At 39.1% G+C, this 282701-nt stretch overlaps 9 protein-coding genes across 10 annotated transcripts; 6 read left to right on the forward strand and 3 right to left on the reverse strand.

Moving 5' to 3' along the window:
• Positions 1 to 27284: 27284 nt before the first annotated feature.
• LOC124290776 (protein MTO1 homolog, mitochondrial-like) lies at positions 27285 to 200321 on the forward strand. Its single transcript, XM_046727603.1, has 16 exons — positions 27285 to 27488; positions 28741 to 28836; positions 30407 to 30462; positions 32538 to 32700; positions 33464 to 33640; positions 34096 to 34208; positions 51137 to 51249; positions 188114 to 188187; positions 191937 to 192053; positions 192411 to 192541; positions 193466 to 193670; positions 194891 to 195053; positions 195979 to 196097; positions 197822 to 197918; positions 198630 to 198684; positions 199068 to 200321. Exons 1-16 carry the CDS (start codon positions 27287 to 27289, stop codon positions 199200 to 199202), a joined length of 2016 nt encoding a protein of 671 aa, XP_046583559.1. The 5' UTR covers positions 27285 to 27286; the 3' UTR covers positions 199203 to 200321.
• Positions 88626 to 175652, reverse strand: LOC124290777 (histamine H2 receptor-like). Its single transcript, XM_046727604.1, has 2 exons — positions 175489 to 175652; positions 88626 to 92246 (listed from the first exon to the last, which is right to left on the reverse strand). The coding sequence occupies exon 2, from the start codon at positions 92196 to 92198 to the stop codon at positions 90807 to 90809; it is 1392 nt and encodes a 463-aa protein (XP_046583560.1). The 5' UTR covers positions 92199 to 92246; positions 175489 to 175652; the 3' UTR covers positions 88626 to 90806.
• A 17252-nt stretch (positions 200322 to 217573) lies between the features above and the next one.
• LOC124290790 (mannan endo-1,4-beta-mannosidase-like) lies at positions 217574 to 220789 on the forward strand. The gene is made up of 2 exons (XM_046727614.1): positions 217574 to 217793; positions 219775 to 220789. The coding sequence occupies exons 1-2, from the start codon at positions 217671 to 217673 to the stop codon at positions 220714 to 220716; spliced, it is 1065 nt and encodes a 354-aa protein (XP_046583570.1). The 5' UTR covers positions 217574 to 217670; the 3' UTR covers positions 220717 to 220789.
• A 3818-nt stretch (positions 220790 to 224607) lies between these two features.
• LOC124290779 (mannan endo-1,4-beta-mannosidase-like) lies at positions 224608 to 227696 on the forward strand. Its single transcript, XM_046727606.1, has 3 exons — positions 224608 to 224719; positions 226158 to 226392; positions 226699 to 227696. The coding sequence occupies exons 1-3, from the start codon at positions 224712 to 224714 to the stop codon at positions 227335 to 227337; spliced, it is 882 nt and encodes a 293-aa protein (XP_046583562.1). The 5' UTR covers positions 224608 to 224711; the 3' UTR covers positions 227338 to 227696.
• A 1094-nt stretch (positions 227697 to 228790) lies between these two features.
• Positions 228791 to 232348, forward strand: LOC124290778 (mannan endo-1,4-beta-mannosidase-like). Its single transcript, XM_046727605.1, has 3 exons — positions 228791 to 228842; positions 230276 to 230513; positions 231280 to 232348. The coding sequence occupies exons 1-3, from the start codon at positions 228832 to 228834 to the stop codon at positions 231874 to 231876; spliced, it is 846 nt and encodes a 281-aa protein (XP_046583561.1). The 5' UTR covers positions 228791 to 228831; the 3' UTR covers positions 231877 to 232348.
• Positions 232349 to 236507: 4159 nt separating this feature from the next.
• Positions 236508 to 245350, reverse strand: LOC124290787 (mannan endo-1,4-beta-mannosidase-like). The gene is made up of 3 exons (XM_046727609.1): positions 245296 to 245350; positions 237941 to 238178; positions 236508 to 237553 (listed from the first exon to the last, which is right to left on the reverse strand). Exons 1-3 carry the CDS (start codon positions 245337 to 245339, stop codon positions 236594 to 236596), a joined length of 1242 nt encoding a protein of 413 aa, XP_046583565.1. The 5' UTR covers positions 245340 to 245350; the 3' UTR covers positions 236508 to 236593.
• A 6573-nt stretch (positions 245351 to 251923) lies between these two features.
• LOC124290788 (mannan endo-1,4-beta-mannosidase-like) lies at positions 251924 to 257278 on the reverse strand. Of its 2 annotated transcripts, none has more exons than XM_046727610.1 (3): positions 257238 to 257278; positions 253742 to 253979; positions 251924 to 252988 (listed from the first exon to the last, which is right to left on the reverse strand). In XM_046727610.1, exons 1-3 carry the CDS (start codon positions 257246 to 257248, stop codon positions 252029 to 252031), a joined length of 1209 nt encoding a protein of 402 aa, XP_046583566.1. In that variant the 5' UTR covers positions 257249 to 257278; the 3' UTR covers positions 251924 to 252028. The 2 variants fall into 2 exon arrangements, with proteins under 2 accessions (XP_046583566.1, XP_046583567.1); XM_046727611.1 differs by lacking the exon at positions 257238 to 257278 and adding an exon at positions 254362 to 254452.
• A 4562-nt stretch (positions 257279 to 261840) lies between these two features.
• LOC124290771 (mannan endo-1,4-beta-mannosidase-like) lies at positions 261841 to 263932 on the forward strand. Its single transcript, XM_046727597.1, has 2 exons — positions 261841 to 261953; positions 262857 to 263932. Exons 1-2 carry the CDS (start codon positions 261852 to 261854, stop codon positions 263814 to 263816), a joined length of 1062 nt encoding a protein of 353 aa, XP_046583553.1. The 5' UTR covers positions 261841 to 261851; the 3' UTR covers positions 263817 to 263932.
• Positions 263933 to 265483: 1551 nt separating this feature from the next.
• Positions 265484 to 274473, forward strand: LOC124290773 (mannan endo-1,4-beta-mannosidase-like). Its single transcript, XM_046727599.1, has 4 exons — positions 265484 to 265563; positions 266235 to 266341; positions 272144 to 272319; positions 273520 to 274473. Exons 1-4 carry the CDS (start codon positions 265484 to 265486, stop codon positions 274471 to 274473), a joined length of 1317 nt encoding a protein of 438 aa, XP_046583555.1.
• Positions 274474 to 282701: the final 8228 nt, after the last annotated feature.

Here is a 282701-nt window from a genome sequence, read left to right on the forward strand (position 1 = left end):
CAAGAAGTTTTTCTTGGCTGATGATAGTAAATAGCATTTCAAACCTACAAGTAAATTATTAATGTACTGGGTCAATAATTCAAATTTTCAGAGATTTTTAACTATTATTATTAATCACGTGCATTTGACCAGAAGTGGGATAATGCCTTTAAAACCTACAGTTTATGGAATTTCAAGAAGTTTTCTTGGCTGATGATAGGTAAATAGCATTTCAAACCTTACAAGTAAAATTATTAATGTACTGGGTCTATAATTCAAATGTTCAGAGATTTTTAACTATTATTATTAATCACGTGCCTTTGACCAGAAGTGGATAATGCCTTTAAAACCTACAGTTTATGGAATTTCAAGAAGTTTTCTTGGCTGATGATAGTAAATAGCATTTCAAACCTACAAGTAAATTATGAATGTACTGGGTCAATAATTCAAATTTTCAGAGATTTTAACTATTATTATTAATCACGTGCATTTGACCAGAAATGGGATAATGCCTTTAAAACCTACAGTTTATGGAATTTCAAGAAGTTTTCTTGGCTGATGATAGTAAATAGCATTTCAAACCTACAAGTAAATTATTAATGTACTGGGTCAATAATTTCAATTTTTCAGAGATTTTTAACTATTATTATTAATCACGTGCATTTGACCAGAAATGGGATAATGCCTTTAAAACCTACAGTTTATGGAATTTCAAGAAGTTTTCTTGGCTGATGATAGTAAATAGCATTTCAAACTTACAAGTAAATTATGAATGTACTGGGTCAATAATTCAAATTTTCAGAGATTTTTAACTATTATTATTAATCACATGCATTTGACCAGAAATGGGATAATGCCTTTAAAACCTACAGTTTATGGAATTTCAAGAAGTTTTCTTGGCTGATGATAGGAAATAGCATTTCAAACCTACAAGTAAATTATTAATGTACTGGGTCAATAATTCAAATGTTCAGAGATTTTTAACTATTATTATTAATCACATGCATTTGACCAGAAATGGGATAATGCCTTTAAAACCTACAGTTTATGGAATTTCAAGAAGTTTTCTTGGCTGATGATAGTAAATAGCATTTCAAACCTACAAGTAAATTATTAATGTACTGGGTCAATAATTCAAATTTTCAGAGATTTTTAACTATTATTATTAATCACGTGCCTTTGACCAGAAGTGGGATAATGCCTTTAAAACCTACAGTTTATGGAATTTCAAGAAGTTGTCTTGGCTGATGATAGTAAATAGCATTTCAAACCTACAAGTAAATTATTAATGTACTGGGTCAATAATTCTATTTTACAGAGATTTTAACTATTATTATTAATCACATGCATTTGACCAGAAGTGGGATAATGCCTTTAAAACCTACAGTTTATGGAATTTCAAGAAGTTTTCTTGGCTGATGATATAAATAGCATTTCAAACCTACAAGTAAATTATTAATGTACTGGGTCTATAATTCAAATTTTCAGAGATTTTTAACTATTATTATTAATCACGTGCATTTGACCAGAAATGGGATAATGCCTTAAAACCTACAGTTTATGGAATTTCAAGAAGTTTTCTTGGCTGATGATAGTAAATAGCATTTCAAACTTACAAGTAAATTATTAATGTACTGGGTCAATAATTCAAATTTTCAGAGATTTTTAACTATTATTATTAATCACATGCATTTGACCAGAAATGGGATAATGCCTTTAAAACCTACAGTTTATGGAATTTCAAGAAGTTTGTCTTGGCTGATGATAGTAAATAGCATTTCAAACCTACAAGTAAATTATGAATGTACTGGGTCTATAATTCAAATGTTCAGAGATTTTTAACTATTATTATTAATCACATGCATTTGACCAGAAGTGGGATAATGCCTTTAAAACCTACAGTTTATGGAATTTCAAGAAGTTTTCTTGGCTGATGATAGTAAATAGCATTTCAAACCTACAAGTAAATTATTAATGTACTGGGTCAATAATTCAAATTTTACAGAGATTTTTAACTATTATTATTTATCATCGTGCATTTGACCAGAAATGGGATAATGCCTTTAAAACCTACAGTTTATGGAATTTCAAGAAGTTTTCTTGGCTGATGATAGGAAATAGCATTTCAAACTTACAAGTAAATTATGAATGTACTGGGTCTAATAATTCTATTTAACAGAGATTTTTAACTATTATTATTAATCACGTGCATTTGACCAGAAGTGGATAATGCCTTTAAAACCTACAGTTTATGGAATTTCAAGAAGTTTTCTTGGCTGATGATAGTAAATAGCATTTCAAACTTACAAGTAAATTATTAATGTACTGGGTCAATAATTCAAATTTTCAGAGATTTTTAACTATTATTATTAATCACATGCATTTGACCAGAAATGGGATAATGCCTTTAAAACCTACAGTTTATGGAATTTCAAGAAGTTTTCTTGGCTGATGATAGTAAATAGCATTTCAAACCTGTGAGTAAAATTATGAATGTACTGGGTCAATAATTCAAATTTTCAGAGATTTTTAACTATTATTATTAATCACATGCATTTGACCAGAAATGGGATAATGCCTTTAAAACCTACAGTTTATGGAATTTCAAGAAGTTATCAGGGCTGATGATAGGAAATAGCATTTCAAACCTGTGAGTAAATTATGAATGTACTGGGTCAATAATTCAAATTTTACAGAGATTTTAACTATTATTATTAATCACGTGCCTTTGACCAGAAGTGGGATAATGCCTTTAAAACCTACAGTTTATAGAATTTCAAGAAGTTGTCAGGGCTGATGATAGTAAATAGCATTTCAAACCTACAAGTAAATTATTAATGTACTGGGTCAATTGTTCTAATTTTACAGAGATTTTTTAACTATTATTATTAATCACATGCATTTGACCAGAAGTGGGATAATGCCTTTAAAACCTACAGTTTATGGAATTTCAAGAAGTTTTCTTGGCTGATGATAGTAAATAGCATTTCAAACTTACAAGTAAATTATTAATGTACTGGGTCAATAATTCAAATTTTCAGAGATTTTAACTATTATTATTAATCACATACATTTGACCAGAAGTGGGATAATGCCTTTAAAACCTACAGTTTATGGAATTTCAAGAAGCTGTCTGGGCTGATGATATAGATTAGCATTTCAAACCTGTGAGCAAATTATTAATGTACTGGGTCTATAATTCTATTTTTCAGATATTTTTAACTATTATTATTAATCACGTGCCTTTGACCAGAAGTGGATAATGTCTTTAAAACCTACAGTTTATGGAATTTCAAGAAGCTGTCTGGGCTGATGATATAGTAATTAGCATTTTAAACCTACAAGTAAATTATTAATGTACTGGGTCAATAGTTCAAATTTTTCAGAGATATTTAACTATTATTATCAATCACATGCCTTTGAGCAGAAGTAGGATAATGTCTTTAAACCTACAGTTTATTCAATTTCAAAATGGTATCTTGGCTGATGATATTGAATAACATTTCAAACCTGTGAGCATATTATGAATGAACTGGGTCAATAGTTCTTATTTTCAGAGACTTTTAACTGTTATCATGAATGACATGCCCTTTGTCCGAAGTGGGATAAAGCCTTTAAAACTTACAGTTTATGGAATTTCAAGATTTCATCTGAGCTTATAGTGGTAAATAACAATTCCAACTTGTCAGCAAATTCTGAATGAAATAATAGTATAGCATTAATAATGCAATAGTAATAATGATACTCACATGTCCTTAACCAAGAGTGGGAATATGCCTAAAAAATCTACAGTTGGATGTATTGTATGAGAAGGGTTGATTGTTAGCACACTATTAATGTATTAGTGATTTGCATGTAGTAACATTTAGTATTTTGAGGGAAACAGTGATTGTGCAACGTTTGATTTGTGTCTAAACTGTGTGCTGTGTGTGATACCCTTGAAGGGTGATAGTTATTTGACTCAAGCTGAATGGGTGTGAGTGTGTAAACTGTTAGGTTCATGTTATATCTATATGGTAAAGTTATTATGGCGTTCTTATTCCTTGTTGTGACAATATCTGCTTGAGTAAAGTTGACTAAAACATTACAGTTATCGAATCTAAAGATTCCTCTTGGCTGTTGATAGTATTTAGTCATATGTGAAACTTGTGAAACAGAGTCTACATGCAACAGGTCAATATTGCCAATGTTTAGAGATTTTTAAACTATTTTTTACTATTCATATGCCCTTAATTAGATAAAGGAAAACAACTTTAAAATCTGATGATAGTAGATCATATTTCAGACATGTAGAAAGCAGACTATGAAAGTTTAATAGGCCATTACTTAGTACAACTTTAAGAGAGTTAACTTGATTTAATCCTGTATGCCTTTGACCAGGAGAGGGATAATGTCTCCTAAGTCTAATACTAACAGAATAATCTGACATTTAAAAATTGTGGGCTGAATCTTGAACAGGACAATATCTCTTATTTTCAGAGAATCTGTACAATATTAGTATAATACATACAGATTCAACCAGAAGAGGGATAACACCGTAAAATTACAATCAATGGAATCTTCTGATTTCATTTTGGCTGCTCATAGCAAATCACACTTCATATTTATGAGCACACTGGGCTGATCTACAATACTAACTTTAAGAGATTTGTTTAATAGTATTACTTATATTCCCTCAACCAAAAGTGTTTGAAGTGGAACAAGTTTAAAATCTATATTTTAATGGAATTTATTATTTTCTTTTGGGTTCTTATACTTCATACTTATGGGCAAAATCTAAAAGTAGTGGGGCAATATTGCATGTTTTAATTTCCTTGACTACATTTATCACACAATTTCCCTAATCCAAAGCTGGCATAAATTGTTTTCGTTTGTTTGTTGTTTGTTGCTACACAATATTCTAGCTACATGATATCTGTAAATAACTGAGTTTGTACCAGACAATCCAGTTATTGAGATCATAAGCATCCACACATGCAATCATTGAGACTTGATGCTAGACAATGACTAAGTCATTGAGCCTAACAACCATATCCACATCAGGTAGCATTGGTTTCTGGGGAAAATTACACACAAAACAGTAAATATGAAGTCATCATTTACCTTGACAGTTTCATCTCAGTAACAATATGTCATCAAAGAAGCTTCAGCTGCTTGGCCTTCTAACACAATGAGCAGATGACCCTTTCAAGCAAATAGTGAAGGGGGGACAACTCTAACCGCGAATTAGTTCAGCAAATATAAGGTTATTGATGACAATGCATGGAATAACAAGTTCAAGCTGCTATGAAGGGCTCAGTGAATTTCCCTTTATATCAAGCTGACCAGGAAGGGGATTTTCAAAGGAACATTAAAGAAATGTTTTGGATAATTTCTACACCATCATTTTTCTTCAAAGTTATAACTATAGCCTTCTGAGATGGGGCACAAACTCTCCCACTTTTTTCATTCTGAAGTAATTATGCCTTGTATGTCTGGTGTCTGTTACAAACAGCTTCCATGTACACAATAATGATGAAAGCTATAAATGATCATTACTGGCAAATCTTATATGGTAATAGCAGTAATATTAACACAACATTACTTGGAGGCTAAACATGTTATAAAAAAGGGAGCCACTAACTGCTTAGGGGGCCATGTGAACTTTTGGGGATGAGAACTTTAACTGGACCTTTACCTCAGCATTATCAGCGTAGTATTATGTGTGATGGTGATGTTACTGAATACACCCTACCATTATAAATAATAGATCACCACTCTTTTTACAGTGTCATGAATGTGTACATGAACCTGTATATTTTTCGAGTATTTCAAAAGAAATATTCTCTGAAAAGTATGACCAAGCAACATACCAATCTCTTATATACTCTCACAAATGGCATAACACAAATAACTTAGAAGTCTTAAATCACCAAAACAAACTTGAATTGTTATACTTACATACCCATCAAAATGGATGTAACATCATTAAAAATAATTATGACATAATTTAATTTTCTTTTATTCCCCGTTCTTACTTTAAAAGAAACTATTTACTGTATTATTACATAAAACACTGTGCAAAATGGCTAGGCTGGCCGATATTTAGATACAACTTACTATATTTTCACAAATATTAGCATAATTATTAAACTATAAAATCAAAATCCAATACCATTCTCATCATATATTTTCTGGTTCTATTTGTGGGCATACACATATATTGTTAAAAGGAATAATTAGCTATATTTTAAAATATCATTAGATATTGCAAGAAAGTCATATTTCAAGTTGAGCAGTAATCATTTCTGGGAATGAATGAACCGTTATGAATACAAAATGAATGAAAAACACCTGACACCTAAATTCAGCATCCACAACCAGGAACATCACTTATTTTACGCTAGTAGAGTAATTAGAGTAAAGCGTATGAAAATGAATTCTATTTCGTTTCAGTTTCACGTTTCTACATTTTTGCGCTGCTATATTTAGCTATTATGGCGGACATCGACTATGGAGCGCTGCCATTGGCATTTTAGCAATCAGTAGTTAAAATAAAGGACACGAGTTGTGCAGCTGATTTTGATCTTAATAATTGTTTGTCGATTAAATACATAGTTGACAGTAAGACGTATATTTCTTCATATTAGTTATCCCAGTTCTGGTCGTATCCCAGTTCTGGTCGCAACACGGACGATCTCCCCTGAAGAAGGCAGATTTGTGGAATCGAGAGAACTCCAGTGATAAGCATAGACTTGAAATAGTACTTCAGAAGTGTGATGTTACCACTGTCAATCTGAAAGCCGAAATAAAGCGATTGAAGGAGACGTGTCAGTCACAAATGGCAAAGCTGAATGTCACTGTGTCTCCTTCTACCCCCGCTCCTCTAAATGTTACATCAACCTCCAGGACATCTGTGTCAACACTGACACCCAGACCAGAGGAGGAGAAAAGTAGGATTTTGTTAGCTCCAATATGGTTGAGTACCCCACATCAGTTCCGTCAACTCAACATTCACAGTAACTCCCTTAGTGTTTATCCTTATCACACCATGAATGTCAGATGTATTGCATATGCAACGAAGACAAGGAAACATCTAATAGGATTACACCAACCTCATAAGATAGTGTCATCTACCCTGGATACACGTCACGTGACGGTATTAAGAGAACGTGTACTGACATATGGCATGGCAGTAGATGAAGATCGGGACATCGTATTCATAGGCACCTATCAACCACGGTACTCAATCAGCCGCATGTCTACACAGGGGAAAGATTTCACTGCCATCATTGACTTATCCAAGTATGGTAGTAATCCAAGGCAAATAGCTCTTGACACAAAGAGAAGGAGGATATATGGATGTAATTACGAGAAACTGTTCACTGTGACATATGATGGTCAAGGTCTGACAACATTAACCACAGGAAGCGAAATATTTGCTGTAACTCTGGATCAGACAGCAGGTGTGTTGTATTATGGTCTACATAAGAAACTGATGAAGATGACTGTTTCCAATAATGTGAGTACAGAGGTGACCACACTGAAAGCCGTCCCCTGGAACCTGAGACTGTATAGAGGCACCATTTATTACAGTTGCAATAGTTCTCCTATTGTAGGTGCAGTTGATGTGACATATAACACTGTAGCATATACTCTCCAGTCCGTCAGTATGAAGGGGGTTAATGCTCTCTGTATGTGTTTGATCCCCTAAATGTATCAATCGCATCCTGTTTTCTATCTATATTCCGATCTCATCTGACCTGGGAAGCTAATTTTAAAGTTACATATTTCAGATAACATGTAACCTATGTTTCAGTGTTAGTTTGTTGTATTAATAAATATATTGTTACAGTTCTGTTGCTACTATCCGTGCTTCTAACGTACACAAAACAATGCTTCATCGCCCATCATCTCCGCTGAATATCACTGATATCTTGAATATGGCTGTTTTCTGTTCACATTTCTGAAATGGACTCTCAATAGTTTCCAAAGCAACATTAGTAACATCCAGAAATAGGAGACATATATTGTACCCAATAAGGGAACTGGACCCTGATCTGCGGCGTGATGAGTGAACGCTTTAGCCATCACTGTACACTGGCGATGGATAAGATCACTAGCCATTATTTCCCTGGAACTATCAGTCTTCCACCACTTACAATGAACATTATTTAGCACACTGATAAACTTTGATGGTGTGAATACATTGAATGCGATGAATTTGCTTATTAATGTCTATGTGTTGAAGAATAAGCATTTTAAAAATCACGCGAGGATGTCGGTAAACCAAAGTCTGGATGTCGGTTACGTGCAATGAATGATGCTGGTAACTCATACTGTCCTGCTTTAGTCGGTAAACAGAAATTGTCGATTCATGTTTAAATACAAAGGAGATACGAATGTCAGTTCTTATGTTTTACACAGATGTGTACTGTTGCTACAATAACAGTATGAGTGACTTTTTCTGTGCGCCGAAGAGTTGTTGCTTGTCTTGAAACTGGGTCTGTTTTATCACACTATTTATGTGGCGTTCCATCACAAGGGATAGCTATTTTAAATCACGAACTTTGAAGGATTATTTTAATGATATCAGTTCTCATTTAATTATTGCATTTTTAAAAGAATTATATTTGTTAAATGATTTGTAAATAGATAAATATTTGATGATTGGAAGTTTAAATTAGTTACTCAAATTATTAGTGGCTGTACCCTTAAAGGGGGTTGAAGTATCGTAAAATTATTGTCCTTCTGAGAGGGTACGTAAGTCCCAAAACATTTGATCTAACTTTTAGTCTACCAGGTTTTAACCGTAGTATTTTTGTCATTTTAATGGATGGCTAAATCTCAGCATAAACGCCAAATACTTGTATTTCACTCACGAGATCTGCTGTCTGTATAAAAGTTATTTGCCAGCACTCATTAAAATTGAAACTAAATTGCTTTGATTATTGAGTGTTATTGTTATCAAATTCAGTGTGTGATATTAGCCAGTCCCTTAGTTTAGTACTCTGGTTTTAGGTCTATGCAAGATGTCTGAATTATGGTCCGACGCAGATGAAGATGACTTATTACAATCCGACTTTGCCACAGCCACAAGTTGGTCACTTGCCACTAATATGTCAGTCAATTTTGATTATATTCAACATGAACCAAACCCATGTGGGGAGTGGCTGGATACCCCAGCACAATCTGATAAACTATCGGATGTGCCAATACAGTATTACGCAAATGATGCAGAGGATGAGTCAGTGGATATACCAGCACCGGGTCATATCACTGAGGATAATCAAACCCAGTTTGTATCAATGCAGCGTGATGTGCCTCTTGATTTAAAAAGAAAGATGGATACTAAGCCCAGATATTTACCACAACAGTGTGCAATACCAGTACAGAGTGATGCGCCTGCAGACATATTTGTACAGAGTAATGCGCCTGCAGACATACCTGTACAGAGTAATGCGCCTGCAGACATACTTGTACAGAGTGATGCGCCTGCAGACATACTTGTACAGAGTGATGCGCCTGCAGACACAATAGTACAGAGTGATGCACATATAGACATACAAGTGCAGTCTGATGCGCCTATAGACATACCAGAACAGAGTGAGGCGCCTATAGACATACAAGTATAGGGTGATGCGCCTGTAGAAATACCAGAACAGAGTGATGCGCCTATAGACATACCCGTACAGACTGATGCGCCTATCGACATACCTGAACAGACAGATGCACCTATAGACATACCAGTACAGTCTCATGCGCCTATAGACATACCAGCACAGAGTCATAGGCCCGTAGACATACCAGTACATACTGATGCGCCTATAGACATACCAGCACAGAGTGATGCGCCTACAGACGTATTAGTAGAGAGTTATGGGCGCGGAGGAACATCATCTCTGAGGGATAGTGACAGTGACTTTGACAGTTCTGATAATGAACTATTGTCAACATTAAAGAGTAAAAAAGGACTGGCCCCTGACAACGATCCAGCATCATCGTCAGGTGAAGAATATGATCCAGATACAACCGCACTCGATTCTTCAGACTCTTCAAATGAACCTGTGATCAAAAAGCAAAACTTGTTAAAATTGAAGACAAAGAAACCACATGACAAAGCAAGCCTAGATACTTCCAAGACCGCATCTTTATCAGCTGCATCAAACAAAAGTCGACAGGTACAAAACTATTCAGCTCAAATGCGTCAGATTCATGAAAGAAGATTGTTACAACTTACTCAGTCTAACGGATACATTATACAACAGGTGCCTCGCGATGGTGACTGCTTCTTTACTGCGTCAGCGCTCCATCTATCAGGACGTATGAAGGCCACTCAATTGAGAAAACAACTTTGTGATCATTTAGAAGAAAGGATGAATGAATACATTGACTTTTTTCTTATCAAGGAGGACAGTAATCTAGAAAAATGGCAGGATTATTTGCTGGAAGTAGAAAAGCTGCGAGAGGATGGCTACTTTTCAACAGAGTTGCAGACTTCCTCCCCTCTTCCTCAAACTGGTCTGGCCAATGTGTTCGAATATTTTGCAGCAAAGCATCAATCCCTCTCATAGACATTACGCCAACAGACCAAGGAATTGAACAACGAATTGTCTTGGCCTTTTCATCGATTACAGGACTTCCCGACCACTATGATGCCTGCATGACTCCAGCAATGCCATCTACGCCATCAACACACATTTGCCACGACAGTACTGCACTGACGTCAGCAACATCCCAAGGGCACTTCATTCGCCAATTCTGACAACTCCAATACAATTCCTGTTACATTCAATTCTGAGAACGATGTTTTTGCTACATCACAATGTACTCCCACAAATGATGCTGATGTTCCAGCACCCACTTCTAACATCCCCAAACCACCAACACCAAGAAAGTCAGCAGCTTTCAACACACCTCCAAAGAAGACATTATTCAGGAAACGTCGAGCAGCTCCTGAAACCTGGATTAAAAATAAATGAAAACACTTAAGACTGTCTGGACAAGAATATGTGAATCAGGAAGGGAAAACTATGAGGGCTAGATCTGTACAAGCAGTCGACTGTTCCAAATCCGTGATCTGATGCAGAAGAAGTGGGACATCCAAGTAGGTATAAATAAATTACATGAAATAAAACCCTATGTCGGTTACACTCACTTGGGTTGTCAGTCCAGATTTGAAGAGGTCATCATACGACGATGTCGTATTGGCCACACGAGATATACTCATGAGTACTTATTAAAGGTGAGGATCCTCCATTTGTATCCCTTGTGATGAAAGAATCACGGTCAAGCATGTCTTGCTTGACTGTGTTGAATATTCCATCACAAGGATATCTATTTCAAGGATCTTTTACTAACATAAGTCCTCATTTAATTATTGCATTTTTAAAAGAATTAGATTTGTTAACAGATTTGTAAATACATTTGTAGATAAATATTTTATGATTGGAAGTTCAAATGATAATAACTCAGGTTGTTAGTGGCTGTACCCTCAAGGGGGGTTAAAGTTTTGTAAAATTATTGTCCTCCTGAGAGGGTACGTGAGTCCCAAAACTCTCAAATAAAATTTCAAACTTACCAGGATTTTAAGCGTAGAATTCTTGTGATTTTAATTATGGCTAAATGTGACTACAATCGCCGGCTGCTGAAGGGATGGTGTAAATCCAACTAGGGTCCATGTAGGTAGCAAAGGTACTGTAAGTCCCCATGCTCCCTAGTTTGGCGATCTACCTTCAGTTGTTGGTGATCTATAGCCTATTTTTATATTGTGTTGTCTTCTATAGTTAAAATGTTTTAGATTTAGTTACTAGTTTTACATTTGTATCTGTGATATTCTAGTTGTTTTACTGTCCATCGTTGACAGGATTTTATACTCTATCTTTAATTATTGTTAATCTATATGTTGTTGTAGTCACGATATGGTTGAAAAATTGCCAAAGTGACGTTAAATTTTAACTCAATCAATCAGTGTCAGTCAAACGGTACTTTCGACTTTTTATGAAATGAAATTGTGTACATTTGCTATAATACTCTATAGAAATTTAACAGATGTTCATTGGCATATGCGTTCCTTTTCTTTTCAAGTTTGGCCAACACACTGTATACTTTCTTTTGAGCACTAGTTTATACACGGTCTGACTCTAAATTAAATGCAAATTCCTTGACATGATAAATACATTATGTTTAAGCACTGACAACTCCACAATTTCTACTGAATCATAACCGTCCATTTATGAACCATTCATCTATACTGATGATACCACATATTCGAAATTAATAACTGTACAAAATGAGCTTCCGACGGGCTTATTATCAAGGTGAAAAGTTTCCCTTTTACGGGAAAAAAAGGAACATTTCTGTAGCTGACATACTATACGGTGAAGTTCGACCAACGATTGCTGGTATTGGTCGTGACGTCATAAGGGGCGTGTCCTCCAGTCGCCTCAAACCATGTGGAACTACTTTGTCCAGACATGATGGTGTTTGGATTAACTGCCATTTCTTTAAGACGATTGTACACAGCAATAGTCTCTGGTGTGGCGTCTGGGTCATTGGGTTGACACCGAACAGTTGGAAGCAGCACAAGGACTATGTAGATGTACCTATCAATGAAAAAAAATTATATATATGTTGAAGTGTCAAAACAGATATTCACCATTTGTAAAATTTGCAAAATTAAATTAATAATTAAATTAAGTCAAAGCAAATTCTGAGTATCTAGGCATAATACAATCACACCGCACGTCTTACTCGACGTGTTTGAGATAGACTTAAGCACAAAAATACCTTTTCGTGTCATGCAAAATACTCGATGACCACGGAAACATACAATACATACTTACGAATACACGAGAAATAATTCTTAATTTTTTGTTATATTTGTATAAAGTTGACATTTACACGAGTCTATTCTTATCAACGTTCATGAACAGTACGTCCACGACAAACCAGAGGATGAAAGATTAAACGAACACGTGAAACTGTGATTTCACGCTTCGATCAGTATGATTATTGTTACGCACGTGCCTTTAGTGCCCCTTATGTGACGTAATATTGATGACGTCACAATAGATCATGACATCACATCATATATAATGGTTGACGGCATGTTGATATTGTCCACGACACATTTTTTAAATACAGAAAACATTATTCATTGCAGCTTTTACTGAAGCTTAGATAATTTTAGGAATTATTATATTCGTGGGTTTAACTTATTTATTTTACGAAATTCTTATCAGAAAACATGTATATTCTTCCTTCGTAAAAATGAAAATCCCAGTTTTCTTAAACTTACTATGACATGCGCATAATTTTACCCTTGTTCATAATCAGTCGTCCGAAATACTGACTTACCTTGACATCTTGCATTCACACTGTCTCAAACCTCTACATGCACTTAGTTCTTGGTTCAAGCGGGTTTTTCATACATATAATATTATGCATTCTTATCAGTCAGGACCAAAACCTCAGCCGTTTATCAGTAGTTTGATAAAAGGACACGTTCTTTATGTGCTGCTTAAAACACTATCGAGACGTAAACGCCTTGGTCCACTACTAAAGGTTTTCCATGAGATTTCTTTAGATAAACTTCTTTGTCATAGTTCCCTGGAGTTACATTTACTGAACCTGTCAATGTGAAAAGTGGTTCACCTGTTTGTTAAGTCAACAAACGTAACCTAGGTCCACAAACGTAACACACAATTGTGCCATGTTATTTGGTTACATCGGTAGAGTATTAATTACGAATATCAATACTAGTATACATTGAGTGAGTTTGTAAGTGAGTGGTAGTTAATTTACACCGCTGTTAGCGACATTCCAGCAATATCACGGCGGGGCACATCAGAAATGGGCTTCACACATTGTTGCCATGCGGGGGAATCGAACTCGGGATTTCGGCATGACGAGCGGACGATCTAACCTCTAGGTAGGCTATCCTGTTACCCCGAGTATACAGTGAAACATGTCTGTATTGAGTGACGGATCACACACACACCCACCAACCCCCACCCACACACACACTTTGAAAATGACTTAAGATCACATTGAAGAATTTTTTTTGCGTTGGCGGAGCCAATGAACCCAGTTCGCAGTTTGGATACGTTGCCTGATCTCAGTTGTCGCCTCTTACGACAAGGAGTGAGTGAATGGGTTTAGTTTTACCCCGCACTCAGCGCCATTCCAGCGATATGGCGGCAGCCTGTAAATAATCGAGTCTGGACCAGACAATCCAGTGATCAGCAGCATGAGCATCGGTCTAGGTAACTGGGATACGGTAACATGTTTCAACCAAGTCAGCGAGCCTGAATATTCGATCACGTTAGTCGCCTCCTACGACAAGCATGGGTTACTGAAGATAATTTCTGACCCGGATCTTCACGGGTCTATAACGACATGGATCAGTGGTTGAACACGTATTATAAATGGTATTGGCTTCTAGAGAACATTTAACTCCAAGCACAATTTGCTTGAATGTATTTCTCGTCGCAAATAGCTACAAAATTGCTGAAGCGTCAACATTCCATTCACTCACTCACTCACTCAGAACCATCAACTGACATAAGAACTTGCAACAAGTGTATGTGCAGATCACTTATCCAATTTCCTCGGATGTTTTTCTGCACCGGCACAAGGCGGAGTGAGCATGGTCGAGTCTGGACCAGACAAACCAGTGTTAAGGTAGGATGACACGCTGGCAAGTCATACAATTTCACCTCCGATTCAGTTTTAAAGTCTTCATCGACACGCCATCGGGTGTGGGTGGCTTGTTACGCAATCTCATATCCCATAGATGTAAGTGACGTTTGTGTCGATCCTTCACCGATAATTATTCCATTCTCTATTTAATGAGGGGATGGTTGAATTGTTTGTTGATTTAGTTTTATGCCCATTCGTCCCCGGACCCCGCTCCCTCAGTAATACATTTTTTAATGAACCATCTATCCTCACAAGAACTTACCTGTCTAAATGTTCTTCTTCATCTGAAATGATTATGAAGTTACTCGTAACCTAAAACGTACATGAAAGAATGATCCACGTCACCATGTTCTTTACACCTTCGATTGGCCTAGCTACTTAATGTGCATATAAAAATTTTGACTGTATCTATCTGCTTGATTTCAATGTTTTCCAGCAAAGTCGATAGATAGAAATATTTTTGAATTGTTCTTATCTCATGGAGAGACCTTCTTTCTTTAATGCATTCATCTTAAATCTTGGGTCGATGTAATAGATTTGGACAGTTTTATTCAATTTTGGCGGTCCGGGGTCTGAATGATATCATCATCACCATCATCATCATCATCAACATCAACATCAACATCATCATCATCATCATCATTATCAACATCATCATCATCATCATCATCATCACCACCACCATCTTTCTCCCATATTAAACTTGGCATACATTGAGTAATTACAGTCATGTTCTCATTCGCGTGAATGTGTTTCTTTTATATTCCGACGGTACGTTGATCTCTTCCCAGACACAAAAAACCCCAACGGGTCAAAACGACTGACCATGTAATATAAATCGTTTTAACCCTTCTTTGTGCATGATATGAATTTTGAACTTCTTGTAATTTTGTTTATAACTTGCAACAATGACGCCTTTGTCCCATCAAATTTGATTGGTTTAAAAACGGAAATCCCCGAAACGATTGTCCAATCAAAAACTCGTTCTCTTAGCGCTGCGTAGATGTTTTTGACAGCAGGCTGTGGCTATATACACGACGTCGTGTATATAATGCTCTTATATACACGACAAGACCATGTCGTGCATATAACTCTGTTATATACACGACATGACGTATATATGTGTATATATGTCTGTTATATCCACCACAGCCCTTTTAACGTTTATATAATGCTGTCATTCACACGGCAACTAATTAAACTATATGTTAACCTCAGGATATATTTATGAGAAATTATAACTGAATGGGTAAAAACAATTCCATAATGACATATGAATATAAAATAAAGAACTATTTTTGCGCACCATCCAGTGTCGCTTCGATTTTTTGTCTTACAAATTTGAAGTCATGCTACAAATGTGATATGTAGATATATTTGTAATATATATTCGTAGTTGCATTGACGAGACTTTAATAAATGAATTTATTACAACTTATACATGAGATACATATCGTCGCCAGGATTATTAATAAATTAATGTTTACAGAACTATTTCGTGCTGCGAATTTATAAATTTATGAATAAAATCTAACACAAACGAAGCTCATTCAACGCATGTACCAGTTTTATTTTTAATATATTTGTACATGTGCATACATTGACGGAACGATGTGTGTGTAACAAAAACATTTTTTCTCGTAAATATTTCATGTCGTATTTGGCCTTAATAAGACAAACTAAAACTCTGCAGGGCAGCGTGTGACTAGTCATTTGTTTGGAGATAAAACTCTACAATTTTTAAGGCCGCGGCTACCTCTATATGAGTTAGAAAATCAAACTTTACAAAGTAGCGGGTACCTGTGTGTGTCAAGAGATGAAACTCCACAAGGTAGCGGTTACCTCTATAAATCTTTAGAGGTAAAAGTCTACAAGGCAGCTGGTACCTTTATGTATGCAAAGTATAACAAGGCGCAAGCAGAGAGTGTGCAGTTTTTAGTGCATCGTATATATATTTATACTTTTATGTATGTATGTGGGTGCTGTTTTTGGGTTTTTTGTGTTATTCTAATAGTATGTAGCATTTGCATGTAAGTATGCATGTTTGCATGTATGTGAGTGTTTTCATATACATGTGCATGTAAGTGCGCGTAGGTAGCTTTTTGTGTTTGTATGTGTAGCCTACATATTGTGTGAGTACTTCATAGAGAGATAGTGTAAGCCTGTGGTTGTGTATGTGAATGCGTGATTACCGGATTGCTAATGTGGATGAATGCTTGATTGCGTGTATGCGTGAGTGAGTGTATGAGTGAGCGAGTGCACGATTGCGTGTCAGTGTGCGTGCGTCAGTGTGGTTCTAACTTCTGTGTGATTGTATTCTCTTATTTTATTGCTGTGATATTCTAGTATTTTAGTGTCTCATATGCCACACGCCCGGGTGCTTTTTATATTCAATGTACGTATTTATTACATTGTATTCCATTACAAAACCCCGTGACACTTTAATAAACATTTTCTCTGTATGTGTTAGGAGACACAACTCTAAAAGTCAGCGGGCACCGGTGTCTGTGTTAGGAGATAAAGTTCTACAAGGCAGCTGGTTCCTTTGTATGTGTGGAGATAACACTCTACCAAACAATGGGTACCTGCATGTGTGTTAGGAGATAACACTATGCTAGGCAGTGGATACCTCCATATGTGTTTGGAGATAAAACTCTTCAACGCAGCAGGTCCATGTGTGTGTAGGAGTTACACTTATGCTGCTGCCGGTACCTTTAAGAGTTGATCTTTAAGCGAATGACGAATGACAGCAAATGACGAATGGCCGATATTTCATATATAAAAATGCCCACTGCTCCCTCCCGCCATTCGTTATTCATGTTATGGTGTCTCGAAACGCATTGACGCTCACATAAGGTGGCATCGCATAATTCGACTTATGAATATTCTAAATAATCCTGCAAAGATTCTGAATGAAAATATTACAACGTTGAATGACAACAATTTGACATATTTTATTCCAAATAAGGTGTAATATGTTATGGATGACACTGATACAATATGATACAAATCTAACAGAATAGCCTACACTCATACAGGTTGAATGACACTAATAAACACGGCACAACACCGATACAGGTGGGATGACACTAATATAGGTGGAGTAATAACAGGTGGGATGACACTAATACAGGAGGAATAACTTACAGGTGGGATGACACTAATACACAGGGAGTAACTTACAGGTGGGATGACACTAATACAGGTGGAGTAACCTACAGGTGGGATGACACTAATACAGGTGGAATAACATACAGGTGGGATGACACTAATACAGGTGGAGTAACATACAGGTGGGATGACACTAATACAGGTGGAGTAACATACAGGTGGGATGACACTAATACAGGAGGAATAACATACAGGTGGGATGACACTAATACAGGAGGAATAACATACAGGTGGGATGACACTAATACAGGTGGAGTAACATACAGGTGGGATGACACTAATACAGGAGGAAATAACATACAGGTGGGATGACACTAATACAGGATACAGGGAATAACATACAGGTGGGATGACACTAATACAGGTGGAGTAACCTACAGGTGGGACTAACATACAGACACTAATACAGGTGGGGACACTAACAGGTGGAATAATACAGGTGGGATGACACTAATACAGGAGGAATAACTTACAGGTGGGATGACACTAATACAGGTGGAGTAACATACAGGTGGGATGACACTAATACAGGTGGAGTAACATACAGGTGGGATGACACTACAGGTGGGATAACTTACAGGTGGGATGATACATATAGGAGGAATAACTATACAGGTGGGATGACACTAATACAGGAGGAATAACATACAGGTGGGATGACACTAATAGGAGGAATAATACAGGTGGGATGACACTAATACATGTGGAGTAACATACAGGTGGGATGACACTAATATAGGAGGAATAACTTACAGGTGGGATGACACTAATACAGGTGGAGTAACATACAGGTGGGATGACACTAATACAGGAGGAATAACTTACAGGTGGGATGACACTAATACAGGTGGAGTAATACAGGTGGGATGATACTAATACAGGTGGAATAACCTACAGGTGGGATGACACTAATACAGGGAGACAACTAATACAATAACATACAGGTGGAGTAACATACAGGTGGGATGACACTAATACAGGAGGTACAGGTGGGATGACACTAATACAGGAGGAATAACATACAGGTGGGATGACACTAATACAGGAGGAATAACATACAGGTGAGATGACACTAATACAGGAGGAATAACATACAGGTGGGATGACACTAATACAGGTGGAATAACATACAGGTGGGATGACACTAATACAGGTGGTAATAACTAATACAGGTGGGATGACTAATACAGGTGGAATATACAATATAGGTGGAATAACATACAGGTGGGGTGACACTCAATACAGGTGGAATAACTTACAGGTGGGATGACACTAATACAGGTGGAATAACATACAGGTTGGATGTACATGTATCTGCCTTTCGGTTTCTCCTCAATTCCAGCACAAACGAAATGGCACCAACGGTCACAACCATTGCAGAGGACCCATTGATTTAACTTTTGCCTCTTTTGGGGATCGCTACAAAATGGTAGGTCGCAAATAGTGTCTCCGTTGTCCTTCATTTTCTTGACAAGTGTAGCAGCTGCAATTCCCCTGAAGTACTCGCAATGACACTGTCGGAATACACAGTACGGCATAGCACTGAGTACCGCCACAGCATTCTGAAGCATATGGACAAATAAATCAAGATGTGTGTCAAGATTCCACTAATTTTGGTTAGTCCCCTTCACATATCATATTAATCTGTTTTTTTCAAATGTTTACTGAAAAAGTTAAATTATAACAAGACTTCTCAATGGATGTGTTTAAAACAATGTATTGAACAGCTATTTTTTTTACTTCATGGTTTCGTAACCTCTTTACCATAAGAACAAATACGCCACAGCTACTTCCATCCGTCAGCTACAGGACACTTCTTTTCGGTCCAACCTGCATCCCCGGATCCTGTAATATATATAATTTGAAAGGTATGCATGTAGAAAGGCATATAGGACGTTTAACATTAAATACATTCACGAAGATATATTTTTACATTAAACACATAAATGATTGCGGTGGGTAAAATATCAGGCACTAGACTTAACATGCTCCTAAATGTACAGTACTGTAGTGTGATCTTTGTCCTGTCCACAGTTTGGTTGTGTTTTAGAGATTGTTCCCAAGAACATACCTTACTACAAATGTGGCAGAAGTCTTTAAAAAGTTTTAAATAAGGAGCATCACCCAACAGCAAAACTGCATATATATCTTTCAATACGCATGTGCAACACATATGAGTAAAGGGGTTGTCTCTGCTGAATCATGGCACTATATTAATTTGCGACAATGGCGCCTAGACGACCAGCATGGCAAATAGAAAGAATATTAGGTAATTAGACAGCTACAAAATGTAATAAACATCAGAGAAGTTGCCAGACGACTCCAAACGGCATCGTCTCTGGCAGAGGTACAGACCATGGTGAAGTCAACTACCGACATGTTCAGGCTGACCAGCATTAACCACCAAAAAATGATGACCATTATGTCATTGGGACAGGTTTATACCGGATTGTGTTCAGAACGTAAGTGTACAGGGAGACAAGAACCCTCTCATGTATACTTAAATCACGTTGTGAGACCATTTAATGTGGATGTTTGAATATTTGTTTGAATGAGTAGCACAACAAGTCAAATTGTCAGTACTTACCGCCAGTGTGAAATGTATCTCGTAGCTCTCACTGTAGACTTTATGGAATCCAGAATACTTATATCATGCGTCCTCATATTGGCAACCATAAGTATCCAGTGATGACTAGTGCAGATTGGCAGAAGGACCCAGTGGTATTCTGCAAGTGGTACCTATGTCAAAACCAAAACAGATTACTATCAGACCATTTTTTTCCCACAACAACCATAAAGTTTACCTATCATTAAAAAGCGATATAGCATTTACGTTCTATGCTATATACAAATATATACCTGCTCAAACATCCATCTGAAATCTCTGTTATCCCATTTCACCGCTAGGAAGGAGGGCAAAACAAACACTTCACTAGGACAGGATGTGTTTGCTTCTTGTGCAAGATATCCCAGAACTGCATGTATCATCTGCAACAAAGATATGAACTATGTGCAAAATGTCTATCAAATCATATAGATATGGGGTTATATATATATATTAAGTAAATAAAATAAATAAGTGATATAAATGTAATTTACAAACCCTGTCATTTAACCATCCTTCCTTTTGTAGCACCTTTAGGTCACCCAAAGTGATTGAATTATTTCCTATTGGGAACTTTGCATCAGATTCCTTGCGGAGGAGGACTGGACAGCTGTCATCTATCATTTCAGGATCTAAGGATTTGGGAGAATCATAGTTAGTTGGTATTGTTTCATCAATGCTTAGACTTTTCATGTACGCATATGCCAAAACCAGTGTCATCACATGAGCTACATCTGTGTTTCCTTCAATGTCAGAGATGTTGTGAAAGTTTTTCTTCAAACGGCTTAGAAGAATTGGAACAACATCTGACTCAAAGTCATTGTTGGGGTAGACCTCTTGAATTTCTGTCTCAAGGGAAAGAACCGGATTGTTGTAGGCCATGCTCATCTTGAATGAACCATCTGTAACTTTGATATATTTGGAATTTTCTGCTGCCTTAAAAAAGCTTCTGTAGCTGCACTTCGGTTATCCTCTGGGCTAAAGTTGAGATGGCTGTTGATGTACTCATGTTTTCCATTTTCAGCTCCTTTCTTTTAGTTGTAGAGTCTTCGTGGCATGGTCTTTTCCTCTTCAGTCCAAGAGCTGTCTTCCTTTCTGGTGCTTGCCTATTGACTGTTTTCCGCAGCTGGAGTCGCTGTCGAAAGTGGATCTTCTTGTTGGGGTCAATTACTTTTACTTTATCCGATATATGCGACAAAGACTCAGTTGATAACTCAGAGGGAGAAGTTGTGATACTTGAGACATCATGCTCGTGAGAGGCATCTTCATTCCGACGATGTTGTGTGAAAGGAGACTTTGTGATGATGACAGTTTCACCCTGGGCCCAGGCATTGTGCAAGAAGGTCAACTGATCTAACTTCTCTGAAAATTCTGAATTTGTTGATAGTGATACCGTCCCGGCAATTTCTTTTAGAATGGCCATGGCAGATATGTACTTGGAATTTGCAGTTTTTGGAACTACTGTGCCCACTGAAGACTTTAGTTGTTTTGTTTGAACGTGTTCAGGTTCTGAGGAGGATGATGAAGAGAACATGGAGTAGGTGGAGGATGACGGTTCCAGTGATGTCGAGGAGGTCTGAGGAGTTCTTCTAAAAGTTCCAGTAGTGCAAGGATTTCTTTTGTGCCACCTCTCTGCTATCCATGACTGTTGTAAAACGATGTCCTTTTTCTGGATGACCATGAATGCGTACCTGCAAATCATCACCATCGTCTTAGAAAAAGAGCAAGAGCAGGCGCAGCCATTATCCGTTAAAGAAACATTGTATGATTCTGTATCAGCCATAGTCACTGTATAATGCCCGTCCTTCTCGCCATCTTTCATCTCGGCAACAGTAACACGCTTTTTTGCTTTGTTCAGTTCTTTGGCCATATGGTTTGCAGCATAACCCGTGCTTAGTGAAAACAGTCTGTCAACAAGTGGCGATCTTTCTGTTAGATCATATGACTGAGAGATCATATGACTGAGAGGAAACAATGGCCTTCGTAGAACTCTGGTCACTTTTAAATGCACTGTAATCATACAGGAACTTCAGACACCTGTCCAAAGCAGTATTTTTCGAAAGACTGCCCTTCAGTTTTGATGGAAACTTTCAATATAATTTGTAGTTTTATTGCCAAAATTGGGCAGTGTTTGGCGGATGTAAAAGGCCCATCTGGTTAGACATTGATCCCAATGGTCTGAAGTACACAAACTTTGCATCTTCAACTTCAGTTTATCATACGTTTCCTGTGAATTCGAATAAGTGATTTCCTGCAGAGTTTTCCTAATTTTGATCTTGTGCTCTTCGTCTATCTCCTCTTGATTAAGGCGCCTTTTCATAGCACAGTGGATGTGCCAGATGCAGAGCTGGATTGCAACGCCAGGCATGGTCTCTTCGATGGCACCAATCTCACTAAAGTCCTTGTCGATGAGGATTACTTCAGTTCCTGTACTGCTAAGGGCATTGTTTACGACAAACATGTCCAGAAACTGAGTCATCATGTCCTTCTTCTCTGAGCAGATCAGTCCATGAGCCACGACTTGACCACAACCATTGCCATCGACCACCATTAGAGATGTCAAATGCATATTTTTTGTTGTTAACTTTGTAAGTTGTGTCAAGTATAAGTTCCTCCGGATACTTTGAGTAGTTTGCCTTCATAGAAGATGACTGCAGGTAAATTAAGTCTATGATGTTATTTTTGTTGACAGTTAATGTTACAATCGCTTCTGCGTCATCTTCCAGTATTGTATTGATGACATTCAGTAGCCTTGTATCATCTTTGTCTCCTCTGTTTTTTGACGTTTTAAATGTCCTTGGCTTGTAAATGTTTTCCGGAAAGAGATGCCAAGTATGTACCTACTTTCGAAGCACGGATGTTGATATCTAACATCTTACTGGCCATTCTCTTTTCTTCTTCAGTCAATCTTCTCTGCTGTGGACGAAATAAACAATGGATAATATATAAACAACCTTTAAGCAAGAAGGTGCTACACATGTCATTTCTGTCATTTTACTACAGATTCAAAGCTGAAGTATACATGGTGTCTAAGAAATTCTTCATCACGTGTTTCACATTACCAGATTTTGAAGTAGGGAACCAGCCATGAAGCTTTACCATGTTAACAATAGCGTACCTCTGGATAGGACTTGAATATAGCCTCTGATGCCTCATAATTATGTTCTTCCACTAGGTTTTTTACCACCAGAACATCCAAGTCACGATTCCCTATGACAGATAATTTAAAGGGAGCAGTCCATCTTGTAATGCTGTACATTATTTCTTAACATGCAATAAATACATGGAATTATGACAAAAATCATTCTTTTTAAAGGGATTTAGTATCAACACATTTAGTATTATAACGGGAGCGTGGTGGGCGAGCTGGCTAAGGCTCGCGATCCAGCAAGCTTGAGGTGTCGGGATCGAGCCCACCTATGCAGAATCTTTCTGAGTTGTAACAACCCCTAGTGTACAGTACACGGTTACAGACCGGGAGAGCCACATTTCCCGAAACAGATAGTCTAAATTGATGTGGCTTTCCCGGCAATAGTTATGGTTGCGTGAACATGGAATGTGGCTCTCCCGGCTATGCTGTCAAAATATGATTAGTGAATATGGTATTTAACAAAACAAGGCATGTTTCCTCATAACTTTATTCAGATCACAACAGGTTTTGTTTCTATAATTAGCACAATATAATATACTAATAGGTATATTACATATAATAATAATATCACAAAATAATAATAAATCTTAATCTGTAAAACATAATAATAATGATAATGGTTTAGTTTGCTTCCATGTGTACAAACAGATAAAATGGCGTAAGATCACGAAACATTCTTGTTTACACCTCCTACTGCAGATGAAGGAGGTCGCCCACATGGTCCGTATGCTCCATGTCACTCAGGTGTTGGCTCAGAAGGTTGGTCTTCAGTGATGCAATACGAGCGTCAATGGTTCTGTATTTCTTTCTCCGTGAAGGTGCTGTCCACTGGTCAGATAGTCTCAGGACAGCAACCTCTGTGAGAGACTGCTCACGCTGAAATAACTTTACTATCTCGTAAATGTTAGGGTGGCACTTCTGGACAAGTCTGTTTACCTTATTGTGCCATCCTTTTAGGTTCTTGTTAGATTAATCTTAATCTAGGAACAGTATTTTACCGGTATTGCGATGTCATTGAACGTGTTCATTTTAAATTCCTTAAATTAGCTACCGGTCTTAGATAAAACACCCCGAACTTTATGGTTTATGGAGAACTTGAAAGACAACTTATTCAGCTCCAAATCTCTAAACGATTAATTACTTATTGGTGCAAATTGAAATTTTTCTCATCCAAACAACAATATAGCAGCTTTCATTCTAGAATATAGTATGGATGATGCTCCCTGGCTAAATCATGTGAAACATATATTTTGTAAATGCGGCTGTATTTGTAAACCCCTTTCATTACACTCAATCCTAGTGGATCATATCAAACTCTTATTCAATCCTGAAAGACCAGTTTTTACAATCATGGACCAGTGAAATGAATAATTCATCTTAAAGGATAATATTATAAGATTTTTAAAAACTCACCTTCACTCGACATATACCATTTTGAGTAATAAACAATGAGTGAAGAAGCTAAACGCCACGCTTGTGAGTAGGAAAGATTATTAGTTTCTTGTGAAATAAAAATTATACATGGAGACACTCTTTTACCGATTACGCTAATCCATTAATTAATTAATCTATTGGAAATGTGGCTTTACCGGCTTCAGCCATGTAATTGAAATGTGGCCTTCACGGCAATAGTCATTTATTAAATGTGGCTTTCCCGGCCTGTCACCCAGTACACAACCCTGTGCACCTACAAGAACCCACGAATGCGTTGGTATATGACCAGATGGTGGGCACATGAATACGTGAAAACACCTAGTTGCAGGTACAGCAACGTGCAGTAAATTGAACAAAAGTACTGTGACTCTGTGTCCCAGTCCATTCAGCTGGGAATGGGTACCTCGTAAAGATGAGAAAGCCGCAATAACTCGGTGCACCTATAGTGGCTGCAAGAGTTGTAAGTTCCCCGATAATACGATGTACCGTTGAGATTGCAGTGGATACACTTGTTTTGTACCAGATACCTACTGCAGTGGATACACTTGTTTTGTACCAGATACCTGTGCAAAAAGATTATTCCCATATTTGAATGCGAAAGCAATAAAACACAACACAGGTAAAGAAAAAGTCATCATTCCTGTAGCCCCCGTCCCCATAACCCCCCTGTTGTTACAAGCCACTAGACCCGTGAAGATCCGGGGTAGAATAGGTCTTCAGTAACCTATATGCTTGCCACAAAAGGCGACTATGCTTGTCGTAAGAGGCGACTAACGGGATCGCGTGGTCAGGCTCGCTGACTTGGTTGACACATGTCATCGGTACCCAATTGCGTAGATCGATGCTCATATTGTTGATCACTGGATTGTCTGGTCCAGACTCGATTATTTACAGACCGCTTGTAGCTGGAATATTGCTGAGTGCGACCTTAAACTCAACTCACTCACAACAAGCCACTAATTTGTACCTCGCTTGGCTGTTCTGTCAGCTGTACTCACTCCCCCGCAACTGGATTAACTGCTACTATCAATTATCTCGTTAGGTTGGGTGTTGGTTTTGATTAGGTGACTCCCGGTACTTAGGGAGATAATGGGCACAATATTAATGTCTGGAGCCCATTTCTGGTGTCCCCGCCGTGATACTGCTGGAATATTGCTGAACGCGGCATAAAACTAAACTCACTCACACACACACTGAAAGGTTTATCATCCGGAGAAGATGGGATTCAAACAACAATTTAAAAATTTATTCTGTGATTGTATATGATTTATTCATGTTTTTTAATCAATATTGTCAAATAAATATAACTAAATCAGTTTTTACTACAAAAGGACTTTTTGACTTGTAACAACAGGGGGCAAGAGGTGTGGAGTCAAGAACACACAACACAAGTGAAACATATTTATGTCATATATTTTTAATGCAACAAAAAATCAATGTCAGGAATGATTGTGATTATTATCCTTTGAGGAAATAAAAGTTAACAGGGCTTCGTAGACTGTGTAAATGGGCATGTCCTTCGCACCCATTTCATCATTGCTATTCCAAACACATACAGAACGAGAACAATAAATATTGAGGGTAAGTAATTAAACTTGGCATTCGCTTACAAATATGTACGGAATGCCTGAATACATTGCGGGGATGAGTTCGGTCGATCCTACTATAGGACCACATGACCGAATGTCTTGACTGGGAGTAATATATAAATTAATATATGTATTTAAGCAGAGCTACAGATAACCTTTTGTTCGCTTGTCACGCCGAAGACCCGGGTTCATTTCTCCACATGGCTATATATAAAGTGAAAGCCTTATCTGTTGTCCTTCGCCTTGATATTGCTGGAATATTGCTAAAAGCAGCGTAAAACCATACTCACTCACTCTTAAATCTACATGGCGTTCTTTTATATACTGATATTCCATTCTTTTTTTAAAACTATTTTAATTGGTTACATACACTAATTTTTTACATTGAATTCTATTCAATAATGTGAAAATAATCATTAAGCATTGGTATATGTATTCCACTTATTGGGTAAATACAAGTTTCGTCGGCAAAGCTATATCAACCATATACACATGGACTGGGAAATGTAGAATTCCAACCTGGGTATTATATTCTGATAATTGCACCAGTGATAGTGCTGAATAACCACCCCTAAAAAGGATCAGATAAATCCATGTTTTGTTTCTTATAGAAGTTTGGCTGACATGAGAGAAAAGTCTTGTACTAATGTCATCACTATTGTTTTCAGGACTAAAATGAATCTCACAAGCTCAAGAAGTTGTCAACAGTTAAGGAAGCTCCTTTCAAGGCAGCCATGTAGGGCACTGTCTCACCAGGGTCGAGCAGGATATAATGTCATAGTTGTTGGTGCAGGGCATGCTGGGACAGAAGCAGCGTGTGCTGCGGCAAGGATGGGTGCTGACACACTGCTTGTTACGCACAAACTGGAAACTATAGGTAAACTGAGTATCCAGTATCTATTTTGTCATACAGACCCAGTACAGCCCATGCAAGTCTAGATTTTGTGGCAAGTCCAGATTTCACAGTTTCCGGGAAATTATGAAAGTATCTGGGCTCCTTTTTATTATATTTTTTTTATAAAATATATTCATTTCAGAGACTTGATCTTAATCTATTCTGTATCAGTCATTTTCAACATTAATTTCAATCTGATTCAGTTTTCATTGTACATCACTGGGTTAAGGGCTGGTATGGTAGCACATTGGTTATGGTTTGTCTGTCATACTGAAGTCCAAGGTTCAATTCCAGTCATTGGTACAATGAATAAAGTAGATTCTGGTATTAGCCAGTGATGATAGTTGATTATTGCTAAAATGGCCATTAAGCCTAACCCCGCAAACTGAGTCCTTGCCTCACCCTCCCTCACCCTACCTGTACCTCATCTTCCCTCGCATCGTCTCACCTCACCTCACCTCACCTCACCTCACCTCCCTCACCTCCCCACCTCACCTCACCCTCACCTCACCTCACCTCACCTCACCCCTCACCTCACCTCTGGTTGAATTGAGATTGTTGACACATTAATTAACCAGGCCTAATTTCTCAAAGAATTTGTAACAGAATACAATCTTTAAACACCAGAGAGTTTCATTCACACTGAGAAACCTGGAGCAGGTGTAGTCATCCTGGCTCATATGGCACTCACATGAGGCGACACAATTGCCTAGATATGTGAGTGACAAAAAGATTTGATATGGGGCTCTTTAATTTATGTTCTTAATCAGTGGTGGGTGGCCCAGATGACTAATGCTGTGAGGTGGATCCTTTAGGACTGCCTGAAACCTCTTGGGGTTGAATCCCGGTTGTACCCAGATTGTAATCCATGGTTTGTCAGCCTCATACCACTGCTGGTACACTGAATACCACTGGGTAACCAAGAGGAAGCCATGGTGGCTTGGTGGGTTAGATCTCTGACTTTGTGTGCTGGCGATTAGGTGCCTGTAGGGGTTTGAATCCCGGATGGAAATCAAGTACTAGAATCTGTGCTCTACTGAGAAAGTGTAGTCTGAAATATAACATATGTTACACATGTACATTTCTTCAAAGAGGTAATCATCCATTTTCTGCGTTAGTGTTCCTCCCAAACCAGTCTGTGGTGTCAAGATATAACTGGAATAACAGTCAATATGGCATGAAAATACAAACTCACACACTCACTTCATCTGTTTCCTAACTCTGTGACTTTCAGGAGCTATGTCATGTAATCCCTCTTTCGGTGGAATCGGTAAAGGCCATCTGATGAGAGAGATCGATGCTTTGGATGGAGTCTGTGCCAGAATATGTGGTATGTTACATATGCTATATCATGTATTTTTTGTATGTAGTGTTGTGGCCATTAGGTGTTTGAGTCTCTTGCTGGGACGCCTTGTCGGACATCTTCACCGCATGACCAGAGAGGTGAATCCTGTGAGCAAACTGATCAGGGGGGATGTCTTCTGTGGGATGACTCCATCTCTGTGACATATATAGTAGCCCGGCCAAAGAGGGCACATCACATACCACAAAGTGGGTTACTGAGATGTATTTTGCTCAAACATCAATGAACATACTCAGCCATGTTTGGCATCCATGTTGTGGCTATAAAAGTTCCGAGTCACATTTTGGGATTTGAACAGACCTTCTGAGCCAAAGTCGGACACCTTCTCTACTGTTGCTCAAAGCCCAATGTTTGGCACCAATATGGTGGCTACACAAAATTGCGAGTCACATTTTAGGATTTGAACCATGGACCTTCTGACCTGACGTCAGACACATTGTCTACATGTTTAATGCGATCCACGCAAATTGGATACAATAACGTGTCAACCAAGTCAGCAGGCTTGACTCAATTTTGTCTGGACATGTTATGTTTATTGTCAAGTTAGTGTGACCAAGAGAGAAGGTGTGAGTGAGTTAAAATTTATAGTCACATGGGCAATTTCAGCCACATTGTGACTAAAACACGTAATACGTTAGCAATAGATAATATTAGAGTATAAATCTGTTGACGAAGGACCGTAAAACAACTAGAATATCACAATTTGAGATATTAAAACTACCATTTAACTGAAAATAATCTGACTATTTGGGACAATACAATATAAAAACAGGCTCTATATTGCCAACAACTGAAGGTAGATCACCATACTAGGGACCATGGGGACTTACAGTACATTTGCTACTACATGGACCCCAGTTGGATCCAAGAGAGAAGGAATATCCCTCCACTCACAGTACATAACAACAACACAAGAGTATATCTCGTTCATTGTGTTTAGTAACCTTGACCTTGGTGAAGCACATGGAGCAGTCTCCAAATCTAGTTGCTGTCTTTCTCGGCTAACACACGCTGTCTTTCCTTCTCACTCTTTCTCCCTCTCTCTATCAGTACATCTGTACCAATTGTTTGATCGGCAATCGAGAAGTTGGTGAGTCAGAAAATAAGCATATCATTTTATGGATAACAACTTTTAGCTTGATAACAGTGTAAGAATCTACACCGAGACGTTGCTCTATCCCCCCAAAATAGACGTTATCCATGAAGTCATATGCTGTATCTGTACTAGTGAACCAGCACCGGATCAGTACTTGTCCTGAGCACTTTCAGCGACCTCCAGATCACAAGTATTTGCTGCTTTACCCGAAACACTAGCCCTTGAATCTTAACACAATCTCATCATTACCTTAAGTATTAAAGGAAAGAGAAACATTACACAAGAGATCATCATGTGAATGAATATGTCCTTATCATGATCTATTTAACTTATATATCAACCTAGTTACGTAAGGGTCACTGCAAATTTATGCTGGAAGCAATGTAATACCATGAAAATCAATAATGATTTCACAACTGTAACCTGCTGTCATTGTTTCAGATAAATCTGGTGTACAATACAAAGTACTTAACAAGCGGAAAGGTCCGGCAGTGTGGGTAAGGAAGTTTAATGACACGCCTCTAAAATATATTCTAAAATAAAATCTAAATATTGAATTTAAAATTAAATCTAATGATTAAATTCAAAATCAATTTTAAAAGTTAATTATTTTTTAAATTCTCAAAAAAACAAAAACAATTTGAGCATGCAAAATTACTTTGTTACTTTTCACCATCTCTGAATTTCATTGTACAAGTATTATTAGACTAAGACTAATATAAGTAAAAATATATATTTTTATCATAGATAATGACTGTTATTGATGTGATGAAACAATCCAATAAGCTTGGTATTATGATGCAGTTGAAGTTGGCCAAGTGGATTGAGTGTTTGGTTTGACGCCACTTTTAACACATTCCTGTTTCATGTCAGCTTATTGTCTGAGTGAGTGAGTATACTTTTATGCTGCACTCAGAAATATTCCAGCTTTATGGCGGCGGTCTGTAAATAATCGGATATGGACCAGACAACCCAGGGATCAACAGCATGAACATCAATCTATGCAACTGGGATACGATGACATGTGTCAACCCAATCAGTGAGCCTGACCACATGATCCCTTTATTCGCCTCTTACGACAAGTATGGGTTACTGAAGATCCCATGGTCCCTAGTATGGTGATCTACCTTCAGTTGTTGGCGACCTTAGCCTGTTTTTATATTGTATCGTCCTCTATAGTTAAAGAATTTTAGATTTCATTACTAGTTTTAAAATATATATCTGTGATAGTCTAGTTGTTTTACTGTCCTTCGTTGACAGGTTTTATACTTTACCTATAATTATTGTTAATATATAACTTGATATAGTCACGATATGGCTGAAATACTGCCGATGTGACTTAAAATCTTAACACACTCACTCATTACTGAAGATCAATTATAATCCGGATCTTCACGGGTCACTTATTGTGGGAGGAAAGCCCCAGTTGATGCAGGTCTGAGATGTCTAACACTTTGGTGAAACCCGGTGCTTGCATAGGCTTCTGGAGTGACCAGGGGAGGCAACTCTTTAAGCTAATTTCAGTGCCTTGTACAACTGGGCAACCAGTGCCACGTGATCAGATGGAACAAATACAAGCTGCATCCTTCAAATTACCCATGAAGATCCGGGTTAGAATTGGTCTTCAGCAAACCATAAGAGGCGACCAACGGGATCGGGTGGTCAGGCTCGCTGACTTGGTTGACACATGTCATCATATCCCAATTGTGTAGATTGATGCTTATGCTGTCTGGTCCGTATAGATAGAATATTGATGAGTACGGCGTTAAACAACAAACCAACCATGCAGTGTTAAACAACAAACAATCCAGCCAACCAACCAACCAAGCTTTTGGTATACCGACCAATTGTATATTTTAGCCCATACAAATACAAACTATACTACCCATCAAAAGTTTGGACTCGCTAGTGTAAATGTAGCCACTTACTTCAGTCAATTGTTCTAAACTAGATTTTGCAAAATATTCCATACTGTTTAAAGGTACTGTTTACATATGAACTGATGTATTGTAAAACAAATTCGTAACGTTGAAAAGATTATCGTCATGAGTTCAATAAATGATGAAACTCAATGAAAATTGGTGAATTCTTATCAAAACTTTACACTAAAACGCAGCTGGGCCCCGTTCCTCAAAGTGATCGTAGTGCTACGACAGTCGTAAGTATATGTTAAAGTATGGGAGTTACGATCATCGTAGCCCAAGATCGCTTTGAGGAACAGGACCCTGTTCACATGCACGATATTTTGCACATGCTTTTCAGCAATTTGATGCATGATCCTCATGCAATTTATCTGCATAAGGTTTGCAGTTGGTTCCCCCAAGTTAGTGGAGAAATTCATCTTTGATATATATATAGTGAGTGCTTTAAGTGAGTCTAAACTTTTGATGGGTAGTATATGTCCATAGCTTCATTATAAGCATAGTTTTTAGTGTAATCTGCTTATATCTGTATCATGTTTAAACAGCTTTTTGATAGCTTTATATATTTGTATATATATTCCAGAAAATTTGAACCAGTAAAATGCTGATAAATTATTTCAACAGTAACTACAATAGGTTTTATCTGACAGGGCCCCAGAGCACAGATAGACAGAGAACTGTACAAACAACATCTCCAGACTGAGATCAACAACACGGAGAATCTGACTGTCATGGCGGCACCTGTTGAAGATCTCATACTCACAAATACAGGAAGTGATGTCATAAAACAGCAGTGTCGAGGAGTTATTCTAGGTACAGTCATTGGTGGGGTAGTCTAGCGGTTAAGGTGGTGGAACATTACAAGGTCCTGGGTTTGAAGCCCATTTCTGGTGTCTCTTGATGTCAAACAATTGCTAAAGCAAGTGTCAAGACACTCGCTCACTATCTCATCAGATATCACGTCCTGTCATACCACCTCCACCATCTATCAGAAGATTCGAGAATTTTCTTTGGTTCTGTTTTAAGATTTTGAATTGTAAATTTAAAAAAAAAAATATAGTCTGGTGTGGCTGTCAGTGTTTTTAACGTTCACGTGTGTTTATCCTTTCATTGGACGGTGAGTGAGTGGATGAGTTTAGTTTCACGCCGCTTGTAGCAGTATTCCAGCAATATCTTGACCGGGGACACCTGAAATGGTTTTCACACTTTGTATCCATGTGGGGAATCGAAACCGGGTCTTTGAGTTTTGAGTGAACACTTTAACCACTAGGCTAGCCCACCGCCCTGATTGGACAAGGAAGTTGGTTAAGTTCACAAAATGTTGTCCTAACTGGGCCTGCACTGCGTTGCCTCAGTTGTTTGGTCTATTGGTAGCGAGCACCAAACTCTGACTTTAATGTGATTGCGATCTCTCACATCATATCAATCAGTTCCAAAGTTCAGAAGAAAATCCCTGATGTATTATTTCCAGGTTGACTCCCGACAGTCCTAGTTGAAGGGCCGCTCCCCACCACCTGTTTTAAACTGTGATTCAAGGGGTGCACTTCAAAGTTAATAGGTAATCTTATATTTATAGACAATGGTGATAGAATCTTCGGGAAAACAGTTGTCATGACAACAGGGACATTCCTGAGAGGCTGCATCAACATCGGTTTGACCGTCCGTCCTGCTGGAAGACTGGGGGATGAGCCGGCAGTAGGCCTCGCCAGAAGTCTGGAGGAAGCCGGCTTCAAACTTGGAAGACTGAAAACAGGTAGGTTTGGAGGAGGCTTGGCCATATCTTCTGGTTCCGGTTCCAACCTTGCTGAATTCGTCAAGGATTTCTGGGCTCAACCGCAGTTCAACCAGTGGCTATGTATCAGATATGTGCTTTCTATTAACCAATCAGATTTACCCTCTTAAATCACTAGTAATTGCTTCAAACAATATCCATCCATCCATCTGTCCACCTTACCTTCCACCCATCCGTCCGTTCGTTCATTCGTTAATTCATTTGTTCATTCGTTCGTTCATTTGTTCGTTCGTTCGTTCGTTCGTTCGTTCGTTCGTTCGTTCGTTCCTTCGTTCGTTCATCCATCCCAAAATTGGTCAGTCATGTATTACACTCCTTGTAGTGAATAATAATATTAATAATAATTGGCATCATGTGCTGAGTTCAGCTAGATTTGCGATATTGTTGTATATATCAAAATGTATTTATTTCTCTAGGAACTCCTCCTAGACTTGATGGTCGGAATATTGACTACAATAAAACTACAGTCATGTGTGGAGATGACCCTCCGACTCCCTTCTCATTCATGAATGATGAAGTCTGGATACAGGTAGGTGAAACCAGGAACTAATGACCCCAATACCTCAGTTCTGAGGGTTCAAGACAATCCTGCAGAACATAACATACCTGTTGTAAGCAGTAACTAACAGGATTGATTAGTCAGTTCCTTTGACTCAGCTGATGCATGATTTAATGATGACTAAACTACAATAAACTTGGTATAGCGAAAACTTGCTTCTAATAAGCATGCAGATATAAAAAAAACATACAGAAACAGAAAGCATACAGATGTAACAAGAATACAGATACAACGAACATACACATACAACAAACATACAGACATAACAAACATCATCCTCGATAATCTCCAGGGTATACGTTACGATAACTCTCCACTATACCCTCGATGCATCTAGGGCTCGGCCCGATGATTTTATTAGCTCCCTTTGCTGGCTCCCGCATTTTCACAGTAGCCAATCAGATAAGCCGCCGTTACAACCGAGCTTGCCAGTGTCAACAAAGATAGCGGTCGCAGCCGCCAAAGTTTGTTTGCAGTGCGACTCAGATTTTTGGGGAAAACATATACAGACAAATTGACAGATCTGAAATCTTAAAAATATATATGCAAGAACTCCTTCTTTCAGACCATCTGCAACAATATATTATTGTTGCACTGATTGAAAGTGAGTGAGTGAGTGAGTGAGTGAAGGAGTTTATAAAATACTGACAGTAGTGATATCGGGCGCCAGTTTTTAATGTATTGTTTAGGCTTATCTCCCTTGGGAATACAGGCAATAAATCCTTGCTTTTGAGTAACTGGTAATCAGTTCTCCATTTCTGTATCCATAGTTTAAAGTACGTAGAGGGTATTCTCCTAAATCATGCCAGAAGAACTTAAGGAATTCTGCATTAAAGCCATCTGCGCCTGGACTTTTATCGTTCTTAAGACATTTAAGAGCAGTTAGGATTTCGTCTTATCTACGTTCAGCTTCGAGGCTGGATGATACGTTGTGACTCAGTTTCAAAATTTTACAATGAGTCAGTAGGTCAAAATTTATATTAGAAACGTCATGATTACTATAAAGCTTTTGATAGAACAGTTTTACTTCATTTTGGATATCATCTTGGGTGGTTAGAATTTTTCCATTCGCATCTTCAATTCTTGAAAATGATTTATTAACAAAGTTTCTAGCTTCTAAATTTAATAAGAAAGAAGTTGTTTTTTCTCCCTGTTCGATCCATGTAGCTTTGGACCTAAGAATTGACCCTTGAGTTTTGGTTTCGTATATTTCTTCGAGTTCCTGCTGTAATTGTTTAATATCAGAAATCAGATCTGCCTTTATTGTGACATCGTTTGATTCATCTAGCTTAACTTCTGTTTCATTGAGTTTATCTGTAAGTTGTGTTTCTTTCTTAATTCTTTCCTTTTTCAGAAATGTATAGTACTTTATGGTTTCTCCTCTTATCATCAGTAAAATAGTTTAAAAAAGAAGCTGGTCGTTTATACTATATTCGTTTGTCCCAACTTTGTACTGCTGAACTGTTTGGGAAATAATGCCCTTAATTTTCATTACACATGATTGGTCCTTTAATAAAGAATTGTTAAATTTCCAAAACCCTTTTCCACGTGATAGGTCTGATAGTTTGAATGTCATTGATATCGCCGAGTGGTCTGATTTGAAACCGGGTTCAATTACTGATTCTGTGACTGATCGTTACATATTATGGGATACAAGAAAATAGTCCAGGCGCGCTTGTGTCAAGGGGGCTCGGCTGTTGCCATGTGTATCGCCGATCAAAAGGATTTCTTTGTCGCCAAGGGTCAAGAAAGTCTAGTTCATTTTTAAGTTTCAAAATGTGTTCTCTAGCGTTAGAGTTGTTCAAGTGTTTATAATTATACGTATCAACAGCAAAATCTTGTACCACATTCCAGTCACCACATATGATTACGTGGTCGCTATGAAAAGTTTTGATATTTTGTGTAAGGGTTTCATAGAATTGGGTGTTGTCGTTATTTGGACCATAGAGATTAACAATAGCAGGTTTATAATAATCAATTCAACTGTTTTCATATTACCTTCTTCATCTGCATTCACACTCTGAAGCTCACAGTCTAACCATTTAGAACACAACATTGCTACACCCCGAGCATTACTCTTAAAAGAACTGAATTATTTTTTTCTTATTTCCCCATTCTTCCTTTATTGTGTTCTCCATGTTTTCAGTGAAATGCACATCTTGTAAACCATAGATAGATGACCTTTTACGTTTTAAAAAGCAAGTACATCTTTGCGTTTCAACTTATCATTTATACCAGAGACCATATCTATTATATGGTCTCTGTTTATACCTCTACAGTTCAGAGATATAATCTTTAGTTTGTCAATCATTGTGAAAAATACCGAAGGTGGTAACCATTTTGGATCGTAGCAAGGTGTGTTAAAGTGGTATCTATAAACAATAGCTATATAAAGTATTGATGGAGCATAGTTGGAGTACAATAAGTGGTATCTATACACAATAGCTATATAAAGTATTGATGGAGCATAGTTGGAGTACAATAAGACAATTTTGGTATTCAAAATAGTAAGAATGGTAACAATAAAACAAGTGAGCGCATAAAATATCATCCTGTGGATTCTACCGACCCCAACCCTCGGGTACCAGTAGTCAAATCATAAAGGTTGTTTGTAATGAACTCAGATACTCACAGTGGTGGTCCATAGTATTTCCCAAATGAGCAAATATATACATAGAAGGAAACAGAATAGGCACAGATTCACTTCACACGATAGAATCATTTCACTGCCTTGTAACTTGCCACGTGTTCGCGTATCAGAACATATTCCCGTGGAAAGCGTGCGGCACCTACGTGCGTTCTGGTTGTATTGTCTTTCAACTTATCATAGTCAATTATCAATATAGGTTTTCTAGCGGGTAGTCAAATCATAAAGATTGTTTGTAATAAACTCAGATACTCACAGTTTGTGGCCCTGACATTTCCTTAATGAACAAATATATCCACAGAAAGGAACAGAATAGGCACACATTCACAACACATAATATATCCTTTAACTGCCTTGAAACTTGCCACATGTTCGCGTTGCAGAACATACTCCTGCAGAAAGCGTGCGGCACCCATGTGCGTTCTGGTTGTATTGTTTTACAACTTATCACACTCATTCAATATAGTTTTTTCTATCAAACGGAGTATAAAAAAATAATAACCTGAAAACCATAACTAGTAAAGAGATGTTGTGAAAAATATCCTGAACTTAATATGTTCATTTATTAGGAAATATGGGTCCTTCAGGTTTTTGGAGTCACTTATAGAGAAAGGTTGTTGGAGAGTAACACCATATTCAGGTGTCATGTTGACATACAGTTACAGCCATGGAATGGCGTGAAGGAGTTTAGTTTACACCATCACTCAGCAATATTCCAGCTATATGGCGACAGTCTGTAAATAATCAAGTCTGGACCAGACATTCCAGTGATCAACATCATGAGCATCGATCTGTGCAACTGGGAGACGATGACATGTTTCATCCAAGTCAGAGTCTGACCATCCAATCCCGTTATTCGTCTCTTACAACAAGCATTGGTTACTGAAGACCAAATCTAACCCGGGTCTTCATGGGTGATACAGATAATAAAACAGCCTAATGTTTCGTCAGACAGCAGTACATGTATGCGACAATATTGGCCTATATACTGCGACACACTTAAATCACTAATAGTAGAGCTGTATGCTACACCAGGTAAATCAAGACAGGTGAGTGTTCTCGCATATGAGAAGGTAACCACCGGTGGCCTGAAACACTGAATACATAGTCATGAGGCAGCTAATGTGTATATTTTTCCTTATCCTGACTCATGCTTATTGCTTGTCTCCCTTTCCTTCCGAATGCTAGTGGAACACTTGAATCCCCTTTTAAAGCTCCCTTAAAAAAAGCGGACGTAAAATCACTTACCAGGAGTCATCTCCCTTCCCAAGGTTTTGGCGGGAAAACGGCGCCACCTGTCACCATGCTCCTCACTCTCTCCTGATTCGCCCGAGTGGACGATTGTGAGAGTGCCTGGGTCTATACGGCATTATATCCTTTTATTATTTAGGCCTTTCTTCTAAGTTAGCTGTATAAGGCTTTAAGTAAACATTTACCTTCAATATGGTTTGAAATTATTTCTCAATTTTCTCTGTTTTATCACGTTTTTACGTGATTGTTCAGATTGTTACAATTGATGAAATCTTGCTCTTGTTGCAGGTACAGATTGTCTGCTGTTGATCCACATAACCTATGTCCTAATTGCAAGCCTGCGTGTTCATCTGGCTTTCGTTGTCGGTTGTGTTTTCACCTGTCTGATAGCAAAGGACAGGTCCAGATGAGATTTTCACGACATGTCTAAACCGGCTAAGCTTGCAGAGGACTGGCAGTTGGTGTCTGCGCAGATTCACCATCCCAGTGGTCTACCGGGGTCGTCAACGGAGGATGTTGTCTCTAAAGATTCCAGAGAGGTGATGATGATCAAGTCTATTGATACACTGGCTAGTGTTATCCATCAGACCTCCCAACGTTATTCCGGCAAATCAAAGTTTGCAGGCATACAGAGAGCAAGGGAAAAGAAATTAGGCAATGCTAAAGGAAATAAGGATTCTTTTCGTCGCCCATCCGGAGCTCCAAGAGGTAACTATGGAAGAGGTCGGCCCTTTAGAGGTGCCAGAAGTTCCAGACGATGAAGAACAGGTTCGGAACGACTGGAGTCTTCCACCCCCAGCCGTTCCAATACAACCTTCACAAGTGGGTGGACGTCTACAACTCTACTGGAAGAATTGGGGAATTCTTCAAGACGACTTCGTATCTCAGATTCTACGCAAAGGTTACAGGATACAACTACAAGCAGTTCCACCAGTAACAATCAACCAACTGGTTCACAACTACGCTGCAGGCCAGAAGGGAAATCTACTAGAAGCCATTACATCTCTACTAGAGAAGGAGGCAATCGAAGAGATAAAACAGGAGTGCGTTACACCAGGTTTTTACTCCCCAATTTTTCTTGTACCAAAGAAAAACTCCAAAGAAACGTTCCGACTCATTTACAACATGAGGAAATTCAACAAAGATTATCTGTTAACACCCGCAAAGTTCAGGATGATACATCTACCTCAACTACAACATCTCATATGTCCGCTAGACTACCTCGCCAGCATAGACTTACAGGATGCATACTTACACATCCCGATCCATCCGGAGTCAAGGAAATATCTTCGATTCCTGTTCAACGGACGTCATTTCCAATGGAAGGTCTGTCCATTGGGAATATCGTCGGCCCCCTGGTTTTTTACTCGAGTGACAAAGCCCATCAGTATATATCTACATCTTCGAGGTCTACGCACAGTGCGTTCTACCTAGACGACGGGATTCAAGCTCAGCAAGATCACAGTCAACTCAGACTGCAATTGAACTTCACCATCAGACTTCTCACTCAACTAGGATGGCTAGTGAATCTCCTCAAGTCGGAACTAGAGCCTACTCAGGATTTACAATTTCTAGGAATACGGGTTATTACAGCGGAGAACCGCATACTCGTTCCAGAGGATCGTTGGATCAAGATACAACAAATGATCTCTCAAGTTCTACTCTCTCTGTTACCACTACGAGAATGGCAGAGCCTATTAGGTCTCCTCATGTCAGCTCAAGACATGACGCGCAGAGGAAGACTACAACTGCACCCACTACAGATTTTTGTGAACGCTCATTTACACAGTCTGGACCACTTCGGAATACCAGACAGACTAAAACCATATCTACTATGGTGGACTCAGAAGTCGAATGTTTGCGGCGGAAACTACTTAATAGAGACGGAGTGCAACATCCACCTCTACGTCGATTCATCACTTCAAGGATGGGGAGCACACCTCGACAACGAAGTGGCAGCCGGAAAATGGTCGAAACAAGAAATGAATCTGCATATCAACATGCTCGAGATGAAAGCAGTAGTAAATGCCCTACTACATTGGTCCAACATACTAAGAAACGCAAAATTGATGATCCATACGGACAACTCAACAGTGGCGTTCTACATAAACAAACAAGGATCAACAAGATCTTGGAATCTTCTAGACCTCAGCTTTCAACTCTTCAACATAATAGACGAACTAAACATCTATGTAAAAGCATGCCACATTCCGGGAGCTAAGAATGTAATAGCAGATGCGCTATCTCGATCACATCAACCATCCCCAACAGAATGGATGTTACATCCAGAAGCATTCAGATGCATCATACAGACGATAGGATCTCCACTCATAGATCTATTCGCCACATGATTCAACAATCAACTGGCAACATTCGTCTCTCCAATTCCCGATCTGCAAGCATGGGCGACAGACGCTTTAAGCATCCCGTGGGAAGGACTAAACGCGTACGCGTTCCCTCCTCCAGCGCTAGTACCACAAGTATTACAGAAAATCAGACAGACGAGGAACCTGCAACTGATTTTTGGTCACTTTACTGGCCGGCAAGAACGTGGCTTCCTATTCTCTTACAAGAACTCGGAAAACCAAAAATACAACTCCCAGATTGGTCGAACCTATTAATACATCCTCACACCAAGCAAGTTCACAAGTATCCCAGGTTATTCCACCTACACGCATGGAGCTTATCACGACTTGCTTGTCGAAAAGAGGATACTCCGCCAGAGCAGCGAAAGCAGTTACACTAGCTTTACGCAGATCTACTCGTAACTTGTATGACGACAAGTGGCAAAGCTTTGAGAAATATGCATTGAGGAAAGGTTTCACAGCAATGAAAGCAACACATCCTCAAGTGGCGGAATATCTTTGTCATCTCAGACAAATAAAGAGATTAAAAGGTTTTACATTATCTACATACCTAGCGGCCCTCAGTTCAGTTATCACCATGAAGACAGGCGTTAAACTGACGAAAGTGCCAGAGTTACTGGCCATGCTACGCACTTTTAAGCTAGAAGACCAACAAAAGAAATTTAAAGCGCCGGCTTGGGATCTCAACGTAGTGTTACAGCATCTCACCAGTGATGTGTACGAACCACTAGAAAGAACATCTTATGAATTTCTTACACAGAAAACGCTATTTCTGATCGCCTTGGCAACAGCAGCGCAGATGTCAGAAATACATGCTCTTGACTTCGAACGAATCCGTTTTGATACACATCACAACATAGTTCATCTGGGATTGAGATGGGATTTCATAGCTAAGAATCAACTACCAGGTCAACCAGACAGACAATTCCACATCCCAGCATTATCTACAATCCTTGGACCACAGGATATACAGGACCTATCCTTTAGTCCAGTCAGAGCACTGAAAATCTATCTACAAAAGTCTAAAACCAGGAGACGAAAATTCAAACGCCTTTTCATCCCCATATCGTCGGAGACACCTACAGAGATCTAAGCGCATTCACGATATCAGTTTGGATGAGAGCAATCATACTACGAGCCTACAAGGCAGCAGGACTTGAGCCTCCACGAGCCTCCAATCCTCATGAAGTTAGAGCATTGGCATCTACACTCGCTCTACATGGAAACTGCTCAATATCCACGATCATGAAAGGGTGTTTTTGGAAATCGGAGACAGTATTTGCTAACCACTACCTCAGAGATATCGCTACCGAGGACGTCTCCGGTATTCACCAGTTTGGGCCTCTGGTTGTAGCACAACAACTGACGGTCCCGCAGAGGCCCTGAGATGTATCTCGCCCTTTTATCGCATGTCTTGCTAAGCTCATACTCCAAGGACTAGAGCTTATAGTCCATGTACATGTCTAAAACAGACTAGCATGAATATTAGACCCTGTACTTGTAAGGAATTACTTGTACATGGATAGGGTCACTGCTCCACTTGATACGAACATCAAAAGTTGGAGTTGTTTAAATCCACACGTATGTCTACAGAAGACAGTTTGATAAATTGTGGTCCCCCCAAATTTACCAGAAAAAGTTCGACATATGGATCAACAGCAGCAGCAGTGCCATAAGAAGTTCCCATGGGGGGTAAATAGGACGTAAATTCATCACTAGGAATCCAGAAGTGGCTTGACCCACCACCAACTCTGTCGGATTCTACAAGCAATAAGCATGAGTCAGGATAAGGAAAAATATGTAATTTTCTGAATAAAATTGATATTTTATACTTATCCTGACTCATGAGGTGAGCCCTCCCAACCTCCCCTCAAGGCACTCTGGATTTCCCGGTAAATCCGTGTGTCGGGCTGTAAAATACGGAGAGAGTGAGGAGCATGGTGACAGGTGGCGCCGTTTTCCCGCCAAAACCTTGGGAAGGGAGATGACTCCTGGTAAGTGATTTTACGTCCGCTTTTTTGAAGGGAGCTTCAAAAGGGGATTCAAGTGTTCCACGAGCATTCGGAAGGAAAGGGAGACAAGCAATAAGCATGAGTCAGGATAAGTATAAAATATCAATTTTATTCAGAAAATTACATATTAAATCTCACGTCAGCCAATTCAGAGAAGAAAACGCCGAACCACACTGCTGGGTACACATCACAGGATTCTGTACATTTGTAAAGATGGCCATGCTGAAGTGCCTCTCCTGGTTGCTGACATGTACCTCCCTGATCTGTTTTTGTAGAAGCCAGGACAGTTTGGGGTCTATCATACAAAGACTGGACAAGTTTCAGGAGGAAATCCTTGATAACAAGGTCGATATGATCCGCTTGGAGAATATGATAGTAAATGGCATTGATGTCGCTAAGACATCCTTGAGAGCTGAGTTAAAGGAAAACATACGGCATGAAGTGAGAAAAGCCATGGCGGATTTTCTACAAGGAGATTCTGTTCAAGACATGATAAAAAGTCAGGTTGTCTCTGAAGTTCGGCATCTGAAAGAGGGCTACCATCAGATGGAGACGCAGTTGCACCATGTTTCAAGAGCCTTCAGAGACTTCCAGAACGAGACCACCATATTTCACGAATCTCTCCTCAAGAATGCAAATGTGTTGAATCAAGAGAACTCCAGTGATATCTGTGTCAGAGAGAAGCATCAACTGGCAATAGACCTACAGAAGGCCGATGTTACCATTGCCAATCTCAAAGCTGACATCAAGCGAATCGCAGCATTGAAGGAGACGTGTCAGTCAATGTCACTGTGTCTCCTTCTACCCCCGCTACTCTAAATGTCACGTCAACCTCCAGGACATCTGTGTCAACAACGACACCCAGGCCAGAGGAGAAAAAAGGTCGGATTTTGTTATCTGCAGTAGGGTCATTTACCCCACGTCAGTTCCGTCAACTCAACATTCACAGTAACACCCTCAGTGTCTATCCTTATCACACCATGAAAGATGTGACTTCCCTTGCCTACATAACAAAGACAAACAAACTCCTGATAGGGTTAGGCAACCCTGGTAAGATAGTGTCATCTACCCTGGATGCAAATCACGTGACGGTATTAAGAAAACCTGTACGGACATTGAACATGGCAGTGGATGAAGATCGGGACATCGTATTCATTTCCACCGACCGTCCATAATACTCAATCAGCTGCATGTCTACACAGGGGGAAAATTTCACTGCCATAATTGACTTTCGGTACGATAGTAATCCAAAGCAAATAACTCTTGACACAAGGAGAAGGAGGATATATGGGTGTAATAGCGAGAAACTGTTCACTGTGACATATGATGGTCAAGGTCTGACAACATTAGCCACAGGAGGCAGTGTGCATGCTGTAACCCTGGATCAGACAGCAGGTGTGTTGTATTATAGTGACGAGAAGAAACTGATGAAGATGACTGTGTCCAACAATGTGAGTACAGAGGTGACCACACTGAACGCCGTCCCCTGGAACATGAGACTGTATAGAGGCACCATCTACTACAGTAGCTATTATTCTCCTATTGTAGGTGCAGTTGATATGACATATAACACTGTGGCATATACTCTCCAGCCAGTCAATATGAAGGGGTGTAATATTTACTGTATGTGTTTGATTCCCTAAATGTATCAATCACATCGTGTTTTCTCTTTATATTGCGATTTTATCAAACCTGGGAAACTGATGTTAAGATTAAATATGTAGCATGTAGACTATGTTAGTTTGCTGTAGGTTTCATCAATAAATATCTTGTTACAGTTCTATTGCTACTATCTGTGCTTCCAACTTACACAAAATGATACTTCATTGCCCATTATCTCCGCTAATCTTTATGTATTTTGAAGCAGGATAGGAAAATAGGATGTTTCGTTTCCAGTCAGGTTTTAGTTCAGAATGGACATAGAGTTCTGTGTTTTCAATATAGCGCTATTCACCTGTATATTCACCTGTGTCACATTAAAATCATTGTAAATGCAGATCCTTCCGCAGTCTGTTGTTTGTAATGCTTTCATTCAGCAATACTCAACTGAGATTCAGACACTGCAGGGAGTATGTTCATTTCTCGCTGTACCCATGTTGACCTGTGTGAGAATAGGCCTTCAGCAACCCATGCTTGTTGTAAGAGGCGACAAACGGGTTCAGGTGGTCAGACTCGCTGACTTGGTTGACACATGTTAACGTATCCCAGTTACGAAGATCAATGCCCATGATGTTGATCACTGGATTGTCTGGTCCAGATTTGATTATTTACAGAAAATGAGCTGTGTATGTATCTTATTCCCTAAAATTGCTCATTATAGACATGGACACTGTTTCCACCATGGGTTTAATATATGAACTTATAATGAGCGATTCTGTTCATTTGCACTGAGAGTATGACTGATAACTTGAGTATCATATAAATGTTGTTTTCTGTTCAAATTTATTAAATGGACTCTCAATAGTTTCCAAAGGAACATTATCACATTGATTTGGTTTCCTATCATTAATTAGCTTTGTCGTATGGACTGTAATAGACCATCTGTAGCGTCACAACTCTAAGCCAGATGGAAGATGAGAATAAACATTGGGAATATGAAATAAAATAAAACATGTTTCCCTTATCATACCACATGATTACACGTATAAGCGTGTGCTAAGGAATCAGAATTAAATGACTGTCAAATAGTAAACACAGTGAACGCATCATCTATCACAGACACATGATTACACATATAAGCGTGTGCTAAGGAATCAGTATTATATGACTGATAAATAGTGAACACAGTGAGCATACATCTATCACAGACACATGATTACACATATAAGCGTGTGCTAAGGAATCAGTATTATATGACTGCCATATAGTGAACACAGTGAACGCATCATCTATCACAGACACATGATTACACATATAAGCGTGTGCTAAGGAATCAGTATTATATGACTGATAAATAGTGAACACAGTGAACGCATCATCTATCACAGACACATGATTACACTTATAAGTATATAAGATAAATAGTGAACACTGTGCTAAGGAATCAGTATTATATGACTGATAAATAGTGAACACAGTGAATGCATCATCTATCACAGACACATGCAAAGTCTAGTCAAGTGTTCACCTGAAAACTGAACTCGGGTCAAAATATGTAATTGCATCAGACACAATTCGGGATCTTGTACCTTTTGGAACACTTCACAAAGGCCTTGAATGTTGGAACCCTGAGCAAGAAACTTTCAATAAGAGTCATGACCCACTTTGAGTGTAGTTTTATGCAATATTCCAGCAATATCATGGCAGGGAAACCGGAAATAGGGTACATGCATTGTACCCATGATGGAACTGGACCTGGATCTGCGGTGTGACGAGTGAACACTTGAGCCACTTGTCCTCCATACCACACTGACCGCCTCCGCGGTGTAGTGGTTAGAGCGTCCGCCCGGAGAGCGGAAGGTCACGGGTTCGATCCCCGACCGCGTCATACCAAAAGACGTTAAAATATGGTACTTGTTGGTCCCTGCCTGGCGTTCGGCATTAATGGGTACAACAAGGACTGGTCGGCTCGGAGTCAGTATAATGTGTCTGAGTGGGGTATTCATGCTTCACTGCGGCATGATATCTCAGTGGGCTAGCACTATAAAACCAGCTTCAGTCCGGGCTAGTACAAGCAGCCGCACATACACATACACACGCATGCAGGTCGTCATATGAGCGAAATATTCGCTAAATATACGTTAAACCCAATTTCACCTAACCTCACCATACCACACTGTTTGATGAAGGCATGAACTATAGTGAGTGAGTGAGTGAGTGAATTTAGTTTTGCATCGCTTTAAGCAATATTCAAGCAATATCAGGATTAGGGACACCAGAAAAGGGCTTCACACATTGTACCCATATGGGGAATCGAACCCTCATCTTCAGTGTGATGAGCGAATGCCTTAACCACTAGACTACCGCACAGCCCCACATGTTTCACAAAATTAGACTAATAATCTTTTAAGATTTGATTTTCATTCACTTCATGAAAATGTTTCAGTTTACATGTAGTCATTTATATATTTGGTCTTTTCGTTCAGAAACTCTGAATGTGCTTGAACACACAACTTGATGTTCCAAGTTTGACAAGACTCAGTTTGCCCATCACAGCTTGCGCAAGTAGTTATCTCCCTTAGATCATGCTTGTCTTTGCTTCACCAATGCTAACAAGTTTATGGCTGGTTAGTTCTTCTCTACCGTCCCACTCAGCAATATTCCAGCTATCTGGGGGCGGTCTGTAAATAATGGAGACTGAACCAGACAATCCAGTGATCAACAGCATGAACATAGATCTACATACCTCAGATACAATGACATGTGTCAACCAAGTCAGCGAGCCTGACCACCCGAAAGTAAGCGTTACTAATTGCAAAGACATATGTTTCCAAAGTGAAGCTGATCATTAACTCACAAAAATTTGTTTTGATTCTGAGAATGTTTGACCGTTTTATTGTAATTTTAGTTTCCCTCAAATTAGAAATTGACCAGACAAGATAAGTTTATCAAGTGTGATTGTTTTGGTCAAGCAAAATATTTTTAGATTAATATCTCTCAGAAAAAAATAGTTTAGGCATACATGTTACTTATTTAACAATTATTTAAAGATTTTTTTATCTTATGTCAAGTTTTCATATAACATCTTTAAAAATATATAAAATCTTTTGCAAGAATCACAGGTAAAAAAATAGTTTGTTTGTGGTTTAACGCTGCCCTCAGCAATATTGATGTGGAATGTGAAAATATTGATGATACACGCGTGTTGCAAAATCTGTAATCATCAAAATTTACACAGCAATAGCCATGTTTCTTTTGAAAAGAATCTTGATGATGTAACATGAGTTCATTGGATGGACATGTTGCTCCAGTCACTGAAGGGGCGATTGGGGAGCCCAGCGGGTTACAGCGGTCAGTCCTCACGCTGAATACCACGGTTCAATTCCCCCATGGGTTCAATGGACTCACTCACTCACTCACTCACTCACTCACTCACTCCTCACTCACTCACTCACTCACTCACTCACTCACTCACTCACTCACTCACTCACTCACTCACTCACTCACTCACTCACTCACTCACTCACTCCTCACTCACTCACTCACTCACTCACTCACTCACTCACTCACTCACTCCTCACTCACTCACTCACTCACTCACTCCTCCTCACTCACTCACCTCCACTCACTCACTCCCACTCACTCACTCTCCTCCTCCTCCTCACTCACTCACTCACTCACTCACTCACTCACTCACTCACTCACTCACTCACTCACTCACTCACTCACTCACTCACTCACTCACTGAGTGGGGGATTTACACTGCTTTTAGCAATGTTCCAGCAGGAAACACCAGACCAGAAATGTGCTTCACACATTGTACCCAAGTGGGAAATCAACCTGGGTCTCCGGCATGACGAGTGAAAACTTTAGCCACCAGGCTGCTCCCCACTCCCTTGGGATAAAGGACAATCTTTTTGAAACATCTATTTTTGTTGAACATACAGATTTTTTCTGGGTTACATCTTCTTTTTATTCTTGAGTACAACGTTTCAGGGCTTGTTCTGGACCCCATCATCAGGTAAAACTGAACAGTAACTGTTAACTCTGCCCGTGACGTCACAATGCTTATGACGTCACAATCCTATGATGACACAATACATGTCGTATTGACGCAATACATTGACTTCCACATGTATTGCGTCGTCATAGCATTGTGCCGTCATAAGCATTGTCATAAGCATCAGTTTTACCTGATGATGGGACCAGAACAAGCCCTGAAACGTTGTACACAAGAATACAAGAAGATGTAACCCAGAAAAAATCTCTATGTTCATCAAATAGCATCTTCTAAAATGCTAATCAAGCATCTATTTTTGTTGTTTCTTTAAATGAACCAGTTGTAGATTTTATTGACAGCAGTGATAAAATCATGTCTCTTTGTTACATTGTGAAACATTTAGACTGAATATTTTCTAATTTCATTTGTTTCATGTGTTGGTTGTAAACCAGCTTAACATATGGGTCATTTTCAAAATTGGTAGGATTTTCAATTCTTTATTACAGTAAAATCAAACTCCTCAAAATTGATTTAATTTTTATTCAAACTTTTATCACAAACATGCAGACTGAAATGTACTAATTGACCTTTTAATTTATACATCAGTAATTAAAAGGGTGGGGGACTGTCCTGACTGCTACCACTTCTTAGTCAGAATATGGATTTTGAAATATAATTCATAAAAATCTTTAAAAGATGGCAGACACAGCTTTTACACAGACTTAATCAAACTTGAAGGTAAAAACTATCATCATGAATCTTGAAAGTGTTATTTTGTATCTTTCATTTATTTACCACAAAATGATAGCATTTTTCTAAAACATTATTATGTATATAGCTTTCGACAGGTGGAATTGTCTGGAATAAACATCAGCTACTAAGCCCAGAACATCTTTAGATGACACCAACATAAAGAGGAGTGTTTCATGTATTATCATGAATTAATTAGAGCTGTCAATTAACACCAGTAATGGTTAGGACAATAGTGGTAACGGTTTGGACAGGAATGGTAACGGGCTGGACATAAACCTTGAACAATTTAATTCAACATAGAAACAGGTAACATGAAAGGAAAAAAATGATATCATTTACTTGAACTGCTAACCCTATTTTGGACAGACAGTGAAATGTGTAATAGAAATTGTAACTCGTAACTAATATGACATGTTTTCTTCCATGCTGTGGTAACGGTTTGGACATTTGTTATATCAATATAAAACTTGTGAATGAATTTAGGCTTTTGAATAAAAACAAACTGTAGCTTCTAAAGAATACAAAAAACATACCTGTCTAGATTGAAAATCACTTATAATCTAAAGAAGAGTGCAATTGGGGAACAAAAATTGAATGAACAGTACCGGTTGTGACATTATTGGTAACGGTCAGGACATCAGTGTAACAAACAAATCTTATCCCTCTAAAAATTTGTAAAAGATTAAATTCTGAAAGGTACTGCAACAACTATGATGCTGTACACATGATGCTACACAGGCCACTGCATAGATATCATTTTGCTGTTGATATTATGGTGCAATATCAGTCTCCACGAAATATACTTCTTTCATTCCCTTGGATACCTTTAGCTTTTGTTAATAGTGAGATGGTAACACATATTTATCAATTACAAAGGCCAACATATTAGCACCTATCAATATTCTAAGTAAAAGGTAGTCTTACATATCTCACAAAGTCAAAACAGACTACACCCAAAAAATCTTTAAAGGTTGGAATACAATAAAGTTGTTTACCGTTACTACATTTTGTCCTAACCGTTACCTTTAATTCATAAAGACTATACATCTTTTACAAAATAGAAACTTAATGTGATAACTTCGTTTTGGTTTTTATTATTAAAAGCAGATAGATAAGTAAATAGAAATTTATTATCACACCATAGAACATATTCTTCAAAATTGAAATTTATTAAAGAAATGTCCCGACCATTACTATTATTTGTCCAAACCATTACTAGAGACTGTGTTTTTATGCTACTACATCAAAACTCCTTTGAACAGTACAAGTCCATGCTTAAACTATCTTAACTCTTAAAGAAATTATAAATTTGTTCTACTTCAAATATTAATGAACAACTTTTTGAAATACAAATCATTTTGTCCTGCCTGTTACAAGGACTGTCCAAACCGTTTCTTTGCAGAATGGTAACAGTTTGGACAGTAAGGGTCAAAACTCTTTGTAAGTAAATCTTAAATAAAAAAATGAATGATCCCTAAAAAGTTTCAAAGGACATGCCTTCCACCTCTTCCATTTCTGGGCACAATATCCATTGAAATTTGAAAAAAAAAGAGATACATATTTGACACAAAATACATTGGTAATTGTCTGGACAATTAAGGTTGACACATAACATTTACACTTATTTGACGGTATCAATTTTCTTCAAAGTGTATTGAATCTCTTTACTTCATCTGCTCATCCACAGGGGCTAGCTCAAACAGACACAGGAAGTAGTATTACAATCCAGCTCCAGGGAGATGTTATTGCAGCAATTTCATACACTGGTAACGGTCAGGACACAGAATCACAGGACAAGCATGTTACAATTTGTAGAAGAAAACTTTTTAAGTTAAAAATAAATAAATGCAGTCTGAGTATGCTTGATCAATCCTTATTGGCATAATATGAATTAATTTGTTTATTTGCATTTATATTTACATTATTTGTGAACATTGATATTAGGACCGTCACCTCCTGGCGGAGCAAATCCGCCAATTTTGACCCCAAAATGTGGTTAAGAATAAATTTCAAAAAGACAAGACTAATGATACACCACATTTACTGACTAGTAAACATCTAAATATGTTTTCTAGAACATAAAAATCCTTTTAAACTCACATTTTAAAAATTTGGAACGGACAGAAAATCCTACCAATTTTGAAAATGACCCATATATATGTACGGCGATAGCTTACAGCCTTAGTTTTCTATGTTTATAGTTTAAGTAAAACCAAATTTGATAAAATTACTGCATTGTCACATTTTTCTGTGGATATCTTTCCTTTTAGGCCAAAGATCAGCTGAAATGTCACATGACTCGTACAACAGAAGCTGTTGAGAAGATTGTCATGGAAACATTACATCTGAATAAGCATGTTCAAGAGGAGATAACTGGGCCAAGGTAGGACATTACAAACCTCTAAAAATATTTGGAGAAACCAGAATTGTTTCATGCTGATTAAGCCTTCTTTCAACAACCTTTGCACATGACTGGCTGTGTAAAACACAGGGGATCATGTTGTCTGGTGTTGGCAGTAGATTACATTGTGCCACACAGGGACAACTGGCCAGTCACCGGCCACTGAGGCATGGACAGCCCGATTAACAACCAATTAACAGGTGTGAAACTTGGTGGCCACACCAGGAGTGGCCACTTGGGGCAGCAATCGCAGTGAAGATATACTGTGGTATACGAATATCGTGATATGGTTCAGATTCTGAAATATACTGAGTCATCCAGATTTAGCCCCCTTTGAATTATCTGCCCTTGATTTCCATAGCAACAAAATGTGCTCTGAAAGTGCCAAGTATGCTTTTATTTCTGTTGGTTTCATGTAACATTTTACAAGTGGAAGCATCTTTATAAGTGGCTCCAAAAGTGCCAAATATTCTACCAAATGCTTTAGTTTTGTGGGTTTGGAGGAATTAAGTGGCCTCAAATGCACCAATTTTGTATTTGCACTTATTAGTAGAGCCTATGGCTCTGAGTAACCATTTCACAATTCTCATTATTTTATTATTTTTGTTTGTTTCATAATGGAACATATGCTATCAATTTCTCATACATTTTGTAGGACTGTACAATGACATTCTAATCAAGGATCTTAGTTATTGGTGGTCACATGAGATTTTAAGCTCAAGTATTTCACCTAAATCATGTTTTTGTTTCATTTTGCAATAGTTCATGTTTATATTGGAGTTGAATCTGAATGAATCACTGACATACAGTAATATTAATTACATACTGCATTGACCAAAAGATGTTAAAATATGGTACTTGTTGGTCCCTGCCTGGCGTTCGGCATTAATTGGTACAACAAGGACTGGTCGGCTCGGAGTCAGTATAATGTATCTGAGTGGGGTATTCATGCTTCACTGCGGCATGGTATCTCAGTGGGCTAGCACTATAAAACCAGCTTCAGTCTGGGCTAGTACAAGCAGCCGCACATACACATACACACGCATGCACGTCGTCATATGAGCGAAATATTCTCAAGGACGACGTTAAACCCAATTTCACCTCACCTCACATACTGCATCGAAGTGCATTCAGTTGAAGCAAACAACACTGACCATGAAAATCATGTTGTACTATTACCTTTATCATTATGTTCGCAAAACTTTGTTGCAATACTTCAATTAAACATTCCCCATTAAGGCTCTGTATCATTTTATTTATTTGTAAACCTTGGCACACAGACATACACAATGGGACGGGGAGCCTGAACGTGTGGTGTAACAGCAACCAAGACTGACTGACTGACTGAGTTTGGTTTTACGCCGCTTTAAGCAATATTCCAGCAACATCACGGCGGGGGACACCAGAAATGGGCTTCACACATTGTGCCCATGTGGGGATTGGAACCCAGGTCTTCGGCGTGACAAGCCAACGCTTTAACCACTAGGCTACCCCCACCCCAGCAACTAAGAAGATGATGTAACATATGTTATATTTGGGATTACACTTTCTTAGTAAAGTACAAATTCTAGTACTTTTTGAGTTGAGCCCCATCCGGGATTCGAACTCACACCCTCAGAGTAAGAAACGTGTAATCCCAAATATAACATATGTTACATTTGACCACTTTCTAAATGGCACTGTGTAATCATAGCTTTCGGCCGTGGGAGCCGTGCCAATTAACACTTATCAGAGGGGTACACAAAGCCCACAGTCTAGACTACCAGTTGTCCGACTTCCTTTTTTGTGGAAGTCGCGGTAGCTGAGTGGGTTAGGCGGCTGACTTTGTGTGTTGGTGATTAGGTGCCTGACTCTGAGGGTGTGAGTTCGAATCCCGGATGGGGCTCAACTCAAAAAGTACTAGAATTTGTACTTTACTAAGAAAGTGTAATCCCAAATATAACGTTACATTTGACTACTTTCTAAATGGCACTGTATAATCATAAGAAGATGATGTCGCACACAGAGAGCTATTATGAACTTATAATGTACGCACTTGGGCAGAAACCTTCCAGTCAATATATCACAATATGTATTGCAATATAAATTACTGCAATACGTATATCGCAATATGAGAATCAGGGCAATATCCAGCCCTACTGTGGTACTCGATTCAAGTCAGTCCCCAAAGTCTGAGTTACTCTTGTTTGCTTGTACAAGATACTTTGCAATATGTCTGGCTAAAAGATGGATAATTGGGTGAGTCAGGACTTTGTGTTGTTAGTGATCCACTCGCCATTGATGTGAAATATATTCATTTCTTTTTGACTCTTTTGGTTGCATTTTTGCTCAAAGTTACCTCTCTGATATTTATGGATAATCAATCGATATTTTAATTATTATCAATATTTACAGTGTATATATTTATTTCCGGTACTGAAAGGCCACAGGCCTGTAGTACAATGCATTTATAAATCAATATTTACACGCACGGATAATATACATGAAGAAGGGAAAATAATCAACTTTAGGTTACATTGTGTTCTGAGATATATTCTGTCCTAAACAACATGGCATAGTAAACAAACATGGACAAGTTTTGAAGTATAGTATGGGTTTTGTTATTCAACAATGCTGAGAATTTATAAAGGTTTGGATGGGCACAATAATATTTCTTAATATACAACTTTCTGATGGAATTATAAGCAGGGCAAATTAAAAGAAAATGATATTCATCTTCTATTTGGTTAAGATCACATAGTTTGCAAGTTCTATTTTCTTTTTGACATTTTTAAATCTTCCACTTTCGATAGATAAATCATGTGAAGAACATCTCAATCTGCTTAACGCTATCCTATACTTTTACGTTTAGACATGAAAGATAAGTTTCGGAGTCAAAAGTACATTTAAACACCTTATAATACAGACATTTACTGGAAAGTGATATCTTTTTTCAAACCATTCTTGCAAGTAGATATCTTTTAATCTTTGTGTTAGTTCTAAAATAAACTTACCCTCAGAATCAACATACTGATCGTTCCATACAAAACCAAACCCTTTCGAGAATAGAAAATGTCTAACAGCAGAAACCCAATTTGTGTGTCCATTTTTATCGAATAGCATCATCATATTGTAACATTTCTTTGGTAGCCTATAAGAAGGCATCTTCAGTAATTTTAACCAGTATTTTATAACTCTGATATTTGTAAATAAGTGCATCGGTATTTACCACATTCTCCATACACCACTGTATTCATCGTATTGGATTTAACACCAAGAAATCTTTTACATGTTTTCAATTGAACTCTTTCAATATCACTGTAATAATTTAAACCCCATATTTAGGCTCCATACAATAGAATTGGTTTAATTTTGGCATCAAATATTTTAAAGTATGAACTTATATTTATGTCACCAAGTACATTTAATTGTTTAAAGATACCTATCATGACCTTTTGTGCTTGCAAACAAGCGTAATTAACATGTGTTGTCCAAGATAAACAATTACTAAAGAACATTCCCAAATATTTGTATGAACTGGTGCATTCTAATTCTTCACCTTTATACAACCATTTCTCATTTTTGATAAGCGTCCCCTTTTTTTAAAACTACTACTTTAGTTTTATTTCTATTTACAGCTAATTTGTACTGGTCACAATAATTCTCAAGTTCTTGTATAAGTCTTTGTAAACCTGCAACAGTGCTTGAGAATAGCACGATATCGTCTGCAAAAAGCAGAAGAAAAATATGTACTAGGTCAGGGTGTAACTGTATTCCATACTCACAATTGTTTTCAATTTGGGTTGCTAATTCATTTATGAAAAATGAGAATAAAAATGGGCTAAGTATACAGCCTTGTCTTACCCGATTTGTAGTTCAAACGAATCTGAGAATTCATTGTTATTCTTAACACAAGCTTTAACATTTTCATACATATTATGAATAATTTTTTTCATTTTAGGACTTAGACCATGGGTATTAAAAATAGACCATAGCTTTTGTCTATCAACTGAATCAAATGCTTTTTCGAAATCAACGAAAAGTGTATAGAGTTTACCACCTTTGATGTTGAGGTATCTCTGTATAATACTTTGCAATATAAACATATTGTCAGTAGTCGTATATCCATGTCTAAAACCTGCCTGAGATTCATTTATTTTATTCAATGTCTCTCCCCAAGCTACTAATCTTCTGTTAATGATAGAATATTTATGATCTGTATCAATAACCAGCCCTACTTTGCATGAATATTCATGAATAATTCTGTTTTCACACCAACCATGACATTCGTTTTTAAGGCATCAGCCCATGTACATCATGAACATATATAATATAAGGATATAGTGCAGGGCTCCAGATAACTTTTGGGGGTGCGAATGTACTTACACATCATATTGCAATTGGAGGTGTACTGAGAATTTTGAAGGAGTACTGACATGTTTTTGTGTGAGCGAGTTGGTGATGTGGTTTGTCTGGACGATTCATCGATCACTATTTCCAACCATGTATTTGTATTTGAAGACCCGTGAGAAAGAACTGAGGGACCGTGTGATGCGCGAAATGTCAGGTCCGACTGGATATAAATAGGAACAGTGTAGTTTTTAGCCAATCGAAAAATAGTAGCGCATATCGTTGCGTGGCAACGCAAGTGATTCCTACTGTCGGGGTTTCCTCATGTGTCAAATCGTGTTTCGAAAAGAAACTTGACAAGTATTTATCCGAAATAGATTTCCATTTGCACGATATGCACGGAAATTAAATGTTAGACGTACAAAGGTATTTATGTGCAAACGCGATACGCTTGAAATCTTATATTATGTTGTACTTAATTGATTTTGAGGCGTACATTACGCCTGTACGCCCCTTATCTGTAGCCCTGTAGTGAAAGTGACAATGATTATGCAATGCGGAGTGACAAGCAATATTTTGCATATTTTGCAACATTTGTAATAAATTCATTATTGTTACTGCATACTGAAGTACTGTCGGAAATAGAAAAAAAACTGTTTTTAGTCTGTTACTCTGTATCCCTAAAATTGACACAATTGCAAATAGCATATGTCGAAATAACCCACTTCGGCCTAACTGGGCGTTCAGTGGGATGCGTAATACGATATCCAGAAAAGCATGTTTACTCGTAAAATCGGGCAAAACTTAGAAAAAATACGAATAGCTGCTGAAAACAATAGATCAGACTATAGATGGCAATTAGGTCACTCAGCCATGTATGACGACGGACCGTCGACTCACCTGGCATGAAATGCACGTGCTGCCTACAGGCATGTGTGTTGACTATGTCTCATCTATTGATTAACATCTTACGTGTCTTTCTTTCATAAAATTTATGTTGAGATATGTAAAAGAGTATGGTACCAGGAAACCATAGAAACGCATCGTAGTATATAGGTGGCATGACCACCCCAAGATCAACAGGACTGGATATTATTTGTAAATTGTTATGACGTGCCGTGTACCTCCCCAGTATAATTGCCCTAAAGGATTATCTTATCTTAGCTGATATCTCTATCCTCCAGCCCGACCCCAGGTTTTGCTTTTGAGATGACCCCTCCTATCTGTTTCTTTTTATAGTGACAGTGAGACTGCATGGTAGCTACATCCTTAATAGTTCCAGCATAAAAGTTATTATTTTTTATGTCAGTTATCATTTATAATGAATCTACGTCTTATTTCAAATTGGGCATTTAAAAAGTGTCGTTTGTAATACAATATCATCGCACACTAATTTGCATGAAGCCATGGTCTGTTCCAAATAAGTCTTTTTGGACTTAGAAAAAAACCGCATTGCTCATTTCTGCACTAATTTCCCCTCAGTAAAGTCCTTTTTCTCCGTTTCCTATCTCTCTACCACTGAGACTGTAGTTAGGCCGAACTTAGTTTAACAGATATTTCACAGTTTCACATATCAACTACATAAATTGTAGAGATAAATGAGAAAATACAGTTTTTTCTCTATTTCCGACAGTGCTATAGTAACTTATAAGAATAAAAAAATAGGGTTATCAGAAAATCTAGATGGTATGCATTTACTCAGATTTACAATATCCGACAAACAAAAGGTTTATAACACATGGGCGGATCCAGGAATTTGGAAAGGAGGGAATTCGAACCCCTTGAACTCCCCCCTTGGCTCTGCCAACGCCCAAAAAATATCTTCAATGTGGTCTTAAGTCATTTTCAAAAGTGGGTGTTCAAACTCCCTGACCACCCCCCCCCCCTTGGATCCGCCGATGTAACATCTTATCATTACAATAACTCCATTATTGTTACAATTCTTCCAGAAATACAAACATTTATCTATACCCTGCCTACGACCAATAGTTGTTTCAATAAATAACTCGTCTAATCTAAGCAAACATAAACATCTCCTAAACTCCCTGTTTCTAAATATTCATGGTATAATATTCTGTATCAAAAACAGATTTTAACTGGAAATAATATTTTTATCATACAATGGATAGCATTCGCGGCAGCATAAAGCCAACAAATATTTTTGGTATCCGTTGGGTACGATACAGATATCGATGCAAATTAGAGAGGTCATATGCAAATTTTAGGAACTACTTTCACAGTGAAAATAAACATGGCGTCACGTGTCGGCGATCGTGTCCAGATTGACAGGCGTGGTTACGGTACTGTCAGTGCTTTGATCCAAGAAAATTTATGTCTGGTTATAATAGATGGAGTAGATACAAAGCGAAGGTAGAAATTCATAGGTTTACGATTAGATACCAACACCACTTCCCTTTCAGTGTTTTAAAAGTGAGCAGGACTTGTCATGCGAACATTATAGTGTATTTGTTGTTCAAATGGTTAATTGAAGGCTTCTGAAGTTCCACACGAGTTAGTTAATATTTTTCCAACATATATTTTAAAGCTAAGATTTGTTGACAACAATACGTGCTTTAACGTAAACACTTACTGGGAACTACATGATGCAGTGCAGTCGATTGTACAGTAGAAAATTGCATCACCAAGCTTGTGATGTAACGTATTACTACGCACATATTTGTGACATCATAGATATCTGTGCACATTCTATACGAAGTTTAGTTTCATGATTTGTGGCAATTGAAATAATATGAATTTTAATATTATAAAGTAAGAATGACATTGTATGATAAATAGGTAATCATACTCGTGTGTTTTGGGATGGTTAATATCCTGGTTTAGGAATAAACACTATGCAATATAATGTTTATTCCTAATGTATTAACCATCCCAAAACACACTCGCCTGATACCCTATGAAGATGTACTTATGTTATTAAACATTTCCTGTATATTACATTCACATATGCATTGCTTAAATAGCTTTAAAAACATCCCGGTTAGAATATTAATCTTCACTAACCAATGCTTGTCGTAAGAGGCGACTAACGGAATTAGGTGGTTAGGCTTGCTAACTTGGTTGACACATGTCTTCCCAATTGCCCAGATCGATGCTCATGCTGTTGATCCCTGGATTGTCTGGTCCAGGCTCGATTATTTACAGACCGCTGCCATATAGCTGGAATATTGCTGAGTGTGGCTTAAAACTAAACTCACTCACTCACTTTAAAAACATGTCCATATTACCAATCTCCTGAGACAGCCACACATCACCAAATCCGAAACTGAAAAGTAATTGTCTAACACCACTTGCCCATGTTGTCCTACCAGATTCATCAAGTTGTTTAATTAAGAGATAACCCTACCTGGGATACCTTCTTTTATCCATCATTCACGGGCCACCTAGTCATCTCCTACAAACACAGTTTTTATTTTGTTATTTTACATGTTCCAGTATGTCCATGTTTCATTTCTACTGTTCATAAAATTTCAATATTTCATCACAAACCTTGCATACACATGAGGTATATGTGAGGAGCTTTATGCATTTTAGTGATGTTTTATTTTCTGTTTTTAGTATTTCCAAGTTGAACCTAAGTACAAATGAGGGTACTGGTATTTGAATGTAAAATCTATGAATGTGACCATATTATTTGCTTTGTAATCTACATTTACAGAATTTAAAAACCTTGTGTATGGCTTTACTGTATATTGTACAGAGTGAGTGAGTGAGTGAGCATGGCTTTACACTGCTTTTGGCAATATTCCAGCAATATCACGGCAGGGGACACCAGAAATGGGCATCCTGTACAGAATTATGGTAGACTTGAAGAAGAAATTTGCATACACCTTAATCTCAAAAAGCCCAAATGTAACCAATTCAAATCAGACTGTCACAAAACAGTACAGAGGGTAGAGCATCTGCCTGGAGAGTTGAAGGTAAATGGTTTGAAACTTACCGTACCGAATTCATACTGAATGATCATGGCTGTTACCCAGCTTGACACTCGACAGGATCGGGTGGTCAGGCTCCCTGACTTGGTTGCCACATGTCATCGTATCCCACATGTCATCGTATCCCACATGTCATCGTATCCCACATGTCATCGTATCCCAATTGCATAAATTACTACTCATGGTGTTGATCACTGGATTGTCTGATCCAGACTTGATAATTTACAGATCGCCGAAATAGGGGAAAATATTGCTGAGTGCGGCGTAAAACTCACTCACTCACTCATCTCACTCACTCACTCACTCACTCACTCACTCACTCACTCACTCACTCACTCACTCACTCACTCACTCACTCACTCACTCACTCACTCACTCACTCACTCACTCACTCACTCACTCACTAACACTCACTCACTCACTCACATCAGTTTCAATGAAAGTTGCATCAAATTCAAGTCATCTACAAGTACTATACATGTTCAACTACAGAGTATTGAATTAACAGTAGTGGTAATCTGGAGACATCAACCAACTCAGACAACTGGCATCAAAAGAACTTTGAAAAATCTTTTATCATTATGCACTGTTTGTTTGGGTGCATATCACTTAAAGCATGGAGAAGAACGTTTCTACTTGGGTATCACTGTATACAAGAGTAATCTTGATAACTACTGACACAAACATTTTTCTCCGTATTTTTTTTATATCCCACCGATGAAGAATTACAACAGGTTTGTAAACCGAGCAAGGAGAGATGTCAGAATGTGATCAGGAAGGCTAGCAACAAGTGCCAGATTGTTGTTCTGCTTCTTTTCGGTGTTGTTAAGTAGAGGCGCAAAATATGTTAACTTGTTGAACAAAAGATTGGAAGCGGGGTTTGACCAATGAGTACCCAGTTTGAGTGGTTACAAATCCAAAAACTGAAAAAATACTGAGACAAACAAATAAGGTGTCCCCCGCCGTGATATTGCTGGAATATTGCTAAAAGCAGCAAAAACCAACTCAGTCTCACACCACTGACATGAAAGTGCTTGTTGGAATGACCGCTTACTGAATGAAGCTAAGGGGATCTTGGGGACAGAAAGTTCTATGGATAGTCAACTTCTTTATTGCAAATGAATGCGACGTTTCGGTGTAGGTACTGACACCGTTATGATCACATGCTAGTACCTCCAGCTGGGGTGTATTAAGCAAAATAATTAATTGAATAAAACAAAAACTATAATTGGGTCATTAGCATGTTTTAATAGCATTACTGTGTAAATTTACAATTTGTAATTTAATGTTTTAAGTTAATGTTTGTTTTCTAAAATGTATTGTGGAGCTCAATAATAAATCTGGTTGTTTTTCTGGTCTTGTTTCCCCTTTCCAGTTTCCAACTTGGTCCACAGAATCTGTAATACAAGGAAGCAAAATCTGTCAGTTGAAATATAGACTTTGAACAGTTATAATGTTACAGGGTATTTCATATTTCATATTCCATTCGGAATTCTGGGTAAGAATATGTCCACTGAAGGTTGCCTCAGGCCTGTAGTGGAAATATTGCTAAATGGTTCCTATACATGGAATATTGCTGAATTTATCCTTTCACTCAAATTTTCGTACAACTGAAATATTGCTGAATTTAACATGTTGCTCAAATATTGATGCATGTATGCTACATCAGGGACTGTGAGACCAGGCAGAATGTAAAACATTATGGTCCAGGGACAGTGAGCCCAGGCAGAATGTAAAACATTATGGTCCAGGGACTGTGAGACCAGGCAGAATGTAAAATATTATGGTCCAGGGACTGTGAGACCAGGCAGAATGTAAAACATTATGGTCCAGGGACAGTGAGACCAGGCAGAATGTAAAATATTATGGTCCAGGGACAGTGAGACCAGGCAGAATGAAAAATATTATGGTCCAGGGACTGTGAGACCAGGCAGAATGTAAAATATTATGGTCCAGGACTGTGAGACCAGGCAGAATGTAAAATATTATGGTCCAGGGACTGTGAGACCAGGCAGAATGTAAAACATTATGGTCCAGGGACTGTGAGACCAGGCAGAATGTAAAACATTATGGTCCAGGGACTGTGAGACCAGGCAGAATGTAAAATATTATGGTCCAGGGACTGTGAGACCAGGCAGAATGTAAAACATTATGGTCCAGGGACTGTGAGACCAGGCAGAATGTAAAACATTATGGTCCAGGGACTGTGAGACCAGGCAGAATGTAAAATATTATGGTCCAGGGACTGTGAGACCAGGCAGAATGTAAAACATTATGGTCCAGGGACAGTGAGACCAGGCAGAATGAAAAATATTATGGTCCAGGGACTGTGAGACCAGGCAGAATGTAAACATTATGGTCCAGGGACAGTGAGACCAGGCAGAATGTAAAACATTATGGTCAGGGACAGTGAGACCAGGCAGAATGTAAAATATTATGGTCCAGGACAGTGAGACCAGGCAGAATGTGTAAAACATTATGGTCAGGGACAGTGAGACCAGGCAGAATGTAAAATATTATGGTCAGGGACTGTGAGACCAGGCAGAATGTAAAATATTATGGTCCAGGGACTGTGAGACCAGGCAGAATGTAAAATATTATGGTCCAGGGACTGTGAGACCAGGCAGAATGTAAAATATTATGGTCCAGGGACTGTGAGACCAGGCAGAATGTAAAATATTATGGTCCAGGGACTGTGAGACCAGGCAGAATGTAAAACATTATGGTCCAGGGACTGTGAGACCAGGCAGAATGTAAAACATTATGGTCCAGGGACAGTGAGACCAGGCAGAATGTAAAACATTATGGTCCAGGGACTGTGAGACCAGGCAGAATGTAAAACATTATGGTCCAGGGACAGTGAGACCAGGCAGAATGTAAAACATTATGGTCCAGGGACTGTGAGACCAGGCAGAATGTAAAACATTATGGTCAGGGACTGAGAGACCAGGCAGAATGTAAAACATTATGGTCCAGGGACTGTGAGACCAGGCAGAATGTAAAATATTATGGTCCAGGGACTGTGAGACCAGGCAGAATGTAAAACATTATGGTCAGGGACTGTGAGACCAGGCAGAATGTAAAACATTATGGTCCAGGGACTGTGAGACCAGGCAGAATGTAAAATATTATGGTCCAGGGACTGTGAGACCAGGCAGAATGTAAAACATTATGGTCCAGGGACAGTGAGACCAGGCAGAATGAAAAATATTATGGTCCAGGGACTGTGAGACCAGGCAGAATGTAAACATTATGGTCCAGGGACAGTGAGACCAGGCAGAATGTAAACATTATGGTCCAGGGACTGTGAGACCAGGCAGAATGTAAAATATTATGGTCCAGGGACTGTGAGACCAGGCAGAATGTAAAACATTATGGTCCAGGGACAGTGAGACCAGGCAGAATGTAAAAACATTATGGTCCAGGGACTGTGAGACCAGGCAGAATGTAAAATATTATGGTCCAGGGACTGTGAGACCAGGCAGAATGTAAAACATTATGGTCCAGGGACTGTGAGACCAGGCAGAATGTAAAACATTATGGTCCAGGGACAGTGAGACCAGGCAGAATGTAAAACATTATGGTCCAGGGACTGTGAGACCAGGCAGAATGTAAAACATTATGGTCCAGGGACAGTGAGACCAGGCAGAATGTAAAACATTATGGTCCAGGGACAGTGAGACCAGGCAGAATGTAAAACATTATGGTCCAGGGACTGTGAGACCAGGCAGAATGTAAAACATTATGGTCCAGGGACAGTGAGACCAGGCAGAATGAAAAATATTATGGTCCAGGGACTGTGAGACCAGGCAGAATGTAAAATATTATGGTCCAGGGACTGTGAGACCAGGCAGAATGTAAAACATTATGGTCCAGGGACAGTGAGACCAGGCAGAATGTAAAATATTATGGTCCAGGGACTGTGAGACATGCTGTGATCGTAAGATAGACTTACCAAAACCTTACAACCAGTTGAGTGTGTACAGCCACAGTAGTACCTCCATCTGTCTTCACACATGAAGGAGAGAAGATACAAGCCAGCCTGACTCTCACCTGGTCTCCATAGCCAAGTCGGACAATTCCCAGATCAGCACTTTTAAACAGAAGCTTCCCATTTTCGTTACCCAAACCCTTGGAAGAGTCTGGATGGTGCCATGGTTAACGAGTAATTCTGGCTGTTAATGTAATCCATTAGTCATAAATTACGCAAGGTTAAACAAAATTTGTTTTGGTACACATATTGATTCCTTGCTAATGAGAGTTCAAGGAACTAGTCAAAGGTGGAAAGATATATCTTCAGGTAATGGGTAAGGTTAATATCCCTCTGACTATGATAGCATCCTAAAGGTGCTCCCAAGACGAAGCTCAATCTTTAGTTGGTCAAAACAAATGGGTTTGTTGGATGAGAAATGTTTTGACAGGCGTTTCGGAAGACATTGGAGCTCTCCTTTAGCGGGATGCAGTGTGGTGGAAACACAAGGAAGCACTTACCATGTTTTGATAGTGGTAGGCTGGTTGATACGCGCTACATTCTTTTGTGTGTATGGTTTTATGAGAATAAGATGTTATTGTCCTTAGGTCACTAAAGTTGGGTTTCTTTCGTCAATGCTCGTGATTTTGGATGGAAAAGCTACTATATACTACTTACAAGAAGTTAAAAAAACACCTGATATTTTCTTTAGACTGCAGTTAATCTGTGCAGCTGGAAAATTGCTGATGCGGCGTAAAGCAATAGTCATTCATTCATGAGAAAATTGGTTTTACCTTTGAGTAGTGCAGTTGTTAGGATCATAGCATTCACAGTCAAAGATGGATTTGTTTCACATCAATACTTTTTGTGTTGTGTAACCATACTAGTTGTTAGGGACAGAGTATCCAGTGTAGTGTTTTCCTATTAATGATCATGTTCATTGTGAAGTAATTTTTTTCACGGGAAATTTAATCATGCAGTTTGAAAGAAACACAGAGTCATAAGTAAATAAAATATTTGTATCAAATTAATGCTCATGATTTTTTGGTAGAATTATCAATGTAGTTGTTGGGAACTAGAATTCTTGGTTAGTAATATTGGTTTTTCAAGTAATGCTCATGTGGAATAATAATCATAGTTGGTAGGGACATAATATCACAGATTTAGTTCCTATAATTATTTATAAGTTTTGTGTACAATTGGTATAAGTTGTCCGGGACATAGTATCTCAAATCAATAATAGTTATTATTTCCTTTGTAACTCCATGTTCATGAGTTTTGTGAGGAAATATGTTGTTAGGAGTATAGTTTGTGTTTCCTTGTGATATGTAGGTTGTCTTCTGTAAGTTGTTACATCTGGAAATATCGCTTTTTCAGATTTGTCAGTTCCAAATGAAGAAAAAGTTTGTCTCTCTCTTTCTCACTCACTCACTCACTCACTCACTCACTCACTCACTCTCACTCACTCACTCACTCACTCACTCACTCACTCCACTCACTCACTCACTCACTCACTCACTCACTCACTCACTCACTCACTCACTCACTCACTCACTCACTCACTCACTCACTCACTCAAATAGTACAAATGAAAATGTGTATAAATGTGAATAACAGAGCTCACATTTCCTTACCGAACTCCGCAGGTCCTCTCAACATTTTCCAGATTTTCTGTTGACTGAAGGAATGGTTTTCAGCCAAGTCTGGCCGCTTCACAAACATTTGTTTGCCACTTTTACCTACATTCAAACATTGTAGGAAGCAGACAAACATGACTGTCAGCACAGCAAGATGGGTTTAACAGCAGTAGATATGATACTCAACACCGAGAAATTAAGGCATCGATCATAGACCTCTTTTGTGTGTCAATGAGCGTACCTGGAGATCCTGGAATGAGTAAATCTCTTGTAGGTGTCGAGAGTGAGTGAGTGAGTTGGGTTTTATGCTGTTTTTGGCAATGTTGCAGCAATATCATGGCAGGGAACACCAGAAATGTGCTTCACACGTTGTAACCATGTGGGGAATCAAACCCAGGATGAGCGAACACTTTTACCACTGGGCTACCTCACCGCACCGAGGTGTGGAGAAAACACTGTACAGGAAAATGATTGGAAAGTTGAACAGCTTGTGAAAGAACCGCCTCCGTGGTGTAGTGGTTAGAGCGTCCGCCCGGAGAGCGGAAGGTCGCGGGTTCGATCCCCGACTGCATCATACCAAAAGACGTTAAAATATGGTACTTGTTGGTCCCTGCCTGGCGCTCGGCATTAATGGGTAAAACAAGGACTGGTCGGCTCGGAGTCAGTATAATGTGTCTGAGTGGGGTATTCATGCTTCACTGCGGCATGGTATCTCAGTGGGCAAGCACTATAAAACCAGCTTAAATCTGGGCTAGTACAAGCAGTTGCACATACACATACTCACGCATGCACGTCGTCATATGAGCGAAATATTCTCAAGGACGACGTTAAAACCCAATTTCACCTCACCTCTTGTGAAAGGGGGAAGCACAGTTGTGTGTGTGTGTGTGTGTGTGTGAGAGAGAGAGTGAGAAAGAGAGAGCGAGGGGGGTGTTCACCCCTGCACCGTCTATTGCTCATGTGTCACAGATGTGTCCCTTTGTTGTCACAGATATGTGTCACTTTTGTATCACAGATGTGGGTATTGCTCATGCACCACAATGGGTACATTGTGTGAAGCCCATTTCTGGTGTCCCCTGCCGTGATGTTGCTGGAATATTGCTAAAAGCGGCGTAAAACCATACTCAGTCAGTCAGTCAGTCATGCACCACAGATGTATTTCTCTTTTAACGAATGTCACTTTTTTGTAACAGATGTGAGTCAGTCACTCTTCTATCAACGATGTGTATATGCCTCATAAAATACAAATACAAAAGGTGACATGAAAAACTTGTGTATTATGTTTAACTTGTTAAATGATGGAAAAATGTTAATTTTCTTTTTAGGGGAATATTTGATTTGCCCTTGCGTGTATCTGTGATGTGTGATACTGGTGAGGCAAGATAACCTTTAACAAAATACATTTGATTCATGAGCACATGCTTTTAATGTTGTCAGAATTGAAAATGGACGTAGATAAGTCTTATGAAAATGACTCGTGAATATCCCGGTTAGAATTGCTCTTCAGCAACCCATGCTTGTCATAAGAGCAACTGATGGGATAGGGTGGTCAGACTCGCTGACTTTGTTGACGCATGCCATTGTTTCCCAATTGCATAGATTGATGCACATGCTTTAGACCACTGGATTGTCTGGTCCAGACTGGATTATTTACAGCAAGTGAGTGAGTGAGTATGGTTTGACGCCACCTTTTTTTAAGTAAGATTCCAGCAATATCACAGCGAGGGGATTATTTACAGACTGCTGCCAAGTAGCTTGAATATTGTTGAGTGCAGTGTGCAACAAACAAACAAACAAACAAACAAACATACAAATATGGAATCAGTTCCTCACTTTCATTTTGAGGTAAATACTCCGGAAATACGTATATAGACACTAAAACACTCTGTCAAAGATAATTAGAACATCTACTAGGCACGGCTGCATGTTTATAATGAAAAGACTCGCACATCAAAAGAAGATAACCGAGTCTTTGGCTGGCATCCATAACCTGAAGATACATGATACATGATAACAATCTCCCAAGTTCTTAACTCCCAGTCATAATGTTTGATTTCTATTGCTTAAATATGTGGTAAAATCAAATTATAGATAACCTTACAAGTACAGAGGGCTTGTACATCCCCTGTTGAGCTATTCACAGCTTGTCCAAGATAACAACCCAAGACGTTATCATGATATCACAGTGCGAACATTCCTGTAGGAGCACTTTATCCCCCAAATTTTGGACACCTGTCTGAAAGCAGTGCTATTTCAGAATCTCTGTTTGGATTTCAATTAATTTGTCAACTTATCATTAATCTAAAATGACAGACCCCCATTTTGGGTATTCCACTGAGAAATGGCATTTGACAGTTCTGTGAGTTTCTCTGATATGAAGCAGGGATTTTCTGATTGGTAACTGATTGTTGAGAATTGATTTCCACAGCCTGTAGGTCCAGATTGAGGGTGTCGCTGGATAAAGTCATCTTTCAAATCTGAATGTTGATCATAATCTGAGGTGTAGGGCAGTGTTGACAGATCAAACTATGAATGCATCTCAACTGTCGGCATCTGCTTCAATGACTTGATTGTACAGTATTGTATTTTATTGTACTTAAAAATGAATGCTTTGTCTTATAATAAATGGAACACAGTAATATCAATCATTTATTTCTTCATTAGGTTTGCATTGTATCCCAATTGCATAGATTGGTCCTGTGCGTAGAGCTCAGGTCACAATCAGTTGAAGTAAGCAACGATGGGCGCGGACAGTATTCAGATGGGTGACCGTGTTTGGCAGCTTGACTCCTGAAACTTTCTAGGACTTCAGTCCTGCCCCACAACGAAGCACATGTGATGCATGTGGTCTCACCTTAGGCAAGTGAGTTTGTTCAAAATTGCCTCTGTCCACCCAGCAGTAAAACTGGGTACCTGGTATGATACGATGGTAGTCTGAATTTGAACCTTGGGCGCCTGACAGGCGACCGGTTGTATTCTCCACAGGGAGTGTTCTGTACCGTTGACCAGGGGTAATATGTCAGCGCTTTGAGCATGCAATGTGCATGGATAAATGCGCAATTTAAATGGACTATTATTATTATTTTTGATGCTCATGCTGTTGATCACTGGTTTGTCTGGTCCAGATTCAACTTTTTACAGATCACTACCATTTAGCTGGAAAACTGCTGAGTGTGTTACTTAACTACACACAAACAACTCATTAGGTTTTGAGCCAGAATTTACATTGATTGATGAAACATGGGTAGCCATGAAAAAAATATGTAATTTTTTAGACAAATACTTAGAGTTATCTCCCTTAAATCCTTATTAGCCAAGGAGCGTCACATCACATACAGCAAGCACCTCTCATGAGACAGGTGAAAACATTCTGACAAATGAACTTGCTTGACAACAGTTTCATGACTTTGGTTATCTAAAACTTTTGACTCAAGAATTTGAACATGAGTGAAATGTTAGATGTTGCTACCACCATCCATCCCAGTTGTACTTCTCAGGACGAAGAACAAGGTTAAATTTACCTTACAGGTGTAATGTGTGAAGCATTTTTCTTGTAAACCCCGATGTTGCTGGAATATTGCAGTAAGCTGGCATAACGCCCAGCTTACTCAACATGTTTAAGCCTTCCTGTGTATATCAAAATTGCCAAATGTAAAACCAACATGATGACCACTTTTGTCAAAAGGTTTTTCCAGTGGCCATGTTTTTTTTAGGATAAGACTGCAGATTACTCATGAAATTGACTAATAAGGACTGATCGGTAGCGCAAAATATCAATGCCAAGTATTGTAAGGAATATTTTTAGAACTCTGCTTTAACAAAAAATGAGTGACAATTCAGTTCAAAATGTATATGTAAATATTGATTTTCCTTTTGCGTTTTTGATTGAAATAGGGTTGGGGGATCGTGTAAAAAATGTAAATATAAAAAATAATAGTCCTATTTGAAATTATCTATGATTACGAGATGGCAGTCTTATCAGTAGCATTTATCCTGCCATATTTTTCTGCCTGGTAACAGACACCCCATCTCAGAGATCTCGAACAGCCATTTTGAATAAAAGAAACACATTTCTTTCTTAAATTCATGGCATATTCTTTCAATCAACAAGTACTGAAAAATTAGATAAACTATCAGAAGTCTGTCAAGACATAGTTCAGAATATGTGGTAAATTGTTTTGAGGTAAAAACCATATGTCTGAAATGAGATCTATCTGTGGATGTCATAAGTATCAATCTTTGAGAGATGAGAAAGTGGTAAAACATTACTGTTTGGAGATTCAGCTGTGTCTGTTGAAAACATGTCTAATAATATATAACATAATGCATTAATAAAACGCTTGACTTCCGTCTTAGATAGTTTCTCAGCAGGGCAAGCCATATCATTACCCCAGTCAATAGATTGCTGTGCACTCAGATTCCATTCTCAGCTCCCTAGGGAACATACAACAAAGGACTAGACATCATAAATCTTGCTGGAGCAACTCAGAAAATAACCTCATGAATGATATAAAAGATGATGACTGGACATTTTTTTCCATTTCTGTTTGATTTTAAGAAATATGTTATTTTATAGTGATTTGAAGTGTTTTCTTATTTGAAATGCAAAGATTAACCCAGAAAATGGTGCATGCAGAAATAAATTCATTTCAATTAATGAGACATACAAAAAGATGTATAAAATACTGGGTGTTTTTCATTTCTTTAAAATGTATTATTTTTCAATGTTGTAACGTGATTTCCAAATTAAAGTGCGAAGTTCGGCCCATTATTTAGTGTGTACTGTGAGAGAGGAACTGTGAAGTCAAATAATGTAATATATTGTAATGAAAGACACAATTCCATATAATTATTGTGACAATTAAAAGGAGAATAGAAAAATATATTTTCTGCTTCCGTTTCAGTCTTGGAAGTGTGTCATTTACTGTGTTTTGCGGTGATTTCCAAACTGAAAACTTAATCAAGGAATTGGTACAGAAATTATGAAATCAGATAAAGTTATAATTGTTTTGGAATTGTTTACATAAGTTGTATGGAATATTTTCAAGGTTCATCTGTCATACAGACCCTGAAACAAATATACCCAATACAGCCCATGCAAGTCTACTAATAAATATTTGGCAAGTCAAGATATCCACAGTTCTGAAAACGAAGAAAGTCTTTGGGCTTTCTTTTATTATATTTTACCCCCACCATGATATTGCTGGAATATTGCAAAAAGCAGCGTAAAATCTCACTCACTCACTCTCACTCACTCACTCACTCACTCACTCACTCACTCACTCACTCACTCACTCACTCACTCACTCACTCACTCACTCACTCACTCACTCACTCACTCACTCACTCACTCACTCACTCACTCACTCACTCACTCACTCACTCACTCACTCACTCACTCACTCACTCACTCACTCACTCACTCACTCACTCACTCACTCACTCACTCATGTGGTTAAACATGTATAACAGAGCTCACATTTCCTTACCAAACTCCACAGGTTCTCTCAACATTTTCCAGATTTTCTGTTGACTGAAGGAATGGTTTTCAGCCAAGTCTGGCCGCTTCACAATCATTTGTTTGCCACTTTTACCTACATTCAAACATTGTAGGAAGCAGACAAACATGACTGTCAGCACAACAGAACAGCAGTACATATGATACTCAACACCGAGAAATTAAGGCATCGATCATAGACCTCTTTTGTGTGTCAATGAGCGTACCTGGAGATCCTGGAAGAAGAGAATCTCTTGTAGGTGTGGAGAGTGAAGCAGTGAGTTGGTGTCCCCTGCCATGATATTGCTGGAATATTGCAAAGAGCAGCGTAGAATCACTCACTCACTCACTCACTCACTCACTCACTCACTCACTCACTCACTCACTCACTCACTCACTCACTCACTCACTCACACTCACTCACTCACTCACTCACTCACTCACTCACTCACTCACTCACTCACTCACTCACTCACTCATCTACACAACCCTATGATGATTCCAGGTTAGAGTGCATCCTTGAAGATAAGTATTATAATTGGTCTTCAGCAGTCCATGCTTGTAGTAGGAGGCACCTGTGAAGATCTGGGTTAGAATTGATCTTCCATAACTCATGCTTGTCGTAAGAGGCACCTGTGAAGATCTGGGTTAGAATTGATCTTCCGTAACTCATGCTTGTCGTAAGACTTGGTTGACACATGTCATCGTATCCCAAATGCATCAATTGATGCTCATGCTTTTGATCACTGGATTGTCTGGTCCTGATTGGATTATTTACACGACCGATGTCATATAGCTGGTATATTGCTGAGTGAAGTGTTAAACAACAAACAAATAAAAAATCCAGGTTAGAGTGCAGGCCAAGTCTACTTCTGTGGCAGAATAGATCACCAGTAGATAAGAGTGAAATAAAACTAGATCGTTTCCTGTATAATGTGTGATTGTCATAATTGTATGTCATCACCACAGGTCTTTGCTCATAATATCAACCCCTGGTATGTCTGATCTTATTTACAGGCCTTCATAGTATAACTGTAATATTGATGTAATATTTATGACGGTCAATAAACCCACATGCTGTGTCACATTCATGAGTTTCCGAGCCATTCATCCCCTTGAAATGTGTGTTGAAGGTTAATTTCATGAATGAATATATAGTTGTTAAGAAGCTCTTCAATCTTGTATTGCGTGATTGATGTCGGAGGCATATGTCAGCCATAATGCTCATTATTAGATTGTCATCCCAACTTTTAATAAATTTGAAGGGATGCATTTGAAGTCATCCGTAAAATGACATCCTTAATTTGGTGGCTTGCTGACAGAGTTGACCTCTTGGGTCATGTGATAAAGTTCCATGCTTCCAGCGGTGATGTCATCACAAAATGACAACCTCGTCCTTGACTGCATAGAAATGGCATTGACACCTTTGGTCATGAAGACGTGGGACCCGAAATCGGAATTTTTTTCACCCCTACATATGGATGGTGTATAGCATAATAAAACAAACAGAAATGACACAAATTTCAAAATTCATACAAATTTAATTATGCAACTATTGCCCCTTCAGGCTGCCGTATCTTTCGGTCAAATCACCTAGATCAAACACTAAATGGCCTGTGTGCGAAATATGCATTATGTCAGAAAGTATACATTAAATCTCCAAATCATCATCATCATCATCGACACAAATAGTCCTTTGGGCGTCTTCATCTGTAGGTATGATAAGATGAAGCTGGTGGAAATGTTTGGTTCTGAGTCAGGTGAAGATGAAAATCTAAAAAGTAATTTATTACAGCATATGTATGTACAGGTAACTGTAATTAAGATATTTTTGAAAACAATATATCATTCTCCCTCCCAATTTATAGGCATCCTTTCAACAAATCCACTCACTTATGGCCACACAGTTTCATAAACAGGTTTAATATCAGCCATACTTCCTCCAGCAATGATTAAAATAACTTCGTAGTGGGAGAGGTGATTGTGTAAGCTCCACGCAGTGTCACGTTTTCTCCCACTCAGATAAACCATATTAGAGGCAAAACTAAGCTCCTAACAGGCACATATCTGCCTATTTTATGTCTTACAAATGCATTAGCACGTGTTGTACACAACTAAAATGCTATTGCTCCCTCCCACAGTAGTTGGCAATTGGTTGTGACTTTTTGTGGTGTTTCATCCAACCTTCTTGAACTGAGGTACACACTCTTGTTCTTTGGGATTTTGATGTGTTGCCAAGCGACAGGAGAAATTCCTCACTATATTTAGGGAACAGCAACCTCCTAGTGTTGGCATGAGAAATGTAAGAATATCTGAAGCTGTTGGTTTGTTTTGTAGACTAGAAGTGTCATACTTTGGCTCTCGTATCCACTGTGTGTTCCCTGTTGAAGTGGGAAGAGTGTGCGCATGTTCGTGTTATATATCTCTCCCACACAGACACATGCTAACAGACAGACACACACACATGTACATGCTCATACACTTACGCTCACATGCACACAGACAGACACACACACACACACACACACACACACACACACACACACAAAGAGGGAGATACACACACAGGGAGAGGAGAGAGAGATGTAATAGCTCAATGCTACCGAAATATCAGATAATTGTAGTTGCAAGAACAATGACTTTGAATGCAACACTAACCTCACCTCACCTCACCACCCACCACCTCATCACACCTCACCTCACCTCACCTCACACCACCTCACTTCACACCACCACCCACCACCTCACCTCACCTCACCTAGTATGAGTATTTTAAGCTGAAACATTCAGGTGAGCTACAATGCTCTATGTTTTTTCTGTATCAGTGGTGTGTGTATTTTAACACTTTCTCCATCTGAAGCGCAGGCAAGTCCTGGCGCTTCACCCCCCAAAAAGAATGTTTTCAGCTAATGATCATTACTCAAACCTTCTTTTTACATATAACGCCACATGTCAGGCAAAGACAATATCCTTGCAAAAACACTCAATGTTGAGAACAGTTGTCACATGACCATCGTTATGCTTTGGGTGATTTGCAAATACTCCTATAAAATGATTTTTTTTATGTCAGAACAACCAGTCAGGTAAAGGAATACCTGTTTTGCTTGTTCGTTCATTTTTTCCAAGGGGCATTGGGTGGCTTGTTGTTGGAAAGGTAAGCTCGTCACTCTGAAGAGTGAGTGGTTTACGCCGCTTTTAGCAACTATCCAGCAATATTGCAGCTGAGGACACCAGAAAGGGACTTCACACACTGTACCAGGAATTGAACTCTTGTCATCAGTGTGACAAGCAATTGCTTGAACCACAAGGCTACCCTACCGCCCCTTCACACCAAAGACCTGTGATTCATTACCCACAGTGCTAAATTTGAAGATTGTTTCCAGCGACCTTGGAATATTGCTGAAAGGAGTATAAAATAATGCTCATTCAGTAAAGGAATAATTTAATAATGACACTTTTTATTCTAATGTGGGTGGCTTTTCAGTTTGATCCTAATACCATTGTCAGACAAGGGAGAAGAAAGACTACACAGTCCAGACAGTACATCTGAAAAGGATCACTCACAATGTCTATGTCAATGGTTGTTGTTTAATGCCAAACTCAGCAATGTTCCAGTTATATGGCGGTGGTATGTAAAGAATCAATTCTGGACCAGACAATCCAGTGATCAACATCTAGAGCATCGATCTGCGCAGTTTGGATACAGTGACATGTGTCATCCAAGTCAGCAATCCAGTGACCTCCCGATCCTGTTAGTCACCACTTACATCAAGCATGGGTAGCTGAAGACCAAGTCTACCCCGGATCTTCACAGGTCTAAAAAGCCATTGGATCTGGGTGTGGTCATCCCACAGTTAACGTTGTCATGGTTACACCCATAACTGACGCCAGGACCTCTGCGGTCATGTAGACAAGAGTCTGAACAGACCATTTGTGCTTCAAATTCCCCACATATGGGTTTCTGCCAGTACATTTTTCTGTTCAGTCATTATTTAGGGTCTTTTAATGACAAACCAGTCGCCAGTATAAAGCAGTTCAACCCCAAATCATACATCTAATGTCAGTTTTTCAATGATACAGTGTAATAAAACCAACAATATTCCTAGTTTTACAACATCTCATGTATTGCCAAATGAGAATTCAGGCAACTTTTATTAGATGCACCTCACATTAAGCAACAATAGCTCTCTTCTTTGTTTCAGTTGTACAGTTACCTGTTTTTTTCCAAATCAATATAATCTGATCTATGTTATAAAAAATGTAATACTCTGAATAAGTCTGTCTGACCTCCTAATTAATATATTTACTCTATTTTGTCTTCAAGCTTGTTTCATAGCTTTTGCCTACAAAGTCCAGCATTGCTTTGAAAATATAAAAGATGAAAATGTACATAGAAAAAATGAATTCTAACAACACGATAGTAGGATATATAATCCTGTTAAAATATTTGGTTAAGATACAAATTCTTTCAATCATGAAATAGAAATTCTTTGAAGTTATGATATTAGATCGTTTTTAACTTGCACAGCTGATTGCTATTTTCTGCTTAGTTAACATAACAAATATCTAGCGTAATCTTTATCTCTACATGTAAATAATATACAGTTATAAAATAATGTGAATTATCATGTCTTGTGATGTTCGTTTCTTATTTTCATTTACAAGGGGAGGAGGTAGCCTAAGTGATTAAACCTTTCGCACGTTAAGCTGAAGACTCGTGTTTGGTACAATGTGTGAATCCCATCTCTTGTGTACCCCACTGTGGGTAATGAATCACAGGTCTGCGGTGTGAAGGGGCGGTAGGGTAGCCTAGTGGTTAAGGAGTTCGCTCATCACGCCGAAAGACCCGATTCCACACGGGTACAATGTGTGAAGACCATTTCCGTTGTCTCCTTCTGTGGTATTGCTGGAGTATTTCTAAAAGCGGTGTAAAACTTAACTCACTCACATTTGACTGGGAACAATACATGAAAAGGCACTTACGCTGTATGCACACAAAAAATATGATATTGGCCTGTATTTCATGTTATGTACCGGTATAACGTATGACCTGCGTTTCGGTGGATGACTGTATTGTGTTTTTCAATTTGATGAAGCCTCAGTGTAGAGAGTATACCTCTTACATTAATTTGAAACTCAGTGCTTCAGATAGCTGTGTGTGTTCTGAAATATATTTCATCCCGAGCTGCTATTCTCATGTTGAACATGTACAATATTGAAATGGGTTTTCAGAATGCGTAGGCTGTCGATAGATCAATGCTTTCATCCACACATTTGTCATGACAAGAGACCTAATTTAAGTGTACCTCATTTTAACCAATCAGATTCAAGTATTCTGCTATGTCATGGCCGAATGGAGAATTACATCACCTTTACAATACACATGTTCAGATAGTGTTTCTCCCCACGGTGACGTTTTACGTCATTAACTGTATAAATTCAAGAAAAGGAAGTTATTGTTTAGGAGAAAAACATACTGTGTTTGAAAATTAGATGAAAGTTAGACAGAATTGTTAGTCTCTTTATGTTTGTTTATGGTTGGGCCTATACATTGTAATTGAGTTTGAGTTTGAATATTCTTAAAATAGAAGATAATATGATAAAAAGGTAATATGATAAGAAGGTTCCCTAATGAATATGGAGGACAAAATCATATAATTGTGTCTTTTTTGTTTTAATAAATGTTTTATTATTAACATTTCACGTCTGTTGTGTTGATATCAGCTATGTTGTCGGTCAAGAGGAAATAGTGTGACAGTATTGTATACATGCGCAGTGAAACGGTCATCAAAGCAGACGCATTTTTCAATCCAAATTGATAGTGTCTAATTTTAGTTATTGTCCAATCAAATTCAAGTATTTATGTAGTCATGGTAGAATACTGTAATAGAATGTCAGTATAAACGTGTCTGTTCATTACATGTTCTTGTTTCAAGATTTAAGTTGCCAGTACAAGAAAGAACATGGCAGATGTGGGCAAACCAACAGATGTATGATCCAGATAGTTATTCATGGTGAAAGCTCATTGTAGATTTAGCTTGCAACAGATGTTAGTCAACTGTGGATTAAAACTAAATATTAGATCAATTTTCCATTGAAGATTTGTGAAATAGGCCAGTTTGTTTCGATGTTATGTTTAGGGGTTAACTCTATTGTGTTTGACGAATTGGGGACGTATACCGGTGGTTATATAGCCGCAACATATTTTATGTTATATCTGCTCTGCTTACACGTCCCCGATATAACTTAAATTTGCGGCTATATAACCACCGGTATATGTCCCAAATTTGTAAAACACAGTACAGTTATCCCCATTCTAATTCAACTCTTTTTATGCTGTTTTTTCATGAAAAAAATTCATTATTTAAACTAGGTCCAAGTTCCTGTATGTCAAAGGTAATCATATCACTCCTTGAACTTACACCATCACCAGAAAAAGTAGTTTCCTTTTCAAACTTCAACATTTGTCATGTGCACACTGACTAAATCTGATAATGATGAACAAATTATAGTGTTATAGCTAAAGTGGATGGAATTATCATGAAACCGCCCTCTAGTTCTCAGAAATAAGTGGGCCGATGCAAATTATAATGGCCCGCTGAATCCTTAATGATGGGCCATTAGCAGTAACTGTTCTGTTGTCAAATGACGTCACAGCGGTTGACGTCACACTCACACTCCATTATGGTTTGATGCCGATTAGGTGTCTGACTCTGAGAGTGTGGGTTTGAATCCCAGATGGGACTCAACCCAACAAAAGTACTAGAATCTGTACATTACTGAGACAGTGTAATCCCAAATATAACTATTGTTACATTTGACCACTTTCTAAATGGCATTGTGCACTTATCCTGGCACATGTAATAAGTAAAGCTGATGTCAAATGGTTCAAGAACCCACAGATTTGTCGTTTAGAATGGGTGATCAAAATGTGATAAGAGTTCACCTTACACGAGATCCTGTGGATCTTCACCAAAATAAATTGGATTGTTTGAAAAGTTTTGATAGATATGTTTTGTAAATATATAAATGGCACAACTGACTGACTGAGTTTGGCTTTACGCCGCTTTTAGCAATATTCCAGCAACATCACGGCCGGGGACACCAGAAATGGGCTTCACACGTTGTACCCATGTGGGGATTCGAACCCGGTCTTCGGCGTGACGAGCCAACACTTTAACCACTAGACTACTCCACCGCCCCATAAATGGCACAATCACCACCTGCTGAAGGGATTGTGTAAATCTAGCTAGGGTCCATACAGGAAGCACACGTACCGTAAGTCACGTGATCCTTAGTATGATGATCTACATTCAGTTGTTGAACATCTGTAGCCTGTTATGTATTGTATAAACTTCAGTAGTTAAAGGGTTTTAGATTTTTGTTATTTTAAACTTCGGCTAAACATTTCCTACAATCGCCAGGGGTTGAAGGGATGGTGTAAATCCAACATGGTCCATGCAGGTAGCAAATGTACTGTAAGTCCCCATGGTCCCTAGTATGGTGATCTACCTTCAGTTGTTGGTGATCTATAGCCTGTTTTTGTATTGTATAACCTTCAATAGTTAAAGGGTTTTAGATTTGCATATTTGTTTTACATCTATATCTGTGATGATTTAGTTGTTTTTACAGTCCCTCATGGACAGGTTTTTATAATTTAACTTTAGGGCAGACCAAATTTATTTCTTGTTTTACGTCTTTTTGTCCTCAGAAAACCTGAAGGCAGGAGGGAAAAAACAAAAAAAATCACCAGCCAAAGCAAAAACCCACATTAGTTTCCATGTTAACTCTTTTGGTTTGTTTACATCAACTAAAATTGAGTTAAGGGTGTTTAGGTTTCACACTGATTACAAGAGTATTTCACTTATATCACATTAACATTAGGATTGTATTTTTTGAGCGGGGAAAATTAAGTTTTATTTTTTTTTCTTATTCTTGAAAACATATGACCGATGGATCCATAAAACAAGAAATATAATTGGTCTGGCCTTCAGTATTATGAATGTATAACTTGTTTTAGTCACGATATGGCTGAAATACCGCCAATATGATTTGAAGTCATAACTCTACCACTCACTCACTCACTCACTCACTCTTCACCTGTCAGATCTCATCATTTGGGACTCAGGCTTTCGAACAAAACTCAGAACTACTCAAATGTTTATCAATATTTTATGTCAATTTGGAGAAATGCTACATTTTCCAGTGTTTCGATGTCAATGTATCCAATTGAAATCAAAAGCTGTGATTTAAAACTTAAGGGAAATACAAATAAACAAACAATAAACTGATACTTTCAAACTATACAAGTTGCAGGATAGCATGATATATTTTATACAAACAATACAATATATCTTCACATTGTGCACTCGTTCCGTCACGCTTGTATTGGTTGCATAGCAACATATATATATGTTCATATATATATACATCATCTATGTATGGAAAATACCCCAGAATGATATATGGTTAAGGACATGGCTCTGAATTAGATAAAACTGCAAAAATATATCTTTCCCAGCAAGTTATACTGTACATGACAATTTCAGGAACAATCCTCAAACAATATATCTCAAATAATATTTCTGGGGCCAAAACAACAAAGATGTTCTTGAGTACATTATGAAAGACAAATAAAAGTACTTGGTTCTGCTGTTAATGTTCGTAAATGATGTACTCTTTTATGTTAATTTTAATTTTAAAACAAAAAGAGTTTAATAACTTATACTACTTAATTCTGTCATGTTATCATAGTTAATCTGTCATGGTACAAAGCAATTTAAAAGAATCAGATGGTTCTCAACAATTTTTAGCAGTATATATATATATATGCTTTCAGTGAATCATTACATTTTATTACATTTTAAGCAATCAAAATCCATCGCATCTAATAATTAAAGTTTGAAATTTATTTTCCCAAAACTTGCTGTTTGTCATTTCTTATGTTTGTGATGTGAACATAATTTCAAATTCAGTAGCCATGGTGAATGTTCAAAGGACATGGTTTCCACATTTTCACAAATATTTTCAACCACATGGTTCAGATATCATATAAACAGAAGACGCAAATTCACAAATACATATATTCAGTTCAACCTTTCAGTATTCCGTTGATGTAACGGTTTCAAACACGATCATCAGTCCAATATAAATATCTTAGTGCAACAGAAATAAATATTTGTTTATTAATAAAAAGAATCACAACACAGAATATCTCTTAAAGTTGCAGCAAACAAGGTATTCAAAAAGTCACAAAACACAGAAGAGAATCATGAGCCTCAGTTAACCAGACTCCTTCAGTCTTTCAAAAATTTCCAGTTGTCATCATCAGCTTTGAATAGTACTGTGGTGATGAAAACTGGAAAATAATCAAGGAACGCTTGCATTTTCCTGTGATCCTTTATTTGTTTCTCTCAGTATATATTCAAAGTTTATAAATTCCCATTTGTGTTAGGAATTACAGCTGTTGCTAAGGTCTACTGACACACAAATTGCTGCAGCTTATAACATCAATAGACTAATGTCCATTTTGTTTGAAAACCTTTTTCGGCCGGACAAATTTAATTGTTTAATTTATTGACCTGCCACTCAATTGTTTCACTTATTTTTATAAAAATGTATCTGTTAATTCCACAAGAGGAAACAAATCATTTTTGTCAAAAAACAAATAATCTCCTAAAGTGTGTGTGTTGTGCTGAAGGGAATACAGTGGCATCTAAAGAAGAAGAATATGAGAGAATTTGTTTTGTTGTGAATGAGCATACGAGAAATACAGTCGAGCACCGTTGTCTCGATATTCATGGGACCAAGAAAAGATATCGAGTTATCCTAACTTCGAGACATCTGACCAGGGCATATCATCACATATCACTATGAAAGAAAACAAAACACTTCCCAGTATGTTTTGATTTGAAACTATAATCCGTTGTCAGTAGTGTTTAGTTGTTACAGTGAGTAATTCCTAATCAATTCCTTCTTAATTAATCCTAATTTAATAACAAACAAGTGACACCTTCAACTCAATTAGCCCTAATTAATTTACACTACTGCATCCCTTTGATTCATGCCTCACCGTGTGTAAACGTGTGGAAACAACCTCAGTTCAGAAAGATACTTGCCCATGAAACGTAGGTGAATATCGAGTTTCTTTGCAAATATTGAGTTAAAAGGGTAATTTGCTGGGACTATGAAATTATATTGAGATATCCGAAATATCGAGACATCCGTATCAAGTTAAAAGTGCTTGAATAATGATCAATTATGAAGGATTTTGCCTGGACCGAGATGTTATATCGACACAACCAGGATATCGAGTTATCAGAGTTTGACTCAACGGTGCTCGACTGTATATATTTAGAGGGAATTCAAATTTGTAAATATGAAGTATGCTTGTATAAAGAGCAAGGATAGCAAACAAGGATTAAAATAACGTAGATAGATACTTGTACTTAACATGCCTGACTCTGATGGGAATGTTAAGTGATTAGAAGGTTTTAAAATTCTATAAACATTATTGATATAATCTGACAACAATCAGTTTTATGGTATCATTGTCATTGCTAAAGACTATTATTTGTTAACTGTGAGTTCCTTATGGCTTGACAAAGTTTACAACCATTTCAAGAGAAAGTTACTTTTGTGAATTATTGTATTGGAAATTTTAAAGACACTAATTTGTTTTATTTTGTAAAAGAAGATATGATGATTTCAGATGATTGATTTCAATTTGAACTATTTGGTTTATTTGGAAGTGATATTTCATATGAAATCAATTTGAAAATGTTTGTTGTTTTGGTTTCTAAAATATCTGTAATTGCCCGATTCCACACCCAATCTGAAAAAGTTTTTGAAACTTGGCCAATATAATGCTGCTTTATATACTGATTTATTTTTCATCAGAGGAAAAAACTGAAAAGTCACATTAAATATTTGAGATATAATCACTTATAAACGGATAATAGACATATGGATAACAGTGTTATTATTTCCCCTGCTGACAATACCTAGCAAATACTAAAATAGTTTGTGCATAACATTAACTCAAATCTGAATGCTCCAAATATTTGAAAATTACAAACAAATATCTCACAGTTGAAATCATTTTAATACACTGAGGGAAACGATTCATAAATCAATAAAATAGTTGCTTGCAAGGGTAACTGATAAAACACTCATGGAAGATGCAACTCAAACATCAGCCTATTACTCTGCATCCCTGCATCCCCAAATGTGTACACTTCCAAATGGTCAAAACAAGCAATATATACCACTCAAATGAAGATAAGGAACGCCTGATTCTTTCCGATTACTATAGTTAATCTGGTGTGTTTCTTAAGTTGTTTTGAGTAGTTTTATGGCTTTGACAAAATATATTTGCAAAAGCGTAATACAAGTTTCAATTTGTAAAAATGAAAAATGAAATATGTTGATCAGGGTACTGAAGGATACTATTTTCCTGCATACCAAAAACAGCATTTAAGTTTACAGATTGTTAATTGTTTACATCCTTTTCTTAATTATTTTTGAAAGGACATGCTGCCCACAGGGACATAAAATATATTAACCAAATGAAGATGCCGTTTCAAAGATTAAAGATATACAATTTTGTTCATTTTTAACTAAGGATGTAACTGTAGGACAGTATATTGTTTCCAGATACACTGATATGTTGATTTACAACCCCACTACACATGACAGTCCCTCCTGGATTTCTGCTGCAAATTTAAGTAACTTCTGCATGACCTTTTTCAAAATTCTGTAAAATATTCTGTAGTTAAATGCTTGAAAAACAGCAAAAAATGATAATTCTTAAACACAAAGGTGTATCTGTTTTAGAGCTTTATGACATTCAAGGTACAGCCGACAGATCGTTTTTTCTTTCAAGCTGTTTTTTTTTATTTAGAAAGATGATCTGAAACAGTACGTTTACGGGTGTGATCAGGAATGACATTACAAACTATACAAAATATTTCTTCGTTTGATAGTCAATCTTTCAAAATAAGTAAATTCTGCAGGAGAAAAATGGCAAATTCTGCAGGTATTCTGCATGAAAATGTGTTTTCCGTGGACCAGACGTTTGTCTACATTAACAGGTAATTTCCACGATTTATTCCTCAACCGCGGAATCCAGGAGGGACTGACATGATACATAGAATACAGTACATTATAATTTATTTTGGTATAAAACATAGATAATAACATGTTTAACATACGACACCAAACTTTTCAAGAACCAGCTTACACAGATTCTGTAGTATTTCTCGGTTTGTTTGCTATGAATAAGATAAATTCCACATCCCCTCCAGCCTTTGTTTGTCTGTTATATGATATCCAGTCTTTGATCTCAAAATATAAAAACAAATTATTCCTGGCTGTTGTTTAACTGCAAATAGAAAACCACAACATCGGCTTATGAAATAAAAATATTGTATCTGGTTACAAATCATATCTGACCTATAGTCTCAGGACACATATTGCATTGCCATCTCTCTTAGTCATTACACCTGTAATTAGAACAAAGTCTTTGATCTCAGGAAAATAAAACCAAACGATTCTTGGTTGTGATTTAACTGCAAAATATAAACAATCAGCAACTTGTGAAATACAAATACTGTATCTAGATACAACTCATATCAGACCTGTTTTATCAGAATAGATATTTCATCGAGTCCCTCTATTGTTACACCTGTAAGTGACATATATAATCTTGAAGTGTGAATTAACATTTCTTTATTGACACAAGCCTCAGGCTCAGGTAAAATGAAGTTCCTTAGAACCAGAAAGCTAGTCAAATACAGGATACTGTTCAGCTATTCAACTTTAATCTAATGATAGTAATAATCAGACAGTTTCAGTCCAATGGTCAAGGTATGTTCAGAACAACATAAAATAGATAACCCATGATTCTGTACATGACAAGGCAAGGATGAAATAACACAGTAGAAGTCACACTCATGCACGCCAAACTAAAGAAACCATGATACCACCGTCGGCTGCACCAGTTCCGGTAGCGCCAAGGACCAGCCTTGGCTTGGCACCAGGAACTGGGCAAGACCAAAAAGATGACTGATATTTCTTGCTATTAGTTATACTATAGATAAATCTCTGTCGAGAGCACTTGATGAAGTTTGTCAAAGATTTATATACAGGATCACATGACAGCTTAATGAAAATATATTCATAAGTTAATGAAGACATATTCATAAGTTAATGAAGACATATTCATAAGTTAATGAAGATATATTATTACGTAAATGACAAGGTTCTTAAAATAACGACTTTCACATATATTCTCTACAATCTGAACAATCCAAGTTCTTCAAACTTTGATTGAAAACTTACCTAATTCTTTTCAGTTTTATGAAATTCAAATGATAAAATTCAAACTAAAAGTTATTAAAATGCATTGGTTACTACACTTTGAGTAGAATTTTTTTAAATCAAGCTAAAAATTAAATGGAATAAAAACAATATACTTTGAAAACGTAATTTCAAGTACAACTTTTATTGAATATATTTTTATTAAATCGAATGAATGGTGAAACGATTATCCATGATACAAACATGAAAATGTCAACAAACTGACGAAAAAATTGAATAATTGTAATTTTCTAGTCATGATGGTAAACCATGGGTGATGCAGAATGTCCAATCTTCATACAAATTGTGCGTATTCTTGTGATGAACACAGTCTCTTTCATCTTCTGTCCTTGGCATCTCCAAGAGTCAAAGAGTAAAGATTCCAAGAGTCTGAGTTTGTCCAATAAAATTGAGGCCCATTGGGCATCACTGGTTGTCTTTCTTACAGATGTTAGAGGAAAATTTAACAAAACAGTCACCTTCATCCATCCTTGCCTCTTTCTCAGCCCCATCAGCCAATAGTTAACATTGCCTTACTTATACAAATTAGAGATTTGATGGTTCCTACAAGCATAAGGGTTTTCATATAGGGTTATTTGTTCAACCTGTTTGTCTGTATCATTGGGTGGTTTTATCTGTTTGAACCATTCCTGCTGTCACAGAGTGGGTGAGGTTAGTTTTATGCTGCTGTTACCAATATTCCAGCAATATCATGGCAGGGGACACCAGAAATCGGCTTCACATGTTGTACCCAAGTGGAGACTTGAACCCATGCCTTAGGCATGATGAGCGAACACCTATTAACCAATAGGCTTCTCTGATGTCCCTGAAAGTGATATTGCTGGAATATTGCTAACAGCAGAGTGAAACTCACTCATTTTGTTTTAAGGATTTTTACTGTCTCCCAGTAGTTGTTGTCAGTGTTTATTTCTTAAAATACGTACACAAAAATAATTTCTTGTGTTACTGTGAAGAAATACACCATATACACAGTTCAGCCAATCAATAATGTTTGATGGGAATGATATTCCACAACAGTTAATGTCCACAGATTTAAAAATGAAAAGAAAATGTGTCAATTGCTACATTAATGAAATGTGTTCAGGAAAATCTATTAATTGAAAAAGGCCTTAATTGAAAAAAGCCTTAAGTCCTATCTGTCTTTCATTCCCTACACATGTATCTGAAAAGCCAGAGCCTCATTCCACAAAGTGATCTTAGCAATAAGGTGTCCCTTACTGTCATGCTTCAACATGTGCTTAGGAAAGCCTTAGTACTAAAATCTTAGCGATAAGGTGGTCCTAGCTCCCATGCTTGACATGAAAGCTGTTTAAAAGCCTTAGCACAAAGATCACTTTGAGATTGAGACCTGGGTCAGTATGTCTTGACCATATCAGCTGGATCAAGGTCAGTTTGTCAGTCAATCAAGTGTAAATTTACATGTCTGGTGGCAACAGCTGAATACAGTTTACATTTGTCAAACACCAGCTTTAGTAACATTGTGCAAAGGTCACTTTAACATAATTACTTGGTGCATGAGTACCTAATTACATTTTCAAGATTTCCAGGGTAGATTTTGTAAACAGTCTAAGGGGAGACAATCAGGAAATGTTATTTCAGAAAGGTGTGCAAAACTTAAGGAGTTTGATAATGAAAAATATGATCGCTAATTGGATATGTGTCTTCAGGAAATTGACTTTATGACATCCTTGACAACAGTTTGTATATTTCTAGTTGGGCTTCCTGTGTCTTGGCCAAGAAAAGAGGCTACCATCCCACTCTTGGTACACACAATTGTGGATCTATTTAGATGGTATTCCTGAATAAGAAAAGTGCCAATAAAATTTGTATTTGATACCAGAATGAAAATTTCATATATATTTCATTTTTGCAATATATTATTTCTTTAAATTGCACCCTTTTATATTTCTTTTTGAGATCTTTGTTAAATAGAGTTACTGGTATTAGGATTCGCAGTGAGACTTTAAAGATTTATTCAGGAGGGGTGGTTGGCACCCTCAAAAGTCAATGAAACAGGAAATTAAATTTTTTGTGTTGGGTTAGAGCAAAACATAAGCAATCTTTAAATGTGTTTAGAGAAGATCCTTCTCTCATGCCTGCACCTTCTGAGTTTAAATTTCCAAAAGGAAGCCATTATTCCCTGACCGACTGAATGATCTAAACACTGGAGTCAAATATTTGCATGGCAATCAGCTGTGGATGTAAATGTTTTGTTAAAGTTCCTATTAGCACAGGAAATGTCACCTAAACTCATCCAGTTCATTTTGTATCCTGATAGAGGTCAACAGTTCCTTGCCAAACATCATTATCAAACACAGAAACAACAAAGGGGGACAACTCAGATATCCAGGAGAGGTAACTCTGTTCAACCAATTTCATTGCGTAAAAGATGACACATCTAGTCCATGTCAATCACATTTTGAGATCAGTTCTGTTTTATCTTCATTAGCAAAATCTTTGATTGATTTTGCTTCTGTACTGCATTCCTTATGATGTTGATGTTACCATGGTGATTGTATGCAAATAGAACAAGGATACAAAATCATTTTTTCACTCAAAATTGGTAAAAAGCAGTCACACATACATCTTATTACACAATATTATTCAACAAATCAGAGAGCATTTGTGGTATACATACACCTCACCAGTGTTGTCATCAAAAGGCTTCATCAGTATCTTCATCAACAGTTTCATCAACACAAACAGCATCACATATCCTGAAAGATTCACCAAGATGATTCTCAGTGTTGGTGTACGACAAATATGCTGAAAACAAAAGCGTTTGTGTCAGCACATTCCTACAATCCACTTGTCCATAGATGGTTGTAACCTTGACCTCTGATGTGTGTGTGTGAGTTGTTCCAGTTTCGCAGAAAGATGTCAGTGATAGCTAATATATACACTGGGGGCATCGAGAAGCTTGCATAGTTTACATTGATTACGATGGTACCAGTATTTTTACCCAAATACTCATATCTTGGGGCAAGGGCCAGCACTTAGCTGAAGGTGAAGGTCCTCTGGTTTGGTAAAAGTAAAGGTCATCAGTTTAGCTGAAGATGAAGGTCATAAGTTCAGCTGACGGTGAAGGTCATTAGTTCAGCTGAAGATAAATGTCAATTATTTAGCCGAAGGTAAAGGTCATCAGTTCAGCTGAAGGTGAAGGTCATAAGTTCAGCTGACGGTGAAGGTCATTAGTTAAACTGAAGATGAATGTCAATTATTCAGCTGAAGGTAAAGGTCATCAGTTTAGCTGGAGGTGAAGGTCATCTTATGGGAGTCATGTATCCTGATAGAGGTCAACAAATGGTCTTACGGTAGCAGTGCAATCAGTGTCAATACATGATATATTTTTGGCTGAAGTTTTTACTCTTTTGGAGACTGAGTTTTGAAACAACTTCTCTATGTGGTCAGGGAATGTTTTATAAAGCTCAAATTTGCATCAGTTGGAATCAATTTCCACAGGTAAAATGTTAGTTTAAGACAGAATATGTCCACGTCTCCTGGAAACAAAAAAAGGTGCATTTAACAAGTGCCCTTTTTATCATAAACCAGAAAGTATTATCTTAAATTGTCCAAAAGAACCACTCAGAATTTGCCGCAAACTTTGACTGTCAAGACATCCAGATAGACATGTCATTTAAGCTTATTTAAGCTGTGTAAGGTCTGTGAACTGTGGGGGTCCTTTGGAGAAGGTCAAAACACATTGTCTGCATGTGTGTTTTTGGAAAAAAGGTGTGCATGAGAAAAAATTGGTACTATCAATGATGTTCAGTGCTAATAATCTATATTGTGGAAACAGTAAGTCATAAAGCTGTTTTCTTTGGTGTAAGTGTCTTTAGATGTTGACAATTTCCCCTTTTTGTAATAACACCCCATAAAAGGATGTCATCTCAATATTGTCTTGTCAAATCCTGAGAGGGTAAGTATTTCACTTGTATCATAGTGCCACCCATATTGTTGAAACCCATGGGTATGGATTTTGTACTGACAAACCCCCAGATTAATATTCATATGAATCTGTAAATATGAAGTCATGATTTTTGGGCTTGCCCAGCTTAGACTTCGCTTAGTCCCTGAATATATATAATTTGGATAGTAACAAATAAACACATTTAAATTGAAAAGGAGCCTAAGTGAGTGGGGGAAATGTAGACTAGTTCTATTTAGGGTGAGAGAGTGAGTGAGTTTAATTTATGCCGCTCTTTGCAATATTCCAGCAATATCATGGCAGGGGACACCAGAAAAGACCACATTGTACCCATGTTTGGAATTGAACCCAGGTCTTTGGCTTGATGAGCAAATGTTTTAATTATTAATCTACCCAACTGCAACTGTTTCATTTAGGGCTTTAGCATAGCAGGAGGGCTAGGCAGTATTGAAAATAATGTGTTTCATGGACTATGAGACAGACTATGCCTAGCTCTGCATAGCAAATGGCAGTGTCTCAGAAAACATGCCCTCAAATTGTCCAAACCTGGAGGACTGTAACTGCGTTTTTTATATTTTTCAAAGATGAGCCCCTTACTTTCTGTGGCCATATTTTGAAAACTGAATATAAAAAGCGTAGTGATATATGATAAATATGCTACTGGTATTAAACATTCCAAATTTTATTTTGAGAGTTTCCATTAAAATAGTGTTTACGACAGATCCTACTTTCTACTGGGCACAGACTGTAGAAACATTTGGCAGAACACACTGACCCCAGATAATTAGATTCCTTAGGCAAGAACATTCAAGGACATCCTAGAGCTCATCCTGCACAAAAGATGTCTGTTATCCTTTGAACAATGAATGACACAGAACACTGACTTTTTTCAGGATTACAATCACTGGCACACTGTGAACCACCCTGACACTGTCTGAACACAAGATTTACAATCACTGCACACTGTGATTGAACTTGACACTCTCTGAACCTCACATCTGAATCACTGATGTATTGATGTTCTTCTGTAATGGCCTTCAAAACCTGCTGTCTTCTGGTCAGCTATGGTGGACAAAAGTGCATGTTCACACATTCTGCTGCTCAGGATCAGTAAACTGTAGCAATGGTGGTTTTGCGACATCTTTAATCCACAGAAAAATACTTCATCCTGTCATGCTTAATCAGTGATGGAATAGATGACACCATTGTCTTTCCTCTAAGCCAGTAATAGTAGATGTTTGGTTTTCCTGTAAACCAAAAGTAGATGTCTGGTAATCCTTGGAAGAATATACCTTTGTTATTCACTACCAAACCACCAGTGCCAGATATTTCATGTTCCAGTAAATTGGCAATGATAGATGTTTAGTCTTCCATCGTGGAATACACCATTGTTTTTCGATCTGGTACCACAAAACCAGCAATGATAGAATTTTAGTATTCCATGTTAGAATACACCATTGTTTTTCGATCTGGTACCACAAAACCAGCAATGATAGATGTTTAGTATTCCATGGTGGAATACACCATTGTTTTTCGATCTTTGTACCACCAAACCAGCAATGTTAGATGTTTAGTATTCCATGGTGGAATACACCATTGTTTTTCGATCTTGGTACCACCAAACCAGCAATGATAGATGTTTCGTATTCCATCGAAGAATACACCATTGTTTTCAATTTTCACAGGTACCATCACACCAGTGATGATAGTTGTTTAGAATTCCATGGTAAAATACACCATTGTTTTTTGATCTGGAACCACCAAACCAGCAATGATAGATGTTTAGTATTCCATCGTAGAATACACCAGTGTTTTTTTATTTTTGCACCACCAAACCAGCAATGATAGATGTTTAGTATTCCATGGTGGAATACACCATTGTTTTTCGATCTTGGTACCACCAAACCATCAATGATAGATGTTTAGTATACCATTGGAGAATACACCATTGTTTTTCGATCTTGGCACCACCAAACCATCAATGATAGATGTTTAGTTTTGCATGGTGGAATACACCATTACTTTTAGATCTTGGCACCACCAAACCAGCAATGATAGATGCTTAGTATTCCATTGGAGAATACACCATTTATCCCATCTTAGTACAACCAAACCAGCAATGGTAGATGTTTAGTTTTCCATTGTAGAATACACCATTTATCCCATCTTAGTACAACCAAATCAGCAAAAATGGCTGGTTACTATTCTTTTGGGGAATACACCAAAGCTAATCCCTATTACACAAAACCATCTTAAGTTAACATACATTGTCCAATTCCTTTCTTGACCATTATTTCATCTATTGTCCAAAGAGACACATTTCTTGAAGTGGAATCTTTCTTGGAAAAGAATGCTTCTTGTGGGTTAACTTTGGTATTCTGATAGAATAAGAAAAACCCATGCAAGTGTAAACTGTCCTATTCCAAATGTTGGTTAACCTGATATTCCTTTTGAACACAAAGCCCACATGTGGGTTAACCATCCTATTCCACTCATGGGCTAACCATGGTTACCCGATTGAATACAAAACCCACTGATGGGATAAAAATGGTACCGTAATTGAATACAAGACCCAATTATGGGCTAACCATGAAGACCAAATTGAATACAAAACCCACATATGGGTTAACCATGGTGCCCTAACTGAATACAAAACCCATCTATGGGTTGTTAACCCTGATATCTGCCATTACACTGCGACTGAACAATAGGCCCACTTGTGGCTTAACCATGGTAACCAATTTGGGAGGACTGGTTGAATTTTCAGAGCTGAGAGGGCTCACAGAAGTCTAACATTGAACCTCCATGGAGTGGCCCGTGTCTGGCAGACCTTTCTCATTCCTTGTCATGGAGGAAGACTGACTTCTGCTCTGGCGATCCAATTCATCTTGCTCTTGGTCATACCTGTCCTGTTCATACCTGTCCTGTTCATATCTGTCCTCTTCATATCGGTTTTGTCCAAACTTACTGTCATATCTTTCCTGTTCATACCTACAGTGCCTACACTGAATTCTTCCTCCATGGTAGAAGAACGATCCATTGATGAATTTCTATCCATGGGCGCCCTGTGATCTATGGCTAGTTGATGGTCCATGGACAGATTTTGATGATCCATCGTTGGTTCCATGTTGGAGGAATTGGGGCGCGAGCGCTGTCGGTGTTGAGCCATGAGACTGGCTATGTGTTCTCGGTTATACCGCTGGTAATGATCACAGTAGACAAATCGCGACAGAAGGTTCAGTTTGCGGTCAAAAAGAATATACAGGATTGGTTCAAGCGTCCCTTGGGACCAAGCGATAAAGCTGAATGTTTGGTAAACTTTTGGTGAAACTTTGTATGTAAAGTCTATAAGAATGAGGCAGAAGAACGGATACCAACACACTACGAACATTATGGCTGTCATGACAAATATCTTAGCTCTGTGAGAAGACTCTTCTATCAGTTCGCGAACACTGCTTGCTGTCTGTTTTGGCTGATCCATGATTGTGATTGAAGTCCTCACTAGCATTGAAACTCGGTTTGGTTGATTCAGTTGAATTTCTTTATAGAATTTGCACAGAAAATGAGTAGCACAAACAAGAGCTAATGAAATGATTAGAATCATCATCACATAGGCAATATATCCCGACGCCTTTCCTATCTTGAAAGTACAAATACCGATTCTATCGTTAAACTCTATGTTTCCACCAATCAGAGTTGGCCCAAGGTGAAGAATAGTACTAGTGATATACACAGTTAGAATGCCGAACAGCACACAACAGAGAGTACCCTGGGCCGTCCCTCCAATGTTTGTTTCGCCAAACGTGTACGCCTCGGTACAAATCATCGCAACAAGATTGAATGCCGATGCTGTGTTGACAACAATGTACGCAGACCCTTGTAATGCACATGATGTGGGCTCTTCGACTGATAGTAAATTACTTCCAAATGGAATGCAAAACATGGCCTTCACGAAGTTCAAGAAGCAGCAATGGATCAGGAACGCGCTAGTCATTTTGCGTAATGTCCTCCTCACAACTATACAGATGATGACGGTGAGGTTCAGCAGCATCCCAAGGATGCCTACGAAATAAAGATAGTAGGCTTCCTGGTGTTTGTTAGGACCGCCTGGCATGATGGCTTCCGTGGACGACTTGACACTGGCTTCTGAGAGGGTGGGGACAACATACTCCCCACTGTTACGAGCAACGATGGAGTCTGGGAGGGAGTGAACTGATACGTTGACGATCATCATCATGGAAGGTCACGACGTACAACACCTGGAGGGTCATCCTGACTCATACACCTGAAACACAAATGAATTGCATCAGCGTAATATTAGAATTTACGGTGTAAACTTGTGTGCTTTATTATTCGGGGACATGTTCTTTATTTATTGGTGTTATGAGGTGTTTGTATGTTTCACTTCTTTCTTTGCTTGTTGTTTTACGCCGCACTCAGCTACATTCCAGCGATATGGCAGCAGTCTGTAAATAATCGAGTCTGGACCAGACAATCCAGTGGTCAACATCATGAGCATCAATCTCATAATGGGATCCCATGACATGTGTTAACCAAGTCAGCAAGAGATCTACTTAGTATGGGTTGCTGAAGATTAATTTTAACCCATGTCTTCACGGGTTCCTATAATTTCTAATGAACAATGTTAACCAAAGGTTTCAATTTGAAAGTTTGTCAATAAAATGTTCAATAATGAAAGGGACAGAAGCACTTGGCATATTCATAAAGAATGTGCTGAAAGCAGAGTTAGTTGTACAATTCTGACTTCATTGTCAGCATGTGTTTATAAATCACTGTTTAATGCCATGGGGTTGTGGAAAAATGAGTGTGTACTTACAGAAAGCACTATCATGAACACAAACTTTCACGTATAGCCCTATATTACTGGTTGATGCAATTGTGAATATAAAGCACTACCATTGCCATTTACCACAATCCTGATTCTTATAGCCCTGCTTCAATTCTCTAACTCTCTCATATACTACATTAAAATGTCTACATTAGGATGCCAGGACTTATTTTAAACCTCAAAACAAGGTGACCTCAAATCACCAATCTATCACACGTTGGTGACCTCTTGCAGCCCTCATGTTGATAATTTAGGTTTATTGATCCCAAGCAAGTTACCTTAATCACAGCTGACATTGTCGATACAATCAAAGATGGCAACCTCATCTTACCCATCTTTTTCCATTTACTAAATGATTTTTATTTGTAAGAAATCTATTTCCAACCCTGACGGGACTTCTGAATAGAAGAGGGATTACAACCAAATTCTGAAAGAAATGCTCACAGCTCTTTATCAATGCCAGTTTGTCTGTTGGAAAATAGCCTCTTTAACATGAGTGATCTGCACAATCATGCCATGGTTTTGAAGAAAGTTTACTTAAGAATGAAAAAAGGAAACAAAACGTCAAGTTTGTCCGCTTCAAATATGACAGGGAGATGATGGTTTAAGACAGGGCTGTTACTTGTTACCCTACCTGTTCTAGTGCAGTTTAACCTTGTAAGGTTCAATCAGACTGTTTAAGTATGTATGCTATACTCAGTAACTGTCTGGAATTTTTTTATAGTGTGGTAGGGCCTGGGATTGGGGGTTTTCAGTGGGTATGGTCTCAGGACCATATATATAAATATTTTATATTTAAAATAATCTAAAAAATATTGGTTATGAATTTACATTTACAGAACCCTAAATTTTGATATCCTAACATTGTAATGGGCAATTATGATAAGCTGTTTAAACATGTTTTCATATCTTAAAGAAAATGTGTTTATATTGATATTTTGTTTACTTAATAAGTAACATTTTTCCCCTACCCCACCCCTTTTACCTGTATTAATTGACCAACCCATTAATGCACTTCAAATTTATGAAAACATCATTTGAAAACTTGACAGTGTCATTTTTTCTGACAGAAATATATATTTGGATTATCATTATGCTTCAATTTCTCATTTTAGTGATGAATTGTGCTGGCTTTTCACGAAAAGAAACTAAAGAAATATTTTCAATGAATTTACATTAACAGAGCCAGAGATTTTTGAAATCCTGGCATTGTAAAAGGCCTCATTATTATAGGTTGTTTAACCATGATATGACATCAGCAAATAAAAGCTACAAAACCCTTTCCACGTTCATAAAAAGTTGATTGTACAATTGTGGCTATATCATGAGCATATGTTTGTTTTAGCAGTATTACAGCTGTACGATGTGTGTAAACAAATCGAATCTGTACCAGACAATCCAGTGATTTTCAAACCAATGTATTTAAATTCTCATGATTTCAAATTTCCATACTGTCGTTATTGAGAGAACAGATATGCAAATTGTTCTCTGTTACACCGAAATGGTTAAAACAACAACATTGTGTTCAGCGAACCTTGCAAGGATGCAGCCATGCTGCTGGCTGTTATGTATTGATCGACAAATGTCAAGCAGGACAGATCTTTTTTACCATCTTCACTTAATTCTGAGTGTTATTCCAAAAGCATTTCATACATGGATTAACACTGTGAAAAATATTAATTTTGAAAATCAGATTTTTAATAAATTATTCGAACCCCATATCACTTGACTGAAGTTTCATATTTTAGCAGAATGTACTTGAATATTGCTGAGTTTGATCTGCCAATGCGTTCACTGTTTCGCAATATTACTTTCAATACAATAGGAGGAAAATGACATTTGAATGTAATGTTAAATAATTGGCAATTTTTTATGATTACAGTGGAAGAAATCAATTTCTGCTGCATGTTTTAAACTTTACTTTTTCACCTTAGAGAAGGGGCAGTGGGGGTAGCCTAGTGGTTAAAGCATTCACACGTTCAATTCCCCACATGGGTACAAAGTCTGGAGCCCATTTTTGCTGTGATATTACTGGAATATTAATTGCTAAAAGTGGTGTAAAAAACAACTCACCACCCACCCATCTTAAAGAGGTCATTTCTAAAAGACTGAATGAATAAATGAATATGGATCCATACTGTACTATTTCATTATTATTTAATGTTACTGAATATATTTCAAACTAAACTTCATTAAATGACCACTTAATCCATTGACATAGTCCTGTTTTATGAGGTTGTGAGTTAGATGGATATAAATCCTCTCTGAACACTATTCCAGTTATATCCCAGTGCATCAGCTTAATATGGAAGCTTGGCTCAAACTGATGCAGTTCCCAGATGTTTACAACTGATGAAGAGATGGAGAGGGTAGTACACTGGTTAAAGTGTTGACTTGTCATGCCCTGGGTTTGATTCCCCACATGGGTACAATATGTCAAACATTTTCTGATGTACCCACCTTGATATTGATGGAATATTGCGAAAGGAAGCATTACTTACTCAACTTTAAGGCGCGGTCACATCTTACGATCATGAATGTTGTCCTACTGGGCCCAGATTTTCGAAGCTCTCTTAGCGCTAAGATAGTCGTAAGTTCCATACATTAACATTAACTTATGACTATCTTAGCGCTAAGAGAGCTTCGAAAATCTAGGCCCTGGACTTTAGTGATTAACGTAGTAAACTGTAGTTTGATCGTAGTGCCATGTTATCATGGTGTACTACGGTCAATACAACGGCGCAGTAAGGTCAATTACGGTATACTAGGGGAGAACTATGATCAACCATGTTCAAACTACTGTACCAGTAGGGTCTTGGCATTCAAGCTTACCGTAGAGATATTTTGAACATGTTGAAAATTGTCCGGTCTAACCATGGGTTTGCTAAAGTCATAACTACACTTAACTACGTTTAACCAATGTCAAATACGGGTCTACTACGGTCTACGAAGATCATCCCCCACTACGGTCAACTACTTACATGTCCGGAAGATGTGACCACCGCTTTAGTGAAATCTCAAGCACAGGTAAAACCAAAATCCAGTCGAACCTGGATTTGAACCCCAGATTTCTGGCATACACATTGGATGCAAATTGATGCACCCTTGACCTCTGGGCCACCCATGCCTGCTCTGTTTATGGGAACTGGTCATCAAAAACATCACCTTTCTCAAATGATGTCAAAAAGACCAAAAACTGGGAATGAATACACAAAAAGACTGGAACCCTGTGTGACCGACTTTAGTTAATATTTCCCGATGAGCATGTCAGTGTTGTACATATGACACAAACTGAAGACATATCTGGTAATTTATAAAAATAATATATATAATATTAATATAATTTAAACATACCCAAGACAGGAAATGAATTCTCAAAACACTACGGAATTCCAGTATGACCAGATTTAGATAATATTTCCTCATGAGCTTGTCAGTTTCGTACAGATGACACAGATTGCAGATATATCTGGAAATGTACTTGTTATCCATTCTTCATATGTCATCTTACTGATCAGCAATAGCTGTAAAGATCAAAGGCAGAGAGAGAAATGGATGGCTGTTCTCTGAGAGAGGTCAGTCAGCTGATCAGCATAGAAATGACTTCTTCAGAATATGTGCTTGGTGGGTACGCCATTTCCGACCATGCCAAAGGGAGTGCTGTTAAAGTGCTGTTAACATGATTCCTTGGGCTTTGTTTTCATTTTTTTTAAATAAAAGAAATTTTCTTCAGCTTCAAATTTATTTCCAATGTACATTTTTAAGAATGTTTTTAAGATGAGGGGCATAGCCTAGTGGTCAAAGTGCTCTTGACATGATTCCTTGGGCTTTGTTTGCAATTTTTTTAAACCAAAGAAATTGGTTACAACTGTGAATTTATTTCCAGTGTACATTTTTCAGAATCTTTTTTCTCAAGGAGTGGAATAGCCTAGTGGTTAAAGTGCTGTATAACAGGATTACTTGGGCTCTATTTTCACTATTTTTGAAAATGGGAGAAATCTTCTACAGCTGTAAAATTATTTCCAATGTACATATTTTAAAGAATTTATTATTAAGAGGAGTTGAATAACCTATTGGTAAAAGTGCTGTATAACATTATTCTTATGGCGTTGATTTTATTTAAAAGACAATATAAAGTAATTGTCTACAGTTGTAAATATATTTCCATTGTACAAATTCCAAAGAATACCCTTAAGAGGAGTGGGATAGCTTAGTGGTTAAAATGCTGTATTACATTAATCCTATCCCTATGGCTTTGTTTTCAAACAATATAAAGTAATTATCTACAGTTGTCAATATATTTTCAATGTACATATTATAAAGAATCGTTTTAAGAGGAGTAGAAAAGCCTAATGGTGAAAGTATTCGCTCATCACCAAGGATCCTTGTTCATATCCCTATATATATATATATATACAACATGTCAAGTCTCCCTATATTAAATTGTTAGAATGTTGCTGAAAGCAGCATAAAACCAAACTCACTCACTGTTGCTCATGTCCGATGAGTGGATGGGACTTTGGAAAACAGGCAAGAACATATACATCTGATTACACATCTGATTTTGACACAAGGTCAAGAGTACAATCCAGTGATCAACATCATGACCATCGATTAACGTAACTCGGATACAATGAGTCAACCAAGTCATGATCCCGTTTGTCGCCTCTTAGTAGAAAAATCTTGTTGGCTCTGTTTCATGAAGTTTTGCAATTGTAGTAAGTCGATGTTAAAGTATAGGAGTTATAATTGTAGTAGTGTAGTGAGTGAGTGAGTGAGTTGGGTTTTATGCCAGTTTTAGCAATATTCCAGCAATATCATGGCAGGGAACACCAGAAATACGCTTCAGACATTGTACCCATGTCGGGAATCGACCCTGGACCCTGAAACCTAACATTTAAACACTTAGAAAATATACACCTTAGTTGTACTGATTTGACACCAGAATCCAAAATTTTGTAATTTGAAAGAAATTAATTGAAAACCACATCTCAAACCTGTAAAATACATGCATTTCCCTTTCAAGTGCATACCCTTTCATCTTCTCATGACATGTACATTAATATACAGTTTTGTGGCAGATGGTATTACACATGAAAGACTGCTTTCCGTACCACTACTAATGTCAATGGTAATAAACAGTAATGATCAATTAAAATGGCACATTCCTTCAAAACTGAATTCTGTTGACAAACTTCCAAACAGCCATAATTTTATATGTGGTTTCTCTTTAAATGATGTGGGTTTTTTGTGTTTTTTTCACAAGTGTCTAGTTGTTTTTTACAAAGTACTCAGTTATATTCATGGCGTAAAGATGTATATTTCCACAACATGTGTAGTTGAATTACTGGTAGCACAGAGATTAGTGGGTTGTTCTCTAATAGCAATTATTTTTGTTAATAGTTCTCAGTGTTAGTTGACATTAAAGAAAGAGGAAATTCTCTACCTGCTTTGAGTGTTTTTGTGATCAATATACTGAGGAGAATAAGCTGGGTTGGTTTTAATGCCAGTTTGAATAGTTTGTGTGAGTGAGTGAGTGAGTGTAAAACCATACTCACTCACTAAAACATGCATAGCGAGAATATAAAACTTGAGAGACAACAGTAAAGCAGCTAGAATATCACACCTATAGGTTTAAGACTAGCATGAACACCTGAATGTATTTCATCTTTATAACACTACAGTGTAAGGACTGCCAGCAACTGAAGGAAGATCACCATGCCAGGGACAATGGTCACTTTTGGCATGATACTTGTGAAGAATCTATACCACATTGTCACTCTATGCAATACCGTATACCGGGAAATTTTCAAGGTATTAAAATTTCGAGGTTTGAGACCCCCAGAGCTTTCGAGGTGATTTAAATTTCGAGGTTTGGGGACCTAAAATATGTAAATATTTTAGACAATGTTAATTTCGAGGTTAGAAGAAAGTGGCCAGAAACATCACTTAACGGACCAATACTCACTGAGCTATCGGCAAAACTCCCAGTAGCCAGTGATAACTGCTGTCTGACTGTTATAACAACCGGTATACCAGTCCATGACAGCAATAATTGTAATGAAAACAAACATTTGATCCTTTGTTATGATAAATGGCCCACGAAACACTCTGTCAGCAGAGTTCAAACATGACGCCATTTTTTCTCAGACGATATTGTTTTCTCAACAACTAATTATAAGCATGTATGATGGGTCTCTGCTGCAACTATGTTGTTGTTAGAAAGCTGAGAAGTTGAACTCTTTTGTTTACGATAGTTTATACAAGTAGCTTGACTCAAACATGCCATCGCACGAATAAAAGTTTGTTTCAGTCCATGTCGTTACATTTTGACGAGACAAAATGAGTCTAATAGCGTGGTTGTTGACAGGCATTACAGAGTTAATGCGCATATCAGGAAGTCATTGTTTGCCAGCAGTTGAAATGCTTATCGATAGGAAATCTAGCCCAAAGGTACGAAGTTTGGAAAAATTCGTGGATATAATATTTTCGAGGTTGCGTTTCTAACCTCGAAAACCTCGAAAATTAGATACCTCGAAAATTTCCCGGTATACGGTACACAAGAAGTTGTTATCCATGACTACAAAGTCGTATCTTTCATACTGTGTTTGGATGCTTCTTTCAGATCATTTACGTGCATCATTTCATCCATCAGTCCACATGATTAATGATTCATTCCAGGCTCTAAAGAAATTATCAAAACGTACAGTTCTCTACACTGTTACTTCACAAGACCCTCGTAAGGCCTGCAAGTGCAAGAACCCTTAAAACCAATAATTAGGGGTCTCTGGGACCTCCATGTTCGTGAGTAGAAGTAAATCCCTGCGCCATTGCAAAATGAATACCCAGTCAGTTTAGATTCTGGTAATGTGAAAAAATATGGTGTTCTTAATTTCCCTGGAGTCGGATATCGTGTTGGATTCTGTTCACTGTTGATATACTGTGAGCTGCTGTATATTTCACACAGTGTCAAGGAGGACGTAAAACCCAATTTCACCTCACCTCACCCAGTGTCAAGGAGGACGTAAAACCCAATTTCACCTCACCTCACCCAGTGTCTCACAACTGACATAAACTGAAGCACGTACTCCGTGTGTACTGATGACTCTCCAGTGATAAACCAATCAGCACTCACCAAAATGTTTATTTACTCATCTGAATAGCAACATGTTTTTGTGCGTTCCATGCAGAGGAAATTTAATGAAGAATGTTGTTTTCAAGATCTAACAGGATCATATCTGCTTTCAGATCTGTATGTATCACGTCTGCTTTAAACTCTCTATGTCACGTCTGCTTTTAGCCCTGACTTTCATGCCTGCTTTTAGCCCTGACTGTGTCATCCGCGTCTGCTTTTAGCCCTGACTGTGTCATCTGCGCTCTCTAACTTTTAGCTCTCTCTGAGCTCTCTGACTGTAGCACATCTGCTTTTAGCTCTCTAACTGTATCATGACTGCTTTTAGCTCTGTAGCTCATCTGCTTTTTAGCTCTCTGACTGTAGCACATCTGCTTTTAGCTCTCTAACTGTATCATGACTGCTTTTAGCTCTGTTGCTCATCTGCTTTTAGCTCTCTGACTGTAGCACATCTGCTTTTAGCCCTCTAACTGTATCTTGTCTTATTTTAGCTCAGTTCAAAAACATACTCTGATATATTTCTTACATGTGTAGATTTGCAAACATGACAAGCAAAAGTTTCTTCTGATGAGAGAAACTACCAATCTAATGCATAAGTTCTTTAATACTAATTGGCGTTTCCATAAATGTTTGAATGCATTTTGCCATTTGCCGCCTATCAATATTATCATCGCTCACTGACATCCTAATTATGAAAAAACACATATCAAAAACATTTCACTTGTTGCCAAGGAGCTTTTTGACTGCATGTTTATTCTTCCTGAATAAACATCACTAAAAGAACCTCTTCTAGGCATTTTTAACGAATTGGTAGAAAAACATATTGTAAACAGTTTCAACTGAAACAGCTCGTAACTCAACAAGTATCAACAAGTTAATTTTGTATCATCGCCATTTTCTTCCAGCTTATCACTCTTATTTGTGAAATAAATGTTCTTGTTTTGGCTTGTTAATGAGTCATGTAAATGATTCCCAGGTCTGCAGGGAAAGATAAGAAACAATAAATATTGTATACAACTCGTAGAGCATATTCACTGATGCAAGGCATGTTTGTCGTGTCAAGTGAGATGATTGTTTACGTCTTGATTAGTTGTAGCTGATGCTAATATCATCATCATCGTGATTATCATCAGCATTGTCAATATTATCATCACCACATTGTTTGTCGTCATGATCATCACATCATCTTTATCAACACTGTTATTAGCATCGTCATCATCATGATCATCATCTTTGTCAACATTATCATCCCCACATTGTTTGTCTTGATGATCTTAATCAATACTCATTATCATCACCACATTGTCATCATCACACTCACCATCATCATCACCACCACCATCATCATCATCATCATCACCACCATCATCATCATCATCAGCATCAGCATCATCATCATCATCATCATCATCATCATCATCATCATCATCACACTCACAATCATCATCATCACACTCACCATCATCATCATATAACTTATCTCATATCATCATTTAGAATCGTCGCCATCATCATCACCACATCATCATCATCATCACCATCATCATCATCATCATCATCATTATCATCATCATCATCATCAAAAAGATGTAAAAGTGAACTTCTTCATAAAAGTATAGTTTTACGTCGCACTTAGCAGTATTCCAGCTATATGGTCTTGATAAGAACCAAAAACAATAACAACAAAGAATTACTGGTAATATTGGATTATCTGTACTGAAAGATTAATTTTAAGTGTCCAAACTGTCACCCCCAACAGATGACCAGTTAAATTCTGGGATGCCAGTTTGTTATTCCTTAGAATACCTTAGTCCTTGTTGCCCTAGCTGATGAATAATAACTGTGTTGACAAATCAATACAAGACAACGCATTGTAGACCTTTGTGAAATAGACATTGTCACAAACATTTACCATTGCATTATAAACAGTGGATGATCTTATGACATCATCAATAATTTGGGACTAAGACTGACTGAGTATGGTTTTATGCCGCTTTTAGCAATATTCCAGCAATGTCACAGAGCTCCAGATAAGATTTAGCTCATGTGGGTACTGTACCCACTGTATTTTTTTGGAGTGGGTATTATGAATGTTGAGTGGGTTGAGTGGGTTACCTTGACTGCTTTCAAATATTTGCGTATTTCAGTCATTTTACTCACCTAAGTATTATGTCATTGAGTAAGTTTACTATGAGGTATGTCAAATCCAACTTAAATATAATGGAAATGATTTCACACAAAAAATCACTTATACTATACTGACAGTACAACACTTGTCCTATACTAACTTTACAACTTGATAGCAATCGATGTCTTTTTCATAAAGCAAACGATTTTTATAAATATATTCCGTACGCATTTGTTTTAAACCTTTTGCGTATCTAACATTTTAAATGCGTAATTGGTACGCAACAATTATTTTTCAATGAGTAATTGGAAATTTTTTATGCGTATTTTACCCGGATACGCAGCTTATATCTGGGCCTCTGATGTCGCATGGGCTTAACATATTGTACCCTCGTGTGAATTCAAACCTGGGTCCCCAGCGTGACCAGTTGATGCTGTAACCGCTAGGCTACTCCACCGCCCCTGGGACTAGGACCTACCGTGGTATTGTGTTGCTGAGTGAGTGAGTAGATATTGCATAATGCCACATCAGCAATGTTGCTGAGGAATGTCTCCAAACAATCAAAACCATTAGGCTTAAAGTAACCAATGAATTTCAGAATTCAAATTGTGAAGATTATGGGAACGAGTTCCTCTTCTCCCCTGAACCCTGTGTAATAATAGTTCAAGGTAAGGAGATTAAGATAATGTGAATTAGTATGTGTGTAACAATACTCATTTCCTAAGTGTGACATAACGTGGATAGTTTAGCCGTAATATCCTACACCTGAGATTAAACAAAATCCATTTGCAAATTTTGCATATTTAAAGGATTATTAGTATGTTAGGAACACAGATTTCCTGGATTCTTTAAGATCAATTCAATCATGACTTGGAACGAGCTTGTTGTGCTTATGAAATGTAAATTTAATGACACAGACAAAACCAACCTTGTGAAAAATATTGTTGATGCAAACAAGTGTAACAAGATTGGTTGCGTTCGATTATGAGAGCTGGTAACAGGATATAACTAGGAAAAGATTCAGCACATAATATACAGTGTGATTAATCAAGCATAATGTATTTGGCAGGTAGAAACATAAGTTAACCCTTTATCGGCATGTTGTAACCCGAGAAGAGGATACATGTATTTTACAGTATTTTAATTCCCTTCTTCATCACGGGAGTGTCAAATGCACCCATGAAGATCCGGGTTAGAATTGGTCTTCAGCAATCCCTGCCTGTCGTAAGAGGTGACTTACGGGATCGGGTGGTCAGACTCGCTGACTTGGTTGACATGTCATCGTATACCCAATTGGGTAGATTGACGATTGTGCTCTTTAATGTGGATTGTCTGGTCCAGACTCGATTATTTACAGACTGGTGCCATATAGCTGGAATATTGCTGAGAGCGGTGTTCAAACAACAAACAAATAAAACAAACTGCTGGAAGTGACTGACTGACTGAGTTTGGTTTTACGCCGCTTTTAGCAATATTCCAGCAACATCACGGCGGGGGACACCAGAAATGGGCTTCACACATTGTGCCCATGTGGAGATTCGAACCCAGGTCTTCGGCGTGACGAGCCAACGCTTTAACCATTAGGCTACCCCACCGCCTTTGCTGGATGTGAAGTCTGAACGAATAACATATTCTGAGTTACATCATGCAATGTTAGGAACCAGTACTAATATGAAGATATTGAAGAGTATGAATTACTGATATTTATGGATGGATTTTTGTGGTTTTGAATATAATTTTGTTTTGAGTAAGCAATCTGTGAAAGTATTTTTTTTGACTGTAAACTTTTAAGAGGAATGAATGTTATTAATAGTTGTATAAATTTTAAGACATATTGCATAAACTGCATAAAATTGTGTAAAAAAGTGGATTTGAAGATTAATTCAATTGGGATATTAGTAGTTGTACAGAAAGCAGTCTTTCTGGTGTAAATTCCCTCTACCACCAAACTGTTTATTATGTAACTACAGATGTATATCCAAGCTTTTCAGGTTTTAAGGATAACAAAAATAATTTAAGAATTCAACTGGTGAGGAGAGAACTTCATTTTAATGAAAGGTTGTGCTTCACTTTGTCACACTCTTCAAATTTAGCAGTGAAAGAGTCAATGTTTGACACAAAGCCAACTTCATGGAAGCATAACAACCGACCAGACATGTTTCATCTTACCTGTTTGATTTGGAAACACAAGATGACGATTTGATTGAACATACACAAAATATGTGGTGTGGGTATGAAGTTAAAAATTATCTCAACAGTATTTACAGAAGTTGTTTGGTTTGTTGATTAACGCTGCACTCAGCAATGTTCCTGCTATATGGCGGCAGTCTGTAAATAATTGAGTCCAACCAGACTGACTATCCAGTGATCAACATCATGAGCATCAATCTGCACAATTGGGATACAGTGGCATGTGTGAGTGAGCAAAGTCTACCTCTTTCAGAGACAGGTCACTGCAAAATATGTAAGTAACTCTAAAAGCAACTTAATCCCAACTTACTAAATCTTCCAAACACTTATTCACTCATTCACATGCTTATTTATTCACTCACTTATTCATTCCAACACTCATTCACTCACAACCCATTCAAACATTCACTCACACATTCACTTTGTCATCCACTCACTCACTCACTCATCCAAACACTCACTAACTTACGCAGTTAGCCACTTACTCACTCACTCACTCACTCATTCACAGAGGAGAGTCTGACTTGGTTGACACGTCATTGTATCCCAATTGTGTAGACTACCATCATAGAGCTTAAATATTGTTGAGTGTAGTGCTAAACAACATATGCTCACTCATCCACTCACTCACTCATTCATTCATTTATCCACTCACTCACTCACTCACTCATGAAAACATGCATCCATCCAAACACTCCCACACTCACTCATCCAAACACACACTTGCTCACTGAGTTATCCACTCTCATTCGTCCCCTCATTCACTCACTCATTCAATCACCCATTTATCCAATTGCCTTGCCTGTCTCACATGTATCAAATACCATAGTTGCTCATCCATAAAACCATGGTTCTGGTATTATACCACCCCTAAATAGCCCATGCGCAGACCTTTGATAAATGAATCAGACCCCCTGAGCTGTTAACTGCACCACTACAGCACAGTAAAATAGAAGAAGATGGAGATGAAATAAGCCTCATGACACAATACCTGTCTGTTTTCCATTACAGAGCGAGCAACAGCTTGATAAAAGCCCCATATTACCCAGCCTGAGACTAGCATCCTAAAAGCCTGAGTGCCCCATGATATATTTATGTGCCAAACTAACAACAAGTATAGGTATCTCAGGTCCTTGGATGAGGACTTCAGTCTTGGAAATAGTCAAAACATATCACTGTAATCCTAAAATGACATAAGTGATGGATATCAAGGCAGGGCCTTGTTTTCAAAAAGGAATACGCACTTAGAGAGCCAAGTAAAGAAAGCATGTAATTGGGCGACAGGGCACGAACTATACTCGACTCATGACGTGAACTGCAGAACATTATAGGTAGACATAAAATTATAAGGGGGTACAAACTCTACTGCAATGAACTGCAGAATACAGTGGAAACCTGATAAGTAAAATTTCAAGGGCCTCGCCAAAATTGTTTACTTATCAGGTATTTTATTTATCCAAACTTATAAAAACCTGCAAATGACAACCATATGCATGTATAAGTATGCATATGTAACAATGAACAACTTATCAGGGCTGGCCTCCAGTTGTCAGTGTATTGTCAACTGCTTGACGCCAGCGAGCTGTAAGTAGGATGTTTGTTTGACTAGAGACTGACACGACTGCCCCTCATGTCGGATTATGTGGTGATTGTTAATTTAGTTATCCAGTCTCTTTTGTTAAGTAATTTACTTCCAGGGACCATGTGAAGACGTTTAGTTAAGCGGTATTGTTTACTTATCCGAGTTTAGTTAACCGGACTCTAATAGTGATAATTAATGAAGAAATTTGCCGGGACCAAAGAAAAGTGTTTACTTATTAGGTCTGTTTAGTTAAGCGGTCTTTACTTAGGCGGTTTCCACTGTATTATAGGTAGACTAAAAAGGGGCACAAACTGAAATATGTGAATAGGTAGACACAAAATAGGTGCTGCACAAACTATTGATTGAACTGAAACATGTGATTTGCTGACAGAAAATAGTTTATGTACAGACTATTCCCGAGTCACAATTGAACTAAAACCTGTGATATTAAGTCACAAACTAGGTGATGCACAGACTTTTCCAGAGGCACGAAGTGCACAAAACCACATGATAGCTAGGCTCAAAACAGTGGCAGCGCAAACTTTTCCAGAGTCACAAAATGACCCCATAACAAATGATGGCTCCACTAGCACCAGTCATGATACATCAGTACGTGTACATTATCTGAACACACAGAAAACTATAATCATCTGATTGATAAAGCTTGACCTCAACTTCCACGATGTAGGCAGTTATCAATTACATACACAATCAATATAAAGGTCCTGTCTCATTTAACCAAGAACAACACTCACTTGCACGGCTGTATTTCCAAGTAGCAGTAATCCTTAACCCTTACGTCTGTGCACAATCAGGACTTGCCATAGTCTATATACCACAGACAGGATATTTGTCCTCCTCCACAGGTTTAATCCATATCATACCAGCAGTCGTCAATAGCGCGCTAGTACATAGCATTCGTACTGTACGCCTGTTGTCAATTGCACTGTGAAAGACACCTCCATCTGTTCATAACACATGCTGCCTTTTTCTGTAGCAGAAAATTCTTGTGTTGTCAAAGACTGCTCAGATGTAGTTTTGAAATAATTTTTTAAATTTCTTTTTTGTTTTTGTTTCATTATGTTGTTAAAGACTACTCAATAATAGTTTTATGCAGATATGGTTTGAAATAATGTCGTAATTGATTTCCTTTGTTTACCTAAACAAAACAAAAATGATTTGAATATTGACTAGCTTATAAGGACATGGAAAATATCTAATGGAAGAGGAATTTCGAACCAAAAATATTATCAGTGATGTATAAAATGGGAAATAACAATGTAGTGCATGATGTTTTAATGGTCATGAGAATAAAAAGCACTCCTTAAGTCTTCTAATAATCTTTTAATCTAGATGTGTGAAGACCATGTCTGGTGTCCCATGCCGTGATATTGTTAAAAGTGGTGAAAAACCTATCTCACTCACTCACTCACTCACTTGCTGGAATCTGTTCCAATGGATAAATAAGCTTGACTGTTCTGTCATTGACATTAAAATGATTTCCTTCAAACTGCTGTGCACTTTGAATTTCACCAGAAATTATGATGAGAACACAAAAAAATGTTTTAACTTTTTAGTCTGTTCGCTTTAATGTTCAAAAGAATTATAATTCTGTAAAAATCTCACCCGAATGACGCAAGACCCAAAAGATCACAATGCACATCAGGGGTTTCACAGTTACATGTAACAACTAACTATTCCAGAAACCACTAAAAACCCAATCCACCACTTTCATGATCAGGACTTGTAATAATTGTTACAAAGAAACTCACAAACCAAACTCAAGATTTTCCCAAATACAGATACACAACTGTAACTTGGAATCTCACCAACCAGACTAACAAGTTTCACAAATACAGATACACAACTGTAACAGAATTTCAAAGATCACTCTCACAAGTTTCACAAATACAGATACACAACTGTAACAGAATTTCACAGATCACACTCACAAGTTTCACAAATACAGATACACAACTGTAACAAAATTTCACAGATCACACTCACAAGTTTCACAAATACAGATACACAACTGTAACAGAATTTCACAGATCACACTCACAAGTTTCACAAACACAGATACACAACTGTACACATTTCACAGATCACACACAAGTTTTCAAACAGATACACAACTGTCACAAGTTTCACAGATCACACTACAGAGTTTCACAAATACAGATACACACACAACAGAATTTCACAGATCACAGAATTTCACAGATCACACTCACAAGTTTCACAAATCACAGATACACAACTGTAACAACTGAATTTCACAGATCACACTCACAAGTTTCACAAATACAGATACACAACTGTCACAGGGAATTTCACAGATCACACTCACAAGTTTCACAAATGCAGATACACAACTGTAACAGAATTTCACAGATCACACTCACAAGTTTCACAAATACAGATACACAACTGTCACAGGGAATTTCACAGATCACACTCACAAGTTTCACAAATACAGATACACAACTGTAACAAAATTTCACAGATCACACTCACAAGTTTCACAAATACAGATACACAACTGTCACAGGGAATTTCACAGATCACACTCACAAGTTTCACAAATACAGATACACAACTGTAACGGAATTTCACAGATCACACTCACAAGTTTCACAAATACAGATACACAACTGTAACAGAATTTCACAGATCACACTCACAAGTTTCACAAATACAGATACACAACTGTAACAGAATTTCACAGATCACACTCACAAGTTTCACAAATGCAGATACACAACTGTAACAAAATTTCACAGATCACACTCACAAGTTTCACAAATACAGATACACAACTGTCACAGGGAATTTCACAGATCACACTCACAAGTTTCACAAATACAGATACACAACTGTAACGGAATTTCACAGATAACACTCACAAGTTTCACAAATACAGATACACAACTGTAACGGAATTTCACAGATAACACTCACAAGTTTCACAAATACAGATACACAACTGTAACGGAATTTCACAGATCACACTCACAAGTTTCACAAATGCAGATACACAACTGTAACAGAATTTCACAGATAACATTCACAAGTTTCACAAATACACATGCATTAACTGCAACAGGACAATTCACCAACAGGGAATTTCACCAGACTCACAAGTTTCACAAATGTAGAAGTGTGTTAACTGTAACAGGAAACTCACCATTCAGACTCACAAGTTTCACAAATGCAGATAGATATTAGCTGTAACAGGGAATTTCACCGTTCAGACTCACAAGTTTCTCAAACGCAGATATGTTTTAACAGCCATCGCTAAAACTCAAGATCCACTCACCTCCTGCATCAGACATATTGTACCCAGAACGTCACCAGCAGCACATGTCAGTATTCAGCAATCATCAGTAAATATTCCTCCAACATACATTTCTTGTCTATTGCTGACACAGCGTAACACATTTCCACCAATTAGTCGTACATTACGACTCCAGATGTTAAAAGATATGGGCTATAAACAAATGAACATTAAACCTTGTGGAATAATTGCACTGAAGGCAGTGTTCCTAGTTTATTGCATAATCATTGATGCACACAGGCGGAACCTCTGTAGCCATGATGTCGCAATTATTATGTTTTTTATCAAGCGTTTGTCCGTTTAGTTTCACAAACACATATTATGTGTGTGTCATCACAACTTAACCAATGATCAGTTGTATATAGCAGCAATGGCTCATGTTCATATCTGATCATTATGTGTCAACCTTGATGAAATATAACACAGTTGTCAGTATCGCATGGCGTACTTGTCATGTGTACATTGCTACCCTGAAACACTACCCGTGAAGATTCGGGTTAGAATTGGTCTTCAGCAACCCATGCTTGTCATATGGGTCACTAACAGGATCGGGTGGTCAGACACGGTGACTTGGTTAACACATGTCATTGTATCCCAAATGCGTTGATCAATGCTCATGATGTTGATCACTGGATTGTCTGGTCAAGACTCGATTATTTACATACCACCGCCACATAGCTGGAATATTGCTGAGTGCGGCGTTAAACAACAAACCAACCTACCAACTACTCAGAAACACACATTGCCTACCCCAGTGGTCACAGAGGATTATGCATCTGGCAAGTCACAACCTTGTATAACAGTACAAAGTTGTCAGTTTCACATGGCCTAAATACCACCTTTCAAGCTGTAGTAAAGATCTTTGTGTCAGTTGCAGTATGGTCAGTTGTGGTTTAGAGGTCTCATGGCACAAGCCATCAGGAAAAGGTCAGCCCCAAATTATCCTCCTGACAAGTCTATACCTATCAATAGAACACAATTCCTCTTTCTTGTGGCCCATTTCCTTTGTTATGTTCTTAACCCTGACTAATCCCCCCAAACCCCCCTTGAGAAAACCTGTCCACTGTATTCTGTTCTCCATAATAAGCCAGTGAGCTGAGGCAGCAATTCATTCTCATAGCCTTGATTAAAGAGATGAGTTTTAACTTAATTGATAGAGTTAAATTATTGATTGATTTGTCATCAATTTAGTCTCTAGTCATATTAAATAGCAGCAATCTTTATCTTGAATTGCAGGGAATTTTTAAAAAGTAAATTTGATTACTAATGTCAATATTTTATATCAAGAGGCATGTCTTTCAGGGTTAGAGTTACATAGATATATGCTCATTTCAAAATTTTGTTTCCAACAAAAAATGTTGTTTTTTGTGATCTTATTTCAAAGTATTTGTTCATTTGTTCTTCCATTCGTGATCAATTTGCTTCTGAATCAGAGCTCAACTGATGCGAGGGCTTGTCCTTATAGTGGAGTTGAGCATTCAATCTTACTTAGTGAACTTAGCACAGATAACAACTTAGCAGTGAGGAGATGCCAATAGCTTTTAAGTTAATTTTGAAATACTGATTTTTTCATTGCTATGGGAACAAGCGGGACATATAATCAATTGATTGAAATTTGAGTCAGTTTCTGAAAAAACATCATCACAGGTCCAATAAATATTTCACCACAAAACATCTGTATGCAGTGAGGGGGATGAATTTTTGCAGGCGATGAGAATTATGATGAGATCTTAGCTCACCTGGTTTAAAGTTTGAAATTATCATGAAAGCTAAAGTATGTGTACGTTTTGATACAGTTTAAGTTGTTGAGAAGTTAATCTATAATATTCAAAATGTCCAGCATTTCATGAAACGTGAAAGTTTCAGCTGGGCTAGTGGGGAAGTCTTAAATGGTAAGGTGGGCGTTGGGGTAGCCTCGATGGTAAAAGACCCAGGTTCGATTCCCCACATAGGTACATTGTGTGATGGTACATGGGTACAATGCTCATTTCTGGTGTCCCCAGAAATTTTGCTAAAATATTGCTAAAAGCAGTGTAGATCTAAACTCACTCACTCTCTCACTAAATGGTAAGAGCGTCGAATCACCCATTACGCTCTAAAGCTTATCTTTGAATCCTCACTTAGGTACAATGTGTGAAGCCCCATAAGGTCTTTCTGCTGTGATGTAACAAGGTGTGATCAAACATTGGTTTGCGTCCATCTATACTGTTTACTTAAACTTGTTCAATCACTGTAATACATACTGCTCCACTTTTCATCGAGTGAGTGAGTATAGTTTTATGCTGCTTTTAGCAATATCACAGCAGGGAACACCATGTGGGGAATTGATCCCAGTTCTTCATCATGACGAATGAATGCTTTAACCTGTGGCTAGGCTACCCCACCACCCCACTGTGTTTTAAAATTCTTTGAGCATCAATATCTAAGTCAAGCTTATACTTGTTGCAATGATAAGATTACTGTGACCTCATCTGTAAATGTTACCTCAAGATTTCTGGAAATATTTTGGAAACAAAGAGCATCCAATGAATGTTTTATCCAACTTCGCCTAAAGTATATTTAAGTAGGATTGGTTGAATGTTGACGTGAGTCTGCAGCTGTACATACAGCCAGTCCCATGTCGGTATCCTTGAACAGACATGTGAGAACCTGTCATGTACACACTGGATTCTGTAACTGAAAAGTGATCGTATATTCTACTCAAGTTTTGATAGGCATAATGAATCATTGCAGATATTTTGGAATACACTCTTGACATAACATATGTTATATTTGGGATTACACTTTCTTAGTAAAGTACAGATTCTAGTACTTTTTGGGTTGAGTCCCATCCGGGATTCGAACCCACACCCTCAGAGTCAGGCACCTAATCGCCAGCACACAAAGTCAGACGCCTAGACCGCTCAGCCACCGCGGCTTGGAAGAAAGTGTAATCCCAAATATAGCATATGTTACATTTGACCACTTTCTAAAATGGCATTGTGTATTACACTCTTGACATATTGTGAAAATATGTGCCCTCTTAAGAAGACCTCAAACTTACTGTATATTACCGTAGATAAGCTAAATTTTGAGGACCAAAAAATCAGTCTGTATAAGAGGGTCATCTTATCTACAGGTTACACTTTCGTCAAACTTTTTTTCAGGGGGTGAGAAAACAACATCATATCGCTTCGGGTGAATGAACAAGAGAAGACAACTTTGTTAGTAAAGATGTCAAATTTGCTTATGTACAGTAATATACGGTAAACATCAGTGACATTACATTGTATTTTGTTTTGCCCTCTTATAAAGACCTCAAGCTAAAACATCAGTAACCTTATATTGTAATATGTGATGCCCACCTATGAGCGAGTAATATTTCATGCCACTTTTAGCAATATTCAAGCAATATCACGAGAAATGGGCTTCACACATTGTACCCATGTGGGGAATTCTACCCGGGTCTTCAGCGGATTATGAGCAAATGCTTTAACCACTAGGCTACCCCACTGTCCCTCCAACTAAGATCTTGGGTACAATGTGTGAAGCCCATTTCTGGTGTCCCCCGCCGTGATGTTGCTGGAATATTGCTAAAAGCGGCGTAAAACCAAACTCAGTCAGTCAGTCAGTCCAACTAAGATCTTAAGCTTGACCATCAGTAACCTTACAATGTAATATGCGATGCCCACTTAACACAATCTCATGGGCAACGAGGTGGCCTAGTGGTTCATGCAATCACTGATCACACCAAAAACCTGGTTCAATTCCCACCATAGGTATGTAAAAATCATATTGCTGGAATATTCCTGAGAGCATTGTAAAACTTCACTCAATCCCTCACTAACACGACCTCAGGTTCAAACAACCTTCAAACTGACAAGGTGATGTGTTAAGCCTTTTCTACAAGACATGACTCTATTTTCACAAAAGACAGGCCGATTCATATCTGATATCTTGTCTGACATCCATGACACGACCACTGGACAACAGCCTGTCAATGCCATTTGTGATGAACTTCAGAATCACAGATCCATACCTCAGGAGCAGACAGGGTCAGGTTGGAGATTGCTCCGACACCAACTGCAAATGCTGGAATCTTCAGTAAACAGATGATTTCCTGAAGATTGCAACAAGATCCAAACGATCACTGTTATTCCTATCAGAAATATTCAAAAAGGGTTTGGAGAAAGTATGATATGTATCTGCCAGAAGAATGCAATATATTTGCTGAAGGCTCCTGCAGTTTTCCTTCCAACAGAGACGCCATTTCTTGTAGAAGATCAACTGTCCATTCATATTTTCACAAGGCTGAGAATAACCTGAAGAAATAAGTCCTTGGCTTAGGTTTACTGTATAACCATAGATGAGAACTGGAGTATATTTTGGAAGAACATATTTGTTAAATATAATCTATTGTTGATGGATAAATAGTTGCTTGTCTAAAGCATTGGTTGTAGATATAAACTTACCATGCAGAGTTGTTTGACTTATCTGTACCAGGATCTGCTGTGGAAGCCCTGTGTTTGGGTTGCACAGAAATAGGTACACATGGGTTTCACAAAGAGGTTCTTATGGGTTTCACAAAGAGGTACTCGCTTCACTCACTCACTCACTCACTCACTCACTCACTGCACATCTTCAAAGATCATGATAAACCTCTCATTTTTCCTCTCGACCTCAGGAATATAGAAATGATAATTGTATTAGAAAATGGTAATTACAGTTATTAATTGGGTACATGTACATTAAAGTACCCTAATACTGAGTTAAAAGGATGTATGTTCTGATTTCTTGAGGTAAGATTGAGATTCATTTGAATGCTCCAATATTTTTCTCATGTTATCCTAATGTTGTATTGTAGCAGGTGAACAATGAGACGCAGGACATCATCCTTTAAGCTGGTAGGCTGAAGACATGCATTAACAATAACAAAAAATATTAATATACTATTCAAAGAAAGTAAGGAGCACTTAATTATTTCATACTCTTGTGTATCTGCCGGACACTAATGACAGATATACTGTATAATATGAAAGAAATTTGAAAGAGGATTTTCTTCACTTCTTTTGAGCAGTATATTTTTTAAAGAAAACAATTACTATAAATCAACATTGCTCATGCCTAATGCTTCAACAAAGAGCATTAAAGAAAAAAGATACTGGAAAGACTTTTATATTTGACTTAGCATTACTCAAAGAGTACTTGAAAAAATTGGTTAGCCTCTTAAACATTTCTCATTACAATTGATTTCCTTGCATTTCCATCATCAATATATATCTTAACCTCCATTGAACCCAAATTAAACTAATTGGTTCATTTTATCCTGCACTTTCAGATCCCCTAAACAATTCAAGTGAAATTTCAACTTACTTGCACAGCCTGTACAGTATCCAAGTTCAAGCCACAATTGACGTTTGGGATCAAACACTGTACTTACCATTTAATCCGCTATTTTTAGGCATTGAGAAGTCGTCCTTGGACACAATGCTGTTATTTGTCTTGATTGGACTCTCTTGACTGACCACAGGGCATGTTGGTGTAGGTGTGGGGTGGGGGATCAGTCAGACTAAATAGGGGTCAGGTTGTGATGGTGACAGTGATGGCCATGGCAAGCCAGGAGTTTTGATGACAGTGTTTCCACAGCTGTCCTAGACTGACATGTCCTTATTTGAATGTCCTTACTTTCAGTCCAGCAGAGAAATGTTTTTGACCTCTTACAGCAGGTGCCTGTCACAGTCTAATGGACAGCAGGTTCTAGTCTGTCTCACAGTCCCTGAACCACATTATTTTCCCCACTGCCAAGCCCTCTCTGCAGTGCTAAAGCCCTAAATAAAGCAAGTCTAGATTTCCTCAGGTTCAGAATCTCTGGTCTCCCTAGGGCTCCCTTTCAATATAAATGGGCTTGTTTGTTACTATCAAATTATATATATTCAGAGACTAAGCCTTAGTCTAAGCAGGTTCTTGTGGTAGTTCATTGGACAACAGGTTCTTGTCGTAATCCATTGGACAGCAGGTTCTTGTAGTTCATTGGGAAGTAGGTTCTTGTCATAGTTCAATGGGCAGCAGGTCAGTTTAGCCCAGATTACAGATTTGACAAAGGAATGCAACATGTTTCTTATTTAAACTTTGTTTTTTCTGATACTGGCCAGGCACAGGATTTAGGTTTAATTATAGTTACACAACTAGTGTCAAGCTAGACATCATTTGAAGAACTCTGGAATGTCTTCTGACAACATATTACTCACCTGCTGTCGCTCTTTTGTAACATTTTTCATCAAATCACTTTGCAACATACATGCCATTTTTGTGAACTGTATACACTGACTCAAGACTGAACTGATTAAAATGGCACAAGATAGACTGAACTGAAATAATATCAGGATTCTACTGATTCTTCCAACTGTATATACTCAGCACAGTGGATTCAACTTTTCATGAACATCAACAGAGGGCTGAACTAAACTGAATGCACCTGAAGATAAACTAAACAAAACTGAATATAAAAGATCTCTCTGAATGATTTAAACACTGAACTAAACTGTTCAAAAATAAAATAAACTAAACTGAACTGAACTAAAGTGAAGAAAACTGCATGAAACTGAAAAAAATATATATAACTGATAAAACTGAATAACACTAAACTAAAACTAAACTAAACGGTGTACAAATAAAGTAAACTGATCTGAACTAAAGTGAATACAACTGCATTGCACTGAATAAAACTGAACTAAAATGAATAAAACAAAACTAACCTGAACTCAGCAGTGTAGTGATTCATTCTCCTTGAATATCATGAACTGTTTACTGGAAAGTATGATCATTATTTCCCCCCAGTCTTCAACAGATATTATCCATTATATCCTTGTGGTGCCAAAAACTAAGACCAACTTGTAATGAGGTGAGTTGTAATTGAATTATTACTTTTAACATGTTGGGTGTCGTTGATTGCACTGTCTGCAGGTGGGGAGGGGAGGAGGGGGCGATCTTCCTGGGGTCTGCACGCCAACTGGTGTACCGACATGTAATCACTTCCCCCCTGCCGAGCAACCATTCCTTGGAGGGTCTCACTGCAGGAAATGTCTGCTCCTCTTGGAGATGATTATAGGAAAGATAGGCCTATCTGATATAGGGGAAGCAAGGTTAATGATGCTTATGCTGCTGCTGCTGCCACTGATGGTGGTGGTAGTGATGATGATGATGATGATGATGATGATGATAATGATGAGGATGCATGTAGTCTAATTTGCAAAATCCACTTCCTAAAAATTGCTCAGAGTATTACATTATTTGCATCTGATTAATGGATCAGTGTGGACTTGATTTTCATTCTCAGCTGCCTAAGGAGTATACAGGAAGGTTAACAGTCACACCACCATCTCATCTTACAAGGTACCCATTCACTGCTTGATGAATAGAGGCATCAAAGTCACATGGTGACAGCACATGTACAATATATATGCTTCAGTGTAGGTCAGGCCCTGAATCCTAGAAACTCTCCAGACCCTAAATGCCAAGTGCAGTCACCCATGCATCTACTCTTCTCCACCAGCTTTGCAAAAGTTCTTCTGGTGTTTTGACCTGTGAAGATCAGTGTCAAAATTGGTCTTCAGAAACCCATGCTTGACTCCCCCATGAAGATCCTGGTTAGAATTGGTCTTCAGCAACCTATGCTTGTCATAAGAGGCAACTAACGGGATCAGATGGTGAGGCTCACTAAATTGGTTGACACATGTCTTCATATCCTATTTGCATCAATAGATGCTCATGCTGTTGATCACTGGATTGTCTGGTCCATACTCGATTAATTACCGACTGCACTCACATAGAAGGAATATTGCTGAGTGCGGCGTTAAACAACAAACGAACAGACAAATCTGGTTTGATGACCTGCGTGCTGTGCTGTGCACTGGGCCATGAGACACCACCATTGATAGTGTATGTAACAACACAGACAGTGGAGAGTGCATGTCAGAAAAATCCTCCCAGCTGATTGGACATTTTACACATTTGTCTGGTTCATACTTGTCCAACATGCATGAGTCAGGGTTTATTTACGCCACTTTGAACAATATTTCTGTTATGTCACGATGTCTGAACTTGATGTGGAAGGAGGGCATGAAAGTGATGCCAGTATCGACATTTACCATATTGGTGGAAACTGGTCTGGAAACATGGGTCAGTAGCCTGTCATACAGACTCTGAAACATATATATCCAAGAAAGCCCATGCAGGTCTAGAATATGTGGCAAGTCTAGAATACCACAGTACAGAAAGTCTCTGAGATCCTTTTCATTATGTTTTATGATTATTATTTTTAACCGTTTTGGGGGTTTTTTTCAGAAAAAAAATAAATCATTTCATAGACTAAATGTTAGTCTATTGGGTCGGGTGCTGACAAGCTTAGCAACATAATCAGGGAGAAACGGAATTCATGTGTGTGCAGCAAAGTTATAACCCGCCGGGGAATAAACATGTATTTGCCTTTTCCATTTAATGTCATATTTATGCTTTCGAGATCGTAAGATAACTGAAACAGACAGAAATATTCAGACATAAAATTTCCTTCAAGTATTAGTACTTTCCTAATGCTTCTTTTCCACTCATCTCTTGTGGCTTAAAACTCTCATATCACACCTTATGTGTATATAGAAATATATATCCCATCCTATGTAGAAATATCAACAGCAATATCCCATCATGTGTAGAAATATCAACAGTAATGTCCCATCCTATGTAGAAATATCAACAGCAATATCCCATCATGTGTAGAAATATCAACAGCAATGTCCCATCCTATGTAGAAATATCAACAGCAATGTTCCATCCTATGTAGAAATATCAACTGCAATGTCCCAATCACTGTAGAAATATCAACAGCAATAACCCATCCTATGTAGAAATATCAACAACATTGTCCCATCCTATATAGAAATAACAACATTGTCCAATCCTATGTAGAAATATCAACAGCAATGTCCCATCCTATGTAGAAATATCAACTGCAATGTCCCAATCAATGTAGAAATATCAACAGCAATAACCCATCCTATGTAGAAATATCAACAACATTGTCCCATCCTATATAGAAATAACAACATTGTCCCATCCTATGTAGAAATATCAACAGCAATGTCCCATCCTATGTAGAAATATCAACTGCAATGTCCCATCATGTGTAGAAATATCAACAGCAATGTCCCATCCTATGTAGAAATATCAACAGCAATGTTCCATCCTATGTAGAAATATCAACTGCAATGTCCCAATCAATGTAGAAATATCAACAGCAATAACCCATCCTATGTAGAAATATCAACTGCAATGTCCCATCATGTGTAGAAATATCAACAGCAATGTCCCATCCTATGTAGAAATATCAACAGCAATGTTCCATCCTATGTAGAAATATCAACTGCAATGTCCCAATCAATGTCCCATCCTATGTAGAAATATCAACAGCAATAACCCATCCTATGTAGAAATATCAACAACATTGTCCCATCCTATATAGAAATAACAACATTGTCCCATCCTATGTAGAAATATCAACAGCAATGTCCCATCCTATGTAGAAATATCAACTGCAATGTCCCAATCAATGTAGAAATATCAACAGCAATAACCCATCCTATGTAGAAATATCAACAACATTGTCCCATCCTATATAGAAATAACAACATTGTCCCATCCTATGTAGAAATAACAACATTGTCCCATCCTATGTAGAAATAACAACATTGTCCCATTCTATGCAGAAATAACAAATCTAATATCCCACTTTATGGAGACAAATATATTCACATATACCAAGATGTAGAAATAACAAGTCAAACATCCCATACTATGTTGAAATATAAACTCCAATATCCCATCATCTGTAGAAATATCAAGTCCAATATCCCATTATGTATCTATATAGACAAATATGTTCCAATATCCCATCCTTAGTAATGTAGTAATAACAAGTCCAACATCCATCATATGTAGAAACATCAGTAATGTAGTAATAACAAGTCCAACATCCATCATATATAGAAACATCAAGTCTAATATCCCATCCTATGTAGAAAATTTGATATCAACTCCAACATCCCATCCCTTGTAGAAATATCATCTCCAAAATTCCATCTTACATAGAAATATCAAGTCCAAAATCCTATCCTATACAGAAATATCAAGTCTAATATCCCCTCCTATGTAGAAATATCAAGTCGAACATCCTATCCTATGTACAAAAGAAAATGCACATCCCACCATATATAATAGACACCTGTTTCCATGGTGACACAGATGTAAATACCATCCAGAAAACATGGATGTATGGATTGAGGATATTGGTCCCAGGAGATCAGTCTTGCCATCAAAGATGGCCGTGAAATATAGAGTTATACCTTTTGTTTAGTCTACTTAGAACAGCATCTCATTGAGTCCAACTTATTACTATTTTGCATCTTACTATTTCATGTTTATGCTCATCATTATGTAACAGAGATATCTTTTCATGAACATAAAACTAGCAATGAGGCAACAACCTGTCAATGTTTAGCACTGTTAAATCTATTTCGCCTTTACTTTAAGCCAGATTTTGAATATTCATTCGACGTGGTAGTATTCATTTTTATATTTATTAAGAAAATGATATGAATGGAGAAACCATTGAGAGCACTGGGGTAGCCTAGTCTAGCTTAAGTGTTTGCTTGTCATGCCTTCGAGAAGGCCTGGTTTTGATTCCCTAAATGGGTACAATTAGACTAATGCTTATTCTCTGAATATATATAATTTTGATAACAACAAATAATACCATTTAAATTGAATCTAGATTTGCTTCATTTAGGGTTTTAGCAATGCAGGGAGGGCTATACAGTAGGGAAAATAATGTGGTTCAGGGACTGTGAGACAGACTAGGGTACAATGTTTGAAACGAGTTTCTGGTGGTTTTCCGGTCATATTTCAGGAATTCTGTTAAAAGTAAAGTAAGCCCAATTCATGGGTCCCTTTTGTATACTCTGGATTGATTTAAACGTTTGTCCAATGTTTGTACTATCATTTAGCAGCTTCATCAGTTTGAAAATATTCAGTATTTTATTTCTCCACGTTTTCAATCAAATGTCAATAACACACGTGGTGTTGAAAATTGAAATAATCAAAAATGGTCGCAGTGACTAAACGACCAAGCATTCGATAGTGTTTTCTCATAATCGAACACAAACAATTTTGGAACACTTGTTTGCATTAACAATATCTTTCACAAGGTTGGTTTTGTCTGTGTCATTAAATTTACATTTCATAAGCACTACAAGCTTGTTCCAAGTCATGATTGAATTGATCTTAAAGATTCCAGGAAATTTATGTTCGTAACATACTAGTCATCCTTTAAAGATGTGGAATTTGTAATGCATTTTGTGCAATTTGCAAAAACATCCAAAATGTTTTTGTGCATTAAGAAACGTAACAGAAAAATTTCATAAATGACGCTAACCAATTATTTTTTATCATTGATCGGTTGTAATGAACCAATCATCAATTATGAGATTTCAAACTCAAAGGGACTGTTAATTTTAGTTAATTTTAAACGTAGTTTGTTATATTCATTTCGGCTAAAATATTCAGTGAGTGGCTGAAAGAAAAAACAGTTTGTTACAAGAGTTTTCAGTTTGTTATAAGCATGTTCATTGTGAGCGTAGTTCTCTCTGTGTGTTGGCGAGGTTGTCAGGCTCGTCCCAGAGCTGCTGCAGAGCACAGACTGACATTCCCGTCCTAGTGTTGAAGCTGCAGAAGCTGCTCTACAGCCTCATCTCAACAGGTGTCATCCTAACACACTATACAATCACACATGACAACAGACTGTGAATAACTTTCATTGATTATCGGCAATCCTAGGAGTCCGAGCTAGATAAACTCCAATAACTGCATGGTCTGGTCGCCAATATTCTATTTATCAATTTAAGAATTGAGTTTAGTTTTATGCCGCTTTTAGCAATAATCCAGCAATATCACGCTCAGGGACACCAGAAATGGGCTTCACACATTGTGGAAATGTTAGGAATCAAACTCGGGTATTCGGTGTGATGAGCGAACGCTTTAACCACTAGGCTACCCCACCACCCCTCAATTTAAGAAATGCATGGGGGTGTAACTGGACATTTGTATTGCCTCAATCAGTAAATGATCTTTGTTTCTAGCAAGTCGTATCGCTTGTTTTGAAAAAGGTATTCTGTATGTTGTCTACATTTAGGTCATCCTGATCCTCATCCTATGTTCAACAGACATGTTTGATTTAATATACCCAGAATACCTGTTCTTGTTGGAATAAGGCCAACATCATTGACATTCTCTGAAGAAAACTGAATTCTCTGATGGCTTGAAACATCTCAGACATGTCGACATTCTTTCAACTTTCAGATTTATAGGTAATTCATGTAGAGAGTTAAATTGTTGACAGCACAGTATGTGAGAGAATGTTGTATTGTGAGTGAGTGAGTGAGTGAGTTGGATTTTGTGCCACTTTAGCAATGTTCCAGCTATATCATGTCATCACGATATTAGGGGGCTGTGGGGTAGCCTAGTAGTTAAAGCGTTCGCTCGTCATGCCAAAGACCCGGGTTCGATTCCCCACATGGGTACAATGTGTGAAGCCCATTTCTGGTGTCCTCCGCCGTGATATTGCTGGAATATTGCTAAAAAGCAGCGTAAAACCATACTCACTCACTCACTCACTCATCACGATATTATGTTGGGGTACAAGATGTACAAATCACAAATAATATGAAGTTGAGAAAGTGTTGGTCATGGAAAGTAGTCACAGGGATAGGGGGCAAGACATTAGAGTTTCAGTCCAGAGAGTATCTATGGCTTTGAATTAAACTACATTGGAGAACATATCCCACATGAAGACTTCTTAGAAAGTGAGTTTCCATATGAAATATGCCCCTGTTCAAGCAGCAGTAACTGGGTACCAGGTAGGATGAGATAGTAGTGTCACTGTTAACCTTTTTTGCACTTGTCACAGCTTGGGTTGTATACTCCCAAGGAAGCTGAGAATGAAAATTAAGTGCAAACAGATCCATTGACCACAGGCAATAGAATAGCATACTTTAGAGTGTGAATTTAGTGTGCATAATATGCACATTATTATGTCTTTTTCTTATTATATTTCAATTTATTGTTTCTTTTTCCATTCTCTATACTCACCTGTATCCCATTAAGAAAAATAAAAGGTCTTCCCTCTCACCAAAAATGTTTAAAAAAAAGATTAATTAGAAACAAGAGTCAACAGAAGATGACAAATCACCCCTGCCCTCACAAATTTGAAAGAACAAATCATCTGACAGTTACTTAAAGTCCAATTTGATATTTTAGACAAAGTCCAAATCGTTCCCATGGAAACTGAGAAAAACCAAAATGCCCAAAATCCGCAAATAAAGCACTACTTTGGGAACTGTTTGATATATCTGCCAAGTTTTGTTGCTAGATACTGAGCGGTTTTTGTGTTATGCTCCGGAACCGAAATCACAAATGTGAAAGAACAAATCATCTGACAGTTACTTACACTCCAACTTGATTTTTTTTAGACTAAGTCCAAATTGTTTCCTAGGAAATCATGAAAAATAAAAATACCACAAATCTGTATATAGCAAAAGGCACCACTTTAGGTTGAAATCTGAAGTTTTTCATGCCAACTACATATGTCATTGTATCCCAATTGCGCAGATCGATGCTCATGCTGTTGATCACTGGATTGTCTGGTCCAGACTCGATTATTTACAGACCGCCACCATATAGCTCATACCAACTGGTATCAGCTAGCTAAGAGCAAGGCTGTGGCCCGTATTCCACCAGAGTCCCTCCTGGGCAGCCACCAGACTCTGTGTTTGTAATCAGCCCAGGCTACTTGTGGAATCCTAACCTCCTGTTTTGGGACTGTAAGATACCTGTTTGTAAACACTGGTGTTGTTTCTACCTACAGGTCATGTGGGTGGCCACATCTCAGTAAACATACTGAGACCAGATGTTTTTGTCTTTCATTTACAAAATCTTGGCCTAAAATATTGTCTTGAAAGTTTAAAAAAATAATAATTTAAATTCCATTTTCATATATACTACACAGATTTCTTTAAAATTCAAAATTTAAACATCTATTTTTGTAAACTTTGGTGGGAGTTTTTAAAATAGAATTTTGAAAGCTTTTAATTACAGTATTTGAAATAATTTTATGATTATATAATGTTTGCTAAAGTAAATAGTTGGGTGTTTATCATTGCACTTCCTTCTGGTGGACAGACTTTTTGCATATATTTTTTTCAGAATTAAATTTATTTGTTTGAACCCAAGTTTAGAAACTCATCGGGAACACAAAGATCTGTTTACCCAAGTACTGAGAATAACCAATAGGTGCACGGCATGAAAACTGGTAAAAAACTGGCACACAATTATCCCCTGGTGTGATTTTTTAAAGATTTTCCTTTAATTATATGAATATATAGAGTTATAAACTGATCCAGTTAAGCCTAAGAATTTGTAATTAGCCTATAACCTGTAAAGGCGAGATGGATGTAAACTTCAGCAACATGTCATTTCGGAGTATATTCTTACTCCTTCATTAGGTGAACCTATTTATATTTATAAAACCCAGTTGTGCACAGTGTTGTTCATGGTATCAATCAATAATTTGTTGGGTGAAATATTATGACAGTAGCAGTAACCAAGTTATTTTTCCCAGATTCATAAGAAATATCTGCTTTCAACAGAGTTGACTTGCACTGAATCATGTTCTAGCATGTGTATCAAACATTAACACCAGGTGTTCACAAAATGGTGGGTGTAGCACAACCGTAGCACCTGTCACAAACACATGCAAAGTCAAGTCAACTGTCCACCGTAAATAATCACATGACTTGAGTATATGGCACAAGTAAAAACACAAAACTGTATCGAACAAGCATGTGTATCAAACATTAACACCAGGTGTTCACAAAATGGTGGGTGTAGCACAACCGTAGCACCTGTCACAAACACATGCAAAGTCAAGTCAACTGTCCACCGTAAATAATCACATGACTTGAGTATATGGTACAAGTAAAAACCTGTATCGAACATCATTATTATTACTGATGTGACAAATTTCAACATACACATGTCTCCCACAATTCAAGCCGAGGTTGTGTTACAAGGAAGGCTTGTATTCTGACCCACACTAATCCTTAAACCATAAAATAATAAAAGTGTGGCCACTGGGTCCTCATGGCATGACAGTGTTGTAATTGTATGACTCAAGCCATGGTTATGAGATCTTTTAGTCAATAACACCGGTGCCCCTGTGTGTTGACCTCCTGCTACTCTGACAGAGGAGTATCTGTGCATATTGTCATTGATTAAAACCTAGCCTTGCTCCAAGGCAACACTGAATGATTCGTCTATGGGTGTTCAATAATTCTGTCTTGATAATCGGCAAGTCTAACTATGAATTGAATTGAATTCAAAAAGTCTAAGTCCAAGAATGCTGAGTAGTGAGTGAGTGAGTGAGTGAGTATGATTTTATGCTGCTTTTGGCAATATTCCAGAAATATCATGGTGAGGGACACCAGAAATAGATAGAAATGGGCTTCACAGATAGCACCCATGTGGGGAATTGAACCCAAGCCTTGGTGTGATGAGCGACAGCTTTAACCACTAGGCTACCCCTAGTCTGTCGTACAGACCCTGAAGCAAATATATCCAAGAAAGCCCACACAAGTCTAGAAAATGTGGCAAGTCTAGACTTCCTCAGCTTCTGAAAATGAAGAAAGTCTCAAGGCTCCTTTTCATTATATTTTATTTTTGTTTACTATGAACTTTTTTCAGTAAAATATGTTCATTTCAGAGACTAGTTGTTAGTCTAGGCTACCCCTCGCTCCCTTTGATAGGGACAGCTTGTTTGCATTATTGATAATGCATAAGAATTTGGATATAAACTAACTTTCTACAAGTGTGAGGCCTACAGAATGGTTTTGATAAATTCAGTGGGGTTTAGATCTGCTTTGACCAGTACTCCCGATATATCTCTTGTATCAGAAGAAAGTCTGAAGTTATACATGTATCGGACATTTATCACTTTGGTGAAACTACCTGTGAAGATCCGGGTTAGAATTGATCTTCAGTAACCTATGCTTGTTGTAAGAGGTGACTAACGGGATTGAGTTGTCAGGCTTGCTGACTTGGTTGACATATGTCATCTTATCCTAATTGCGTAGATCGATGCTAAGGTTGTTGATCACTGGATTGTCTGGCCCAGATTTGATTATTTACCATATAGCTGGAATATTGCTGAGTGCAGCGTAAAACTAAAGTCACTCACTCACTTCGGTGAAACCATGAAGTATAGGCTAGGTGTTGACAAACCTAGAAATATAATTTTTGTGTTAACTGATTGATCCTATGACTTCAGGTCTCTGAGGTGCCATAAGCCAACTCTGCACAGCCAGTTAGATATGGGTATACTACACTTTTTGTAGGGAGTCTTCAGTGCAGACTGAATCATCTGTCAGCTGTGATTGGCTGATTTTGTGTAAGATTTTTTTTTGGTTTTTAAATGTACATCCATCCAGTAATGACAACTGACCATTTTTTTTTAACACAATGACTGATGCTGAATTTGTGTAGAGATATTTTCAAGTCGTGACATTTGCTGTGGAGCTGGGGTTGGTGTGTGTGTTCAGCTTCCTGTACACAGAAAAGGAATTTTTTAACCTTGCCAAACTTTGTGTTTTTATTGCGGCTTTAAGGCCATACTGTGCATATATGTACATGTAATGGCTGTAAACGACCTGGTGGTGTGTGTGTGGGGTGGGTGGGGTTTGTTCAAGACACTCTAACGTCACTATGGAAGTCTATGTGAAAACATTTGGCTTTGTGTAACCATGACTGGGGATCCATTCCCATTACCCACAAGTACCATGATATCACGGCACAAGCTCCCATTCGTTTTACAATGGGTCATTTGACACCTCTATGTACAAATTATCTAGCTGCTTCCTGAACATAACAACAGTGCCCTGAACCAGCAGACACCCTAGTTCATGAATATAACTGTTCTCACATCTGTAGTCCGCAGTGATATGTTTACACAAAAAAAGACATCACATCCCCTCACTCACCTGGATGGCGAACTACTCGGTACTTCCAAAGTAGTCCAAGATGGAACCGAAACTGAAATGGTCAAGATTGCCTAGACAACAGGGGCAAGGGGCTGGGGGCATCATCCCAACACACATGTTGCTAGGCAATGATGCCTTTGAACTGACACATGACTGGAAACAGTTAAAACGGCTTGACGGAGGGGAAACTGAGAAATATGAACCCAAGAAAAAGGGATATGTGACTCAGTTGCCATTCTTTGGGCACAGGTTCTAAATACTTAAAAGTAAATGCCGAGAACATGGGATATATATGATATACACCTCAGGATTTGAATATACATATGTAGAAATATACACCTGAAGAACAAGGGTTTATATGATATATATACCGCATGATTTGAATATACATAATTAGAAATATACACAAAGAACAAAGGATATATGATAGGTGCCATTTAGTCCTGTTTTTAGCACACAGGTTCTGAATAATATAAGAAATAGAACTTTAAAATTTGTATGAAGTTGTGTAGATATAAATGAGAACTTTATTCCCTATATTTCGATACTTGCATAGTCTGGTTTAACACTATATGTCAATATCTGGTTAAAATGTTTACAGGGCTCTCACTGTGCTTGATGTGGGTTTTCTGAGGATGAATTATAGAGTATTGATTGCAGCAATCAACAACAAATCCAATCCAGTGATTGGGGTATGATCATGTGTATTTTATTGCTATATGGATCACTTTAGTTACCGTCGCGATGGTCTGTAAAAATCTCTTACAACAAGTCTGGACCAGACAATCCAGTGATTGGGGTATGATCATGTGTCAACCAAGTTAGCGAGCCTGACAACCTGATCACTTTAGTTACCTCTTACAACAATCGTCACGATATGGCTGTAATATTGCCGATGTGACATTAAATAATAACTCACTCACTCTTACAACAATCGAGTCTGGACCAGACAATCCAGTGATTGGGGTATGATCATGTGTCAACCAAGTTAGCGAGCCTGACAACCTGATCACTTTCGTTACCTCTTACAACAAGCATGACCCTTGCGAACCAATTCTGACCCAGACCATTGTACAAATTATTTAGAATATGATCAATAATGTTAGTAGACCAACAATTGGTCAGAAATGTGTCTCAACTCACTACCAACTGACAGCTCTTGTTTGACTCTGGAGAATTTTAAGAAATAAAGTCTAAATCAAGTCTAGAATGATTGGGCAAGTCTAGATTCCTTAGATAGCTCTGAAATGATGTTTAGCTCTAGACCTCTTCTTGGTTTCATGTATATATTTTTCTTGTAGATGTATATTTCTAAATGAGATAACTTTTTCTGAGATCAAGTATCAGCCTAGGCCGACACTATCTGGCAAAGATAAGTATACAACATCTGGTAGGAATGATGGATAACATGCTGGCAGAACCAGTTAGTATCAGCCAAACATACCTGACCAAGCCAGACTGACCTCAGGTCAGGGACCGAGTGATGACCACATCTGGTCGTACTTGTCTCACCAAGGTGAAGTGGGGTATACAGAGGTGAATAATGGCCAGCAGATGACCAGTTGTGTTATGGTCAGCAACTGTATCTGTCAATCTGACCCAGTCTTTGATCTGGTTCGTGACCTTGGAACCGGTCAGTCAGTTCACCCACCTTCTGCTCCACCATCATCAACAAGTGTCTGATCAAGAACCTCTCTCCTCCCTGCTGACCACAGCTAATTAGAGACGGGCTATTGCTACTGGAATTCTTGTATGTTTTAGGACTTAATCAACATCTCCTAGGTACGTTGTGTTTGTAAATAGAGTTTTGGACCCCTTTATCAGTATTCCAGAAATATCATGGGGGTTGGAATTTGTTTCCAGGAACCTATGCTGGTGATACAAAGGTTTGTTTGTTGTTTAATGCCCCACTCAGCAATATTCCAGCTATGTGACGGTGGTCTGTACAAAAATCAAGTCTGCACCAGATAGTCATGAGTTGACATCAGGTATATCAATCTACGCCATTGGGATACAATGTTGTTTTTGTTTTTGTTTGTTGTTTAATGCCCCACTCAGCAATATTCCAGCTATGTGACGGTGGTCTGTAAAAAATCAAGTCTGCACCAGACAATCATGAGTTGACATCATTAGTGTCAATCTACGCCATTGGGATACAATGTTGTTTTTGTTTTTGTTTGCTGTTTAGTGCCCCACTGTAAGATGTCAATCTGTAAAAATTCAGGTCTGAACCAGACAATACAGTGATCAACAGCATGAGCATCAATCTAGGCAATTTTGATTTGTGTCAACCAAGTCAGCAAGCCTGACCATACAATCTTGTAAGTGGCCTCGGATGACAAACATGGGTTACTAAAGACCAATTCTAACCCGGATCTTCACAGGTCTGTAATACAAAGGTACTAAATAGATCAAGTTGACATGTCATCAACCTGATGATGTAGTTCATGAGTCATAATATCGATCATCTTGATTGTCATGTTGATAATTTACCAGCTGCCATCGTACAGCTGGAATATATTTAGGCAAAGGAATTGAATTGAAGACTCACTTATAATGGAACTGACTACAAGAGTCATATACAAAGGGTGTGGAACTTTACAAAGGGTGTGGAATAAAAAACACTAATGTGGTTCTGTTGTGTTTAGACAAACTTCAAAGTAACAAGAACCCATGAAGGTTATTTGTGTAGACCAATGCTCATGATGTTGATCACTGGATTGTCTGGTCCAGACTCGATTATTTACAGACCTAGTGCCATATAGCTGGAATATTGCTGAGTGTGGCTTTAAACAACAAGCCAACCAACCAAGCAACTAATCAAGGTAACAAGAGTCAGAGAGTCTTTATCAGGAATGCATCCATAACTGTTTATGTTGAGCGTATTGACAGTTTATCTTTAAAACAACCAAATAGCATCCAATTACATCAGTTGGTCTCTTCGTGAGTCCTACCATCATCCCTGCTCTTCATGTAATCAAAAGCCCCAAATGAAACAAGTCAAGATTTACCCAGGCACAGGAATGTGAGGTACACAGGTGTTGCTTTTCACTTAAGAATGAGTTATTAGTCTCTATCAAAACTATATATTTTCAGAGGGCAATATTCTACGTTGAAGTCCTCCTCTGTCTGCCCCTGATGTGGGCCATGGTGTTATGCCTTGTGAAGGAATTGTATCTTGTTACTAATCTACAGGCAGGCATGCACTCCTTCTGCCAGCTGCTGTATCTGTAACTGAGATGGCTGATGAGGCGTGATATTGACTTACGATAAGTATGTTTCACGATAAGTATGTTTCACGTCTGAACATGTGATACCCTACTGGACTCCCACTCACAGCCAGACACTGTCTGCTGTGCTTACTTCTTCCAGCCAGACACTGTCTGCTGTGCTTACTTCTTCCAGCCAGACACTGTCTGCTGTGCTTACTACTTTCTACACTGAAACCTTACCCAGCCAGACACTGTCTGCACTGAAACCTAACCCCCAGCCAGATACTGTCTGCCATACCTCCACTAACAGTCAGATACTTCATGGCTAACTCACAGACAGCTGCGGCTGTCCTAACTACCACCCCCTTTCCAGACACTGTCAGTCCTCTATACCACCCTCTTCCAGACACTGTCATTACTAACTACTACTACTTCTAGACACTGTCAGTCCTAGCTACTACCCCGTTCTAGACACTTTCAGTCCTAACTACTATCCCCATCCACACACTGTCTGCCCCATCTCCTACCCCCATCCAGATGATGTATGCCCTTACTACTATCATAGCTAGGTACTGTCTGACCTAACTCCCATTCACAGCTAGACACTGTTTGCCCTACCTTCAACTCACAGCTAGACACTGTTTGCCCCGACTCTGTCAGTGTCTACTTGGACACCCACACAACCATGCTCACATTCTGAGAGTCAGCGATCACGGTATCTCATCTCTCTCAGGTCGAGATGATCTTTTTGTACTGAGAAGCAAGTGGGTCATACACAGATTGGACAAAACATTGGTGGATGTGCAAATGTGTTTCATATTGGGAGAAAATACCATTGCAAATTGCCATACATTAGTGGAAACAGAAGATGATGATTATCATACCCTTAGAAGTAATTACATGAGATGCCATTGTGTACCTGGCAGCCTGACAACTCTCTCCCCGATCTGGTCCTGCTAGTCTCCCTGATCCTGGTCCAGCTGGTCCTGTCTCAGTCTCCCCGAGCTGGTCCTGTCTCAGTCTCCCCGATCTGGTCCTGCTAGTCTCCCCGATCTGGTCCTGCCTAAGTCTCCCCGATCTGGTCCTGCCTAAGTCTCCCCGATCTGGTCCTGCCTAAGTCTCCCCGAGCTGGTCCTGTCTCAGTCTCCCCGAGCTGGTCCTGTCTCAGTCTCCCCGAGCTGGTCCTGCTCAGTCTCCCCGATCTGGTCCTGCCTAAGTCTCCCCGATCTGGTCCTGCCTAAGTCTCCCCGATCTGGTCCTGTCCTCAGTCTCCCCGAGCTGGTCCTGTCTCAGTCTCCCCGAGCTGGTCCTGCCTAAGTCTCCCCGAGCTGGTCCTGTCTCAGTCTCCCCGAGCTGGTCCTGTCTCAGTCTCCCCGAGCTGGTTCTGTCTCAGTCTCCCCGAGCTGGTCCTGCTAGTCTCCCCGATCTGGTCCTGCTAGTCTCCCCGATCTGGTCCTGCCTAAGTCTCCCCGATCTGATCCTGCTAGTCTCCCCGATCTGGTCCTGCTAGTCTCCCTGATCTGGTCCTGCTAGTCTCCCTGATCTGGTCCTGCTTAAGTCTCCCCGATCTGGTCCTGCTAGTCTCCCCGATCTGGTCCTGCCTAAGTCTCCCCATTGTTCTCCTGATGTGATCCTGCCTAGTCTCCCCGATCTGGTCCTGCTAGTCTCCACGATCTGGTCCTGCCTAAGTCTCCCCGATCTGGTGCTGCTAGTCTCCCTGATCTGGTCCTGCCTAAGTCTCCCTGATCTGGTCCTGCCTAAGTCTCCCCGATCTGGTCCTGCTAGTCTCCCATCTGGTCCTCTGGTCGATCTGCCTAGTCTTCCTAAGTCTCCCGATCTGGTCCTGGTCCTGATCTGTCCTGATCTAGTCTCCCCTGATCTGGTCCTGCCTAAGTCTGGTCCCGATCTGGTCCCTGCTAGTCTCCCTGATCTGGTCCTGCCTAAGTCTCCCGATCTGGTCCTGCCTAAGTCTCCCGATCTGGTCCTGTCTCCCGATCTGGTCCTGCTAGTCTCCCGATCTGGTCCTGCCTAAGTCTCCCCGATCTGGTCCTGCCTAAGTCTCCCAATCTGGTGGATCCTAGTCTCCCTGATCTGGTCCTAAGTCTCCCTGATCTGGTCCTGCCTAAGTCTCCCTGATCTGGTCCTGCCTAGTCTCCCCTGATCCGAGTCTCCCTGATCTGTCCTGCCTAAGTCTCCCCGAGCTGGTCCTGTCTCAGTCTCCCGATCTGGTCCTGTCTAAGTCTCCCTGATCTGGTCCCTCTCAGTCTCCCGAGGCTGGTCCTGCTAGTCTCCCCTGCCTAAGTCTCCCGATCTGGTCCTGCTAGTCTCCCCGATCTGGTCCTGCCTAAGTCTCCCGATCTGGTCCTGCTCTGTCTCCCCGATCTGATCCTGCTAGTCTCCCTGATCTGGTCCTGCTAGTCTCCCTGATCTGGTCCTGCCTAAGTCTCCCCGATCTGGTCCTGCTAGTCCTCTAGTCTCCCTGATCTGGTCCTGCCCTAAGTCTCCCGATCTGGTCCTGCTAGTCTCCCGATCTGGTCCTGCCTAGTCTCCCGATCTGGTGCCCTCCCGATCTGGTGCTCTAGTCTCCCTGATCTGGTCCTGCCTAAGTCTCCCTGATCTGGTCCTGCCTAAGTCTCCCCGATCTGGTCCTAGTCTCCCCTGAAGTCTGCCTAAGTCTCCACAATCTGGTCCTGCCTAAGTGCTCAGGTCCTGCTAGTCTCCCCGATCTGGTCCTGCTAGTCTCCCCGATCTGGTCCTGCCTAAGTCTCCCCAATCTGGTCCTGCCTAAGTCTCCCCAAACTGGTCTGCCTAAGTCTCCCCAATCTGGTCCTGCTAGTCTCCCCGATCTGGTCCTGCTAGTCTCCCCGATCTGGTCCTGCTAGTCTCCCCGATCTGGTCCTGCTAGTCTCCCCAAACTGGTCCTGCTAGTCTACCTCTAAGACTGTCAGTTGGGACTGCACCGTGCTATCGATATACTGGTATATGCTTTTTCAAATGATACCTGTTGCAATATTTTTTCAGTGCTCCAGAACATATTAGGTGAAAATCAGAATGCGTTTCATTATTATTTGTATTGTTTGTACCAAGAGTCTACACAGAAAGTCATTCACAAATGATGTTTCCTCTAAAGATTAAAACGCACACACATGTACACACATACACACACACACACACACATGCACACACACACACACTCACTCATGCACACACAATCAAATGCATCTAATACAACAGTATGACAGTTTCAGTCAAGAAAACAGCACAATGCAGAATGGACCTGCCTTAGGGTGCATTTGTCTAGGTTATGTTTCTGTATTCAGATTTTGTCAAAGTTATGTTTCTGTATTCAGATTTTGTCTAGGTTACATTTCTGTATTCAGATTTTGTCAAGGTTATGTTTCTGTATTCAGATTTTGTCTAGGTTATGTTTCTGTATTCAGATATTGTCTAGGTTATGTTTCTGTATACAGTTTTTGTCTAGGTTACATTTCTGTAACCATATTTTGTCTAGGTTATGTTTCTGTATTCAGATTTTGTCTAGGTTATGTTTCTGTATGCAATTTTTGTCTAGGTTATGTTTCTGTAATCAGATTTTGTCTAGGTTATGTTTCTGTATCCAGATTTTGTCTAGGTTATGTTTCTGTATTCAGATTTTGTCTAGGTTATGTTTTTGTATACAGATTTTGTCTAGGTTATGTTTCTGTATGCACTTTTTGTCTAGGTTACATTTCTGTAATCAGATTTTGTCTAGGTTAAGTTTCTGTATTCAGATTTTGTCTAGGTTATGTTTCTGTATTCAGATTTTGGCTGGGATATGTTTCTGTAATCAGATTTTGTCTAGGTTATGTTTCTGTATTCAGATTTTGTCTAGGTTATGTTTCTGTATACAGATTTTGTCTAGGTTATGTTTCTGTATTTAGATTTTGTCTAGGTTACATTTCTGTATTCAGATTTTGTCTAGGTTACATTTCTGTATTCAGATATTGTCTAGGTTTCATTTCTGTAATCAGATTTTGTCTAGGTTATGTTTCTGTATTCAGATTTTGTCTAGGTTATGTTTCTGTATTCAGAAATGTACCTGGGGTACATATCTATAGTACCTGTTGTATCGACAACAACCACTTCTACCTCACCAGCCTCACAGAACTCTCCTTGTATGTTTACAAGTGTGGGCCACATGTAGGACAATATCGTATACAGGAATCACTGTAATCAGGTAAATGTTTCCCTGCCTTGATGTAGTGTTCCCATCCTGTTACTGCTAGAATGAGTTACAGGAAGCGCCAATATCATGCTGATATCACCTATTATCTCATACATTTCAGAGACACTTGTGCCAAATTATTGCCATATCTGCCCAGATCTTCTCCATGTGTCTCTGCAATGTAGACAAAGTGGTCTGTATTGGCAGCGCCATGAGATTTCTGCTGCCACAGGATATATAGGCAGGCTGGTAGGACAGCATTTTAGTTTAGGGGGCAAATATTTGCATATAAGCATGCTGCCACAAGAAAATCATTGCTTTGAAAATCTACATAATGTGATAAAGTCACAATCTGCTGAGAACAAGAAGATCATTACAATAAAAAGTTTATTTTTCCCATCATGCAAAGGGGTGGGATATTAGAACAGTGTTTGTCTGTCCTTTCGTCCTTCCGCTTCTCAACGGGGACAAATTTACTCAGAATCTATTTATGCTGGAGAACTGAAAGTGTCACCCACTGATGTCACTGGTCAGGAATTAAATGTGTTAAAAGAATCGCATCTTAGATTAATTTTTACATCGTGAACTTCATTATAATTGTTATCATATTTTTATGGATTAACCCTTTGCCCATGAAGCTCTGGGTTACAATTGGTCTTCACCCTTCCATGCTTGTCATTAGAGGTGACCAATGGGATCGGGTGGTTGCAGGCTTGGTTGACACATGTCATCACGTCAGAATTACATAGATCGATGCTCATGCTATTGATCACTAGATCTGTACTATTAAACAACAAACAAAACAAACCAGTCTGTGCTGAGTTTAGCCTTCTTCTGGCCTGGGATCAGATACTGATTGCTAAGTAATTCAATTATTTCTAAGGATGAGGGAAAACTGTGATAACCAAATGTTATTCTTTTGTTTTCATTATGTCTGCCATGGAGATTGAACCCAAATTGACCTGAACCATGGTGTCTTGGCGCTTTGCCGATTCTGTCAGAGATTCTGATAAAGGTAAAACACCAGATACAGGAGTTGCTGTTCAAGCTGGGTATTCACAGGGTTATCTTGAGAGGCAGTCTTCCTGATGGAATCCTTTGTGATTTGCTGGGAGCTAAATCCTGTCTCCGCTTGTCTGAGAGATAGCTTAAATGTATCCTACGTGAACATTCATGGATAACTTTTGGATAAGACTGCTCAATCCAGTGATACAGATGTTTGTATATTTTGAAAGTATTGTGAAAGTAATGTTTCTGAAATTAAATTGAAATTCATGCTGAACTGAGCACGGAATATTTAGAGATTTGTACATGCTTAATGCTTACTCTCACGTTCATTACTATTATCATAAGTGTTGTTCCCCTGTTCCTAGTCCTCAATCTCATTATCATTGTCATCATCATAATCACCATCATCATCATCATCATCAGCAGCAGCAGCAGCATCATGAAGCCAGCACATAAAACGGTACCTATTTGGGGTCATATTAGCACATACTTGTAAAAGAAAACAGTCAGATAGGTATTACTTTCAGTGTTTAGAAACAAATGTGGAACCGCCCATGTCTGTCTTCAGTCTCTGTCCAGTAAAGAAGTAATTCTCTGATCACATCAATGGGGCTGATTATGAAGGAAAACTCTACAAGGAAGACTGATATTCATCTCCAAACATACAGAAAGTCTGAAGCGAATATCCATTACTTCAACCAGGACAAATACATAATTCACCGATCAAAATACCATCCAATAACGCCAACTATCCCAAATAGGGAAATGACAGATAATTCCTTCAACCATCCAGCATCTATACCATGAACCATACGACCCTGAGAGGTCATGACCTTACACCTCAAATCGTGCTTTGATGTAGAGTATGTGAATTTATTATCAATCAGAGCCAGTCAAGCTTGCAGTAATCCAAGAAGATTATTTTTACACATGGATGACTCTGCATTGCCTTGAGCCATTGAAACAGCTCCAGCGGCATGTGTAGGCCTACTATCTGGTGGATTTATAGATACCAGTTTGGAGTTTAATCTTAAGATTGGTATTTCGATAATAATCCTTTGAAATTATTTCAGCATGTGCATGTTTCAAGCACATTAGGGGCAAGTGTAGACAGGGGATATTCCAGTGAACAGATATTTCTTGATGACTCATCACAATATGTGTTAATATTTATATGTAATGTGGAAGAAAATGGTTATATTATTTAAAAGAGAAGCATCTCCAAAAACAAAATAGTCCATGAGGAGCCCAGAGCAATACTAGAGCAGGTTCCTTCTAGACTTCCCAATCATTCTAAACTTGAGGTGGGTCATCATCATCATCATCATCATCATCATCATCATCATCATCATCATCATCATCAATCATCATCATCATCATCATCATCATCATCATCATCATCATCATCAATCATCATCATCATCGTCATCATCATCATCATCATCATCATCATCATCATCATCATCCGTAAGGAATCCAGACCAAACCTAGAGCAGGTTCCAATCATTCAAGCCCCTTGCCCAGTCATTGTAGACCATGGACCTAGTTTCAGTTGTTTAATGCTTACACTATATTTTATTCTCCAGGGTCTGTGAGATAATTATGTTAGATTTCCATACTACCTGCCTCAATACCCAATACTCAGCTTCATGTCAGTATTTGGTATACTTTAGAACTGCTGTGTATTGCCTTGTCCACTTCATAATCATCAATGACATTTTCTCAATGAATCACTGGTTTATACAAGATCATATACAGTAATTTGAGCATCAGAGATATTTGTGCCATTGACTATTCTATTTGTGGGCATTGTTTTCAATACTAAATGCCAAAGGTCTGCCTCAGTATCTGATCCAGATCAGAAGGGATGTGATGTACTTCTAGTCAACACTGGAACTATGACCTTGCAAGCATCAGGAAGACATCTATGATTAGTTTGGCGCCATCGCAATATGAAATATAGGAATCAAGCTTGTCGAAATGGGTTAATTGGAGCAGGTGGTCAGCCTCAGAATGGGCTCTGCACAAATCACCGTTGTCCCTGACAACAAAGATGTGTTTTCATAATATCAGCCACTGGTTTGGTTGTCCAGATTATGGAAAATATAGAACTTGATTTATCATATCTTCAAAAATCATACATCTTGTGGACTGGAGGGGTAGCCTAGTGGTTAAAGCATTCGCTCATCATGCCGAAGACCCAGGTTGGATTCCATACATGGGTACAATGTTTGAAACCCATTTCTGGTGTTCCCAGCCATGATATTGCTGGAATATTGCTAAAAGCGGTGTAAAACTTAACTCACTAACTCACTCATACACCTTGTGTGTATGTGCTTAAGTCCATCACAAAATGCGTGGATGAGTTTTGATCCCCCAAAACAATTGTGTTTGATTACACGATGCCTTTACACACAGAACCTAGTTGATTTTTGTGTCCATTTTGTCAAATATTACAAAGAATTTATATTTGTGATCAAAGTGTTTCAGTATATATACTCAATGGTTATATGCCTGTAATATTGTACATGTGATTGGGTTCTTAAAGTCAACAAAATCAAATTTTGACATTGGAAAAATAGACATTTCCCCAGCAGCAATTGATAAAAAAAGTGAGCATGAATGAGCTTTATGCCGCACTCGGCAATATTCCAGCTATATGCCAGTGGTCTGTAGATAATTGAGACTGGTACACAATGAAATGTGTCAACCAAGTCAGAGAGCCTGACCATCCAGTCCTGTAAGTCGCCTTTTACGACAAGCATGGGTTACTGAAGATCAATTCTAACCAAGATCTTCACAGGTCTTGTGAACCAAAGGGTACAGTCTCTTTTAAAATAGATGTTACAAATAATTTGTTACCCCTAATGTTTGGAAAAATGGTTTGTTCTTGGGTTTGATGAAACAAAATTACATTTTATTCAGTGCTTGTAGCTGTAATAATTGTTTAGTTTAAAACAACAATGTTCATTCTCTTCTTTTAGACAAGAAATTTGTAGATCATGAAAAGATAATCTGTTTTAAAAAAGCCTCATGGTCGCTGACCTTAAAACGAACTACTGACCCTTTGAAGGTTTGTGTAGCAGGATTTCCCTGGCTGCTGATTGTTACAGTTAATAGTTCTTCTGTGTAATATGTTTTATTGATGGACGGTTTTCATTCACGGCTTACTTGCATCGCTTCCTTTCAAGTCATAAGGTTTTATGAACCCTGTTCATAGAATCCATTTTTAAGGTCAGCAGATGACATGGGCACAAAACCGGGGTTATTGTAATGGTCACTTGTAATGATTGCTTCCAACAGTGAGTACCATGCTTGTTGGTACAGCCCTATTAATTTGTTAATGTTTAGAAGAATGGCAGTTGAATACACCAGTGAACCTCTTGCAGTAGACAGTCACCAGTACAACATGCTGGGCAGAAAGTGGGATTTGGTAGCTTCCATTGATTGACAATATTTTGATATTTGACCCCGTGGGAAAACTTTCTGATGTGATTTGTCCGTCATCCTTAAATGCTCACATAACCTGTGGATCGATTTACAACAAATATGGGAAAGTTGTTGGTTTGATGCCTTGCCGTGTCGTAACATAAGAGATGGTACTTGTTCTTACCCTGCCTGGTGCTCAAGGGGAAGGGGATGGCACAAGGACTGGTCTGCTCGCAGTCAGTATTCTCTATCTGAGTGGGGTACACATACAAACACACATACATGCACACTAACACACACAAATACATGCACACACATACATATGCAGGCACACAGATCACTGAAACAGTCTCATGAACCCAGCAAATCTAAACGGTACAATTCTGCATGGCAGAATTTGTTTGTTTGTTTGTTTGTTGCTGAAGGTGGTACTTTGACAGCGGCCTGTACAACTCACCATACGGACTCCTGACCCTTTTACACAAATCACTCTAAGCAGTACGATGATCTTGAGCCTAAGTTCAGAGATACCATTCACCGAAGTGCTAAGATCCCTTTGTATAATCAGGCCTAGCTAGGTTTAGTTGCCTTCTTAGCCCTTAGACCACTTGGCAATTAGATCCTCTTGATGACTTTACACGTGTACTCATTATATCCTGTACAACTCACCATACGGACTCCTGACCCTTTTACACAAATCACTCTAAGCAGTACGATGATCTTGAGCCTAAGTTCAGAGATACCATTCACCGAAGTGCTAAGATCCCTTTGTATAATCAGGCCTAGCTAGGTTTAGTTGCTTCCTTAGCCCTTAGACCACTTGGCAATTAGATCCTCTTGATGACTTTACACGTGTACTCATTATGTCCTTGGGTTACCCGGGGTAATAATGTACTGTGCTTTGATTGTCAGCGCTATGAGCATTACACAACCTAGTGTGGAGTTTGGTGCTATTTAAATGGACACATTATTATTATCTGGTTTAGGGGGTGGGTAGCCTATAGTGGTTAAGCATTCGCTAATGTCGCTCCAAAGACCCGGGTTCGATTCCCCACATGGGAAGCCCATTTCTGGTGTCCCCCCCGTGATATTGTTGGAATATTGCTAAAAGCGGCTAAAAGCTAAACCTGAACTCACTCTCTCACTCATATAGTTTAGCAGGGGCTCATATTTCCTTGTTTCATAGTGCGAAAGCATGGCTATAAAATTTAGACCCCTTATGAAATACTTACAAGGTGGGTGAAGGGAATATTTACAAAGTCTATTCCTTCAACAAACATACATGTACCTTTGGCTTCTCAGGACACATTAGTCATAAAAATAATTAAAACATCATTTGAGCAGTACGAGAAATATATGTCGATGGACAAGGAAAGAATGAACCACTTAGTATGTTGATGCTAAAAACAGATATTTAAAGATATCGTGTTTGATATTAAGTGTGAGAATGTTTCTGCATTATTTGTTACAGATATCATCAGTGTATATGTTTCATATCTCGCCCGTAACATATAGGCTATCACACATAAAGCATCTAAACAATGAGTGACACACATCAACAATAATGTTTTTTGTCAAGCAAAACCATCCCATATCCTGCACTCATACATTGCCAATGAAAATATTTCATTGCAAATATCGAGCTGAAAAAGAAGGTAATGTTTATAGAATATCATCTGTATGTAAACAAACCCAAATCCTCCAAATTCCAATCTGTTTTCTCGGAATCATTATGGTCAAATTCACACTTAATCTGTGTTCCCACATTACCTATCAAAGCAATTATCCCTAAATAAATTATTTCATGTTTGTTGCCTTTTCATTTTTCTGCAGTGTATCACAGATGATTATGAAATGCATGGAACACATTTATATTTTGGCATGAAATATGACAGTTATTTTCCTAGATGTTTACCCAAATGCTTTCAATTTACCCAAATTTATCACATCAGGAACATGTTTATCAGCGTCTTGAATAATCATAACTGTTTTGATGCAAGACATATTCTATTTGTGCTTAACGGCTAGTATATACACTCAAAGATCTATCGTAATACCGGGCATTAAGCCTGTATGTTTATTGATGGGGAAACCTGCAGTGCCCATGTATAGCTTTTATCCTCTACGGTCCGACCAGGACAGTACAGAAGGTAGCTGAACTCAATCAGTACCGTAAATCCTGGAATCAGGGTTGCCTTGAATAATACCCATCTTGAATAAATGAGGGATTGATATGATATAACAAGGGAAATTTATGTATGTCATCTTCTGTAATATCAGGAACATGATGTATATTAAGACTTCATCAGGAACATGATGTATATTAAGACTTCATCAGGAACATGATGTATATTAAGACTTCACCAGGAACATGATGTATATTAAGACTTCATCAGGAACATGATGTATATTAAGACTTCACTAGGAACATGATGTATATTAAGACTTCATCAGGAACATGATGTATATTAAGACTTCATCAGGAACATGATGTATATTAAGACTTCATCAGGAACATGATGTATATTAAGACTTCATCAGGAACTTGATGTATATTAAGACTTCATCAGGAACATGATGTATATTAAGACTTCACCAGGAACATGATGTATATTAAGACTTCACCAGGGACATGATGTATATTAAGACTTCACCAGGAACATGATGTATATTAAGACTTCATCAGGAACATGATGTATATTAAGACTTCATCAGGAACATGATGTATATTAAGACTTCATCAGGAACATGATGTATATTAAGACTTCATCAATTACTTGATGTATATTAAGACTTCACCAGGAACATGATGTGACTTCATCAGGAACATGATGTATATTAAGACTTCACCAGGAACATGATGTATATTAAGACTTCATCAGGAACATGATGTATATTAAGACTTCATCAAGAACTTGATGTATATTAAGACTTCATCAGGAACATGATGTATATTAAGACTTCATCAGGAACATGATGTATATTAAGACTTCACTAGGAACATGATGTATATTAAGACTTCACCAGGAACATGATGTGATGTGACTTCATCAGGAACATGATGTATATTAAGACTTCATCAGGAACATGATGTATATTAAGACTTCATCAGGAACATGATGTATATTAAGACTTCATCAGGAACATGATGTATATTAAGACTTCATCAGGAACATGATGTATATTAAGACTTCACCAGGAACATGATGTATATTAAGACTTCATCAGGAACATGATGTATATTAAGACTTCACCAGGAACATGATGTATATTAAGACTTCATCAGGAACATGATGTATATTAAGACTTCATCAGGAACATGATGTATATTAAGACTTCATCAGGAACTTGATGTATATTAAGACTTCATCAGGAACATGATGTATATTAAGACTTCATCAGGAACATGATGTATATTAAGACTTCATCAGGAACATGATGTATATTAAGACTTCATCAGGAACATGATATTTTGGAATCTATTCTTACTCCTTCATCAGGTAAAGAAGGAGTTTAAATGTACACTAAACCAGAGACCACATGATAAAACGATATAATAATTTATCATGTGTTCTTTGCATAAACATCGTGTTCCTCATATTATGAAAGCTGTCATCTGTACATTTCCCCCTTCATGTTTACCACTCCTAAATGCCATTCAAAGAAAAAAACATGTCAGTGCTAGAGAAGGTACGATCACAATTATCTGCTAAAAAAGATTGCACTCCAGGCAGCCAAAAGTAAAACTTGATAACCAATATGAAATACCAGTGCCGATCACTGATGACACAAGGTGTTGGTGATAAAAGGGCAAGCATTTGAATGTAAGAGTACTTGAATGGAATAAACACCAGGGACCCCTTTAACAAAGCACTTATAACACTATGATGTAGTCAATTCCATAGTTTAACACAGACCTACCACAGATGTAACACTATGATAGCTCAGGGACCTGGTTCTGTAAAATTTGTGAAGAGGCATTTGAAAAAGAATCAAATTTTTATGCAAATACCTCAAATTGAACTCCTACTTGAGTGAGTGAGTGAGGAGTGAGTGAGTGAGTGATTCTAAAGACTACTGGAGAAGTTCATTGGCCATTGTCAAACCCATCAGTTTGTCATTTTGAAACCCAGAAGTACCACTTTGTGAAACCCAGAAGTACCACTTTGTGAAACCAATAAGTACCACTTTGTGAAACCCATGTGTACCTATTTTTGTGCAACCCAAACAATGGGCTTCATAGCAGATCCTGGTATGGATAAGGCAACCAACTCTGCATGGTAAGTGTATATGTAAGTGAGTGAGTGAGTGGTTTTTACACAGCTGTTAGCAATATTCCAGCAATATCAAAGAAAGGGGCACTAGAAATGGGCTTCACACATTGTACCCATGTAGGGAATCAAACCTGAGTCTTCAGCCTCAAGATCAAATACTTTAACCACTTTCCCGGCCTCCCCTACACCCTTTTTATATAAGCAGCATGGGGAAGTCTTCCTATATTTGTTCTGTATCTGACTATACAAGTGGAAGACCACATGGGGATTTGAACCCAGGTCTTCAACATGACAAGCAAACACTTTAACCACTAGCCTACCCACTAGACCCTCCTGCATGAATAAATGCATGGTGTATGGAACTTTTAAGGAAAATGATTTTGAGATGTTTAATTGAGTATTTACGGTTATGGAGATTGGTAGGCGACAGCCTGGCCTGGCTGGGTGAAGAAGATTATTCTTCTGTTCAGAAGAGAAAGCAGGGAGATTGTACTGTTGCCTGCATAATATGCATGGAAGCATTGTAAATCATTGGCTGTGTCAGGTTCAATGGGAGCCTCACATAATCAAAACACATTAGGCCAGAAATAAATATGCCATGAATGAATGGTGATCTGAGGAGAGATATTACTATAAATGTTATTCATAGAAGAATGGAAATGGATGCTGATAGTTTTGTGTTTTCTTCGTCAGACGATGCTGTTTTTCTGATCTGTGAAAGTCACTTTCATTTCTTGTTGTGTGTCTGCCCTTGTGCATGTATTTTCACCCACATGTTGTTCAAGAACTATATCGGCATAATAGCCAAGCCACAGAATGATAGTGTGTCTGCCCATGTATTTTCACCCACATGTTGTTCAACTATATCGGCATGCTAGCCAAGCCACAGAATGATAGTGTGTTTTGGGGGATGTTGGACAGTTCTTATCCAAGTAGTATCTCGACACATCAACACATACAGCAGTCTCAAAGTTGTGATTCCCTAACAAATACTATCTTGACACAATATTAATTATAACAAGTTTTTATTGGTTCCTTTGAAGGCAATATTCTACCTAAAAATTAGTGAGTGATTGAATTTAGTTTTATGCCCCTTTTAGCAATATTCCAGCAATATCATGACAGGTGACACCAGAAATGGGCTTCACACATTGTACCCATGTGGGGATTCGAACCCGGGGTCCTCAGCGTGATGAGCAAAAGCTTTAACCACTAGGCTACCCCACTCCACCACTAATGGCACAGTACCTAGATGTTGACCAGAACACCATTTTAAGTTCCACAATAGGTTAATGCTCCGACATAATCTCTTGGTGATTCTCTCATTGACATATTAGTCATACATCATGAATATAGCATTTTCTTAAAATTAATATGAATTAAATTTCTTTATGACAGTCAGTCAGTAATGCTATATTATTTTGACTGGAAAAAAAACCCTTCACTTCACAAGATAACATTAACAGCAAATATTATCTACAATCGACTTTTTCACCTGATAATTGAATGCAAACACCTGTGGTCCACTGCTAATTACAACATGTAGAGATGTTGTTGTATATAACAATACAAAGCCTGTCAATCACCTGTCTACCATGTCATCAAACCCTATCTTTACATCAAATAAAGAATAATTATTACTGCAATAGACCACCATAATGACAGGTGTTTGTTATGTTGAGTGGTTAAGATATCAGAGACGGTCAATATTTGGCGTATGCTGTATTTTCAGAAAATATTTAGTTTATTGAGTGTGCATGTGATATGAGTGTTATTGGTAATCTGATTTTTTATGAGAGTAATACATTCTTCTCCAAAAGAGTCTCATAAACACTGTGATCATCACCCTGAGGTTACAACTCATTTTTTCATAGGGATAATTAGATATGTCAGTCTGTATTTTATGTTTTTTGGTTGTTGTTTAATGCCACACCCAACAATATTCCAGCTATATGACAGCGGTCGGTAAATTTTCGAGTCTGGACCAGATAATCCTGTGATCGACATCATGAGCATCGATCTACGCAAATTGGGATACAATACTAAGACAAGCGTGGGGTGCTGAAGACCAATACTAACCAGGATATAATGATAATAATAATATAATAATTCATTTATATAGGACTCAGTATCCATCTGAGTTGGACGCTGTCATCAGAATCTGATTATTATTACCCGAGATAACCCAAGCTGCCTGCGAGGCGTTAGAAGGTTAATAGTCTTATGACTTATCTCTCCACATACCCACTTGCCTGAGGTGAGACCACAGGTGTCACATGTGCTTTGGAATCGGTAGTGATAACTCTAGTTTTGAAGTAATTTTCACCAGTATCTAGCTGCTGACATGTTCCGAAGTCACAGGAGTAGAAGATGGAATCTTTTTTATACTTCTTCCTAAGATGCCTAATTCTACAGTCAAAACCTGAATCCCACGAAATTCTCCACACCATAGAATATCTTGGCATTCACCTGGTATTTATGTCAGTCGTGGTTGCAAGTATCACCTGTCTTCCTCGTGATCTTTCCGACGAAGATGGATGCTGGCATCTATACACCTGTAATCATCTATGACCAGGTCACGATGACCTTGAAGATCACGGTGTCATCAGCCATATTCTAGAGTAAGTGAGTTAATTTTATGCCGCTTTTAGCAATATCCTGGCGGGGAATACCAGAAAAAGGCTTCACACATTGTACCCATGTGGGGAATTGAACCGGGTCTTCAGCATGATCAGCAAACACGACTAGGCTACCCATCGAACCCCATAATCTTTAAGAAACGTGATAATACCCAATAACAGCCTCCTAATGAGGAGAGCAAGACTGACTGTTATAGGACCTGTGCTTGTCAACATTAGTAGAAATTGAACAGCAATTATTTTTTTTCTGAATATTTTCGTGTCCATTCTGTTTCCTTAAGATTTAGGAGATACTTCAAAAAGCTGTTTACCAATGGGAATTGTGGGTTAGAATTGTTCGCCAGCTAACTGTGTTGGTCAAAGGATGCAACCAAACAGACTTGATAGACATACAGGTTCCTGGTATGTCTAAGGTACGTAACTCTATGCAGTGAATTGAGACACATTGAACAGATGGAACACCTGAGCCCTTAATTAGTCCTCATCGCTAATGAGACTACACTCAGGTGCTATGTTAATGAGAGGCCAATCTGCAGGTTGAATGTGTAAGATATTACACAGACTGTGATCACTTACTGTGTTAGCTGATCACAGGACAAGCACTGACTGATCGTAAACTGAATCACATCATAATTAGTCATCCTAAGCCCAAAGGGCAGCAGTTACTAAGCTTCCCATACATCGCCAGTGTATAAGTCTCACTCTTGAATCATTAGTACAGATTATCAGGTTGTAAACCCGTGAAGATCCGCGTTAGAATTGATCTTCAGTAACCCATGCTTGTCGTAAGAGGCAACTTACAGAATTGGGTGGTCAGGCTCGCTGACTTGGTTGACACATGTCATTGTATCCCAGTTGCGTAGATCGATGCTCATGCTTGATTGTCTGGTCCAGAGGCAATTATTTAAACACCATGGCCATATAGCTGGAATATTGCGTAGTGTGGCGTAAACCTAAACTGAGTCACTATCAGGTTGTAAATTGCTGCAGGTATATTCCTAGCTTCCCATTCAGTCTGACTCTTGAATCATTAATATCGATAATCAGGTTGTAAATTGATCTTCAGTGTACAAAGTTTGTGATTCTAAGCGGTTGTTAGTTGAATAGTTTTTGCATGTAACTGAATGATTCCAAGGTGAAGTGGTGTCTAGACACTCACCTGAAATGCACACAGCTGATGAAATACAGGCTATCTTTGCCATTGGAAAAAGAAACCAAAAAACGACTTTGTATGACCTTCTTATGTTCTGATCAAAGACAGGATGATCTATCAGAATAAAGAACAGTTTAAGAACTCCTCTACACCTCTGTCGATTGATAAAAGTATGATAATCATAATCACTACCAATATTAACATCATCACTGACATTGATGTGTTCAGAATATTTCAGTATTGAAGGTGTCATCATCCACTGGAACTTAGGAAGGGGTGGCAGAGAGAAGTAGAAGAGTATCAGAAAATAATTACACTTATACATGAAAGTTCCTTGGATAATAGATATAATGTCCCCCCCAAAATAGAGAGGGCACCAGAATACTTGATGCCTTGTTGTAAACATGGATGAAAAGTTTAATGGAACCAGATTATATTTATGTAATCAGATCAGGATATAAGTACAATCTGACCAGGATATAAGTACAATCTGACCAGGATATAAGTACAATCTGACCAGGATATAAGTACAATCAGACCAGGATATAAGTACAATCAGACCAGGATATAAGTATAGTCAGACCAGGATATAAATACAATCAGACCAAGATATAAGTACAATCAGACCAGGATATAAGTACATAATCAGACCAGGATATTATAGTACAATCAGACCAGTAAATAAGTACAATCAGACCAGGATATAAGTACAATCAGACCAGGATATAAGTACAATCAGACCAGGATATAAGTATAATCAGACCAGGATATAAGTACAATCGGACCAGGATATAAGTACAATCAGACCTGGATTTAAGTACAATCAGACAAGGATATAAGTACAATCAGACCAGGATATAAGTACAATCAGACCTGGATATAAGTACAATCAGACCAGGATATAAGAACATTATCAGACCAGGATATAAGTACAATCAGACCAGTATATAAATACAATCAGACCAGCATATAAGTACAATCAGACCTGGATATAAGTACAATCAGACCAGGATATAAGTACATTATCAGACCAGGATATAAGTACAATCAGACCAGGATATAAGTACAATCAGACCTGGATATCAGTACAATCAGACCAGCATAAAAGTATAATCAGACCAGGATATAAGTACAATCGGACCAGGATATAAGTACAATCAGACCAGGATTTAAGTATAATCAGACCTGGATATAAGTACAATCGGACCAGGATATAAGTACAATCAGACCTGGATTTAAGTACAATCAGACAAGCATATAAGTACAATCACACCAGGATATAAGCACAATCAGACCAGGATATAAGTACAATCGGACCAGGATATAAGTACAATCAGACAAGGATATAAGTACTATCAGACCAGGATATAAGTACAATCATACAGGGTATAAGTACAATCTGACCAGGATATAAGTACAATCGGACCAGGATATATGTACAATCAGACCAGGATATAAGTACAATCAGACCAGGATATAAGTACAATCAGACCAGGATATAAGTACAATCAGATCAGGATATGAGTACAATCAGACCAGGATATAAGTACAATCCGACCAGGATATAAGTACAATCAGACCAGGATATAAGTACAATCAGACAAGGATATAAGTACTATCAGACCAGGATATAAGTACAATCATACAGGGTATAAGTACAATCTGACCAGGATACAAGTACAATCGGACCAGGATATATGTACAATCAGACCAGGATATAAGTACAATCAGACCAAGATATAAGTACAATCAGACCAGGATATAAGTACATAATCAGACCAGGATATTATAGTACAATCAGACCAGTAAATAAGTACAATCAGACCAGGATATAAGTACAATCAGACCAGCATATAAGTATAATCAGACCAGGATATAAGTACAATCGGACCAGGATATAAGTACAATCAGACCAGGATATAAGTACAATCAGACCAAGATATAAGTACAATCAGACCAGGATATAAGTACATAATCAGACCAGGATATTATAGTACAATCAGACCAGTAAATAAGTACAATCAGACCAGGATATAAGTACAATCAGACCAGCATATAAGTATAATCAGACCAGGATATAAGTACAATCGGACCAGGATATATGTACAATCAGACCAGGATATAAGTACAATCAGACCAGGATATAAGTACAATCAGACCAGGATATAAGTACAATCGGACCAGGATATAAGTACATTATCAGACCAGGATATATGTACAATCAGACCAGGATATAAGTACTATCAGACCAGGATATAAGTACAATCAGACCAGGATATAAGTACAATCAGACCAGGATATAAGTACAATCAGACCAGGATATAAGTACTATCAGACCAGGATATAAGTACAATCGGACCAGGGTATAAGTACTATCATACCAGGATATAAGTACAATCGGACCAGGATATATGTACAATCAGACCAGGATATAAGTACAATCAGACCAGGATAAGCATATGAACAAGCTTAGCTTGTGTTATAGTAGTGTTCAGGAAGCGATACACTGAGGCAGGAATACCTTCAGTACTGAGTCACAAGCAGTCCTAAACCTTGAGGAGACATACCTACCTCTACAGGCGCATATCTCCGTAGCATCATCACCGTGGTATTGTTTACATCCATAGCCTCCTAGCATTCCTCTAGCTTCCCATCGTGTTGCTTAACATGCATGGAAATCTGCATCAAGTCTGATATCAAACTCTGGTGGCTGGGAACTCGCAGGAATCTCAACCTTGCTTCACCAATATTCCGATTCAGAATGGTTGTGGATGGGAAAATAATCTAGCTGGGTTAAGTTCTTTCTAGAAGTATAAATCTTTCCATAGAACCTTGTCAGAGATATGAAAGTTCTTGTCCTTCAACTGTACTGTGACAGTGGATAGGCTGGATTTTGTCAAGTCCTCAACGTAGAATATAAGCTGTGTGGGATTCAAACCCATGCCTTGCGTTGAGTGGGATGGTATTCACCTACTGGCCCAGCAACAGTGTATTAGTCCACGGTATGCATGTGGTCTTTCACAACACACCTGTGATTTACCATGGTGTATCCTGTTTGCACACTGACTATTCTACACGCCTTAATGACTCAAGTATCTCGAGTGGTATGTCAAAGATATAACTTGGTGTAGTTCCGGTAAAAGTAGTCCCAGGGTTTCCTTTCTGTGCCAGGAGAAAAAAACACTAGCACCCCTCTGTTGTACCATTCAATACATGCTCACTGCTTAAAAAAGTGTTCTTTTGCGTGCCATAGTTGACACCAAAGGGTTAAGTCACTAGGCTTTGGGGCGAAACGTTTTACTGATATTCAACAGATGTCACCAAAATTATTGACTTGAGTCCAACTTTTGTCACATTGTACATGCATTCAGGGTTTGCCACCAGGTTGCCACGAGAGAGTTACTTACATGTCAGAGTTGCCACCAAAGAGTTAATTGGATCCCAAAGTTACTCCTATTACTGTTGTCACAGCCGAGCTACTTGAATCCTAGAGTTGCCACCAAAGAGTTAATTGGATCCCAAAGTTTCTGCTATTATGGTTGACATACAAAGCACTGTTGTCACAGCCGAGCTACTTGAATCCTAGAGTTGCCACCAAAGAGTTAATTGGATCCCAAAGTTTCTGCTATTATGGTTGACATACAAAGCACTGTTGTCACAGCCGAGCTACTTGAATCCTAAAGATGCCATGCAATAGTTAGTTGCATCCCAACTTTGCCACTGTAATTGTTCGCATACACTGCACTGTTGACACATCAAAGTTACTTAATTTTTAGATTTGCCACAAAATAGTTAATTGCATCCCATGTTTCCAACAACATGTGTTAACAGTCTCCCCATTGCCTCAAAAGGGTTAACTGCATCCTAATATGTTGCCACAGAATTGTTTTAACAGACACTGCACACAAAGGGTTAATGTACCTGAAACTGTCCCCTTGACTGACTTCCAAACTTGTCACAAGCAAATTACTTTATGGTGTACCTTTTGCCTCAAATATTCTTACTCATATGCAATAATCCTTTGTTGTTGGGAAAATACATCTTCACCACCAAACTGGTTAAATCCTTTTGAATATATTCAATAGGAGCACCTTAAGACCTCAATCAATGACCTGCTACCAAGTCACCTCATTCGGCTGTGGTATCTCTGAGCACTGATACTTTATATAGTCAGTGTATCTCACTGTTGACGCTTCAGATCCTGAATCAATATGACAGCACCAATCCAGGTAGCTCAACCGTCAATATGCCAACTGCAGACCAGGTATTTCAAAGTAACAAGCAGGTATTTAATCAATGGTAGCTCTGACATGTTGAAACAATTAGCGTTCAACACAACTTCAAGACTTACTGAAGCACACGTGGGTTGATTGTTACATAATCAAACTCTCGGTAAACACGCGAGGCATATCATTGAAATGCCAGCTTCCAATATGTCTGGAATACCGGCAAAAAGATCCCTAGAGCTTTAAATACACCTGTCAATATGCAGTTTAAACCGTTCACTTCCGCAGGAAATTCATTGACCTTTCACCCCAGGTAATTCCAAAATGGCATGTGTCATAGAAATGTCCACCTAGAGAAGGTTCGCACAGGTTGATTACTCAATTCACCTCAGTGCAGTTTTAATCCCGATTTCATTCTGAAATTGTCAGTGAAGCTTACAGTGAAACGTCCATGTTACAAACTGACAATCATCAGCTCCAACAACACGACTTTCTCATCCAACAGAAGTTTACTGCACAAACAGGTTTTGTCCAGGAAAGCAGCAATTCAGATGAAAGGTTTTGGTCAACGGTACTGGCTTTGTGGGATGTTTCTGTGAGTGTGATAACGGTAAACACTGGCTCCAGTGGCATCAAGACCTTGCTGCTTGAACCCACTTGAAGGAATCCCCCCTGCAGGCAGTTTTCCTGGCTTTATTTTTAGCGCAGAGAGAGTTTTTGTGCTTCTTGTGGGAAAGCCATTATTCTAGCATTTAACTTACAGATGCTGACATTCTTTGGGCACTGATTGTACAGTAGGGGAGAGGGGAAATCTTGCCACAGCTTTTCTTTACCTTCCTGGGGGGTTACCAAAAATGAGATCTGAAGTGTTCACTGTTGAGAAGAACGGTGCAGTTCATAAATATCTCCAGTATTGGAACTGCCTGTTGAGAGGGCTTCTATACAGCTCTAGTTGATTGTCTAGAGAGTTTTCATTAAATGTTATATGAAGAAGCTAGCATATATTTGAATTTCGGGTGGTGGGGTAGCCTAGAGGTTACAGCGTTTGCTCGTCATGCTGAACACCTGGGTTCGATTCCCCACATGGGTACAATATATGAAGCCCATTTCTTAAAGTATCCCCTGATGTGATATTGCTGGATAATTACTAAAAGTGGCATAAAACTAAACTCACTCACTCACTCACTATATTTGAATTTCATTTGATGTGGTAATTCCATGGTACACTGATAAAAATTTCAAGGAAATTCTTGTCAGATTTTTGAAAATATTTATATTCTCTTAATATCATAATATGTTTTGTTGAATTTTATGAAGAGTGAATGTTATGGCTCTAAGTCACGTTCTCTACTGTGTGCAGGAATGATAAGGGTTGTCATAATGCTATCGGCAGGAAAACTGAATTTGGAAATGATTCTAAACTCACAAATGCCATGTTGATAATTGATTATGAAAGAGTACTGTTTCTGATTTAAAATTATAGAATGCTATTTCTAAGAAAAAGACTTAATATTATTTTGTTAGAGATATTTTGGCTGCAACCCTCTCCTTTAGAACCAATCTAGTTTGTGTTTGCCAATGATATACTGTGACTTGTAAGGTAGAAGGGGCTGACACATCTCTAACAACATGTTGTTCAGTGTATTTTATATCACTGGTTTGTTTATTTGTTTTGCAATTAATATTAATATTAATATGCAGGACTACAAGTCAGAATAAGAACAATAATTATCTATCGCCAAATATTGTTTTATAAACTTTTTACAAAGAACTAAAACTATGATTAGACTAAATAGACAGACTACATCATGAATGTACAAAGGTGATACTTTTCTATCAACTTACTTTGAGCATCAAACATGGCAGGTAAAGAGAAAGAAGCACCAAATTGTATAATTTGAAATTATATATTACCTTATGTTTAAATTCTTCTTGGGTAGCACAATAGTTTAAAACTCTCTGGCAAATACCAGGCCTGTGATCTAAACATAAAATATATATATTTCCTATGGTGAGTTCACTTACAATGGTGATGATGATGATGATGATGATGATGATGATGATGATGATGAATCTTTTAGGCATCTGCAGAGAATTGACACATTATTACACCTTTCAGTGTAGCAGTGTAGTCATTCTCAGCTCCCTAGGGAGAATATAACCCATGTTACATGTGACAATAAGATTCACATTGTTCCAACCTTTCCTACCAGGTACCCATTCACTGATGGTGGCATATTTCATACAAAGTAACTTCAGGAGGACACTCCGTGTTCTACATTTGGGACAGAACCGAAGCTGTAGAAACCCTCGGGAGTCAAGCTGGCAAACATAGTCAGCCATCGACAGACTCTGTTACCAATGTTGCTGAAGTTCATCTTCCTTGTGACCTGTGTGCTGTGCTCAGGAACACGTGCCGCCACGTGCATGTGTATTGGTTACTGAGGGCAGACATTTTATTTATTTACTTATATGTAGTCATTACAAAAATATCATCAAGTCATATTGGGCGGGCTGGATGGTACCGAGTACAAGGCATGGGAGGGGGCGATATTTGGGGTTCGGGATGGGGTATCTGGGTCTAAATTAACAGGAATAATGGAAGGAACCAGGAGCATGTTGCCTTTGGCAACTGGAATCGGTCAACATTAAACACAGGACGCGTGAAGAACATGAAGATGGAGTACATGCGCACCGAACAAGAGGATGATTCATATAGACAGAATGAAGGAAGTGATTGCGAGGAAAGCTATGTGATTGTGTTTACCAGCGGACCTGAAGCACATGTGCTCACATGATTTCATAAATAACTTCCTTGTGTTTCATACCGTTACTACTTTGAGGGTCTGTGAAGACATATTTTAACCAAGCAATTTGGTATATTTTTATGTTTGTGTTCATATAAAAAGAGAAAACAATAGGCCACACCTACAAATGGATTATTGTCTCCAGACTGGCTGATAATTGAAAGGGAGAGGCTTGATATGAATTATTGCTCAATCAGTGACTCTGATTCCATATTGTTGCCATGGTTATTTTTGTGTTGACAATTCTTAATAACATTCTTTTGTTACATGTGAAAAGTACCTCAAAATGGTATTCCTTAATTTTTTTCGTGCCACTTTTTTAGTGGCACATGGTAGTTAAATCCATGTTCCGGGGCAAGTGCACAGTTCCTTGAGGACCAGCCTCAGCATGTTTATTGAGGACTTTAAAATACTAAAAGGCATATTATAAGCAAATATTTTCTGTTCATATATTTAAGAAACTATGAAATAACTACCACACAGACACCTATGTGTTGTCTATTAGTTACAGAGAACATACTGACCAATAGTAAACAAGTTAAGCATTTTTATTGATGTTACAAGATATTTAATTGTTAATTACACAAAATAGCTTTGTGGTGACAGAAGCTCCATTCATTATCCTTAAAATGGAATGGTCTTTTGCGTGTTCCAATCAATCTAGCGACACAAGCTTTTCATTGCTGTGCTCTATCATCAACTTAAATGGTAGAAAAAATGTTTATCCCGCCATTGCCTGGGGGTGTTTAACAGACAACTGAGGTAATTAAAGTAAAGTTAATGGCACTTGGTTGAAATTCGATTATCAGACAGCGAGAAGCTAGTCTTTCTCGATTACTAAGACTTACCACTAAGAAGTAAATTTGGGTCATTCAAGCAGTATCTGCTATCATGTATTAATTATCAAACAATCCCTGAACCACACTACCCAGATTTTGGATAGGGTTAGTTACAATTTAACAGTTAGATCATATAGTCAGGACAGAAGGAGCACAGACCAGAAGGGGCACCAGACCAGAAGGGGCACAGATCAGAAGGGGCACAGATAGGAAGGGGGACAGATTAGAGGGGCACCAGACCGGAAGGGGCACATATCAGGAGCACAGATAAGATGGGGCACAGATTAGAGGGGCACCAGATCAGAAGGGGCACAGATAGGAAGGGGGACAGATTAGAGGGGCACCAGACCAGAAGGGGCACAGATCAGAAAGGGCACAGATAGGAAGGGGGACAGATTAGAGGGGCACCAGACCAGAAGGGGCACAGATCAGAAAGGGCACAGATAGGAAGGGGGACAGATTAGAGGGGCACCAGACCAGAAGTGGCACATATCAGAAGGAGCACAGATCGGATGAGGCACAGATTAGAGGGACACCAGATCAGAAGGGGCACAGATCAGAAGGAGCACAGATGGGAAGGGGCACATATTAGAGGGGCACCAGATCAGATGGGGAACAGACCAGAAGGGGCACAGACCATAATACATAACAGAAGACCTGGGGGACATATAAATCTTAGCTTATAAATGTTAGATACAACATTGCCAGTTTGAACTTTTATTCAATTTTTCATATTAAAATGAAAATAAAGCCATCTTCTTCCCATATTTACCCAACCTCAACATAAAACAAGATTACAGAACCAATACCCTCCTTTGATCCAATTCACAAAAATACACTCATCTCTCTCTGAAGTTTCCAGCTGTACAAAGAATGCACTCATATATATTTGTTTTCAAATGGGAAAAATAAAACGTGTTAAGTGTTGAGATTCATCCCATGGGCATCAGATATCCGTCCCTAGAGTTAGGTTTGGCGTGTTGCTACATGAGGTCTAGCTGTCCGCAGGTGTGCGTGTTGTGTCTATATGAAGGTAACGAGCCAGAAGAGGCTCTGTAGTGGAAGTGATGGGGAGTGGCAGAAGAGCTGATACGGATGTCCTGTATTAGACCTAAAGTCCAAATTGAATACAACTGTTCAGGAAACAAAGCATAACTGTGAGTCTGGAGATGGCAGCTGGGAGGTGGGCGCGTGATAAGTGAGCTGTTCGTCTAGGTGGTCAGGTGATTTAGGTGAGATGAAGTTAAATGGGGTTAAACATTGTGTACAAGAATAGTACAACATGCTTGCATGTGTATGTGTGTTATGGTGTCTGTTTTATAGGGATCTCGTCTAGGACCAATTCTCTGACAAACACACACACACACAAACTCGCTCTCCCCCTCCCCTCCCCCCTGTTCAATTTGCTCATCTACCAGTAGGTCCTTTCCCCCCTCCTCGTGAGTGCTGGACCACCAAGATACCATGATACCCCACTCCGAAACTCTATGTACTGATTCCGAGCCAATCTTGGTTTTAGTCGAGCACCTAGCTCATCTGGTAACAAGAACCATTTTATGATGATTTTTTTATCCTCCATTATGGGTTAGCCTAGTATTTAAAGTGTCCGCTTGTCATGCCAAACACTTGGGTTCGATTCCCCACATGGGTACAGTGTGTGACGCCCATTTATCGTGTCCCCTGCCGTTATATTGCTGGAATATTTCTAGAAGCAGCTTAAAACCATACTTACCCAACCAGAATTCGGACTGAACCTCAAACATTTCACTTTCCTGGCAGAAGCTCTATCCTCTAGACCACAGTATCAGTCCTAATATTGCAATTTAAACCCAAGGCTACCAGGTTCCGTTGCAAGGGGAAATGGAGATTCTTGAGCCTAGTTTACTCCATGAATCTGACCATAATCAAAACAGGTTAACGATTTTTATCAAAGTCAAGATTTGTATGAGCTTTTCACAAAGAGTTATCTTTCCTTGTTTCACGTGATCTCTAATGCATGCTGATGGGTTTTGTGTCTCCTGGGAGAAATTAGAAAAAGTGTGAGGCAAGCTTCTGAAGAAATATTTCTTTCCTGGCCTTCAGTCATCAGTTGACTCAAGCTTGTGTTAATGCAATGTCATTAAAATCAGATTGTTTATTCCAATTCGATAACTCTGTGCTTGTACATCATTCAGGATTCCCAAATAGAAGTCTGCTTCAGGTGAAGCCTGATCGAACTTTATCTGACCAGTCTAATGAATGATGTGTAGGTTTTCAGCCAATCGGATGCCAGTTTTCTTATGGCATTTGACTGAATTGCTTTTCAGGGATTTCAGCCTTAGCAAAAGAGTAAGTTAGTGAGTTCAGGGATTTCAACCTTAGCAAAAGAGTAAGTTAGTGAGTTCAGGGATTTCAGCCTTAGCAAAAGAGTAAGTTAGTGAGTTCAGGGATTTCAGCCTTAGCAAAAGAGTAAGTTAGTGAGTTCAGGGATTTCAGCCTTAGCAAAAGAGTAAGTTAGTGAGTTCACGGATTTCAGCCTTAGCAAAAAAGAGTAAGTTAGTGAGTTCAGGGAGTTTTCAGCCTTAGCAAAGAGTAAGTTAGTGAGTTCAGGGATTTCAGCCTTAGCAAAAGAATAAGTTAGTGAGTTCAGGGATTTCAGCCTTAGCAAAAGAGTAAGTTAGTGAGTTCAGGGATTTCAGCCTTAGCAAAAGAGTAAGTTAGTGAGTTCAGGGATTTCAGCCTTAGCAAAAGAATAAGTTAGTGAGTTCAGGGATTTCAGCCTTAGCAAAAGAGTAAGTTAGTGAGTTCAGGGATTTCAGCCTTAGCAAAAGAATAAGTTAGTGAGTTCAGGGATTTCAGCCTTAGCAAAAAGAGGATAAGTTAGTGAGTTCAGGGATTTCAGCCTTAGCAAAGAGTAAGTTAGTGAGTTCAGGGATTTCAGCCTTAGCAAAAGAGTAAGTTAGTGAGTTCAGGGATTTCAACCTTAGCAAAAGAGTAAGTTAGTGAGTTCAGGGATTTCAGCCTTAGCAAAAGAATAAGTTAGTGAGTTCAGGGATTTCAGCCTTAGCAAAAGAATAAGTTAGTGAGTTCGGGGATTTCAGCCTTAGCAAAAGAATAAGTTAGTGAGTTCAGGGATTTCAGCCTTAGCAAAAGAGTAAGTTAGTGAGTTCAGGGATTTCAGCCTTAGCAAAAGAGTAAGTTAGTGAGTTCAGGGATTTCAACCTCAGCAAAAGAGTAAGTTAATGAGTTCAGGGATTTCAACCTTAGCAAAAGAGTAAGTTAGTGAGTTCAAATTCAACATCACATCATCATTGTTTCAGCCGGTATCCTCCCAAAACTTCCACAGCTTATAACAACAACATTTCTGGTTGACTGCACACACTTTAGCATACTGATTACCTCAGTCATATAGTGACCAGACCAAGTTTACACACATAGGTGTGATAATCTCACTGCCAGAAATGGGACTAAATCATACTAAAAGCCATTACTACACACATTTATACTGAAAATCAAGTTTTCAAATACACATTTTAATTTCACAATAGCATCTATTTACAATTTAGAAGCAGACTGTAACACTTAACAAAAGAAAACTGTTATAAAACAAAAGTATGGATTGACAGGAAAACTACGTGTCAAAACGCAGCAAAGAAACAGAGAGCCAAAACACATGTGAAGACATTCAGGCTGAACATGAGAAACTTGCATTTCACGTATACACTTATGAACGGCACACTCGTCAATGTTTTAGAGTTAGTTGTGTGTTGTTCATTCAGGTAACAACGTGTACTAATGTTTCATCCCAGTACAGGAATTTATAATTAAAATGGTGTAAAAAGCAACTTAGTTGATTGATGTTCACTTAGAAAAGTGGACTTACAACACAAAGGTGTATAAACGTGCTAAAAGAGTAAATGTGTAGTTTAAGAGCTACAATAAAAGTTGATCTTATTTCAATAGATTTGAGTTTTTGATATTTGGAGTTTTCTCAGATAAGTATATTCCATTAACATTTGTGAATTATGCATCCTTGAAGCAAATTATACAAAACCTGGTCTGACTCTGTGTTGATTACAGACGAGACAGTGTTCCCTGTTGATGGAAGTACTATCTGTTGCATTGGCACTATCTCTCCAGAGATCATCAGGTCTTGGAGTCCGTTGGTGCCATGCCCACTGAGACAGCCATGTTGATACCCACATCTATGCCACTGTACTTCACGGCAGTGCCAGTTTCCGTTTTATGTCTTAGAATGTTTTCTGAACTTTTGGTTGTTGAAATCAAACTGAGAAGCATTGCTTTGGAAAGATTGTGATGCAGATGGTGACTGTGAGATGATGGCTTCTTTGAAGAACATACTGTTGTTGTAGTTAGTGATTGTGTTTAAGAATCTGTCTTTGTGTTTATTTCATAGTATGCAATGTTGAAAGCATGATAACTCATGGACCCCACCACCACCATCCACACCCCACCACCCACCTCTCACATCCCACCACCACCATCCACACCCCACCACCTATCTTTCACATCCCACCTCCACCATCCACACCCCACCACCCACCTTTCACATCCCACCACCCACCATCCACACCCCACCACCACCCATCCATACCCCACCACCCACCTTTCACATCCCACCGCCCATCATCCACACCCGACCGCCCACTATCCACACCCCACCATCCATACCCCACTACCCACCATCCATACCCCACCGCCCACCATCCATACCCCCACCACCCACCTTTCACATCCCACCACCCACCATCCACAGCCCACCGCCCACCATCCATACCCCACCACCCACCTTTCACATCCCACCGCCCACCATCCACATCCGGACCGCCCACCATCCACACCCCACCATCCATACCCCACCACCCACCATCCATACCCCACCGCCCACCTTTCACGTCCCACCACCCACCATCCATATCCCACCACCCAACTTTCACATCCCACCACCCACCATCCATACCCCACCGCCCACCATCCACACCCCACCACCAACCTTTGACATCCCACCGCCCACCATCCATACCCCAACACCCACCATTTACACCACATCACCCACCATCCACACCCCACCACCACTTGACCCCTTCACACAAGTTCCCTGCCTGATACACACATCCTTACCCTCCTGACTTCACAACTGATATAAGAGAATATGGTGGCTTGATTTAAGACTAAGAGTCACCAGTAAGATACAGCATAAATATATATGGTAGTTATACGAGCTGACAATGATTGTTCACATGTGTGACTGAAGCCATCCACTATGATCAGTGTTATTGACTGCTAATGTCTTGAGCATGTGTCTTGGGGAACGGAATTTCTCATGTAGTGGAAAAAGTGTTCCAAGGTCTCAGCCTCAGTCACTGACACAACCCAGGTACTTGAATATTGGGGCATACATTATCTCAGTACTGTAGACAGCCAGCACAGCTGATAGATGGGATCTGTGGGTCATACATTCACCCCTGGTAAGAGACCTTTGGACAGATCAGAGGATAGGACATTCACCCCTGAGAAGAGGCCTTTGGACAGATCTGTGGGTGAGGTATTCACCACAAGGAAGAGGCCTTTGGACAGATCTGTGGGTCAGGCATTCAGTCCCAAGAAGAGGCCTTTGGATAGAACACCTAAAAGACACAACTGTTCATAACTTGTAGCCCCTTAGACTTAGTGTCAATGAAATACAAAGCATTGAGATCAATTTCATGAAAATGATAAATTAATGGACATTTATGTTGTAAAAGTATAACATTTTACGAATTTTATCTCTGCCAACCTGAGCACAAAGCACCCCACCTTGCATCATTTTGATGTGACTGAATATTCACACATGAACGTAAAGTGTGTATTTTCTATCTTACTTGATTAGATACACCAAGTGCATTGACTAACTAAACAATCATGCTTCATGTGGGGCGGTGGGGTAGCCTAGTGATAAAAGTATTCGCTCATCAAGCCAAACACCTGGTGTCTCCACGGTGATATTGCTGGAATAGTGCTAAAGGTGCGTAAAACTAAACTTATTCCCTGATGCTTCATACAAACATCCCATGTGCACATTATCCTGACCAGCTTGTTAAAACAACATTACATAGTTTACTATATATATCTTGTACAAGCATCATCATTATGTTAACACTCACTCACTAACAATCCAGGATGCCATTACCTCTCTATCATGGCTCTCTGGGTTAGAATTGGTCTTCAACAACTCGTGCTTGTCATAAGAGGCGACAAATGGGATCAGGTGGTCAGGCTCGCTGATTTGGTTGAAACGTAATCGTATCCCAATTGCATAAATCAGTGTTCATAATGTTGATCACTGGATAGTCTGGTCCAGACTTGATTATTTACAGACAGCTGGACTATTGCTGAGTGTGACGTTTAACAACAACCAAACCAAACCTTCATGGAGCAACAAACCATCAAGTCTTCTATGAGTTTGTCTTGGAGACTTTCATTCATGTTTTTTACTAACACACACTTATGTTAACAATGCATCAGTAATGTAACCATGACAACAGTTGCACAAGTAAAACAAACAAGCAAACAGTGATTCCGTGACGCAGATAGAACTAAGTCCACCAAATTCATGGCATGAAAAAACCAAACAGCTTAAAAGTGAATGATGTCCCATATGATACCTCGTAAAATGGTAGTGATGTGAGGGAAAATCATTGACAAAAAACAGCATATTGTCTGTGCAGCGTGTCAAGCAGTAAGCCCAAAAAACCTCGGGATGTTCATGAGCCATGTGCCTGTAAGTATCAACATGTGTGTATATACTCAGGAGATGGCATCGCTCTGTGTGTGTAGGGTGTGCTACTTTTGTGTTGAACCCACACTTTAAGTGGTGGGAGCTGATTAATTAAGGAAATAGTTATTGGAGTTCTCGATCTTGAGTATGAAGACGTGAGACTTAATGTCTTAATGTCACTAAATATTTGTACACCATAACTGACATCTTGTAAAGTTATTATTATTTTCATTTTAAGATAACCTTTCTCCTGTACCACTGTGGGTGGTTCTTTTTTAGAATAAAATGAAGTGAAATTGAAAACTGATAACAATACTTACACATTCATTCAGTCACGAGCAGGTCTTTAATTGGGAAGTATTTAAGGTTTTATTTTAATTTAACCACTGCTTCCATTGGCCATGGGCACAAAAATTGACATTAGGTATAATTCTCTATTTAATGGCTTCTGGGAAATAATTTGGCAGATGCCATTTTAAGGTCAAGGTCACAGGACAGAACACACACTGTTTATGGTCAGATTTTCAGGTCAAAGGTCAAGCTGTTGGGTGGGCAGATTGTCAGTTTCTCAAGCAAGGTCACCTTTGCAAGCATGGAATTTCAATGGTAAATGGTAACGGCAATGCAATGGTATTATACCTTCTCCTGAATGTGTCTCAATGTTTATTGGCAGTACAGGATATCCAACAATCAACTTACGTCATATGGACCTAGGCTAATAGACAAGTTGTCTTCATTAAGTTCAGGTCTGGAAGCAATGTTTTGGAAATGGCAGTGAAGGGGCTGTTTTTCCACATTCGTTCATTCATTCGTTCTAGTGGTTAAGTCTGGCTGCACTGAGGTTTTTATTGAATTTCACAACAGTAAGTAATCCACTGAGGTTTAGGTGTGTCTCTATAATGATACTGACAGATTAGTAGCAGCTCCATCATTCGAACACCTGCGGCATGTACAACTGTCACACCATTGATCTGGGAACAGTTTCAAGGTGTGGATTATTTGTTTTGTGAGTGTGGGAGGGAGTCAGTGACTTGACTTCATTGTACCCCTAATAGTTTTAGATGGGAGGAAAGTCTGAAAGGATGGATGTCTTAAACACTAGACCAATACGTAGTCTCTTGAAACATTTAATTGTGACAGGAATATCAAGATTTGCTTCATTTAGAGTTATACCATGATGAGTAGTTTGCAGGGATTTATTATATGGTTGTGACAAATTTGTGAAACTCATGATTAATCAGATGCTGAGTAACCAAGAAACATAAAATCAGAGCAGAGTGTCTCTGCAAACCACAATCGTTGGTTCCTGGTGCACATAAGGGAGGCAATTCCGCACAGGGAGTTGTTGCACATTAGACAGCTGAGACATGCAAGTGAAAACCATGAAAAGGGGTATGCTCACAAACCTAAAAGCATATCAGAACGAATCTAGGAGTTAAACAGCATTCTTTGGGTTCTGACATGCCAAAGGGAGGTGACTCTACAAGGGGTATTGTTCACCATTTGCTTGGTAGGCCATGGAATCAAATGTGTAGAAATGCTTGTTTTCTTTTCTATGCCATGTTTACCACAAAAGTATTTGTTTATTTCTGTCTCTGAATCTGCTCAATAAATCTCATCCTTTCTGCAATAAATTTGCAACATGTTTTGTGCTTTTGTCGCATGTTACATAATTCAAGATATTTTTCAATGTTTCTGCACATTGTTTGTTAAACTCACATGTAAAATAAATGCAAGCAACATTTGTTTTAGATTAGAACAGAAGCCAAATGTTTTGGTGTGTGAGATTTTGTTTCTGATGGGTGTTTGTCTCTCATTAAGAAAGAAGCATGGACAAGCATACCACATTATCTATAAATCATCCTGAAGTTGTTTTATTCAATATGATTTGTTTCAGTCCCTGCTTGTGTTTCTGTTGCTGACTGAACCTAGTCCTTCTTCTTCCTGAAGTTTGCTGTACAGTTTAACAACTATCCAAGGTTCAAATGTTTTATAGATTTGACTTTAATTCTTATTTGGTTTATCATCATCATGTAATAAATGGGGCAGTGGGGTAGTCTAGTGGTTAAGGCATTATCTTGTCCTGAAGACCCAGGTTCAATTCACCACATCATTGTTATAAATGGGGTGGTGGGGTAGTCTAGTGGTTAAGGCATTATCTTGTCCTGAAGACCCAGGTTCAATTCCCCACATCATTGTTATAAATGGGACGGTGGGGTAGTCTAGTGGTTAAGGCATTATCTTGTCCTGAAGACCCAGGTTCGATTCCCCACATCATTGTTATAAATGGGGTCATTGTTATAAATTGTGGGTAGTCTAGTGGTTAAGACGTTATCTTGTCCTGAAGACCCAGGTTTTTCGATTCCCCACATGATTGTTATAAATGGGGCGGTGGGGTAGTCTAGTGGTTAAGGCATTATCTTGTCCTGAAGACCCAGGTTCGATTCCCCACGCCATTGTTATAAATGGGGCAGTGGGGTAGTCTAGTGGTTAAGACGTTATCTTGTCCTGAAGACCCAGGTTTTTCGATTCCCCACATGATTGTTATAAATGGGGCGGTGGGGTAGTCTAGTGGTTAAGGCATTATCTTGTCCTGAAGACCCAGGTTCAATTCCCCACATCATTGTTATAAATGGGGCGGTGGGGTAGTCTAGTGGTTAAGGCGTTATCTTGTCCTGAAGACCCAGGTTCAATTCCCCACATCATTGTTATAAATGGGTCAGTGGGTTAGTCTAGTGGTTAAGGCGTTATATTGTCCTGAAGACCCAGGTTCAATTTCCCACATCATTGTTATAAATGGGGCAGTGGGGTAGTCTAGTGGTTAAGGCGTTATATTGTCCTGAAGACCCAGGTTCAATTCCCCACATCATTGTTATAAATGGGGCAGTGGGGTAGTCTAGTGGTTAAGGCGTTATCTTGTCCTGAAGACCCAGGTTCAATTCCCCCACGTCATTGTTATAAATGGGGTGGTGGGGTAGTCTAGTGGTTAAGGCGTTATCTTGTCCTGAAGACCCAGGTACAATTCCCCACGTCCTTTTTATAAATGGGGCGGTGGGGTAGTCTAGTGGTTAAGGCGTTATCTTGTCCTGAAGACCCAGGTTCAATTCCCCTCATCATTGTTATAAATGGGGCAGTGGGGTAGTCCAGTGGTTAAGGCGTTATCTTGTCCTGAAGACCCAGGTTCAATTCCCCACGTCATTGTTATAAATGAGGCAGTGGGGTAGTCTAGTGGTTAAGACGTTATCTTGTCCTGAAGACCCAGGGGCGGTGGGGTAGCCTAGTGGTTCACGCCAAAGACCCGGGTTTGATTCCCTACATGGGCACAATGTGTTAAGCCCATTTCTGGTGTCCCCCGCCGTGATATTGCTGGAATATTGCTAAAAGCGGCGTAAAACTAAACTCAGTCAGTCAGTCCTGAAGACCCAGGTTCAATTCCCCACGTCATTGTTATAAATGGGGCAGTGGGGTAGTCTAGTGGTTAAGACGTTATCTTGTCCTGAAGACCCAGGTTCAATTCCCCACATCATTGTTATAAATGGGGCAGTGGGGTATTCTAGTGGTTAAGAAGTTATCTTGTCCTGAAGACCCAGGTTCAATTCCCCACATCATTGTTATAAATGGGACAGTGGGGTAGTCTAGTGGTTAAGGCGTTATATTGTCCTGAAGACCCAGGTTCAATTTCCCACATCATTGTTATAAATGGGGCAGTGGGGTAGTCTAGTGGTTAAGGCGTTATCTTGTCCTGAAGACCCAGGTTCAATTTCCCACATCATTGTTATAAATGGGGCAGTGGGGTAGTCTAGTGGTTAAGGCGTTATATTGTCCTGAAGACCCAGGTTCAATTCCCCACATCATTGTTATAAATGGGGCAGTGGGGTAGTCTAGTGGTTAAAGGCGTTATATTGTCCTGAAGACCCAGGTTCAATTCCCACATCATTGTTATAAATGGGGCAGTGGGGTATTCTAGTGGTTAAGGCAATTCCACATATATTGTCCTGAAGACCCAGGTTCAATTCCCCACATCATTGTTATATAAAATGGTCAGTGGGGTAGTCTAGTGGTTAAGGCGTTATATTGTCCTGAAGACCCAGGTTCAATTCCCCACATCATTGTTATAAATGGGGCAGTGGGGTAGTCTAGTGGTTAAGGCGTTATATTGTCCTGAAGACCCAGGTTCAATTCCCCACATCATTGTTATAAATGGGGCAGTGGGGTAGTCTAGTGGTTAAGACGTTATCTTGTCCTGAAGACCCAGGTTCAATTCCCCACATCATTGTTATAAATGGGGCAGTGGGGTAGTCTAGTGGTTAAGACGTTATCTTGTCCTGAAAAACATTGTTTACTTCCCGAGATAAAACTGTTAAACTCACAGACACAGAATCGGTTTTAGTGTCACTGCTTACAGCAAGGTTAGGCAGCATACTTGTTACAGTATTCACTCACCTGAATGTCATTCCTCACAGTGATATAATGTGTCCAGCTCATTTCTGGTGTCTCATGCCATGGAATATTGAAGTAGTGCTAAAAGCAGCCTGAATCATCACTAGCTCAAATACCCACCCACTCGAACACTCACTCACTCAAGAACTTGTGGCATGAAAGTCACATTGTATTGCTGTATGTCATGGTTTTTAGCCTCCAACCGCTATCAGAGACAATGCTGTGAGCTCCATATTGTCAGTAATTCACTCACATGGGTTAGCCTAGTGGTTATGCCTTTGCTCATCACACTGAAAGCCTGGGTACAATTCCCCACTTGTGTGAAGCCCTGGTGTTCCTTTACATGATATCACTGACTGACTGACTGACTGACTGACTGACTGACTGACTCACTGACTCACTCACTCACTCACTCACTCACTCACTGACTGACTGACTGACTGACTGACTGACTGACTGACTGACTCATGACTGACTGACTGACTGACTCACTGACTGACTGACTGACTGACTGACTCACATGACTGACTGACTGACTGACTGACTCACTGACTGACTGACTGACTGACTGACTGACTCACTGACTGACTGACTGACTGACTGACTGACTGACTGACTGACTGACTGACTGACTCACTGACTCACTGACTGACTCACTGACTGACTGACTGACTCACTCACTCACTCACTCACTCACTCACTCACTCACTCTTTTCAGTCATTGTACATTTGTTGATGGTCTGTAATTATCAAAACTGGACCAGACAATCAAACATTTAACATCATTAGCTTCAATCTACACCCTTACACGGGTACAATGTGTGAAGCCCATTTCTGGTTTCCCATCCGTGATATTGCCGGAATATTGCTAAAGCAGCATAAAAATAAATTCACTCACTCACTCAATCTGCACATTATGGATATGATGATCTCACCCAAGTCACCAGATCACCAATTACCACAAACATGACTGGGGCTCAAGACGTATTCTAACCCAGATCTTCAGAGGGCACTATACTGATTGAATTAACCCGAGTTCAATGACCTTTCACATCAGCATCAAGCATGTCTGATGAACCCAATGGCTATCCCTCTGACATTAGAGACTTTGCACTTGCAAACTTAGCAGATAACATTTAATAACCACAGTAACAGATAATATCTGTTCCGGTACGCTGAAGAACCAGTGCTGGAAGGGCAGGAGGTTTTCCCTACAACTAATTTCATCTTGTTTTTTTATGGAACACTGCAGGTTTAAAGCGTGGGCAATGAAGTCTCCACTTTATTAGTTGTTAAGGAAAATGATAGCATTTAGTTAATGGTCTTTAAATGCAGTCTTGTGAGGCAAATGTGTCTTCAGAGGCATGAGGCACAGTATCTGTTCCTGAATGAGATCATAGGATTCACTGTCAGGAGCCCCAGTGAGAAGGGAGATTCCGAACCTGAGGGAACATAGATTTCACTTCAGGCTTTTATATTCGTTTGTTTGTTTGTTTGTGGTTTAGCACCACACTCAGCCACTGTCCACCTATATGATGGCAGTCTGTAAATAATCGAGTCTGGATCAGACAATCAAGTGATTCACATCATGAGCATCGATCCTTGTCATAGGTGAGGTGAGGTGAAATTGGGTTTTACGTCGTGCTTGAGAATATTTCGCTCATATGATGACGTGCATGCGTGTGTATGTGTATGTGCGGCTGCTTGTACTAGCCCCGACTTAAGCTGGTTTTATAGTGCTAGCCCACTGAGATACCATGCCGCAGTGAAGCATGAATACCCCACTCAGACACATTATACTGACTCCGAGCCGACCAGTCCTTCCATGTCATAGGGATACAATGACATTTGTCAACCAAGTCAGTGAGTCTGACCACCCAATCCCGTTAGTTGCCTCTTATGACAAGCATGGGTTACTGAAGATGAATTTTAACCCTGATCTTCAGAGGTATTTCACACTTGAGAAAGGCGCTGAAGACCTGGGTTTGATTCTTGACATGGATACAAAGTGTGATGCCCATTTTTAGTTTTCCGTGCCGTGCTGTTTCTGGAATATTGCTGAAGGCTGCATAAAACTCAACTCACTCACTCTCTGCTGAAAGGGCTTGGGCAGAAGAGAAACATATATGATTCATTGACTGTGAAACAGACACGGTTTTTTTAACAAGAAGAATGTATAGTTACAGCCAAATTCAGTTTCCAGTCTGACCAACAATTGTATGGACCTGTTTACAAAGCCTCTGTAGTTAATGAGAGGTATCAAATGAACAGTTTGACAGTTGGTGATGTCAGCAGGATGTGTGCTAGCTGCACTGACTGGGAGGAGTTCATCAAGGTCGAAAATCAATAACTAGAGACCTGTTTAGAGCAACAAAATCTATATTGTCAGTCTGTTGTTAATGAGACGAACAAAAAGATCTTCACAAGAAATAAACATGTTTTTCAGGTGAATTGAATTTCCAAAGTTCAGACAAAATGTACATCAAAACTTGACCAAATTGTGGATTTGAATTGTGTGAGAGAGAGAGAGAAGGAGAGACGCCTAAGGAGGGAATAATCCCCATGAGGGATTTAATGAGGGAAAGTCTCAGCAACCTCTGGTGTGTTATTTAAACACATTTTTATTAATTGAATGAATAGGCATTGGTGAACAAGCTATTATATATGGTTTGTATGACAACCACTCCCATACAACATATATTACAAAGTTTAACATCAGAACATATCTATATATGGCATAAACAGAAATGCAGAAGTATGGTGGCATCAAATATGTGGGTATTTTTTGTCCTTATCAAAATTTCTCCAATCTGCCCATTAATGAGATGAAACAGTGCACAAAATGAAGGATGTCTAAACTGGTTTTCCTTCCAACATACAGCATCTAATGTAAATCCTTTATAATAGCAGTACATGATATTGTGGATATCAGTATAATTTGGACAAATTTATTAAAAAAATGAAAGCAATCTTTGTATTGATGACCACAGGAGCAGTATGGATTCTTTCAAAGGCGTATCTTTAAAATTTCTGGGTGTTGAAATGACTACAGCTGATTTGTAGTCAGGAATGTATAATTTGGCAGAAATGTTTTCCGTAATTTCAGTTGAAACGTAGGTTTGTTTTTCACCTCGATCGCTGTTTTAAAGCTTTTAAAGCAAGTCTGAGCTAGTATACTGGATGGGAAGTTTGTTCCATAGTTTGATACTATAAGAAAACCCCAACATTTTTCACGATGGTTTGTCCTGCAGTGTATAGTATGGATACTGGATTGGTTCTGGTTTGGTTGGTTGGTTGTTTAACGCCGCACACTGCAATATACCAGCTATATGGTGGCGGTCTGTAAATAATGGAGTTTATACCAGACAGTCCAATGATCAACAGCATGACCATCGTTCTACGCAATTTGGATTTGATGACATGTGTCAACCAAGTCAGCAAGTCTGACCACGCGATCCCATTAGTCACCTCTTACGACAAGCATGGGTTGCTGAAGACCAATTCTAACCCCCATCTTCAAGGGTGGGATTGGTTTTGAGGTTTCACTGATTGGATTTTGGCCACTTCATTTGTTGGTCATTTCATGAAACAAACTGATTTTTTTTATCATATCGCCAATGGCTTGTTACTTTTGACAGCACATAGTTATGGAGATCATAAATGTAAATATGAGCAAAGTGTGGAATGAGGAAAAATGTATCGTTGTAATAATATTTTCATATTCACTCTTCAGTTTATTAAATTCCATTTCATTCCTATGATGCAAATGATCATTAAGCCTTCACAAATGACATGTTCTACTAATTGACACATTTTCAAACAAATAAATAAATGGGAAATAATGATATGTCATTTCATTTCTATTCTCACAATTAGATTGACATCTTCATGGAAAGAAATTGGGAATTTCTTTATAGATTTTTAAAAATATTTTGAGTTTTTTACTTATTGTACTGAAACAAATGCACCCAATGTAGCCCATGCAAATATAGAATATGTGGAAAGTTGAGATTATCACAGATTCAATCTTCCCTCAGAAAATGAAGAGTCTCTTAGTTCCTTTATATTTTATGAACATAATTTAGGATCTGTGTTTTATGTAAAGGATGTATATTTCACAGACAAGATGTTAGTCTACGGTCACAGCTTAACAGCTTCAGAACAAATCAACCTGTGACTGGTTGGCTTGGAGTCAGTGACATCTGTGACATCACAAGGTATACACCATGGATTTACCTTCTGTATAACCTTGGAGCAAGGCTAGGAGTCAGTGTACTTTGCCATAATAGGGTGTCCATGTTATACTGTGACATCACAAGGTATACACCATGGATTTACCTTCTGTATAACCTTGGAGCAAGGCTAGGAGTCAGTGTACTTTGCCATAATAGGGTGTCCATGTTATACTGTGACATCACAAGGTATACACCATGGATTTACCTTCTGTATAACCTTGGAGCAAGGCTAGGAGTCAGTGTACTTTGCCATAATATCACAAGGTATACACCATGGATTTACCTTCTGTATAACCTTGGAGCAAGGCTAGGAGTCAGTGTACTTTGCCATAATAGGGTGTCACAAGGTATACACCATGGATTTACCTTCTGTATAACCTTGGAGCAAGGCTAGGAGTCAGTGTACTTTGCCATAATATCACAAGGTATACACCATGGATTTACCTTCTGTATAACCTTGGAGCAAGGCTAGGAGTCAGTGTACTTTGCCATAATATCACAAGGTATACACCATGGATTTACCTTCTGTATAACCTTGGAGCAAGGCTAGGAGTCAGTGTACTTTGCCATAATATCACAAGGTATACACCATGGATCTACCTTCTGTATAACCTTGGAGCAAGGCTCGGTGTCAGTGTACTTTGCCATAATGGGGTGTCCATGTTAAACTGTGACATCACAAGGTATACACCATGGATTTACCTTCTGTATAACCTTGGAGCAAGGCTTGGGGTGAGCACTTTGCCATAATATCACAAGGTATACACCATGGATTTACCTTCTGTATAATACGGTGTCAGTGTACTTTGCCATAATATCACAAGGTATACACCATGGATCTACCTTCTGTATGACCTTGGAGCAAGGCTAGGAGTCAGTGTACTTTGCCATAATGGGGTGTCCATGTTAAACTGTGACATCACAAGGTATACACCATGGATTTACCTTCTGTATAACCTTGGAGCAAGGCTAGGAGTCAGTGTACTTTGCCATAATAGGGTGTCCATGTTATACTGTGACATCACAAGGTATACACCATGGATTTACCTTCTGTATAACCTTGGAGCAATGCTAGGGAGTCAGTGTACTTTGCCATAATAGGGTGTCCATGTTATACTGTGACATCACAAGGTATACACCATGGATTTACCTTCTGTATAACCTTGGAGCAAGGCTAGGAGTCAGTGTACTTTGCCATAATATCACAAGGTATACACCTTGGATCTACCTTCTGTATGACCTTGGGGCAAGGCTAGGAGTCAGTGTACTTTGCCATAATATCACAAGGTATACACCCTGGCAAGGCTCGGTGTCAGTGTACTTTGCCATAATAGGGTGTCCATGTTATACTGTGACATCACAAGGTATACACCATGGATCTACCTTCTGTATAACCTTGGAGCAACGCTTGGAGTCAGTGCACTTTGCCATAATATCACAAGGTATACACCATGGATTTACCTTCTGTATGACCTTGGAGCAAGGCTCGGTGTCAGTGTACTTTGCCATAATATCACAAGGTATACACCATGGATCTACCTTCTGTATGACCTTGGAGCAAGGCTAGGAGTCAGTGTACTTTGCCATAATGGGGTGTCCATGTTAAACTGTGACATCACAAGGTATACACCATGGATTTACCTTCTGTATAACCTTGGAGCAAGGCTCGGTGTCAGTGTACTTTGCCATAATATCACAAGGTATACACCATGGATCTACCTTCTGTATGACCTTGGAGCAAGGCTAGGAGTCAGTGTACTTTGCCATAATGGGGTGTCCATGTTAAACTGTGACATCACAAGGTATACACCATGGATTTACCTTCTGTATGACCTTGGAGCAAGGCTCGGTGTCAGTGTACTTTGCCATAATAGGGTGTCCATGTTATACTGTGACATCACAAGGTATACACCATGGATTTACCTTCTGTATAACCTTGGAGCAATGCTAGGAGTCAGTGTACTTTGCCATAATAGGGTGTCCATGTTATACTGTGACATCACAAGGTATACACCATGGATTTACCTTCTGTATAACCTTGGAGCAAGGCTAGGAGTCAGTGTACTTTACCATAATATCACAAGGTATAGCTAGGAGTCAGTGTACTTTGCCATAATATCACAAGGTATACACCATGGATCTACCTTCTGTATAACCTTGGAGCAACGCTTGGAGTCAGTGTACTTTGCCATAATATCACAAGGTATACACCATGGATTTACCTTCTGTATGACTGTGAGGCTTGGTGTCAGTGTATCACATAATATCACAAGGTATACACCATGGATTTACCTTCTGTATAACCTTGGAGCAACGCTAGTAGTCAGTGTACTTTGCCATAATGGGGTGTCCATGTTAAACTGTGACATCACTAGGTATACACCATGGATTTACCTTCTGTATAACCTTGGAGCAACGCTAGTAGTCAGTGTTCTTTGCCATAATGGGGTGTCCATGTTAAACTGTGACATCACTAGGTATACACCATGGATTTACCTTCTGTATAACCTTGGAGCAAGGCTAGGAGTCAGTGTACTTTGCCATAATAGGGTGTCCATGTTAAACTGTAGCTTCACAAGGTATACAAGGTGACTAGCAGTACAGCTTGCATTAGTCAACCGGGCGCACAGCTGTGCATGCAGGCCGCTCTGTAAGTGGAATAATCACGAATGTGTCATTGGAACCTTTTGCACCTCTAAAAACATCCCTCCACTTTCAAGTATTTTGGTTAAAAAATGTCAACAAAAAATGCCAAAGGTCTTGTTGCAATTCTTGTTTAACTTGTTGGAGTATAATTCTGCTGTGTCTGAACTTGGCATACCTCATATCTTCATCTGCCTGGTTCTTTACTTACCAAATATTTAGCGCCAAGGGATGTTTAAAAGGCCATTAAAATCAAGACATGAGGAAATAATACAAATGCCTTTTCGAGGTTTGGAAATGCTTGAAGAATCGATCAAACGAACATAGAAAGTGTTAATTAGAATATGTATATATTTGTTTTTTTTGTAAGCTTTGTAAGTCTTTAGTGGCAAATAGGATTGACAGATTTAATGTTATCTTGCCTATCTTTGTGGGAAAACAAGATGGCGGACCGAATGATGTGACAGGTAGCTTCTCTCTGTGTCATTGGATACTGCTAGAGATGAAGGAACATGGGGATTCTGTACCAGAGCAGGGAGATAGGACTGTTTCTTGCATACCGCAGTACTCACAGAGATGCCAACCCCAAAGTTGCAAATAGTAGTTTCAAGGATCAAAATTAGTAGTTTGACCATAAAAGTAGTAGTCAACTAAATATACAGAGAGAAAAAAAAAAAGGGATCACATGAAAGGACTTTGTATGAAAACACCATGGTCTACCATTGTTTTGTCTAAGATGACCATGGTCTACCCTGGTTTCTGGTGACCATGGTCTATAATGACCATGGTCTGCTGTGGTATAAGATGGTGACCATGGTCGACCATGGTAGACCATGGGGAAAAATGTTGGTGACTACGGTCTACCATGGTTTCTGGTGACCATGGACTATAATGACCATGGTCTGCTGTGGTATACCATGGGGAGAAATGTTGGTGACCACGGTTTAGCATGGCCAACCATGGTAATACCATGGTTTTCCGTGGTAAGCCGTGGTTGACCATGGTCAACCATGGTGCCTTTTCAGCTGGGCAGTGCAGGGGTGGTGGGGTAGCTAATGGTTTAAGCTATTTGTTATCATTGAATGTCACACTTAGCAATATTTCATCTATAGATATGGCAGTGGTCTCTGTAAATAACTGAATCTGGACCAGACAATCCAGTGATCAACAGCATGGGCATCAATCTACGCAATTGGGATCAGATGACATGTGTCAACCAAGTCAGCGAGCCTGACTACCAAATCCTGTTAGCCACCTCTTACAACAAGCATTGGTTGCTGAAGACCAATTCTAAACCAGATCTTAACAGATACACAACTTAAATAAGTCCCTGTGTTCAAACAGTGGTCACAGATATGACACTACACAGATGGCATGTGATTGCTTTACTAGCTTTTATCACATCGCTTGATCAATGAGAACACTTGGCACTATTGTCAAAATATCTCCTCCCATTTCGGTAAACTTACCCCAGATCTTTCATGATTCTGTTTAAACACTGCTCTCAACAGTATTCCAGGTATATTATGGTGGTCTGTGAAAAGTCTGGAGCAGACAATCCAGTACTGTGATTGACATCATGTACATCAGTCTAATCCGTTGGGATATGACTAAATGTTTCAAGTCCAACATTTGTTCCATTACCTGTTCTTACCAAAACTGTGGGTTACAGATGATGATTTCATATCCCAATCTTCACAGGGTACTGGTACTTACCCTCTGGGTAGGCCTGTTTGTTTTCTTTATATATGGCTTATTCTAGTTTTGTTTTCTGCATAGGATAAATGAGAGTTACCGGGTAATTTTAAACAGAGGGGATCGAGCTTGCTGATTAAGGTAGAAATAACTTTGACTATTCACTGGATTAGAACAGTTTTTTATCACAATCTAAAATTTGAAAAGCGTAGCATTCAGCTTAGCAAAATGGATACCGTTATTAATGAATAAGATTGATAAAAATGGATTTGATTTTGTCGTATTTTACACATTTTGTCCACTTATGACCAAAACATGTGACGTTGTATCATTTCACAGCAAGACACCATGACTGTCTCACAACTGTCAGAGTTCACGGAGAGAGAGTGCTTAATAAATGGCTTTATTATTATATAATGTTGATAAAAATAATGTCTTCTCAGGTTTACGAGGTTTATTGAATAATATATGCCTGGAAATGTTAACCTTTCAAACCTCTGGCTGACATTGTTGGTTCTAAATCATGCTTGTTTTTGGAACTGCAGGTTTTATTGAATGTTGCAGGATGTTTGCTTACTCAAATTTATATGGTATACCGTTACATTGAAAATTTATTAAGTTGTGGAACAGAGCAGTTTGTTTATTCATTTGTTTGTTTTATAATGCCACCCTTGGCAATATTGCACCTCTATTCTGCTGGTCTGTTGATAAGACAGGCAAGTGATTGACGTCATGAGCATCAGGCTACACAGTTAGGAAAGAATGACAGGCACCCATGAAGCTAATGAGGCTGATCCCTGATCCTGCTGGGCACCCCTTACAATCATCGTTGCTGAAGGCAAATTCCATCCCCGAACTTCAAGGGGGCTTGCAGGTATACTTGGACAAATACCACATGTAGACAGGGATAAAACTAGAATAATTATATTATGGTCTGATATTCAGTACATAATCCGCTTGTTTATTGATCAAGTACTACAGCACTGAGCTCTTTCATACTGTGAAGAAAGATGAAAGTTAAAGGTAAAAGCTGGTATACTTGGACAAATACCACATGTAGATGGGGATAAAACTAGAATAATTATATTATGGTCTGATATTCAGTACATAATCCCTTGTTTATTGTTCAAGTACTACAGCACTGTGCTCTTTCATACTGTGAAGAAAGATATAAGTTAAACTTAAAAGCTGGATAACAGAAGTTGTGAAAATAACATCCTAAATCACCCAGTACAACCTGACAATACAACATACAACACAACCTGACAATAAAACATACAACCTGACAATACAACATACAACACAAGCTTTCCTCCCCCACACTCACATATCCCCCTCCAATCCCCCCCCTACTCTACCACACACACTTTTGAAATATTCTAACCCTCTTTCATCTTAAAAAAACTGTAAAAATGTCTTCACTGTTTGTTCCAACAATATTGTTTACTGTTCACATCTACGTCTTTCCAAGGATTCTGTAAGAGACCTTCCATGTCTAGAAACTGTCTCAGACTCTTACGTAATCAAATGCAATGCACTTTTTGAGCTGTTAAAAACCCTGAACACATATCAGTAATATGGTTAATACAAAGTCATAAAATATACACAAGCATATTTTGAAGTTAATCACTTACCTTAGTTAAACCGTGTGTAAAATCCAATGACAAATTATCCTAAGTGAAACGTACAACCTCACAAAGTTTTATGTCAAATTTATAGTGTCAATTTCAAAGGAATCCGAAATCAACAAGCAACATGACGCGACTGCTATAGGTGCAGCAGCCAGCTGATTATACCACATGTGATATAGGCAATGTGGATATGTGCTACTGATATGTTACGAATGTTATCCCACTGTTTGGCAGCAAGCTTGCAATAGATTGGCTCGACTGTTTGGCGACTATTGTGCTTATAACAAAGCATAGTGCAGCTCCGTGTCAGCTGAGGCTGAAACCACTGGCCATGCAGTCCTGCCGTTACTGGAAGTCAATCCGGGATATTGACGAGCACTTGTATCGGGAGACAGCTGGTAGATGAAGGATGTGATATGTAGCAGTTGTAATTGACATTTCTGTGGCAGTGTTGTTTATGTGTTTCTTTTTGTCATGTTTAAGTCATTTTGTAAGAAGAAATTGATAACGGGCATTGTCATTGATGTTGTTGGGAGGCATGTCAAATGTGATACCCAATGTTTGAATCTTTCAATGTATTATGTTTTAGAGAAACGTCCAGATTGATGTTTAAGGGGTTTTTTCAATGCTTTTTTTAAAAAAAATTAACATTTTTTTTTAAAATATATTTTCAGACTTGAAGAATATTTATCATTTTGTTTTTATATTCATTTATAGTGAGTAAGTATGGAAGTATGCCACTATTACCAATATTTCAGCAATATTACGGCGGGGGACACCAGAAATGGGTTTCATACATTGTACCTGTGTGGGGAAACAAACAGGGGTCTTTGTTGTGACGAGTGAACGCTTTAACTACTGGTATTCCCACCGCCCCCTATATTCATTTATAAGTTGCTATAGCAACACTGGTAAATCCAGGGGGATGCAGTCATTATTTTTCAGACACGTCACATGTTAACTGCACGTTTGACCAAGACAGTTTGTGACATGGAAATTTTATGTATTCCCTTGTTCAAATTTCCCATTCCCCTTTTCCAGCATTATGCTTTCAGCTAGTGCCCTGATTTGATCTGTGGAATGGTATGGTTATAAAAATAACAATTACTGTACCCTATGAATAATTTTCAATAAAGATAATTGAACATATTGATCTACAAAAAGCAGTATCCTATAAAGGATGATGCTCAGCACTGATACAATGCTCTTATTGATTTTGTAAACATTCATACTCTCTAAGTATCATTGTTTTGTGTTAAAAAAAAATTAAAAATTCCGAGTATATGCAACCTACATTACTAAGGAAGACCTGGAGGCAAATCCTCCTTTTTGTGGTATGTTATTTTCAATGGGGATCTTACTATGGTCTTTGACATACAAAACCTATCATGAAACAGATAGTTTTTGTAAAAATATTACCATCTGATGTTTGTTAGTAAGACTGTAAGGGTTGGCGGTAGTACAGTGGCTACAACATTTCCTTATCACAACTAAGGTCTGGGTTTGATTCCCACATGTGATTATTTTGGGTGTCCCTGGCCATATCACTGTATTATTGCTTGAAGTGTTATTTAATCTGAATCACTGACCCGCTCATTGACCGACCAAAGACCCACCCACCCTCACTCACTGTGACTCACTCACTCACTCACTCACTCACTCACTCACTCACTCACTCACTCACTCACTCACTCACTCACTCACTCACTCACTCACTCACTCACTCACTCACTCACTCACTCACTCACTCACTCACTCACTCACTCACTCACTCACTCACTTATGGGATGTCATCTGGAGCATGCTGTCATATGATGTCTACATTTCCACCAAAAATATGCCATTTTAGAGACCCAACTAATTCCTACCAGAAAAAGCCCAGAGGGTATGCACTCACAAACTGCCAGTGTTAATATTAATTAGAGCAACAATACTTACTATTTATCTCACTGTGAATAGCTGCGAAATTGCTTATACAGCACAAACCACCACTCACTCACTCACTCATGTTTGACATGTTGTAAACTTCATCTGGATGATTATATTTCAACGTCATCAACACAGTACATCTGACTCAGACTCAAACCATTTCAGCCACACCTCATACATGCCTACAATGAATAAAAGTCAAATAAAAAATGAATTATTTACAACAGACTTTGTAGATCCGGGTTAGAAATGGTCTTCAGCATGGTCTTCAGCTTGTTGTAAGAGGCAACTAAAGGATTGCACGATCACGCCACTGACTCGGTTGACAAGTCATCATACCCTAATTCTGCAGATCGATGCTTATGATGCTGATCACTGGATTGTCTGGTCTAGACTCAATTATTTTCAGATTGCTGCCATATAGCTGGAATATTGCTGAGTGCAGCATTAAACAACAAACAAACAAACAAACAAACAAACCTCGCTTGTCCAATGACGTACAACACAAACACAGATACATACAGATATTGGCACCAGCATCCTCAATAAAATATTCAGAACATTATTTACAGTAAACAGTTTCAGAAAATTCCCCACTCCTCTCAGTACTCCAGCACCATGGGGTCCATCCTGTTTGAATATACATTCCAGGTAGACACGATGCTCGGAAAGAAGTAAGACTGGAATGTGAGAAATCTGGTCAACATGCTACGGAAGGGGGCAATCCATTTCTCATATTTTCCCTCCCACGACACTCTCCATATAACGTTCCTCCCCTTACAACCCTATTTCCAAATATCCAGCTAATTTGATAGAATTACCATGCTGAGCTCATGGCAGCTCGGAATTCACAAAGATTTTTACAGCAGGCTGAAGGAAAAATAGGCAGATAATCATGCTATTGTTTAGTGATCTGCCTATCCACACCGCCACCCTATAGTCTGTGGGGATGTTTTTTCAAAGCATGCCTATCCCCCTGATCTACAATGGGGTCTCACGCTGTTTCCTCCCAGCTGAATCCTCTCACTTCTCCAATGGGATGTAATAATCAGGATTTTAACCATCAGGTATTTCCCCACTGTTAACCAATCTGGGTGTTGTCCTGTTTCTTTCTTAATTGGATAATTTCTTCAAAATTGGACAATGTCATGTCTTTTTGTCTGCCAGACATATCACTAGGTTTGAGGTGTTATCTAGGTATCTCCCCTCTGTTATCCAATAGGACATTGTGATGTTTTTTTGTCTGTCCGGTATATCACCAGGTTTGAGGTGTTATCTTCTTGTTATCTCCCCTCTGTTATCCTATAGGACATTGTAATGTCTTTTTGTCTACCAGGTATATCACCAGGTTTGAGGTGTTATCTTGGTATCTTTCCTATGTTATCCAATAGGACATTGTGATGTATTTTTGTTTGCCAGGCATATCAACAGATTTGAGGTGTTATCTTCTAGTTGTCTCCCCTCTGTTATCCAATAGGGCATTGTGATGTCAGTTTGTCTGCCAGGTATATCACCAGGTGTGAGGTGTTATCTTCTTGTTATCTCCCCTCTGTTATCCAATAGGACATTGTGATGTATTGTTGTCTGCCAGATATTTCCCTGTTTTTCAATGGGATGTGAATGTGAGGTTTGTCTACCAGTTATCTACTGCTGAAAAGGGAGGGTTTTCATGTATTATCTCCCAGGTATAATTCATTGTAAAAGAAGTCATTTTGACGTTAAGAAGTCATTCTGTCTCCCAGGTATTTCCCCTGTTATCCAATGGGATGTGGAGATAAGGATATTTACAAACAGGTATTTCCCCTGTTATCCAATGGGATGTGGAGATAAGGATGTTACAAACAGGTATTCCCCCAGTTATCCAATGGGATGTGGAGATAAGGATATTTACAAACAGGTATTTCCCCAGTTATCCAATGGGATGTGGAGATAAGGATATTTACAAACAGGTATTTCCCCTGTTATCCAATGGGATGTGGAGATAAGGATATTTACAAACAGGTATTTCTCCTGTTATCCAATGGAATGTGGAGATAGGGATGTTACAAACAGGTATTCCCCCTGTTATCCAATGGGATGTGGAGATAAGGATATTTACAAACAGGTATTTACAAACCCTGTTATCCAATGGGATGTGGAGATAAGGATATTTACAAACAGGTATTTCCCCTGTTATCCAATGGGATGTGGAGATAAGGATATTTACAAACAGGTATTTCCCCTGTTATCCAATGGGATGTGGAGATAAGGATATTTACAAACAGGTATTTCCCCTGTTATCCAATGGGATGTGGAGATAAGGATGTTACAAACAGGTATTCCCCCTGTTATCCAGTGGGATGTGGAGATAAGGATATTTACAAACAGGTATTCCCCCTGTTATCCAATGGGATGTGGAGATAAGGATATTTACAAACAGGTATTTCCCCTGTTATCCAATGGGATGTGGAGATAAGGATATTTACAAACACATATTTCCCTTGTTATCCAATGGGATGTGGTGTTGCTTTGATACTGCATGATATATTCCCTTTGTTTTCTGTTGCAGAGAAAATGAAATACCAGTAGTTATACAAAGTAATTGTTTGATGGACTTGCTGGATTTCTTGACAAACATTCTCATTCCTATCTGAGAAAATATGTGGCTTGGAGAAGTGAGCAGTAAGTTGTTCTGTTCTCTGCAAATTCTTTGATAGCTGTTCTATGAATAAAGTAATCCCAAAAATATGAATCAACTATAGGCAATAGAATTGGTTGCCAAGTAATAGCCAGGTTTTTTTACCTCACAATAGATATTTGTTTCATCTGTCTATCCTTCCACGAACTCACCTGTCAATTCACTCACTCACTCACTCACCTGTTGATTTACTCACTCACTCACTCAGACAGTAGTTATTTCGATAGAAGCCACAATGTGCTTTAGCTATTTTAAGGAATCTTTAAATAAAGTCATTGAGACTGAAAAAGGTTAACAAGTAGAATCTCGCTGTATATCACGTTGTTGTGCCTTCAGCAACATTTATCTCAGACACTCCTTAAACAATGCTATGATGCTCCAACTTGTCAACAGCTCATTGGGTGTCGTGAGAGTTCTACCTCCTAACACTAACATCCTACGAGTTTCAGTGATAAAACTGTACACTTCTTCCGTGGTAAATCTTCTGTGAGTGTTAAATTACCCATTAAACTCATCACAGACAGCGTAATCACATTCAAATTCAAGGTTACTTGAGGTGAAGGGACTTAATGAGTACAAATCCTGAATGGTTTAGATGTTCTCGAGACGAGGAAACCCCAGCTGCTTCTGAAACCAGGAGCTTCCTTCCATGTGAACCTCCGGTCCTTTGTCATCTGTATTTACCGATTCTGCACTGATGGTAGATGGGAACTTGAAGAAGTTCCAAGATGCCCCTGGCACAGCAGGATTCCCCCCTGCAGAGTTAGCTAAATGACAACGATGCCAGTCTCAGAGATTTGGCATGGTGCCACTCTCCTGTAGAGTCTCAGACTACATGTACTTTCTGCAGGAACTAAGTAATATGCAAGGGAGATCACTCTAAATGCACAGTAAATCTTGGCAGGGAATGTCTATGGAATTCTTGCAGACAGAAATCATCTTTCACGCCATTTATTTCTCGGTATTGCTGAGTGCTGGAGAAAAAATCATGTAGTGATATTTCTTCTGAGCTTGATTCGACTTGATAACATGACACTATCTGTGCTAGAACTTTTTTTTCAAAGATAGCAGCGGTGTTTTTATCGAGATGATTGTTGTGTTTGAGAAACTTATATTCAATCCCACCTGTTTAGTGCTGTTATTTCTTCCGATCTGTTTTTGTATTACAGGTACCTGTAATGTTAACTTAGTGCTGTGCACTTTTGATGGGATTAATTTTATATTTGTATTTCAACCCTCTATGGATGGATGATTATTTAGTAATGAACATCTCATTATTGGATTAATTATTTTGATCCAAACCTATCCCCTGTTAGCTTGTTTGGATTTCATTTAGAACAGTTAATAATTGTAGTCATTCAGGCCATATCTTTGTAGGAAGAGGTATATTACCTCACAATTCAGGTAATAGTTATAAAAGTACATATGTATTTCATGTTTAGTAAATGGATTTTTTCATTTCCTCAAAATATTAGTTTTTGTTTGGTTTGATTGGCCTGTTGCTTAACGCTACACTCACAATGTTTCAAGTTATACGACAGCAGTCTATAAATAATTGACTCTGGACCAGACACTCCAGTGATTGACATCATGAGCATCAATCTACTCACTTGGGGTGCTAACATAACCTAGCTTTAGGTTTTACATAGCCACATTTCTGTACAGATATTCACCCCTTGCATTACATACAAAATGGTCCTATCTATTTTCAATTATCAGCATCACCACTCTCCTGTATGGATATTTACCCCTTACATGATGTACAAAATGGTCCTATCTATTTTCAATTATCAGCATCACCACACTCCTGTATGGATATTTACCCCTTACATGACATACAAAATGGTCCTATCTATTTTCAATTATCAGCATCACCACTCTCCTGTATAGATATTTACCCCTTACATGATGTACAAAATGGTCCTATCTATTTTCAATTGTCAGCATCACCACACTCCTGTATAGATATTTACCCCTTACATGACATACAAAATGGTCCTATCTATTTTCAATTGTCAGCGTCGCCACACTCCTGTACAGATATTTACCCCTTGCATGACATACAAAATGGTTCTATCTATTTTCAATTGTCAGTATCCGATGGTGTAAGATATAGGCAAGATTTAACTTTGAATGCCTGAATGTTTCCAGGAGTGCTCACTTGCACCATCTGGTTTCGTCATTGGGGTCACAGCATCGCATCCACATACCAGGTGAATAATTTGGGGAATGTTTTGTGAATGAATGTGTGAAGGACCATGCCATGCGCAAGTGCTTCACCAGGTTGCAAACAGCTGTTGCAGCGCAGAAGTGCATGAGTAACGACACTGTGAACCCAGCCTTGTTGGAGATGGTTGTCAGATACGACTTGGATGCCTACAGTCCCTGTGACCCCTGTCTTACCCTTGCCACATCTTACCCTTGCCACATCTTACCCTTTCCTTGTCTTCTCCTTGCTGTGTCTCACCATTGCCTTGTCTTACCCAGGTCCTGTCTTACCCTTGCCTTGTCTTACCCCGGTCCTGTCTTACCCTTGCCACATCTTACCCTTGCCATGTCTCACCCTTGCCTTGTCTTACCCTTGCCACATCTTACCCTTTCCTTGTCTTATCCTTGCTGTGTCTCACCATTGCCTTGTCTTACCCTTGCCACATCTTACCCTTTCCTTGTCTTATCCTTGCTGTGTCTCACCCTTGCCTTGTCTTACCCCGGCCCTGTCTTACCCTTGCCACATCTTACCCTTGCCATGTCTCACCCTTGTCTTGTCTTACTTTTGCCACATCTTACCCTTTCCTTGTCTTATCCTTGCTGTGTCTCACCATTGCCTTGTCTTACCCTTGCCACATCTTACCCTTTCCTTGTCTTATCTTTGCTGTGTCTCACCATTGCCTTGTCTTACCCTTGCCACATCTTACCCTTTCCTTGTCTTATCCTTGCTGTGTCTCACCATTGCCTTGTCTTACCCTTGCCACATCTTACCCTTTCCTTGTCTTATCCTTGCTGTGTCTCACCATTGCCTTGTCTTACCCTTGCCCTGTCTTACCCTTGCCCTGTCTTACCCTTACCCTTATCACGGCGGGAGGCACCAGAAATTGGCTTCACACATTGTACCAATGTGGGGAATCAAACCCGGGTTTTCGGTGTGATGAGTGAACGCATTAACCACTAGGCTACCCCACCGCCCTGTTTTGGTGCTGAGTCACCCATTACTGTGTGGGAGTATGTAGCAACATATGGCTAAGTCATGCTCATCACAAACTAATTGATCGTCTTGATGGCCTTGCCAGCTAAGACTGCAAAATTATTCTCAACTCTTTCTCAACTTGATAATATATATAATAAATGGAATAATTTACCCCATAGTTTTTATTTACTATCTGAGAGAGAAATTTTATAAATTTCAAATTTGTTCCAGAAAATACATACTAATCCACTTTTTATAGAAATGTTTTATCTTTCAATGATACACAGAACTATCTGTCTATCTGTTTGTTGTTTAATGCTGCACTATCAATTATATAAATCCAGCTCTATGGCGGCGGTCTGTAAACCAGAATTTGGAACAGACAGTCCTGTGATCTACATCTCTCTATCAGTATATCTGTACCACTACACCAGTGCTGGCCTCTGATTAGTACTTGTGTTGAGCCCTTTAGGTTAACTGCAGATGACAAGTATTTATAACTTAACCCCCAAACACTGGTCGTTGTATTTTCAAGGAATCTCCCCAATACCTTAAATATAAGTGGAAAGAGAAACCTTGAACCCCAGAGATCATAACGTGAATGTGCATATGTCCCTTCGAGTTGTTTGTTTGTTGCTTATTGGCACACTCAGCAATATTCCAACTTTATGGTTTCGGCCTTAAAATAGTCGAATCTGGACCAGACAATCCAATGATTAACAGCATGGACATCGATCTACGCCATTGAGATGACATGTCAACCAAGTCAGCGAGCCTGACCAGCCAATCTCATTAGTCGCCTCTTAGGAAAAGCATAGGTTGGTGAAGACCGATTCTAACCCGGATCTTCATGGGTGACACGCATAGGTTGGTGAAGACTAATTCTAACCTGGATCTTCATGGGTGACACGCATGGGTTGGTGAAGACTAATTCTAACCCGGATCTTCATGGGTGACACGCATAGGTTGGTGAAGACCAATTCTAACCTGGATCTTCATGGGTGACACACATGGGTTGGTGAAGACCAATTCTAACCCGGATCTTAATGCGTGACACACACAGGTTGCTGAAAACCAATTCTAACCCGGATCTTCATGGCTGACACGCATGGGTTGCTGAAAACCAATTCTAACCCGGATCTTCATGGCTGACACGCATAGGTTGGTGAAGACTAATTCTAACCCGATCTTCATGGGTGACACGCACAGGTTGGTGCAGACCAATTCTAACCCAGATCTTCATGGGTGACATGCACAGGTTGGTGAAGACCAATTCTAACCCGATCTTCATGGGTGACATGCACAGGTTGGTGCAGACCAATTCTAACCCAATCTTCATGGGTGACACGCACAGGTTGGTGAAGACCAATTCTAACCCAATCTTCATGGGTGACATGCATAGGTTGCTGAAGACCAATTCTAACCTGGATCTTCATGGGTAACACACACAGGTTGCTGAAGACCAATTCTAACCCGGATCTTCATGGGTGACATGCATGGGTTGCTGAAGACAAAATCTAACCGGGCATGATTGGTTTCCTTAAATAGGGATACAAGACACAGAACTGTGTCTAATAAATCAAATTTGTATTTACATAGCATAACATATCTAATTATACCATTTTAAATTAAATTGTATGATGCGCTGTATGTCCTTAAAAAATTCCGTCACAGAGATAAAAATATGTTTTGATAAAATAATGTTTCATGCATTGTATGTAGTAATTATTTAATTTCCTTCTAACAAAAGGCCAGCACTGCTTCCCTGAAAGAATACTAAGAGGCTGTTCCCCCAACAGAACACCTCACAGGAACATCTCTGGAGGATAGTCAGTGGTTTAGTAGGCTGTGGTTATTTTCAGCTTTGAACATCCGTAGTTTGATAGAGTAACTATCGAGACAAAGGGACCCCTTAGCCGATCTGTTTATATAAAGATTTGATCAGTTCAGCTGTTGACCCAGTTCCTAAGTTGGAACACTGAAAGTGTGGGATTATCGGTCTTTTTTTCCCTTTAGAAGAACGTTATGTTGCATTTTTGTGAAATTTAACATGCCATCAAAATAATTTTTCAAAAAAGAAAGTTGTGTTTGGTACTTGATGTTCACTGCCATGGTCTGGTTTGTTTGTTGTTTAACAAAGCACCCAGCAATATTCTAGCTATACGGAGGCGGTCTGTAAATAATTGATTCTGAACCAGTGATCAACAGCATGAGCATTGATCCTTGCAACTGGGATATAATGACATGTGTCAACCAAGTCATTGAGCCTGACCTTCCGGTCCTGTTTGTCGCCTTTTACGACAAGCATGGGTTTTTGAAGACCAATTATAACCCAGATCTTCAAGGGTATTCATGTTCAAAGCAAACAGTTAATCAGTGTTTAAATCAGTGAAAAACAGCATTAAATCATAACTGATAATTGCTTGGGCATAGTAAATTAATTTCATAATGCTCTCATGTCATATATCCTATTATTTTATCATTATCTTAGTACATAACTAAAGATAATGGAAATCATTGTTCTGTTCTTTCCATTCTTGACAAAAATACTAAATACATTTACAAACATTTATTCTTAGTATAAATCTGTAGATCCATTTATGATAAATGTACACAACTATGTCTCACAATTTATCAAAAAAGTAATATGAGACAAAAACCATAAAGAACCTGCTTCTTAATTTTCACCCAATGGATTTAAAATGTAATTAATTTATTTTGCTCTAATCTGTGACTGATGTAATAATCTTCAACTATTACTGTAGGTCTTTAGATCCTCCACCCAAGGATCCAATCACCTGGTCAGGTCAGGCTGCCTTTAAATAGTCAGACAGTCTTACGATGTGTAAACACAGATACTATTTTCCTAAAACCTACCTCTAGTGGACATGGTGTCTCAGACATCAGGTGGCTCCCAACCCATGACTTCTCACTGTATTTTGCCATAGATAACAATGATTATACGGAAGTGAAGAGTGGGTGGAAGGAAAGCAGCATAACCCATGATGAGCTGTAAAAAGTGTGCAGGAGTATCCTATTTCAGTAAATGCTTCGCATTAGTAAATGCTCCAGCTTGATATTTGCCATGGCGTGCCACCAGAGCTTATGAACAGTTCGTGTGTGGAGTTTTCATGCCATTAAGTAACAAAACACAGCGTGCAGGAAACACCTGTGGCAGTGTGTTTTGCAAAGGACGCAGAAACATCCTTGGAAGAGAAGTTAGCCAGTTAGTGTATAGACGAAGCTAAGTAACTAGCAGCAGGTGAAGTTCCTTTCAGAAGATTAACAGACACACGGATGCGCATGAGACAGATGATTGTATCAAAATGTTTTCATGCAAAATGGAAAGAAAACTTTACTTGAATTTCCACAACAACATTTAACAATGCATATTAAAGGTCATTGTTGCAAGGGATGGTGTAATGATGTAAGATTATCTAACCAATATTTCAGTTAATTAAGAGAAATATGCTTTAAATATTGATTTACCATGATGCCAGACAGTTTCCAAACAGTTTCCCATAATGCCAGACAGTTTCCCATAATGCCACTCATTTTCCCTATGATTGCCATACCTGTTTTACCCAAATATGGCATTGGTAGAATGGATGAAACACAAGACCTCTTTTGGAATGTTTGAAATATTGTGAAAGAAGATCTCATGGATGCATTTTCATAATGAATAAATATTTTATGTATTTGGAAATAAATTTGGTTCAACATATATCTGTTAAAAGAAGTTAAAAAGCCATTTGAAACCTTTAAATTGAAACTCACATAATTTGGCAATGTCTGTGAGGTGATGTGTTTACAGAGCAAACTGATGTTTTGGGGAAACATGGCCTTCCATTGCTAATATATAATGAAGGAGCCAAAAATCATAGACTAAAAGTAAATTATAGAAGAAGTCCATCCTCAATATCTCTTGGGCTAGCATTTTGGTAAGCCTCTCGATCCATTCCTGAGGATTTTGTCACAAAATGGTGCACTAATTGGTGCTTTCTCATTGGTGCCATCATTCGATATATTCACCGGTCCAGCGGACTAGCCCCGGTTGTTATTGTGTTGGGCCGACAGTTTCAAACATTTACAGGACCTTGTGGCCTTCAGTAAATCATCTGTCTTTATTTCAACCAGAATCTTTCCCTTGTTTTTTTTTCCTTTATTAACGTTCGGGAATCATCCATGATCCATCATGTTACAATAACTTCCAGTTTCACTTCCTGGTATTTCAGCGCTTTGCGCATAGGAATGTCAACAACAGTCTTTAACAAATAGAAACATCTCTCTGAGCCATAGGCTTCGCTTATGTATTTGTAGAAGCAGTGTGAAACTGTGTACAGTGTATCCGCCGTGATGTTGCTGGAATATTGCTAAAAGCGGCGTAAAACCAAACTCAGTCAGTCAGTGTACAGTGTAATCTATTTTGTTTTTATTGGTTTGACTTTAATAAATGGGCCTGCAGATTTCATTCAGGGCCTGTAGATTTTAAAGCCTGCAGGTGGCAGAAGGCCCTGATGGCAAATTAAAGTATTGCAAACTCTGATTGGTAGCCAATGAAATTAGCAAGCTGAAATCAAGGGCAGATACTTGGAGACTACAACACAGAAATGGACTCAGGGGTTGTGTGTGAAACTTTAGTGACCTATGAGCCCTCGAGATATGGAAATGTCATACTATTGATGATATTTTCACTTTCACACCTGTTTTCACCAGAATACAGACTATATTTTCACTTTCAGATCTATTTTCACTAGAAGACCGACAAGTTCTGCCTATTTTGATAGATATGGACTTTCAATTTATGCAAAAATTGACAAATATTTATTCTTTTCCAGATATTGTCCCTCCATCGAGTCCAAAATTTTGAGATTTAAAAGGAAACAGCACCAAGTATGGCTAGAACCTGAAGGTAGGCTGGCTAACTTATAATGGAATCATCAGAAAGTCACACATCAATATTGATTCACATGTATCAAGAGCATAATGTACAGAAACTTTATCCTTGCTTTTGTTTATCAGGTGGGGTAGCCCAGTGGTTTAAGTGTCCGGTTGTCACGCTGAAGACCCGGGTTCGATTCCCCACTTGGAAACAATATGTGAAGCCCTTTTCTGGTGTCCCCCACCGTGATATTGCTGGAATATTGTAAAACCATACTCACTCACTCTCCATACCTGCTGGCTTAAAGCACTGTGATCTGACATATTTCTCACTGGGATCAGATATGTCTCCATCAAGATCTCATAGTCCCTACATCGTGGGTCTGGTAAGACCCTGGGCCAGTTTTTCTGCCCAATTAATATAAAGGAATCTCATGTTCTTGAGCCTATTGGATGTCAGCATTCTAAAACAGTTTCATACAGGTATTTAAAAAAACCCATTTTTTTCTCTTTATGCCATGAAGTAAACACACAAACACCATCAATACGGATATTTTTCCTAAGTTTATTTTCTTAGATTGAATGCTTATTTGAATTTGCATTAATCTGTCACATTTTTAATGTATGATAAATCCTACTGAGTTAGAGAATCAGAATCTCCACTCAGAAACCTGTGTTGAGTTCCCAGCAGCCTATGCTTGTCATGAGGCAACAGAGTGGATTGGATGGTCAGACTGTCAATGCAACATGTTGCTACTCATTATATCAATAACTGGTTTGTGTAGTGCAACCTGTTTGTTTTATATGTATATATAGCTGGACTATTGCTGAGGGTGGAAAACACAACTACCCAACCACCCAACAACCCAACCATCCAACCAAGCACCTTACCATAAACCCAACCGCCCAACTTACCAACAACCCAACCACCCACCTTACCAACAACCCAGCAACCACCCAACCACCCAGCAACCAACTAAACACCTAACCACCCAGCAACCAACTAAACACCTAACCACACAGCAACCAACCAACCACACAACCTTACAGCCACACAACTTACCATCAACCCAACCAACCAACCAACCAACCAACCAACCACCTTACCAACAACCCAGCCAACCACCCAACCAACCAACCAACCAGCCAGCCACCCAACCACCCAATCCAACAACCCAGCAACCAACCAACCACCCAGCAACCAACCAACCACCCAACCACCCAGCAACAAACAACCAAACACCCAACCATCTAGCAACCAACCAACCACACAACCACACAACCTTACACCCACACAACTAACCATCAACCGAACCAACCAACCAACCAATCTCCTCTGAAAATCTTCTAAGGTCCAGTTACACAGTGCATGTGCCATGTGAAGTTGAAACATTGCTGGTTCATGTGTAAAACATATTGACTTCGTCCACTTGCCCGCAAAGAACCATGCAACAATTTAAAACAAAGAAACTTTTGTAGACATTGCAATCCCCTGGAATTGTGGAAGGATCCTTTTTAAAAATATAGCATTTATACTTCCGAAGAACAGATTTCCTCGCAATGTTAAGCAGATCATCACAGTCCTGGAAGAACTGACACCAGAAGGAATTTTATGTAACTTCAGCACTGATTAGAAGCATGCAAGAGTTCCCTCCCTTTTACCAATATAGTCCCTGCCCAATATCATACACGACCAACAAATACTTTTCAAGAAATCATTAGGATTTATGACAAAGGTATATCCTGACTGTCCTACTGTTGTTTCAGGGTTCTCCAGCAGTGTGGTGTACGCCAATGATACATCCTGACTGTGTTACTGTTGTTTCAGGGTTCTCCAGCAGCAGTGGTATACCCCAATGATATATCCTGACTGTGTTACTGTTGTTTCAGGGTTCTCCAGCAGAGTGGTATACCCTAATGATATATCCTGACTGTGTTACTGTTGTTTCAGGGTTCTCCAGCAGAGTGGTATACCCTAATGATATATCCTGACTGTGTTACTGTTGTTTCAGGGTTCTCCAGCAGCGTGGTGTACCCCAATGGTATATCCTGACTGTGTTACTGTTGTTTCAGGGTTCTCCAGCAGTCTAGTATACCCCAATGATACATCCTAACTGTGATAGTGTTGTTTCAGGGTTCTCCAGCAGCGTGGTATACCCCAATGATATATCCTGACTGTGTTACTGTTGTTTCAGGGTTCTCCAGCAGCGTGGTGTACCCCAATGGTATATCCTGACTGTGTTACTGTTGTTTCAGGGTTCTCCAGCAGTGTGGTATACCCCAATGATATATCCTGACTGTGTTACTGTTGTTTCAGAGTTCTCCAGCAGCGTGGTATACCCCAATGATATATCCTGACTGTGTTACTGTTGTTTCAGGGTTCTCCAGCAGAGTGGTGTACCCCAATGGTATATCCTGACTGTGTTACTGTTGTTTCAGGGTTTTCCAGCAGCGTGGTGTACCCCAATGGTATATCCTGACTGTGTTACTGTTGTTTCAGGGTTCTCCAGCAGTGTAGTATACCCAAATGATACATCCTAACTGTGAAAGTGTTGTTTCAGGGTTCTCCAGCAGCGTGGTATACCCCAATGGTATATCCTGACTGTGTTACTGTTGTTTCAGGGTTCTCCAGCAGAGTGGTGTACCCCAATGGTATATCCTGACTGTGTTACTGTTGTTTCAGGGTTCTCCAGCAGCGTGGTATACCCCAATGATATATCCTGACTGTGTTACTGTTGTTTCAGAGTTCTCCAGCAGCGTGGTATACCCCAATGATATATCCTGACTGTGTTACTGTTGATTCAGGGTTCTCCAGCAGAGTGGTGTACCCCAATGGTATATCCTGACTGTGTTATTGTTGTTTCAGAGTTCTCCAGCAGCGTGGTATACCCCAATGATATATCCTGACTGTGTTACTGTTGTTTCAGGGTTCTCCAGCAGCGTGGTATACCCCAATGATATATCCTGACTGTGTTACTGTTGTTTCAGGGTTCTCCAGCAGCGTGGTATACCCCAATGATATATCCTGACTGTGTTACTGTTGTTTCAGGGTTCTCCAGCAGCGTGGTATACCCCAATGGTATATCCTGACTGTGTTACTGTTGTTTCAGGGTTCTCCAGCAGTGTGGTATACCCCAATGATATATCCTGACTGTGTTACTGTTGTTTCAGGGTTCTCCAGCAGCGTGGTGTACCCCAGTGGTATATCCTGACTGTGTAACTGTTGTTTCAGGGTTCTCAAGCAGTGTGGTGTACCCCAATGGTATATCCTGACTGTGTTACTATTTTTCAGTGTTCTCCAGCAGCGTGGTGTACCCCAATGGTATATCCTGACTGTGTAACTGTTGTTTCAGGGTTCTCCAGCGGCGTGGTGTACCCCAATGGTATATCCTGACTGTGTTACTATTTTTTCAGGGTTCTCCAGCAGCGTGGTATATCCCAATGGTATATCCTGACTGTGTTACTGTTGTTTCAGGGTTCTCCAGCAGCGTGGTATACCCCAATGATATATCCTGACTGTGTTACTGTTGTTTCAGAGTTCTCCAGCAGCGTGGTATACCCTAATGATATATCCTGACTGTGTTACTGTTGTTTCAGGGTTCTCCAGCAGCGTGGTGTACCTCAATGGTATATCCTGACTGTGTTACTGTTGTTTCAGGGTTCTCCAGCAGCGTGGTGTACCCCAATGGTATATCCTGACTGTGTTACTGTTGTTTCAGGGTTCTCCAGCAGAGTGGTGTACCCCAATGGTATATCCTGACTGTGTTACTGTTGTTTCAGGGTTCTCCAGCAGTGTGGTGTACCCCAATGGAATATCCTGCACAATGCCAGAAGAACACCAAGTACGTCTTGTCCGATCTATCCCAGGATTGGAGAAATGCAACATAGTTCAGCCAGGTATGTAGTCGTTCAGTTCAAGACGTTTGTATGTTTCAGTTCAGGGCACCCTTCCACTAAGCGATTGTAGAGCTGCAATACTCTTGTCTATGTTAAAATATTGGAGTTAACATCACCTAATCTCATGGAAGCTGATAGGGGAACACATGAAAGTACAAGTGTTCCTCTACTCTTTTCCAGGCTTCTTCGTATGCTTTGTATTGCAATGTGAGTGAAATTCTGGAATAAATAAAGGAGCACTTGTACTTTCATGTTTTCCCTTATTCATTTCCATGAGTGTATTTCACAGTTCTGTATGTCTCCATGTTTCAGTTCTATATTTACCCTGTTTCAGTCCAGCTTGTTATCATGTTTCAGGTTATGGTGTGGAGTATGATTACATTGACCCACGTCAGCTGAGTCCCTCTCTTGAGACCCTCCTCATCCAGAACCTCTTCCTGGCCGGCCAGATCAACGGAACAACTGGATATGAAGAGGCTGCTGCTCAGGTGAGTGTTTGGTCCCTGATGAGGTGAGGCTGCAACACAGGTGAGTGTTTGGTCTCTGATGAGGTGAGGCTGCAACACTGGTGAATGTTCTGTCCTGATGAGGAGAGGCTGCAACACAGGTGAGTGTTTGGTCCCTGATGAGGTGAGGCTGCAACACAGGTGAGTGTTCTGTCCTGATGAGGAGAGGCTGCAACACAGGTGAGTGTTTGGTCCTGATGAGGAGGAGGCAGCAACACAGGTGAATGTTCTGTCCTGATGAGGAGAGGGCTGTAACACAGGTGAGTGTTTGGTCCTGATTAGGTGAGGTGAGGCTGCAACACAGGTGAGTGTTCTGTCCTGATGAGGAGAGGCTGCAACACAGGTGAGTGTTTGGTCTCTGATGAGGAGAGGCTGCAATACAGGTGAATGTTTAGTGTCTGATGAGGAGAGGGTGCAACACAGGTGAGTGTTTGGTCTCTGATGAGGAGAGGCTGCAATACAGGTGAGTGTTTAGTCTCTGATGAGGAGAGGATGCAACACAGGTGAGTGTTTGGTCTCTGATGAGGTGAGGCTGCAACACAGGTGAGTGCTCTGTCCTGATGAGGTGAGGCTGTAACACAGGTGACTGTTCTGTCCTGATGAGGAGAGGCAGCAACACAGGTGAATGTTCTGTCCTGATGAGGAGAGGCTGCAACACAGGTGAGTGTTCTGTTTCAATGTAAAAATGTTTTATCACCAGTTAGTGCTCTGTTTGCAATCAATTGGGGTCACATGAACAGGTGTACCCAAATATACCCATTGTAGAAATCTGTGTTCTTACTTGCGTTAACTGGGTTTCCGCCTGTGTATAATACCCAGGATACCCCATTAGTACCTGACTGTACAACAGTCATTTCCACAACACTGTTCTGTCAGTTGTTCAGTTCTCTGCTCTGTGTCTTCAAGGGCATCATGGCAGGGATCAACGCTGCACTGAAGGCTCAAGACAAGTCTGCCTTCACACTGGACCGGACTGAAGCATACATTGGGGTGCTGATCGATGACTTGACAACACTAGGAACCAATGAACCATACCGAATGTTCACAAGCAGAGCTGAGTTCCGCCTTGCTCTCAGACCAGATAATGCTGACACCAGGCTCACAAGAAAAGGTGATTTTTTAAATTTTGTTAAGTGAATATGTGAGTGTCATGGGTTGGTGAGTGACAGAGTTGTGTTGTGTTTTTTGTGAGTGAGAGATAAGAGCGAGTTGTTATTGCATAGGTGATTAAGTGTTGAGATGTTATGTTGCTGAGTAAGCATGAGTGAGTGAGTTTAGCTTAACGTCGCTTTTAGCAATTTTCCAGCAACATCACGGCAGGGAATAGCCTGAGAATGTGAAACATTGTTCATGCCAGTAAATTCCTTTAAAATGGAATCTAGTATAGAGAATATTCTATGACTGCCCATGTCATACTATGTTTATGACACGAGTACCTAAATGTTTGTATTTCCCGAGCATTGATATGGGCACGAATGTAATATTCTGTTTATTACGAAGTCGTCAAATTGAGGTAAATAAACCAAAATCTACTTTCAAACATAGGCAGGCTACCCGCCGTCCCCACATGTAGAAGTCAACGTCACAGATGAAACGTGATGTCATAGCATTGGTCATATTGTGACGTCACCATGACAAAGTCATATTTTGGCCTAGGGCATCGTATGAAAAATATGAACCCCGATATTTTCGCACTCGTAGGTAATAAAAGAAAATATTAATACTAAATCTGACAGAATGCTTTTCCCAGAAACATCAAGTCCCTTGGATTAGAAACATTTTACAGATGTGTACTGCCGTAATATAACTGTTGGTATGGCAACATTCAGGTAATTTGTAGAATTGAAAAAATATATCTTCAAATGTTAAGTTTATCATCTCCTCAGAAATTAAAGAGCTACAAGGGCAAATAGGACTATGTATGCTATTTAACTCTATGTATATATGTAGTGTGTTATTGGACCCTGCTCACATTATCAATCACAGGATTGTCTGGTCCAGACTAGATTATTTACAGGCCGCCGCCATACAGCTGGTATATTGATGTGAACAAACCAGCAATGATTTGTATTCACAGAGTATTGAATGTATACAGGGCGGTTGGGTAGCCTAGTGGTTAAAGCGTTGGCTTGTCACATCCAAGACCCGGGTTCAATTCCCCACATGGGTACAATGTGTGGAGGACATTTCTGGTGTTCCCACCGTGATATTGCTGGAATATTGCTAAAAGTGGCATAAAACCATACGTACGAACGAACGAATGAACGAACGAATGAAATGAAATTAAATGAAATGAAATTAAATGATTGAATGCACAATCATTAACTGCAGGTTACAAGGTTGGCTGTGTCAGAGAGGTCAGATTCCGGAGATCGGAATCATCACGTCTGGAGCTGGAAGAAGCTGTATCAGCGTTGTCGTCCCTGACGATGCCCTTGACACACTGGTTCAAGCTCCTCAACCTGCCATCAACCAACAACAGGAATGACAGAAAGTAAGAAACGTTTATAGTAAAGGTATTTATTAAAGTGGAATTCAGTTAATGTTTAGCCTGTTCTCAACAAAAGGTTGTTGATTATTTTGAGCATGCAAGAATTGTGAGTTCAAATCCCAGTTTGCCCTTTCTAAGGTTTGTCAGCACCAAATCTGTGTCATAGAGTCAACAAGTTGTAAACATCCAAGATCTGCATCAGTTCAGGAATTTCATCAGCCATCAGGGACAATGGTGTAGCCCACTGGTTAAAGCTTTACCTCATTACAGTAAAGACCTGGGTTCGATTCCCCAGATGAGTAAAATGTATGAAGTCCATTTCACGTGTGATATTTCTAGGATATTGGTAAAAGTGGAGTAAAACCTTACTCACTCACTCACTCATCCAGCATCAGGCCTATATAACTGAAATATTGTTTGAAGTATCATTTAGCCCATTCTACACTCTCAGTAATGTTTTCAAACACTCTTTTATAGTTGATGGTAATTGTTACTCAGGTTAAGAAAATACTGTCAATTCAAGTTGCTTTCTTATCTCTGTGGGGAGTGTACAGCCAATGCTGTCTGAGGAGCTCTAGATGTTACTACCGGGTAGCCAGTAGCAAAGTCACAAAGTCACTTGGTTAAAGAGCCACTACGTTTCATCCCCTGTTTGTCAGTGACAGGGCAAAGTCCTTAACGCTCTGGGGCCTGAAGATAAAACTTTTTGGAATCCTAGAGAATGTGTAAAACTGACATACATTTATTACAAACTCCAAAGGATTATGCAGAATGCATTTTTGACAACCACAATTTAATATTGCCTGAAACCCCAAACTTGGCTTTAGCCTTTGCCCACCTCTCAATTTGTTCACCTCAAGCATAAGTGCAATAATGTTCAACTCTATTAAACCCGACCTCATAACCAGCAACCAATATATCTGTACAGTGGTGTGGAGGTCCTGAGTCTGCCCTACATCACTGTCGAGCAGCTGATCCACGTGTTCCCAGAGGTCCTCGGCTTCCTGCATGATGACACGGAGCTGAAACAGAGGCTAAAGACTGAAGGTAGTGTACAGAAGCACAGGCAGTTCCTAGCGATTATATATTTTTGTAAGGTACCTCTCCTTCTAAAAGCTGTTTTGAATCTTTCCTTCTGTCCCCAATGCTGAATCTGCCCTTCTGATCCCCAATGCTGAATCTGCCCTTCTGATCCCCAATACTGAATCAGCCCTTCTGATCCCCAATACTGAATCTGTCCTTCTAAGCCTCAATGCTGAATCTGCCTTCTGATCTCCAATGCTGAATCTGCCCTTCTGATCCCCAATACTGAATCAGCCCTTCTGATCCCCCAATACTGAATCAGCCCTTCTGATCCCCAATACTGAATCTGTCCTTCTAATCCTCAATGCTGAATCTGCCCTTCTGATCCCCAATACTGAATCAGTCCTTCTGATCCCCAATGCTGAATCTGTCCTTCTGAGCCTCAATACTGAATCTGTCCTTCTGATCCCCAATGCTGAATCAGTCCTTCTGATCCCCAATACTGAATCTGTCCTTCTGATCCCCAATGCTGAATCTGTCCTTCTAAATTCCCTCAATGCTGAATCCACCCTTTGATCCCCAATGCTGAATCAGTCCTTCTGATCCCCAATACTGAATCAGTCCTTCTGATCCCCAATACTGAATCTGTCCTTCTAAGCCTCAATGCTGAATCAGCCATCTGATCCCCAATACTGAATCAGTCCTTCTGATCCCCAATGCTGAATCTGTCCTTCTGAGCCTCAATACTGAATCTGTCCTTCTGATCCCAATGCTGAATCAGCCCTTCTGATTCTCAATACTGAATCTGTCCTTCTGATCCCAATGCTGAATCAGCCCTTCTGATTCTCAATACTGAATCTGTCCTTCTGATCCCAATGCTGAATTAGCCCTTCTGATTCTCAATACTGAATCTGTCCTTCTGATCCCCAATGCTGAATCTTTCCTTCTCATCCCCAATGCTGAATCAGCCCTTCTGATTCTCAATACTGAATCTGTCCCTTCTGATTCCAATGCTGAATCTAAATCTGTCCTTCTGATTCCAATGCTGAATCCGCCCTTCTGATTCTCAATACTGAATCTGTCCTTCTGATTCCAATGCTGAATCTGTCCTTCTGATCCCAATGCTGAATCAGCCCTTCTGATTCTCAATACTGAATCTGTCCTTCTGATTCCAATGCTGAATCTGTCCTTCTGATTCCAATGCTGAATCCGCCCTTCTGATTCTCAATACTGAATCTGTCCTTCTGATCCCAATGCTGAATCAGCCCTTCTGATTCTCAATACTGAATCTGTCCTTCTGATCCCAATGCTGAATCTTTCCTTCTCATCCCCAATGCTGAATCTTTACCTAATCTGATCATCCCAATGCATTGTGTGTCCCTCGGATCCTTGGTATAATATTTGGTTCTCTGACACAGTATTTTTCCTCCAGATCGATGATGTAGTATTTGCCCTTTTGACCACCAATACATTCTCTGCCTCTGTAATCTCCTTGATGTGTTATTTGTCCATGAGATCACAAATGCACTATCTCACCCTTTGAATCCTACTGGGGCGGTGGGGTAGCCTAGTGATTAAAGTGTTCGCTCGTCACACCAAAGACCAGGGTTCAATTCCCCACATGGGTACAATGTGTGAAGCCCATTTCTGGTGATCCCCGCTGTGATATTGCTGGAATATTGCTAAAATCAACGTAAAATCATACTCACTTACTCACTCACTTTGATTCCTACTGCTTTATTTGTCAGCCATGTACGTGAATGAGCTGAAGGACCAGCTGGAGGAGATGGAGGAGGTGAGGCAGGATGAGGAACTCCTCCTACCAGATGATCTCGACTATGATAGGTCAGTTGCCTCCCTTTGTTCAGATATCAGTTGGACTAATTCTTTCCAAAACTCCATAATCATGAGATCAAAGTCAAGGCAACAATTGTCCAATATAACGCTTCTTGTAAAAGTTTAGATTACATTAAAGCCAAGTCATCCGAATGTCTTGAATAAAAGTTACTGTCCGATTCAATCACTATTTTCTTATTGATCATGTAGCCAGATGCTAATCCCTATAATGAGGGGCATGGTTGGACTCTATGTCTTAGGTGCCATAATCGGCTAAGCAGAGTTGCGTTCCATGAGGGAAACGTGAAGAACCAGGTTAGAATTCGTCTTCGGTAACCCGTGCTTGTCATTAGAGGCGACTAACGGGATCAGTCCAACCATGCCCATCATTATATAGTTGGTTTGTTTGTTTCTCTATTCTGTGAAAGGCGACATTTGGACATAGATTCCAATGTCATTGTCAGGCAAGGGACAAAATGTTGCCTTTCACAGAATAAGGAAGTTGCAGCATATCCATAAATTTATCATCATTCTTCTTTGTCCTGCTGTTGTCTCTCCAAATGTGACCAAAGTGACATAGTGATTACACATTTATAACGATTTATTCATTTATTGTTAACAAAATTCACCGAATATTGCAATGGTGTGTGTCGGTTCCAAAGGTGTAAACCTGTCTCAGGTGTTCAACTGTGACCACGTATGTTTCATCTACTGTTTCAGTTTGTGCATTTCAACAGATGCCAAGAGTAAACTAGCAGATGCACGGCCAGCTACTGTAAGTCTACAGCAAATCCTAGACTAAAGCTTAGTCTCTGCAAATATATTATTTGGATAGAAACACATTCTATTTAAATTGTAAAGGAGCCCCTTTAGTCACGTAATGAGGAGCTGACCAGTGTTTGTTTTATCCCATTACAGCTAGCACCAGGCAGGGTAACATTAAGTACCTCAATTTAATTCCTTTTGGTAAGATGCTACCAGTAAATCAAACTACCAGGCAGATGCCCTATTCACTAGACCATTGAAAGCAGTTGCGTATTTCACCAAACCTTTGGTGAATGACAATAAACAGGAATATTCCTAAAGCTTCATACCCATCAGTCACTACAATATGTCAGTTTATAATAGACTTTAAATGGGCCATCAAAAATATTCCAGATTGCAGCTGCTAGTCGAATACCAGGAATGACCCCAGCGGCCATCTTGATTCTCCTGCGACATGTTAAAAGAAGAACCAGGAGCAAGGTCAAGGACAGTAAGATGGCCTCTCAGCCTACAGACAGTGTTTCATGAACACCAGTCAGCAGTTCTTTGTGGACATGGTGTAGCCCAATGGTTAAAGCGATCCCTCGACATGCTGAAGGTCTGGGTTTGATTCCACACATGGGCACTATGTGTGAAGCCCATTTCTGGTGTCCCCCGTCGGTTAATGCTGGAATATTGCTAAAAGCGGCATATAACTAAACTCACTCACTCACTTTGTTGGTATATGTGCACATAAATATAAATAACTCTTCTTTATGCAAATAATTAATTTATAGTTTCGACTAAGTAAATATATCATTAATTTAGTAAAGAATTTGTGGTTCTCTAGAGGTATAAATTTGGCTGGTTCATTCATCGTATCAATGGCTATGTGCCTCAAATCCTATTCTGTGTCCTGGATAATGACTCAAAACAAGTCTCAAATACACACGTAATTAAGACTCACTTAATTTGGATCATGGTGAGTGAGTAAGTTTTAGTTTTATGCCACTTTTTGCAATATTCCAGCAATATCACTGCGGGGGTACACCAGAAATGGGTTGCACACGTTGTACCCATGTGGGAAATTGACCCAGGTCTTCAGCACAAGTGAACGTTTGAACCACTGGGCTACCACACCACCTCTCATCTCATGGTACCTGAAGACGCTCTATGTAGCTGCTTGGCCTAGCCAGAACCATTGCTGGTTTTCAGTCCTTAGTGAGACCACTGAGTCCTAGCCAACCAGTCATTGCTTCATCTTCTAAATGCTGACCACTAGACTGGCCAACAAAACGCACCATTCTTTAACATCTTTGGTATTGAACCACGGACATGCTGGTGAGAGATGCTCTGACCACTAGACTGGCCAACAAAACGCACCATTCTTTAACATCTTTGGTATTGAACCACGGACATGCTGGTGAGAGATGCTCTGACCACTAGACTGGCCAACAAAACGCACCATTCTTTAACATCTTTGGTATTGAACCACGGACATGCTGGTGAGAGATGCTCTGACCACTAGACTGGCCAACAAAACGCACCATTCTTTAACATCTTTGGTATTGAACCACGGACATGCTGGTGAGAGATGCTCTGACCACTAGACTGGCCAACAAAACGCACCATTCTTTAACATCTTTGGTATTGAACCACGGACATGCTGGAGAGATGCTCTGAGATGCTCTTAACATCTTTGGTATTGACTGACAACTGGTGAGAGAACCACGCTGGCCAACAAAACACACCATTTTTTAACATCTTTAGTATTTTTCCAGTATTTTCTCCAGTATGTACTTGTAGAGATGCTCCACCATGGAGGCAGTTTGTAGTGGATGTTCCTCAGTATATCATTCACTGATTTGTCAGGCACAGACTCCAGCTTGTCCTTGTCATGCAGGTTTATGACAGGTTTAACTGGTGCTGTGTTAAAAAGTGTGAATATGTTATGTGTTTTGTATCATTTTGTAAATAAAACATATTTACACTGTACACATTTATTTCAGTGTTGATTCTGGTAGGAGGGGGGATATATCCCCCATAACACATCCTGGTCTTGGGCATTCTGGGTTAGAATAGGTCTCAAGCAACATATACACGTCATGGGAATTCTGAAGTAAACAGGTCCCAGCAACATAACCTTGTCTCAGGAATCCAGGTTGAAGTAGCTTCATAGAATAGCAACATAAGAGGTGTCTTACTGGATCGGATAGTTAGACATGGTTTGGTGGTCGATGGCATGTTATCTACCTTCTGCTTTGGGCGTTTCTCACTATATTAATCGGGCGATGACTACCCTAATGGTTAAAGCGTCCGCTCTTCACGCCGAAGACCCGGGTTCGATTCCCCACATGGGTACAATGTGTGAAGCCCATTTCTGGTGTCCCCGGCTGTGATATTGCTGGAATATTGCTAGAAGCGGCATAAAACCACACTCACTCACTCACTCACCATATTAATCAGTAGATTGTCTTGTCCAGCGTCACTGACTATTTAGAGACCCTTGTCATATAGCTGGGATACTGCAGAATGAGGCAGTTACCTGAAACTGGTGACTTCCCTATAGATTGCTGGGGCCACCCTCTGCAAGATTTCATCGAAGAGCTGTGGTGTTAACTTTGTGTAGTTTTGGAACACTACGCGGCCCTCCATCCTCAAACCGGTGTCTAGAAGGTTGAACTGACCAAACTGTTGTCCCCTCTGCTCTGTGAGCCATAGTCGCACCCAGAAGTGCCCGACTGCAGCTATCCTGGCTCTTTGTGGTTGGAGTTGTAGCTGGTCTGGCTGCTGCTGCTCGTCTTCTTCCTCTCTGGCGATAATGTAAGCATACTTTAATACTGCAAATGTCACGTTGTCATCATCCTCAACGCCTGCCATCATCAATGGTCGTGGGTTGTAGCATTCACTCTGTAGAAACAATGGAGTCCATGATGAGTCCTGGCTGTAAATACCCGTCGGGGTCCAACCGCAGCTCAAATCGGCATCACCCCCGATCGTGATGATCGTGTAAGTTCGCGACCCAATCGTGGACTCGATTGGTTAATCCTATCACAACGCATGTGATCATATGTGAACGGGCGACCAGATCATGAAAGATAGAGTCACCTATAAATAACCAGTCGTGACCATATCGCATCCAAGCACAACAAATCATATCAGTACGTATCGACTCGCATCACCTCGTATCCAAACCTGAATATTTTTAAAGAAGTTCCACGATCAAGTACAAATAACCAATCGTGTCGTTCATAACGGATCGCATGACAGCGTGAACCAAGAATAAAGAAATTGAAGAATGATGTGACCACCATTGTTGATAAAATATACCAAGTATTCAGGTAAAGATAGTTAGTTGTCAAGCCGATATTGTGACAATTAACATGTTCGTGTGTAATCTGTAATAGCATGCCAAGATGTATGCTTTTCTCGACGGTAATACTATTAGTTGCACGGTGTTTTGAAAGTGTGTACAAGACTTTATTACCCTTAAGATAAACTTGTCGAATTCTGATTGGTCAATAGCCAAAGCATACCAAACCATGTAGGCCGATTTGCCAGGGTGCACGAACCGTACACATCGTCAAATCTGTCACGTGACACACTACACGGGTTGTACGAATGACCTTGACCTTAGATGGAATGTGGCTGCCAAACGTCTGATCGCTTCGAAATTTTAGAGTTGGCGTATACAATTATGTCAATATGAGTAAAAAAAATAGTAATAAAAATCTTATCTGTTTGTGTCAATAAATATATCCAAGAAATGAAAATTAGTGTTTCTGTATTTCATTTGTCTGTTAACAAAACCTCAAATTCGATAATTTTATCATAAACTAAACAACCACGAGTTATCTCCCTTCATGACCGTTCAGGAAAAGCATGGCGAAACGTTTTGCGTCTCATCCTGCCGATGATTGAATGTTGTTGTTTAAAGATAAGCTAAATATAAAGATCTTAAGGGTAATAAATTCGTGTGTAACTAATAGTAAGACACTTGTAAATTCCATATTTCCTGAGGCGCAACCGTGTGGCGAATCTATTACCCTTAGGAACTCTGTATTTTGCATATCTTTAAAACCAGCATTCAATCTTCGACAGAATGAGATGCAAAACGTTTCGCCATGATGTTTCTTGAACGGTCTTATTATTATGAAATCCGTAAATCGATTAATTGCTCTTCAATTGTCTTTGAAGTCATAAATTTGTTACCCTTGAAGTTCCGGGTTAGAATTGATCTTCAATAACCCATGCATTTCATAAGAGGCGACTAAATGGATCGGGAGGTCAGGCTCGCTGACTTGGCTAACACATGTCATCATATATCAGTTACCTAGATTGATGCTCACTGGATTGTCTGGTCCTGGCTCATATTTACAGATCGCCGCCATACAGCCGGAATATTGCTGAGTGTGACGTTAAAGAAGAACCAACCAACCATAAACTTGTTAGCGTTGGTGAGACAAAGCATGAATAGTCTAAGGGAGTTTTTGGCAAACTGAGTCTTTTCCAACTTGGAACTTGTTGTGTGTTCAAACGCACTCAGTCTCTGAACTACAAAGACGAAATACATGAATGACTATATGAAAACATAAACATTTTCATGAAGTGAATGAAAATCAAGTCATAAGGGAATATTAGTCCACTTTTGTGATACAGTAGTTAAGATATTGATATAATAGAATACAGTTCATGTGGAGCGGTGGGGTAGTTCTTGTGGTTGATTGCATAACAGTCTCGTTTCCTGCTGACTGCGCGTCTTAGTACCATAACCAGTCCAGAATTTAGAGACCAGCTCATTCAACTGGATATATAAATATTAATCAGTATTATTTGATACATCCAATCACTTGCATATTGCAACACTGCGCTCCTTCTAATCCTTGCAAACATGTCGTGAAGTGTGCTTTATCGTACAGCGTGCTCTGACAAACGGAAATCTGGAAATCGTGGAAATCTCAAAACGAGTTTCGGCCGCTAGAAAAGTTTGGCGGTGTAGTTCAGTTTTCATATTACATCAATCACATTGTACGTTACAAAAACATACTCTTAATAAGCGCAAAGAACACAACAGGTGTAACCGGGAGCAAAATGAATTGTGAATCACTGTACGACCTCTTCAAACAGTGGCAATCTATGACGTCTTAGTTAACGACATGCTGCTTAAACCTTGACATAAAATATAGAAATACGATCATTTAAAATTTTAAAATTAAAATTAATTTGTATATCCCATTTTCTAGTGAAACAAGGAATTAGAATTTAGCGTAACCATAGTTCTTTGTAGTGTCTCTTTTCACTTTCAAGCGAGAACAGTCGGATCGGCTCAATTGGTTAATGAGACTCAAGTTTCTGTTTGCACATAAGACACGTTTTCGATTCCCCACATGGGCAGAATATGTGAAGCCCTTTTCTGGTGTCCCCCACCATGATACCGTGATATGGTCATGACGATGAGGGTGGGTGATACATCTGGCAGCAGAATTTTGGATTCTTTGTATTTTCTTGAGTTATTTAGTAGAGGGGTTGGCATAGAGTGATTTACAGTAGTCGAGTTTGACAAGACGGTCTGTCAAAAGTGTCAGTATCAAGGTAGTGGCGGACTTTGCTGATATTATTGATGTAGTAGCAGGCTCTACTGATGGAGGTGATGTGTGCATCCATGGACATGCTGGAGTCGAGGATGACACCAAGATTCCTGGCACTTTCTGATGGTAGGATGTCTGTGTCGCCAATACGAAGTGAAGGTGATGGCAAAGCAGTCTTAAACTTTGTAAGCTCATGTCATCGTATCCCAATTCCGGTTTGCTTGATGGGTAAAAGGTATGTAGCCTATTTCTGGTGGGCCACGCCATGAGACTGCTGGAATATTGCTAAAAGCAGCATAAAACTAAACTCACTCACTCAAGTACAAGGCGACTGACGGGATCCGTTAGTCAGGCTCGCTGACTGGGTTGACACATGTCATCGTATCCCAATTGCGTAGACATACATACGGTTGATCCCTTGATTGTCTGGTCCCTACTTAATGGCTATCAGAAACGTAATCACGTCTCAGACGTTCAGCTGGCGTAAACAATGTCTGTCAAGGTTTAGTCACACAATCTGACCTGGACATTTTGCAGTGCAGACAACTAGGCATTAAGGTATCTAATGTGTTACGTTGCATTGGTATATAATCGGCTTGACTGTCGTTATCTCAGCCAACTTGACGGCAGCCAGTGTTGTTGCAGACAAAATGAGGTGAGAATACGTTGAAAGCCTCATGTTTGTAAGTTGAAGTTTGTAGCATTTTTAAGTTTAACTAGTAGACACTGAAATTTTAATTCAGAAGTATATTGCAGTTACATTTCCTGATGTAGGTATGCCTGATAGGTGACTAACGGAGTAACTCGCTGACTTGGTTGACAAATGTCATCGTATCTGTAGATCGATGCTCATGCTTTTGATCAATGGATTGTCTGATACAGACTCGAATATTTACATACTGCCGCAAAAGAGCTGGAATCTTGCTGAGTGCGGCGTAAAACTAAATTCACTCACTCAAAGTGCGTCACATAACTCTTGTTGAAGGTTTCTTACTCAGCGTTCCTACATTCAAGGCCTTTGTGAAGTGTTCCAACAGGTACAAGATCCCGAATTGTGTCTGATACAATTACATATTTTGACGCGGGTTCACTTTTCAGGTGAACCCTTCACTAGACTTTGCAGGTGTTTGTGACGGATGATACGTTCACTGTGTTCACTATCTAACAGTCATGCAATACTGATTCCTTAGCACACGCTTATATGTGTTAGCATGTGGTATGATGAGGTAATTTAATTTCCCCAATGTATATTCTCATCTGGCTTAGAGTTGTTACAGTCTACATCATAAAGCTAATTAATTATAAGAAACCAAGTCAATGTGATAATGCTGCTTTGGAAACTACTGAGAGTCCATTTCAGAAATTTGAACAGAAAACAACAATTATGCGATAATTGATGTCATAATTAAAGGTCACATGCAACGTAAAACACAACTTTGCAGATTCTGATATCTTTCGGTATGGACTTATAGATACAAATAATCAAAAATGCAAATTCAACTTATAAAGTTGAAAAATAACGTGATGAAAAAAACCCCGCGAAATCGGAGTTCAAACGATTCACTAAATTCACCCCAGCGCTTGGGGTGAAAGTGGTTTCAACTGCTGGGCTTCGCTGGGCTGGGCTGCGCTCATAGCACATGCGCAGTGAAATAGGGTCGCGCAGCTTGGAAGCGGGATGTCGGAATTATAAGATCGTGAACAGGAGTAGTCTAATCAAAAGAAATAGTAAATAATCTACTCATTACATAAAAGTACCTTGTTAGGATCTAGATATACTCAGCTATGTGTCAGCCAGTGAGGCGTTCGACATTTCAAGACGGAAAACCTTCGCTGGCGGTGAATACTCGGTGAAGGCTTTGATGTGAGCTATTTTTTTCTAATGTTTTGTTGATATTTCACAGGCGCGAGCTTTTTATATGTTATGACAGTAGATTACCGATTTAACTGTTTATATAATTTCATTTGTCTGTTTCACCACACGTTCTTCTTACCAAGTCACTTTCTTAGTCTCACAGACAAAACTCAACGTCTGTTTTATTGACACACATGTGTCTGCCTACCTGTCTGCTAATGACAATATTCAATACACAACTTCGATCACTGACTACATGCAATTTGAACTTAACACCTATCAGGCTATACACCATAAACAAAACGCATTGATTTATGGCCCGAGTTCGGTCTCTGTCACATTATGTAATTACACAGACAGGCAGCTGTGATACGTGTACACATGACATGTTATGATGTCTGTTGACTGCAAATTGTTATACACAAAAAATGAGCATGCATTTACAAAACCCAACATCTCTATATACACACACACAATGAGCCTTGAGGGCATCGGCAAATGAACCAGCCGTTACACTTGAGCGCACACTCACCCGTTCTGACTGGGTTCGGTATCCTGGGTATCGTTTCGAGGGAAGTAAACCCAAGTACAAAATATTGAACTTTGATTTGCGATTATACGCTTATAATTTCGTTTATATGTTTTTTCAAAATCAGCAATGTATATTATATGTCATGAATAAGTGATAATTGTGTTTTAATTGTGTTTGATTTTTTGGTTGCATGAGACCTTTTATGTGTGTATTTTTTGCATATGTGTAAATTTGCTTACGTAGGTCTATTTGGTCGTATAAACGCAATGACACATATTCAAATTTTACTAACCCAAGCAAAAATACTCTTGGCCTGGACCAGATGCAAATGTTTTTGCTTATTTTGCTACCCTAAGCACATGTGGTCGTATGAACGCATAGCAAATTTACTTAGGATGAGTATTTTTTTAGCAACCCTTTTCTTTACATCCATCTGTATGATCAGAGTGAGAAAGCTCATTTTTCAGTCGAATGCAGATAAATTCATATGTTTCTAGTCGCATTCTAAATTTTCACAACCATTCGGAATCAGTGATATGATTTCCTTCAACTTCAGTGTATACCAGTTACTTGATCTTTGCTTTCTTCTAGAATTTCGGTCATGGGAATATCCAAGCATCACACCAACACTGATGTAATATGGGAATGCCGATTTCCTCCTATTGGTCAGACAACCCAGTTAGACACATAAAAAACCCTAATTACACGGTTGAGTGAACAAATTTTGGAAGGCTGTTACTCATTGGGGAAATGGACAAATCCAACTTTTACCCCATTAGTCAGACATAAAGAGAAGACTGAGATTAGCTTAGACCAATTTTATTATCTTTTATATATTATTTATCCACATTCAACATCTTTTGTAATTTCCATTATAATTGTCACTGTCATAATATCACATATATATAAGTAAAATCGTCATATTCACTAGCACTACAGGCATAGTAGGGAGCTGCACAGTCAAATTTAGCCAAGAATCACCAGCTTTCCAACAGCATCTAAATACTGGATTGGAGTCCATGCATTGCTTCCTTGCTCCTACCGCTCTCACAATCGGCCATGTCGGTGGTTGATCTCCCCGTAAACCTTCTTGCGTGGCGGAGGAGCTGCACCAAAGTCAATCTGGGTGATTTTCCACTTGTCGGCCTTCTCAATCTCTTCTCTTGAGAATCTTGATCAGTCTGAAGACATTCAGATGACGACTCGAAAGGCTGGCATTCAGACGGTTGTTAAATCTCTCAAGGCAGTTGGTCCTTGGGCCGAAGGTCTCACGATTACAGACATTTTGGGAAACCTGAGTTGAGAAGTCTGTCTCAAGTTTTAATTTTTTATTTTATTGATTTACTCACAATAGTAATTATGCCACACTATCAACTATGCACAAGAAGACTCTTAATATTATGTGAGTATATCAATTAAAAGGGAATAAACTTTAACTGTCAAGGCTGACCTATGGGTGTTTGATCGTATTGTGCAAGAGATAAGTCATTTAGGCCTACTTAGGACGATTCCATTATCAATGTAATTATCATTATCCTCCCCAACTCTACTGTCTAACTTGTGGGGTGTCTGACTACATCACATCTCACTACATCCATTGCTAGGGCAGAAATGATCCATCATCCAGATTTACTACCACTTTACTTATAGAACTTAAAGTCCGTACGAACGCACAGATAAATTGTACACCCTAGCTAACTGCACACCCTATGTAGATTTACTGATGTATGCGCATTTGCACTTGTGTATATTTTCGCCGTATAAACAGGCCTATATACTCTCGGTGTAAATGAACAGAATCGCTCGTTGTAGGTTTATGGGATAAACCCATGATGGAAACGGTGTCCACATATATAACGACATAAACCATCAGCCCAATAATCTAACCTGGGCCAGACAATCCAGTGATCAACATCACGAGCATTGATACGATACCATGGCATGTGTCAATCAAGTCAGCGAGTCTGACCACCTGATCCCGTCAGTCGCCCCTTACAATAAGCATTGTAAACCAAAAGTCACTGCGTTCTTTAATCTGATTGGTTGAAAAACGTGATCAAATGGTATTTGATTCCCGGAAATTCTCATAATACATACAAACATCACTCACACCATTGTATTGTAACGTCGTCAGCTGTGATGACGTCATTAAAATCATATTGTGACGTAAAGTCCGAATGACGTCACAAATGAGCAGTTCCATAGGCTACCATGGGAGACAGCAGAAACGGCCGGCTGATGACATTGCACTGCTGTACCCGTACTCAATGTCAATGAGTGCAGACACAAAAACGTGTGTGGACCTTTTGGTTTACTTTTGTGTTTACACGCCGTCGGTTCCAAATGAATTCCCGTGCTTCAAATTCTCAATAACACCCGGAAATTGCCCAACACATGATGTTTATCTCCTAATGGGTTGCTAGACAGCGAGAAGCAAATGAAAATACCCCCTGCAATGTCTGAATCAACCAGTTTAGCATTGCTGAATAAAACATTACAAACAACTGACTGCTGAAGGATCTGCATATACAATGTTTTAATGTGACACAGGTGAATATACCGATGAATAACGCTATATTAAGGTGAAACTGTGTTTATTTCAGTAAAGGGGCCACCGGCCCATTATACAGTTACATAGAACATGACATGTACGAGATGATTGAGCGCCGTAAAATACCAAGTTGAGAAAATGTGAACGTTTCATAAATGCTAGAAATATATATTTAGTCAAATTATTATTAAGAGAAGCATTATAAGAAAACAACAATTGTACAAATTTACGGAGAGATGGAGAAGAGTAATAATCCTTTGGGAGCAGGGCCTGATGAAAATTATTATAAAAAATACATTCTAAGCAGACTCAATTATGGATACAATACAAAGAGGGCATAATCTTTCGTCCTTCCTCGATGAGCAGTTTGATGATTAGAGCATCGGAGCTTACAGAGTGCAATACAGTAAACTGGTACAGTAATTAGCAATAAATAATCCTCACATTTAATTTCACTTTTAACATATTTATATAACCGAAGTTTGGAATAACTCGATATGCTGTCAAAGAAACGCTGGTTTTCAATAGTACCACACCTTCCCTTAAAACTGGGTTTTAAAAATAAAACTGTTAATACAGCCTACATCTTGATTCACCCATACATAGCCGAATCCGTACCTAAACAATCATTTTGTTAACATTTAATGCCCAACACTTCCTTCCAGCTTCTGCCAAACTATACTGAAACTTATAAGCTTTGTTTAAAATAACACTATCTTCTTGGAACAGCAACCTTACCCAATATTTAATAATCTTAACATACTGATGAACCCGAAGAAATATCTACCAAGTTCGTCACGAGCTACCAAATTAAAACCAAGTGTAAAACGTCTTTACAATAGTTATCATTAACCCGCGCAACGTCACTTGATGGATGAAACCCCCAGACTTCTGTGCCATACATAAGAATAGGCAGAATTTTAACATCGAAAACATATGCAACAAAATATTGTGAGGGAGATTAAGATAATTATGAAAGTTAGAGCGGATAATTCTTAGCTCTTTCGAGGCCTGTTCGGAAATGACCTTCTGAGAGATGTACCCATGAACCTGAACTTAAAAAATGTATCCCGAGATATGTGTAACTACTAATAACCTCTAACCGTTCACCATGAAAGAGAAACTTCTAATATTGTCTAAGCTTACCAGCCTTCCTAAATACCATTACCTTAGTGTTTTCTATATTCATCTTTAACTGCCATTTATCACAATAATTACTTAACTTATCGAGCCTTTTTTGTAATCCTATAACTGTACTATCCACGACCGCCATTTCGTCAGCAAAAAATAGACCGCCTCCGTGGTGTAGTGGTTAGAGCGTCCGCCCGGAGAGCGGAAGGTCGCGGGTTCGATCCCCGGCCGCGTCATACCAAATGACGTTAAAATATGGTACTTGTTGGTCCCTGCCTGGCGCTCGGCATTAATGGGTACAACAAGGACTGGTCGGCTCGGAGTCGATGTATAATGTGTCTGAGTGGGATATTCATGCTTCACTGCGGCATGGTATCTCAGTGGGCTAGCACTATAAAACCAGCTTAAGTCTGGGCTAGTACAAGCAGCCGCACATACACATACACACACATGCACGTCGACATATGAGCGAAATATTCTCAAGCACAACGTTAAACCCAATTTCACCTCACCTCACCTCAGCAAACAATAACATAAATATCTGCAAAACTCCAATCTCTATACTCCTCTGATCATCATCTCCCAAAAAGTTAATAATATCATTTACATACAGAGGGACCGCCTCCGTGGTAGTGGTTAGAGCATCCGGCCGGAGAGCGGAAGGTCGCGGGTTCGATCCCCGACCGCGTCATACCAAAAGACGTTAAAATATGGTACTTGTTGGTCCCTGCCTAGCGCTCGGCATAATGGGTACAACAAGGACGTGTCGGCTCGGAGTCAGTATAATGTGTCTGAGTGGGGTATTCATGCTTCACTGCGGCATGGTATCTCAGTGGGCTAGCACTATAAAACCAGCTTAACTCTGGGCTAGTACAAGCAGCCGCACATACACATACACACGCATGCACGTCGTCATATGAGCGATATATTCTCAAGCACGACGTTAAACCCAATTTCACCTCACCTCGCATACAGAGGAAAAAGGAAGGGTAACAACTGACAGCCCTGTCGAACACCATACATACACTCAAAGAAATCAGTAAAGCATTCATTTAGTGAGACACAAGACTTTACATTAAAATACATATTTTTAATCAATCGAACATTCTACCCTTAATGTTAGCCTGCCACAACTTGAATAGAAGACCATCCCTAAAGACTGAGTCAAATGCGGCCTTTAGGTCTAAAAATGCACAGTATACTCTACCCTTATGAAGTACTAATTATTTAGAGATAATAGTGCCCAACACAAAAATATTGTAGTAGTATAGTAGTTTGGAAGCCTTGCCTAAAACCCGCCTGCTGTGGAATAATAAGATTTTCATAATCTGCCCACATAACCAGTCTATTACAAATAACTTTTGAAACGATTTTACAGGATACCTCCAATAAAGTGATAGGACTATAGTTCGAGGGTAAGTGTTTATCGCCTTTTTTGAGGATAGGTATAATAACGCCTTTAGACCAAACCTCGGGGTAAATACCTGTAACCAAAATGGAACCAAAAAGTAATTGCAACAATTCTATACAAAGTTTGGGAGCAGTTTCGAAGAATTCGATAGGTAAACCACTATGAGATGGCGCTTTACCACATGCCATATCAGCAGTTACATTACTAATTTCTCCACAAGAGATCTCACGATCAAGGAGGTCTATATCAGTTGTAATGTCAATAAGGGCATCATCAATTGATTGAACAAAGTCTGTTACACAGAGATAAAAATCGTTCTTGTGAAACATTAGCTCTATTGAATAATTTTAAAGTGTTAAGTCCAAGCACTATTAGTAATTTTATTAGACATAGAGTCTGTTCTTTTTCTCACTATAGACCAGAAGAAGAATATTGAAATTTTTGTGTTTTCAAAAATAGAAGCCGATCGGAAATGAAACATTCTACTTTCCAAACCTACTTCAAAATATATATAGAGTAGCGGAGATAATGGGCAATGAAGCATTGTTTTGCGCAAGTTGGAAGCACAGATAGTAGTAAAAGAACTGTAAAAAGATATTCATTGTTGAAACCTACATCAAACTAACATTGCAACATAAAATCAATGTTACATGGAATCTTAAAATCAGTTTCCCAGGTTTGATGAGATCGCAATATAGAGAGAAAACGCAATGCGATTGATACATTTAGGGAATCAAACACATACAGTAAATATCCCACCCCTTCGCAATGACTGACTGGAGAGTGTATGACACAGTGTTATTCATCACATCAACGGCACCTACACTAGTAGGATAATAGCCACTGTAGAAGATGGTTCCTCTATACAGGACCAGGTTATAGGGGATGGAGTTCAGTGTGGTCACCTCTGTACTCACGTTATTGGACACAGACATCTTCATCAGTTTCTTCTGTACACCATAGTACAACACACCTGCTGTCTGATCCAGGGTTACAGCATGCACATTGAATCCTGTGGCTAATGTTGTCAGACCTTGACCATCATATGTCACAGTGAACAGTTTACTGCCATCACACCCATATATCCTCCTTCTCCTTCTGTCAAGAGATATTTGCTTTGGATTACTACCGTACCGTAAGTCAATGATGGCAGTGAAGTTTTCCCCCTGTGTAGACATGCGGCTGATTGAATATTGTGGACTGTAGGTGGCTATGAACACGATGTCCCGATCTTCATCCACTGCCATGCCCAATGTCCGTACAGGTTTTCTTAATACCGTCACGCGATTTGTATCCAGGGTAGATGACACTATCTTACCAGGGTTGCCTAACCCTATCAGGAGTTGTTTTGTCTTTGCTATGTAGGCAAGGGAAGTCACATCTTTCATGGTGTGGTAAGGATAGACACTGAGGGTGTTACTGTGAATGTTGAGTTGACGGAACTGAAGTGGGGTAAATGACCCTAGTGCAGCTAATAAAATCCGACCTTTTTTTCTCCTCTGGCGTGGGTGTCGTTGTTGACACAGATGTCCTGGAGGTTGACGTGACATTTACAGGAGCGGGGGAAGAAGGAGACTCAGTGACATTTGTTGTCAGTTTTGACATTTGTGACTGACACGTCTCCTTCAATGCCGTGATTTGCTTCAGGTCAGCTTTCAGATTGGCAATGGTAACATCGGCCTTCTGTAGGTCTATTGCCATTCTGTGCTTCTCTCTGACACATATGTCACTGGAGTTCTCTTCATTCAACACATTTGCTTTCTTGACGAGAGATTCGTGAAACATGGTGGTCTTGTTCTGGAAGTCTCTGAAGGCTCTAGAAACATGGTGCAACTGCCTCTCTAGCTGATGGTAGCCCTCTTTCAGATGCCGCACTTCAGAGACAACCTGACTTTTTTACCATGTCTTGAAGAGAATCTCCTTGTAGAAAATCCGCCATGGCTTTTCTCACTTCATCCCGTATGTTTTCCTTTAACTCGGCTCTCAAGGATGTCTTAGTGACATCAATACCATTTACTATCCTTTTCTCCAAGCGGATCATATCAACCTTGTTATCAAGCATTTCCTCCTGAAATTTGTCCAATCTTTGTATGATAGATCCAATGCTGTCCTGGCTTCTACAAAAACAGATCAAGGAGGTGCATGTCAGCAACCAGGAGAGGCACTTCGACATGGCCATCTTTACAAATGTACAGATTCCTTTAAATGTCCTTGCCCGTTGATGTGATGCGTACCCAGCGGTGTGGTTCGGCGTTTTCTTCTCTGAATTGGCTGACGTGAAGTTTATATAAACATTTGCTGTCTCATGACTATGTATTCAGTGTTTGAGGTCACCGCTGGTTACCTTCTCATATGCGAGAACACTCACGTGTCTCGATTTACCTGATGTAGCAAACAACTCTAATATTAGTGATTTAAGTGTTTCGCAGTATATAGTCCAATATTGTCCCGCGCATGTACTGTGGTCTGACGAAACATTAGGCTATTTTATTATCTGTATCACCCTTGAAGACCCGGGTTAGATGTGGTCTTCAGTAACCGATCTTGTTATACGAGATGACTAACGGGATCGGATGGTCAGGCTCCCTGACTTGGTTGAAACATGTCATCGTATCCCAATTGTGTAGATTCATGCTCATGATGTTGATCATTGGATTGACTTGTTTATCTACAAACTGGCGTCATATAGCTTGAATATTGCTGGGTGGCTGAGTGAGCTACACTCCCTCACTCATTTCCTCATTCCAATTTGTCCAATCTTTGTATGATAGACCCAATACTGTCCTGGCATCTACAAAAACAGATCAAGGAGGTGCATGTCAGCAACAAGGAGAGGCACTTCAACATGGTCATCTTTACAGATGTAAAGAATCCTTTCAGATGTCCTTGTCCGTTAGAATGATGTGAACGTGTACCCAGCGGTTAGGTTCTGCGTTTTCTTCTACTAATTGGCTGACGTGAATTTAAATACACATTTGCTGCCTCATGACTATATATTCAGTGTTGCAGGTCACCTGTGGTTACCTTCTCATATGCGAGAACACTCACTTGTCTTGATTTACCTGGTCGAGCATACAGCTCTACTATTAGTGATATGAGTGTGTCGCAGTATATAGTCCAATATTGTCGCGTACATGTACTGTGGTCTGACGAAACATTAGGCTGTTTTATTATTTCAGTCACCCATGAACATCCGGGTTAGATTTGGTCTTCAGCAACCTATGCTTGTTGCCAGAGGCGACTTACAGGATCGGATCGTCAGGCTCACTGACTTGATTGAAACATGTCATTATATCCCAGTTGCGTAGATTTATGCTCATGGTGTTGATCACTGGATTGTCTGGTCAAGATTTGATCATTTACGGACACTTATTTATTAAGTGTAACGTAAAACTAAATTCACTCTCAATCAGTCTATCACTGTGCCTTCTTAGTCTTATTAGGGTTGGCAATTTATATACAGTATATGGATAATAGAGGTTGCTAATCTTTAATAAGATATCCATCAATAATTGATAAGAATCGGTAAAGTATCCTTGATAAAAAATGACAGTATGTTTGTTGTATCTGTATGTTTGTTCTATCTTTATGTTTGCTGTATCTGTATTTTGATATATCTGTATGTTTGTTATATCCGTATGGCTGTCTTGTCGGTATGTTTGCTGTATCTGTATGTTTGTTGTATCTCTATGCACGTTGTATCTGTATGTTTGTTATATATCTGTATGTATGTTGTATATGTATGTTTGTTGTATCTGTATGCGTGTTGTATCTGTATGTTTGTTATATCTGTATGTTTGTTGCATCTGTATGTTTGTTGTATATGTATGTTTGTATATCTGTATTTTGGTTGTATCTATATGCTTGTTGAAATTGTATGTTTGTTGAATCTTTGTGTTTGTTATATATGAATGTTTGCTGTATCTGTATGGTTGAATGAAAGAACGAATGAACGAAAGAACGGACATACGGATGGACGGACGGATGGATCGATGGATATTGTTTAAACGTGACTGACTTCCAATAGAAAAGGGGCGGTGCGGCAGCCAAGTGGTTAAAGCGTTCGCTCCTCAAGACTCGGACTCTATTCCCCACATGGGTATAATGTGTGAAGTCCATTTCTGGTGTCCCTCGCGGTGATATTACTGAAATATTGCTAGAAGCGGCGTAAAACCATACTCACTCACTCACTCCAATAGAAAGGCACATATCTGATACATAACTCACAACAGCCACAGGTTGAACTATGACTGAGTCCAGAAATGAACGGTGCTCATAATATCGGCCACTTGATTTCCAGACTCGATTATTTATAGGATTCATCAGCAAAGAAACACAACCATCGTTTTGATTTGTAAAAAGAATCAAAAGAACTCTCACCGTATGTAATTGACATAAAATAGTATGAAACCCATTCGGGAAAATCAGTTTCTCTTCAGTCAAGAAACATTCATAGGAGCGAATAGAACTACTGATTGAGTTGACTGGACCAAAGCTAATGGCATAGGTCATACAAGTGTTATGTTGAAAACAAACATGTTCCTATGTATACTCGGGGTAATAGGACAGCCTTTCTAGAGGTTAAATCGTCCGCTCCTCATGCCGAAAATCCTAGTTGGATGCCCCGCATTGCAACAAAGTATGAAGCCCATTTCTGGTGTCTCCCGCCGTGATATTGCTGGAATGTCGCTAACAGCGGTGTAAAACTAAACTCACTTACAAACTCACTCAATGTATATTGATATTCGTAATTAATACTGTACGCATGTACACAAATAACATGGCACAATTGTGTGGTACGTTTTTTTACCTAAGTTACGTTTGCCAAGGGAACAAACAGGTGAACCACTATATACCGTGACAGGTTCAGTAAATGTAACTCCAGAGAACTATTACAAAAGAAGTTTATCTGAAGAAATCTCATGGAAAACAAGCCGTTTTTAGGTGCGGGCCAAGGTATGTACGTCTCGATAATGTTTTAACAGCACACAAAGAATGTAACCTTTAATCAAACAACTGATAAACGGCTGACGTTTTGGTCCTGACTGATATGAATCCATAATATTATATGTATGAAAAACACACGCTTGAACCAACTATGTACATGTGGAGGTTTGAGACAGTTTGAATGCAAGATGTCAAGGTAAGTCAGTATTTCGGACAACTGGTTATGAAACAATTAGGAAAATTATGCACATGTTTAAGAAAACTGGGCTTTTCATTTTTACGAAGAAAGAATATACATGCTTTCTGATGAGAATTTCGTTAAATAAGTTGGTTAAACGCAGGAATATATATACTAATTCGTAATATTATCTAAGCTTCAGTAAAAGCTGCAATGAATATTGTTTTCTGTGTTTAAAAAACGTGTCGTGGACCATTATTTGATGTGATGTCATCATCTATTGTGACGTCATCAATATTACGTCACATAAGGGCACTAATGGCATGTGCGTAACGTTAATGATAGTGATCGAAGCGTGAAATCACTGTTTCACATGTTCGTTTTATCTTTTATCCTCTGGTTTGTCGTGAACGTATTGTTCATAAACGTTAATAAGAATATATGTCAACTTTATTCAAATATAACCAAAAAAATGAAGAATTATTTCTCGTGTATTCGTAAGTATTAATAGCGTGTTTCCTTGATCATCGAGTGTTTTACATCACACGAAAAGGTATTTTTGTCCATCTCAAACACGTCGAGTAAGACGTGCGGCGAGATTGTATTATGCCTTTTTATGATTTTTAATTTAATTCTTGAGGCCATTTTCGAGATATTTCGAATATCTGTTTTCACACTTCAGCATATATATTGCACATATTGAATTGTTTTTCATTGCTAGGTATATCTACATAGTCCTTGTGCTGCTTCCAACTGTTCGGTGTCAACCCAATGACCCAGACGCCACACCAGAGACTGTTGCTCTGTACAATCGCCTTAAAGAAATGGCAGTCAATCCAAACACTATCATGTTTGGCCAAAGTAGTTCCACATGGTTTGGGGCCACTGGAGGACACGCCCCTTATGACGTCACGACCAATACCAGCAATCGTGGGTGGACTTTCACCGTATGTCAGCTACGTAAATGTTCCTGTTACTTTCCCGTTAAAGAGAAACTTCGATCCTTGACATAGCTCATTTTGCGTTTATGAGATTATTATAAATTTCTAAGAGGTAGTATCATCAGTATAGGAGAATGATTCATAAATGAATGTTTGTGATTCAGTTGAAATTGTGCAATTGTCCCTAGATAGTTAGATATCTTTAGTGTTATACGTACAGGCTCAAATGACTCATACAGGTCAAAAGATACTTTGTTTTGTTGACCGCCTCCGTGGTGTAGTGGTTAGAGCGTCCGCCCGGAGAGCGGAAGGTCGCGGGTTCGATCCCCAACCGCGTCATACCAAAAGACGTTAAAATATGGTACTTGTTGGTCCCTGCCTGGCGCTCGGCATTAATGGGTACAACAAGGACTGGTCGGCTCGGAGTCAGTATAATGTGTCTGAGTGGGGTATTCATGCTTCTCAGTGGGCTAGCACTATAAAATCAGCTTCAGTCTGGGCTAGTACAAGCAGCCGCACATACACATACACACGCATGCACGTCGTCATATGAGTGAAATATTCTCAAGCACGACGATAAACCCAATTTCACCTCACCTCACCTCACCTTTGTGTTGTTTCTTGTTTAACGTCGCACTCAGAAATATCACAGCAACGTGACACCTTTCAGTAAATCATAGAATCAGAAGTAGACAATCCAGCAATTGGGATACGATGACATGTGTCAACCAGGTCAGCGAGCTTGACCACCCGATCCCTTTAGTCAGGTGTGACGGCAAAGTTTAAACCTGTTTCGTATGATTAACTAATCTGTCGTGTCATAGGGTGATCTTCAACATATTTTTAGAAGTAAATCGTATTCAAACCGCTCACATGACAGATATGATGCAGTGATAAATAATTGGAAGTCCTTTAATCTGTTTTTAATAGTGGGGCGGTGTGGTACCCTAAAGGATAAAGCATCTGCTCGACACGCCGAAGACCCGGGTTCAATTCCCCAAGTGGGTACAATGTGTGAACCCCATTTCTGGTGTCCCCTGCCGTGATATTGCTTGAATACTGCTAAAAGCGGCGTAAAACCATACTCACCCAGTCAGTCACTCTTTTTGATACCCGTGAAGGTCTTTGTTAGAATGTGCCTTCAGTAACCCATGCTTGTCGTAAGAGGCGACTAACAGGATCGGGTGGTCAGGCTCGCTGACTTGGTTAACACATGTCGTCGGTTCCCAATTGCTCAGATCTATGCTCATACTGTTGATCACTGGATTGTCTGGTCCAGACCTAATTATTTACAGGCCGCCGCCATATAGCTGGAATATTGCTGAGTGCTGCTCAAAACTAAACTCACTCACTCCCTTTTTGATAGTATATATTTCATTCCAGCTGGCATATCAGTTGGATGGGACCTAGTCCCCCTTGGCGTTAGTCGAGGTCCAAACAAGGCCAGGATTACTGTTAAAGTATTCACAATGACGACATGAGATATGTTAGGTCTGTGCAGCAGTCCGAAATATCACAGATAGATCATGGTAGTTTGTAAATAATCTCCCCTGACCGAAGAGTGATTGAGTTGGGTTTTACGCCGGTGTGGTAGCCTAGTAGTTGAAACGTCCTTTTAGACTGAGACTAATATAAGTAAAACTAGATACTTTTATCCTAGATAATGACAGTTATCGATATGATGTGGGCGGTGGGGTAGCCTAGCGGTTAAAGCGTTCGATCGTCACGCCGAGACCCGGATTCCATTCCCCACATGGTTAAGTGTGTGAGGCCCGTTTCTGGTGTCGCCAGCCGTGATACTGCTGAAATATTGCTTGGAAGGTCGTAAAACTAAACTCACTAAGTCTTACTTACTTTAATATACATGTTTAGTTTAATGTCCTTGTATTCACGATTGCATAGTCTCGGAAAGACTCCACGTTAACCATGACTGGCTAAATACAAAGATAAAACGATAGATCATGTATTTGTTCATGTTGTTCTGCAGGTCGACCAAGCCCTCGAGAACTACCCGGATGAGTTATCAGACGTGAAGGGTGTCACAGGTCAATACCCCGCCATCTTTGACCTTGGGATGTGGCAGCTGACCCCAAACAGAACCATCGTCCTGTCATACCTCCTGAAGAAAGCCCACAGCAGAGGAATCATCACCACATTGTGTCAGCACTTGTACAACCCAGTCACTGGCGGCAGTCCATGGGTTGACAAAGACCCTGGCAACGTCACTCACACCGTCAGACGTCTTCTTCCAGGGGGAGACACGAACTGGAAGTACAGGGACAACCTGGACAAGATCACCGAGCTGGTCCTCAATCTGAAGGACGAAGAAGGAAAACTGATTCCTGTTCTCTTTCGTCCTCTTCATGAACTGAACGGAGACTGGTTCTGGTGGGGGTATGGTAACAGGGCGAACAATACCTTACAAGATCTGAAGTCCTTCTACAAGTACATCGTCACCTATCTCCGAGATGTTAAGCATGTCCACAACATCCTGTATGTCATCAGTCCAGACAAGTTCCAATCCAAGGATGACTATCTTCAATTTTACCCAGGGGATGATTATGTTGACATCATGGGAACTGATTTCTATTATAAATCTTCAAACGACACCACATCCGATTTCCACAGAAGTTTAACAGATCTGGTGGAGATGGCAGAGTCCAGAAACAAAATTCCAACACTTTCCGAATGTGGAATGGCAAATAATGGGATCAGTACTGATCTCAACTTCTGGAATGACAAGATCCTTGATATCATCAAGGCCAGTATGACGACAAGAAGAATTGCCTACATCCTTACCTGGGCCAATCAGTGTACTGAGAATACATGTCAGCTGTGGACACCATACAAGGGACATCCAGCTGAACATGACTTCAGGAACAATTTCTTTAATGACCCTGTTACAGTTTTTGCAGGCGGCATGAACTGACGACATGGAAAATACACAATTAAATTTCCAAACATTGATTGTTTAGTTTGAATAAAGTCAGCGGGTCGTTTGAGAGGATGTTTTCATTGTCTTTCAGTATAACACACGTAATAGGAAGTGTGGTTTTAATTTTCCGCCGCTTTTAGCAATATTAAAGTATTATCACGGCGGAACTGGGCTTCACACTTTGTACTAATTTGGGGAATGGAACATCTGGTCGAACCGTGACGGGCGAACGCTTTAACCACTTAGGACTAGGCTAGCCCACACGCAGTAGAGGCCCTGTGGGTGGTGTCACAGCCTTTATGTGTTTACACTTCCTTTTACTTACACGATGTTGTTGATAATGCTCTGTTTATATGTTTGCTTGTTTAACACTGAATAGGGCGATATCCCAGCTACATACAGCGGTCTTGTAAATAACACATTATGCAATTCTAACCAATATTTAAATTAGATGGTCTTACGTGCTATCTCAGTGAGTGAGTTAAAATTAATAGTCACATCGGCAATATTTCAGCCATATTGTGACTTAAAAAGTTATAAATTAATAATAAACACAAATACCTCATTAAACACCTGTCGACGAAGGACAGTAAAACAACAAGATTATCACAGGAATAAATTTAAGACTAGTAATTAAATGTAAAATATTTTACCTATAAATGACAATACAATATAAAAACAGGCTATAGATTGCCAACAACTGAAGGTAGATCACCATACTAGGGGCCATGCTTCCTGCTTCGGCCCTAGCTGGATTTACATCATCCCTTCAGCTGTCAGCAATTTAGATACATCTAGCCATACATTAAAAATACACATATTCTACGATTAAAAAAATGGAAAGTTTCAAATTACCTTGAAGGTTTTGCGACTTACGTACCCTCTCAGGACAATAATTTTACAGTACTTTAACCCACCTCGAGGATACAGCCACTAACAATCTTAGTTACTAATTCAAACTTCTAATCATAAAATATTTATCTATTTACAAATCATTTAACAAATCTAATTCCTTAAAAAATGCAATAATTAAATGAGAACTGATATTATTATAAAGATCCATCATAGTTTGTGATTTAAAATAGTTATCCCTTGTGATGGGTTTATTCAACACAGTCAAGCAAGACATGCTTGACCGTGATTCTTTCATCACAAGGGATGCAAAACGGAGGATCCTCACCTATTAACAGGTATTAATGTGTATATCTAGTATGGCCAATACGACATCGTCGTATGATGACCTCTTCATATCTGGACTGACAACCCAAGTAGGTATAACGGATATAAGGTTTTATTGCATGTATTTTTTTTAAGTCCCACTTGGGTGTCCCACTTCTTCTGCATCAGATCACGGATATAAGATCTAAAAGCAGCTTTGTAATCAGAGCATGGGATCAGAAGTGGTGTCACAGATTTGTTGAGTGCTGCCTTGGCAGCAAGATCGGCCATTGTGCTCCCAGAAATGCCAACGTGGCTGGGTAGCCAACAAAAAGACGATGTCGTATTGGCCAGTAGCAAGCTCATTATATAATTCAATAACTTCTATTAAAAGTGGATGTTTACAAGAAAGATTTTTAATAGCCCGAAGGCAAGAAAGAGAGTCAGAAAAGATTATATATTGTTTATGTTTAGGGTGTCTTTGAATATATTTAAGAGCTGTTAATATGGCGTTTGCTTCGGCTGTAAAAATAGAGCTGTTATCCGGTATTCGTGAAGATATTGTTCTTAATCCAATGGCAGTGGCACAAGCTACTGCGCCACCATCCTTGGATCCATCTGTAAATAAGAACTTACATGTATTATATTTACTTTTTAGTAGATTATATTCGTATTTATATTGTAATTCATTAGTTTGGATTTTTTAAACGTTGTCAGTGTTTGGTCAACTTGTGGCCTCACTAATTGCCAAGGAGGAGAAGAAAGAAGACGGGAATGGGATATATTTTGTAGCTCAATGCCAGCAGCAGAAAGGAAAGGTTTGATTCTTAGTCCCAGAGGTGAAACAAGAGAAGACTTTTTGTTGTACAGATCCTCATAAAGAGGATTTAAAAGACAGTTAAATACTCTTTAGAGAATAGTTTAGTTGTATATTGTAAAGATAATTTTATACGGCGTTGTGTAAGAGATGGTTCATTGGCTTTAAGATAGTGACTGTCAACAGAATTTCTGAAAGACCCAAGACAGAGTCAAAGGCCTTGGTGGTGTACAGAATCTAATAGCTTAAAGTTGCTTTTGCAGGCTCCTCCATATAAGATGGAGCCATAATCAAGCTTCGAGCGGACCAGTGATCTATATAGGTGAAGGAGGGTAGGTTGATCCCCTCGCCATTTTGAGTTCGAAACAACTTTTAATAAATCCAGTGCCTTCAAGCATTTATTTTTTAGGTATTTATTATGCGGAAGAAAAGTTAAATGGGAGTCGAAAATTATAACCAAGAACTTGGCCTCCTTGACAACTTTGATGCGAGTGCCATTTAAAAATAGTTCTGGGTCTTTATGCGGCTTATATTTTCTGCAGAAGTGTAGACAATTAGTTTTAGACTTGGAAAATTTAAAGACATTGTCGAGACACCCTTTATGTATTTGTTTAAGCACAACTGCAGTTCAGTAGTATGCATATGTTTACCACGACAAGAAATATTAAAATCATCTACGAAAAGTGATCCATCAATTGAATCCTTTAAAACCTTGGATAAACTGTTGATCTTAATACTAAACAATGTGACAGACCAAATACTGCCTTGTGGGACACCCTGATCCTGATTGTAATGGTCTGAGAGGGTTGAACCCACTCGGAAGTGAAATTGCCTGTCTATTAAAATCTGTGAGGTAAAAAGAGGTAAACGACGCCTCAAACAAAAGGCATGTAAATCCTTCAAAAGGCCATGCGTCCAGGTGGTATCGTATTCTTTCTCGAGATCAAAGAATATAGAGACTGCATGTTGTTTATTTACTATAGCATTTCATGGTTTTACAGACACAACTCGTTAACGAGATTGATCTGTAATTCGACGGATCAGTATGATCCCGGCCATGCTTTGGTATGGGGACTACAATGGTATTAAGCCACGAAGTTAGGAAATTCCCTGAAGTCCATATTGTATCAAACATAAATATAAGTGTTTCCAAACATGGCTCAGGTAAATGCTTCGAAAGCTGATAATATATATTGTCAGCCCCTGTTGCTGTATCATGAGCTTGCTCAAGGGCGATATGGAACTCATGTAACGAAAATAGTTCGTTATAGTCTTCACCATTGTCCGAGTTGAAATTAGTTCTTTTCTTCTCCTGTTGTTTCTGGTATTTCTGAAACTCAAGGACAAAATCGGATGAAGGCGAATGCTTGGCAAGATTTTCACCAAGCTTATTGGCAATGTCAGCTTTATCCTTCAATACATTGTCACCATCCTTCAGATAGTAGACAGTAGATTTGGAACCTTTGCCCTTTATCCTTTGTATCATGTTCCACGCCGTTGACATCGGTGTACGGGAATCATCAACATGAACATTAAGCAATTGGGATACGATGACATATTTCGCCTCTTACGTCAAGCATGGGTTCCTGAAGACCAATCTACTCACGTTTTGAATTGATACACGTTTTGGTTAACACTGCGTGGAATGGTGTGTTAGCTTATATGAATACACTGTGTATGACACAACTATTTCATGGACAAGAATCCCTTGTAAAGACGTCCCAGTACCGCGGTGCATCTGAAACGGCATTACAAAACATTGGTCGTTGTCCATATTAATTGTCACGTATTGGTGTTTTCAAAATAAATGGCGCAAAATCATAATCGCGTCTCAGACTTTAAGAACGCGTGAACAGTGACTGTCAAGGTTTAGTCACACAATCTGATCTGGATATTTCTCCACTGCAGACAACTAGGCCACCAAGATATCTAATGTGTGGCGTTGCATTGGTATTTAATAGGCTTGACTATCGTCATCTCAGACAGCCCGACGGCAGCCAGTGTTGTTCCAGACATGACGAGGTGAGACTAATTTGAAAACTGCATGTTTGTAATTTGAAGTTGTAGCAGTTTTAGGTTTAACCAGTAGACACTGAAATTATAATTCAGAAGTATATTGCAGTTACATTTTTATACAGTATACATGGATTGGCGAAAACATATGCGTGACAGATCAACCACATGGGCCACAAGAACTATGATCAAGGAACTACTTTAACTACCCATCGTGACTCATCTTGGTAGAAGGAGTGAATGAGTTAAGATTTATAGTCACATCGGCAATAATTCAACCATATCGTGACTTTAACAAATTACAGATTCATAATAAGTGCAAAGAAAGTATGAAAAACCTGTCGACGAAGGACAGTGAAATAACTAATAACTAGATTATCACAGATAGAGATGTAAAACTAGCGTGTAACTCTAGAATGAATCAAATTTATGAACAATTCATATATATATATATATATATTATTTCTATATATTGACTTTATATATAAAAACGTGCTGGAGATCACCAGCAACTGAAGGTTGATCACCATACTAGGGACCATGGGGACTTACAGTACCTTTGCTACCTGCATGGACCCTAGCTGGATTTATACCATCCCTTCAGCCACTGGTGATTGTTGTGGAATTTAGCCATTATTTAAACATCATGTAAACAACAAATATTCTACGATTAACATTTTGTAGGTCGAAATTGACTTTGAAAGTTTTGGGACTTACGAATCCTCCCAGGAGGTCTCATATTGGTAGATTTTTAACCGTGAATCTATTAAGGAAGGAAAAACAATATATGGTTGAACAACGTTCAACCATAGGTTCCAACACTGTTATAAGCAAGTGATGTTTATGCATATCTTGTTATGCTTCCGTACTGACCCAACTTCTTTAAGGCATCTGAAAAATGTTACAACTGTTTCTAATAAAACACAAGCCATACACCACCGATCCCTTGAACAAACCGAAAGCAGCTAATTGTCACGAACAATATTTGAATATTTTCCCGGCCGGATATGACACAATCACATTTTCGTGAACATCTGGTATCACTGTTTGATTGTGATTCATAACCCGTGAAGATTCGGGTAACAATTGGTCTTCAGTAACCCATGCTTGTTGTAAGAGGCGACTAACGGGATCGGGTAGTCAGGCTTGCTGACTTGTTTCACGCATGTCATCATATCCCAGTTGTGCAGATCGATGCTCATGCTTTTGATCACTGGATCTGGTACATACTCGATTATTTACAGACTGCCGCCGTGATCGTCCAATTGACTATGTGTTAGGCAGAGATTTCTCATGTATATGAAAAAGGTTTTGCCGCTTTTATTAGCAATTTCAACTGAAACCATCTTTTCTGGAGAGGTAGGACATATGTATTTGTTCTTCTGTCATGTTCTGGGGACAACACTTGTCCTGGCACCATGGTGTTTGAGTATCTTTGCTTTTCCAGACACTTCCTTTCTGTAATTATTCTCCTGGGGCCTGCCATGTGTGGTCCAGTAGATCAGAAGGCTACGCGGGAGACGAGGAACCTATTCAACAACATGAAAGATCTTGCTCGAAACTCCTCTAAAGTGATGTTTGGTCACCATGAAGACACGTGGCTTGGCGCACAGGGTGGTCATCCGCCGTATTTGGTGCAGACTCTCACTCATGACGGAAACATACAGGCCTACATATTTTGGGCAAGTTAAACATCATTTCACATTTGACCTCTGTTACGCGATACTTTTGTGTCAAATGAATCATTCTTACAAAAGAATCATGCATGTGTATTTTGTTGTCAGTCGATTTTGAATTGGATATTATACGAGCTTTGAGTTGATCAAATTGTCAAATATGAACCATAATCTTGATGAACTCGTTGAAATGACGTTAGTCCTTCACCACTTTTGAAACATAAATCGTTTCAACAGATGGAGAACAAGGGGTTGGAGAGGCCGTTTTTACCATAAAAGGTTCATTCTGTGATGATGATATATATATTTTAGGCACAACAAGTCAGAGATGGGGATCCGGATGAACTCTCCGATACAAAAGGAGTTACTGGACAGTATCCTGCAGTATCTGGTTTTGACTTTGCTCAGTTCACTGATGAACATATTATCACCCTTACCTATTTGGCAAAGCTTGCTTATGCTCGGGGGCAAATAGTCACGATATCGCAGCATCTCAACAACCCCGTGACTGGGGGTTCCCCTTGGGTCAGCAAGGATAATGGAGACGTTCTTCACACCGTCAGACGGATCCTTCCAGGTGGGGACAAGAACCACATCTATAAAGAGAATCTGGACAAGATTGCCGACTGGGCTCTCAACTTCACTGACTCAAGCGGCAAACCAATTCCTTTTGTTTTCCGCATCCTTCATGAGCTAAATGGTGGATGGTTTTGGTGGGGACTTTCAAAAGAGACCCAGAATACTGCGAATGATTTAATTAATCTGTACAGATACATCGTTACCTACTTAAGAGACGTAAGAGGCGTCCATAACATTCTTTACTGCGTCAGCCCAGATAAATTCAAGACAAAAGATGACTACTTGAAAGTGTATCCAGGGATGACTTTGTTGATGTGCTCGGCACCGATTACTACTTCGTCAACGAGAATCAACCTCCTGTATCAGATCTGAAGAGAACCTTGGACGAACTGGTGGTGATTGCTGAAACCAGAGATAAAATCCCTGCATTGACGGAGACGGGAATCTTCAACAATGGTATCGATCGTGTACATAACTTCTGGAATGACCACGTACTGGACATTCTGAAGACCGACTCTAAAGCTGCAAGAATTGCTTATATTCTTACCTGGACTAACCATTGTTATGGTAACCACAAGTGCGAGCTCTGGATGCCTTATAAAGGTCACCCTGCAGAGTCGGACTTTAGAAAGAACTTCTTCAATGATCCGATGACTTATTTTGCTGATCGAATTGGTGGAATGTACAACTGAAAGAAATCATCAAAATAAAGTTATGTATTTATATATCAATTTATATTTGATCTTTATTTCTCAGTATTTGAATTAAGAAAATGACAACTAATATTATGAATGACAACTTCCGGTTACTGAATGAGCATCATTACAATGTAGATTACTACACTGTTCTCAAGAGGAAATATTCACTTGAGCTTTGTAGAAAATGACGGCAACTTTTCAAGAAATATTACGAATGTGACTTGACGTTGGATCGGGGCTTTGTTTCCTCTAGGTATTTCTTTAAAATATGTTTTCGGTCACTTTCTCTGGATCACTTATTTTTCAATTGTTTGTAACTGATGCTAACTTGTAGATGTTCAAGACTTATGGTAATTTAAGGAAAATATAGGTTAATGATTGATCTAAAAATGGACTATATGTGCAGTAAGTTAAAGAAAAAAATATTATTTTGTGTGAGTAAGTTAGCTGCTTTTAATGGCGGTAAGAACATTGATCCAGTTATATCACTGCGTGTAAGTCTACTGTGGAATGAAGGCTGGAAGAGACACAGGTCTCAATCGCTTGCCGCTATAGTGTAACTCCTTAAGGGCAGAAGACTGACCAGCAAGAAATCGGTACAAACTGATGTGCCAAAGGGAAACAACTCGAGTTCCGAAACCAACAAATTAGAGTGAGTTAGTTAAAACTGAACGTCACGTGGCGAATGTCTCAAACCATATCATGACGAAACAAGACCACAAATAACACATGTGTTTAAAGAGTAGTTTTAAGACCATTCAAAGTATTAAAATATCAATTAACAACACAATATTAAAAGGAGCTAGGAATCGCGAGAACCAAAGCTAGGCTGCCTAACTAGAAACTGTAGGGAGAAACCACTAGAGTTCTGACAGACAAAAATTTCTCACTGTGGCTGAATATAGGATTCGAACGATGATCAGAAGACATTTCGACAACTAGAGGACAAATCCGTGACGCGCCTTAGAATTCAACAGCTGGTTGTGGTTAAATAGACAACGATGAAGCATTTGCCCTAACCTAAGATGACCCGTCAGTTGTAGATATGAAATATAATCCGACCAATTTAAGAAATGTTTAAAAGCTTAAATGTAATCTTATCCAAACATATCCATATATAAATAACACCCAAATCGACTAAAGCGCACAAGACAGTTGCCTTGGAAGGATGGACGTACGGTAGGAAAATGTACTATAGTAGATAACTGTTTTAGAAAGGGGACAACGCGCATAATAGAGTTTTTAATTATTATCGTATAAACAGAAGTTTAATCAGTTTTACATGTCATGTATTATAAATAAATAAGGAATGACAAATTGGGAAATTTGTGCAAAGTTTACAAAGATGGTAGAACAATTTAACGGGTTCAATTTTATTATTAGTACCTCATTGAAGCATGTAGCAAACACTGATCGCTCCTTACATGCAGGGACGAAGGTGTCCAAGTTGTCTAACACACTGCAACTTTCTGTGCAGAGATTCGTCCACTGAGTATGACATTAACCTGTTAGTTAGTACCCCGGTTTCTCCACTGAGTATGACATTAACATGTTAGTTAGTACCCCGGTTCGTCCACTGAGTATGATATTAACCTGTGAGTTAGTACCCCGGTTCGTCTACTGAGTATGACATTAACATGTTAGTTAGTACCCCGGTTCGTCCACTGAGTATGACATTAACCTGTTAGTTAGTACCCCGGTTCGTCCACTGAGTATGACATTAACCTGTTAGTTAGTACCCCGGTTCGTCCACTGAATATGACATTAACCTGTTAGTTAGTACCCCGGTTCGTCCACTGAATATGACATTAACCTGTTAGTTAGTACCCCGGTTCGTCCACTGAATATGACATTAACCTGTTAGTTAGTACCCCGGTTCGTCCACTGAATATGACATTAACCTGTTAGTTAGTATCCGCCCCTATTAAGTTTCTAGGTTTGTCAGAACCACACCAAAGTATCGGCTGTAGAAGGTAGAAGGTGTTAAGCCTTGAAGGAGATTTAACCTCCAGGATATCTAACTGCCATGGTATCTCAGTGCGTTAGATCTACAATAGAAGCAACAAAAGCCTTTTCCACGTTCGTAAGAAATCTCGATTGTATCATTGTGACTATGTCATGGGCATATTTTTGTTTTAGCAGTATTACACCTGTACGATGTTGTTTGTAAACAAATCGAATACCACGTGACAATCCACTGATTGTCACAATGCGATACGATCACTGAACATGTGTTTATGAATCACTATGAAATAGTCATGATACCACGTGTTCAGGAAAAGGACAGGTTATGCTTCCCCACCGGAGGCACCCGTCATAAACATATACAGTCTAGTCAGTTGTTCACCAGATATGTATGGTACAAGTCAACATAGGGAATCGCATAGGACATCAATTTTGCCACTGACGCATCAGCACATGAATCACTGTGGAAGTCTGGACTAGTACTGACATACAAATACACATCCATGTACGGCGTTATATATGGTCAATAACATGGAACACAACTTTAAACCCAAGTGTAATCAGCCACACACACGTAAGTAAAATAATCTTAAATGCGACGTTAAACACCACCACCATTATGTCAAAATATTGTTATTTGTCAACAGGAACATACCAGTTATAGCTCTCGTCTTTCTCACAACGACGCAGTGTGAGCCAATTGATCAGCATGCTACTGTGGAGACTAAAAACCTGTACAAGAACATCAAAGCCATGGCTAGGAACTCCTCCAAAGTGATGTTTGGTCATCATTTTGACACAATGCTGGGGGCTCAAGGAGGGCATCCTCCATACCTGTTTCAGACGCTGACTCACGACGGCAATGTGCAAGGATACACCTTTACGGTAAGTGTTCAAAATATCAATGGGGCAAGAAGCTATCAATACTAAGGATACTCCGTGTTTTTCAAGGCATATCATACAAGAAAGTAATGGATAACAACTTCTTTATTATATATTTCTTATTAGTCACCAACTTCTAAATGCCAATCAAACAGAGCATATCATACAGTCAAACAAAAATGTATCGATCTTTGATGTCTCGAAGTATAACCTTGGTCCCTTTGTATGCTTTCCCTTGTCAGACAATCCAGTGATCAACAGCATGAGAAACAGAACATTACACCAACAACATATATATATATTTACTTTGTTCTCTTGTTGGACCCGAGGTAATACATCTATGCTATGCTAAATGTTGGTTCAGCCTTTTTGTACAAAGCGAGATTATTCGATACCAATATGAAGTTTATTTCCAAAAATGAATAATCCAGCCTGATTTCACTTCTGATGGTCCACGGTTAACAGTACATTATTACGTTTTAAATGTTACAGAGATGTTTGAATAAGACAGCTCATTAATTAAAATTACATCATCAATAGTTTACGTGCAGCGACTGTTTTCACCTGGCCAAATTAATTAGTGTGCTATTTTTATCTGCATTTTGGGAGGTCTGCGTTATGGGAGTAAACCATCACTGATTCCGCCTCCAAATTTCTTTCGGCTCCAAAGAGTTTCTTTTCAGCATATAAGGCTGGCTGTTCTCGAGCGTTCACAATTTTTGTGCTATTTACATTTGTCAAAAACTAAAGACCATGTATTTTATTTCAGGAGCAACAGGCTCTATCTGGCTATCCCGATGAGTTGTCTGACACCAAAGGTGTCACAGGACAATACCCAGCTGTGTCTAGTTTTGACTTTTCTCAATTTCAAGATTACCAGACCGTGACCACAACTTACCTCGCCAAGCTTGCTTATGCAAGAGGCCAAGTTATTACCCTTTCCCAGCATCTCAACAACCCCGTCACTGGTGGGTCTCCATGGGTGAAGCAAGATTCAGGGGACGTTCGTCATACAGTTAAAAGAATCCTTCCTGGAGGAGACCGTAATCAGAAATACAAGGAGAACCTGGATAAGATTGCTGACTGGGCTCTCAACCTAACCGACTCCAGTGGTAAACTAATTCCATTTATCTTTCGACCTCTTCACGAACAAAACGGAGGATGGTTTTGGTGGGGGCTCTCTACCCAGACTCAGAATACGGCGGATGATCTGAAAGATCTATACAAGTATATAGTGACATATTTACGAGATACACGAGGTGTCCACAATATTCTGTATTGCGTCAGCCCAGGCAGCTTCAAGGCTAAAGATGACTACCTCAGGGTGTATCCAGGAGATGACTTCTGTCGATATCATGGGCTCTGACCTCTACTACATGCATTCAAACCAGCCTCCAGTCTCTGATCTGAAGAGAACCTTGGATGATTTGGTGGACATGGCAGAGGCAAGGGATAAGATTCCAGCACTGACAGAAACAGGCATCATGCAGAATGGTATTGATTCTGTACATAACTTCTGGAATGACCATGTCTTGGACATCCTGAAAACCGATTCCAAAGCAGCGAGGATCGCTTACATCCTGGCATGGGCCAATCGTTGTTCTGGAAACCATAAATGTCAGCTCTGGATTCCTTACAAAGGACATCCTGCCGAAGCAGACTTTAGGAACAATTTCTTTAATGATCCCATGACCATGTTTTCAAACCAGATCGATGGCATGTATAACTGACAGTCGTTTGAAGAGAATACTATTTCTTATATTATTCCATTAATATTTCTAATTTTAATAATATCCAGGATATCGCTTTTGGTTAATAACAATAAACGTTAGACAGTCGATGATGTGGTGGTTATATTTTATAGGTAGTTCTGTACCTGTCAGTAACATCGAGAATGAGTTTGGTCTCATGCGAATCAACACTTTGTTGAAACCCACGAAAAGCCTGGCGCATAATAAGGCCATAAACTACGATCATAACCAGTAAATAAGCCGATTTAGCATCAATCCAAGACATAAAAACGTTAGAGTAATGTTTGTTTTTTGTTGTTTCTTGTTCAACTTTGCAAAGTTCCAGACATATGACGGCCGGCCTGTAAAAGATCACTCTGATTATGGTGCTGATGTGTGCACATTTAACTGAACTCAGTGTAATTTTCCAAACTGGGCCATATCCATTTTAGAAGAATACTTTTTTCACCCGACAGGTTAAGAAATCATTTAACAATATTTCAACCACATTATGACGCAGACACGCTACACATAAGAGTGATATATCAGGTAAAGTTGGTTTACGAAACTTCATGTCATTTCTCAGCGATTCACTCAGTCGTAGATAGTTATTTATAAAATCCACCATAATTGGGAGATAAGGAACAAGTAGTTTTTTCTGCTATATGTACAGTATTCCATAAGGAATTGCACCATCTCTCCAAAATCAAGTCGAAAATGAACATGCCTGCAATGATTAACAGACCTCAAATGGAGATCTTGATGAACTCTCCAACACAAAAGGTGTTACTGGACAGTGTCCTGTAGTGTTACCTTGCTTTACGTATTTGGCAAAGGTTGCTTATGCTCGAGGTGAAATAGCCACAATATTGGAGCATCTCAACATCCCATATACTGCATATTCTGAAGACCGACTCTAAAGCAGCAAGAATCGCCTATATTCCCACCTGGACTAACCATTCTTATAAAGAGTGCGATCTCTGAATGCCTTACAAAGATTATCCAGGGACGAGTGAAAGTGAATTCTCATTTGAGATTCCCTATGATGATGGCTACATGTTTGTGAGGACCATACTGCTTGCTATTAACCAAAGTAGGAATTGTATCTTATACCCTGTGTTATTTCGGGATTAAGGGCTGATTTGTGACTGGAAATAAAACTAAGGAGTTTGTTTGATACGAGTAGTATCGTTGGATTATTGTTTTGGATTTATTACCAAATGCAATTTTCAAGTGTATGCATGATTCGATTAAAGGTTACACATACGTACAGTACAACCAGAAATTATTGAGAAGTTAAAGATTGTAATTTTATATTTTTTTTCACTCATTGCTCACGTATTGAATGTGCATATTTGCGGAACATAACTCCAGATTCAAAGACAGGTGAACAGTTCGTATTTTGTCAAGTCACCATGGGCAGCAATGCAGGCTTCAATGCGGTGGGGCATACTACTGATCAAAGAAGTTAGAAAGTCGTGGTCCACGCTGTCCCAATATCGGACCACCTCTTCTTTCATTTCACCAATATTTGTCAGATTTTTCTTATTGACACTTTCCTTCATAAGTCCCCAAACATTTTCTATTGGATTAAGGTCAGGGCTATAGCTTGGCCAATCTAATAATGTCATATTTTGGGTCCGAAACCAGGCCTGTGAATGCTTTGAACGATGTTTTGGGTCGTTGTCCTGCTCGAAAATCCAAGAATTTCCATACAACACGTGAGCAGATGGAAGTAAATGTCCCTCGAGAATATCTGTGTACCGCTTGCTCACTGTTCATATTCCCTTCAAATACACAGAGGGGCGTTGCCCTAACACAGATATGCCACCCCACACGTTAAATTTCGTACTTTGGGCGCTGATACATAGGTTTTTCAGTTTGTTTGGTCCAGAATTTCAGCGTATTAGGAAACAGCCACACAGAACTTTCATCTGAGAAAATCACATTGTCCCAGTTAAAATTTCTATGCTGTAAGCACCAGTTTAACCTTCGTTCCTTTTTTATGCCCCCGCAATTTATGGCAGGGGCATATAGGGCTACCCTCGGTGTCCGTCCGTCCGTCCGTCCGTCTGTCCGTCGGTACGAAACAGGGAATGTATTCTGTCCTCTTCTCCACCATAACCGCTCTGTTGAATTCAATGAACTTATACATGGGCTTTCTTGGGACTCTAATGGTGTGCATTTCATATTTTTTAAAAATATTTTTACTGTTTTTTTGGGTAAGTTTAGAGACATTTGAACTTAGGTACATTTTACTGAATTTCTCTATGATGATAGTGTAAAAGGGGATGAAGTTTATTCACTTCTCCACAAAAAACTGCTCAACAGAATTGAATGAACTTCTACATGTCTTTTGTAGGGACTCTACAGGTGTGCATTTCATAATGTTTTATGCAATTTCTTAATTTTGTCACTTCTACAGATGTTTGAACTTCGTTGAATCTCGTTCTATTCAGCCAGTGTTCGTTCCAGCCAACAGGGGGTGTATGTTATCCACTTCTCTTCAAAAACTACTTTATGGAATTCATTTAGATTACACATGTGCTTTATAGGGAGTCTTAAGGCGTGCATCTTATATTTTGATTGTGTATTTTATTTATTTTTCCAATTATAATGCCGTTTGAACGTAGATAAATTTTGTTGAATTTCTCTCTGAATATAGTGTTGCAGGGGGTGAAGTCTATCCACTTCTCCACAAAAGCTGCTCAACAGAATTGATTGAGCTTCTACGTGTGTTTCATTGGAACTCTAAAGGTGTGCATCTCATACCTTGTTCATCTAATTTCTTAATTTTGTCACTTTTACAGATGTTTGAACTAAGTTGAATTTTGTTCTATTTAGTCTGTTCGTTCCATTCAACAGGGGGTGTACGTTATCCACTTCTCCTCAAAAACTACTTTATGAAATTCATTTAGATTACACATGTGCTTTATAGGGACTCTAAAGGTGTGCATCTCATATTTTGATTTTGTATTTTATTTATTTTTCCAATTTTAATGCCGTTTAAACTTGCATACATTTTGTTGAATTTCTCTCTGAATATAGTGTCATAGTTGCATAGATGTTTATTGAACTTGTTCGTGAATTTTGTTCAATTATTGATCTTTATATGTCAGCGGGGGCATCCGTGTCCCTGGACACAAATTTTTCTTGTTTGTTCAGGTTTCATGATCGGTGATGGAATTCCTCGACTTTTCTGCCAACCCATTGCATGCAGCTCAGTTCTAAGTGTCTCCTTACAGACAGCCACAGTTCCTCTATCAATCATATCCAGCCTTAAGTTTTCTAAACTCCTTCGTTTGTTTTTAGAAACAAGAATACCAAGCCGCCTCCTGTCACCGACAGTCAATTTTCTGGGCCTACCTGAGCCTCCCTCGTGCTCAATGCCATATCCATTTGCAATATTTTCCAAAACACGATAAACAGTGGACAAAGGGATGCCTGTTTTGCTTGAAATCACTTTAGCTGATCTGATGTCCTTGTTATAATACTCCCTCTTCTCTAAATCATCCATATTGAGGATGACTGAAAATGTCGTCTGCTATCAAGTAAACAAAGGTGGATAACTCTCCACAAACTAATGAAAACGGATAACGGAGTTGTCTCTCTTGAATGAAACCAAGCACTTGATAGCTGGTTAAGGTTGTATATACAAGATATCCAATTTAACATATTTCTAAAATTCTCAATAATTTCTGGTCATACTATAACTCATGTCAGGGAAACTAAAAGCAGGGCGTACATTCAAGTTGTGACAGCGTGTGCAGTGAAAAAAACCAAAAGCATCACCAAATCGGCACTATGCTGAACAGTTGCCGAAACAACACAACAAACATATCTCAGGTTCAATTCCACCCTTTTCAAACACGATGCATGGAGATCGAAATGACTCAGATATCACTTTGGTCTGCAAACAAAATCTTCCTTAGAGGAAATCTTGAATTTCTGGTTTCTTGGGTGGGATCATTTACAGGCAGCCTGCCACGTGTCTGGAACTCTGCAACGTTAGATAACAAACCACCGAGTCCTAATCTTTTAGCCTTATTAAGTTTTATGATTTTACGCACCATATCCATGTACATGGGTTTTAACAAACCGTTAACTGGGTTCTACGAGCTCCTCACACAGGGAGTTGAATAGCCTTTATGTAACTGGAATACAACTGATCCGTATTAGATCAAACTCCTTCATCTTAACTGTGACTGACACGAACAGATATTTCAAATAAAACGTTAGCCACATATAGAATATAACCACACCACCATTGATTGATTAATGTTTATTGAATATAATTAAAATTACAATTATTAATGGATTAATAACAGAAATAGTATTCTCGTCCAACGACTCTCAGTTATACATGCCACTGATCTGGTTCGCAAATATAGTCATAGGATCATTAAAGAAATTGTTCCTAAAGTCTCCTTCGGCAGGATGTCCTTTGTAAGGAATCCAGAGCTGGCATTTGTGGCTTCCAAAACAGTGATTGGCCCATGCCAGGATGTAAGCGATCCTTGCTGCTTTGGAATCGGTTTTCAGGATGTCTAGGATGTGGTCGTTCCAGAAGTTATGTACAGAATCAATACCATTCTGCATGATGCCAGTTTCTGTCAGTGCTGGAATCTTATCCCTTGCCTCTGCCATGTCCACCAAATCATCCAAGGTTCTCTTCAGATCAGAGACTGGAGGCTGGTTTGGATGCATGTAGTAGAAGTCAGTGCCCATGATATCGACGAAGTCGTCTCCTGGATACACCTTAAGGTAGTCATCTTTAGTCTTGAACTTATCTGGGCTGATGCAATACAGAATATTGTGGACACCTCTTGTATCTCTTAAGTATGTCACGATATACTTGTACAGGTCTTTCAGATCATCCGCCGTATTCTGAGTTTGGGGAGAGAGGCCCCACCAAAACCATCCTCCATTTAGTTCGTGAAGAGGTCGAAAGATAAATGGAATTAGTTTACCACTGGAGTCGGTGAAATTGAGAGCCCAGTCAGCAATCTTGTCCAGGTTCTCCTTGTATTTCAGGTTATGGTCTCCTCCAGGGAGGATTCTTTTAACTGTATGAACAACATCCCCTGTATCCTTCTTCACCCATGGGGACCCACCAGTGACGGGGTTGTTGAGATGCTGGCAAAAGGTTATAACTTGCCCTCTTGCATAAGCAAGCTTGGCCAGGTAGGTCTTCGTCGCGGTTCGGTCATCAAGAAATTGAGAAAAGTCAAAACTAGACACAGCTGGGTATTGTCCTGTGACACCTTTGGTGTCAGACAACTCATCAGGATAGCCAGACAGTGCCTGTTTCTCCTGAAATATAATGCATGGTCTTTAGTTTTGTAACAAATGTAAATTGAAACAAACACGTCAACGCTCGAGAACAGCCTTTCTTGACTTTCTGCCGAAAAGAATATAATTGGGAGCAAGGAAAGTAAGGGGCGATAATTACATGTATGGATCACGAGAACTCAGTGATGCCATCAGGTGTCCAAAGAAAACAATAACAGTCCTGTTCCAGTCGTTGCTGCATGTAAATTATTGGCGATGGAATATTCCTAAGTAAGATATCTTGCTAAAACAACTAAAACAACAGACATATACTTCGACACATTTGGGTTTGACTTAATGCCATGCCTAGAGAATCTGTGGGTTTTGGCTCTGTTGCCTTCTCTTCCCATGGGCATTTTGAACACTTACACCAAAGATGTATCCTTGCACATCGCCGTCATGCATCAGCGTCTGGACCAAGTATGGAGGATGCCCTCCTTGAGCTCCCAATGTTGTGTCAGCATGATGACCAAACATCACTTTGGAGGAGTTCCTAGCCAGGGCTTTGATGTTCTTGTATAGGTTTTTAGTCTCCACAGTTGCATGCTGATCAATTGGCTCACACTGCGTCGTTGCGAGAAAGACGAGAGCTATAACTGGTATGTTACTGTTGAAAAATAACAATATTTTGGCATAATGGTGGTGCTGGTGTTTAATGTCGCATTTAAGATTATTTTACTTATGTGTGTGTGGTTGATTGACGTAAAAAGCCTGGATCCACAGTTGAGTTTTTTTAAGTAGGAGCTGAAGTCGTGTTCCAGATTATGGCCCTAAGAGTGAGTGAGTGAGTGAGTTATTATTTAACGTCACATCGGCAATATTTCAGCCATATCGTGACGAGAACATATGTGACATTGAAATGGAATATATGTATATTATAAAAACCTGTCGACGAAGGACAGTAAAACAACTAGAATATCACAATTACAACTAAACCTAGTGTGGAAAAGTAAAACTAATAGCACTAATTGGACAATACAATATAAAAACTGGCTATAGATCGCCAACAACTGAAGGTAGATCAGCAAACTAGGGACCATGGGGACAGTACTTTTGCTACCTGCATGGACCCTAGTTGGATTTATATCATCCCTTCAGCTGCTGGCGATTGAAGTCAAATTTAGCCAAATTTAAAATGACAAGAATACTACATTTAAAACAGCTGGTAAATTTAAATTTCCTTTGAATGTTTCGGGACTTACGTATCCTCTCAGGAGGACAATAATTTTACAATACTTAAACCCCCACTAACAATCTCAGTTACTAATCTAAAATACCAATAACAAAATATGTATATATTTACAAATCAATTAAAAGGTCTAATTCTTTTAAAAATACAATAATTAAATGAGAACTTATATTACTAAAAAGATCCTTCATAGTTCATGATTTGAAATGGATATCCCTTGTGATGGAATATTCAACACAGTCAAGCAGGTCATGCTTGACCGTCATTCTTTCATCACAAGGGATACAAAACGGAAGAACCTCACCTTTTAATAGGTACTCATGAGTATATCTTTTGTGGCCAATACGACATCGTCGTATGATGACTCTTCAAATCTTGACTGACAACCCAAGTAGGTGTAACCGATACTTGGTTTTATTGTATGTAATTTACACCTACTTGGGTGTCCCACTTCTTTTGCATCAGATCACGGATATAAGATCTAAAAGCAGCTTTGTAATCAGAGTATGGGATCAGAAGTGGTGTCACAGATTTGTTGAGTGCTGTCTTAGCAGCAAGATCGGCCATTGTGTTCCCACAAATGCCAACGTGGCTGGGAAACCAACAAAAGACGATGTCGCATTGGCCAGTAGCAAGCTCATTACCATTAAAATAATTTCTAATAAAAGTGGATGTTTACAAGAAAGATTTTTTTAATAGCCTGTAGACACAAAGAGAATCGGAAAATATTATGTATGGTTTATGTTTACTGTGTTTATTAATATATTTAAGAGCTGTTAATATGGCGTTAGCTTCTGCTGTGAAAATAGAGCTGTTATTTGGTAGTCGAGAAGATATCGTTCTGGATCCAATCACAGTGGTACATGCCACCGCACAACCATCCTTGGACCCATCTGTAAATAAGGATTTGTATGCATTTTTCTTATGTTTTAATTGATTATATTCTTGTTGATATTGTAATTCATTTGTTACAGTTTTCTAAAACTTTGTCAGAGTTAGGTCAACTTCAGGCCTCACCAGTTACCAAGGAGGAGAAGAAAGAAGACGTGAAGGAGATATATTTTCCAGCTCAATGCCGGCAGCAGAAATGAATGGATTAATTCTCAAACCAAGAGGCGGAACAAGAGAAGGCTTTTTGTTGGACATATCCTCATAAGAAGGATTGAAAAACACAGTTAAATGCAGGATTTGACTCATTAAAATATAGTTTTGTTACATACTGCAAGGATAATTATATACGGCGTTGTGTAAGAGATGGCTCATCGGCCTCGCCGTAGAAACTGTCAACAGAAGAAGTTCTAAAGGACCCAAGACAAAGTCATAGACCCTGGTGGTGGACAGAATCTAATAGTTTGAGGTTGCTTTTGCAGGCTCCACCATAAACGATGGAACCCAAATCAAGTTTGGAACGTACCAGTGACTTTCAACAAGTCAAGTGCCTTCAGGCATTTAGTTTTAAGGGATTTAATATGTGGTAAAAACATTAAGTGTGAGTCAAAATAATTCCCAAGAACTTGGCCTCCTTCACAACGTCAATGGTGTGTCATTTAGAGATAGTTCAGGGTCTTTATGCGGTTTGTATTAAGGCAGAAATGTATACAATTAGTTTTGGATTTAGAAAATTTAAAGCCGTTTTCAAGACACCATTTATTTATCTTGTTTAAACACAACTGCAGTTGCCGTTCAATAGTATTCATATTTTTACCACGACAAGAAATATTAAAATCATCCACAAAAGGTGATCCATCGATTGAATCGTTTAAAACCTTTGATAAACTGTTGATCTTGATACTAAATAGTGTCACAGACAAAATACTGTCTTGTTGGACACCCTCATCCTGACTGTAATGATCAGACAGGGTAGAACCCACTCGGACTTGAAATTGTCTGTCATTTAAAAAGTTAGCTTTAAATTGAGGCAAACGGCCTCGCAATCCGAAGCCATGTAAATCTCTTAAAATGCCATATTTCCACGTGGTGTCAGATGCCTTTTCAAGATAAAAAAGACACAGCGTGTTGTTTATTAATTAGAGCGTTTTTAACAAATTATGCACCATAGGATGGCAACGGAAATTATGTTCTGCTTTTTTCCTTGCCTTCCTAGCTTGTTTGCACTCATCGTTGAACCATGGTTTTCGGATATGTGGATTTGCAGAGGACTGTGGTATACATCAGCTATGGTATTCAGTTCATCAGAAAAAACAGTTAATAGCATCAGGAACGTCAATAAAAAGTTCAGGTTTCAGTTTTGTAGCACACAGTGTTTCATATAAATCCCAGTTAGCCTCCTTAAAATTCCACCTTTGTGATGGAGGTACATCAGATGGAGTTAAAGGTTTTAGTATAGTAGGAAAATGGTCACTTCCACAGAGGTCAGCGTAGACTGACCATTCAAATGCATTTAGTAGTTCAGAATTTGTGACTGACAAGTCGAGAGCAGAATAGGTTCCTGTACCAGGGTGTAAATATGTGTTTGAACCATCATTATAAATACATAAATCAATATCTGAACAAAACTCCTCTAGTAATTTACCCTTAACGTTTGTATTTGCACTACCCCAGACTGGGTTGTGCCCATTTAAATCTCCCATAATAATACAGGGCTTTGGGAGTTGCTCATATAGCTTGAAGATCGGTTTTTGTGAAACGTTGAAGACGGAGATATATAGAGAGAGCATAATGTAAACGCAACGTGCAAAGTTAGTTGCGCTGCAACAGCCTGAAAATTAGTAGTAAGTGCAACAGGGATATGGATAACGTTCTGTTTGACTAGGATGTAAGATCATCCAGTGGCCCTGTCACCCAGTGGTAAAAAACAATGATATGCATTGAAAGAACGCAGGACAAAAGCATTCGTCTGTTTTAAATAGGTCTCCTGCAAACAGAACGCTGATGGTGTTAAATCCTGGTCTAAAAGTTGTAATTCACTGAAATTAGTCCTCAGTCCTCTACAATTCCACCGTATAATATGACTGTGATAAACTATCTTTAGAGAGGATTTATTGGGGATCTTTCCCGTACTTTTTTGATGGGCGACAAGCTGTGCGCCCTAGAACGGACAGTTTCGGACACATCCTTGTCCTCAAGGGAACCATATTTGTTGTATAAGTTGATTTGATTTTCTGACCCTGAGTTTTTTCAAAGAATCTGGCTTCTTACCTTTGCCTTTAAGGGGCTGAGTAGACTTTGATGTCGACTGAGATGATGCGTCAAGATCAGAGGATGTTTCACATTGGCTTTGAGACGTACTAGGAACTGATTCTGTTGTTTGGGTAGATATTGCAGGTGAGAATATCAGAGGAGATTCGGATTTAACCCAGGTCAAGTTTGTCTGACAGCATGCAGATGACTTTGTTATTCTAGTGGTTGCTTCTGACAGTGTTCTGGTGATAGAAGCATAGCTCCCCTTATGCTCTGAGATTTGAACTAGTTTTTATGCATCGGCAAAACTAATATTTTGGGTAAATTCGATTCTATTTATCTCCATTTGATGCTTCCAAACAGGACAGTTTTTAGAGTAAGATGGATGATCCCCGTCACAGTTGGTACATTTTTTAAACATTACTGTCACAATCTTCTGTTGCATGTGTCTTTTCACCACAGTGAGCACATACAACAGACAATGTGCAAGTATTTACGCCATGACCGAACTTTTGACATTTGAAGCACCTTAGAGGGTTCGGAATGTAGAGATTTTGGAACTTTTGATGACGAATATGACAGGTAGGTATTTGTTTTCATAACAGCATAATTTTTCCGGGTTGATAAACGTTTGACAAAGAGTACGCCTTGACCTTTCATCTCAGAGACGATGTCAAGTTCCAACATATCTGCAAACTATCGATCACGGTCTTTGATGATTCCCTTGCTCTTGTTTAATGTTTTATGAGCCGTGACTGTGGCCGGAACGCTGACAAACGATTCTGTACTCATAAGGTTGGTGGCTTGTTGCCTTTTCCCACATTCAACCAACAGAGCACCGGAACGTAAACGTTTAATATTCTTGACATCACCAGCAATGCGCCGTATACCCTTAGATATAGCAAAAGGGTTCAACTTCAATGGAGTCTTGTCAACAGTTTCAATAGCAAGAAATCGTGGCCAGTATTCAATGGACGTGGACAGTCTTTAATCATTATAAACTGGATCAGTGTCTAGTGGACGTTTGGGTTTTGTTAGGGGGGTTTGGTAAGCCATGGTTAATTTTTCAAGGTTCATCATCCGATCTCCCCATCCACCACGGAGTATCACAAGGACAATGCTAAAAACAAGCGGATCTGCGACTTGCAGCACCAAGGATACCCGGATGATATACTCCAGCAGAAAAATTAAAGATCCAGCAGATTGGCCCATGAGCCACCGCCTTCTGGACATACGACTCTAAGCAAAAACATACATGAAATTGTATATTTGAAATTTTGTGTTTAAAAAAATCATGGAATAATTCTCAAAATTTTGTGCAGTAGTACATATATGTAGCACATGGCTTGGCGTGACCAGCCGATTGATAGAACCGGGCCAGTTCTACCACCCGTGTAGGTGAAGTCAGGGGCGAAGTGGTGTGTTGGGCAAAGGAACGCTGTTCCTGGAACCAGTGCCCTCAACCACCAGACTCCCAACCACCAGACTCCCTTCCTCCAACGACAAAGGGGCGCAACCCACGGCAAACGGGCTGGTGGACCAAATATACCCCGGGTCCGCAACGGGGGGTTGAAGAGCGCTTAGCGTTACCCAGCACCCACCACGAGGAGGTGGCTCTTCACGGGTGCATATTGCCCTAAGTTAACGATGTACATGGTTGGTTGTTTGCCATAGTCCAGACTATAGTTTACTACCAACCCACTGAGATACAATGTTTGCCTAGTGGCCAAAGCGTCAGCTCATCACGCCGAAGACCAGGGTTCGATACCTCATATGTACATAATGTGTGAAGACCATCTCTGGTGTCCCCTGCATGTTGTTGCTGGAATATTAAAAGCGGCGTAAAATCCAATCACTCACTCAAGAAACCAAGAACTCAAGAAACCATGGAGAAGGTGGACATAGATGTCCCACTTCAGAGAAAGAATAATGATTCCGAGCCGATCGTGATGCTGAGCTTCTGGCCCTAACCAGCAAGTAACATCATTTATTGCATTTTGTCTTTGGGGGATGGAAACACCAACATTCCTCTCAAGCCGATGATGATGCCTAGCTTCTGGCAGTAACTAGCAAGCAACATCATTTAATCTATTTTGGCATGAGTCGTGTGGGATTGACATTGTCCCCTACAAGACGAGGCAGAAGATGCCGATCTCGATTCATCCCCTTGAAGACTTAACACCTTCTGACTCATTACCGGAATGTTTTATTAAACTAAAACATCCGAATAATTATTGAATCGTTTGTAATCACATTCATGTTAGGAGTGAGTGAGTTTGGGTTTAATCCCACTTTGAACAGAGTTCCATTAATAGCATGACGTGTTGGCTCAAAGTGGAAGTAAGGATGCAGAACAGTTGCCACTTTGATGACTCTGACGACCAAGGCTGTGGTTCTGACAAACCTAGAAACATACTGGGGTCGAACCGGGATTCTAGCTCGCAGGTTAATGTCACACCCACTATACGAAACCTTGCTCGGACAAAAACTTGTAGTGTTTTCGACGACTTGGTTACCTTGGCCTCTCCATGGAAGGAACGACAAATATTTGCTCGTTTTGTAATGAGGTACAGTAGTAAAAAACAGGACCACGTAAAATCCTTTTTCTATCTTGTTTACCTTTTCAAACGATTCCCAATGTTTTTGAATATCTTTTTATAATAAAATAGACCATAAGTTGCTAATATTTGTGTTTATACGATAATATTAGAATAGTATATATGCACTTTACACCTTTCTTATAATTTGTATAGGGGGCGGTGGGGTAGCCTAGTGGTTAAAGCTTTGGCTCGTCACGCCGAAGGCCCGGGTTCGATTCCCCACATGGGCACAATGTGTAAAGTCCATTTCTGGTGTCCCCCGCCGTGATATTACTGGAATATTGCTAAAAGCGGCGTAAAACTAAACTCAGTCAGTCAGTCAGTATAATTTGTATATATTAAAGTCAGTTTTCTTACCGAACTTTCAAAGTAAAACATAAATTTACCACATTTTAAACGTAGTATTTTCGTTCTTTTAACTGGCAGCTAAATTGGCCTACAATCGCCAGCGGCTGAAGGGATGGTGTAAATCCACTAGGGTCAATACAGGTAGCAAAAGTAATGTAAGTCCCCATGGTTCCTAGTATGGTGATCTCCCTTCAGTTGTTGGCGATCTACAACCCCTGTTTTATACTGTATTGTCTTCTTTAACTGTAATGTTTTAGCTTTGCTTGCTAGTTTTATATTCATATCTGTGATTCTCTAGTATTTTTACTGTCCATCGCCGACAGGTATTAACTTTCCAAATGTTTTCTATTATTATTGTCTTAATTGTTTTCGTCACGATATGGCTGAGATATTGCCGATGTGACGTTAAATATTAACTCACTCACTCACTCACTCAGTTTTCTTACCGTATGTTCATGCTTCCAATAGGCAACTGTTTCATGCGTTGCATTCCATTTAGGTGTTATTTATATGTGAATATATGTTGATAAGATTAAATTTAGGTTATCAGTTTTATCAGGTTATGACATTATTTTTTAAAATGGTTGGTCATATTTCTTATCTGTATTTTAGGGTAGGGCTGAAGTTCCATAGGTGTACATTTAACCACAACCAGCTGTTAAGTTCCTGATCCCTGAAAGGTTGTGCCCTCTTGTTATCCAAATGTCAACTCTACATGGGTTCTAACCGCAGGTTCATCCGAATTAAGATGCTTTGTCTATCGTAACTCTTGTAGTTTTTCCCCCCTGCTAGGAGTTAGGAATTTGCTTGCTAGCGAACCCTAGCCCCCTATTATATTATGCTGTTACTAAATATTTTATTATTTTGAAAGCACGTTGTAAAAGATATGTGATAATGAAGTTATTATATTTTTCTTTGAAGACAGGCTGTTTTACAGTCTAAAAATATGTGTTATTCACGTACGATTTTGTTTCGTGACGACATGTCTGAATTGTATCTCACTTACTCATTCTTGTGGGCTTCGGAGTTGTTTCCTTTGGCACATCAGTTTTACCGATCACGGTTCTGATTGGTCTGTCATCTGCCCTAATGGGAGTAACACTTTAACGGTAAACGATCGACACCTAAATCTCTTCCACAGTAACTGACACGCAGTGATATAACTGGAATGTTGTTCTTAAAACCATCTCGTTCCCTCAAAAGAGTTCTTAAAATGTAACTTACTGTACAGAAGATGCCTTTTTAGATCAATTATTATATTTTCCTTGAATTACCATAAGTCTTGAACATTTCCTCATTATCCTAAGAACCTAACCATTTGATTCTACTGGATAAAAATATTTACATAGCGAAATAAATCAAAACATATTTTAAGAGATGCTTATAAAGAGAACATGCAGGCCCGACGTCAAGCCATAATATACCTGTGTTTTAAAACATTACCGTCATTTTATATTTTAGGTCTTATCCTAACGTCCCAACTGTCATATAATCCCTGAAGAAATTAATGGAACATGTAGGAATGAAATTGGCTCTGTATGTATGTGTGTGTGTGTGCGTGCGTGCGTGCGTTCATGCGTGCGTATGTGTGTGTGTGTGTGTCGTCGCTCATTCAGTAACCAGAAACTTTCTTCATTGATGATCACTGGATTGACTGGTCCAGACTCGATTATTTTCAGACCGCCACCATATAGCTGGAATATTGCTGAGTGCGGCGTAAAACTTAACTCACTCATTCACTCTTAATTAAAATAATGAAAAATAAAGATCAAATATGAATAAATGCATCAATACTTTATTTTGATGGTCTTTCCCTAGTGAGTCATATTTACTGGAATATGTATTTGATATATCACTATTGAGTACAGTGTACTTTCAAGTTTTATACTTTAATGTTTTACATATGATTTAAATGTATAACTTGTGTAAGTCATAAAGTGGTTACAATATTGTTAACGTGATGTGATATATTGTAGCTCATTCCCTTTTCAATCCCCCTGGATGCCAGAGGGACATTTATGTCCTTCCTCTTTAAAGTTCACTTTAAGGTCTAATTCTACAGTAAATATATCACGCACACAAATATACTTCACAGTTTAGGATTCTGGGGAAAATGTCCTGAATCTTGATACCATCACTATTATCTTAGATAAAGCTAACGTGTTGAAAATAGCTTATGATATAGCTTATGATAATTTTGAAACAGAACAGAACAGAACTTAGTTTATTTCATTCTGTAACGTTGCCTATGAACCTAGAATCGGTTGGAATGTTTTCGAAAATACACTGATACGAACGCCAAAGTGCGCGTTCCGTGAGCGCCAGTACTGAGACTCCCCTTACATCACGTATATTTCACACTCAGCTGCTGTAAATGCATCACTGAATTCCTCAGGCATTTTAGAATCAAACTACAAATGGTCTTTGTAATAAATACCAAGAGTCTAGGTGAAATGAAACAAAAGATTTTTTCTCAAACTGTCAGACACCCATTAGTCTATTCGTAGCATGCATAGGCTCAATACTTATAGAATATGCTTGGAAAGAACATCCTAACAACAAATAGCGAATTACAAATAAATACTACACAGTAATGTGATATGTTTATGGGGGGAAATATGTACTTTTAGAATATACATGGAAAGAGAATCCTAACAACAAATAGCAAATTACAAATAAATACTACACAGTAATGTGATATGTTTATGAGGGGAAATATGTACTTTTAGAATATGCATGGAAAGAGAATCCTAACAACAAATAGCAAATAACAAGTAAATACTACACAGTAATGTGATATGTTTATGAGGGGAAATATGTACTTTTAGAATATGCATGGAAAGAGCATCCTAACAACAAATAGCAAATAACAAGTAAATACTACACAGTAATGTGATATGTTTATGGGGGAAATATGTACTTTTAGAATATGCATGGAAAGAGCATCCTAACAACAAATAGCAAATTACAAATAAATACTACACAGTAATGTGATATGTTTATGGGGGGAAATATGTACTTTTAGAATATGCATGGAAAGAGAATCCTTACAACAAATAGCAAATTACAAATAGATACTACACAGTTATGTGATGGAAATGTGGAGGGAAATATGTACATCTGTATGATCCCCAGGGAGTTGAGATTGACAATACGATGTTCCGTTGAGATTGACATCCAGTGAACGAGGGAAAAACAAAGCGCCTTTGAGCAGCTGAGCTGAGCTGGATATCGGCGCTATACAAATAGCCATGTTAGTATGTATGTATGTATGTATGTATGTATGTATGTATGTATGTATGTATGTATGTATGTATGTATGTATGTATGTATGTATGTATGTATGTATGTATGTATGTATGTATGTATGTATGTATGTATGTATGTATGTATGTATGTATGTATGTATGTATGTATGTATGTATGTATGTAGGTAGGTAGGTAGGTAGGTAGGTAGGTAGGTAGGTATGTGGGTGTAGCAGCGAATGTATTCGTTTTTGCTTCGACATGATCGAATACACGAATTTTAACCCGCTTCACATTATAATAATAAGCCGATAATATTTGAAATAGTCCATGTGATTAGTGGACATGTCAGGCCACCGTGGCTAAATACTGTCTCTGATAATTTCAAGCAATGGGAATATATCTGAACTCTGCATGCCTTCATACAGTTAATTGTGTAATTGTGATGATTATATTAATAATAAAATACTCGTCTCCAGGTTCTCCTTCGTCCTGGTATCAGGACACCCATCCCGAATGGATACCAAGTTGAAACAATGACAAGGGTTCTCGTTTCTTCCGTCTCCAGGGAAACTAATCATGTTTAATGTTTATCATGTATGTATATTTCTTATGTAACTGACTTGTCACACTTAAATATAATGTTTCTGCCTATTTGTCTGTCTGGTCATTTGGACAGTTCTGATTTGTCTAGTAGTAGAAATCCCTGGTAGTTGAATTAAGGATTTTGAAATTAAGGGGTGCTCGGTTAATTGACTTTTGCTGTAGTGTGTAACACAGATTTTCTCCCCAATCCTAAATTATTTACATCATATACATTGTACTGACCTCTTGATTTCCAAGATTTATTTTTGAACACTGTTTAAGATAGAATGTTTACGCACCAGTGCATTTGCTACATGAGTGTTACTGAAATATATGTAATTAGCCAAATAACTGGTGTTCTTTGTCATTTAGGAGCGCAAGGGAGCATCAACACTCTGGAACCTGCGGTTTGATCTAGAAGAGGGACTTTGTGAGGAAGAATCAGAGATAGAACCAGTAGATCAGGACCATAATATTACACCCAAGCAGGAACGTAAACGTTGCAAAACTGAAATCGACAATTCTTAAATCAGAAAATGAATCTTTAAAACATGAGAATAATGGACCTGAGAAGATAGTTTATAAAATGAAAGTAAATAACACTGTACACTTTGAAGGTGATGATGATAACGTACGATATTATACTGGCCTGCCTCCTTTTGTAACACTAATGGCATTGCTCAATCTAGTATCATTACATTCATCGTTGTTTCAAAAGTAAATTATTACATTAATGAGACTGAATGGTTTGATCTGGAAGAAAATTTCCAGGACATTTAATCAGGTTATGAATGTCTTGTACATCAACTTGAACAACTTGTGTTCTGGCCAGATAGAGAGCATTTATGGAAAACAAGGGCAATGGTATTCAGAAGGTATTTTGCACGCAGAGTGTCTGTTCCTATAGACTGTTTTCAGATTTTTATTGATAGACCATCAATTCTGACAGTTTGACATGGTCAACGTACAAGCATCATAATACTGTAACATGTCGCCTTGGCATTACTCCCCAAGGTTCTGTAAGTTACATTTCTGAGGGATGGGGAAGTCGTGTTAGTGATAAGTGTTTGACAAATAAAAGTAATTTCACCAACTATCTTCTCCATGGTGATATTGTATTAGCAGATAGAGGCTTTGATGTACAAGACAGTATTGGTTCTGTAGGAGCGGAGTTAAGGGCTCCAGCATTTACAAGAGGTAAGCCACAGCCGAGTATCGCTGAAGTAGAGGAAAGACTTCATGTGGAAAGGGTTATTGGTAATGGCCGTCAGAAATATATGATACTCAGCAGCAATATTCCCATTGATTACCTAATGACAAAGAATAATGAAATTGAAACTGTACGTGTACAAAACAATTCCTTGTCAACACTTTCTGGAGCAAACCCTTTCACGTGTGTTCAGGAAGTGTCGTGCAACAATCTACACAGAGTAACAGATGTGTAGAACAGCATTGCCTGGTCAGCTACTGGTTTCCAGAATGCCATACAAGGTGTAATTCTTTTCACAAATATATCATTGTTTGTACAAACAACAAAGTAACAGTATTCATGATTAGTTACAAATATTTGTGTTTGCACCCGGTGATAAAACTTAATTTCACCTGTACCATCGTGCAATATCCAATCAATGTCTGAGTGCACACGAACATGTGTTTTTCATGGAGGCCGCCCTCATGGATGACCTTTCTGCACTAAGCATGCAGAGCTAATTTTTGAACGAAACTACTGAATGACTTTCAAAATTGCATGGATCAAAGGCCCTATAAGGGAGATAACTCCAATTACTCCATGGGGCACACTAGATACCAGGAAGTAAAATGTATCATATATGATACGTGGGGCACTAGAGGGTTAATTGCAGTGAAGCATTAACCCCTCTTTGTAAACTGTCATCAAAGTTATCCTTTGCACAGAATGGACACTTAATCTCAAGACAGCCTCTTCTACAACAACCACAGTTAACAATACCATCAGGAGTTGCACCAAGATGTGGATACTCACAGCTGAGGAATAAGCCACATTCCTGAATACTGAAGTTATGGTGACGCTCAGTAAATACTTTCTCATAGGTGTCCCTAGCTGTTACTCCGTGGCTACATCCCCATCTCGTAGCTCGCCAGACAGTGATGTACGGACACTCTTCATCTTTGATTCTGTTTTACACCCAGGTCTGAACTGAAACCAAACTGGGAAACACGCTTGGTTTCTTGTTGCTGCTTCAACTGCCAATACCTCCTCTGCTGTCATGCTTAGATTATTTATAACGTGGTGTCAGTGTTGTAAAACGTCATCATATCGGATGCCAACCATACATTAACAAGAATTTGTTTGATGTACTGATTAACTGTCATATCTTTATGACTCATGAGTGGAATATGGCTCTTCACGCCATCACACTCAGACGCTGAATCTGAAGATATGTTGAACGCAGCTCGGCACAAAACGTTCATATTGGGTGATGCCTTGTCTTTCATCCCGTGTTGGAGAAACTGAACCTAACTTATCACCAATTTTTCAGAATCTGCACGTTCACGGTGTTGCTTCATCGCTTCCATTATAGTCGTCTCAATACAAGGACAAACACCGTCTAACACCGATCCCTCACAAACTGATTTCTGATGGTTTGGTCAGACTGTAGGTGGCATCAGCAGGTCGATGGCGTAGATGAAAGGCCCGGATATAGCGATCGTGTGCAGGGGTGTGACTCTCTGGTATTTCACTTCTCGACGATCACGGGTTGAACTGATACCGATACCGAGATATGGTGCTCTGGTACATTGACGTACAACTGCAGACTATTTTCTTCCTGCTTCAAGACGTCATCTGGCGATGTTACCATTCAGCCTCGCACACTCCCATTTCGACAAACGTAAGTCGACAAACCTACATCAAAATGCTGACTAACGTTTGACCTCTTTTCGTCATTTTCACTGCACAATGTTCTCAATGCGTTTCCCTAAAAGCTGGATTTGACCATACAGTCGTATCAAGTACATTTCTCACCCATTTCCAGCCACCTTTAAACACAATGCATGAAGCCCCAAATCATCGTTGGTTTGGCCTCATTATGTTTCATTTTTTGGCGCACTGTAATCGTGTTCGCGCTTTCCTCCTACAGTGAGCTGACGTATAACTGGAATACACTTAAGCTGTGTTAAACCAAACTCCCTCATCCTCGCTATTGCTGACAAAAATCTTTCATTTGAACCGTAAGCTACCCTTAAAATGCAACCACAACATAATTGATTGTCTAACATTTATTGTTATGAACGAAAACCTATATCCTGGATATCATCAAATAAGAATAGGAATGGTTTTACACAAGAAATAGCATTCTCAAATAAATATCAGTTGTACATACCACCGATCTGGTTTGCAAATATAGTCATAGGATCATTGAAGAAATTGTTCCTAAAGTCTGCTTCGGCAGGATGTCCCTTGTAAGGAATCCAGAGCTGGCATTTGTGGTTTCCAGAACAGCGGTTGGCCCATGCCAGAATGTAAGCTATCCTTGCTGCTTTAGAATCGGTTTTCAAGATGTCTAGGATGTGGTCGTTCCAGAAGTTATGTACAGAATCAATACCATTCTGCATGATGCCTGTTTCTGTCAGTGCTGGAATCTTATCCCTTGCCTCTGCTATGTCCACCAAATCATCCAAGGTTCTCTTCAGATCAGAGACTGGAGGCTGGTTTGGATGCATGTAGTAGAAGTCAGTGCCCATGATATCGACGAAGTCGTCTCCTGGATACACCTTAAGGTAGTCATCTTTAGTCTTGAACTTATCTGGGCTGATGCAATACAGAATATTGTGGACACCTCTTGTATCTCTTAAGTATGTCACGATATACTTGTACAGGTCTTTCAGATCATCCGCCGTATTCTGAGTTTGGGGAGAGAGGCCCCACCAAAACCATCCTCCGTTTTGTTCGTGAAGAGGTCGGTAGATAAATGGAATTAGATTATCACTGGAGTCGGTTAGGTTGAGAGCCCAGTCAGCAATCTTGTCCAGGTTCTCCTTGTATTTCAGGTTATGGTCTCCTCCAGGGAGGATTCTTTTAACTGTATGAAGAACATCCCCTGAATCTTGATTCACCCATGGAGCCCCACCAGTGACGGGGTTGTTGAGATGCTGGGAAAGGGTAATAACTTGGCCTCTTGCATGAGCAAGCTTGGCCAAGTAGGTTGTGGTCACGGTCTGGTCATCTTGAAATTGAGAAAAGTCAAAACTAGACACAGCTGGGTATTGTCCTGTTACACCTTTGGTGTCCGACAACTCATCGGGATAGCCAGACAGTGCCTGTTTCTCCTGAAAAAAATATCTTTAGTTTTTGACAAATTTAAATAGAAACAGACATTCGAGAACGGCCAGTCTAGATTGCCGCACGGAAAATGTATTTCATTGGGACCCGAAGGCAGTTTACTGGCGATAATTACATAAATCCGTAATAATCACGAAACATATGAAACAGTCCTTTTCCAGTGATAACTCATTATGGATATGAAAAAATGTCACTTGGTATAAAAACAAAACAATTATATTGGCTTAGATGTGCATCAAAATGCATTGCCTCGAATCCAAAAAAGGTACACAGTTAATGATAATGTAATGCTGGCGTAATGTCCTGATGAATACAGTCAAAAACTGAAGTTGAAGGAACCCACGTGAACGCCTCGCGAGATCAGAGATTTTAAGGGAATATATATTAATGGACACGCTTGTGATTTACTATACGATATGCCGTAGGAAACACAATATATCTATGGGATTTCTCTTTGTTAGATTCCCGTCCCATGGATATTGAACCCTTGAAGATCCGGGTTAGAATTGATCTTCAGTAGCCCATGCTTGTCGTAAGAGGCGACTGACGGCATCGGGTGGTCAGGCTCGCTGACATGGTTGACACATGTCATCATATCCCAATTCCGTAGATCGATGCTCAGGATGTTAATCACTGCATTGGCTGGTCTAGACTCGATTATTTACAGACCGCCGCCATATAGGTGGGATAATGCGGCGTAAAAATACACTCACTCACTCATGGATATTTCGAAGACCTACCGAAAAGGTGTATCCGTGCACATTGCCGTCGTGACTCAGCGTCTGAAACAGGTATGGAGGATGCCCTCCCTGAGCCCCCAGCATTGTGTCAAAATGATGACCAAACATCACCTTGGAGGAGTTCCTAGCCAGGGCTTTGATGTTCTTGTACAGATTTTTAGTCTCCACAGTAGCATGCTGATCAATTGGCTCACACTGCGTCGTTGTGAGAAAGACGAGAGCTATAACCGGTATGTTCCTGTTGAAAAATAACAGTATTTTGGCATTATGGACCATATGGATGCGCGGTGGTCTTTAAGATTAGTCAACCTACTTGTGTTGCTGATTGCATTCGATTGATGTAATGATCACCGATCCACGCCAACGTGGATTTGTGAAATTGGGCTTAACGTAAAAGTTGTATTCCATATATAACGCCGTACATGGATGTGTTTGTATGACAGTACTAGTCCAAACTACGACAGTGATGCACGTGCTGCTGCATCAGTGACAAAAATTATGTCCGATGCAATCCCTATTTTGACTAGTATCATATTTTCCCGAATTATATCAGGTGAACAATGGACTAGACTCTGCATACGTTTAAGACGGGTGCCACCGGTGGGGCAAGATACGCTCACCTTTTCGCGAACACCTGGTATCATCACCATTTTAGTGATTCATAAGCACATGGTCTGTCATCGTATTACATCTAAATGATGCTGTCTGTAAACAAATTAGCTATCAAAGAGGTGGAATGAGATGAGGCTTATTGTCGTGTTCCATGTTATTGCACTTATATAACGACGTACATTGATGCGTGTTTGTATTTTTCTACTAGTTCAGCACGTTTTATAGGGAGACACCATTTCGGTAAGGTAACCTTGTGGTTACAGTGTCCGCTTATTTGAATGATTGATTTAAATTATATATTTTATTTATTCACAAATATAAGGGATTGGGCACAGGTTATCCAACTTAAAATACTCGCTCCCTAATATTTACATACGTGCATTTGCAATTTTATACATTTTAGGTAGGAATAGAGAGAAAGTATAAGGAAAGTTTAAGAGAGGATAAGAAGGGACAACTTATATGATCACTCAAGAACCAAGTAACGTTAATGTCTCTCTTTGAGTGTACAGTTTAAAATCGCATACGAAGTGATGTATAATTTCACAAGCATTTCCACAGTAACAAAAAGCAGAATCGTTCATGTTGAAACGATACAGGTCATACTTTAGCTAACCAGTCATATATCTCATATAACTATAATATTTAATTGTATAATTTGTTATAGTAGTGTGTTTTTTGTAAGTTGTAATATCACATTGATTAACTGATAGTTAATATGGGTCACAAAGTTTTGAGTGTGGGTTTTGGTTCGCATCTCGCATCATGTATGTCCAATTACACTAGTATTTAGTAATACAGCCATTTACTGCAAGTACAACCCTAATTCGCTTAGGTAGGGTAGAATACAGTGATTTGATGTACTCTTGAGTGAATGATGTACAGGTACCTTGAACGTGATGCATCAGATCCTGCTTGGTTTAAATTTCATGTAACTGTCTTTGTAACCTGATTGTCAGAGTTCTCCATACATTTTCAATTATATTATGTACAGTCTGGGGACTGAGGAGGCCAATTCTTTGTCTGAATGTCATTCTCACGTTTCCACTGAATTGTCTGTCAGACAAGGAAAATTGTCCTCTTGAGATATATAGCCCCGATGTGCTGGAACTTTGCCCATTATTGGCCAGTATATCTATATAATTTGTAGAATTGATATAACCATCTACATCAACACCTTCAAACCCGTGAAGGTCCGGTGTAGAGGGCGCAAGAGTCGATATAATGCAACGTTGCATTAATTCCTTCGAACTTTTCAATTTAATATTGTAATCTAATACGTAATTTTGTTTGGGTATACATTATGTGGTAGCTTCCCTGAGGGCTGATAGTTGGTATTATTGAGAGAAATGCATTATTTTTTTATAGAGATATCTCGTGTGACGTTGTGCCTTTAATGCTGTTGATGTACCCGTGAAGATCCGGATTAGAATTGATCTTCAGTAAGCTTGTCGTAAGAGGCGACTAACAGGATCGAGCGGTCAGGCTCGCTGACTTGGTTGACCCATGTCATCGGTTCCCAACTGCACAGCTCATGCTGTTGATCACTGGATTGTCTGGTCCAGGCTCAATTATTTGCAGACCGCCGCCATAGAGCTGGAATATTGTTAAGTGCGGCGTAAAACAAAAGTCACTCACTCACTTCAACACCTTCAAAACAAATACACCCCTAGAACATCACACTGAGACGTGGATAATTTTTATCCATGCACACACCAAGGCACCGGGGTTTCCACTATTCTTCATTAATCCTCCAAACATAAACTTTCTAATCTTTTCCTACAACAACTTGACTCTCATCTGAAAATATTACCCGTGACCAATCTCTATTTACATTCTATCTGAAATGTGTTCTTGCAAAGGCTCTTCTCTTGAACCTGTTTTGAGAGGATATGGTGAAAGTGAATGACTCTGATGAGTTAATGTTTTAGATTTGTGACCCAGTATTTTAGATTTGTAACTCAAATGCATTGTACTAGAAATCTGTCATTTATTGTAACCTTGTTCGTGATCTATTCAATATTCGGTATCAGGAATATTATTCCATAATCTTATAGTTGATGGAACAAAGAAAACATACGAATGTCTTAATCAGTCAGGATGTAAGATAATATTGTTAGCATTCCGAAGGTTATAACTAGATATCTCGATTCCAAATTATCTGTAGTTATATCTTTTAAGTATACAGGAGCTGAATTATTTCGAATTTTATAAAATAGACAAAGCGTTCTTAATTTTCTTCGTTCATCTAGTCTTTTCCATCATGTCTCATACCTAACGACAAATTATAATATTATATCTAGGAAGACCCGTAACTATTCTTGTAGCTTCTAACTGAAGTTTCTCTAAGTTTTCCTTATGTTGTACGGTACAACCACCCACACCCACACCCACACCCACACCCACACCCACATCCACACCCACACCCACAAGCATATTCAAAGCGTGATGTGAAATGTATTCCATTAAACATAAACTGGAACGGCTGTGGAGCTGACAAACATAGAAACATAATCGGGGCGAGCAAAGGTTCCAGGTCACAGGTCAATATGTCACACCCACTGAACGAAACTCTACACACAAAGTTGCTGTGTTTTAAACGAATGGGTGACCTTGGCCTTTCCATATAAGGAACGACAATTATTTGCTAAATGTTGTAATGAGGTACAGTAGAAAAATCTACTAATTTATAGAAATCTGTAAAATGCTTTCACCACCTTTGTAAACTTTTCAAAACTTCGCCCAATTTGTATTTCATTATTTCTGTATGATAAAATACACAAATAGTTGATTATACATCTGTTTACATGAAAATACTTAGATATTCTAAATGCAATCGTACATCTTTCTAATGATTTTGAAATAATAAAGTCCATTTTCCTACCGTAAGTTCATCCTTCCAATAGGCAACGGTCTTATGTGTTCTATTCTATTTAGGTTTTGTTATATATGAATATTTCTGGATAAGATTAAATTGAGGTTGTTACCTATGTTTTTAAAACATACATGTTGAGGTCAGGTCATCTCTGATATCTATCGGGTCATCATATATACAGGGCCATCCAAGGTTACGGCTGATGATTGGTAGTAGGGTTGTGTTGCCGGCCAAATGTCATCTTATGAAGGATTCGATTCCCAGCTACAGACACATTCATGTACTTTGTCTGTTGGAACGCTTGTGATTTCTCCCCTCTGTCCCTAGTTATAGTCCGTTTGAATTCAGTTTAGACCGATGAATTTCTCACTTACACACAAAAAAATATTCAACAAAACCCCCCAAAATGTTATTTATTATTTTGTTGTCACGTGTCGTTTATTCGTGGGGGTGTGGGTATGGGTGTAGTGGTGTGTGTTGTGTGTGTGTGTGTTGGGGGCATGCTGGTAGAACAGCCAGTTGTGCAAGCTGCACGTGTGATATTGAAATTTCACTACACACGCTTGTTCGTTACCTGGCTGTCCTCCCAACAAGTGGTACCCCCTCGTACGATATAGCGTAGAGTGACAACAAATAATAACATTTTTATTCGGTGTCCAACATTATGATACAAATCATCAGAGTTGGTCTGTCGATTTCACGGGACTGCGCAAAATTTGGCTTAGTTGCAGTTATTAGATTTTGTGTTAGTGAGCAATTCATCGGTCTCAAATGAAATCAAACAGACTATAGGCGGCTTTACTTAGGTTGCTGGCAATCACTAGCTCCATTTTGTGTTCTTAATTGATATTCTATTATTTTGAAAGCTCTTGAACTAGTTTTTGAAAAATATGTGACCATCCCGCTATTATGCTGTTTTTCGACTACAAGATTATACTCAGGTTCCATATAAATATATGTATTCTTTATGTGTGATTCACGATACTCTTACATGTATATCATGCATTGAACATTAAAACATGACTTAAAAAGGATAGCCTACACAAGCGTAATATATCACATATAGGCATATGACTGGTTCAAGAAAACTGAAATTAGGACGATTTGTCAGCGATTCAATCGGAAGCATTATCTTCAAAGGCCACCGTAAGGGACATTGGGGACAAGCGTTATAGCTGTATGGTATTCTAGCACTTGTTGTGGAGAAAATCAAGTCAGTGCAAAAAACTAAAATCAGTGCAACGATGAAGATTGTAGTTTTATGTGAAAGTACTTTGATATGATCTTACATAGATTATCACCCGTTAAGATCCGGGTTAGAATTGATATTCAGCAACTCATACGTGATCGCATCCCAATGGCGTAGATTTTCTCGTCCAGACTCTATTATTTACAGACCGCCGCCATATAGCTGGAATACTGCTGAGTGCGGCATTAAACAACAAACCAACCAACATAGATTATCGTCTCATAGGGACAGCTAGTTTACGCTCTAACTTAAGGATATTTATCAACCTGAACAACCTTGGAATATTCCACATTTGTTATCTGTAAGGAACCTTCACCACAACTCATCTTACTGAGAGATGGGAACATTTTCTGTTTGTGCACATGGTCTGTATAAGAATAGTTTCAACTATCTCTTATATGCCGGCCAGGTTAACAGACATCGGAATGGCAATCAGGTACCAGCGATACATTATTTCTATTTTACTTGACGTAAACTTCCATTTAAATTATTCTGTTGACATTGACATTTCTCTCTTAAGGGAGTTGTTTTCAAATAATTATGTACTTATATTTTCAGAATAGGACCGTTTTCATTAGATTAAACAATAATCATTGCGATGACATCCTAACCATGTGGGGGCGATGGGGTAGCCTAGTGGTTAAGGCATTCGCTCGTCACGCCGAAGACCCGGGTTCGATTCCCCACATGGGTAAAATGTGTTAAGCCCATTTATGGTGTCCCCCGCCGTGATATTGCTGGAATATTGCTAAAAGTGGCGTAAAACCGAACTCACTTACTAGCCATTTGTTCATGAATTACTAGACTAAAGCTTAGTCCCTCGATCTATACATAATTTTGATAAATATACCCATTTGAATTTAAGGGCTTTAGCATTGCAGAGGGCTAGGCGGTAGTACACTACATGGAAATAATGTGGTTCAGGGACTGTGAGATAGACTGATGAATTACTGTCACCTAGTGATGATACAGGGTGTTTTGATTTAAACATATTTTATTCACAATTGTGAAAGAGGTTGGGGACAAGTTATCCAACTTAAATATCCGCTCCCTGGTGTTTACATGAATGCATTTTCACTATTATACAAATTAGCAAGGAATAGAGAGAAAGTGTAGGCGTGAGTGAGTTTAGTTTTACGCCGCACTCAGAACTATTCCAGCTATATGGCGGCGGTCTGGAAATAATCGAGTCTGGGCCAGACAATCCAGTGGTCAACAGCATGAGCATCGATCTGCTCAATTGGGAACCGATGACATGTGTCAACCAAGTCAGCGAACCTGACCACTCGATCCCGTTAGTCGCCTCTTACGACAAGCATGGGTTGCTGAAGATCAATATTCTAACACGGATCTTCACGGGTCAGGAAGTGTATGAACGTTAGAGAGAGAACAGAGGAAGGGACACAACTTAAGTTATTACTCAAAAACGTTTTGATTGATAAATGCAAGTTTGTACACACTTGGAAACATATTCATTCTGTTGAATAGTCATATCTGCACTTCCAAGTAACATTAATAAAATATTGTACAATGCGGTTCTATCTTTGTCTACCTTTGAATGTTGTACAGTTTACATTCTAAAAGGAAGTGATGTACAGGTTCACAACTTTTACCGGAGTAACATAGTCTAGTTGTCTTGTGTAAATACAAGGTGTTTGCGACGAAGTGTGCGACTCGTCACAAACACATGCAACGACAAAGAAACTTGATACATGAAGTAACACGTGGATATATGCTTATGTCCGTCTTCGGACACCATGAAACCCCCAATGTTTGTCTTGTCATTGCGAGTCATTTTGATAGTTATGATGAAATATTAAAAAGAAATATTTGTATCCAAGTTGAAAAAGGCTCTTTAAGCCATACAGGTTGTACTGTGAACCTTTGTCTAGAATAGAATGTATTTCTTGTACATTTTCCAAGATTTCAAGGAGCCTCACAAGAATTTGGCTCAGATGTTCGTTTAATCAAAGTTACAAAATCCATGGTCTCATTAAAGCTTTCAAAGGTCCAATGGAACACATGAGGAAAATACTATCAAATTTGAAGTGCAGAAACGATGTTCGATGGCAGGCTGAAGTGGATGGCACTGGCCATATTTCTTATCATTGCATCATATTTTGAGAAACAAATTTATATTTTAGTGTGAGGTGTTAGCCCTGTAGTGAGTGAGTTAAGATTTAAAGTCACATCGGCAATATTTCAGCCATATCGTGACTAAAACTAGTTCTAAATTTATAATACATACATATATATATAAAACCCTGTCAGTTGACAGATTGAGTTTAGCTAGCATATATCTTTAAAAGTAGAAAATTATTTGTGGACAGTACAATGTAAAATTGGGCTATAGATCGCCAACAACTGAGTAGAACACCATACTAGGGATAGGGACTTACAGTGCCTTTTACCCGTGAACTGTTAGCCCTGTACAATTGGTAGAACATGCATATTAACATAAACAGACATAAATTTCTTGACGTTTAAGCTATGAATTACAAGGAGGGTGAGTTCTGTACTTGTACTGTATTTACTAGTTTTACTTTGACATCTGTGATTAAATAGTTGTTTTACAGTTCTTCAGTTCATCGAGTCCATTTCTGGTGTCCCCCGGGCTTTTAATTGCTAAAAGCGGCGTAAAAACAAAACTCAGTCAGTCAGTCCTCATTTTCTTGATCTTTAATATGTTAACTAATTATTTCCGTTACGATATGGCTGAGATATTACTGATGTGACGATAAATATTACCTCACTCACTCTGCTCTTAAATGCGATGCAGTGGCGCCATTCGAATGATAGCTTTGTCCGTTTAATAATGATTTTAGTTTCTTGTCCCCAAAATAGAACAATTTAAAGTGACGCGACACAAGTGTCATGATTTTCAGCTTGGATCTGTGTGTGTTTTGTTTTTGTTGCATGTATTTGTGCAGATGTTCATTTCCACTGCACTGTCAGTACTAAGTGCCTACCCATGATGAGACGACATACGGGATCGGATGGTTGATGCATGTCCCTGTCATGTAGACTGATGATGAAGATGTCTATCAACACCGCCACGTAGCTGTAATATTGGAGTGCCGCGTTACACAACACTCAGACTGTTTTTGTCCTATTTCGATTGCAGGGCAACTTCTTGGTCATGTATTGTTCCTTACAGAACGAGGGTTCACAGTTTTCGCCAGTATTGCCTACATCTCTACCCACGGACCAGCAAGTCATAGCAACCATCGAGTCTTGGAAATGAGAAGGAGTCTCCACAGGATCGGGCAGTGCAGTGGATCAGAACCTTCTGATGATGGCCGCGTTAAACAACATCTGTGACTATTTTTGTCCAACACCTTTTATGTTTGGGCATGGTCCACCAGAACCTTCTGATGATGACTTTATGTTTGGTCATGGCGTGGACTGGTTCATCCGGTGGCCACGCCCCGTACGACATCCTTACTAACACTAGTGATAAAGGCTGGACATATACAGTATGTATCTACTTAACGATGTCCACTCATACATTCGTGAACTGTTCTATACATATACATTTTATGATTGAATTTAATCTCATGTATATACCTTGAGCACCATCCATACAATGTGATCCCAATGCGATTCCTGGTCCCATGCAGCTAGACCTCACAGTTTGTAAAGAAAGAGTAATAGTTATGTAGAGATTCCGGATACGAATATATGCCCCCAGAAAATATGTTTTCGTATCGTATGAGGAAGCCAAATGAAGTGGGCGGTTTGGCTCGATGACACGATTAAGGGCATATTGCTCTATCCAGACGTTCTTTGCTCATAACATCCATCACTGGATGTTCTGGTTCAGATTTGTGTATATACAGTCGTATTCCTATAGTTTAAATATTCCTGAGTGCGGTGTTACACAACGAACATGGAATACAACATGCGTAGACAAATGCGTACTGCATGATTACACATGGTATTATTGTTTAGTATAGATGAACAGTTCATTGAGGCCATAACAATTTCATTGAAGGAACACATCACTGGTTGTGAGCTCAATCACAGATCAGTGTCACATTCTTTTTTGGGGTGTTTTCATGGTGTTTAACGTCGAGCTCAGCGATATTCCTGATATTTGGCGTCAGTCTGTAAATAATCAAGATTAGGCCAGACAATCCGGTGATGAGCATCGATCCACACAATTAAGATACGATGACATGTGTCAACCAAGAGGCGACTAACGATCCCGTTAGTCGCCTCTTACGACAAGCATGGGTTGCAGAAGGCCAATTCTAATCCGGATCTTAATGGGTCTCAAGGTGTTTACAGCTATCGTTCATGTTTTACATCGACCAACTCAGTTAAAGTAGGAAACAAAGTAGTCCTACCGTAGTGATACATATTTGATTCATTGACAGGTTGAACAGGCTTTGAAAGATTATCCAGATGAGTTGTCTGACGTGAAGAGCGTGACTGGCCAGTATGCAGCAGTAATCGACTTTGGGCTCTGGCAGTTGAGTGATGACAGAAGGATAATTCTGTCCCATCTTATCAAGAAGGCCCACAAGCGAGGTTTGATTTCAACCCTGAGCCAGCACCTGTTTAACCCCGTCACTGGTGGAAGTCCATGGGTGGAAGACGACAACGGAACTGTCCTCCATACCGTGAGGCGTCTCTTACCAGGAGGAGACTTCAATTGGAAGTACCAGAAGAACCTTGACACGATCGCCGATATTGCTCACAACCTGACAGACGACCAAGGAAAGCTTATCCCTGTTCTCTTCAGACCTCTTCATGAGCTTAATGGAGACTGGTTTTATTGGGGATTGGGAAATAAGGTTCAAAATACAGAAGATGATCTGAAATCATTTTACCGATACATAGTTACGTATCTACGTGATCGAAAGAACGTTCACAACTTCCTGTATGTCTTCAGCCCGGACAAGTTCAAGGATAAAACAGATTACCTCAAAGTGTACCCCGGTGATGACTACGTTGATGTTATTGCCACCGATTTCTACTACAAGACGCCACAAGATAAGACAAGTGACTTTCACACAGCAGTCAAACACGTTGTGGAGATAGCAGAGTCCAAGAATAAGATAGCTGCTGTGTCAGAGGCTGGGCTGTTTAACAATGGCATTGATACAGAGACTAATTTCTGGTTTGATAAAATCCTTTCTGCGATAAATGGTGACCCGATTACTCGGCGTGTTGCATACATCCTCACATGGGCTAATCAATGCAATGACAATCACTGTTCGGTGTGGGTTCCTTACAAAGGTCATCCTGCTGAAAATGACTTCAGAAGATACTTCTTTAACGATCCCATGACCCTGTTTGGAAGTGATATCCCAAATATGTACATCCCTTCTTAAGTTATACAAGATACCTACTATGTACAAAGTAGACTGTTACGAACGGTATTCCATGAATAATTTCAATTGTTTTATGTAGCGAGTGTTCGAAAAGCAATAAAAAAACGTATTTTGAATTGAATCATTTATTTATGCAACTGCAGGGGCTTGTGACGTAAAAGAATGGACTCAATGGTACATACTGTCATTGACAGAGTCAAAACATTATATATAACAAATGGGGCGTAACGAGGTTAACACATCAAGTTAGTTTCATGGCGAATTAAACATTGTCCACAGTATATACCCCAATCAAATTATGTACGCATTTGAAGACAATCGATTTACCTTGATAATGAGATCTACATCACAAATATCCAAGCAGCAATTTGGGAGCCATCTTCGATAACCTTCCGATAAATCTCCACTAGTACCTTGGATGCATCTACGGCTCGGCCCGATAATTGTATTGCCTCCCTTTGCAGGCGTTTTATCCAATCAGGTGTCTACGCTGGAAAGTTGAGCGTGCCAATCACAGCGCTCCTATCACAACTCACTTTCGCTTCCTTTATCTTACTGATTAAACTTGGCAACATAATTTTTGCAGAGATACTCTGAAAGAGATAGAAGGAGTTATTGCATATATTTTTGGAAGGTTTGAGACCTGTCAATTTGTCTGTATGATTTTCCCCTAAATCTGAGTCGCACAGCGAGCAAACCTTCGCGGCTGCGGCCACTATCTTTCTTGACACTGGCAAGCTCGGTTGTAACGGCTTATCTGATTGTCTACTGTGCGAAGGCGGACCCAGCAAAGGGAGGTAATAAAATTATGGGACCAAGCCGTAGATGCATCCACTACTGGAGATTTATTGGATTTATTGGAATGAATACCGTGGAGATTAGCGAGGATGTTTGGGAGCTAGCGTCTTCGGAAGATTGTGATTTCTCGATTCCGAGCCAAAATCCCTGCTCAGAATCATACAAACACAACATACACCAGCACATGCTGAATTGATGGCACCTGTCAGCGCAATAAACGTCATTCCTTCGGAGACTTGCAGCCAACTATCATAATGATGAATACACAATGCATTTACAAAGTGGTCAAATGTAACATGTGTCATATTTGGGATTACACTTTCTTTGTAACGTACATATTCTAATACTTTTGTTGGGTTGGGTCCCATCAGGGATTCTAACCCACACCCTCAGAGTCAGGCACCTATTCGCCATCACACAAAGTCAGTGAGTGAGTGAATGAGTGGGTTAAAATGTATTGTCACTTTGGCAATATTTCAGCCATATCGTGGCTTAAAAGGGTCATATTGTAATACTATATTGTGTTGTGTCTTAAAATCTGTCTGCGAAGAACAGTAAAAGAACTGAAAAATCAGTTAGAGATTTAAAACTAGTGAGAGTGAGTGACTTAAATACTATTTGGCACATTACAATATAACAACAGGCTATAGATCACCAGCAACTGAATGTAGATCACCATACTAGGGACCATGGGGACCCTAGCTGGATTTACACCACCCCTTCAGCCACTGGTGATTGCAGTGAATATAGTCATTATGTAAAATAACACATATTCTACGATTAAAGTTTTGTGGGTCAAAATTTACTTTGAAAGTTTCAGACTTACGTATCCTCTCGTTTACGTATATCTATTCATTGCAAACCGGCCTATGTCGTGCCCGTTTGACTTTGACGATCTTGGCCTTGACCTGCCCACACTAACAAGAGCCAGCGACCTGATAGGACAAAAGTAACTGTGCATAACATAAAATGGCATAAAATAAAAATTATTTGAGAAGTTATAACAATAACCCTAAATAAACACGTAGCAAAGCACTTTGCATGAAATTCGATGTTACGTATCGAGCGTGCAACGTGCACTTTGTGAACATTACACTTACTCACTTTTAGCATGTTCTTTGACACCTGAAATTCACACACATGATATTGAAAATTGAAGAACGGTTGGTTATTCAGACTTACAGAAAGTCAGCGTCTCCGCTGTTGGAGACTGGAATGGCCCAAAATGGTGTGGCCAGCCATTTGGTGTCCATCGAAACATGATCTCATCTATATGGAGACGTTTTCAGCAGAATGGGCGAGTGAGTTAGTTAATATTTAACGTCACATCGGCAATATCAGTAAAACAACTAGAATATCACAATTACAACTAAAACTAGTACGGAGAGTTAAAACTGATAGCACTATTTGGACAATACAATATAAAAACAAGCTATAGATCGCCAACACCAGAAGGTAGATCACCATACCAGGGACCATGGGGATTCAGCAGAATGGGAACACGAGAGATTTTCCCCTCGCACCGGCCGTCCTTGCGTGACGTCACGTCAGCAAGACAACCAGATTCGGGTTACCCATCTAAGGAATCGACTGCCAATTTGATTTCACGGACCATTCCAGGCTTACGTCCAAGCAGTTCCAGGACTGTACGGAACCGACTGAGGGAGCACAACATCCGACACTGACGGCCTGCAATACGCTCAGTTTTGCTCCGTCGTCACCGACAGGCACGTCTTGCCTGGTGCAGACAGGATCTACGGCACAAGAGACAAGATTGCGATGGCCTTTTGTTCACTGACAAGTCGAGATTTCATCTCGACAGCTCTTTGCAAGGGTGTACAGACGGCGAGGTGCACGATGTGCTAACACGTGCGATGTTTAACGTTGACAGGTTGGTGGCGAAAGCGTTATGGTATGAGGAAGCATCAAATCCCTTGGTTGGACACAATGGCAGTCTGACAGATCTGCGATACAGGGATGAGTTCATTGGGCCCCATGTGCAGCCGTTCATTCGAGACGAACTCCACGCTTCAGCAAGATAATACCCGCTCACATGTCGCTTGTGTTGTGACATATTTCCTGAGACAGCAGAACATTCCGGTACTCCACTGGCCAGCTGTTTCTCCGCAACTGCCCACTATCGATCACGCTTGGGATGAAATGGAGAGACGTTTACGTTAAGCCCAGATTCAGCCATTGATGTTAGTTGAACTAGCACAGGCGTTGGATCAGACATGGAACAACATTTCCCAAGCTTTCCTCAATCGCTTAGTGTCGTCTATACGTCGACGTAGTCAAAGCCTGCATCAACGCCAATGCTGGAGACACACTGGAACTGACTTTTGACACCACATCTCTTCAAGGGCGTGCCACGATGCCTGGTATGAAATCATAACGATTTCGATAGTATCCTGTCAACAGTCATACAGTGATTAAGGAAAACACCACAAATCATGATATTATCTTTTACCATTAAAAAGTGGCATAACATTAAATAATGCGCAATTAGTTTATTCCAGTAACATATTTTAACAAGAAGACAAAGTCATCAATATCCCCCCGCAATGGGAAAATACTCTTCATGATAATGTTTAGGAGTTATGATTATGTCAAATATGTAGGTGTGTATATAGAAAAGTGGAAGGAGAGTATTGAAAGGTTTTTAAAGTTCTGCTCCAGAAAGGAGCACTAGCACCAATTTCAGTCAAACTTGTTGCCATGGAAATGCTAAAAAATATTTATTCAGAAATCCCAAACTACCAAAAGGCACCAGTACACCACCAGATCTATGTATGTGCCAAGTTTGGTGAAGAAACATTGAACGGTTTTAGAGTTCTGCTCCGGAAAAGAGCAATACCACTAATTTCAGTGTAAGTCAAACTAGTTGCCATGGAAACGCCAAAAATATTTTATTCAGAATTCCAAAACTACCAAAAGGCACCAGTACACGAACCAGATCTATCCATGTGCCAAGTTTGGAGTTCTGCTCCGGAAAAGACAAATGTACACATCCATCCTCAGATGGTCGCATGAGATGACATTTCGAATCATCCAAACATTCCGAGACCTCTACATTTTCTACATGTGATGAGTATTCAGACCAGAATGTCCTATACTTGAAGCTTAAAACGAACTTAAAACGATCAGTACAGAATGTAAATCATTAAGGATTGGTTTTGGTTTGTTGTTTTAACGCAGCACTTTGAAATTAAGGAAGTAATTAAAGAACCCAGATAAGAGAAGCCACCGAAGGAATATTTGACTGTTACAGGCGAGAGAACAAACTGATACATTAAACACCAGAGATCTGAAAGCAACAGTTACCTTTGGGATATTGTTCCAAATGTCAGCCAAAGATTGCACCAGTCGAGCTAGCGAAAGATGCTGGTTGTTGTCTTGTAGACGTTTCTCATTTCATTCCAACCATTTTCTGTAGGGATGATGCCCGGAGAAACAATCGGTCATGGCTACACGGCATTAGTATACCGGTAGTATATACAGACATAGCGACGTAAAGGGGGCACTAATCTGCCGCAATGTGACGCTAGGTCAGCTTAAGACAAAGGGAATTTCGAACGATGTTGAAGTGTATGCCATTCAAAAATGTTGAGCCGTATTCTCCCATGAGTTGTCAGTTAACCATTACACCTCCATCTCCATGATAACGCCATTGACAAACGCCCGCGTTCTCCTGGACCCCGTTTGACGCTTACATGGCCATCAGATATTTCCAGATGAAATCTACACAGTAAAACTGTCCAAAACTTTCTCTTCTGTTTTGTTTGACCTCTTTAATTGGCATTCTAGAAGTTGGGTACATGAAGAATGAGGACTATTTGTATGGATATACAACTTCTTTATTCTGTTTAGGCGACGTTTCGACATAGATTCTAATGTTGTCAAGCAAGTGGTCCACTAAATAATCCAAGTTAGCGAGCCTTACCGCTCGATCCAGATAGTCGCTTCTTACGACAGGCAGACTCGTTGTATTCCGGATCTTCACGAACCTCTGACCTTCTGAAGCTCAAATACAGTGTGCACCAAGCTAGGCGTGCCTGGCGGTGGCTTATTATCAAAACTGGACATCGGGTAGGATGTTGTGCGTGGGGTTCTTCCACCAATTGTCCGATTTGTTAATGTAGCACATTGGTATCGATAGGTGCACCAAACAAATATGGTTGTCTCGTTTGAGCTCGATGAGCAGCAAAATGTATCGTGCACTTCCTAGTTTCAGCATACCAGCATGTTTTCTGCCTAGACGTTAATTTGCAGCGATTCAAGAAATTCAAGACAACGTTACTTACAGTTAAACGAAAGCAATTTATGAGTATGTTATTCATTCAAAAAATCATTATCTGCTTCTCACATTCCATGTGTGAGTATGATGGCCCCAAGAAACTCACAAACATCCAGATCGTGCGCCTTGCATTAACAAACACGTACAAACTGTGAATCACGAAACCAAAGTCAGTCATCTTCATGAATATGTATTGAAAGATGCATTAATTGATTTTAAAATACATTTATTCTTATTAGCTTTTTGTTAAGCATTTTTGTCATTTCCGCTGATACACATTTATGTTTTCGTTTACAATAACAATATAAAGCCTAATGAGTGTATTTATGTCTCTTTATTAATGTATTAACTTTAATATCCGGGTTCGATTCCCCACAAGTGGTTCAATATAATGTGTGAAGCCCCTTTCTGGTGTTCCCCTCCGTGATATTGCTGGAATATTGCTAAAAGACTCACTTACTTGGTCTTAACTTAACGACTTCTGAAGGTTAAAGAGCGGGATATAGAAAACAAACCGATTAAGTACGTGTGGGATAACGGTATATTTCAAATTGTATTACTGTACTTGCAGGAAGGAAACGTACTGTTAGTCCCCATGGTCCCTAGTATGGTGATCCACCTTTAGTTGTTGGCGATCTACAGCCCGATTATATATTGTGTTGTTTTGAAAGGATTTAGCATTTTACACTGAACTCAAACTAGTCAATTTGTGATAATCTAGTGGTAATACTGTCCTTCGCTGACAGGGTGTTTTAAATAAGTATACACATAATTATTTTTAGTACATAACTTTTTGTCGTCACGATATGGCTGAAATATTGCCTATGTGACGTTAAATATTAACTTACTCACACACTCAAATTGTATTACTTCACATACACGATATGTGTACCTATATAGCATCTTCTATGTATAGACCCTAGTATGGTTATCTACCTTCAGTTGTTGGCGATCAATAGCCTGTTTTTATATTGTATCGTCCTGAAGAGTTAAAGTATTTTAGAATAAATTACTAATTTTAAGTATATATCTGTGATAGTCTAGTTGGTTTAACTATCCTTTGTCGACAGCTATTTAAATTGATTACCTTGTTTTCATCGCTATATGGCTGTAATATTGCCGATGCGATGTAACATTTTAACTCACTCACTCACTCGTCTATGTATATGTGTTTGGCGGTTTATAGCCTTCCGGACGAATGCTGGTTTTATTGTGCCATCGCATGAGGTACCATGCCTCAGTCTTTGATTTTTACCGTTCGAGGCAAGCACCATGCTGTGTGATAAGAGGTGACTAACTAATGTCAGGCTCCTGAATTGGTTGACACATGTCATCGTATCCCAATTCCATAGATCCATGTTCAAGATATCAATCACAGGATTGTCTGGTCCAGATTCGATTATTTACAGAACGCCCTAATATAGCTACAATACTGTCATTCAAACCAATAAAACAAGCTGGGTAAACACAAGTAAAGTCTATAAACTTCTTTAGGTGTGGACAGGGGGATCGAACCAAAGACCTTCCGCTCTCTCATGGCAAACGTTTTATCCTCTAAACCATTAAAGGCGTTTTTAAGCATGTATAGTTCTATATAGTCAAGTCATAGCTCACCCTACATTCCATAATTGTATAATTGTCTGTATTCGTGAGAAGTTTTGGGGTTTTGAAACAGATGGTCTTCCATTTCAGATAACAGTGCCTATATAGGGGAGAAAAGAACTTTTAAGTTATGAAATCCCTGCTATCACTATGGCAATAAGGTAAGTGTTACAATTTCGCTGTAGATTTAATGCAGTTTTACATGTGATAAAAAATGTCAAAATGTTTGATGTTTGATGAAAGGAGATTAAACCTAAATTCGAAATGAAATGTCTGTTTCTGTAGCTTTAACAACAAAAGCATTTTCACATCGATTTAATGCAATTAATCTGGATTGGCACATGTCTTATTCATCATTCTGTGTGTTAAAAGCTCGCTGTTAGATTTCATACAGTTTTGCAAGGGGTAGAGATGTCAAAATGGTTGATGTTTGATGAAAGGAGTGAGTGAGTGAGTGAGTGAGTGAGTTAGCGTGCCTTTGCTACCTACACGAACCCTAGCTGGATTTAAACCATCCCTTCAGCTGCTGGCGATTGTAGGCAAATTTAACCACCAATTAAAATGACAATATTACTATGAATAAAAAATGTCTTCGAATGTTTTGGGACTTACGTATCCTCTCAGGGGAACAATAATTTTAAAGTAGTTTAACCCCCCTCGAGGATACAGCCACTAACAATTTGAGTTACTAATGTAAACTTCCAATCAAAATATTTATCTATTTAAAAATCATTTACCAAATCTATTTCTTTTAAAAATGCAATGACTAAATGAGAACTGACATTATTAAAAGGATCCTTCATACCCGGGATTTCCCGTATTTAAGCCCTGAGCTTAATAACGGAAAATGAATCCTCTCGTTAACAAAACTAAGCCCATAATTAAGCCCAGGGCTTAAATTCGGGAAATGTTTGTAACTGAAGAAAATTATTCTAAGACACAGTAAAATGGAATGAACTTTAATAATGATATTATCATATGTTATTGCGAATGCGTTTGAGTCATATGGATTGAGATTGTCTATTTGGGTATAGAGTACCTGACCTCTCATGGGACTCCGAAAGATTCTGTACACGTGAAAATCTCTAACTGCACTAGAAACGTTATATATGCTGATGTTCGCCATGTGCTTTTGCAAAGGGACGTCACTCTAAAAAAAAATATGAAATCTTAATTTAGGCCTATGGGCTTAATAACGGGAAAATATCCCGTTTTTTTGTGATGGTTGATGAAAGGAGATTAATGGCCGAGTGTGTTTCTGTAAATGGTAAACATAAAACCGAAAGGAAATGCTTGTTGCCTGTAGCTACTTTAACAGCAAACCATTTTCACGTCGGGTTTAATGACATTTATTTGGTTTTGCATAGGTCTTACTAAGCATACTGTGTTTCTTTTGACTAAAACCATCATCAGAGGTTACCAAGGTTCTTTTCACTAATGACGTCAAACTGAAAATATCAATGCTCAAGATATGACAATGTTTCAACGTTTGGGTAATTTTTGTTGTTGTTTTGTTTGTTTTTCAATATATTTATGTATTATCAATAAGTAACGAGAATGTATTTCTGCCGCAGCTATATATTCACCACACTGTTGCTCACTGTCCTCCAATATGGTTTGTGTGCACCAGTCGATCAACACGCTACACCAGAGACACGACATCTCTACAAGAATCTCATGACCATGGCCAGAAATCCGAACGCCATCATGTTTGGCCATTCCAGTGACACATGGAGCGGTGCATATGGTGGTCACGCCCCTTATGAAATCAAAACAAATACATCAAATATAGGTTGGAGTTATACAGTAGGTATTTGACGACTTGTGATTTGATTGTTGTGTTGAGGTAAATATCACATTGTCATGTACCCGTGATCAGATTCAGTCATTTTTGTTCAGTTCAACAATTTTCCAGATGTATGACGAGGATATGTAAATAATCCACAGCCCAGTGATTGAGCGCGTGAGTGAGTGAGTGAGTGAGTTCACATTTAACGTCGCCTCCGCAATGTTTTAACCATATAGTGACGAGAAAGGTTTTGCATACACAATGAATATAAGTTGATAAATAATAAGTCATCGAAGGACTGTAAAATAACTAGAGATGGTGATTAAAACTAGCAAGGACATCTAAAACTATTTTATTTACGAAGACAATACATTATACAAACAGGCTATAGGTCGCCAAAAACAGAAGGCAGATCACCATACTAGGGGATGACATCATGAGCATCGATCTACACAGTTGCGATACTACTTGTCATATTTGATGAAAAGACGTGTGGAGATGAAATGACTCGATAATGAATATTGATTACTCGAGTGAATATTGTTTTACATCATGATCAACAGTATTCAAGTTATGACATAGTGATCTGTAAATAACCCAACGCTGGGTCTGCTAAACCAGTTGATGATGATACATAGTTATACACAACAAATGCAAATGTCGACAGTATGTTCCCGCTTCATTGATGACACATCATCTGGGCTTCCTTTCACAAAGCACTAAGGTGATCGGAAGTCACTGAGGTATCCTTTGTACAGTGTTGAGGAATGGGACTTAAGATTAATCTTAGTAAAGGTTGCTTCATGAAAGGAGTTTGTGTCTTAAGTTGTGTCATACCACACGTATGAGCTGCTGGCAATGGTAATGGTGACCTGACGTGTCCTTGGCAACAACTCCAATGGATGTTAGGATTACCGATCATCGGTTCTGTGGTGGAAATCCCACAAAAGAATCCTAATTGAAAGGACTGTAGGAAAATCAATGATATGTATAAATATGTTTATGACTCTTATAAATAAACAGTATTCGTACTAACCAACTTTTTAAGGATTCAGATTACATTTTTGACAATTCCCTTTTGGGTGCTCGTGTAAACGATAATGATTATGGACAGACAGATAAATAATAAAAACAAACTCACTCACACTCAGACCACTGTCAACATGATGTAGGTATAGTGATATCTAAACTGGCAATCTTTGTCTCATATACTCCAGGTTGATCAAGCTTTGAAAGATTACCCTGATGAGCTATCTGACGTGAAGAGCGTGACTGGCCAGTATGCAGCAGTAATCGACCTCGGGCTGTGGCAGCTGAGTAGTGACAGGAAAACAGTTGTGTCCCATCTTGCCAAGAAAGCTCACAAGCGAGGTGTGATTACAACCCTGAGCCAGCATTTGTATAACCCCGTCACTGGTGGAAGTCCATGGGTGGGAGACGACAACGGAACTGTCCTCCATACTGTGAGGCGTCTCTTACCAGGAGGAGACTTCAACTGGAAGTACCAGAAGAACCTTGACACGATCGCCGAAATTGCTCACAACCTGACAGACGACCAAGGAAAGCTTATCCCTGTTCTCTTCAGACCTCTACATGAGCTTAACGGGAACTGGTTTTATTGGGGGTTGGGAAATAAGGTTCAAAATACAGAAGATGATCTTAAATCATTTTACCGATACATAGTTACGTATCTACGTGATTTGAAGAACGTTCACAACTTCCTGTATGTCTTCAGCCCGGCCGGGTTAAATGACAAAGCAGATTACCTCAAAGTTTACCCTGGCGATGATTACGTTGATGTTATTGCAACAGATTATTATTACATATCACCATCGGTTCAGACAAGCGGCTTTTCAAGAATAATGAAAGACTTAGTGGAGATAGCCGAGTCAAAAAACAAGATAGCTGCTGTGTCAGAGTCTGGGCTGTTTAACAATGGTATTGATACGCAGACTAATTTCTGGAACGATAAGGTCCTTGATGTCATAAAGACTGACCCGACTAGTCGTCGTATTGCGTACATTCTCACATGGGCAAATCATTGTAACAACAATAATTGCGAATTGTGGGTTCCTTACAAAGGCCATCCTGCTGAAAACGACTTCAGGAACAACTTCTTCAACGACCCAATTACCATGTTTGCGGATGATATTCCAGATATGTTTAAATAAACAGTCTGTACATATAAATAAAGGTCACAGAGTCAATCAAAACTGTCACTCTGAAAACACATTCTTGATATCGTCATGGATACTTTATGAATAATACAATAACATGATCGGATTGACCTCCTCATAAGTTTGGATACAAATAATAGTTAATAAATACCTTTTTGTTTTGATCTATTGTTTGTAGCTGTGTTGAATATTGCTTTACCATTAACTACTGAGGTGAATTTCAGCGATTTTATTTTTTTTAATTTGATTTACGCGAACACGACAAATCATGTCTGTTCTTGTCAACCTTCAGTTGTTGGCGATCCTCAGCCTTTTTTCATATTGTATTGTCTCAATTTGATATCCTATTTTAGAGATATATGCTACTTTTATTTCTTGTTACTGTGATGTACTAGTTGCTTTTACTGTCCTTTTGTCGACAGTTTTTTCAAATTTGCACATTTATCATGAATTAATCACTATTTATAGTCACGATATGGCTGAAATACTGCCGCTGTGACTATAAACTTTAACCCACTTACTCACTCACTCAAATTATAATATTCATTTCATTACCGTATGTGGAATATTTTCAGGAAACAGATAGTTGAATGAGTGAGTGAGTGAGTTAATAGTTAACGTCACAGACAGTTGAATGAGTTGCCGTTTTTTTAATGCACGTGAAAAATGTTCCTTGTGCCTTCTGAATGTGCACGTGGCAACTGACGTTATCAATGGTATATCCAGGATAAGTTTACAATTATACATTACCAACAATCGCCTAATTGTTACTTGCCCATATTGATTGGCCAGTCTTGAGCAAACATGGTCGTGGTCAAGAAAAAATATTTCCACGAAACACTCCAACTGAAGTGCATGTTCAGTGTGTAGTGAGTGAGTGAGTTAAAACTTAAAGTTACTTTTGCAATAGTTAAGCCATATCGTGACTAAATCAAGTAGATTATCACGGATAGAAATTTGAAACTGGTAATTAAATCTAAAACATATTAACTATACTTGACAATACAATCTAACAACTGGCTATAGATTTCCAAGAACCCAAAGTAGATCTAGACGTTCAGTGTGTAGAAAAAGCTCGTAAATAGATCACAAATACCTTCATTCAAAAAACATAAGATCTGTTTGTCCTGGTGACAGTCAATATCTCAAATTGTGTACTTCATGTCGCCCTTGTTCTCTTACATTCTTTTTAAAAAAGAAGCCCCCTCATTGCCACGTGTATTTAATTACCAAATCTATTTGTTAATGGTGAGTGAGTGAAAAAGTTTAGTGTGTATTGTAACCCCAAAGTCACCATGTTCTTTAATCTGATTGGTTGAAAAACATGATCGAATGGTATTAGACTCCCGGAAATCACAAGACTATTCGCTGCGTATTGACACATACAAATATCGCACACAATTGCATTGATGCATCGTCAGCAGTGGTGACGTCATTCAAATCATATTGTGACGGAATGACGTCTCAAATGAGCAGTTCCAGATGCTACCGTGGCAACCAGCTGAAACGGCCAGCAGATGACACTTCACTGTTGTATCCGTACTCGATGTAAATGAGTGCAGACAGTAAAACCCATGTGGGCCTTCTGGCTTACTTTTGTGTTTACTTTTGTGTTGACAATGTCGATAAACATCATGTGTTGGCCAATTTCCGGGTGTTATTGAGTATTTAAAGCACGGGAATTCATTTGGAACCGATGGCGTTATTACATATGATGTTTATCTCCCAAAAATGGAGTTTGACGGGAAATGAAGTGCAAATCTACACAAGAAGAACTCACTTCATGTGACGACGTTTTGTTAAACGTTTAAATCACATTCCGTGTACAGACAATTAATGTACTATGAAACAATATGCTATTGTTATATACAGCAAGAACTTAGTTAAGCACCCCATGACATATCTCACGATTGAAGGAGCCCCGATCGTAACCCTTCGGAGCATATCTGGTACATGACTGATCGTCGTGTGTAACAAAGGGATCCTCCTGTACAGAACCTGGCACAACTGGAAGCTGCTTTACACGAGGAATGGCGTAGACTGCCCCTTCAGAGGATCAGGAGGCTGACAGGAGGTATGAGGAGGAGGGTGCCGGCTGTCATACAGTCACATTGAGGTACACACGGTATTGACTTTGAATCGTGTAAGACACGCAAAATGACATTTTGAATGTTCACATTCAACTATAAATTCAACAGTAAACATCCCAGGGCCATACTTGTACAGACATGGTTTTGTATGAAATTAGTGTTTTCGTTTCTAAAATGAGCAATTATCTTAATAAAATCAACATAGGTTGCAATCATTGTGTCGTTTTGTATGAGTCAAAGGATCGTACGGGTGAGTAAAAACTCAAGTTTTTCCATCGTGGTCACCACGAGAAGTGTTATGTTTACGTAGGTGTTGAAAACCTATTATTGCAAAATACAGGGAGAGCTTGATTACGTTCTTTGTGTATATTTTGCATACCAATTAAAGATAAAATCATCCACGTTGTCTGAAAGTATTGCATGGACATCTGTGGAAACAGATCTAAATGTGTAACATTTTCTGCATGTGACTTTCATCAACAAAATCAGGTACTCGCTTAGGCCAGCGCATTCAAGGCGGATCTCAAGATGTTTTGGTCAGGTGACGATGTCCCTGAGATCCTTTAGTGATACCCTCTGACCTCTGACGGACATTTATCAGTCCAATATCGAGGACAAGTACACTTGTTTTTCTGCTTCCACAACTATTGTCCTTGAACACACTTGATATAAGTAGATTTAGCACAAGACCAGGTCATGGGATTGGGCATGTTTAATTTTACCTAACTGTTATGCGTTGCAGACTGAATACAACAAGCGGCATTCTCGCATACATTTGAAAAGCAGCGCTATCTACAAAATAAAAACTAGAAAATTCTCCCACTTTTAGCACATACTTTACTTGTTTTCGAAGGTACAACTCTGATAATTCCTTAATATTATATCGTATACAGCTGAACTGTAAATATGTGTAACATATGCATTACACAAACACAGACACACACACACACGTACACGCACATGTACACGCACAAACATAAATATATGATATCGCAAACATTTATCATTCGACTGGCTGAGTTTGGTTTTACGCCGCTTTTAGCAATATTACAGCAACATCACGGCGGTTTATCATTCGAAGGGGCATATGTGGTATATTAGTCTTCCAGGAGCATTTTAATGGAATCTGTCCCACTCCTCTTGCAGCGTCTAGCCAAGTTCAGCCAACGTTCAGCGGCCTATGACGTATCGCTTTATCAGGCATGTGCCAGACCTGTAGAATAGGTTTGGACATGCTGCTGGAAGTTCCTTTCCATGTTGCTGCTGTAGGTGAACATTGGCGATTGGAACACGGTGAACATTGTTAAGCTTGGCCCTGGGCCAAAACGATCTCAGCGCTACTTTTAACATATACTTTAACATATATTTACAAATCTCGGAACTCGAACATTGTTACCCAGGTTCGATACCCGCATGGGCACAATGTGTGAAGGCCATTTCTGGTGTCCCCCGCCGTAATATTGCTGGAATATTGCTAAAAGCGGTGAAAAACATACACACTCACTCACTCAAACATTGTTTTGCGAAACTGGGATTATTGATGATGACGTCCTGCAAACGTAAGCACAAGGTATGTTGTATGTGAGGTGATCCTTCCATGCACAGTCTTGTCACCATATCTAGGACATGCCAACACCAAACTGACGATACGCCCTGCGTAATGGCGTAAATCTTTTCAATCGACAACAATTGCAGAGCTGGAGGACTTCCTAAAGGCTCGAGAGCACTATCAGGGCACAGGACTCTTGTGGACATGGTATTCAAAAATAGGAACCATACCAGTACCAGAATCCGGGTCGCTGATGTAACGAGTGAACGCTATAACAATCACTCTGTGATAACTTTGTTTCATCAAAACGCCCATTGACCTCATATAATTTAACATTACAGGAATCAAACCATGGTCTTTCGCGTGCGAGCCAACATCTAAACCACTTACCCAACATGACACGAAGCAATGGAACTAAATGGCGACCAGTGAAAGATTACATATACATAGACAACTGGCTTTGCTTTTGGCAGAAATTAGACATTGGTCGAATTTGGATTTTGAATGGGTTTTGTCTTTTGTTACAACCCATGCTTATTATATCGTAAAAAGCAATTAACTGGAATGGGTGGTTAGGCTTGCTGACTAATTTGATGCATGTTATAGTATCCGACATACGTAGCATGATGCCAATCACTCGATTGTCTGGTCAAGACGCAATTATTTACAAATCACCTATAGTCCATATAGTCCATATAGTTTTAAGTTGCTGAGTTGCTGAGATATTACACAGAATTAAAGACATGAAACACTGATTTTGTTCATTAGTCAGCCATATGCTAGTGCTCCTATATCTTGAGTGACCTTGACATGAATCAAGACTTCCTGTCTGGTGTCGACGACAGACGTCTGCAATCGTTAGTGCCATGCTTGCTTATATGGTCATCAATATCACTCTAAAATTGAGTGAGTGAGCGAGTTTAGTTTTACGCCGCACTCAACAATATTCCACCTATATTGATGCGGTCTTTAGATAATCGACTCTGTACCAGAGAATCAAGTGATCAACAGCATGAGCATCGATCTACGCAATTGGGATACAATGACATGTGTCAACCAAGTCAGCGAGCCTGACCACGCGATCAACAAGTATGGGTTGCTGAATATCAATTCTAACCCTTCTTCACGGGTACTCTCTACAGTATATTGAAACAGGACCTGTAGATACCTCACCTTTCAACCTTTTCATAAACGCCTGGTATCATCACCCCTTTTGCGTAGGTCGATGAGATTGATACATTTAGGGAATCAAACAAATACAGTAAGAACTAGCCCCCTTCATACTGACTGACTGGAGAGTATATGCCACAGTGGTATATGTCACATCAACTGCCCCTACAATAGGAGATTTGTAGCTACTGTAGTAGATGGTGCCTCCATACAGTCTCATGTTCCAGGGAACGGCGTTAAGTGTGGTCACCTCTGTACTCACATTATTGGACACAGTCATCTTCATCAGTGTCTTCTGTAATCCATAATACAACACACCTGCTGTCTGATCCAGGGTTACAGCATACACATGGCTTCCTGTGGCTAATGCTGTCTGACCTTGACCATCATATGTCACAGTGAACAGTTTCCCGTCAGTACACCCATATATCCTCTTTCTCTTTGGGTCAAGAGTTATTTGCCTTGGAACGCCCCCGTACGTGGATAAGTCAACGATGGAAGTGAAGTCTTTCCCCTGTGTAGACATTCGGCTGATTGAGGGCCGTGGTTCATAAGTGGACATGAATACGATGTCCCGATCTTCATCCACTGCCATACCATATGTCCGTACACGTTCTCTTAATACCGTCACATGACTTGTATCCAGGGTAGATGAAACTATCTTATCAGGGTTGTATAATCCTATCAGAAGTTTCTTTGTCTTTCCTATATAGGCAAGGGTAGTCACCCACTTCATGTTGAGATACTGATAGACAGTAAAGGAGTTCCTGTGAATACTGAGTTGACGGAACTGATGTGGAGTACTTGACCAGGTTAGAGCTATCAAAATCCTACCTTTTTTCTCCTCTGGCCTGGGTGTCGTTGTTGACACAGATGTACTGGAGGTTGATGAAGCATTTAGAGGAGCGGGGGTAGAAGGAGACACAGTGACATTTGTTAAAAGTTTTGACATTTGTGACTCACACGTCTCCTTCAATGTCGAACATCGTTTGATGTCAGCTTTCAGAGTGGTAGTGGCAACGTCACATTTCTGTAGTTGCATTTCCAGTCTATGCTTCTCTCTGACACAGATATCACTGGTGTTCTCTCGATTCCACACATATGCCTTCTTCAGAATAGATTTTTGAAATACGTTCGTCTCGTCCTGGAAGTCTCTGAGCGATCTTGAGACATGATGCCACTGTCTCTTCATCTGATGATAACCCTGTTTCAGATGTCGCAATTCCGATACAACCTGACCTTTCACCATGTCTTGAAGAGACTCTCCTTGTAGAATTTCAACCATGGCTTTCCTCACTTCACCACGTATGTTTTCCTTTAATTCGGCTCTCAAGGATGCTCTTGCAACATCTATGGTGTTAAGTATTCCTTTCTGCATGACAAGCATATCCACCTTATTATCTATCAGATCCTTCTCAAACTGTTCCAGTTTGTTTAGAACAGACACAATACTGTCCTGGCTTCTACAAAAACAGATCAGGGAGGCGCCTGTCAGCAACCAGGAGAGGCACATAAACTTGACCATCTTTAGAAATGACATGTACTGAATCCCTGAAATTGCCCTTGTCAGTTAGAGTGATGTGAACGTGCACACCTCTGTATGGTTCGATGTTTACTGCTACCGATTGGCTGGCGTGAGGTACTGATTTACATTTGCTGTCTCATGACTATGTATTCAGCATTGCAGGTCACCTGTGGTTACCTTCTCGTATGCGAGAACAGTCTCTCTACCTGATGCAGCATACAGCATTACCCTTAGTGATATAAGTGTGCCGCAGTATGTAGTCCAAAATTGTCGGTTAGATGCCCTATGGTCCGACACAACATTTGTTGTGAAGGGAGGTATTGAGACAGGAAAAGACGGCCATATTGTTTTGTTTTTTATGATGCACTTGTGTGACCTAGTTAAACACCAGTGAGCAATATAAGGTCCCCAAACAGCGTATGTACTCCATCCATACTATGTACTCATTTGGTAACTCAAGAACCATACTATGTATTATTTTGTATTGTAGGTCGTATGGTCTATATGCAAATATGCCCAAAGACATCAAGTGGGCATTACGTCTCCATTCAAAGGTTCTTTACATCCTCTGATATTATCATCAACAACTCTGTGAAATATTTTAAATACGTTTATTTTGCGAAACATTGTTAGCAAACTTTTTTTTTATCCATACTATGTACACATTTGGCAACTCAACAACTATATTATGTATTATTTTGTACCGTAGGTTGTATGGTCTTGAATGAAAATATGACCAAAGTCATCAAGTGGGCATTGCGTCTCCATTCAAAGTCTGTGTACATCCTCTGATATTAATATCATTAACAACTCTGTGAATTTTCTCATTTTAAATACGTTTACTCTGCGAAACATTGTTAGCAAACTCGTTTCTTCGATACATACCATGTACCCATCTGGTAACTCAACAACTATATTTTGTACTATTTTGTACTGTAGGTTGTATGGTCTTGAATGCAAATATGTCCAAAGGCATCAAGTGGGCATTACGTCTCCATTCAAAGTCTCTGTACATCCTCTGATATTAATATCATCAACAACTCTGTGAAATATTTGAAATACGTTTATTTTGCGGAACATTGTTAGCAAACTTGTTTCTTCGATCCATACTATGTACACATTTGGTAACTCAATAATTATATTATGTACTATTTTGTTCTGTAGGTCGTATGGCCTCATATGCAAAGTAATCGCTCTCTCTCTCTCTCTCTCAAACAGCGTATGGAACTTAATTCTCATCTGAATCTTTGAAGTGAACGTCTTTTCTCAGTGAAAACCGTTCTATGCTCTTGACCCTACTGGTTCTGTTGGCTGTTTAACTCGAAGATAGAAAATGGAAGCAGTTCACCATGATATTCTCAAGAAGAATTGCTCCGACCTCATGGCAGTTGTACAACGCTTACAGTCCTAATATACGCAAACCTCTTTTGACCGTGTCAAAAAAGTGTTGTCTACATTACCTCGATGGTGGCTAAAAGTTTACACACTCTTTTGCAAAGCTTTGGAGGAATGTGGAGAGACAGAAGCCATGAAAGTGCTGGGTCTTGAGACTCCTGACCCTACTGACAAGTCACACGTTACAGGATCTCCGTTGTCATCTGGATCTTGGTGAATATATATATGTATATGTGTTTGTGTGTGTATGTATATATATATATATATATATATATATATATATATATATATATGTGTGTGTGTGTGTGTGTGTGTGTGTGTGTGTGTGTGTGTGTGTGTGTGAGTCAATAAGGAAACTCCGTCACATCTGACAATATCCAGCCGACTCATCATGAGTGAGTAGTGAATATCAGTTAACATAACCTACCCTTTGTGCATTGTGACATTGAATGTCGGTACTATCTTTTACTTTGTTTCACTCTAATACAATCAA

This window comes from Haliotis rubra, unplaced genomic scaffold (genome assembly GCF_003918875.1).
Source record: "Haliotis rubra isolate DU_JTF1 unplaced genomic scaffold, ASM391887v1 Scf474, whole genome shotgun sequence".
Taxonomy (NCBI): domain Eukaryota; kingdom Metazoa; phylum Mollusca; class Gastropoda; order Lepetellida; family Haliotidae; genus Haliotis; species Haliotis rubra.

Bases quoted from the DNA above. Each gene is read 5' to 3' on its own strand.
- LOC124290787 (XM_046727609.1), bottom strand. From the start codon at position 245,339: ATGCAACGCATGAAACAGTTGCCTATTGGAAGCATGAACATACG. The intron at 238,179-245,295 runs GTAAGAAAACTG...ATTTTTCAACAG, and splicing joins ATTGGAAGCATGAACATACG to TAACATACCAGTTATAGCTC. The intron at 237,554-237,940 runs GTAAGTGTTCAA...ATTATATTTCAG, and splicing joins TGCAAGGATACATCTTTGGT to GAGAAACAGGCACTGTCTGG.
- LOC124290773 (XM_046727599.1), top strand. From the start codon at position 265,484: ATGTCGTGCCCGTTTGACTTTGACGATCTTGGCCTTGACCTGCCCACA. The intron at 265,564-266,234 runs GTAACTGTGCAT...GGACCATTCCAG, and splicing joins AGCGACCTGATAGGACAAAA to GCTTACGTCCAAGCAGTTCC. The intron at 272,320-273,519 runs GTAGGTATTTGA...CATATACTCCAG, and splicing joins ATATAGGTTGGAGTTATACA to GTTGATCAAGCTTTGAAAGA.
- LOC124290771 (XM_046727597.1), top strand. From the start codon at position 261,852: ATGATGACTTTATGTTTGGTCATGGCGTGGACTGGTTCATCCGGTGGC. The intron at 261,954-262,856 runs GTATGTATCTAC...ATTCATTGACAG, and splicing joins ATAAAGGCTGGACATATACA to GTTGAACAGGCTTTGAAAGA.
- LOC124290777 (XM_046727604.1), bottom strand. From the start codon at position 92,198: ATGATGATGATCGTCAACGTATCAGTTCACTCCCTCCCAGACTCCATC.
- LOC124290776 (XM_046727603.1), top strand. From the start codon at position 27,287: ATGAATCTCACAAGCTCAAGAAGTTGTCAACAGTTAAGGAAGCTCCTT. The intron at 30,463-32,537 runs GTAAGGAAGTTT...TTTATCTGACAG, and splicing joins GGAAAGGTCCGGCAGTGTGG to GGCCCCAGAGCACAGATAGA. The intron at 34,209-51,136 runs GTAGGTGAAACC...CTTTCCTTTTAG, and splicing joins ATGATGAAGTCTGGATACAG to GCCAAAGATCAGCTGAAATG.
- LOC124290788 (XM_046727610.1), bottom strand. The intron at 252,989-253,741 runs GTAGGTCTTCGA...TATTTTTTTCAG, and splicing joins TGCACGGATACACCTTTTCG to GAGAAACAGGCACTGTCTGG.
- LOC124290778 (XM_046727605.1), top strand. The intron at 230,514-231,279 runs GTAAGTGTTCAA...ATTTTATTTCAG, and splicing joins TGCAAGGATACACCTTTACG to GAGCAACAGGCTCTATCTGG.
- LOC124290779 (XM_046727606.1), top strand. The intron at 226,393-226,698 runs GCAAGTTAAACA...TATATATTTTAG, and splicing joins TACAGGCCTACATATTTTGG to GCACAACAAGTCAGAGATGG.
- LOC124290790 (XM_046727614.1), top strand. From the start codon at position 217,671: ATGGCAGTCAATCCAAACACTATCATGTTTGGCCAAAGTAGTTCCACA. The intron at 217,794-219,774 runs GTATGTCAGCTA...GTTGTTCTGCAG, and splicing joins ATCGTGGGTGGACTTTCACC to GTCGACCAAGCCCTCGAGAA.